The 285,181-nt window shown below is 47.6% G+C and overlaps 1 protein-coding gene across 1 annotated transcript; it reads left to right on the forward strand.

Moving 5' to 3' along the window:
* Positions 1 to 2,989: 2,989 nt before the first annotated feature.
* SPPL3 (signal peptide peptidase like 3) lies at positions 2,990 to 241,307 on the forward strand. The gene is made up of 11 exons (XM_030218725.1): positions 2,990 to 3,388; positions 41,981 to 42,058; positions 72,696 to 72,784; positions 138,958 to 139,077; positions 155,145 to 155,223; positions 167,178 to 167,290; positions 185,688 to 185,794; positions 197,909 to 198,072; positions 222,006 to 222,205; positions 222,444 to 222,553; positions 239,955 to 241,307. The coding sequence occupies exons 1-11, from the start codon at positions 3,366 to 3,368 to the stop codon at positions 240,024 to 240,026; spliced, it is 1,155 nt and encodes a 384-aa protein (XP_030074585.1). The 5' UTR covers positions 2,990 to 3,365; the 3' UTR covers positions 240,027 to 241,307.
* The last annotated feature ends 43,874 nt before the right edge of the window (positions 241,308 to 285,181 follow it).

Here is a 285,181-nt window from a genome sequence, read left to right on the forward strand (position 1 = left end):
CCTTATAAATAAGGTACAATTCAATACAAATGTCTTAAATAGGTTTTTATCTGTTTCCAGAACTGTCTATAATTGATCATAGAAGATAATATGCTTTAGAAAGATTTGTCCAAGCAAACTGCCTGATAAGAAAAAAGAGTATCTAGAAGTTATTTTCTTGGAATATTGTATTGATGGATAAGCAAATAAAACAAATGATCTAGTAATCCTAAATTTTTGTAATAAAACAAAGTGATGCATAAGATATGAAGGGGGAAGACCATATAAAATCTTATACAGGAAACAGTAAAATTTAAACCATAATCTGACCTGTATAGGAAGCCAGTAAAATTTTCTATAATACTGAGAAACTGAATCATATTTTGACAGTGAATAAATGAGATGCAACGCCACATTTTGAACAGTGTGTAATTTCTTTAAATTTTGCTCTGACATTGACAGGTCTTCAGCTTGCATGGATACTCAAGGCCCCTGCACCAGGTACGATGAGACTTCTTTAAACAACAACCTGTGACCTTGGTGCTCCTCTCGAGAAAGTAAAGAAGGGAAGATACTGAACGCTTTGGGAGAGAGGAGGAAGCTAAACACCTTGGGGAAGTAATTTAAAGGAAGATGCTGGATGACCAGGAAAGGGGAGGTAGGGAGGAGGGATGCTGGATAGAGAATTACATGGGAGCAGTAAACCATGGTAATCCATGGTAAAATGGTAAGAATGGCAAAATGTTTCAGAGTTTTACTGCAGCTGCAAACAGCTGTTATTTCCCTGCCCTGTGGGAACGGTAATATCCCCTGCACTCGCGGTAAAAAGGATGCCTAAGCTTTTACTGCTGTTACTATCCATTCTGCTCTGCTTCTCCCTGCCTGCAGTGTAACGTGCACACTGTCCTTCCTGAACTCCTCTGAGTGTAGTCTTCTCCCTGCCCACCATAAATGACATAATTCACTAGATTGAAGAGAGGACCGTGATTGGCCTCTCTTGAGTTAGACTCTTTGTATTTCGTGCTACTGTCACCAGCTCACCACACTAAACCTGCCATTTTATGGGTTATTCAGGGTGGTGCATGCTGGTAGAGGAAAAAGAATAGCGGGCACGGGCAGCAGAGGACTCAAACAGGAGGAGGACTCAGTAAGGACTTGAAGCTAGCATGAGCCCAGGCCAGAAGAAACATTACCAACCGTCGGACATTGTGGTAAGGTCCACCCCCAGTCCTGCTCCCCCAGCATGCAGGCTGATGCAGCAATGCATACAGATGTACACACAGAGGAAGTATGGTTTAATCGGTTGGAGTAATAGCAGTAATTGATTTGCATGCAATGCAGAGATGTGACTGCAGGAGAGGAAATCCTGTTCTCCGCAAATCTTCCCTAATTCCTTTCTGGATTAAATGAAGAGGGAATTCACATATGGCATCAGTAGTATCCCTAACCCTAACCCTTTACTCCTTTTAACCCCTTCCTTAACAAAGGGCTGTTAAAGCAAGGATGAGGAGAAGACAGTACTCAAAAGAACTTGGTACTCGGTAGATGAGAGGCTGGCGAAGGTGCAGCTTACACTTCCATGGGAACCCCGCAGGAATTGTTTCCATTCCCATGGGAATCCCACAGAAACTGCTTCCATCCTGCAGGAACCCCACAGAACTGCTTCCATCACTGCAGAACTGCATCCATCCCTGCGGAAACCCCGCAGAACTGCTTATATCCCCACAGGATCTGCGGGAACCCCATTCCCGTGCAGGTCTGTAGTCTAAATGTGGCAACTGGCAACATTATCCAGTTCAGCACACTCATAGCTGACAAGTTCATAGAAACTTTAATTATGTTCAGTGGAAAATGAATCTGTTGGCACAGGTTGTTTGCTATGTTAATAATATTCCATCAGTGTTTTATTATTGCTTACTTACCAGTATTACATATTACGGGCATTTGCTTCAAAGTCAAACTGTGTTTTAATTTGTTTATCCAGTCCTTACATGCACATGGTTTTGCTTTTTTAAAGCCAAAGTTGAATTCTAAGGGTGGTTAAACAATTAGATATAAACTGTATTGTTTCTGACTTGTTTCTGACTGCTTTGGGTCCTACTGATCTGTATATCTGCTGTCTAGAATTTTGGAAGATGGAAATGAGAAAATAAAAATTAAGTTTTGTATGTACCCCGAGTCTGTAGAAGTTGGTTTGTTTACTTTTCAACTGTGTGTATATGGAATATGGATGTCGGTTCTGGTGTGTTCAGACTGTACATATATATATATGGCTATGATTTCTGAACATATGATGTGGCATCATTAAATGCCCTGTTGTGTATGCTATTGCTAATCTGAACTTTGTTACATCATGTTTCAGACATATTCATCTACTTGCTCCCATTATATATTTAATCATATTATCTGTCTCATTGTATTTTCAAAATGTAAGGCACATTGAACCGGAGTTTGCTTGGGAATAAAATCAACTGTTTGAGGCTTCTGTGCACTGGGATAGAGTTCTCAGGCACGGGGACAAACTGTCCCCGCGTTATTCTCTAATGCTGGACTGCTTTTTTGAGGGTCTGAGGTAGTGAAGGAGAGAGATGCTGAACACTCGGGGAGAGGGCTAGAAAAGCAGAGAGATAATGGACACATAGTTGGGGGGAAGGGGAAAAGCTGGACTATGGAGGGGTAGGGAAAGGAAAATGTCCTGTTGGGCATGAAGGGGGCGGCGGGTAGAGCCTTGAACCAGCCCTTTGTGAGGTGCCTACGGCTGAAGGCCGTCTAGATTGTCACATACTCTCGGCACTGTCCTATCCCACCCTGTGATGAACGATTATGCTCGGATATTTAGGGTACTCAACACATGCTGGTTCCTAATGCAGAGAACAAGGGCAGGCGACGGCGTACCAATGCGCCTAAGAAAGAACTATAGAAGCCACCCAGGCTGAAGAAAGCAACCGTGCACGGCAGCCGGTTGACGCGCCGTGCTCATGCACGCTGAATGGCGTTGGTGGGAGCGCGCGCGTTTGCGACGCGCTGGGTCTCGCGCCGGCACAGGCAGCTACTGAGAGAGAGGGGGGGTTGGCGCGGCTTCACCTTTAAGTAGAAGCTGCCGTACCGTGCAGCTCCTGGGGCTTGTCGCTTACTTTCCCGTCATGCCGTGGTTGTTCCGGTGGTGCTGGAGAGCAGAGTGAGGGGCTCTGGGATCTCAGACCGGAGGCAGGGTCGTGGGGCGAGCGCCTTCTGTCACTGCTGAGGAGGCCGCAACTCCTTGTTGTTCTCCTTATAGCCGCCGCCATGTTGAGTTCGGAGCCGCAGAGCGGGCAGTAAAGCCGGGACACCGCGCGTCCGGAGTTCCAGGAACAGATTCCCGGACCCCAGTGCTGCCAGTCGCAGCCATGGCCGAGCAGACCTATTCCTGGTGAGTGTTCGTCCGCTCACATGCGGGCTACCGGCCGGGGGTTATGGGATGACCCCCATTAAAAGGCCTAGGGTCATGGTTGTGGGTTGGAGCTGAACCCCATGTCATGGTATGTTGCTGGGCGGTGTATGAAGTCTACATTTCCTTTCTATAGTGGATCCAGAGTTATAGGAGCTAACGTTGCTAAACCTAATGAAAGTATCCTTTCGTGTTAAGGGAGTTTGTTTAAGCTCCTATATCCAGACTCTGCAGTAGAAAGTGGCAGAGGGAGCTAGACTGGAGAGCATACATTAATACCCAGTGTTGTTTTTTTTTGTAAGTTCCATCACACTGTATTTGTGCCGGGTTTTTTTGTTGTTCCTTTTCTCTCTTTGATCTGAGAAGCCGGAGGTGGCGACAACTGAGTTTGTCAAACAGGTTACTGAGGTTATGTTTAAAGTGTGTTAAAACGTGAATGGTATGAACCAATGAGCTAGCCCGATCTTAAGATGAAAGCTGGGGAACGGTGACTAAGGATTCTCTTTTTTTTACACCTATTTGTAGTGTATATGTATTTGTTTTCTAGTGTTTGGAGTTACTGCAACACTACATAGCAATGTTCAGACATGGAAATCTTTATTGGTGGTGAAAAAAAATGTTTAAATATCTAGAATAGTTATCTTAAATTAGGATAAGTCGGTGATAATTGAGTTAATTGGAGCACATGCTGTGCTTTAACTGGTAACTCTTTGGATTTGCTTGAGTCAATCAGACTTTGATTTGTTTAGTGTGACTATATAGCTTCAATACTAAGGGGAGCCTGCAGAGCTAGTCCTGATTTTATTCCATGCATGCATGGAAATATTCTGATTTCCCAATTGAGTTCCCAATGGGAAAAGACTGCTTATCCTTCAATAGGATGGGATAAAACCAGGATTGGATTAGCTTGTTCCTACTGACATGGAGTTATATAATCACCCTACTGTTTTATAAAGTGTTAATGCCATAGGACAAGCTAGTACGTTTGTCAAGAAGTTCAGGTGATATCTGTATTTATAGCAAGACTGATAGCTCTGTGATAAATGTTTAGTTGAGGTAACTTGGTATATTATGATGTAACTCATTGTCCCAAAATGATTTGCTTTGCACATACCTTGAAAAATAATGAATCTTGCTTTTAAGTCATGGTATATTGGTTATGAGCTCATTCTCTAATTTTACTACTTATGATCATCATATCTAGTAATTATATTTTGCCAAAGACTACAGTTTCTGAAGTACATAGGATATGTTATAGGCAACATAGGTGTGCTTTAGACATTCTTCTACCAATTTCCTTTTGCATATTTTCTGTTAGCTGTTTTTTTTTTTTTGTTCCTTTCTAGTTTTCCTATTTTATTCTGTTTAATTTATAACCCACCTAACAAGGTAATGTTGAAGGTGATAATGTACTATAATTCAAATGTCATATTCCACTTCATGAAAATAAGCTTAAATATAAAAAATGGGAAGGATTACCTCAGAGCTCCAAAACCAGCTTGATCTGCCAGCTTCTTAGCCATAAATGATATCCTCCCCCCCTATGGAAAACGGCAAGTAGAGGGAATCCAAAAGCACAAGGCAAAGTAGAAAGCAAAAAAGCACAAGGGGCCTTCGAGTGAGGGACATCTCGGCTATGCTTTTTGTCAGATGTGACATGATCCGTGTTTCGGCAAGAAACCCCTGTGTCAGGGGTCTATTATTGGTATCTGTTGCACAAGGAGCCTTCGAGTGAGGGATGTCTCGGCTATGCTTTTAGTCAGATGTGACACGATCCGTGTTTCGGCAAGAAACGCCTGTGTCAGGGGTCTATTATTGGTATCTGTTGCCAAGGTGTCAATCATCTGTTTTCTATATGCATCTTAAGTCTTGAAAAAGACAAATGTGCTGGAAACTCGGCTGAAAAGTCGCCAAAATCAGGTAACGTAGGAACGAATAAAATAACTATGCTAAAATACTTCCCGTGCTTTTTGAAAGTATACACGGAAGCTTTGCTTAGCACAGCGTGGGAAATTTTAGTATAGTTATTTTATTTCTTCCTGCAAAGAAGCGTGGGACGTTTTAGCATAGTTATTTTATTTGTTCCTGCGTTGCCTGATGTTTTTTTTGGTGTCTTTTCAGATGAGTTTTCAGCACATTTTGTCTTTTTCAAGACTTAAGGTGCATATAAAAAACAGATGTTTGATATCTTTGGCAACAGATAACCAGTAATAGATTTCTGACAAAGGCATTTCTTGCAGAAACACGGACTGTCGGGTCTTTGTGCTTTTTTGCTTTCTACTTTTTCTGATGTCTTTGTGGTGTTTATAATGAATGGAAGGATTTTGCTAATCATGAAGAGTAGATCTTAGTGATCAAATATAATCAACAGATTTGGAGCTCTTTGAAGCTTTTCCTTCTGTTTTTAATAGAAATTAAACAAAATAAAACATAGAAAAGAAAATAAGATGATACCTTTTTTATTGGACATAACTTAATACATTTCTTGATTAGCTTTCGAAGGTTGCCCTTCTTCCTCAGATCGCAAATAAGCAAAATCTTCTGGTTTTGATATTTGTCTCTTTTTATGAAGTGGAACATAACGTTTGGGTTGTAGTTGATTTTGTGTTTCTACACAATTATTTTGATTTTGAAGGTGATAAGGTAAACATTTTATTATAAAATCACAAACTGAATCGTTAAAAATATCAACTTCCCTCTTTTTAACAATCCAGTAATGAAAAGAACTATTGCTAACCATTTTTATCAACTCCAAAGGCGTGCTTAACCTGTTTTTTCAAACATTATAAAAGCCAAAAATTATCATCCTCTAAGATTTTGGTTCTCAACCTTTCTTCTGTTGTGACACACCTGACAGGTGATGTACATGTATGTGACCTGCTGAAAACTAAAATCCACAGCTGTTTTGTAAACTGTTGCTGAATTAAAGTTATTAATTAAATTTCTTTGGGCAAAATACTGAGATTAGAGAAGCAAATCCTGATAGTGAGAGAGAAATATGGGGAGAGGCCCTCTCAGCTGAAAACAGATCTGATGGCAGCGCAAGTGACCCTGAATTCTCTTATCCATGAGAGGGAGAAGAAGTCCCAGGACTATTATAGGTTCCAACTGTACAAATATGGTAGCAAGGAAGGGCGGATGTTAGCTAGACTGATAGCCTGCAAACAAGCCTCGAGAATAGTCACATCATTAAAAATGGGGCCTGTAAGCTATGCCATACCATACCATACAGACAAGGAGATTAGAGAGATTTTTGTTTCAACAATTTTTTATTGATGAGGTCACATGGTATACAATTCCATCTCAGTCAATATAAATCGTATAATAGCGAAGTCTAGTACACATTACTAAACCTGAAATGTCCATCATCAATGTTTTCCAAACTTTTCTCCCCTATCCCTTCTTTCTTGTCTTCTCCTATATTTATAATGTGTACATGTATAATTACTGGGCAGTTGTATAACTAAACAATAAACTTTTATATGAAACTCCAATATTTATAACTCGTGTTTTACTCAGTGTATTATCCCAACAGTATTTACTGGTGGGTCCTCTTAATGTGCTCCTTCAAAGGATTGTTACTGGTGGGTCCTCTTAATGTGCTCCTTCAAAGGATTGTTCTCCTATCTAAATACACATGTCCCTCTATTATGCATTGAACATTACCCTTCCCATTCCTATACCCCGCTCCCCCCAACCTCCCTCCCCATCTACTCGCATAAAATGTTCTCTACACATCATGGTTAGTTACCTCTACCTCTGCACATGCTATTACTACCAGAGTGTAAAATATTGGTCTTGCTTCTTTTGGCACTGTGCTCCTCTTATAATAGGGGCAGATTATTGAGCACTGTGCTTCTTGCTTTATGTGAGATACTGTGTAAATATCTGTTCCAAATTGAAATAAAGGCTTTTCTTTTCTTTGGGGTGCTGCTCTAGCCTCCCATAACATCAACTCATGAAATTTATTCTTCCAAAACCAGATGGTGGGTGGTTCCTCTTGCATCCAATGCCTCGGTATACATTTTTTCCCCACTGTGTATGCCTTACCCAGTAATAGATCCATGTTCTTGTCTGATAGCTCATAGGCTCCCCTTTTGTTTAATAACACCCTTCTCCACGAGGGAATTAGTCTGTGGCCTATGAGAGTCTCAAGGTAATTATGGATCCTTTTCCAGAATATTTTCACTTTGATACACTTCTGCATGCATTTTGGAGTTGTATTTCTCATTCATCTACACTTTACACACTGAGCATCCGGTGCACAGCCCGCTCTTGCTGCCTGTGTTTGTGCCATGTATCCCCTATGTAATATCCTATACTGGCTCTCCTGTAGCTCTGCCCCGCTAACTTGCCTGGGGATGTCTTTTATCAATTTTGCAAAATTTACTCCCTTCAATTCATATCCCAGGCCTTTGCTCCAAGCCTCTATGAGTGCTCCATAGTTTTGGGGCGGACAGAGCGACAGCAGGGCCCCGGTGCAAACTAGATATGGAAACGTGACCATGTGAATCCCCTTTTAAGAATTCTCTGAGTTTTTGTCCTAATTTTGTGCCCAATGCCTCTTGATCTAAGCTGTACCAATAGTGATGTAATTGTTAGTGAAAGTCTCCGCCCTAGGTCTTGAAATGTATACAAACCTCCTTCCTCATTTACTATGTGTTCCATTAGGCTGATTCCCATGTCTGCCCATCTCTTAATTAACAGCCTCCAGTCCAGGTGGAAAATCTCCATTCGCCCGGAGCGGAAGCTGATCGCTAATATTTGGGTTTTGATTCCAAACTGTCATAAGAAAGCGCCAAACCTGTCTTAAGGGTTGTAACAGAATACTTTTCTTACATGTTGGCGGTAAACTTTGTGATTGGGCCTGTATTAGAAAGTTTACATGCCAAGGGCGATATAGTGCCTGTTCCCAACTGACTGGAGTAAATTGTTCTGTATTAAGTATCCAATCCCGAAGGTGCCTCAGTAGACATGCTTGATTGTACCGTCGAAGATTTGGGAGACCCAAACCTCCCTGCTCCCAGTTATCATATAGATATTCTAATCACATCTTTGATTCCCCCCCCCCATAAGAATTTCCTACATATTCTATTCAATTTCCGTACATCTCTTCGTAATACGTGTATTGGCATTACTTGTAAAATGTAAAGCCATCTTGGGAATATTATCATTTTAAATAAGTTGATTCTGCCCATCAATGACAAAGGCAGATGGTTCCATTGCTCCAAGGAGGATCCTGTATCTCGTAACAGCTTCTCTATATTTAGTTGGTATAATTTATCTACATCCATGGACAGTCTCACTCCTAGATAACGAAAAGACTCATCTGCCCATTTTAATGGCACCCTTTCTAGCCAATTCCCCTCTTGCCACTCCTGTCTTTGTAATGCTTCAGACTTCTCTAAATTTAATTTGAAGCCGGAAAGATCTCCATACTCTACCATACATTCCAAAAGAGCAGGCAGTGAGGTGTTGGGTTGGGTCACATGAACTAGCAAGTCATCGGCATAAACTGCAATTTTGAAAATATTATCGCCTATTTTTACCCCCTGTATTTCTGGTGTTTGCTGAATATCTCTAATCAGGGGGTCTAATGTTAAAATGAATAATAAAGGCGATAGTGGGCATCCTTGCCTGGTGCCACGAAATATAGAGAAGGGGGGAGATTAGAGATATTTTTAAAGAATTCTATCAGAAGTTATACAAGGCAGAGGAAGAATCTGGTCTCACAAGTAAGGCATACCTAGAGGGGGGTGGAACATCCAGTACTCGCAGATAAAGACCAAAAATATTTAAACGCTCCCATCACTGTAGAGGAAGTGCATTGGGCAGTTGCCCATAGCCAAATGGGGAAAGCACCGGGGCCGGACGGCATGAGGGTGGAGTTTTATAAATTGATGGGTGAAGAGATTGAACCAATATTGGTAGAAGTCTTCAATAGTTGGGTGAACAAAGGTTTCTTGCCTAGACAACTAAACATGGCCCAAATTATATTAATTCCAAAGCCCAAAAGGGATTTAGTCTTACCAGAATCATACCACCCAATATCATTGCTGAACTGTGAACTGAAACTATTTGCTAAAATTCTGGCCAATCGCTTGGGGCAAATACTACCAAAACTCATGCATGAGGGACAGGTGGGATTTGTTAAGGGACAATCAATTTCAAAGAACTTAAGAAAGATCTTAGCAGCATTGGAGACCATTGGAATGAGATCAGAGCCTGCATTAATCATTAGTTTTGATGCAGAGAAAGCTTTTGATCGAGTAAACTGGGACTACTTGTTTTGAGACGTTAAAAGTATACGGGTTTACAGGGTGGTTTGTAAGTGCGATCCAAACGCTATACTCGGAGCCGATGGCAAGGATCATGGTTAATGATGGTTGCTTCGATGAGTTTGCAATAGGAAGAGGCACTCGGCAGGGTTGCCCTCTATCACCATTACTGTTTGCAATATACTTGGACCCTTTTAATCAGAGATATCTGCTCTATGCCTGCTGTGAGAGGGGTAAAGATTAATAAACAGGAATTTAAACTGGCTGCTTTTGCAGACGACCTGCTGGTTATGCTTACGACTCCAGCAGAATCGGTGAACGCCCTACTGGAGATATTTGAAGAATTTGGGGCCTACTCAGAGTTTAAATTAAATCTAGAGAAGTCTGAGACTTTGGCTAGCAATGTAAATATAAATGAGGCATGGCAGGGACACTTTCCCCTTAGATGGGCGACTGGAAGGTTTAGATATCTGGGAATTATGTTAACTCCTAAGACTGAGGACCTTTATGAAGCTAACATCCAGCTATTGATGGCCCAGACTAAACAGCAACTAGAGAGTTGGAACTTACTATGGCTGCCATTAATAGGCAGAATATGTCTACTCCGTATGATTATACTCCCCAGGTAGCTCTATGTGCTGCAGACCATACCCATATGTTCATTGCACAAAGACCTTAGAGTCTTCAACCGGTTGGTAGTGAAGTTTTGCTGGGCAAACAAGAAAGCAAAGATGAAATACCAGTGGATGTTGGGGGGTTGGGATTACCAGACTTGGAGCAGTATAATATGGCCTGCCTGCTAAGATATGTTAAAGATTGGATTTTTGGGACAAATTACTATACGCCTCTTGAAATAGAGGAGGCTTTGTTTGCACCTTTACGTCCACAAGCTTTGTTGCAAATAGAGAGAACTCAAATACCTGGGAGATATCGGCAAAATCTGTTATATCCTCTGAGGAAGGCGTGGAAATATTTGGAGAATAGACTGGGTATAGGAACTGGAGTAACAGAGCTCCTACCTATTAAGGGGAACCCAATGTTTGAGGCAGGCATAGAAATTGTAGTTTTCCGCCGCTGGGAAGAACGCGGACTGATGTGCTTAGGTGATGTACTAGGTGAAACAAGTGAGATTCAAACTCTAGAGCAGCTGCTAGGCACTGATGATATGCAATGGGGAGATACATATGCATTTTGTCAAATAAAGCATTTTGTTCAGTCTCTAAATACGGATCGACTTACACAGAAACTGGGAGCTAAGGTTAAACACTTTTTTGAAAAGATTTCAGAGACCAGTCCCTCAATTTCAGGATTGCATAGGGCCCTATGGGAGGAAAATAAACCCCAAAATTTAACACAATTAAAAGAACGATGGGAAAAAGATCTGGGAGTCAGTTTAGTATCATGGGATATTAGTAAGCAGCTGAAAGGGATCCCAAGATTGATAAGTGGAGCACAGTATAGGGAATGCGCCTTCCGATTTATACATAGAGCTTACATGACTCAGGCACAGTTGGCGAGGTTTGGGGGGCTGCAGACGGCATTATGCAGGAGGTATAGGGGTGCAGAAAATTCCTTTTACCATGGATTTTGGAGTTGCAGGAATATTAAAGCATATTGGGGGAAATAGCTAATTATTTGACTAATCTAATAGGTCATCAGATAGCGTGCACACCCAGGCAACTGCTGCTGAACCTCCCAGGATCAGTCAGGGGAGCGACACTAAGGGGTACCTTACTATTCCGCAAACTAACTTTGTTGGCGAAAAAAATGCATTCTGCAGTATTGGATGACAGATATGGGGCCTGAATATTGGCATTGGCGGAATCTAATTCACCAATTGGTGGTGTGGGAGCCAAGAGAAGCTAGGAGTGGGCCCAAGAAAAGAATTGCATTCATAAAACTATGGGGTGTATACATAGATTCTCTGACCCCTAGGGGTAGGAATTTAATCCTTAGGGTGCTGTAATGGGTGGAAGATGATTGGGGTAGTCTTTGGCATGAGTGGGAAGTAAGGGGGGGCGGGGGGATTACATGTGTGGCGAGAGGAGTCATTGAGGAGAATGAACCCAATGGGGACAAGGGACAGTTATATGGAAGCGCAAAGATTTTTTTATTTATTTATTACAAGTTTAAGCTGATGTTTTCAAATAGTAGACTAATTCGGTTCGATGGGGGAAGGTCCAAGGACCCTGACCTCCCTCATCAACGTATCTGAAGTATTCCTGCTCTAAAGTGGGGGACCTCCTTCGGACTTGTTTCCATTCATGTATGTTTGATAACGATTTTGCAAAAGAGGGTTGAAAAAAAGGGGGCGGAATGTAATGGAAAAGCGAACAATTTACTCAAGATTATGGTTGTAATATTTTACGGTTAAATAAAAAATTGTTTAAACATAAAATTTTTTTGAGAAAAAATACAAATCTTCACTCACTTTATCAGTGAGAAATCTGGGACTGACGTGTTCCACACAGTTTTTCAATATGAGGTTGAATCTCTTAAAAAAGGTGGTCAATTCTAATAAATCCAAATAAATAGAAAACAGATGTGTTCACATCCTGGTCACCTCAGTAATGGCAATATAAAATCCCTCCAATGCCAGATTCTGTGATGTAACACAAGACTTGACAAATATGCTACTCAGAAAGTCCATAAGCCATTATTAAGATGGACTTGGGAAAATACAACACATTCTACGATAAGCAGCATAAAATTTGTTTTACTGTTCTGGGATCTTGCAGGGATTTGTGATCTGGATTGGCCACTGTTGGAAACAGGATGCTGGGCTTGATGGACCTTTGGTCTGTCCCATTATGACAATACTTAAACATTACCTATGGACAGCAGCAGATCTGCAGCAGTTAAAATTGGAGATAGTGGGGAAGCAGACATATGGATCAGTTATAGGGATTTCAAGTATCTCTCTATGGTTCTCTGCTCTTCCCAGTTTGCAGGCATGTCTTCTGATTCTGAATGTTGCTGACTTGATCACTTCATCTGCTAGCACATGTAGTGTCGCACCTTTATTGTGGTTAGCGGAGAGCGCTTCATACTGCATCACATGATAGCTGCTAGCATTGGAGCTTTCAAATTTGCACCAGCCAAATACTCCATGCACTGCATTTGCCAGAACCCTGGCTCCTTCCTGACATGGCTCAGGTCAGAGCCAAAATGCCCGCCCATAGAGGATGAAGCCTGTAGTCCAGATGGTGCAGATCTCTTGATCTTGCATATCACACGTGGTCTGGTACCAGTGACAGGATACTCCTTCAGCATGGTGCACACAAGGCAAGACCCACTGCGCCATCTCGCACAGATACAAACAGTGCCAAATATTTCATATTGTTCCCACCACTGAAACTCTGCCACTTCCATTTACACTGATTTGCACCTGGGACCATTGGTCCCTGGGTTCTGATCAACTCTGTTGCTCAGGCTCCCAAGGGAAAGGAAAATATGTACTGTACGTGAATCACTTGAGCCTGCTCTACAACAGCTTGCAAATTTCTTCAATTTCTGGGCCATATAGCAGCAACTGTGCATGTAGTGATGCTAACCAGGATACAGGTTCCATTGAATCAACATCTTCAGTCACTTGACAAAAAAATTACAAATCCAACACAATATATGCTTTTCTCTTCAATGGTGGCTTCATTTGCTAAACCTCACCATGGGTTGGCCCTTTCAGCCTGAGCTACCTTATCATACTCTGACCACAGATGCATCCACAGTAGGTTGGGGAGCACATCTGCAAAACTGGAAAACCCAAGGTTTCTGGAGCACATATAAGCAGACTCTCCATATAAATATTTTATAGCATCCCACAGATCAATCCAGATAAGGCCCTCTACCAGCAGGTGGAGGTTGAGTTGACTACACATCTGAAATTCTCTGTATCTAGCAGGTGGAAGGTCATAACTGTGTAGTTCTGGATCTGCTTCTGATGTTTCCCTTGGGACCAGTTGAGTCTTGATAGGGGGTGAGGTTCCATGTTTGGGATTTTTAGTGTACACCTGGTGGTGCCAGGTCCCTTCCTCGATCTCCCTAACGTCCCCTCCGTCTCAGACGAAGGATCACCGGGCAGGATTTACAGGTCTGCACGGGGGGGGTGGGGTGGGGGGGGGGGTGGACACAGTTTTTCTCAGGTGGCACTGTTCTGCTTTATTGCGGCTCCATCAGAAGCCACGAAATGCTTCTCCTGGTGTGGGAGCCGGAGAGCAGTGTCGGGAGTGTGAGCCTTGTTTGTGGCAGAGCGCGCTGGACAAGCCACGGGTTCTCAGTTGGGCGATGACGGGGTAATGCCATGTACCTTTTTGGGTACATTCTTGAGTGGGGAAAACCCTGTTGCATGCCCTCTGTCAAGAGTCTTAGAAGATCTCTTCCATTTGGTAGAAATCCACTTAGCGATTTCAGCTATCATCACCTTATCCATAAGAAGCCTGTTTCCCCAAGTCATATTGTTTCTTGTTTTATGAGGGGCCCACTAAACATGAAACCAACATGGGAACTCAATGTTGTTTAGCTCAGCTTATGCTGCCACCTTTGAACCTGTAGCTGTTGCTTTCCTACAGCAGCTAACTTGGAAGACAATTTTTCTCTTCCTCTTCAACCCTCCAGACCGGTCAAGATGCTTGGGTTATGCTCGCCTACCAGCAGAGGGAGACTGAGAACACTAACTTCAAACTATGTACATATAACCTGTGCCTAGCCACCTGTCGTCAGTATCTTCTCAGTCTCAGCAGAGGGTAGACAGGCAACCTGTGCAGCTTGTCCGGTCTGGTAGGATTCAGAGATTATTTAGGAGCTTCTTTTGGTCTGTTTTTCAGTTTTATCCCTGTGCCTGGAAGACTTTAGTGTGCTGGGGGTTGGTGGGTCCGGTGGGGCCTGCCATTGTCCCCTTTGGGGTGTCACACCCGGGTGGCCGGGTCCCTCCCCCTAACTGGCTCTCCCGTTTGGGCAGCTTTGTGCCTCGGCTGCAGTTCTGTGCTGCAGCCTTGAGTGCCGTTTAGTTTTAGCAGCAGCAGGGCTCAATTTCAGGCTGCAATAAAGTTTTGACAAAAAAAAAAACTCTCTCAGAGATCGAAGGCCCAAGCGGTGTGGAGAGCTGAGTGAGCTGCAATCTGGGGTTCCGGGGTTGTTCAGCTGCTTTGGGGCGCTGTTTTGCAGGCTTCTGGTGAGTGGGCTGTCAGCTGTTTGTTTAGGCGCGATGGCGGGAAAGCCGCTGCGATGTAGATTTTGTGCGCGCCGGGGGGTTGAAGTGGTTGGCGGTTCCTGCCGTTTCTGTGGCGAACCGAAGTCTTCTTCCTCCGCTCCGCCGGTGTTAGCGGCGGAGGTTCCCGCGTCGGGCCCTCCAGAGCCGGCAGTGTCTCAGTCTGGCAGCGTGGCGGCGGTCCCGATTTTGGCGGGAACCGCCGCCATTTTGGAATCAGCACCGCAAGGCCCGGAGTTGGTCGGAGGACCTTTGGGCAGTCAGTTGTCCGGTTTTTCTGGGGGGGACGGTCCTGGTCGGATGGGTTTCCCGCCGGATTTTATTTGGAGTTTGTTCCAGGCCTGGCAGGCGGGGCCGACGCGAGCAGAGACCCCTAGTCTTGGGACGGGGGGTGCCAGTGTTAAGAGACCACGTTTGGAGTGGTCGGAGGACATGGAAAGTTTTTCCCCTCCGGAGTCAGAGGGCGATTTTAGTCCCCTGGAGGAGGATGAGGGGCCGTTGGTTGGTTATGAGAAGGAACTTCCTGTGCCTGGGGAGGACCCTTCGGTGGTCCGCATTTTTCACCGCGATGAGTTGGCAGAACTTATTGAGCAGGTGTCATCGACTCTCAAGTTTGAGGCGTCAGCTCCAGTGACAGCCGGGTCGCAGGATCCTTTGGTGAAGGGGATTCGGCAGGTATCTCGCACTTTCCCTATGAACGCGGATCTGAGGGAAATGATTACCCAAGAGTGGCGTTCTCCAGAAGATCAGTGTAAGGTGGCTCAGGCCATGGCTAAGTTGTACCCGCTTCCGCTGGAGGATAGAGATTCCCTCCGGCCTCCGACCGTGGATGCCGTGGTGACGGCTGTGACTAAGGCTACGGCCATTCCTGTGGATGGGGGGGGCCGCGTTGCGGGACCCGCAGGGCAGGAAATTGGAGACGTTTCTCAAGTGGAGTTTTGATTTGTCTGCTTTGGCGCTGCAGGCGTCGGTTTGTGGAGGCCTGGTGGCCCGGGCGTGTTTCCGCTGGGCGGAGCGGCTGCTGGATAACCCGCCGGCTGATAGGGCCTCCTTAGTTCAAGATTTGGCAAGGTTGGAGATGGGGTCGTCCTTCATGGCTGATGCACTGTATGATTTGTTACGGGCTTCGGCTAAGAACATGACCCTGGCGGTGGCTGCTCGTCGGGCCCTGTGGTTGCGGGGCTGGATGGCTGATGCTGCTTCTAAGGCAAAGCTGTGTTCGCTGCCGTTTAAAGGTTCTTTGCTTTTTGGGGAAGAGTTGGATAAGTTGGTGAGGGGTCTTGGTGATACTAAGGTTCCTCGTCTTCCGGAGCTTCGTCCTAAGGCTGCTAGGGGGTCCGCGGTGCGCGGACGGTTTCAGGAAGCTCGACGATATCGGCCTGGCAGGTCCTCCGGGGGGACTAAGGGTAGTTTTTTCCAAAGAACTCAGTCCTTTCGCGGTGGTCGCCGTGGAGGGCGAGGTTCCTCGTCGGGAACGCCCGGAGCGTCCCGTCCTTCGCAATGATGGTGTGGGGACCCAACCTCTGGTTCACGTGGGGGCTCGTTTGCGCTTGTTTTACCAGAGGTGGGTCCAGATCACCTCAGATCAGTGGGTGCTGCAGATTGTGTGAGATGGCTACGCGTTAGAGTTCGACGGTCCTCTACCCGATTTCTTTCTTGTGTCTCCTTGTCATTCCAGGCGCAAGGCGAGAGCAGTGCGAGAGACCTTGGCGCGTCTGGTCGAGTTAGGAGCAGTAGTTCCGGTTCCTCCAGGAGAGCGAGGTACGGGTTGTTATTCCATCTACTTCGTAGTTCCCAAAAAGGAGGATGCTTTTCGGCCCATTTTGGACCTCAAGAAGGTCAATGCGGCTCTGAAGGTTCCTTCCTTTCGAATGGAGACGCTGCGCTCAGTCATTGTAGTGGTTCAGGAAGGAGAGTTTCTGACGTCTTTAGATCTGACGGAGGCTTACTTGCACATCCCCATCCTAGTGGCACACCAGCGTTTTCTTCGCTTTGCGGTGTTGGGGAGACATTTTCAATTTTGTGCTCTTCCGTTCGGCCTGGCGACGGCGCCTCGCACCTTTTCCAAGGTCATGGTAGTGGTGGCGGCAGCGCTGCGTTTGCAGGGCATTTTGGTCCATCCGTACCTAGACGACTGGTTGATTCGAGCCAAATCAAAATCAGAGAGCGAGGAGGTCACCGGTCGGGTGGTGTCCTTTCTGCAGTCGCTCGGTTGGGTTGTCAATCTGGCCAAGAGTCACCTCGTTCCGTCGCAGTCCCTAGAGTATTTGGGAGTCCGTTTCGACACGAAGAGAGGCCGTGTGTTTTTGACAGCGCCTCGCATCTCCAAGCTACAGTCTCAGATCCGGCAGCTCCGAGCTCAGAGGGCGCCGTCGGCGCGGGAGTATCTTTGGGTGCTGGGTCTGATGGCGGCATCAATAGAGGTGGTACCCTGGGCCAGGGCCCACATGAGACCGTTACAGGTAGCGTTGTTGTCTCGCTGGTCTCCTCAGTTTCAGAGTTTGGAGGAGAGGCTCTCACTGCCGGAGGTGGCTCGGTGCAGTCTTCGCTGGTGGCTCCACTCTCCGAATCTAGCGAAGGGCATGCCGTTGGACACTCCAGATTGGGTGGTGCTGACCACGGATGCGAGCCTGTCAGGATGGGGGGGCGCATTGTCTGGGTCAGGTGGCCCAAGGGCGTTGGACGTTGGAGGAGGCGAGTTGGTCCATCAATCGCCTGGAGACGCGAGCTATTCGGTTGGCTCTTCGGGCCTTTCAGAGTCTTCTGGACGGCAAGGCAGTCAGGGTTCTTTCAGACAATGCCACGGCCGTCGCTTATGTAAATCGACAGGGGGGAACAAAGAGTCCCGGGTTAGCGGTAGAGGCGACGGAGTTGCTGTCATGGGCAGAAGTTCATCTGCAGAGTCTGTCAGCGGGACACGTGGCAGGGGTGGACAACGTGAGTGCAGATTATCTGAGCAGGCATATGTTGGATCCCGGAGAGTGGGCTCTCCATCCCTCCGTGTTCGAGCAGATAGTGTTGCAGTGGGGTCGGCCAGTGTTGGATCTTATGGCGTCGGCCGCCAATGCGCAGGTCTCTCGGTTCTTCAGTCGTCGAAGGGATGCTCGAGCCGAGGGCATCGACGCGTTGGTGCTTCCGTGGCCACCTCAGCAGCTGCTCTACGTGTTCCCGCCGTGGCCGCTGGTGGGCCGCGTGGTACAGCGGATCGGTCGTCACTCGGGGTTAGTGGTTCTGATAGCGCCCAATTGGCCCCGGCGTCCGTGGTACGGAGATCTGATGCGGTTACTGGTGCAGGATCCGATTCCCTTGGGGCCTCGGGTGCGACTGGTTCAGGGGCCGATAGAGATGGCAGATCCCTCTCCGTTCTTGCTTACGGCTTGGCTCTTGAGAGGCACCGGTTGAGAAAGAAAGGGTTTTCGCCCAGAGTGGTTGATACGATGTTGCGGTCTCGCAAGAGGTCTACATCGTTGGCGTATGTGCGAGTGGGGCGCACCTTCGAGAATTGGTGTCAAGAGCGGGCTTATGTCCCTTTGCGTGCTTCGGTGGTGGAAGTTTTGGATTTTCTGCAGGATGGCTTGGAGAGGGGACTGTCGCTCTCTTCCCTGAAAGTGCAGGTCTCTGCCTTGTCTTGTTTTAGAGGTAAGATTCGGGGAGTTTCCTTGGCGGCTTCTCCTGATGTGGGGCGGTTCCTGAAGGCAGTGAAGTTGATTCGGCCGCCTCGTCGTCCGTTGGTTCCGCCTTGGGATTTAAATTTGGTTCTGGAGGCGTTGGTGGCACCTCCGTTTGAACCCGTGGCATCCATTACATGTAAGGATCTTACTTTGAAGGCGGTTTTTCTGGTGGCCATTTCTTCGGCGCGTAGGATTTCAGAGCTCCAGGCTCTGTCTTGCAGGGAGCCTTTTCTGTCATTTGCTAAGGAGAAAGTGACTTTACGGACGGTTCCTTCCTTTGTGCCTAAGGTGGTGTCGGCTTTTCATGTCAACCAGGTGATTTCCTTGCCTGTGTTGGGGGATCGCGCTGGGGATCTTACGCAACGTCGACTGGCTAAGTTGGATGTACGGCGCGTTTTACGGTCTTATTTGCGCAGAACGCAGGATTTTCGAGCATCGGATAGGTTGTTTGTGTTGTTTGGAGGTCCCAAAAAAGGGGCAGCAGCTTCCAAGGCTACTCTGGCTAGGTGGTTGAAGGAGACCATTGCGTCGGCGTACTTGTTGAAACGCCGTGCCGTGCCCTCGGTGCTTAAGGCTCATTCTACTCGGGGGGGGTAGCTGCTTCTTGGGCGGAAAGTAGTTTTATTCCTCCGCAGGATATTTGTAAGGCAGCGGCGTGGTCTTCCATCCATTCCTTTGTGAAGCATTACAGACTTGATGTTCAGGCAAAAGAGGATGCTCGGTTTGGAGCGGCTGTGTTGTCTTCTGCTTTTCGAGGGTCCCACCCTTAAGTTTCTACTGCTTTGGTACTTCCCAAGCGTCTTGACCGGTCTGGAGGGTTGAAGAGGAAGGTGAAATTAGGCCTTACCTGCTAATTTTCTTTCCTCTAGACCCTCCAGACCGGTCAAGAGCCCGCCCTGTGTATTATCAGAAGTGATTTTGAGCCGTGTTCTGCTATGACTATTCTTTCAAGTTTAGTGTGGTCGGAGAGAATTTCTTTGACTCTAAAACAGTACAGAGCGGGACGTTTGGACGTTCCGTCTGTAGAGGCACACTGTTGGTGTTTGACTATTGGTTTTCCAGGTACAGGGGTTTTGTTTATCGTTTTCAGGTTTTTTGGTTTTCTGCTTTGCTAAGCGGATACTGACGACAGGTGGCTAGGCACAGGTTATATGTACATAGTTTGAAGTTAGTGTTCTCAGTCTCCCTCTGCTGGTAGGCGAGCATAACCCAAGCGTCTTGACCGGTCTGGAGGGTCTAGAGGAAAGAAAATTAGCAGGTAAGGCCTAATTTCACCATAGCCATAACAGCAAGAAGAGTTGGTGAACTGCGAGTTCTTGTTCACTATCCTTCCCCTAAACTCAATTTTATCATAATAGAGTACTTCTCTGACCTCATCCAAAAATTTCTGTCCAAGATTGTTTGATTTTCATCTGAACCAATCCATTTTACCCACATTTTTTTCCTTCACCTCACTCTACAGAAGCAGAGTCTTTGCTTCACTCTCTGGACTGAAGACATTGAACAAAAGACTTCAGGAAAACTTCTCAATTGTTCATTTAACCCTAAGAATATGGGATCTCCTGCTTCTAAATGAATGCTGGCAACTTGATATCGGAATGTATCTCCTTTTGTTATACTCTTAGCACAGTGTTTCCTAAGTCCAGTCCTGGAGTACCCTTTGCCAGTCAGGTTTTCAGGATAGCCACAATATGCATGAAAAAGTTTTGCATATAATGGAAGCAGTGTATGCAAATCAAATTCATGCATATTCATTTTGGATATCCTGAAAACTTGACTGGCAAGGGGTACTCTAGAACCAGACTTGGGAAACACTGCTCTAGCAGGTTTCTCTTCTCTGGGATGTATAGGTCTGCCACAACTCTGTGCTAAGGCTACCTCAGTAGCAAATCTCAGGAATGTATCAATCAAGGACATTTGTAAAACAGCTACCTGGCCTTTGTTTATATCTTTACAAAACAATGCTGCTCAGGATGTGGCTTTTGGTCAGGCAGTTCTCTGGAACCTCTGTGCTTTATTACTGTGCTCCTCTGCTTCTAATACTCGGGGCCATCAAGATAGCTATATAAGAATGTCCCGCAGCTTGGGACTCATCTCAAGTGTGCTTATGTCCCCCTACATAGTATCCAGAAAAAACAAAGTTGCTTACCTGTAGCAGGTGTTCTCTGTAGACAGCAGGGGAATACAGCTAAACTCAGCTGCCCATCATCCCCACACAAGAACAGTAACAAAAATTTTTGAACTTTACTCACATTGCTTTAGCTTTGTTAAAGATTGGGTGGGCAGGGGAAAGCATGGCAGCGCAGAAACCCTGCACATCCCTAGAGTAGAGACCTGTATGTGAACGGAGTTTTGTGGGAATCCCCTCTGGGGCTGCGGGGTTCCCTTGGAGATGGAAAGTGTTCCTGCTGTATTCACGTGGAAGTGTAAGCTGCACCTGCGCCAGTCTCTCACCTACCTAGTTCTTTAAGTGCTGCTGCTGCTGCCTCCTCGCTTTAACAGCATAGATGCGGAAAATCTTCCATTAATCTTCTCTGCTCCCGGGCTGATGCGCAGGCCTCAGCTCTGACACAGGCACGAGCATCATAGGTCATCTGACCTACTTGTGCATGCATGTGGCAACCTCTGAGTACACAGTGCCAGCGAATCAGAGATGACTCTTACATGTACACACCAGATTGTTTCAAGTTTCCGTTCCTTCCTTGCCTGCAGTGCTCTGGGTCAAACTCAGAAACAGAGACAGAACGACGGGTATTTAAAAATTTTTTTTTTTTTTTTTTGGTACCATTAAATTCTTATGGGTATGGGTAAGATTCCAGCTGGGACGGGTGGGAACATGTTAGATTTCTGTCCCCGTGCAACTCACTAGCCCAGACATGTAAAACTTTGACATCTCTGAGCTAGGGGAGTTTTTTTTTTTCTCCCCCCCCCCCACCCCCCTGCATACTGGGCTGTGGCTGCATTCCCCTGTTACCTATGGAGAACTCTATAGGTAAGCAGCTCTGCTTTTTTTTTTTTTTTTTTTTTAGGCCATTAGACTCCATGAAGTGAAAGGAAAGGGAATGGGACTTTATATACTGTCTTTACTACTACTATTTAACATTTCCAAAGCGCTACCAGGGTTACGCAGTGCTGTACAATCTAACAAAGAAGGACAGTCCCTGCTCAAAGGAGCTTACAATCTAAAGGACAAAAAGTGCAGCCAATCAAATTGGGGGCAGTCCAGATTTCCTGGATAGAGGTACAATGGTCAGGTGCTGAAAGCGACATTGAATAGGTGGGCTTTGAGCAAGGATTTGAAGATGGGCAGGGAGGGGGCTTGGCGTATGGGCTGAGGGAGTTTACTCCAAGCATAGGGTGAGGCGAGGCAGAAGGGGCAGAGCCTGGAGTTGGCGGTGGTGGAGAAGGGTACTGAGAGGAGGGATTTGTCCTGTGAGCGGAGGTTACGGGTAGGAGTGTAAGGGGAGATGAGGGTAGAGAGGTAATGAGGGGCTGCAGATTGAGTGCATTTGTAGGTTAGTAGGAGAAGCTTGAACTGTATGCGGTACCTGATCGGAAGCCAGTGAAGTGACTTGAGGAGAGGGGTGATATGAGCATATCGGTCTAGGCGGAAGATAAGACGGACAGCAGAGTTCTGAACAGATTGAAGGGGGGATAGATGGTTAAGTGGGAGGCCAGTGAGGAGTAGGTTGCAGTAGTCAAGGCGAGAGGTGATGAGAGAGTGGATGAGAGTTTGGGTGGTGTGCTCGGAGAGTAAGGGGCGAATTTTGCTGATGTTATAGAGAAAGAAGCGACAGGTCTTGGCTGTCTGCAGGGTATGGGCAGAGAAGGAGAGGGAGGAGTCGAAGATGACTCCGAGGTTGCAGGCAGATGAGATGGGGAGAATGAGGGTGTTGTCGACTGAAATAGAGAGTGGAGGGAGAGGAGAAGTGGGTTTGGGTGGAAAGACAATGAGTTTGGTCTTGGCCATGTTCAGTTTCAGGTGGCGATTGGACATCCAGGCAGCAATATCGGATAAGCAGGCCGATACTTTGGCCTGGGTTTCCGCAGTGATGTCTGGTGTGGAGAGATAAAGCTGGGTGTTGTCAGCATAAAGATGATATTGGAAACCATGAGATGAGATCAGCGAGCCCAGGGAAGAGGTACATTGAAAAAAGAAGGGGTCCAAGGACAGATCCCTGAGGAACTCCAACAGAGAGCGGGATGGGGGTGGAGGAAGATCCATGAGAATGTACTCTGAAGAGGAGAACCAGGAGAGGACAGAGCCCTGGAACCCAAATGAGGATAGTCTTTCTGTGGCTACAGTCAAAGCAGTTTATATATAGGTACTTATTTTGTACCTGGAGCAATGGGAGGGTTAAAGTTACAAGGAGCTGCAGTGGGAATTGAACCTGGTTCCCCTGGTTTTTAGGCTGCTGCATCCTACAATGCAGCAGTGTAAGTAGATTCATGCTGCCAAGAGAACCACTCAATGCACCAGTCCTCAAAAGAGGCACTGCATCCTTTAGGCATCTATTTAATCATAGTCCTCTTAATGTTTTAATTAGTTTCTGAGGTTTACTTCTTTCAATTGATCCATTACCTTTAGCTGCACCACAGTGTTAGTGCAAAACCTTCAGTTAAAGCTATCAAAAGATAATCATTAGTCCTAGTGATTAAGCTAAGAGTGGGCATCTTTTTATTATTTTTTTAAATTGTGGGCAATGTGCAGTCATACACAGTTAGTATTCCTCCCCCCCCCCCCCCCCCTTCATTTATGTCAAACTTCAGATGTAGTGGTTGCCTTGCTGGGTGTTGTGGAATGGGATTATTTCTTGAAGTTAATCAGCAATATGTGAGAAGAGAAATTATCCAGGGACATGGATAATCCTGTTATGACAGAATATGGTTGTGGCGTAGTACTTTAATGGTTAGAGCAGCAGGCTGAGAACCAGGGAAGCCAGGTTCGAGGAGCAGGAATCCGTCTGGCAGGTTGTTAGCGGATGAAAAAGACTGATGGAGGTGGCTATTTGTTAGCACATGCTCAAAGTCTTCTAGATTTTTCTGAGCTTTGGGGAGCAGGTCTAAACAGGCAGAATCATGTGATGTCACATGTGAGACTGTCTTATTATGCTTGTTCACAGAGAACTAGGTTCAAATACCACTGCTACTCCTGATCATGGGCAAGTGACTTATCCCTCCATTGGCTGAGGTACAAACTTAATTTGTAACCCCTCCAGGGACAGGGGTGAATGTAACTTAGCTTGAATTACTGGGAGGGGTGAGAGCTAAATCCAAATCCCGTTCTTAGGATTTACATCTAGCCCAGTATGCTGTTTCCAGCAGTGGCCAAAATAGGTCACAAGTACCTGGCAGAAACCCATATAGTAGCAATATTCCATGCTACCAATCCCGGGGCAAGCAGTGGCTTCCCTATGTCTCTCAATAGCAGACTATGGACTTTTTCTCCAGGAATTTGTCCAAACCTTTTTAAAAACCCAGGTACACTAACTGCTGTACATTCTCCAGCAAAGAGTTCCAGAACTTAAACTATTAATTGAGTAAAAAAATATTTCCTCCTATTTGTTTTAAAAGTATTTCCATGTAATTTCATTGTGTCCCCCCTAGTCTCTGTATTTTTTTGAAAGAGTAAAAAAATCAATTCACTTGTACTCATTCTATACCACTCAGGATTTTGTAGATCTCAATCATATCGCCCCTCAGCTGTCTCTTTTACAAGCTGAAAAACCCTAACCTCTTTAGCCTTTCCTCATGTGAGAGGAGTTCCATCCCCTTTATTATTTTGGTCGCTTTTTCTTTGAACCTTTTCTAATTCCACTATATCATTTTTGAGATACGGTGACCAGAACTGAATGCAATACTCAAGGTGAGGTCGTATCATGCAGCGATACAGAGACCTCATAGTGTTAGCATCCTGTTTTTCCTTGTCATCAAGCAGATGAAGCCATTACGTATGGGTTGTGTCCATCAACCAGCAGGGTGAGATAGAGAGCACTCAACTTTTCACAGTGCCTCATGGCCAGCTAGCTCCACTGCCTCTTCAGTATTCTCTATCTCCCCAAGCAGGGTGGCTGCAGCTTCTTCGAGCTCCATCAGAAATCTGCCTGGGGGTGGCTCCTGGCTTGCCAGTTGTTAGCCGGGGTGTTAGAGGCTATAGTAGCTTCACTTTGAAGGCGCATAGGTCAGCCCTTTCCCTGCCTTACCCATGCCCCCGTGGAAGTGGACATATTAGCTTGCTTTTCCCTGTCCTTTCCCACTCAGTGGATGCAGGCACATTGGTTCGCCTTTCCCTGCCTTTCCCACTTATCTGAGCCTCGAGTGTTTTTATTTACCTCTTTTGCCTCTGCTTTCCTCACAGCGTAATAAATAAATAAATTAAAGTCGCTTCGTGCTTTAGCGCAGCGATCTTGGAAAAGAGGTTTTTTTTCTTGAGATTCTTCTGCAGGACCGGAGCTGTGATACTTGGTCTAGTGAGGTAAGAGTGTTTTCTGACTCCTCCGGGACGGTTTTTGGCGCGAACCGCCATTTTTGAATTTTACCGGAGTTTTCGGCGATGGCTGCGAAGACTGTAAAGCACTGTTCTAAATGTGGCAAGCGCAAATCAGCAGCGGGGCTCTGTAATTCGTGCTGTACAGACGGTAGAGCTGGCCCGAGCATGGCGAGCGGCGATCTTTTTGCGCTCTGAGCTGGCAGCGGACGCCATTTTGGATTTTCCACATGGCGCGGCCTCCGTTGCGACATAGAGCCCTGAATCCTTGGGGGGGGGGGGGGGGGTCCTCTGAGTGAGGGTAATAATAGAGCTGATAGCCCTGGGCAGGATCCGGGCGGTCAGGGAGCGGTTTTCTCCCCTGATTTTGTTTTAATGCTGCATAGGGCGTACATGCTTAAAAGAGCTCTTCCACAAGGATCTTCGGACCCTCTGCCTGCCCCCCCCCCCCCCCCGGTGGATCCTGGCCTTTTGGAGTTGGCTTTGCCTGTTTCTTATCCTCCTGATAAACACAGAAGGGCTAATTCCCCTTCTGAGTGTGGCGCTCCCCCCTTCCCCCCCCCCCCCCCCCCCCCCGTGGTCGGGCTAGGAGGATTCTGAGGGGTCTGGCAGAACTTCTTGGGCTGAGGAGCTAGAGTCGGGTGCGGAATTGTCACAGGAGCTTGAGGATCCGTCTGCGGTGAGGATTTCCCACCGCGAGGAGCTGCCAGCGCTTATTTCAGATGCCTTACAAGCCCTCCCGATTGAAGATCCTGAGAGTGGCACAGCCTCCTCTGTTAATCCAAGGATGGCTAGTACCAGAAAGCCTGCTCGAGCCTTTCCTTTGCATGACTCCATCCAAGCGCTTATTTCGGCTCAATGGGCTGACCCCGAGGGACCTTTGAAGGTTGCCAGGGCTATGGGGCAATTATTCCCTCTGAGGAACATTTGGCTCGCTTTGCAATGCCTAAAGTGGATGCCCTGGTCACGGCTGTGACAAAGGGAACTACCCTCCCTGTTGAAGGAGGTGTTGCCCTGAAGGATATTCAAGACCGCAGGCTTGATTCAGCTCTGAAGCTGTCCTTTGATTTGGCAGGTCTCGCTGTTCGGGCGTCTGCATGCAGTTATGCTGCTAGAGCCTGCCTGGCTTGGTTACAGCAGGCAGTGGAACAGCCCGGTGATGGAGCGGAGACCTTATCTGAAGTGGCTCCGTAGATGGAGTCGGCCTTGTCCTTTTTGGCTGACGCCCTTTATGATATGGTCAGAGCTTCGGCTAAACAAATGGCTGTAGCAGTGGCGGCTCGCGGCACTCTTTGGCTACGACATTGGGTGGCGGACATGGCCTCTAAGCAAAGGTTGGTGAAGTTGCCCTTTCAAGGCCTTCTCCTGTTTGGTGAGGAGCTGGAAAACATTGTTAAAGGCCTGGGGGATTCCAAACCTCAGTGCTTGCCCGAAGATAGGCCGAAGCCTTCCTCTAAGGGTCAGGCGGTCCGCTTCTCTTACAGACCTCGCTTCCGTGAAGCTAGAAGGTACCGCCCGGGGCGTGCTGCTGGGTTCACTTCGTGTGCCCGCTTTCAGCAGAGAAACTCCTTTCCCTCGGACAAACGTTACGCAGCTGCCGGTTCAGGGGCGACCCTCTCAATGATGGTGTGCCGGCCCCCTCCTCGTTTCCTGTCCTCGGAGGAAGACTTTCCCTCTTTTTCGAGGAGTGGGCCAAAATCTCCGCAGATCAGTGGGTCTTGGACCTGATCAGAGACGGATACCGAATAGAATTTGATGCCCCGGTAAGAGACGTGTTTGTGGAGTCCCGATGCGGTTCTGCCGCCAAACGGGCGGCGGTAGAGGAGACTTTGCACAGTCTGTGCCAGATAGGGGCTGTGACCCCGGTGCCTCTCGTCGAACAAGGTCTAGGCCGCTACTCCATTTACTTTGTGGTGCCACAAAAAGGCGGGTCTTTTCGCCCGATCCTGGACTTTAAACAGCTAAACAAGTCCTTAAGAGTGCGGCATTTTCACATGGAAACCCTGCGCTCCGTCATTGTGGCGGTACAGCCAGGAGAGTTTCTCATGTCTCTGGACCTGAAAGAAGCTTACTTGCACATACCAATTTGGCCCCCGCACCAGAAGTTTCTGCGGTTTGCGGTGTTGGGAAAACATTTCCAGTTTCGGGCCTTGCCTTTTGGCCTCGCCACAGCTCCCCGAACCTTCTCCAAGGTAATGGTGGTAGTAGCTGCCTTTCTCAGGCGAGAGGGTATCCGGGTTCACCCGTAGCTAGACGACTGGCTCATCAGAGCAGACTCAGAAAAAGAGAGTCATCTAGCTACAGCCAGAGTGGTTTCAGTCCTTCAATCTCTGGGCTGGGTCGTCAATATGGCCAAAAGTTACCTGACCCCCTCACAATCTTTAGAATGTTTGGGGGCCAGGTTCAACACAGCCTCGGGCTGTGTGTTTCTTCCCGAGCAAAGGCGGTGCAAGCTTCAGAATCAGGTCCGTCTGCTCCTGAGGATGCCCCGCCCGCAAGCTTGGGACATTGTCCAGCTGTTGGGATCGATGACGGCCACCTTGGAAGTGGTGCCATGGGCGAGAGTGCACCTGAGACCTCTACAGTATTCTCTACTTCAACAATGGTCTCCAGTATCTCAGGATTATCAGTGCAGACTTTCTTGGCTCCCTGCGGCCCGCCTCAGTATGGAGTGGTGGCTCTCAGACAGCATGTTGTGGCGGGGAATGCCGCTGGCGCTCCCCGATTGGTGCCTAGTGGTGACAGATGCCAGCCTGAAGGGCTGGGGCGCACATTGCCAGGGGAAGCATGCCCAGGGTCTGTGGACACCCGACGAGTCGGAGTGATCTATCAACCGCCTGGAGTTGAAAGCGGTGTTTCTGGCTCTTCTGGCCTTTCAAGTGACCCTGGAAGGATTGGCTGTCCGAGTGATGTCGGACAACACGACAGCAGTGGCCTACATAAATCGACAAGGCGGCACTCAGTGCAGAGCTCTAGCTGCGCAGGCCGAACAAATTTACCACTGGGCCGAGCTGCATCTTCAGTTTCTGTCGGCAGCTCACATTGCAGGTCAGAGCAATGTGCAAGCCGACTAAGCAGGCATCAGATCGATCCAGCGGAGTGGGAACTAGCAGACGATGTATTCCTGCAGATATGTGCCAAATGGGGCAAGCCAGTGATGGATCTTATGGCGACCAGTTCCAATGCCAAAGTCCCATGCTTCTTCAGCAGACGGAGGGATCCTCGCTCTGCTGGGTTGGATGCCTTGGCTCAACCCTGGCCTCTGGGCTTGCTGTATGTCTTCCCTCCGTGGCCCTTGATAGGGCGAGTGCTCCTGCGGATTCGGCTGCATCCAGGAGAAGTGGTGCTCATCGCCCTGGATTGGCCCAGGAGGCCTTGGTATGCGGACCTCCGACAGATGCTGTGGGAGGCTCCCTTTCCGTTACCTCTGGTTCCGCACCTGTTGTCACAGGGTCCGGTGGCCATGGAGGACGCCTGCCGCTTTGTTCGTATGGCATGGCGATTGAGAGGGCGCAATTGAGAGAGAGAGGCTACTCAAGGTAATTTTCACTCTCCTGCAGGCCCGTAAGCGCTCCACTTCAGTGGCTTATGCCAGGATTTGACACCAGTTTGAAGTCTGGTGTGTTTCAAGAGCGCTTTCTCTGTTGCGGGCTCCTGTCTCGCCGATTCTGGACTTTTTGCAGGATGGTGTACACAAAGGCTTGGCCTATAATTCCCTGCGGGTGCAAGTGGCAGGCAGCATTGGCCTCCCTGCGTGGCAAGGTTGAAGGCGTGTCCTTAGCTGCTTATCCAGATGTGGCACGGTTTCTTAGAGGGGTGCTTCGGCTCCGTCCTCCCGTGCGGGCACCTTGTCCAGCTTGGAACCTGGGGTTAGTATTGAAGGCCCTTCAGGGGGCTCCCTTTGAACCGCTTCGGCGTGCTTCAGAGAAAGATTTGACACTGAAGGCCGTCTTTTTAGTGGCCATTACCTCGGCGAGACGGGTGTCAGAGCTCCAGGCGCTGTCCTGTAGATACCCTTTTCTGCAATTCTCAGAGTCAGGGGTCACGGTTCGGACCGTGCCTTCCTTCATGCCTAAGGTGGTTTCAGTGTTTCACCTAAACCAGCCTGTTTTTCTTCCCTCCTTTGTTGAGGAGGAGTTTCCAGATTCATTTGGGCAGTTGCACCTTTTGGATGTGCGCAGGACTCTGTTGCAGTATCTGCGAATTACAAATTCTTTCAGGACCTCTGATCATCTTTTTGTGCTGTTTGCAGGTCCTCGCAGAGGGTCTTCAGCGTCTAAAGCCACTATTGCCCGTTGGCTCAAAGAAGCTATCTTTTCAGCATATCTGCTATCTGGCCGGGCTCTGCTTGAAGCCTTTAAGGCACATTCCACAAGAGTGATTTCCTCTTCCTGGGTGGAAACTGGAGCACTATCTGTTCATGAGATTTGCAGTGCTGCAACATGGGCTTCTAAGCTCTCTTTCGCCCGACATTACAGGCTGGATGTGGCTGCCAGGAGGGATGCGCGTTTTGGAGCACAGGTGCTAGCGCGTGGTGTGGCTTGTTCCCACCCTATTTAGGGATTGCTTTGTTACATCCCATACGTAATGGCTTCATCTGCTTGATGACAAGGAAGGGAAAGTTAGGTTCTTACCATGATAATTTCCTTTCCTTTAGTCATAGCAGATGAAGCCATGAGCCCTCCCTGTATGATTGTTTGTATTGCAGAGATTCTGATTTTAGGTGATGTTCTTGTTTCCTGAAGTTATATTCCTTCCTTAGGGAGTCGGAAAACAGTCTTCAGGATTCTTGTTACAGTTATAGGAGGATGAGTTCATTCCCTCCAGTTCATGTTTTGGGAGGATGAGTTTATTCCCTCCAGGAGGATGCAAGTATTCCCTCCGTTTATACAAAGTGGAGGACGAGTTTATTCCCTCCAGGAGGATGTGTTCATTCCCTCCTTTTGAGTTCATGCCCTTGTTAAGGGGCCGTCGTTCGCTGTGAGGAAAGTTCATGTTATTCCCATTGTGGTTTGCCATACTGCTTTGGAAGCTTCAAATACTGAAGAGGCAGTGAAGCTAGCTGGCCATGAGGCACTGTGAAAAGTTGAGTGCTCTCTATCTCCCCCTGCTGGTTGATGGACAAAACCCATACGTAATGGCTTCATCTGCTAAGACTAAAGGAAAGAAAATTATCATGGTAAGAACCTAATTTTCCCTTTGAGATCTCCTCTTCATATGGAAACTCTTCATTCTATCATAGTTGCAGTGCACTCGGGGGAGTTCCTAACAGCTCTGGACTTATCCAATCTTCACATCCCAATTCGTCCATTTCATCAGTGGTTTCTTCTTTTTGCGGTCTCGGGCAAGCATTATCAGTTTCAAGCTTTGCCTTTTGGTCTCGCTACAGCTCCTCGGACATTCATAAAGGTCATGCCATGGTAGTAGTAGCTGTAGCTCTCGGGAATTAAGGTATTCTAGTTCACCCCTACCTGGATGATTGGTTGATTATTACAGAGTCTCTCCAGAAGAGGCTGCGAGTTACAACTCCAGTTGTCCAGTTTCTTCAGTCCCTCGGTTGGATAGTAAACCCTCTCAAGAGTCGTTTGGAGCCCTCTCAGAGCCTCATTTATCTCGGAGTCTCTGAGTCTCTTCAGGGCAGAGTGTTTCTTCCACAGGACAGGATTGTCAAAATTCAGGCCAGATTCATTCTCTCCTGTGCAAAACCAATGGACTATCTTCAGATTTTAGGTTCCATGACAGCAATGTTAGTGCCGCTTATCTCCACAAATGGACCTGCTCACTGTCAAACTCCTTCTCAGAACTTTCAAAACAGGGAGTCTCCTTTGGTGGCTTCAGACTCCAAATCTGAGCAAAGGTTTTCCTTTGGATCTGGTTCGGTGGATGGCTGGGGCTGGGGAGCTCACAGGGACATCTTGCTCAGGGTCTGTGGTTCCCAACAGAAGCTTGCAGTTCAATCACTCTATTGACAACACTGGCAATTTGTTCCGTTCTGCAGTCTTTCCATTGTCTAGTGGAAACCAAATCTGTGCGGGTGCTCTCAACAGTAGTCTTTGTCTGTCATTAAGGAGGGACAAAGAGTCAAACTTTACAACAGGAAGCAGCTCTTCTCATGGCCTGGACAAAACAGCATCTTTCGGAACTGTCGGCGTCTTGTAGCGAGGAAAACAAATGTTCTAGCATATTGTCTTAGTCATCATAGGATGGTACAGCAGGTCTAAAAGAGAGGAAATTAACAGGTATGACTACATTTCATCTTTCTGGTGGCTGTTTGGCTAGGCAGATTTGGATTGTAGGCTCTGTCTTGCAAGGATTCCTTCTTGTCTTTTTTTTTTTTTTTTTTTTGCCAGATGTGAATCAGGTGGTCTATCTCCCAGCCTTGCTGGATTTGGGGGAGCTCAGTCTATAGGTTAGATGTCCAAATTGGGGGGGTTGGGGTGCTGCACTGTGTGGAGATTATCAACTCCTTTTGGATGTTAGATTCTTTTCGTGTTTCAGGGGCTGTGAAAAGGACAGGTGGCCTTCACGTCCTCCTCCATAGTGTGGTGGATCAAGGCTTTGAGGTAGCTTACATCATTTGTTGGAAGGTGGTGCCAGCTAGTCAGTGGGTAAAGCCCACTAGAGCACAGTTGACTTCTTGGACAGAGGCCCAGGCAGTCAGTCCAGAATATATCTGTAAAGCAGTGACGTGGTCCTCACATTCTTTTGTGAAACACTGCAAGATTGATATTCTAGCTAGAAGCAATGCTGCCTTTTGGCAGAGCTGTGATTCAGGGAGCTTTGTCTTCCAGTAAGGTATAGCTTTTGTAAATCCATTGGACTTGACCGGTCTTGCAGGATGATGAGGAAAGTGAGATTTACTCATACTTCTTAATTCCCTGGCATCCTATCGGTCCAGTCCAGACCAATGGGGTTGTGTCAGTCTATCGGTGGATGGAGCTAAGGAGTCTGTGGCTATTTTGCAGCGCGAGTCGAAGACCGCACTGCTGATTGCCATTTCTGAAAGTCTGGCTGAAATACCTCCTGTGCGTTGTGGAACCTCCGGTAGTGCAGGCAGGGGGGAGAGGTGTTGGGGCCTTTTTCTCCCAAATATGTGCTCTTGTTACATTGTAACTATGTTTTAAAAGCGTCTGGACAGGCTGGGGCCCTGGTTATGGGTCTTATAGGGCTTCAGGTGGGAAATCCTGTCCTTAAGAGGCACCGGTGTGAGTCCCGTTCAGAGGGAAGATCTCCGGCTCCCCTTTCTCCCCCTCTTTCTGAAGGGGTTCTTTCAGGCCCTTCTCTTTCCACTCAGGCGAGGAGTGATTAGAGCTTCTGCAGGAGGAGGCAGATGACCCATCTGTGGTCTGGGTCTTTCATAAAGAGGAACTGCCTTCCTTTATTACTAAGACCCCCCGGGTCCTCAATATTTCTGCACCTGACATTACTAATTCAGCTACTGCCAATCCAAAATGGGTACAATCTGCCAGTCCCCTTGCTCTTTTCCAGCATATGAGGCTATGTACGAGATAATATAGGTGCAGTGGGCTACGCCAGATATGCTGCTGCGAATAGCTAAAGCTGTCTCTTCCTTGTCATCAAGCAGATGAATCCATTACGAGTGGGTTGTATCCATCAACCAGCAGGGGGAGATGGAGAGCACTGAAAAACCATAGTGCCTCATGGCCTGCTAGCTCCATCTGCCTCTTCAGTATTCTCTATCTCCCCAGCAGGGTGGACGCAGCTTTTTCAAGCTCCTTCAGAAATCTGCCTGGGGTGGCTCCTGTGCTGTTGCCATTTGTAGCAGGGGTGTTGTGGCTGATGGTGCCCACTTTAAAGGCACATAGTTACGCCCTTTTCCTGCCTTACCTGGCCCCCGATATGGATGTAGACACATAGGCAAGCCCTGTCCATGTCTTTGCCCACACTGTGGATGCAGGCACATAGGTTCGCCCTTTCACTGCCTTTCCCATGCTACTGATCCTTCGGAGTGGAAAAAGTTGCCTCTTGTGCTGTTGCCTCCAACTTTCCTCACAGCGTCAACAACAACAAAAAAAAAAGTCGCTTCGCGCTGTAGCGCTGCGATCCAAGAAAAGAGGCTTTCCTTCAGTTTGTGCAGCGGATCGGAGCTCTGTCTACTCGATTTGGAGAGGTAAGAGCATTTTGAAGCTCCTCCGGGGTGGGCCCGCTTTCGGGGCGATTTTGGCGCGAATCCGCCATTTTGAATTTCCCGCCGTTTTCATCGATGGCTGCGGAAGTTGTAAAGCACTGTTCCCATTGTGGCAAGCGCAGATCAGTAGCAGGGTTCTGTAAATTGTGCTCTTCTGACGTCAGAGTCGGCCCGAGCATGGCGAGCGAGGTTTCCTCCCACTCTGTGGAGCTGGCAGCGGGCGAAAATGGCGTGACCCTCGCTGAGGCGGAGGGGTGTGAGCCTGGAGGGGAGCCTCAAATGGAGGCTAATATGAGAGCCATTTCTCCCAGACCGGAACCGGGAGGCCAGGGTGAGCCATTCTCCCCTGAAATTGTTTTACTGCTGCATAAAGCATTTATGTTAAAAAGAGCTCTCCCGCAGGGGTCTCAATTGGCCTGGCTGCCTGTGTCCCCTCCAGTAGAGCCTGGCCTTTAATTACCGTCAGGTGTGTTTTCCCCTGACAGATGGCCGTAGGACAAGCGCAGAAGGGTGGATTCCCCTTCAGAGAGTGGCGCACCCCCATTCCCCCCCCCCCCTCCCCCCGTCGTCGGGATGTGAGGGGTCTGGCAGGCCCTTGTTGTCTGGAGAGCCAGAGGAAGGTGCAGGATTGCCACTGGATCCAGATGATCCTTCCGCGGTGAGGATTTTCCACCGCGATGAGATGCCAGCACTGATTTCTAATGCACTGCAGGCCCTCTCTATTGAAGATCCTGCGAGTGCTGAGCTCTCCTCTGCTAATCCGAGGATGACAAGTACTAAGAAGCCTGCTCGAGCCGTTCCTCTGCATGACTCCATCCAAGAGCTTATTTCAGCTCACTGGGTTGACCCCGAGGGGCCTTTGAAAGTTGCCAGGGCTATGGGGCAATTATACCCTCTAAGTGAGGAGAATTTGGCGCGCCTAGCAGTGCCTAAAGTGGATGCCCTAGTCACAGCTGTGACAAAGAGAACTACCCTCCTGGTGGAAGGAGGAGTTGCCCTGAAGGACATGCAGGACTGATGCCTTGAATCAGCTATAAAGCGGTCCTTTGAGATTTCTGGCCTATCCTTACGGGCGTCTGCATGCAGCTGTTACGCTGCCCGAGCCTGCCTTGCTTGGTTACAACAGGCAGTGGAACAGCCCGGAGATGGAGCGGAGCCCCTTGCGGAGTCTTGTCTTTCTTGGCTGACGCCCTTTATGATCTGGTCAGAGCTTCGGCTAAACAGATGGCTGTGGCGGCTCGCCGCCTGTTGTGGCTACGGCATTGGGCGGCTGACATGGCCTCTAAGCAAAGGTTGGTGAAGTTGCCCTTTTGAGGCCTTCTCCTATTTGGTGAGGAGTTGGAGAACATTGTTAAAGGCCTGGGGGATGCTAAACCCCAGCGCTTACCCGAGGACAGGCAGCGGCCTTCCTCCAAGGGTCAGGTGGTTCCCTCCTCTTACAGACCTTGCTTCAGAGAAGCTCGAAGGTGCTGCCCGGGGCATTCTGCTGGGTTCACTTCTCGTGCCCGTTTTCAGCAGAGGAACTCCTTTTGCTCGGACAAGCGTTCCGCAGCAGCTGGCTCAAGGTCTGGAGTTAAAGGGCGACCCTCTCAATGATGGTGCGCCGGCCCTCTCCTCGCTCCCTGTTATAGGAGGACGACTTTCCCTCTTTCACAAGGAGTGGGCCAAGATTTCCTCAGATCAGTGGGTACTGGACCTGATCAGAGATGGCTACAGAATAGAATTCAATGCCCCGATAAGAGACGTGTTTGTGGAGTCCCGATGCGGTTCTGCCGCCAAACGGGCAGCGGTAGAGGAGACCTTACAAGGCTTGATTCACCTAGGGGTGGTGTGCCCGGTGCCTCCTGCCGAACTCGACTCTGGCCGTTACTCCATTTACTTTATGGTTCTCCGAGGACAAGCAGGCTGCTTGTTCTCACGACTGGGGTGACATCCGCGGCAGCCCCCACCAACTGGAAGAAGCTTCGCGGGCGGTCCGCACGCAGGGCACGCCCACTGCGCATGTGCGGCCGTCTTCCCGCCCGCGCGTGACCGTTCCCTCCAGTCTTTTCTTTTCCACGCCTGGAGAGAGACGTGTTCACCTCTCTCTCTTCCTCAGCCCCGGAAAACCGTTGCGTTGTTCGCGAACCTTCGTTTATTTTCGTTCATATTCGTTGCGCGTTCCCCAAAAATCTTTTTCTGTTTAAAAAAAAAAAAAAAAGAAAAGAGAACGCGCTGTACTTTTCCCTCGTTTTCTAGCGGGGGTGTCGCCTTGTGGCCGCGCGGTCGAGTTGTTTTTCGAGGTGTGATTTTACTGCCACCATCAACGACTTTGATTTCGCCGACGCGATTTTTCCGTCGATGTCCTCGAAGGTCCCGAGTGGATTTAAGTGTGGTCGGTGCGGCCGGCCTATCTCGCAGACCGACACGCTTGGTGCCTCCAGTGCCTCGGGCCGGAGCACGATACCAAGTCGTGTACTTTGTGTCTTGATCTCCGGAAACTGACTCAAGTTGTGAGGCAAGTTCTTCGGGACCGTCTTTTTGGAACTTGCGCCGGCCCGTCGACCTCAACGGCATCGGTATCGACGGCTGGTTCTTCGGTACCGGTATCGATGTCCGCGAAATTGGCACCGATGGCATCGACCCCAGGAGCACAGGTCCCGTCGGCCCGCCGGTCCTCCGGTGACGGTAGGGGTGAGAGGCCGCGTGGGCAATCGGCCCTGGTCACTCCCTCTGCCCATGGCTCTCGGGACCGAACCCTGTCTGACCCGGTCCCTCGAGACCGAGGGGGATCGACCTCCTCCTCCTCCATTCCACCTAGCGCCGATGACGGGCATCGCAAGAAAACAAAGAAGCACCGTCATCGGTCGCCATCGATGCATCCGGCCCCTGGCGCCGGAGAGGAGTCGACGCCTAGTAAGCGTCAGCGTCGAGAGGAGAGGTCCCCCTTGGTAGTGGAGGTACCGACGCGTCAGCCTTGCCATGATTGCTATTGAGAATGATATATGTGCCCAGTTAGATATCAAAGATTTAATTACTAATTTCGTGAACATGAAAGCACAAAAAGCTAAGTGGTTGTAAACCCTCTATTTGTTCAGCAATCCCACAAAGATGCACTCCATCTTTCAGCTCCTATTTCCTTTGCAGCTCCTATTTCCTTTGCATCTTGTGCCACACCGGGGGGGGGGGGGGTGCCAACTGATAGCCTGCAGGGGGGCACCAGAGACCCTAGGCACGGCCCTGCCTTCAGTGTTCACCCTTCGAGCCGCTTAGGTGAGCTTCGGAGAAGGATGTGACCTTAAAAACGGTCTTTTTGGTGGCCATTACATCGGCGAGACGGGTATCCGAGCTCCAGGCACTGTCCTGTCGAGACCCATTTCTGCAATTCTCGGAGTCCGGAGTTATGGTACGTACGGTGCCTTCCTTCATGCCTAAGGTGGTTTCAGCGTTTCACCTAAACCAGCCTATTTTCCTGCCTTCCTATTCTAAAGAAAAATTTCCAGAATCATTTGGGCAGTTGCACCTTCTGGATGTGCGAAGGGCTCTGTTGCAGTATCTGCGAATGTCAAATGCCTTCAGGACCTCTGACCATCTTTTTGTTCTATTGTCAGGTCCGCGCAGAGGGTCTCCAGCGTCTAAGGCCACTATAGCCCATTGGCTCAAAGAAGCTATTTTTTTCAGCATATTTGCTGTCTGGCCGGCCTCCGCCTGAAGACTTTAAGGCACATTCCGCAAGAGCGATTTCCTCTTCCTGGGCTGAAACTGGAGCACTCTCTCTTCAAGAGATATGCAGTGCAGCGACATGGGCTTCTAAGCTCTCTTTTGCCCAACATTACAGGCTGGATGTGGCTGGCAGGAGAGAAGCGCATTTTGGAGCACAAGTGCTGGCGCGTGGTGTGGCTTGTTCCCACCTATCTAGGGATTGCTTTGATACATCCCACTTGTAATGGATTCATCTGCTTGATGACAAGGAAGGGAAAATTAGGTTCTTACCTTGGTAATTTTCTTTCCTGTAGTCATAGCAGATGAATCCATGAGTCCTCCCTCAGTGGTTCATTATGTTAATTTTATGTTCAGTTTTTCCTGTAGATATGTTTCCTCATTGGGAGAAGTTGGAAAACAGTCTTCAGGATTTCTGTTCGGTTACAGCAGGTTGAGTTCGTCCCTCCTTTGAATTGTTGCTCCTGTTCTGGGGCGTTCAAATCAAGACTTGTGTGTGCTGGAGGCTAGGGTGAAACCTTTGCTGAAGATTGATCCATCTCGTCCTCATGTCAAGGATATGTGTTGGTATAGACCTGATTGGTCGAGCCACTCTCAGTGCTCTTGCCAGCAGTCATGGCGATCTGCAGCCTCCACAGGCTGCACACCAGACTTGATGTCCTGCTCAGTGATGAGGCGCTGTGTCACACCTCAGCTCCAGTTGGCAGATGGCTGTCCCTGTTTGAAGAGTGGGCTTGCATGTCTTTGGACCACTGGTACTTGACATCATTTGAGAAGGTTAAATTTAGAATTTGTCTCTCCCGGTGCAGAATTATTTTTGAGTCCCTTGCAGGAACTCATGCAAGTGGGTAGTGATTTGTTTGATGCTCAGTGCCTTACTGACCTTGAGTCGTTATTCCAGTGCCGTCCGATGAATAGCAAATGGGTTGTTCCATCTATTTTGTGATTCTGAAGAAAAAGATGGATGCCTTTCAATCAGTTCTCGACCTCAAACTGGTCAACTGTTCTCTGAAAGTCTGACACTTCCGCATGGAAACCTTGCGCTCAGTACTAGATGTGGTGCACCAGGCAAGTTCCTTATAGCCTTGGATCTCAAGGAGGCATTCTTGCATATTCCCATGTAACATCTACATCAGAAATTTCTCTGCTTTGCAGTGCTCAGCCAGCATTTCCAATTTCAGGCCATGCCATGCCATTCAGTCTGGCCACTGCACCACAGACGTTCTCCAAGGTCATGGTAGTAGTGGCCGCGTGCCCAGGTCCTTATCTGGACGATTGGCTGATCAGAGCATCTTCTGTCCAGGAGAGCGAGTGGGCCACGGCTCAGGTCTTATCTCTCTTGCAGTCATCGGGGTGGGTCATCAATTTCTCCAAGAGTCGGCTCATTCCCTCTCAGACTCTGGAGTTTCATTTTGATGCTGCTGAGGGTAAGGTCTTTTTGCAACTGCAACAGTGCAATAGGTTGTAAAGATAGGTTTGCCTGCTTTTTAAACCTCCTGTTCCTCGAGTTTGGGACTATGTTCAAGTTCTCGGTTCCATGGTGGCGATTCTCTTTGTGATGCCTTGGGCTCAGGCACACATGCATCCATTGCAGCAGTCGCTTCTCAGTAGGTCCTCAGTGTTACAGGATTACGAGCAAACACTCTGCTGGACGAAGTTGGTGCATTGCAGCATGCTTTAGTGACTATTGGACTCCAGTTTGCGTAAGGGTCTCCCTCTGACAACTCCGATGTGAACAGCGGTGAGCACCGACACAAGCCTGTCAGGTTGAGGGGCTCATTGTCTACGATGGGTCGCTCAAGGTAGATGGTTCCCAGAGGCGGCACAGTGACCGATCAGTCAGAGCTTCGCACTGTTAGAATTTCTCACCCTGGCGGAGGGCAAGCTGGTGACAGCGGTGGCCTACATAAATCGGCAAGGGGGCACACAAAGTGCATCCCTAGCTCTCGAAGCTCGGCTACTCGACAGCTGGGCAGAAACTCATTCGCAGCAGCTCTCAACAGCACACATTGCTGAGGTGCAGAACATACACATTTGACTTGGGCAGTTGTCACTTCATGGGCAGAGATACATTTGATTTCTTTGGATGAAATTTGCAGGGCGGCAACATAGTTGCCTTTTCCAGGCATTATCATCTGGATGTCATGGCTCATGCGGACACCAGTTTTGGGGTGTTGGTCCTTTCTAAGTGTCATTTTCTCACCCTAGTTAGGACTGCTTTGTTACATCCCACTAGAGTCATCTACTGCTGGTGCTAAGGAACATAAAATTGTCTTGCTGGATAATTTTCTTTCCTTTAGGTGCAGCAGACAAATCTAAGGGCCCGACCTTGATTCATCTGCTCTGTTCTCGGTTGTTCTTTCTGTTGGTTTTAGTTGTTGCAGGTTGCTTCTTTAGTGCGCTTTCTATAATCAAGTTCTCTGGGCGATTTCAGTTATTCCTCTTTACTGTGAGAAAGGAGAATTAGACTGTTGCTGTTTCTTCTGCTTTGTTATGAGAATTACTGACTAGCCAGGAGCATTCTGTCCCATTAGATGTTTCAGTTCAGTGTTCTCTATCTGCTGGAAAATGGTCACGACCTGCAAGTCTCTGGATTCATCTGCTGCGCCTAAAGGAAAGGAAATTATCAGATAATTCTACGTTCTTTGGCACCAGGTCAGTCCATAGCCATTCTATTTAGACACTGTTGGTCTCCGTTCTTTATTCTCAGCGAAGGGTTGATTCTTCAGTTTGTTCCTGGATTTCCTGGTTGTCACAGATCTAGACAGAGAAGCACAGTGTGTTTTCAGCTCCCGAACGCTTTCTTTTTATATTCCCTCCTCTTGATATTCAGCTCCTCCAAGACTTCTCTTGTAGTTACAATACTCCCTTCATAGATGTGGTTTGGTCGTAGGCTGTTGTCTTCAAAGACCCATTCAAGAAACATCACCAGCTGAGTTTGTATCTTGATTTACACATATCTTCCATGGTCTATCAGTGCTATTTTCTGTTGTTCCTATTTATCATGGGACTTGCTTCCTTCTTCTCTTTCATACCCTTTGTCTTTCCAGAGTTCTTTTGACTGTTCTTTGATCTTTCTACTGGGTTCCACTGGAATTGATATCCAAGGTTTTTCCCATTTCTCTTTTTTTTTTTTATCTTTTATTCCTGCCCTTTGTTGGGGGCACTGCTTTGCTGTATCCCATTGGTCTGGACTGGCCTGATAGGGTGCTAAGGATGGAAAAGTTATCAGGTAAGATATAACTTTCTTTCCTTTAGTCCCATCAGACCAGTCCAGAATCCATCCCTGGTTGATTTATTTTGGGTACAAGCTATATTTTTCAGATATCACCGATTCTAATTTTAATTTTTTTTTCCCTAACCTTTTGTATGTCACACATCTCCTGACTCGGTGAAAATCTGCATGTCACTAGAGTATTTACTGCAATAGCAGGTAAAGTTATGACCTTATTGAGACATTTGGTCTCAAAGTTTCAGTATTGGCCATCTGGTGGATTTTGAGCACCCTTGCTTGGCTATTTGAAAAACCTGAACATTCTGTGGAGCATCATTTGAGCTATTTTCATTCTCTGTCTCCATTTGCTGGTAGATGGACACAACCCCATTGGTCTGGACTGGTCTGATAGGACTAAAGGAAAGAAAGGTATCAGTTAATACTTAATTTTTTCTTCCCTTTTGTTGAGTCCTTGACCAGTTCAGTGCCCACCCTGGAAGACTGTGGCGACTTGTGAAGATTTGGCATAGGCATCAGAATGTGGTGGGGCACCAGGGCCATGGCCTCACCAACAGTTTGTTCAACACAGTATAGGTAATTAGAGAGCTTGGGGTAGGGCTATCCAACCAAAAAGATGTTCCTCTGATGTTTGGGACCTGACATTTTCTGCTCTTTCTCTGCATGTTCTTGGACATAGTTGTTACACTTGTAATTGATTGGATTATGCTGTAGCAGTGCTTCATGCCCAAATCCAGCAAATGTTAGTAACCAAAAAAGCCTGGTGCTCTGCGGCTGAACCCTAGGGCAAGATCATGGAGGAATCAGGAACTGGATGAACAAATTCTAGTGTGTAGCCCTGACTGATCTTCAAGGACCCATTCAGGGGACAAGCTGTCTCTCCTCATACACATGTGCTGGTGGGGTTTGCAGTGTCTTGTCCTGGACCTGTCCTAAAGGACTCAAGGAAAGGAAACTATAGTAGATATGAATAAATTTCACCTTAGGGAGTCTGGCCTTCCCATAACTGAAGGAGGGCTGTACCTTGGCAAAAGTTACAGTTGAGTAAAATATACCATTGATGTGTTTTGTTTTATTGCTATACTTGCAAATTGTTTTTGTGTTAATGAAATTATTAATAAAACTTCATGGACAAAAAAAACACCATTTGATGTTACCAAATGTACACAAGAACATATGCATTGCCATACTGGGACAGACTGAAGGTCCATCAAGCTCAGTATCCTGTTTCCAACAGTGGCCCAATCCAGGTTACAAGTACCTGACAAGATCCCAAAACAGTACAATACATTTTATTCTGCTTATTCTAGAAATAGGCGGTGGATTTTCCCATCTTAATAATGGCTTATGGACTTTTAGGAAAATTGTCCAAACCTTGGTAAGCTAACTGCTTTCACTACATTCTCAGGCCATCAAATTCCAGAGAATTACACATTGAATGAAGAAGTATTTTTCCAAATTTGTTCTAAATTTACTAAAGTCTAAACTGAGGTTCCTGTGCCTATTAGCTGAATTTAATACTGATACTATAGTAACTGTATAATAGCCCCCTTAAATACTAGACTATGGAATTGTAACAGAGACTTTATATGCTAAGAGAACTATTCCTTAAACCTTTTTGCTAAGTGAGCAGAGTAACTTTATAAAATAAAGTTTTGAGGTTACCTCTTTAATTCTAAGTCTACCTTTCTCCAAGTTTATTAACAGTTTCCCAGCAAATAGATCTCTCCCTCTCTGAAAGTCTCATAGCACCTGTTATGTAGTCCTATCTTGCCTCAGTTAAAAAAAAAAAAAAAAAAAAAGTATAAAATTATTCAGTTGCTAATATTTGTATTGTTTTATCCTTTTATAGGGCATACTCTCTGGTGGACTCTAGTCAAGTCTCCACGTTTCTGATCTCCATTCTCCTTATTGTTTATGGCAGTTTCAGGTAAGACTTTCAATAGAAATCAAAATAAAACACGGAAAAGAAAAGGATACCTTTTTTATTGGACATAACTTAATACATTTCTTGATTTAGCTTTCGAAGGTTGCCCTTCGTCAGATCGGAAATAAGCAAATGTGTTAGTTGATAGTATATATAAGTGAAGCTTCAAAGCATTTCAATGACAGTCTAGCTTTACAGTATTGCAGAAGTATGCACAGCAAGTATTAATGTCAGTCTTTAAGCATAAATTTAACTTAAGTTTGTGCAAACTATATTTAAATGGATTCTATAATTCAACTGAATTTAGATAGTAGCCATATATAGAAAACTAGGCAACCTTTTATATAAAATGAGCCTTTATTTTGTTTGTATATGTTAACGGTTGTTAAAAATAGCTATTTAAAAAATGGGGCTAATAAACATGCAGAGGGTTTTATTGGTCTCTACCAACACATTTCAGACATTGAGTTTTCATTTGTTTCATTGTCATGTGATGTTTTTTTTTTTTTTAGAGCTTATTTCAAAAATGTGTGTGTGTGTGTGTGTGTTTTTTTCCCTGTTGCCCGTCTAGGATTGTTAGGCAGGCTATGAATTAAATAAAATAATTCCATTGGTTCTGGTGGGGTGCTTGGACAGCTAACATCACTAATTTTTTTTTTTTTTTTGAGGGGGGTAAGAGGGTCAACATATCCATTGAATATACACATGTAATGATGCCATCTAATTGTTTTTATTTTTCATATGATCCACACTATTTTCAGCAAATGTTAGGGGGAACATGGAGAAGCAGAGGGTGGGTTTATTATTATTTTTTTTTTATCCAGTTATATGTTTGTTTATTGTTTAGGCTTCATATACTGGAATTAGCTGACTAGCAGATCAATGTGGTTTACAAAAAGGTAAAAACATTAAAAATTAGCAAGGAAAGGAACACCAATAAATGGATAGAAAAAGTTAAAACGGTCATACCACTCAGAAGAAGAGGAAAACGAGGTCAAATAAAGTATTGAAATCGCATATTCCTTAGAATCCCTCTGGACCGGCCCAGATTAAGACTGATGGGTGTCTCTTCAGTGAGGGCCAATAAGAGCCCCTACCTGGCATAGAAAGCTCCAGTAATCTGTCTCCAGCAGGAGGAAGCTGGTGAAACCTTCAGTCTCTTTACTTAGTATTTCTTTCTTGATTTCTTTTTGTGGCTTTGGCTGGTATTTTTTCCCTCTGTGTATCTGGTTCTTATCCTGATTGTTAGAGGCCTCAGGGGTACTACACCCAGGTGGCCGGGTCCCTTGCCCCCCATCCTCCCAGTTCCAGCGTTTTTCGCTGTGTTGCTACGCCTAGGACTCTTCAGGGGAAGAGCAGCTAGGCTGGGAGAGGCAGCCTTTAGCTTAAAAAAAAAAAAAAAAAAAAAAAAGACTGGTTTGCACAACTTTCGGCCCTATTTGGCAAAGCTTACGCTGCAGACCCACCTAGCATCTCTAACTTCTGAACTGCTGCAAACGTTACGACATATTGAATTCTTTTCCACTCCTTTGCCGTTACTTGCTTCTCTTTCTCCGAGGACAAGCAGGCTGCTTGTTCTCACTGATGGGTGACGTCCACGGCAGCCCCTCCAATCGGAACACTTTCTAGCAAAGTCCTTTGCTAGTCCTTGCGCGCCGATGCGCACCGCGCATTCGCGCGGCCGTCTTCCCGCCCGAACTGGCTCGTGCCGGCCAGTCATAAGTACATAAGTACATAAGTAGTGCCATACTGGGAAAGACCAAAGGTCCATCTAGCCCAGCATCCTGTCACCGACAGTGGCCAATCCAGGTCAAGGGCACCTGGCACGCTCCCCAAACGTAAAAACATTCCAGACAAGTTATACCTAAAATGCGGAATTTTTCCAAGTCCATTTAATAGCGGTCTATGGACTTGTCCTTTAGGAATCTATCTAACCCCTTTTTAAACTCCGTCAAGCTAACCGCCCGTACCACGTTCTCCGGCAACGAATTCCAGAGTCTAATTACACGTTGGGTGAAGAAAAATTTTCTCCGATTCGTTTTAAATTTACCACACTGTAGCTTCAACTCATGCCCTCTAGTCCTAGTATTTTTGGATAGCGTGAACAGTCGCTTCACATCCACCCGATCCATTCCACTCATTATTTTATACACTTCTATCATATCTCCCCTCAGCCGTCTCTTCTCCAAGCTGAAAAGCCCTAGCCTTCTCAGCCTCTCTTCATAGGAAAGTCGTCCCATCCCCACTATCATTTTCGTCGCCCTTCGCTGTACCTTTTCCAATTCTACTATATCTTTTTTGAGATACGGAGACCAGTACTGAACACAATACTCCAGGTGCGCGCTCGGTACGGTCGTGTTTCGCCGTTCGTGCCCCAAAGTTGACCTCGCGCGTTGTTTATCGACTTCGTTCTACAAAAAAAAAAAAAAAAAAGGTGTCGGAAGGAGACCTTTATGGTTTTCTCCCTTCCCGTACTTCTAGTTTTGCCCCGGTAAGTTTTCTTTCGTCGTCGGGGTAGGCCCTATTTAGGCCTCGGTCGAAGTTTTTCTTCCCCCTATTTTTGTGGTGCCATTTTCGCCATTTCGAGTTTTGATCTCGCCGGCGCGATTTTTCCGCCCATGACATCGAAGTCTTCCAGCGGCTTCAAGAAGTGCACCCAGTGCGCCCGGGTAATCTCGCTCACTGACAGGCACGCGTCGTGTCTTCAGTGTCTGGGGGCTGGGCACCGCCCTCAGGCCTGTAGTCTGTGTTCTCTTTTGCAAAAGCGGACTCAGGTAGCGAGATTAGCCCAGTGGAACGTTTTGTTCTCGGGCTCTTCGTCGGCATCGGCACCGGGAGTATCGACTGCTTCGACATCGTCGGTGCCCGGACCTTCATCCTCGCCCCCGATTGCATCGAGTGCATCGAGGCATCGGCCCTCTGCATCGGGGCGACATCGGAGGGCGGCGTCGGTGGTATCGAGACCTCCTTGTCTGCTGATGTCGTCGGACGGTGGTGCTTCGTCTGGAGTGCAGGTGAGGGCTGTCCATTCCCCTGCTGGTGGCGGTGAGCCTTCGGGTGGGTCTCCCCCTACCCTGAGGGCTCCTGCGGTACAGCCCCCCCGAGACCGACCTTCTTCGGCCTCGGCCCCGAGGAAGAGACGGCTGGATTCTACGTCCTCCTCGTCGGTGCCGGGAAGCTCCGGTGACGTGCTTCGTTCCAAAAAATCGAAGAAGCATCGTCACCGGTCCCCTTCCCGTGTCGGCACCGAGAGCTGTGGGTCGCCGAGGGAGTCGGCACCCAGTAAGCATCTGCACCGAGAGGACCGCTCGCCCTCTGTTCAAGAGGTGTCAATGCGCTCCCCTTTGGACAGCCGGAACAGCCTCCACGCCCGGAACAGGTTCTGACATCGACTCCTGCATTGGCTTCCATGTCTTTTTCCACAGCCGCTCTGCATGAGAGCCTCCGGGCCGTTCTCCCAGAGATCCTGGGAGAGCTGTTGCGCCCTACCCCTCCGGTACCGGGGGTGCTTGCGCCGCCGGTACCGTTAAGCGAGGCGCCGCCTGGCCCGTTGTCCGGGGTGAGGTCTCCGACATTGGTGCCGCTTGTGGTACCAAGTGCGGTAGCCTCCCAGGAAGGCTCCCCGACTACGTCGGCGGAGGAAGCTTCGCCGGTGCGGGCGAGGGAGTCTACCTCTCGACGCTCCCACCGTGGCCGTGGTTCCACGGAGTCGAGCTGGGCACGGCTGCAGACACAGGTCCGTGAACTTGTGTCTGACACCGATGGTGAGGCCTCGTGGGAAGAGGAAGAAGACATCAGATATTTCTCTGACGAGGAGTCTGAGGGTCTTCCTTTTGATCCCACTCCCTCTCCTGAAAGACAGCTTTCCCCTCCTGAGAGCCTGTCTTTCGCTTCCTTTGTCCGGGAGATGTCTACGGCCATCCCCTTCCCGGTGGTTGTGGAGGACGAGCCCAGGGCTGAAATGTTTGAGCTCCTGGACTATCCTTCTCCACCTAAGGAAGCGTCCACAGTACCCATGCATCATGTCCTCAAAAAGACATTGCTGGCGAACTGGACCAAGCCTCTAAGTAATCCCCACATTCCCAAGAAGATCGAGTCCCAGTACCGGATTCATGGGGACCCAGAGCTGATGCGCACTCAGTTGCCTCATGACTCTGGGGTTGTGGATTTGGCCCTAAAGAAGGCCAAGAGTTCTAGGGAGCATGCTTCGGCGCCCCCGGGCAAGGACTCTAGAACCTTGGACTCCTTTGGGAGGAAGGCCTACCATTCTTCTATGCTCGTGGCCAAGATTCAGTCCTACCAGCTCTACACGAGCATCCACATGCGGAACAATGTGCGGCAGTTGGCGGGCTTGGTGGACAAGCTCCCCTCTGAGCAAGCCAAGCCATTTCAGGAGGTGGTCAGGCAGCTGAAGGCGTGCAGAAAATTCCTGGCCAGAGGGGTGTATGACACCTTTGATGTTGCGTCCAGGGCCGCTGCTCAAGGTGTGGTGATGCGCAGACTCTCATGGCTGCGTGCCTCCGACCTGGAGAATAGAATCCAGCAGCAGATTGCGGACTCGCCTTGCCGTGCGGATAATATTTTTGGAGAAAAAGTCGAGCAGGTGGTAGAGCAGCTCCACTAGCGGGACACCGCATTCGACAAGTTCTCCCGCCGGCAGCCTTCAGCCTCTACCTCTACAGGTAGAAGATTTTTGGGGGGGAAGGAAGACTGTTCCCTACTCTTCTGGCAAGCGTAGGTACAATCCTCCTTCTCGACAGCCTGCGGCCCAGGCTAAGCCCCAGCACGCTCGCTCTCGTCAGCAGCGTGCGCCTCAGCAAGGCCCCTCGGCTCCCCAGCAAAAGCAAGGGACGAGCTTTTGACTGGCTCCAGCAGAGCATAGCCGACATCCAAGTGTCAGTGCCGGGCGACCTGCCAGTCGGAGGGAGGTTGAAAGCTTTTCACCAAAGGTGGCCTCTCATAACCTCCGATCAGTGGGTTCTCCAAATAGTCCGGCAAGGATACACCCTCAATTTGGCCTCAAAACCTCCAAATTGTCCACCGGGAGCTCAGTCTTACAGCTTCCAGCACAAGCAGGTACTTGCAGAGGAACTCTCCGCCCTTCTCAGCGCCAATGCGGTCGAGCCCGTGCCATCCGGGCAAGAAGGGCTGGGATTCTATTCCAGGTACTTCCTTGTGGAAAAGAAAACAGGGGGGATGCGTCCCATCCTAGACCTAAGGGCCTTGAACAAATATCTGGTCAAGGAAAAGTTCAGGATGCTTTCCCTGGGCACCCTTCTCCCCATGATTCAGGAAAACGATTGGCTATGCTCTCTGGACTTGAAGGACGCCCACACACACATCCCGATACTGCCAGCTCACACACAGTATCTGCGATTTCAGCTGGGCACACGTCACTTCCAGTACTGTGTGCTACCCTTTGGGCTCGCCTCTGCGCCCAGAGTGTTCACGAAGGGCTTGGCTGTAGTAGCAGCGGCACTTCGCAGACTGGGGGTACACGTGTTCCCATATCTCGACGATTGGCTGGTGAAGAACACATCCGAGGCAGGAGCCCTGCAGTCCATGCAGATAACTATTCGCCTCCTGGAGCTACTGGGGTTTGTGATAAATTATCCAAAGTCCCATCTTCTCCCAGTGCAGAAACTCGAATTCATAGGAGCTCTGCTGGATTCTCGGACGGCTCGCGCCTATCTCCCAGAGACGAGAGCCAACAACTTGTTGTCCCTCGTCTCGCGGGTGCGAGCGTCCCAGCAGATCACAGCTCGGCAGATGTTGAGATTGCTGGGCCACATGGCCTCCACAGTTCATGTGACTCCCATGGCCCGCCTTCACATGCGATCTGCTCAATGGACCCTAGCTTCCCAGTGGTTTCAGGCTGCTGGGGATCTAGAAGACGTGATCCACCTGTCCACGAGTTTTCTCAAATCCCTGTATTGGTGGACGATTTGGTCCAATTTGACTCTGGGACGTCCTTTCCAAATTCCTCAGCCACAAAAAGTGCTGACCACGGATGCGTCTCTCCTGGGGTGGGGAGCTCATGTCGATGGGCTTCACACCCAAGGAAGCTGGTCCCTCCAGGAACGCGATCTGCAGATCAATCTTCTGGAGTTACGAGCGATCTGGAACGCTCTGAAGGCTTTCAGAGATCGGCTGTCCCACCAAATTATCCAAATTCAGACAGACAACCAGGTTGCCATGTATTACGTCAACAAGCAGGGGGGCACCGGATCTCGCCTCCTGTGTCAGGAAGCCGTCAGCATGTGGCTCTGGGCTCGCCGTCACGGCATGGTGCTCCAAGCCACATATCTGGCAGGCGTAAACAACAGTCTGGCCGACAGGTTGAGCAGGATTATGCAACCTCACGGGTGGTCGCTCAATTCCCGTGTAGTGCGACAGATCTTCCAGGTGTGGGGCACTCCCTTGTTAGATCTCTTCGCATCTCGAGCCAACCACAAGATCCCTCAGTTCTGTTCCAGGCTTCAGGCCCACGGCAGACTGGCATCGGATGCCTTCCTCCTGGACTGGGGGGAGGGTCTGCTGTATGCTTATCCTCCCATACCTCTGGTGGGGGAAGACTTTGTTGAAACTCAAGCAAGACCGAGGCACCATGATTCTGATTGCTCCTTTTTGGCCGCGTCAGATCTGGTTCCCTCTTCTTCTGGAGTTGTCCTCCGAAGAACCGTGGAGATTGGAGTGTTTTCAGACCCTCATCTCACAGGACGAAGGGGCGCTTCTGCGATCCCAACCTCCGGTCCCTGGCTCTCACGGCCTGGATGTTGAGAGCGTAGACTTTGCCTCTTTGGGTCTGTCTGAGAGTGTCTCCCGTATCTTGCTTGCTTCCAGGAAAGATTCCACTAAGAGGAGTTACTTCTTTCTATGGAGGAGGTTTGCCGTCTGCTGTGACAGCAAGGCCCTAGATCCTCGCTCTTGTCCTACACAGACCCTGCTTGAATACCTTCTGCACTTGTCTGAGTCTGGTCTCAAGACTAACTCTGTAAGGGTTCACCTTAGTGCAATCAGTCCATACCATTACCGTGTGGAAGGTAAGCCGATCTCAGGACAGCCTTTAGTTGTTCGCTTCATGAGAGGTTTGCTTTTGTCAAAGCCCCCTGTCAAGCCTCCTACAGTGTCATGGGATCTCAATGTCGTTCTCACCCAGCTGATGAAACCTCCTTTTGAGCCACTGAACTCCTGCCATCTGAAGTACTTGACTTGGAAGGTCATTTTCTTGGTTGCAGTTACTTCAGCTCGTAGAGTCAATGAGCTTCAGGCCCTGGTAGCCCAGGCCCCTTACACCAAATTTCATCATAACAGAGTAGTCCTCTGCACTCACCCTAAGTTCTTGCCAAAGGTTGTGTCAGAGTTCCATCTGAACCAGTGAATTGTCTTGCCAACATTCTTTCCCCGTCCTCATTCCTGCCCTGCTGAACGTCAGCTGCACGCATTGGCCTTCTATTTGAAGCGGACACAGCCCAACAGACAGTCCGCCCAATTGTTTGTTTCTTTTGATCCCAACAGGAGGGGAGTGGCTGTGGGAAAACGCACCATATCCAATTGGCTAGCAGATTGCATTTCCTTCACTTACGCCCAGGCTGGGCTGGCTCTTGAGGGTCATGTCACGGCTCATAATGTTAGAGTCATGGCAGCGTCGGTAGCCCACTTGAAGTCAGCCACTATTGAAGAGATTTGCAAAGCTGCGACGTGGTCATCTGTCCACACATTCACATCTCATTACTGCCTGCAGCAGGATACCCGACGCGACAGTCGGTTCGGGCAGTCAGTGCTTCAGAATCTGTTCGGGGTTTAGAATCCAACTCCACCCCCCTAGGTCCATGTTTGTTCTGTTCCAGGCTACACTCTCAGTTAGTTGGTAAATTTTTTAGGTCAATCTCAGTTATGTCTTCGCCATTGCGAGGCCCAATTGACCATGGATGTTGTTTTGAGTGAGCCTGGGGGCTAGGGATACCCTATCAGTGAGAACAAGCAGCCTGCTTGTCCTCGGAGAAAGCGAATGCTACATACCTGTAGAAGGTATTCTCCGAGGACAGCAGGCTGATTGTTCTCACAAACCCGCCCGCCTCCCCTTTGGAGTTGTGTCTTCCCTTCTCTTTGTCTTGCTACATATGAGACTGACGAACACGAGCTGGTTCGGGCGGGAAGACGGCCGCGCATGCGCATCGGCGCGCGAGGACTAGCAAAGGACTTTACTAGAAAGTGTTCCGATTGGAGGGGCTGCCGTGGACGTCACCCATCAGTGAGAACAATCAGCCTGCTGTCCTCGGAGAATACCTTCTACAGGTATGTAGCATTCGCTTTACTTCATTGATTTTGATAGCTACATTGATGTATGTTTTTTGCAGACTGATATAAGCCACATTGAGCCTGCCCATGGGTGGGAAAATGTGGGATATAAAACTATAAATAAATAAATTTTGGAGTGGTCTGGAGTGTTTTGTTGACGGCTGTCCTCTTTCCTCTGTGTGCTCGAGCTGAGTAGCAGGAGTTAAAAAAAAAAATTGTGGTTCAAATGTATAAAGCGTTTTTGCTGCAGCAATCTCATCCTCTCCAGGTAACTTCAGGGGAAAGTTCTGAGGAGCAGCTGGGGTCTGCCAAGCAGCCCAGAGAGACCGGGGATATGGTTGAGGTACCGGATCTTGATCCACATCTGGAATTGCCTTCCCTAGAGGAACAACTCTTTTCTCAGGAGGACAATGAGGACGAGGGCTCTGTCTTTGGGGATGCAGAAGCAGAGCCATTCATTCCTGGGGAGGACTCTTTAGTACTGAGGATTTTTCATAAAGAGGATTTGCAGGATCTAATTTCCTTAGTTTCCTCCACTCTCCGTTTTGAGGAGGAGTCTTTGACGACTCCGTCGCGCAAGGTGGATCTTCTTATTAAAGGGGTCTGCAAACCAGGCAAGATGTTCCCTATGCATCAGGATATCAGGGACATCATCCAGGCTCAGTGGGATGTCCCTGATTCAGTTTTTCGCCCTGCTAAGGCTATGGTGCATCTTTATCCAGTCCCTGAGGTAGACAAATTTATTTATTTATTTTTGTTACATATGTACCCCGCGCTTTCCCATTCATGGCAGGCTCAATGTGGCTTACATATTGTATACAGGTACTTATTTGTACCTGGGACAATGGAGGGTTAAGTGACTTGTCCAGAGTCACAAGGAGCTGCCTGTGCCTGAAGTGGGAATCAAACTCAGTTCCTCAGTTCCCCAGGACCAAAATCCACCACCCTAACCACTAGGCCACTCCTCCACACAAATTCACACACAAATCTCTGTTAAAGCCCCCTGTAGTGGACGCAGTAGTCTCTGCGGTTACTAAGCTGAATACGTTACCGGTAGATGGGGCTCTGCTCTCAAGGATGTTGAAGACCGCCGGATGGAGTCCCTTTTTTTAAGAGTAGCGTTGATGTGTCGGCTCTGGCCATACAGGTGGCTATTTGTGAGTCCTTGGTAGTCAGGGCTTGTTTGCGGTGGTCAGAGAGAGTGTTGGATAGGTCCTCAGAATATCTTTTCTTCTGTAGATTTGGAGGTGGCCAAGCTAGAAATGGGTTCTGCCTTTTTGGCAGATGCTTTTGTATGACTTGTTGCGAGCATTGGCCAAGACTATGGCTGAGTGTAGCGGCTAGGCGCTCCCTTTGGCTTAGAGGATGGTCGGCAGATGCGACGTCTAAGCTTAGTAAATTTCCTTTCAAGGGATCCTTGTTCAGTGAGGAATTGGACAAGCTGGTGACTCCAGCTCAACGTCCCAGATATTTCCAGAGGATGGTCAACTTGAAGAGTCGTCTTCAGTCATCTCAGTCCCTGGATTATAAGGTCAAATTAAGGTAATTGAAATTGCCTATTATAGTGTTGCCAAACTTGTTCCCTAATTTCTGTTAACATTTCATCTTCTGTTTGTTCTGGCCTGTCGGATAATGATATAGTTCTACCAGTATTCTTTCTCTTCGCACGTGGAATTTCTACTCATAGGGATTTCATGTTGCTATCAGTTTCCTGCTAAATATCTACCTCTTCATTTAGAATTATATATAACTCTCCCATCTTATTTTTTTAGGCTTCTACCATTTGTATATAGACATTTTAAATGTAGAATTACACAATCTAATAACTTAATTTGGCAACTGATTCGCACCAAAATTTAAGGAAATGTCAGGTGTCCTTGAGAATCAAGGCAGGGATATATTTGGAAGAGCCACATATTTCACAGAAAGATGGCATGATTACGTGCAAATAACTTTCGGGTTTGCATTCACACCATATTGTCAGAAATGTGAGATATCTATGAGGATTAAAAAGACTTTTTTTTTTTTTTTTTGGGGGGGGGGGGGGGGGGGATCCACAAAGATACACAAACTACTATGCCACTTAATAACTCTTTGGTTTGGTGCAGATTGGATGCCAAATTTTAGGAGATTTTGAGATAGAGGAGGCAGAAAGGCGTTAGGGTAATTTTTTCCATATACACACAGGTTTGCATGTATATTCCAGAAAGAAGGCTCCATTGCATAATAACATAGTAAGTGATGGCAGATATTAATCCGTAAACAAACCTTTTCCAGAGATGGGAAGGCGGTAGAACGAGAGGGCATGAAATGAGATTGAAGGGGGGCAGACTCAAGAAGAATGTCAGGAAGTATTTTTTCACGGAGAGGGTGGTGGATGCGTGGAATGCCCTCCCGCGGGAGGTGGTGGAGATGAAAACGGTAATGGAATTCAAACATGCGTGGGATAAACATAAAGGAATCCTGTGCAGAAGGAAGGGATCCTCAGGAGCTTAGCCTAGAATGGGTGGAAGAGCTGGTGGTTGGGCGGCGGGGATAGTGCTGGGCAGACTTATATGGTCTGTGCCAGAGCCGGTGGTGGGAGGCAGGGATAGTGCTGGGTAGACTTATACGGTCTGTGCCAGAGCTGGTGGTGGGAGGCAGGACTGGTAGTTGGGAGGCGAGGATAGTGCTGGGCAGACTTATACAGTCTGTGCCAGAGCTGGTGGTGGGAGGCGGGGTTGGTGGTTGGGAGGCGGGGATAGGGCTGGCCAGACTTATACGGTTTGTGCCCTGAAGAGGACAGTACAAATAAAAAAAAAAAGTAGCACATATGAATTTACCTTCTTGGGCAGACTAGATGGACCGTGCAGGTCTTTTTCTGCCGTCATCTACTACGTTACTATGTTAGATAAAGATCTGAACGGTCCATCTAGTCTGCTCAATAGTCACACTCATCAATTCATGATTAAATCAGCAATGAATGTGATATTATATACTTTATCATGAGTCTTTCTGGGATGTAGGCTGTAGAAATCCGGAAGACTCTATCCTTATGTTCTACCTACTGGAGTTGCCATCAAAGCCTGCTGTGTGTGACTTCTCATTTTAGGTATGAGAACAGACTCTCTTGGGAATTTAATGTGGCTGGCATATTTCATTGTATACTAGTGAAAAAAGGCACACAAATGAAACGGGCACTAGCAAGGTTATGTTTTTCAGGGAACCGTTAGGAAGCGGGTTGTGGTGCGAGTTCCGTGTTCGCCTGCTTCCCGCCACCCTGCTGGTTACGATGGAGTTTGAGCGGTGCAGGAGTCTGGACATCAATGGCCAGTTGTGGCGCGAGTTCTGTCTCGTGGCCATTTTGAGTTTGACATGACGCTCATTAACATGTACGGAGTATGGGCTCTGAGTTCGGTGCCCCCTCCCTCCCTCTCCTCCTCTCCGAGTTCCAGGCCCCCCGCCTCCCTCCCTCTCTCCTCTGAGTGGGAGCCCGACCTGTGCTTGAGGAAACAGGAAATGAGGGCGGGACCAGAGGCAGAGCTGAGAGAGAAGGGAAGGCAAGCTGAAGCGCAGAGTCTGCTCGCCTTTCACTGCTGCTGCCGGACCCCGAGATAAGAACTTTTAAATTCTGGGCGGCACACAGGAAGGAAAGGAGCAGGCAAAAGACTAGGAGAAGAGGGCGGGCAGCGCAGGTTGGGCTTGCTGGGAACTTCCGTTCTGGGACTTCAGGTAGGTCAAATATTGGGGTGCTGGAGCACCCACAGCACCCATGGAGTCGGCACCTATGCCTCCATGTCCAGCAATTCTTCCCTCTCCATGTCCTCCTCTTCCCTGCCATCCGTGTCCCGCAATTCTCTCCTCCTACTGTCTTCCCATCCCATCCATTCTCTTCTGCCCTCCCCTTCCCTTCCTCCCGCCCTCCCTCCCTTTGCGATTCTTTCCTCCCCTCGATTTGTACCTGAACGTTCTCTGGCTGGCTGGCACTGGCTTGCCTTCCCTCTCACTGTTCCACCCTCTGACATCATTACGTTTTGACGCGAGGGCGGGGCAACGAGTGCTTATGGATGTTACGAACCCAGGCATCCAGACGTAGAATGTTGGAGGTGCAAATTATTATATAGGATGTGGTATTTAATCATTTGGTTGCTCATGTTGATCTAACTAATATTCTGCATCCACGACAGATGGGTTTCAGAGCCCCACACAGTACAGAAACAACAATGACTGCATTGCTTAACGAACTTCATACTATCCAAGAAAGGGAAGAAATCGCTCTTATTTCCTTAGATCTATAAACTGCAGTTGACCTTGTGGATCATTCACTGCTTCTGGCATGTCTTTGCTCAATAGGTTTGATTAATACTGCCTTAGCCTGGTTTAAATCTGTTCTTACAAGGCGGGTTTTTTCGGTATCCACTGTTAATAAACATCTTCTAATCATGAGCTAATCTGTGGAGTTCCTTAGGGAGTCGGTTCTTTCTCTTACTTTTTAACATTTTTCTCAGTCCGCTTGCAACTAATGCAGATGACATCCTTTTGTTATATTCCACACTCCCCCTTTTCTATAAATCTCGAACCCCTTCAAAAGGCACTTTCCATATTGTCCCACAGATCAATCCAGAGATGAGCGGGTTATGTCCCTCTACCAGCAGGTGGAGATGCAGAGCTCAGCCATAAAGGGTACTGTGCAGTAGCCTTGCTTTCAGTATTCTCTCTATCCCAGCAGGTGGATGGACATATCCTGTGCAGCCCTCTGGATTGAGACTTGTTCCTTGCCTGTTCAGTCAGGTGTAGTTGAGCTTGGTCAATGCGGGGTACACCTGGTGGTGCCTGGTCCCTTCCCTTCCTCCCAATCTGGCATTCTAATCATGCTACCTGGAACTCCTGCCTCAAAAAAAAAAAAAAGTGACTGGGTGTTGTGTAAACAAAAAAAAAGGGGGGGGGGAACCCTATTCTGGGCACTACGGGGGCTGGGATTCTATTTGCACCGCTTGTGAGCTGTTCTAAATTGATAGAGCAGTGAGTGTTTATTTCTTCTTTACCCCAGTGAGAGCAGTCTTCATGTGGCTTCTGTGTCTAGCAAGGGAGCATGGTATACTGGGAAGGGACGATTCCCCTGTTCTTGTATCCAAGTGACTGCCATTTGCTATCCTTCAGTGACAATTCCGGCACCAACACTGTTGGGCCCGGTGCCACTTGCTGCTTTGCTCTCCAGAATGATTCTTTTTTCAGCTAGAGGGGACTGTGCTGTGTTTTTTTTTTTTTTTTTTTTTTTTTTTGTGTGGGTGCTGGAGCTGGTTGCTCTCTGGTGGTCGCCATGTTGGTTTGCTGACTTTGTCAACCCCCCCCCCCCCTCCCCAAAAAAAACCCAGAAAATGTTGAGCCCTGCTGCGCCACCGAGTGTCGAGCCTGATTTTGGCTTTGCAGGTGGCACCTTGCTCTGGCGGGGGTGTGGGGCTCCGTCTCTGGTTGTGGAGTCTGACAGTCTGGCGCCCTCGATGGCTGTCGAGCCTTGCTCTGCCTCTGGGTGTGGGACTTTTTTTGCCCCCTCTGTGGATACCGAGCTTTGCTCCGTCTCTGGAGGCCGGTCCTTTCTCTGTCTATAGCTGTTGGATCTTACTCCATCTATGGATAACAGTCTCTGCTTCATTGCTGGATGTCGAGTCTTTCTCTGTCAGTGGCGAGCCATGCTTCGTCTCCTGGGGGTGAGCTGTGCTTCGTTGTTCCATGTCGGCCGGGTACAGTCTTGACAGGTTCCACCATGCTCCATTTCTAGAAGTCGACCTTTGCCTCTGGTTATTGGGCTTTATTCTGTCTCGGGCGGTCCTCTTTTGCTTTGTCTCTCTCAATAGTCTGGCTCTGCCACGGCTTTGGCTCTAGTGGTTAAGCCTGGCCTCGTCCTTGGTGGTCGAGCCTTGTTCCATGTCCAGCTGGCCTGCTGTGCTTTTGGGTGGTTGAATTTCCCCTGTCTGGTTGCTGGCTAGTGTGGCACGCACCACCTCTATCGGGATTTGCCCCGTCATTGTCTCTTAAGCCTTGTCGATTCTGGCTGTCACTGGCTGACCTTTTTTTTGCCACCGTTGGGGCTCTACCTTGTTCTCTCCTTGGGAGGTCAGGCCTTGCTTAGTCTAAGGGCATCAGCTTTCCTTGTTCGTTTGTCCTTGGCTCTTTCATCATTTGTGGTTGAGACTTCCTCCTTGCTTGCTTATGACTCTGGTAGGTGACTCTCCCCCAGCCTTGCTGGAGGCCGTTCTTGCACCGTCTCTGGATGGCGAGGTCTGTCGGAGTCTCGCCGCCTTGTCCTGCTTCAATTTCTGGAGTCTGGCACCAGTGCTGCCTGTCGAGGCTTGTTCTGTTTTTGCAGTCCCACCCTACTTGGAGTCTGCTTTGCTATATCCCACTTGTCTCTGAACTGATCTGTGTGGGGCACTATGGAAGGTAAAATTTAGTCCTGATAATTTTCTTTCCATTAGTACCAACAGATCAGTCCAGAGGCCCGCCCTTTGTTCTTGTCTCAGACTTTGTGTGTGTGCATTGTTTCAGGTTAGGAATTACCTACTGCATACGTTGCTTTGTGTGTTTTTGCGGACATCACTTTGGTGAATGGATTTTTCTGGGAGGATTATCCCGGTCCCTTGACCACAGGGCCACTGGTTCTCCACTCGTTTGTGGCAGAGGCAGGAGTTTGATACATGGTCTCTTTACTGCTTTAGTATTGATCATACTGAAAGTGAGGCTGCTGCACAGTACCCTTTATGGCAGAGCTCTGGCGTTCTCTCTATCTCCACCTACTGGTAGAGGGACATAACCCACTCATCTGTGGCTTGATCTGTTGGGACTAATGGAAAGAAAATTATCAAGTAAGGACTAATTTTACCTTTTTCACCTGGCTAACTTCCCATAAAGTTGTACTCAACCCTGCAAAAACAATGGCGTGTTGGATCACTGGTTCTTTCAGTACACCATATATACTGTTGAAATTCTTTGGTCATCAAATCACTTCGCTATCTAGAAATATATATTGATTCTAAACTTTTATTCAATAAGCAAATTCCGACGGAGGAAGTGACGTCACCGGCGGAATGGCTGCCTGAAGATAGAGCTCCGAGTGACCCACAGGGAAAAAACAGAAATAATACTCGACGCGAACGCGGGAACTCTCCGTAAAACCGCTAAATATCACTGCTCACTTTAGCGGGTCGAACAGCTGTGCCGAACGCGAAGTGCAGAAGTGGATCTTTCGCGATTCGCCTTCCCGGGGACAGCAAGAGCGGCGAACAAAATGGCGGCCGCGGCGCACACCCAAGAACAGCAAATGGCAAGCACATCGACTGCAGAGCCCCAGAGAGAAGGTATGGAAGCAGAAATTTCGGAGGAGGACCAATGGCCTGACTGGAAACAATAGCTACAAGAAATCAAAGTGGACTTGAAGGCCATGTGGGGGCGATCTGGCAACTTTAGGCACAGATCTCAGAGGGGAAATACGAGAGCTGGGGGCCCGACTAGAAGATACGGAGACCCGGTTGGATTCCCACGATGAAACACTGAACACACTTGACCAACAAGTGGGAGACTTGCAGACCTCCCAACAGTAAATCCTGGACAAACTGGAGGATTTAGAGAATCGCAGCCGGAGATGCAATCTGCGCTTTAGGGGCCTGCCTGAGACACCAACATACTCAAATTGTGAGGACACGATCCAGAGGCTAGTACGGGATCTCCTGGCTACGAGCGGAACCCAGTTGGAACAATCAGCGATTCATCTAGAGCGGGCTCACAGAGCGCTCGGAACTCCGCGAACGAATCTGCCCAAAGATATCATTGTGTGCTTCAAAGATTATAAGCTGAAGGAACAAGTGGCAAACATAGCGCGCCAGACCCCAAACTTTAAATGGGATTCGTATGAAATAGAAATATACCAAGATCTGGCGGCAGCCACTCTAAAGCGTAGAGCGGATTTAAAACCAGTCACCAAGCGATTACAAGAGATGGGTATCCGCTACAGATGGAGACACCCCTTCGCGCTGGTCTTCTACAAGGAGGGAAAGATGCAACAAATCCGATCTTTGATGGAGGCCAAGGAGATTTTGCCAGAAGAAAACTTGGGAGAGTCACTAAAGGCACTGAAACCACCACAAAGAAGGTCGGATGCTCCCCCAAAATGGCAGAGAGCGGGGAAGGGAACACGACGCCTACAGCGGCAGCAATCAGCTGCTAAGATAACCTGACTTTGCCCTTAATCAATCTACTAAGAGACATGACTATAAGACTGTTGGGCACAGGACACTGCTTGACGTAAAGTCAGGAAAAAAGGTTTGAAATAGTTTGCAAAAGTTAATAGAGTTATACAAAGTGAGGCACTGTATAAATATTGTTGGGTTATAGTTTTAACAAAAATGCCAGTCGAGGATTGTTAATTAGTACAATGAAACCTGTGGGGGCACTTGAGAGGCACCATCCGCCTTCCACTTTCTCCTTACACTACCCACGTTACTTAACGTGGGCAGCTACAGAATTTTTGGGGGGAAGATGGGGAGGGAGGGAGGGGAAGAAGAAGGGATGGGATGGTTGGGTGGGGGGAGGGAAGAGGGGAACAAAAGGGAGAGAGCGAATACTGTGAGGAGCGTGACCATGACTCGAAAGCAAGGGAGAGAGTCACAGGAGGGGACACTCAATTTAAGCAACTTATATGATTATCTTGGATAATTCATGGCTGAAATAAATTTTCTACTGCTTAATGCACGAGGGTTGAATATTCCTAGAAAACGGCAGCTCCTGTTCAGGGAGCTACTCCGCCTTCGGACGGATGTGGCCCTGGTACAGGAAACACATCTCCTACCTAGGCATGAACACTTGTGTCAACATAAGAAATTCCCTGGTATATACTTTGCATCCAATAGGGATAACGTCAAAAATAAAGGGGTATTAATAGCATTTAACGGAGCTAAGCCCTGGAAGATACAAAAAATTGTTAAAGATAAAGGGGGGACGTTACATCTTAGTGATTTTTTCCTTAGCAGAGCAGGTATATACAGTAGTTAACATTTATGCACCTAATGCAGATCAGGGATCTTTTTTTTGTGAGCTAGACCAGATAATTCTAAAACACTTAGAGGGCTCATTACTGATAGGAGGGGATTTTAATCTAACGCTACAGCCCCATTTAGACAACTCCTCACGACACACAGGATATGGCCAGAGAGATAGGGTGGCGCTACAAGAATTTATTGAGCGCTGGCACCTGGTCGATTTTTGGCGACAGGCAAACCATACCAAGCGCAGCTATTCCTATTTCTCGACAGTGCACCAGTCTTCATCGAGGATAGACTTCTGGCTAGGAGAGGCTGCGATGCAGGGGCTTATAGGTTCACAGCAAATCCTACCCCGTACATGGACAGATCACTCCCCCATATTATTACAACTAATCCTCCCTAAGACTCGACGAGAAAACGGGGGCTGGCGACTAGATGATACTTTGCTCCAAGAGCCCGCTAACATACTAAGCCTGGAGCGACATATTAAGGAATACATTCAGTTCAATGACACTGGGGAAGTGACTCCTATAGTACTTTGGGAGAGCTTCAAAGCAGTCATGCGCGGACATCTGATAGCATTAAAAACCCACATAGGGAGAACAAAGAGAGCCAAAGAAGCCGAACTGCGGGGACAACTGGGGAAAGCGGAAACCGCACTTCACCGAGATGGGCCCCGGCCGGCAGTGGAGATTATCGATCAAATACATAGACTGCGAAAACAGATAAATGAGCTGGAGCTGGCGGACTTGGCAGAAAAACTTCAGCGGGTCCGCCAGTCCCACTTTGAATTTGGCAATAAAGCCAGCCGGCTTTTGGCTTATAAACTTAAACAAACTACACTCCGGAATGTGGTGGTGAGTCTAAAAGATGAGGGAGGGATAACACGCGTAGACCCCGAGTATATTGAGGCGGCATTTGGGGACTTTTATAAAACACTATATATGGCAGGGGAGGAGGTACCAGAAGAGGAAATGGAGGATTATTTTGCGGACATAGAACTCCCTAAACTAGCAGTTAGTGCAGATCAAGTCCTGTCACAACCATTTGAGCTAGAGGAGCTCCTGCGGGTTCTCAAGGAGCTTCCTATAGGTAAGGCGCCGGGGCCCGATGGATTCACCAACAAATTTTATAAGGTGTTTGGGGGGGTGTTGGCTCCACTGTTATTAAAGGTCTTCAATTCGCTTGAATTTAGTCAGGAGCTCCCCCCCACATGGAATCTGGCTAGCATTACAGTTATCCCTAAGCCGGGAAAAGACCCGCAATTATGTGCATCATACAGGCCGATTTCTTTGTTGGGGGTAGATTATAAGATCTTTACAAAAATTTTAGCGACCAGACTCCAGAGATACCTCCCAACACTAATCCATGAAGACCAAACGGGCTTTGTACATGGAAGACAGACTTTTGATAACATCTGCAGGGCCCTCCACATGATACATCACACACAGGAACATAAACTTTCTATGTGCCTGCTATCCCTTGACGCAGAGAAGGCATTCGACCGGGTGAGTTGGCCTTTCCTGTTTACAGTCTTGGGTAGGATGGGTTTCACCGGGCGATTCACACACTGGCTTAAACTGATCTATAAGGCACCCTTAGCATCGATAAGGGTAAATGGGAGACTCTCCAAGCCATTTCAACTACATAGGGGGACCCGACAAGGTTGTGCGCTATCACCATTGCTCTTTGCGATAGTTATGGAGCCATTGGCTATTCAGATACGAACGCACCCTGATATCAGGGGACCACGGGTGGGGGGCCTGGAAACACGGGCGCTCCTCTTTGCGGATGACATACTACTTATGCTCCGGGAGCCAGGACCCGCAATTCTGAAGATACAAGAGTTGCTCCAGTCGTATGGGAGAGTATCTGGCTTCAAGGTTAACCTAGACAAGTCAGAAGCGTTAGATATAAATATCCCAGCCCCACAAAAAGCACAGTTGCAGACTACTTCCCCATTTCGATGGGCTGCACGACATATTAGATATCTGGGAGTCAATATTCCGAGGAGTTTGGATGAGCTATTCCAATCAAATTTCCCAGAAATGGTAAAAAGGCTCTTTGCAGAACTACATCGATGGGAGGGATTGACACTGTCTTGGAGTGGGAGGATCAATGCAGTTAAGATGGTTATATTACCTAGAATTTTGTATCTTTTTATGGCCCTGCCCATAGCCATCCCAGATAGTTTTTTGCGAGGCCTACAGAACAATGTATTTTCATTTATTGGAGAAAACGACCCCCGAGGGTGAAAAGAGAAGTCATGTATCAATCGAAAGAGAGGGGAGGGATGGGAGTTCCTTCCTTCACACACTACTTACAAGCAGCCCACCTTAGAGTAATAGCTACATGGCTTCAGGATACAGGGAAGGCCTGGACAAGGGTGGAACAAAAATGGATGGGACCTTTCCCGCTGCGAGCTATCCCCTGGTTATCGCGGGAAGATTTAGGAGAAATAATCAAGGGAAGCCCGCCTATGATGCGCTGGCCTCTATTGACGTGGAGTAAGATAAGGGGACACTTTTTCCCGGGGCGAATATATTATAGGCATATGTTCCTTTGCTTTGCTCCCCAGTTCAGACCGGGCAAACAAGATAAAGCTTTCCAGCGATGGGAGGAGATGGGGCTTTGTGAATTAGGCCAAATGTGGGAAACGGATAAGACGGTGCCATTCCAAGAATTATGCCAGGAGCATGGCCTCTCTCCCCTGCAAGCTTTTCAGTACTATCAAGTGAAGGATTTTATAGCTCGCAGAGCACAGGATGAGTTAAAGCTACAAGAAACTAAATTGGAGGAGGGGATGATGAAGGGAGGAGGAAGGGGTAGCATCTCAAGAATATATAGGGCACTACTTCTACATGCTAACCCAGTGGAGCGATACCTATCAAGGTGGGAGAAAGCCATGGGGGAAACCTACACAAAGCCCCAGTGGAAAGTGGCACTTAGATCTCTGCTAGCAGTCTCGGTGTCTAGTGCCTTAACTGAAAACGGTCACAAAATATTATACAGCTGGTACTACACTCCCCATCGCTTGGTTAAAATGTTTAAAACAGGGTCAGCTTTGTGTTGGAGGCAATGTGGAGAAGTGGGGGATATGATTCATGTGTGGTGGGCATGCAAGCATGCGCAGGAGTATTGGGGGGAGATATTGAAGTTTCTAGGTGAAGTTACAGGAGTGAACTACCAGATGAGAATGGACTACTGCTTACTCCATTTTAGACCTACAGGAATTCCTAATGCCATACACCGCTTTGCCGTACAACTATTCGTGGCCGCCAAATTGGTGCTGGCGGCGGCATGGAAGCAACCTACACTTCCGGAACAGCGGTCAGTGTTGCGGAAACTGGACTATATTCATTTGATGTCGAAGTTGACAGCCTTACGCACTGGCCGTATTCCGCAGTACCATAAAACGTGGAACCCTTATGAACAATGGTTAACCTCTCGGACACCCCAGATCGATGTGTCACATGGACAAGTCTAAAGAGAATTGGTCACAAAACTTCCTAAGAGGAGGGACTACAATAGGGGAGGGAGGGTATTAGTTGGAAACATGTTAGTTGAAAGAGGAATTCTAATTTCTGTACAAAGATAAAGTGTGGATACTGTTATGTTTCTAATGGAAAATAATAAAACAAATTTGGAAAAAAAAAAAAATAAGCAAATTCCTTGTCATCAAGCAGATGAAGCCATTACGTATGGGTTATGTCCATCAACCAGCAGGGGAGATAGAGAGCACTCAAACTTTCACAGTGCCCTCTTGGCCAGCTAGCTCCACTGCCTCTTCAGTATTCTCTATCTCCCTTAGCAGGGTGGCTGCAGCTTGTTCGAGCTCCAGAAAAATCTGCCGGGAGGTGGTTCCTGGCTTGCCAGTTGTTAACCGGGGTGTTGGAGGCTATAGCAGCTTCACTTTAAAGGCACATAGGTTAGCCCTTTCCCTGCCTTACCCATACCTCTGTGGATGTGGACATATTGCCTTGCTTTCCCTGTCCTTACCCACTAACAGTGGATGCAGGCATATAGGTTCGCCCTTTCCCTGCCTTTCCCACTCATTTGAGCCTCCGAAGTCTTCAATACCTCTGCTTTCCTCACAGCTTTAAAAAAAAAAAAAAAAAAGTCGCGGCGCGTTTTTAAACGCAGAGACGCTGGAACAGAGGTTTTTGACCTGATTTTCAGCAGGATCGTAGTTGTACACTAGATCCTTTGAGGTAAGAGTGTTTTCCAACTCCTCCGGGGTGGGCCCGCGATCGGGGCGATTTTGGCGCGAAACCGCCATTTGGATTTTACCGCCGTTTTTTCGGCGATGGCTGCAGACAATGTAAAGCGCTGTTCCACTTGTGGCAAGCGCAAATCAGCAGCAGGGCTCTGTAAATCGTGCTGTATTGGCGTAGGAGCCGGCCCGAGCATGGCGAGCGATGTTTTCTTCCCGCTCTGAGCTGGCAGCGGGCGCCATTTTGCTTACACCGCATGGCGCGGCCTCCGTGGACACGGAGAGACCTGAGCCGGGTGGGGCTCCTCGAGATGAGGTTATTTCAGGAGTGGCTAGCACCGGACAGGATTTGGGTGCCCAGGGTGAGATTTTCTCCCCGGATTTTGTGCTTTTGCTGCATAAAGCATACATGATGAAAAGAGCCCTTCCTCAAGGGTCGCCTGAGGCTCCTCTGATTGACCTCCCCCCCCCCCTATGGATTCTGGCCTGGGACTGCCCAGTGAGGCTTTTTTCCCGGATGCTTGGCCTAAAGATAAGCGCAGAAGGGTTAATTCCCCTTCAGATTGTGGTGCACCTTTTTCCCCCCCCCCCCCGTGGTCTCGGGGTGTGAGGATTCGGAGAACTCTGCAAGACGTTCTTGGTCTGAGGAACCAGAGTCGGGTGCAGATTTACCACAGGATCTGGATGATCCCTCCGCGGTGAGGATTTTCCACCGTGATGAGCTGCCAGTGCTTATTTCAGATACCCTTCAGGCCCTCTCGATTGAAGATCCTGACAGTGGCATGGCCTCCTCGGGTAATCCCAGGATGGCTAGTACCAAGAAAGCTGCTCGGGCCTTCCCTTTGCATGACTTCATCCTAGAGCTTGTTTCGGCTCAGTGGGCTGACCCCGAGGGACCTTTGAGAGTTTCCAGGGCTATGGGGCAGTTATACCCTCTGCGTGAGGGACATATGGCTCGTTTTCAAATGCCTACAGTGGATGCCCTAGTCACTGCGGTGACAAAGAGAACTACCCTTCCTGTTGAAGGAGGTGTTGCCCTGAAGGATGTTCAAGACCGTAGGCTGGAAACAGCGTTGAAACGGTCCTTTGAAATTGCAGGTCTCACTGTTCGGGCGTCTGCATGCAGCTGTTATGCTGTGAGAGCCTGCCTAGCTTGGCTGCAACAGGCAGTGGCTCAGCCCGGAGATGGAGCGGAGCCCTTCTTGGATGTGGCTCTGCGGATGGAGGTTGCCTTGTCCTTTCTGGCTGATGCCCTTTATGACCTTGTCAGAGCTTCAGCTAAACAAATGGCAGTAGCAGTGGCGGCTCGCCGTCGTCTGTGGCTACGACACTGGGCAGCGGATATGGCCTCTAAGCAAAGGTTGGTGAAGTTGCCTTTTCAAGGACTTCTCCTATTTGGTGAGGAGTTAGAGAAAATTGTGAAAGGCCTGGGTGATCAAAAACCCCAGCGCTTGCCCGAAGATAGGCAGAGGCCTTCCTCTAAGGGTCAGGCGGTCCACTCCTCGTACAGACCTCGCTTCCGTGAAGCTAGAAGGTACCGCCCGGGGCGTTCTGCTGGGTTCACTTCACGTGCCCGTGGTCAGCAGAGGAACTCCTTTCGCTCGGACAAGCGTTCCGCAGCCGGTGGCTCAAGACCAGGAGTTCAGGGGCGACCCTCTCAGTGATGGTGCGCCGGCCCTCTCCTCGATGCCTGTCATCGGAGGACGGCTTTCCCTCTTTGTCGAGGAGTGGGCCAAGATTTCCTCAGATCAGTGGGTTCTGGACCTGATCAGAGATGGATACAGAATAGAATTCAACGCCCCAGTAAGAGACGTGTTTGTGGAGTCCCGATGCGGTTCTGCCGTCAAACGGGTGGCGGTGGAGGAGACTTTACAAGGTCTGATTCAGTTAGGGGCAGTGACCCCGGTGCCTCCCGCCGAGCAAGGCTGCGGCCGATACTCCATCTACTTTGTGGTGCCGCGAAAAGGTGGGTCCTTTCGCCCTATTCTGGACTTAAAAGAAGTGAACAAGTCCCTGAGAGTGTGGCATTTCCACATGGAATCCCTGCGCTCCGTCATTGCGGCGGTTCAGCCAGGAGAGTTTCTCATGTCTCTAGACCTGAAAGAAGCTTACTTGCACATACCGATTTGGCCCCCGCACCAGAAGTTTCTGAGGTTTGCGGTGTTGGGAAAACATTTCCAGTTCAGGGCCTTGCCTTTTGGCCTCGCCACAGCTCCCCGAACCTTTTCGAAGGTAATGGTGGTAGTAGCTGCTTTTCTCAGGCGAGAAGGTATCAGGGTTCACCCGAACCTAGACGACTGGCTCATCAGAGCAGACACTGCAACAGAGAGCTTACAAGCTACAGCCAGAGTGGTCTCAGTACTGCAATCTCTAGGCTGGGTCGTCAATATGGCCAAAAGTCACCTGTCCCCTTCACAATCTCTAGAGTTTTTGGGGGCCAGGTTCGACACAGTCTCGGGCTATGTGTTCCTACCCGAGCTAAGGCGGTGCAAGCTTCAGAATCAGGTCCGTCTGCTCCTGAGGATGCCCCGCCCGCGAGCTTGGGACATTGTCCAGCTGCTGGGATCGATGACAGCCACGATGGAAGTGGTGCCCTGGGCGAGAGCGCACCTGAGACCTCTACAGTATTCCCTACTCCGGAGATGGTCTCCTATTTCTCAGGATTACCAATGCAGACTTACTTGGCTCCCTGCGGCCCGTCTCAGCATGGAGTGGTGGCTGTCGGACAGCATGCTGCGGCGAGGAATGCCGCTGACGCTCCCCGTTTGGTGCCTAGTGGTAACAGATGCCAGCCTGAAGGGCTGGGGTGCACACTGCAAGGGGAAGCATGCCTAGGGTCTATGGACACCCGAGGAGTCGGAGTGGTCCATCAACCGCCTAGAGTTGAAAGCGGTGTTTCAGGCGCTTCTGGCTTTTCAAGTGACCCTGGAAGGATTGGCTGTCAGAGTGATGTCGGACAACACGACAACGGTTGCCTATATAAATCGACAAGGCGGAACATGGTGCGGAACATGGTGCAGAGCACTAGCCGCGCAGGCCGAACTGATTTGCCACTGGGCCGAGCTGCATCTTCAGTGTCTGTCGGCAGCTCATATTGCAGGTCAGAGCAATGTGCAGGCCGATTATCTGAGCAGGCATCAGATCGATCCAGCAGAATGGAATCTGGCAGACGAAGTATTCCTGCAGATCTGTGCCAAATGGGGCAAGCCCGTGATGGATCTAATGGCGACAAGTGCCAATACCCAAGTCCCGTGCTTCTTCAGCAGACGGAGAGATCCTCGCTCGGCGGGGTTGGATGCCTTGGCTCAACCCTGGCCTCCGGGTCTACTTTATGTGTTTCCCCCATGGCCCTTGATAGGGCGCCTGCTCTTGCGGATTCGGCTGCACCTAGGAGAAGTGGTCCTCATCGCCCCGGATTGGCCAAGGAGACCTTGTTATGCAGACCTCCGACAGATGCTCCTGGAGGCTCCTCTGCCGTTACCTCTGGTACGGAACCTGTTGACTCAGGGACCGGTAGCCATGGAGGACGCCGGCTGCTTTGGTCTTACGGCATGGCTATTGAGAGGGCGCAATTGAGGGATAAAGGTTATTCCAATAAAGTTATTTCCACTCTCCTGCAAGCCCGCAAGCGGTCCACTTCCGTGGCTTATGCCAGGATTTGGTGCCTGTTTGAGTCTTGGTGTGCTTCCAGAGCCATTGTTCCAATGCGGGCTCTTGTCTCGCCGATTCTGGACTTTTTGCAGGAAGGTGTACAAAAAGGCTTGGCCTATAATTCCCTGCGGGTGCAGGTGGCAGCGTTGGCCTCCCTTCGTGGTAAGGTGGAAGGCGTGTCTTTGGCTGCTCACCCAGATGTGGCACGGTTTCTTAGAGGGGTGCTTCGGCTCCGACCTCCAGTGCGAGCACCCTGTCCAGCTTGGAACCTGGGGCTAGTTTTGAAAACCCTGCAGGCATCTCCTTTTGAGCCGCTTCGGCGAGCATCGGAGAAAGACTTGACACTGAAGGCCGTTTTTCTGGTGGCCATTACCTCGGCGAGACGGGTGTCAGAGCTCCAGGCGCTGTCCTGTAGAGACCCATTTCTGCAATTTTCAGAGTCCGGAGTCACGGTTCGGACCGTGCCTTCCTTTATGCCGAAGGTGGTTTCAGCCTTTCACTTAAACCAGCCTATTTTCTTGCCCTCTTTTTCAGAGGAAGAGTTTCCAGAATCTTTTGGGGAGCTGCACCTTTTGGATGTGCGCAGGACTCTGCTGCAGTATCTGCGAGTTACTAACTCTTTCAGGACTTCTGATCATCTGTTTGTTTTGCTATCCGGTTCTCGCAGAGGGTCTCCAGCGTCTAAAGCCACTATTGCCCGCTGGCTCAAAGAAACTATCTTTTCAGCTTATCTGCTGGCCGGCAGGGTTCCGCCTGTAGCCTTTAAGGCACATTCTACTAGAGCGATTTCTTCCTCTTGGACTGAAACTGGAGCACTCTCTCTTCAAGAGGTATGCAGTGCAGCAACATGGGCTTCTAAGCTCTCCTTTGCCCGACATTACAGGCTGGATGTGGCTGCCAGGAGGGATGCGCGTTTTGGTGCACAAGTGCTAGCGCGTGGTGTGGCTTGTTCCCACCCTATCTAGGGATTGCTTTATTACATCCCATACGTAATGGCTTCATCTGCTTGATGACAAGGAAGGGAAAATTAGGTTCTTACCTTGGTAATTTTCTTTCCTTTAGTCATAGCAGATGAAGCCATGAGCCCTCCCATGAGATCTCATAATTTTAATATCCAAGAATTCAAGCTCAGCATCATTGATTCTAGAAGTAAATTTGATGTTAGGGTCCACCGTACTAAGCTACTCAATGAAGATCAGCAATTTGCGCAAGGGACCCTGCCAAAATAAAATCATGTCGTCGATAAACCTCTTCCACATGACCACTTTGCTGAACCAAGGAGAAGTGTACACAAACTTCTCCTCGAACTGGGTCATATAGAGGCAGGCCAATGCATTGCTACCCCTCTGACCTGAATGTAAAACCTATTGTCAAACTCAAAATAGTTATGACATATGACCAAAGTCATAAGCTGTTCCAATACTTTAATTTTAGAGTCCGATATACGCATCTTAGCCAGTTGTATGGCCTCACTCTGAGGAATATTAGTATAGAGAGCGGTAACATCCAGGCCAACCATGTAAAAGTCATCTATCATCTGAGGTTCCATTCCCTCCAATAATTGGATAAAATGCATAGAATCCCTGACGTAGAAATCCGCCTGTTTCACCAAGGGATTGAGCAACATGTCCATATACTTTGATACTGGCTCCAATACGGAGTCACGAGTTGATACTGTGGGCCGACCGGGTGGATCCTCCAGTGATTTATGGATCTTAGGGACAAAATAGATGCAGGGAACCTTCGGACAAGGATGGCACAAACATTTCTGTTCTGCTTTAGTAAAAAATGCCATCAAGAACAGCACGATTTACACATCTCTCAATCTCACCCTGTAACCACTTGGTGGGATCATGATCTATCGATTTGTAATATTGATCTTGACACAATTGACTATAAGCCTCCTGTATATATTTGTCCCTATCCATAACCACCGTCGATCCACCCTTGTCAGCCCTTTGAATAATAATTTGCTTTTTGTCAGCTAACTGTTGGATACCCTGTCGCTGAGTATTGGAAATGTTGCTACCACCTTCAGTACACCGATCCTCAATCTTGGCTAAATCAGCCAACACCAGTCTTTGGTAGGCCACTATAGACTGATCCACTGCGCCAGGAGGAACCCAGCGGGATCTACGTCCCACAGGTGGTAAACTGGTACTACTCTCATGACTATTACTAATGGTGCCGAAGTGCAACCGCAATCTAAGGTCTCTAAAAAATCTATAGAGACCACGCCTGGTCTCAAAAGCGTCATATTTATTAGAGGGTACAAACGACAATCCCTTTGCCAAAACACCCTCCTCTGACAAGAGCACTCTAGAAATATATTGATATTATTCATTTCTTTAAAGCCCTCTTTGTCTTGGTTATTTTGCTTCCTTCCTTGGATTCGACTACTGTGCCTGCTGCCTCATCTGGAAGCCTTAAAAAAGAATCAGGCAGCCCTTTGGCGGATTTTACTGCTTTCAGTGCAGTACCTGGCATATGTTTATGCTGTTTTTTTAATCTTGTCCTCATCACCTGAAGACTCACTCGGTGACAACTGAAACTGCACTCTCCTTCCCCCCATTTTATCTTTCCGACCACGGCGTTTTTTTGTCCATTCAACTATAGACATAACTTCTGGTGTAATCATATTCATCCCTACGAAATTTAGCTATTTTAATAGCTCTTTGTTCTTTACTATACGCCTCGATCTTTGTGTTATGCTCACTCAAGCTTTTGTCAAATGCTAATTTATCCTGAGCTCCCTTCATGGCGTTCTGCTTTTGAAATAAATCATCCCTATGTCCCTGAATCTCATCCTGCAATGCATCTATAGTGAGCAGCATAAGATCCAGGGAACATTGCGAAATTACCGAGTTCCACCTGGCGACATATTGATCATTGCCGAGAAATCTCGGTTCCTTAGTAATCCGGAGCCCACGGATTAAGGATGTGCCAAAAGATTTTCATGAGCCTGAAGGAAATGGGTGTCCTGCAAGAGAGCAAATGCAATTTCACCCGCAGCAGCTGTCAAAACAAGGAAAGCTGTTTATCAGACGAATTGAAACAGTTAACATTTATAAATCAGGACCTTTAAATCCGCACTCAGTATTTAGGGGAAAAACAAAAAGAACACAACCTTCCTCCAAGTCAAGCTTGCCCTGCAAACCCCCCTTCCCCTACACACATCACACACCAGACAGAGGACCAGCAAAAGAAGAGCTTTTGAATAGGATACGAGAGGGCCTGAGACCCCGGACCAAACACACAACCTTCCTTAACGTCCCTCCGGTCCGGCCCAGAATGTGACTGATGCCTTCCAGCAAGTGGAGACTGAGAAAAAAAGTTGTGACTCTATAGCCAGCCAATAAAAGCCCTTGCCAGCTAGAGAAAGATCCAGTAATCTTAGTCTCCAGCAGGTGGAAGGTGGTGAGCCCTTCAGTCTCATACTTTTCTATTCTTTCTCTTTTTACATTAAACTTTCTTTGGTATTGTAATTTTTCTCTTGTATCTCGGAGCATTTCGCTTTCTTTAGTATTGTAATTTTCTCTTGTATTCCTGTGCATTTTGAAAAACAAAACAAAACCTCTTTGGAGGTTTGCCTCCTGGGTCTTTCAGAGGGTGTCTTTCGAGTCTTGTTTGCTTCCAGAAAAGATTCCACGAGGAGGTGTTACTCTTTCAAATGGAGGAGGTTTGCCGTCTGGTGTGACAGCAAGGCCCTAGATCCTCTTTCTTGTCCTACACAGACCCTGCTTGAATACCTTCTACATTTATCAGAGTCTGGTCTCAAAACCAACTCCGTAAGAGTTCACCTTAGTGCGATTAGTGCTTATCGCCGTGTAGAAGGTAAGCCTATCTCTGGACAGCCTTTAGTTGTTTGCTTTTGTCAAAGCCCCCCCGTCAAACCTTCACCAGTGTCATGGGATCTCAACGTCATTCTCACCCAACTGATGAGAGCTCCTTTTGAGCCACTGAATTCCTGCCATCTGAAGTACTTGACCTGGAAGGTCATTTTCTTGGTGGCTGTTACTTCAGCTCGTAGGGTCAGTGAGCTTCAGGCCTTGGTGGTGCATGCATCGTATATCAAGTTCCATCATAATAGAGTAGTCCTCCGCACGCACCCTAAGTTCCTACCTACTGTGGTGTCGGAGTTCCATCTGAACCAGTCAATTGTCTTGCCAACATTCTTTCCCCGTCCTCATACCCGCCCTGGCGAAAGCCGTTTGCATACCCTGGACTGAAAGAGAGCATTGGCCTTTTATGTGGAGCGGACACAGCCCTTCAAACAGTCCGCCCAGTTGTTTGTCTTTCGATCCCAACAGGAGGGGAGTCGCCAATGGAAAACGCACAATCTCCAATTGGCTAGTAGATTGCTTTTCCTTCACTTATGCCCAAGCTGGGCTGACTCTAGAGGGCTATGTCAAGGCTCATAATGTTAGAGCCATGGCTGCGTCAGTGGCCCACTTAAAGTCAGCCTCCATTGAAGAGATTTGCAAGGCTGCAACTTGGTCATAAGCCCACACATTCACATCTCACTATTGCCTTCAGCAGGTTACCCGACGCAACAGTCGGTTTGGGCAGGCAGTGTTGCAGAATATGTTTGGGGTTTAGAATTCAACTCCACCCCCTTAGACCCATTTTTGTTTTGTTCCAGGCTGCACTCAGTTGATTTTTGTTTTCAGGTCAATCTTTGTTCTGTCCTCGCCGTTGCGAGGCCCAATTGACCAATGTTCATTGTTTTGAGTGAGCCTGGTTGCTAGGGATACCCCACATGTGAGAAAAGCAGCTTGCTTGTCTTGGAGAAAGCAAAGATACTAACCTGTAGCAGGTATTCTCCGAAGACAAACCCGCCCTACTCCCCTTTGGAGTTGGTTATTGTTTATATGCTTTTTGATTAAACCAAAGAGGCATGCTCGTGCGGTGGGTGGGAAGTCGTTCACAAATGCGCGGTTTGCGCTGCCCATGCGACAGAACTTTCCTGAAAGACTTTGATTTTTAATTTGCTTGCTGATTCCTGGGCCGCCGCGGATGATGACCCACATGTGAGAACAATCAGCCTGCTGTCCTCGGAGAATACCTGCTACAGGTATGTATCTTCGGTTCCCCATTCCTGTGCAGCTTTCTGTTTAGAATCTGAAGTAGAGAGAGATACTTTCTGTATCTTGAGATGAATAAGATTACTTCTGCAATCAGGTAACTCCCATGGGTTAAGACACTGTTTTTCATTCATGTAGCAGTAAAGGCAATTACAAAAAGCAATTATTTATATGACATGAATAAATGAGAATATTTCTAATATTTTAAAGCTTTGATATGGGTTTCTGTTATAGTTCACTAATGTTGATTATCTGTCAGCTTTTTGTTTTATTGTGTGGTTATTCTAAATACAGGCCGTTCATAAACTTTCTGAGCTGAGAAACTGCTCTTATGCAAGTTACTATTAAATGTCATCCTTTTGTTGTGTTTTTTGCAGGTCTCTTAATATGGACTTTGAGAATCAAGACAAGGAGAAAGACAATAATAGCTCTCCAGGGGCTTTCAATGGCAACAGTCCCAACAACAGTAAGAGTGGTGCTTCCCTTTCCCTTATATTTCTAGTTTATTTTACTGCCATAGCACCTTTCAAGCCTATAGTGGTCTACAAAATCAAAAATGTTTTATAGTTCAACATTTTTATTGATGATAATTTAAAAGAAATATGTGCAATAATAGTAGTCAGAAATTCAAATACTACTACTACTACTATTTAGCATTTCTATAGCGCTACAAGGGGTACGCAACGCTGCACAAACATAGAAGAAAGACAGTCCCTGCTCAAAGAGCTTACAATCTAATAGACAATAAAATAAAGTAAGCAAATCAAATCAATTAATGTGAACGGGAAGGAAGAGAGGAGGGTAGGTGGAGGCGAGTGGTTACAAGTGGTTACGAGTCAAAAGCAATGTAAAGAGATGGGCTTTCAGTCTAGATTTAAAGGTGGCCAAGGATGGGGCAAGACATAGGGGCTCAGGAAGTTTATTCCAGGCGTAGGGTGCAGCGAGACAGAAGGCGCGAAGTCTGGCGTTGGCAGTAGTGGAGAAGGGAACAGATAAGAAGGATTTATCCATGGAGCGGAGTGCACGGGAAGGGGTGTAGGGAAGGACGAGTGTGGAGAGATATTGGGGAGCAGCAGAGTTAGTACATTTATAGGTTAGTAGAAGAAGTTTGAACAGGATGCGAAAACAGGGAGCCAGTAAAGCGACTTGAGGAGAGGGGTAGTATGAGTAAAGCGACCCTGGCGGAAGACGAGATGGGCAGCAGAGTTTTGAACCGATTGGAGAGGGGAGAGGTGACTAAGTGGGAGGCCAGCAAGAAGCAGATTGCAGTAGTCTAAACGAGAGGTGACAAGGGTGTGGATGAGGGTTTTGGTAGAGTGCTCGGAAAGAAAGGGGCGGATTTTACGGATTTTATGGTTGTACATCACAGGGGTAAAGCGACATACATAGTAAAAACAACATGATATAGTCAGTCATCAAACTTTTAACATTTTTAGCCCCACCCCACCCCTCTAGAGCAGTGTATGATGGAACACAGAGCTAGACAACATATAAAAAAAAAAGTGATCAAAAACCGTCAAAATAGACAACTATATCATTCATGTAGTCAAAGCTACAAAGAAAAGGTATAAGTTACAGTATCATACATTATTCTCATACTTATCACCACCCAAGGGTTAGAAAAGGAGTATGTAATAAAAACAAATACCCTGTTACTAGTAAACATATAGTCTAGAACGCGCAAGAGAACTAACTCTATGAACCCCTCTATCTCTCCCCCAAATTGTTACCATTAAATTATGGTAAACGAACAACAACAAACACAGGGAGCCTGGTCTCTCCCCTGTGTTGACAGCAAGATATGGTGCAGCAAAAAGCATTCCATATCATCAAGCAGATCAATCCTAGACTGGTGGGTTGTGTCCATCTACCAGCAGGTGGAGATAGAGAGCAATCTTTTGCCTCTCCATATGTGGTCATGTGCTACCAGGAAATCCTCAGTATTCTCTCTATCTAGCAGGTGTGTGGTCACACGCAGCAGCTCTGGCTTGGTCTCCACGCCTATTTACTTAGGCTTTGTTGAGTACCTGGGGTTGAGGGCTCTTCGTGAGCAAGTGCAAACCTGGTGGTGCCAGGTCCCTCCTTTTCTCCCCCCTCCCGACTGGCTCCGTAAAAAAAATAAAAAAAAAAATAAAAATAAACCATAACAGTCTTGAAGCAGAAAAGGTTTTACTTGCAGCTGCTCACTGGGACACCAATTCGTTGCAGCTCGGAGCAAGAAGCAGGTAATTTTACCTTTCCATATCATCACGCTGATCAATCCATAGACTGGTGGGTTGTGTCCATCTACCAGCAGGTGGAGATAGAGATCAATCCTTTTGCCTCCCTGTACGTGGTCATGTGCTGCCGGAAACTCCTCAGTATGTTCTCTATCTCAGCAGGTGGTGGTCACACACAGCAGCAGCTCTGGCTAGGCCTCCAAGCCTAATTTTTAGGTTTTGTTGAGTGCCTGGGGTTGAGGGCTTTTCTTGAGCAAGTGCAAATCTGGTGGCGCCAGGTCCCTCCTTTTCTCCCCCCTCCCGCTGGCTCCGTTTAAAAAAAACAAAAAACATTTTGGACGTCCTTAAGGGCGTTTATTTCGACGTTTATTTAAACGTTTATTGCAGCTACTCACTGGGACACCAGGTCGTTACAGCTCGGAGCGGAAAGCAAGTAATTTTACATTTTTGTAGCGGGCAGGGGGTTCCCCGATTGATCTCCACGTGGCTGATGGCGTCGGAGAGCGAGGGCGCAAAGAATCGCTCCCCGGACCGCGTGTGCGCGTCTAGCGGGGATGCGGGGGTTTTAAAGTCTGATTCGCCCTTGTTGGGTGTCAGTTTGGAGGCCGGTCAGTGTCCCGGTTCTTCCTCCGGTGCGGCGGTTTTTCCCGCCATAAACGCCTATACCCCGCTGCTCGCCTCCGCCATCTTGGCCGGCCACGCTGCTCGGACGGCTTCTTCTTGGGCCGCCCTTGAGGTGGGAGACGTTAATGCCATGGCAGCCCTTCATTTGGGCGACGGCAGAAAAGCGGCTAAAGTTAAGCGCCGTTCTTCCCGCGCGGCTCCTTCACGGAGTGTCGCGCCGGACGCCATCTTGGATGCGCAGCATGTTTCTTCCCCGCTCTTGCGAGAGCCGGTTGAGGGTGCGTCTAGGGCTGTGGCCCAGGCTGCTGAAGTGCACAGTCTGGGGGGTTTCTCCCCCGAGTTTATTTTGCTGCTGCATCAGGCCTTCCTTATGCAAAACACTGCCCCTGCTCCCTTGTCCGATAAAGGGATTGAGGCCCCCGGAAGTAAACGCCCTCGGGTGGATTTCCAGGCCTTAGAGGACTCTGTCTCCTCTGATGTAGATGAGGGCAGCGTATCTGAGTTCTCCCAACGGTCCTTTGGGGATTCCTTGGAGGAGACGGATTCCCGCTCGGATGGAGCGGATGACCCCTCTGCAGCGCGGATCTTCGCTCAGAGGACTTGCCCAACCTGTTAATGCAGGCCATGAGCATTTTGAAGATTTCCTCTCCAGAGGACGTCTCTCCCTCAGCCCCTGTTGGCTCCGCCATTATGCTGGGGATGAAGCGCCCGCCTAGAACCTTCCACGTGCATGATGCCATGCGCACCTTGATTTCGGCTCAATGGGATGTCCCGGAAGCGAGCCTCAAAGTGGCTAGGGCTATGTCCCGCCTCTATCCTTTGCCTGAAAGTGAACGGGAGACCTTTCTTTGGCCTACCGTGGATTCTTTAATCACTGCGGTGACTAAGAAAACGGCGTTGCCGATGGAAGGTGGCACGGCCCTAAAGGACGCCCAAGACAGAAGGTTGGAGGCGGCCTTAAGGTCGTCCTTCGAGGCGGCTGCTTTAAGTTTGCAGGCCTCAGTTTGTGGTTCCTATGTGGCCAGGGCGTGCCTGACGATTGTGCAGCGGGCTTCCCCCTCGGATCCTTCCTTGAGGGCTGACTGGCCGGCCCTGGAATCGGGCCTGGCTTATTTGGCAGACTTACTGTATGATGTCTTGAGAGCCTCGGCTAAAGGTATGGCTCAGTCTCTGTGCGGCGGTGGCTTTGGCTGAAGCATTGGTCTGCTGACCACGCATCTAAGTCCCGCCTGGCTATGTTGCCTTTTAAAGGCAAGCTGCTCTTTGGGGTTGAGCTGGACAAAATTGTGACCGATCTCGGCACGTCTAAGGGCAAGAGGTTACCAGAGGTCAGGGCTCGGGCCAGTGGTGCTCGCCCTGGTAACTCCAGAGAACGTTTCAGGAAGCCCGTCGGTACCCAGGCCCGGGCAAGTTGGGCTCCTCTGCCCCCTCTTCCTTCAAAAGGAACTTCTCCCCCAAGCAGCATTCCTTTCGCAGAGACCAGCCGTCCCGGAGGTGCGCCCTCCGGTCCTCCCCCAGGGTCCTCGTACCCAATGACGGGGCCCTGGTCCATGGCCCAGTGCAGATTGGAGGACGTCTGTCCTCGTTTCTGGGCGAGTGGACCAGGGTAACTTCAGACGCTTGGGTTCTGGAAGTCATCAGAGACGGCTACAAGCTAGAGTTCTACCGACCCTTAAGAGACGGGTTTGTACTCTCTCCCTGCAAGTCTCCGGTCAAAGCTGTGGCAGTGCAGCAGACCTTGGACAACCTGATACGCCTGGGTGCGGTCGTTCCGGTGCCAGAAAATCAGATTGGCAAGGGACGTTACTCCATTTACTTTGTGGTACCAAAGAAAGGAGGTTCTGTCCGGCCTATCCTCGACCTCAAAGGGGTCAATCGGGCCTTGAAAGTGCGGCACTTTCGCATGGAGACTCTCCGCTCTGTTATAGCGGCAGTGAAGGCAGGGGAGTTCTTGGCTTCCTTGGACATCAAGGAAGCGTACCTGCATATTCCCATCTGGCCTCCTCATCAACGCTTTCTGCGTTTTGTAGTCCTGGGCCGACACTTCCAGTTCAGAGCCCTCCCTTTCAGGTTGGCTACTGCTCCGCGGACCTTCTCCAAAGTAATGGTGGTCATCGCGGCCTTCCTGTGAAAGGAAGGAGTACAAGTCCATCCTTATCTGGACGACTGGTTGATCCGAGCCCCCTCTTATGCAGAGTGCGGCAAAGCTGTGGACCGGGTGATTGCTCTTTTGAGCTCCCTGGGGTGGATCATCAACTGGGAGAAGAGCCAGCTGCGCCCGACTCAGTCCCTGGAGTATCTGGGAGTTCGATTCGACACCCAAGTGGGCAGAGTGTTCCTGCCAGACAATTGGATTGTCAAACTTCAGGCTCAGGTGGACCAGTTCCTAGTAGCCTCTCCTCTTCGGGCTTGGGACTATGTGCAGCTGTTGGGCTCTATGACGGCCACGATGGAAGTAGTGCCCTGGGCCAGGGCTCATATGAGACCACTACAACACTCTCTGCTGCAGCGCTGGACTCCGGTGTCGGAGGATTATGCTGTGCGCCTTCCCTTGGACCCAGCAGTGCGCAAGGCGCTGAGCTGGTGGCTGCAGACAGACAAGTTGTCTGCAGGAATGCCTCTGGTGACCCCGGAGTGGTTTGTCGTCACGACGGACGCCTCTTTGTCGGGCTGGGGAGCCCACTGCTTGGGAAGGACAGCGCAGGGGCTCTGGTCTCCTGCAGAGGCAAAGTGGTCTATCAACCTCCTGGAACTCAGAGCCATTCGGTTGGCGCTTTTGGAGTTCATCCCGGTACTGGCGTTGAAGCCAGTACGGGTCCTGTCAGACAATGCCACGGCTGTGGCCTATGTCAACCGCCAGGGAGGTACCAAGAGCGCCCCTCTAGCCAAGGAGGCCATGAATCTATGCCAGTGGGCGGAAGCGAACCTGGAACAGCTGTCAGCGGCCCACATTGCCGGAGTCATGAATGTCAAGGCGGACTTTCTCAGTCGCCATACCTTGGATCCCGGAGAGTGGCAGCTATTTGCTCAGGCGTTCTTGGACGTCACGAAGCGCTGGGGCCAGCCGAGACTAGATCTGATGGCGTCATCGGCCAATTGCCAGGTGCCGCGCTTTTTCAGCAGAGGACGGGACCCTCGATCCCTGGGAGTAGATGCTCTTCTCCAACAGTGGCCGACACAGGAGCTTCTCTATGTGTTCCCACCCTGGCCCATGTTGGGCAGGGTGCTAGACCGGGTGGCAAAGCATCCGGGCCGGATAATCCTGGTGGGTCGGGACTGGCCCAGACGTCCCTGGTATGCGGACTTGATCAGGCTCTCAGTGGACGATCCTCTGCGGCTGCCAGTGGAGCAGGGCCTGTTGCATCAGGGTCCCGTGGTGATGGAGGATCCCTCCCCCTTTGGTCTTACGGCCTGGCTATTGAGCGGCAGCGTCTGAGGAAGAAGGGCTTCTCAGACAAGGTCATCGCCACTATGCTGAGAGCGAGGAAGCGCTCTACTTCTACTGCTTACGCCAGGGTTTGGCGTACCTTTGCAGCGTGGTGTGAAGCAGGCTCACTTTCTCCCTTCACTGCTCCAATTTCTTCAGTGTTGGCGTTCCTGCAAGAAGGTCTGGAGAAAGGCCTGTCGCTCAGTTCCCTTAAAGTCCAGGTAGTGGCTCTGGCTTGCTTCAGGGGCCGCCTGAAGGGTGCTTCCCTGGCTTCGCAGCCAGATGTGGTGCGCTTTCTCAAGGGAGTTAATCACCTGCGCCCTCCTCTGCACTCAGTGGTGCCTGCGTGGAATCTCAACCTGGTGCTAAGAGCCTTGCAGAAGCCGCCTTTGAACCCTTGTCAAGGGCATCTCTGAAAGACCTGACGTTGAAAGCAGTCTTTTTGGTGGCTATCACTTCAGCCAGAAGAGTTTCCGAGCTCCAGGCACTCTCATGTCGAGAGCCCTTTCTGCAGTTCACTGAGGCAGGAGTGTCTATTCGCACAGTGCCTTCCTTCCTGCCCAAGATTGTTTCTCGCTTCCATGTGAATCAGCAGCTCTGTCTCCCTTCCTTTCGTAGGGAGGACTACCCAGAGGAATACTCTGCTCTCAAATATCTGGATGTGAGACGAGTCATCATCAGATACTTGGAAGTGACCAATGATTTCCGGAAGTCGGATCATCTGTTTGTCCTGTTTGCAGGTCCTCGTAAGGGTCTGCAGGCTGCTAAGCCTACAGTGGCAAGATGGGTCAAGGAAGCCATTGCAGCGGCTTATGTGGCCGCGGGGAAGGTGCCGCCTATCCAGCTGAAGGCTCACTCCACTAGAGCTCAGGCGGCCTCGATGGCAGAGGCCGGGTCTGTCTCCTTGGAAGAGATTTGCAAGGCGGCAACTTGGGCATCGGCCCATACCTTCTCCAGGCATTACCGCTTGACTGTGGCTGCTCGGGCGGAGGCCCGGTTTGGAGCTTCAGTGTTGCGGTCAGGGATTTCTATGTCCCGCCCTGGGTGAGTACTGCTTCGGTACATCCCACCAGTCTATGGATTGATCAGCATGATGATATGGAAGGTAAAATTATGTATCATACCTGATAATTTTCTTTCGAGTAATCATAGCTGATCAATCCATAGCCCCTCCCAGATATCTGTATTGTTTATATTCTGGTTGCATTTCAGGTTCAAGTTTAGTCTTCAGTTCCTGTTCAGGAGGACTTCGTGTTCAAGTTTTTCAATGGATTCTTCAAGAGTTGAGACGAATTTGTGTTACAGTGAGCTGCTGCATTCCTCTCCCCTCCGTTTTACGGGGCTGGATTGAGACTTAAATTCTGCCGGCGCTCCCTCCCGCTTCGTGCGGCAGTAGGGCAGCTTTGTACCCCTTCCGCTTCGGCGGTGTTAAGGTCAGTCAACTCCTCCCGCGGTTGCAGGATAAGCCAGATCCCCCCGCATCGGCGGGTGTGGTGTCCCTCCCCCGCTCCGCGGGGATGAGCTGGATGGATTCCCCTCCCCCACTTGTGTGGGGATGAGCTGGGTTAATTCCCCTCCCCTGTTTCGGCGGTTGTGAGCTGGGCAGAGTGTCCCTTTGTGGGTGTAATTCTCTAAGTGCTGAGTCCTGCGGATGGAGCTTGGATATCGACATACTGAGGAGTTTCCGGCAGCACATGACCACATATAGGGAGGCAAAAGGTTTGCTCTCTATCTCCACCTGCTGGTAGATGGACACAACCCACCAGTCTATGGATTGATCAGCTATGATTAATGGAAAGAAAATTATCAGGTATGATACATAATTTTACCTTTCCTAGCGGGCAGGGGGTTCCCCGAACGTTTCCCTCGTGGATCATGGCGTCGGATGGTAAGGGCGCAAAAAGCGCTCCCCGGACTGCGATCGCGCGACTAGTGGGGAGGCGCGGGGATTGGAGGCAGAGAAGCCCTTTTTGGGCGCCTTTCCGGACTTTGCTGATTTAGCCGGTTTATCCTCCGCTGGGGCGTCGGCAGCCTTTCCCACCTTAGGCGCCCATTCTCCGATGTCCGCCCTTCCGACGTCGGCCGCCCATGCAGCTTGGACGGCCTCTGGTATGGCCGCCTTTGAGTTGGGCAGCGGTAAGAAGATGGCAAAGTTTTAAGCGCCATGCTTCCCGCGCGGCTCCTTCGTGTAGTGACGCGCCGGACGCCATTTTGGATGCGCAGCACGCCTCTCCCTCGCTTTGTGAAGTGGAGGTTGAGAGTTCCTCTAGGGCTGTGGCCCAGGTTGCAGAGGTGCACAAACGGGGGTTTCTCTCCCGAGTTTATTTTGTTGCTGCATCAGGCCTGTCAACTGCAAAACGCTGCTCCTGCTCCCCTGTCAGATATGGAGGAAGAGGCTTCACTGATCAAGCGCCCTCGGGTGGATTATCAGGTCTTGGGAGACTCTGTCTCCTCTGATGTAGATGAGGGCAGAGTTTCTGAGTTCTCCCAAAGGTCCATTGGGGATTCTTTGGAGGAGGCTGATCCTCGCCCTGATGGAGGTGATGACCCCTCTGCACCGTGGCTTTTTCGCTCAGAGGAATTGCCTAACCTGTTCAAGCTATGAGCATCTTGAGTATTTCCTTTCTGGAGGAAGGCCCTCCCTCAGCCTCGGCGGGTTCCGCTATTATGTTTGGAACCAAGCGCCCTTCCAGGACCTTCCACATCCATGAAGCCATGAAAACTCTAATTTCGGCTCAATGGGATTCTCCAGAGGCGAGCCTCAAGGTAGCCAGGGCCATTCTGTACCCTCTGCCAGAGGGTGAACAGGAGGCCTTGCGCTGGCCGGCAGTGGACTCTCTAATCACTGCTGTGACAAAAAAGACGGCTTTGCCGGTGGAAGGTGGCTCTGCCCTTAAGGATTCACTGGACAGGAAATTGGAAGCGGCCTTAAAGTTAGCCTTTGAAGCGGCCGCCTTGAGTTTGCAGGCCTCGGTTTGCGGCTCCTATGTGGCCAGGGCATGCCTGACGGTGGTGCAGCGGGCCTCCCCCTCGGATCCTTCCTTGAGGGCGGATTGGCCGGTCCTGGAGTCGGGCTTGGCTTACTTGGCAGACTTGCTGTATGATGTGTTGAGAGCCTCGGCTAAAGGTATGTCTCAGACAGTCTCTGCCCGTCGATGGCTATGGCTTAAGCATTGGTCAGCTGACCATGCCTCCAAATCCCGCTTAGCCAAGTTGCCTTTTAAGGGCAAGCTGCTCTTCGGGGATGAGCTGGACAAGATTGTGACGGATCTCGGCAGTTCTAAAGGCAAGAGGTTGCCAGAGGTCAAGGCAAGGACCAGCAGTGCTCGCCCTGGTTCCTCTAAGGGCCGTTTTCAAGAAGCCTGTCGGTATCGCCCGGGCAAGTCGGGCTCCTCCTTCAAACAGAGGTTCTCCCCGAAGCAGCATTCCTTTCGCAGAGACTGCCGCTCAGGAGATTCTTCCTCCGGTCCTCACCCAGGGTCTCGTACCGAATGACGGGGCCCTGGTCCATGGCCCAGAGCAGATAGGAGGAAGGCTGTCCTCTTTTCTGGGCGAGTGGACCAGGGTAACTTCAGACGCTTGGGTTCTAGAAGTCATCAGAGACAGCTACAAGTTGGAGTTCTGCCAGACCCTGAGAGACGGGTTTGTGAACTCTCCCTGCAAGTCTCCCCTCAAAGTGGCAGCAGTTCAGCAGACTCTGGACAACTTGCTCCACCTTGGGGCGGTGGTCCCAGTGCCCGTAGAGCAGCATGGCCCAGGACGTTACTCCATTTACTTTGTGGTGCCAAAGAAAGGAGGCTCTTCTCGACCTATTCTCAACCTCAAGGGAGTCAATCGGGCCTTGTGAATACGGCATTTCTGTATGGAGACTCTCCGCTCCGTGATTGCTGCGGTACATGAAGGAGAATTCTTGGCATTCTTGGACATCAAGGAAGCTTATCTTTACATTTCCATCTGGCCGCCTCATCAGCGCTTCCTGCGCTTTGCAGTGCTGGGCCGACACTTCCAGTTCAGAGCCCTCCCGTTTGGGTTGGCTACGGCTCTGCAGACCTTCTCCAAAGTGATGGTGGTTATTGCGGCTTATCTCCGCAAGGAAGGAGTGGCAGTCCATCCCTATCTGGACGACTGGCTGATTCGAGCTCCCTCCTTTGCGGAGTGTGGGAGAGCGACGGACAGGGTCATTGCTCTTCTGAGCTCCCTGGGATGGATTATCAACCGGGAGAAAAGTCAGCTGTGCCTGACTCAGTCCCTGGAGTATCTGGGTGTTCAGTTCGACACCCAAGTGGGCAGAGTATTCCTGCCGGACAACCGGAGCCTCAAGCTTCAGGCCCAGGTGGGCCGGTTCCTAGCCTCCTCAGCTCCTCGGGCTTGGGATTATGTGCAACTGTTGGGCTCCATGATGGCCACGATGGAGGTAGTGCCCTGGGCCAGGGCCCATATGAGACCACTACAGCACTCTCTTCTGCGGTGCTGGACTCACGGTTTCGGAGGATTACGCAGTTCGCCTTCCCCTGGACCCAGTGATGAGAAGGGCGCTAAGTTGGTTGCTGATGTCAGACAAGTTGTCAGTCGGTATGCCTCTCACGTCCCCGGAGTGGATTGTCGTTACGACGGACGCCTGCTTGACGGGCTGGGGAGCCCACTGCCTGGGAAGGACAGCGCAGAGGATATGGTCGCCGGCGGAGGCGAAGTGGTCCAACAAACTCTTGGAATTTCGGGCCATTCGGTTGGTGCTTCAAGCGTTTCTTCAGGTACTGATACTGAGGCCAGTTCGAATCCTGTCAGACAATGCCACGGCCGTTTTTTATGTCAATCGCCAGGGAGGTACCAGGAGCACTCCCCCCTAGCCAGGGAAGCCATGAAGTTATGCCAGTGGGCAGAGGCGAATCTGGCCAGCTGTCGGCGGCTCACATTGCGGGAGTCCTGAATGTCGAGGCGGACTTTCTCAGTCGCCATACCTTGGATCCCAGAGAGTGGCAACTGTCTGCTCGGGTGTTCTTGGAGATCACGAAGCGCTGGGGCATGCCGACCTTGGATCTGATGGCGACCTCGGCCAATTGCCGTGCCGCGGTTCTTCAGCAGAGGACGGGACCTTCGATCTCTGGGGGTCGATGCTGTTCTCCAGCAGTGGCCGGTACAGGAGCTTCTCTACGTGTTCCCGCCTTGGCCTATGCTGGGCAGAATTCTCGGCCGGGTGGAGAAACACCCAGGCCCGGGTGGTCCTGGTGGGTCCAGACTGGCCCAGACGCCCTTGGTATGCTGACCTGATCCGGTTTTCCGTAGACAGTCCTCTGCGGCTGCAAGCGGAGCGGGGCCTCTTACATCAGGGTCCTGTGGTGATGGAGGATCCCTCCCCCTTTGGTCTTATGGCCTGGCTCTTGAGCGGAAGCAGCTGAAGAAGAAGGGCTTCTCGGACAAGGTCATCGCCACTATGCTGAGAGCACGGAAGCGTTCTACTTCTACTTACGCCAGGGTATGGCGTACCTTTGCATCATGGTGCGAGACAGGATTCCTGTCGCCCTTCACGGCGCCAATTGCTTCATTGTTGGCGTTCCTGCAAGAAGGTCTGGAGAAAGGCCTGTCGCTCAGCTCTCTTAAGGTCCAGGTAGCGGCTCTAGCTTGCTTCAGGAGTCGCCTGAAGGGTGCTTCCCTGGCTTCTCAGCCAGATGTGATGCGTTTTCTCAAAAGGGGTTAATCACCTACGCCCTCCTCTGCACTCGATAGTGCCTACGTGGAATCTCAATCTGGTGCTGTGGGCCTTGCAGAAGCTGCCCTTTGAGCCATTATCGTGGCTGTCTCTGAAGGACCTGATGTTGAAAGCGGTCTTTTTGGTGGCAATCGCTTCAGCCAGGAGGGTTTCCGAGCTCCAGGCACTCTTGTGTAGAGAGCCGTTCCTGCGGTTCACAGAGGCAGGAGTGTCTATTCGCCCAGTGCCTTCCTTCTTGCCCAAGATTGGTTCTCGCTTCCATGTGAATCAGCAGCTTTGTCTACCCTCCTTCCGTAGGGAGGATTTTTCAGAGGAGTATCGTGCTCTCAGATGCCTGGATGTTAGACGAGTTATCATCAGATACTTGGAAGTGACCAACGATTTCCGGAAGTCGGATCACCTGTTCGTGCTGTTTGCGGGCCCCTGTAGAGGTCTGCAGGCATCTAAACCTACCGTGGCACGTTGGGTCAAGGAAACGATTGTGGCGACTTATGTGGCCGCAGGGAAGGTGCCGCCTATCCAGCTGAAGGCTCATTCTACTAGAGCACAGGCGGCTTTGATGGCAGAGTCCAGATCCGTTTCCTTGGAGGAGATTTGCAGATTGGCAACTTGGGCGTCTGCTCATACCTTCACACAGCATTATCGCTTGGACGTGGCAGCTTGGACCGAGGCCCAGTTTGGAGCTTCAGTGTTGCGTTCTGGGATTTCCATGTCCCACCCTGGGTGAGTACTGCTTGGGTACATCCTACCAGTCTATGGATTGATCTGCTTGATGATATGGAAGGTAAAATTATGTATCATACCTGATAATTTTCTTTCCATTAATCATAGCAAATCAATCCATAGTCCCTCCCAGATATCTGTACTGTTTGTTCTAGTTCAGTTATATTTCAGGTTCAAGTTTAGACCAGTTCCTGTTCAGGAGGACTTCGAGTTCAAGTTCTTCCACTTGGATTTGCCTGGAGTTGGGACGACTTTGTGTTACAGTGAGCTGCTGATGCTTCCCCCCCGTTTTGGGGTGGTTGGATTCATAACTAAATTATGCCAGTGCTCCCTCCCGCTTCGTGCGGTAGTAGGGTAGCTTTGTTTCCCTCTTGCTTTGGCGGTGATGGGTTAAGCCAGCTCCTTCCGTGGTTGCGGTAGCAGGACATGCCAGTTCCCCCCGCGTCGGCGGGTGTGGATGCCCCCCCCCCCCCCGCTTCGGCGGTGGTTGGGTGGCGGAGTGTCCCTTTGTGGGTGTAATTCTCTGTTTGGTGATTCCTGTGGATGGAGCTTTGATATCGACTATACTGAGGATTTCCTGGAAGCACATGACCACATATAGAGAGGCAAAAGATTGCTCTCTATCTCCACCTGCTGGTAGATGGGACACAACCCACCAGTCTATGGATTGATCAGCTATGATTAATGGAAAGAAAAATTATCAGGTATGATACATAATTTTAACCGTAAACAACTGATCCCCTCCCCCCCCCCCCCCCCCCCAATTCTCTATAGGACACACCTGGATCCAAACAACTATTAAAGGGTGTTTAAAATGCCATTTCGGGCATGTGGTGAGAGGGATTGAATGTAAGGCTCCCACAGCTGAAGGAAAGCTTTTTCCGCTTAGGAGACAACTTTGACATGTGTTGCTTGCATAACATTAAGAAATGGAGTCTAAGGTCAAGATGGCGCTGTGTGAGAGCACAGCTAGACGCGACCCACTCTTCTCCCTAAACGCCAAGCAAGTTTGCTCCTTACCTGACCCTTTTGATGGGGAAAAGGAGAGGCAAGATCAGGGAGATTTCCTCTCTCCCTGGCGGGTCAAGCCAACTTCGCCAGGCAAAAATGGAGGATTTTGGAATCGCGCCAGGTCCTGGACAAGCTTCCACTCCTGTTGCTGAGGCTAACGCTGTGACGTTGGCTGACAGTGTAGACGGGGCTTCCCTTAGCCCCGTCGAACGTGCGGCTCCTCCACAACCGGGAAGTGGTTGTCTGCTGATGAGTCCTGACGTTCGTGACCCAAAGTGGATTACAGACCGAGCAGGGAGGGAGCCATCGCAGATCGAGGGAGAACGAAGTGCGGGCAAACTCCAGAGATGATTTCTGCTCCTATGCTGTCGTTACAGACTGTGAGTATCCTGGAAAACGCTGCCAAAGCACCCCTTCCTGAGTTGAATTTGGAGAAAATGAAAAAAACCAGCCGTAGTGACGCTAGAGTCACTATGGGACTTGACCTTTACTGCCCACACCTCTTTACAAGCTGCAATTATTAAGAATGCTGTAACTATTAAAACTTTGTCAGAAACTGCTTTATCCCAATTCCAACTGACTGAATTTCAAACTGCCGCAGTAAAATCTCTTACGGAAAGAACTCAAAAAATGGAACTTGTGGGACAAACTTTGATAAAGGATAAGAATTTTATTCAAAGGCGGTTGGAATATCTTGAAAAATCAGTCTAAACGCTTGAATTTGAGACTAATAAATTTTCCAAGTTCACCATTGGTAACTCCGATACAAATGGTTAAGAAATATCTCGTTGAAATACTGGGTATGTCAGATAACTCACTACCACCATAACTAGAGCTTATTACTTGCAAACTGAATCAAAGTTTCCTCAAGGTGGAGAAAGCGATGAACCTGACATCCTTTTTGGAGTCTTCTTTGGAGGTTATTACCAAAAGAGCAACCTTACTAGTCTCCTTTGCATTAGAGATGGATAGGGATGCAGTTTGAGACTTTCTTTGAGACATTTAGATTCTATGTTTTTGGGGTCAAAATAAGGATTTACCCGGACTTATCAAGAGAGACTCAAAAGAGGCGCAGGCCTTTTTGACCCTGCGCCCAAGAACTTTGGCGATAGGAGCTAGTTTCCTATTGAAATTTCCCTGTGTTTGTAGAATTGTATTTCAATCTAAACAATTCCAGTTTTTGACCCCAAACAACTGGAGGAATTCTGCTTAGAAGAGAAGAAGTTCAGGTGGTGGTATAGTCCCATATGTACAACTGTTTAACAGCTTTTGAGTGAAGAATCCAGGGCATGTGCTTCATGGGTAAAGTTATTAATACACAATTATTTCCTTTAGATTATTTAAGTAATCTTACATCTTGATCTGATTTCTTAATATTGAGGTTGATAATTTGTTGAAATTTTCTAGTTTATTATATGTTTAAGTGTGATTTCCAATTTGTGTATTATTCATAAAGGTGAAATTATGTTTGTTAAAAAGCTTAATAAAAATAAGAATAAAAAAAAATAAAAATAAAGAAATGGAGTCTATTTGCCATGCCCAATAAGATGGAGAATCCACCACTGTCCACACCCCCAAAATCGCTTTTTCCCCCACTATGCTGGCCTTCCTGAGAAAATGTCTAGCTCTTTGTGAGATAAGAACCTCAATCCTATCCAAGAGACGACCCATTGGTGAGATTGAGATATGAAGAGCCAAAACTTCCTCCAAGTATAATACAATATTTTTCCAAAAACTCATATACTAGAACAGGACCAAAAAGTATGAAAAAAAAGATATGGATCTCCACATTACATTTCTGGCAGATGGGAGAATCTGCCCTCCCCATCTTCAAAAGATGTTCCTGAGTGCAATATGCTCTAGGTATAATACGAAACTAGTATTCCCTAAAGTCCGCATTCATGGTGAGTGTGGGGGTTCTCATAAGCAAAGAAAGTAGATTCACTGTACTCCATCGAGCTGTTAGGAGCGAGAGGTCTCTAGGAGTATGCAGTTGCACGAAGAGTTTATATAAAGTAGATATGGATAAGTGATCTTCCTCATCCACTGCTGTAAACTCGTGAAACTTCAAACAGTGAGAGATGGTAAAATCGTGAAGACCTAATGAGGAAATGTCAGAGTCGGTGATATGCATATGCCTAGTGTTCCATCTCCCAGATTGTGTAATGATTTTAATTGGCCCTCAGCCTCCAGCACATGACATAATTGAGAGATACCTGGGTGTGCCAGAAGCAAAAAACTGATTTATCACTGCCTGGTGTAAAATCCGCATTTCCTCTAATTGGGTTAAGATGTGAGACTCCTGATGACAAACCCCAATAACGGGTGAGATCTCTCCAGGCCACCTGTATAGGGGCGAAGGAGAATGCTGTGTTTTACCTTTACCGGCAGTTTCTGCATGGGTAAATTGCAAAAGATATAGCAGATGCCAGGGGGTGAAAGTAAACTCAGGCTAAATTGTGCTCTCTAAGATCAAAGAGACCTAGACCACCCGACCTCAGAGCCAATCAAATACTGAAATTTTAATTTAGGTTTAACTCAACAAAATTTCATCAAAATATGTTGCAACCCCCTGAAGATCTTTTCTTAAAAGCTTAAGAGGTAACATCTGGAGTGTATACAGCCATCTAGGAAAACCACCACTTTGAATAAGTGAATCCTGCCATGAAGACTAAGCGGTGGATGTCTCCAACCCTCTAAAGTGGTACTAGTTGAGTGTAATAATTTAATCTACATTGAGTTGATGTAATTGTGTTGTATGCATCATCAAGTGTATACCCAAATAGCAAAACCATTCATGTGCCCATTTTAAAGGGAATTCCCCTGGACATTGTTGACAAAGTTGTGATTGTGAAACCAAAGCTAATGATTTGGAAAAATTAATTTTAAAACTTGTATTGTGTAAATGTTTCCAAGAGAGCAGGCAGTGACTGATGTGGATTAGTAATGTGAACCAATAAATCATCTACAAAAGCAGAAATTTTGAAACAGGCTGTAAGAATCTGGATGGCGCTGGATTTCTTGTATTAATGGATCTAGGATCAAAACAAAAAGTAAAAGTGAGAGGGGACATCTCAGATGAGTTCCTCTAAATAGAGAAAATGTTTGAGAGTCTAGGCAATTCACTGAAAACATAGTTTTCGTGACAGAATACAACACTTTTTTTTATAGCCATCAGAAACAGATCCTGAATCCCATAAGCCTCCAAAGTAGTAAACAAGAAATCCCAAGCGACCTGGTCAAATGCCTTCTCTGCATCAAAGCTGACTAACAGAGAAGGCATGCTCTTGTTATAGATCTGTCCTAAGGAAGCCAAAATTGCCCTAATATTTTTAGTGACCAAGTGCCCCCTAACAAAGCCCACTTGGGCCTTGTCAACCAAGGATGGAAGTATCTTGTCCAATCTATTAGCCAACAATTTTGATTCAAAATTCAAAAGTGAAATAGGGCGATAGAGACCCACTATTGCCCTCTTCCTACCAGTTTTGGATAACACAATCATCTTGGAGAGACGTAAAGTCTGGGGTAGTTGCCCAGATTCTAAGATTGCGGTAAAATGAGCCACTAAGTGGGGGCCTGTAGGTATGGCTAATAATTGTAAAATTCAGCACGATAGCTGTCAGGCCCCGGTGCCTTAGCCAATGCACTTGCACGTATCTCAAAGTGTCGAGGTATAGGTTTTGGCAAGCAGCTGGCAGGCAGTATCGCGGTCCGGACTGGGTCTTGGCGAGGCGGCCGGCAGGCAGTATCGCAGTTTGGTCTGGGTCTTGGCAGGCGGCTGGCAGACAGTATTGAGAAACAGGCAGGGACAGCATAGGAAAACCAAAGTCGAGACACAGAAAGGTAACACAACTGAAGCGTTAGACTCCAAGCTGAATTATTTTGTGGATGAGGCTATAATATCAAGGGAAAGCGGGCGTCTGACGTCGGTGATCCCCTGACTCACCAGTGATGTCACTCTGCGTGATCTAACAGTAGGGTGAAGCTGTTCTTCCTGCATGTATGTGCACACTCCGGGGCATGCCCCCTAGGACCTCCTGCTCTGTCCAGTGCCACTTGGACGCCGCTCCTTGCACCGAAGGTCGCAGGCCTGGCCTGGAGGATGCGGATGCAACACTAATCATTTTGTGTGGCATGGTCCTAAGTATGCTTAGCAAAAAACACTGCTCAGGGTCTACCAAGCTAGTGTAACCCTTAGAACCAATAGTTTCACAGTAAGAAGTTCAGATCTATTCATGGCAAACAGTAATTCATACCGGGCAGTATTATTTTGAATAATATATAGGGAAACAACTTACAAATTATTTGTAACTAGTAAAAAAGGCCCGTTTCTGTCAGAAATGAAACGGGCGCTAGCAAGGTTTTCTTCGGAGTGTGTGTTTGAGAGAGTGTGTGTGAGAGATGGTGTGTGTGTGTCAGAGAGAGACAGAGTGTGTGCGTGTTTGTGTGAGAGAGAGAGAGAGTGTGCGACAGAGTGTCTGTGTGTGTGACTGTAGAGTGTGTCAGAGAAGAGTGTATGTGAGAGACAGTGAGTGTTTGCCCCCACCCCCTCTCTCATGGCCCTCCTCCTCCTCCCTTTATGGTCAGAGGACCCCCTTCCACCCCACCTCTCTGGTCTCAGGACCCCCTTCCTCTCCCCTGCCCCCCCTCCAGCCATCCATGTCCAGCGACCCTCCTCTCCCCCTTCCCCCCCTCCAGACACGCATGGCCAACGACTCTGCTCTCTCACCTGCCCCCCCCTCCAGCCACCCAGGTTGTCGCCCCGATCCTCTCACCCTCGCGAAGTGGAGCGCAGCCATCTTGGCAGAGCCGGCGCTCCAGAAGTCGCACCGATCCTCTCGCCCCTGCAAAGTGGAGCGCCGGCCATCTTGGCAGAGCCAGTGCTCCATAAGCCACTCCGGCCGTCTGTTTCTGGCCGCAGGATTCGTGTCGGGAGCTGGGCTTGCTGCGTGCCCAGCTGGCTGCTGGAGCCCTCGCCCCGCTTCCTACTTCTGTGGGTTAGAGCCTTGCGGCCGGGCTTCTCCTCCTCAGACAGCCCACCCAACTGGAGGCTTCCCATGCCAGCTGGCTGCTGCAGCCCTCGCCCCACCTCCTTCTCAGCATAATGTCAACGGTGACGTCAGCCTGACTTTGGAGCCTAGCTCAGCAACTTACAATATTTGCTTGTTAAACTACTAGTATGTTTTATCATTTTTATGTTTGCTTGTTAAATTACTATTATGTCTTATCTTGATCATGTTACCCAAGATCCTTCCATAATACTCAATGTATATTTTCTTATATGCTTCCACTATTCATGATGTATTGTAAGCCACATTGAGCCTGCAAAGAGGTGGAAAAATGTGGGATACAAATGCAATAAATAAATAAATAAACTCCGAAGGAGCCACGGACACAGGCAGCTACTTTAGAACGTTGGAGGTGAGAATTATTATATAGGATTGCAGAAAGATTTGAAAAGCAGATAACATCTCAACAGTAGAAAGGTAAATAAGACTGCTGACTTTCAGTTAAAAGAAAAGTATGTAGTAATCGCCTACAAAAACTGTCGTCTTCAAAATCCCTCAATCTAGGAGAGTGACAACCTATGTATGCCAACTAATCCAGGGACCTTCCTAATGCAGCATGTGGAAGGAACCATAGACCTTATCTGCAGTACAAAAGCACCTCTGTATTACATAGATTCCAGTATGTAGAACAAATAGATTTCTATGAGAGACAAGGCTTCCTCTCTCACAGCAATTAAAAGCAGAGAGAATTAACTATAAAACAGTCTGTAGCATTCACAACGTCTATTGTTTTTCTTCCCGACAGGAATAGATGAACACATATAGTCCAGCTGGCAGAGTGCAGATCATTGTGTGTGAATGAAATAATTGTTCCTTGTCATCAAGCAGATGAATCCATTATGAGTGGGTTGTGTCCATCAACCAGTAGGGGGAGATAGAGCACTGGAAAACCATAGTGCCTCATGGCCAGCTAGCTCCATCTGCCTCTTCAGTATTCTCTATCTCCCCAGCAGGGTGGTTGCAGCTTGTTCAAGCTCCTTCAGAAAATCTGCCTGGGGTGGCTCCTGTGCTTTTGCCAGTTGTAGCAGGGTGTTGTGGCTGATGGTGCCCACTTCAAAGGCAAATAGGTTAGCCCTTTTCCTGCCTTACCCGGCCCCCGATGTGGAAGTAGACAAATAGGCAAGCCCTGCCCCTGTCTTTGCCCATGCTGTGGATGCAGGCACATAGGTTTGCCCTTTCCCTGCCTTTCCCATGCTACTGATCCTCCGGAGTTGGAAATTTGCCTCTTTCGCTGTTGCCTCAAACTTTCCTTACAGTGTTAAAAAAAAAAAAAAAAAAAAGTTGCGTCGTGCTTTGGCGCTGCGATCCCAGAAAAGAGGTTTTCTTCTGATTGTGCAGCGTGACCGGAGCTCGGAGACTCGGTCTGGTGAGGTAAGAGCATTTTGTAGCTCCGGGGAGGGCCCGCGTTTGGGACGATTTTGGCGCAAATCCGCCATTTTGAATTTCCGCCGCTTTCGGCGATGGCTGCTGAGAAAGTTAAGCGCTGTTCCGTTTGTGGCAAGCGCAAATCTGCAGCAGGGCTCTGTAAGACGTGCTTTTCAGACGGTAGAGCCGGCCCGAGCATGGCGAGCGATGTTCCTTCCCGCTCCATGGAGCTGGCAGCGGGCGCCATTTTGGAACATCATGGCTCGATCCCCGCTGAGGCGGAGAGGTTTGAGCCTGGAGGGGCGCCTCGTGTGGAGGCTGATAAAAGAGCTGTTTCCCCTGGACTGGAACCGGGAGGCCAGGGTGAGCCATTTTCCCCTGAATTTGTTTTATTGCTGCATAATGCATACCTGTTAAAAAGAGCTCTTCCGCAGGGGTCCCCTGCGGCCCTGCTTTCTGTATCCCCTCCAGTGGAGTCTGGCCTTGGATTACCGTCAGGCACGTTTTCCTCTAACAGATGGCTGCAAGACAAGCGCAGAAGGGTGGATTCCCCTTCAGAGAGTGGCGTAACCCCCCCCCCCCCCCCCCCCCGGTCGGGATGTGAGGGGTCTGGCAGGCTTTCATGGTCTGGAGAGCCAGAAGAAGGTGCAGGATTGCCACCGGATCCAGATGATCCTTCCGCGGTGAGGATTTTCCACCACGATGAGCTGCCAGCGCTTATTACTGATGCCTTGCAGGTCCTCTCTATAGAAGACCCTGGGAGTACTGAGACCTCCTCCGGTAATCCGAGGATGGCAAGTACTAAGAAGCCTGCTCGAGCCTTTCCTTTGCATGACTCCATCCAAGAGCTTGTCACGGCTCAATGGGCTGACCCCGAGGGGCCTTTGAAAGTTGCCAGGGCTCTGGGGCAATTATACCCTCTAAGTGAGGAGCATTTGGCGCGCCTAGCAGTGCCTAAAGTGGATGCCCTGGTCACGGCTGTGACAAAGAAAACTACCCTCCCAGTGGAAGGAGGAGTTGCCCTGAAGGACATGCAGGACTGTCGCCCGGAGGCAGCTATGAAATGGTCCTTTGAAATTTCAGGCCTATCCTTACGGGCGTCTGCATGTAGCTGCTATGCTGCCCGAGCCTGCCTCGCTTGGTTACAACAAGCAGTGAAACAGCCCGGAGATGGAGCGGAGCCTCTTGTGGAGGTGGCACCGCGGATGGAGTTGGCCTTGTATTTCTTGGCTGACACCCTTTATGATCTGGTCAGAGCTTCGGCTAAACAGATGGCGGTGGCGCTCGCCGCCTGTTGTGGCTACGGCATTGGGCGGCTGACATGGCCTCTGAGCAAAGGTTTGTGAAGTTGCCCTTTCAAGGCCTTCTCCTATTTGGTGAGGAGTTAGAGAAAATTGTGAAAGGCCTGGGGGATGCCAAACCCCAGCGCTTACCTGAGGATAGACCGTGGCCTTCTTCTAAGGGTCAGGCGGTTCCTTCCTCTTACAGACCTTGCTTCCGTGAAGCTAGAAGGTACCGCCCGGGGCGTTCTGCTGGGTTCACTTCGCGTGCCCGTTTTCAGCAGAGGAACTCCTTTCGCTCGGACAAATGTTTCGCAGCAGCAGGCTAGACCTGGAGTTCAAGGGTGACCCTCTCAATGATGGTGCGCCAGCCCCCTCCTTGATTCCTGTGATAGGAGGACGACTTTCCCTCTTTCTCGAGGAGTGGGCCAAGATTACCTCAGATCAGTGGGTCTTGGACCTGATCAGAGAACGCTACAGAATAGAATTCAATGCCCCAATAAGAGATGTGTGTGGAGTCCCAATGCGGTTCTGCCGCCAAACGGGCGGCGGTAGAGGAGACCTTGCAAGGCTTGATTCATATAGGGGCGGTTTCCCCTTTGCCTCCTGCAGAATGCGGCTCTTGCCGTTACTCCATTTCTCCGAGGACAAGCAGGCTGCTTGTTCTCACTGATGGGTGACGTCCTCGGCAGCCCCTCCAATCGGAATCTTCCTAGCAAAGTCCTTTGCTAGCTCTCGCGCGCCCGCGCGCACCGCGCATGCGCGGCCGTCTTCCCGCCCGAAACCGGCTCGAGCCGGCCAGTCTTCTTTCGTCCGCACTCGGTACGGCTGTGTTTTTTGTCGTGTCGAGCCCCGGAGAGTCGACCTCGCGCGTCCGTGTTTTATTGACGTGTTTTTTCTTCGGAAAAGTTTTCTAGCTGTCGGGAAGTGCTCCGAAAACCCCCTTGGGTTTCATTTTCCCCTTCCCGTACTTCCAGTTTTGCCCCGGTAAGTTTTCTTTCGACGTCGGGGTAGGCCTCTTTTCGGTCTCGGTCGAGATTTTTTCTCCCTTAAAGTTTTGGTGCTCCAAATTCGTCATTTCGGATTTTGACTTCGCCGGCGTGATTTTTCCGCCCATGACATCGAAGCCTTCCAGCGGCTTCAAGAAGTGCACCCAGTGCGCCCGGGTAATCTCGCTCACTGATAGGCACTCTTCGTGTCTTCAGTGTCTGGGGGCCGAGCACCGTCCCCAGAACTGTAGTCTGTGTTCCCTGTTACAGAGGCGGACTCAAGTAGCGAGATTGGCCCAGTGGAACGTCTTGTTCTCGGGCGCTTCGTCGGCATCGGCACCGGGGTCATCGTGTGCATCGACGTCATCAGCGTCCAGACCTTCATCCTTGGCTGCCAGTGCATCGAGTGCATCGAGGCATCGGCCCTCTGCATCGGCGCCGAGACATCGGATAGCTGCATCGACGTCGGTGGTACCGGGACCTCGTCTCCTGATGTCGTCGGACGGTGGTGCATCGAGTGGAGTGCAGGTGAGGGCTGTCCTTTCCCCTGCTGGTGGCGGTGAGCCCTCGGGTGGGTCTCCTCCTACCCTGAGGGCTCCTGCGGTACAGCCCCCCCGAGATCGACCCTCTTCGGTCTCGGCCCCGAGGAAGCGACGGATGGATTCTACGTCCTCCTCGTCAGTGCCGGGAAGCTCCGGTGACATGCTTCGGAAGAAGTCGAAGAAGCATCGACACCGGTCCCCTTCCCGCGCGGCACCGAGAGCTCTGGGTCGCCGAGGGAGTCGGCACCCAGCAGGCATCGGCACCGAGAGGACCGCTCACCCTCTGTTCAAGAGGTGTCGATGCGCTCCACTCTGGACAGCCCGGAACAGCCTCCACGCCCGGAACAGGTTCTGACGTCGACGCCTGCATCGACCTCCATGCCTTTCTCTGCAGCCGCTCTGAACGAGAGCCTCCGGGCCGTTCTCCCAGAGATTCTGGGAGAGCTGTTGCGCCCTACCCCTCCGGTACCGGCGGTGCTTGCGCCTCCGGTACCGTCGAGCATGGCGCCGGCTGGCCCATCGCCCGGGGTGAGGTCCCCGACGTCGGTACCGCGTGCGGTGCCGACTGCGGCCACCTCCTAGGAGGGCTCCCCGACTACGTCGGCGGAGGGAGCTTCGCCGATGCGGGCGAGGGAGTCTACCTCTCGACGCCCCCATCGTGGACGTGGCTCCACGGAGTCGAGCCGGGCGCGGTTGCAGACGCAGGTCCGTGAACTTGTGTCTGACACCGAGGGTGAGGCCTCGTGGGAAGAAGATCCCAGATATTTCTCTGACGAGGAGTCTGAGGGTCTTCCTTCTGATCCCACTCCCTCTCCTGAAAGGCAGCTTTCTCCTCCCGAGAGTCTGTCTTTTGCTTCCTTTGTCCGGGAGATGTCTACGGCCATCCCCTTCCCGGTGGTTGTGGAGGACGAGCCCAGGGCTGAAATGTTTGAGCTCCTGGACTATCCTTCTCCACCTAAGGAAGCGTCCACTGTTCCCCTGCACCATGTCCTCAAAAAGACATTGCTGGCGAACTGGACCAAGCCTTTAACTAATCCCCACATCCCCAAGAAGATCGAGTCCCAGTACCGGATCCATGGGGACCCAGAGCTGATGCGCACTCAGTTGCCTCACGACTCTGGAGTTGTGGATCTGGCCCTAAAGAAGGCTAAGAGTTCTAGGGAGCATGCTTCGGCGCCCCCGGGCAAAGACTCTAGAACCTTAGACTCCTTTGGGAGGAAGGCCTACCATTCCTCTATGCTCGTGGCCAAAATTCAGTCTTACCAGCTCTACACGAGCATACACATGCGGAATAATGTGCGACAGTTGGCGGGCTTGGTTGATGCTCTTCCCCCTGAGCAAGCCAAGCCTTTTCAGGAGGTGGTCAGGCAGCTGAAGGCGTGCAGAAAATTCCTGGCCAGAGGAGTTTGACACTTTTGATGTTGCGTCCAGGGCCGCTGCTCAAGGTGTGGTGATGCGCAGGCTCTCATGGCTGCGTGCCGCCGACCTGGAGAATAGAATCCAGCAGCGGATTGCGGACTCGCCTTGCCGTGCGGGCAACATTTTTGGAGAAAAAGTCGAGCAGGTGGTAGAGTCTCTCCACCAGCGGGACACCGCATTCGACAAGTTCTCCCGCCGGCAGCCTTCAGCTTCTACCTCTACAGGTAGACGATTTTTCGGGGGAAGGAAGACTGTTCCCTATACTTCTGGTAAGCGTAGGTACAATCCTCCTTCCCGACAGCCTGCGGCCCAGGCTAAGCCCCAGCGCGCTCGCTCTCGTCAGCAGCGTGCGCCTCAGCAAGGCCCCGCGGCTCCCCAGCAAAAGCAAGGGGCGAGCTTTTGACTGGCTCCAGCAGAGCATAGCCGACATCCAAGTGTCAGTGTCGGGCGACCTGCCAGTCGGAGGGAGGTTGAAAGCTTTTCACCAAAGGTGGCCTCTCATAACCTCCGATCAGTGGGTTCTGCAAATAGTCCGGCAAGGATACACCCTCAATTTGGCCTCCAAACCTCCAAATTGTCCACCGGGAGCTCAGTCTTACAGCTTCCAGCACAAGCAGGTACTTGCAGAGGAACTCTCCGCCCTTCTCAGCGCCAATGCGGTCGAGCCCGTGCCATCCGGGCAAGAAGGGCTGGGATTCTATCCAGGTACTTCCTTGTGGAAAAGAAAACAGGGGGGATGCGTCCCATCCTAGACCTAAGGGCCCTGAACAAATATCTCGTAAAAGAAAAGTTCAGGATGCTTTCCCTGGGCACCCTTCTCCCCATGATTCAGCAAAACGATTGGCTATGCTCTCTGGACTTGAAGGATGCCTACACACACATCCCGATACTGCCAGCTCACAGACAGTATCTGCGATTTCAGTTGGGCACCCGCCACTTCCAGTACTGTGTGCTACCCTTTGGGCTCGCCTCTGCGCCCAGAGTGTTCACAAAGTGCCTAGCTGTGGTAGCAGCGGCACTTCGCAGGCTGGGAGTGCACGTGTTCCCATATCTCGACGATTGGCTGGTGAAGAACACGTCCGAGGCAGGAGCCCTGCAGTCCATGCAGATGACTATTCGCCTCCTGGAGCTACTGGGGTTTGTAATAAATTACCCAAAGTCCCATCTTCTCCCAGTGCAGAAACTCGAATTCATAGGAGCCCTGCTGGATTCTCGGACGGCTCGCGCCTATCTCCCAGAGACAAGGGCCAACAACTTGTTGTCCCTCGTCTCGCGGGTGCGAGCGTCCCAGCAGATCACAGCTCGGCAGATGTTGAGATTGCTGGGCCACATGGCCTCCACAGTTCATGTGACTCCCATGGCCCGTCTTCACATGAGATCTGCTCAATGGACCCTAGCCTCCCAGTGGTATCAGGCTGCTGGGGGTCTAGAAGACGTGATCCACCTGTCCACGAGTTTTCTCGAATCCCTGTATTGGTGGACAATCTGGTCCAATTTGACTCTGGGACGTCCTTTCCAAATTCCTCAGCCACAAAAAGTGCTGACAACGGATGCGTCTCTCCTGGGATGGGGAGCTCATGTCGATGGGCTTCACACCCAAGGAAGCTGGTCCCTCCAGGAACGCGGTCTACAGATCAATCTCCTGGAGTTGCGAGCGATCTGGAACGCTCTGAAGGCTTTCAGAGATCGGCTGTCCCATCAAATTATCCAAATTCAGACAGACAACCAGGTTGCCATGTACTATGTCAACAAGCAGGGGGGCACCGGATCTCGCCCCCTGTGTCAGAGAGCATTGGCCTTCTACCTGGAGCGGACACAGCCCCACAGACAGTCCGCCCAATTGTTTGTTTCTTTTGATCCCAATAGGAGGGGAGTGGCTGTAGGGAAACGCACCATATCCAATTGGCTAGCAGATTGCATTTCCTTCACTTACGCCCAGGCGGGGCTGGCTCTTGAGGGTCATGTCACGGCTCATAATGTTAGAGCCATGGCTGCGTCGGTAGCCCACTTGAAGTCAGCCTCCATTGAAGAAATTTGCAAAGCTGCGACGTGGTCATCTGTCCACACATTCACATCGCATTACTGCCTGCAGCAGGATACCCGACGCGACAGTCGGTTCGGGCAGTCAGTTCTTCAGAACCTGTTGGGCTTTAGGATCCAACTCCACCCCCCGAGGGCCCTGTTTGTTCTGTTCCAGGCTGCACTCTCAGTTAGTTGGTAAATTTTTTAGGTCAATCTCAGTTATGTCCTCGCCGTTGCGAGGCCCAATTGACCTTGGTTGTTGTTTTGAGTGAGCCTGGGGCTAGGGATACCCCATCAGTGAGAACAAGCAGCCTGCTTGTCCTCGGAGAAAGCGAATGCTACATACCTGTAGAAGGTATTCTCCGAGGACAGCAGGCTGATTGTTCTCACAAACCCGCCCGCCTCCCCTTTGGAGTTGTGTCTTCCCTTGAAGTGTATTGTCTTGCTACATACTGGACTGGCCGGCTCGAGCCGGTTTCGGGCGGGAAGACGGCCGCGCATGCGCGCGAGAGCTAGCAAAGGACTTTGCTAGGAAGATTCCGATTGGAGGGGCTGCCGAGGACGTCGCCCATCAGTGAGAACAATCAGCCTGCTGTCCTCGGAGAATACCTTCTACAGGTATGTAGCATTCGCTTTACTTTGTGGTGCTGCGAAAAGGAGGGTATTTTCGGCCTTTCCTAGACTTAAAAGAAGTCAACAAGTCTCTGAACGTGCAGCATTTTCACATGGAAACCCTGCGCTCCGTCATAGCGGCGGTACAGCCAGGAGAGTTTCTCATGTCTCTGGACCTGAAAGAAGCTTACTTGCACATACCAATTTGGCCCCCGCACCAGAGGTTTCTGCGTTTTGCGGTGATGGGAAAACATTTCCAGTTTTCGGGCCTTGCCTTTTGGCTTCACCACAGCTCCCCGATCCTTTTCAAAGGTAATGGTGGTAGTAGCTGCTTTTCTCAGGCGAGAGGGTATCCGGGTTCACCCGTACCTAGACGATTGGCTCATCAGAGCAGACTCTGTAGAAGAGTCATCATGTTACAGCCAGAGTGGTCTCAGTACTGCAGTCTCTGGGCTGGGTCGTCAATATAGCCAAAAGTCACCCCCTCTCAATCTCTAGAATATTTGGGGGTCCGGTTCGACACAGCCTCGGGGATGGTCTTCCTACCCAAGCAAAGGCGGTGCAAGCTTCAGAACCAGGTCCGTCTGCTCCTGAGGATGCCTCGCCCGCGAGCTTGGGACATAGTCCAGCTGTTGGGGTCGATAACGGCCACTTTGGAAGTGGTGCCTTGGGCGAGAGCGCACCTGAGACCTTTGCAGTGTTCCCTGCTTCAACGGTGGTCTCCAATATCTCAGGATTATCAATGCAGACTCACGTGGCTCCCTTCGGCCCAGCTCAGTATGGAGTGGTGGCTCTCAGCATGCTGCGGCGAGGAATGCCGCTAGCACTCCCCGATTGGTGCCTGGTGTAACAGATGCCAGCCTGAAGGGCTGAGGTGCACATTGCCGGGGAAGGCATGCCCAGGGTCTTTGGACACCCGAGGAGTTGGAGTGGTGCATCAATCGCTTGTAGTTGAAAGCGATTTTCCTGACGCTACTGGCCTTTCAATTGACAACACGACAGCAGTGGCCTACATAAATCGCCAAGGAGGCACTCAGTGCAGAGCACTAGCAGCGCAGGCGGCGCAGATTTGCCACTGGGCCGAGCTTCATCTGCAGTTTCTGTCAGCAGCTCATATTGCAGGTCAGAGCAATGTGCAAGCCGATTATCTGAGCAGGAATCAGATCGACCCAGCAGAGTGGGAACTTGCAAACGAAGTATTCCTGCAGATATGTGCCAAATGGAGAAAGGCCGTAATGGATCTTATGGCATCAAGCACAAATGCCAGTCCCGTGCTTTTACAGCAGACGGAGAGATCCTCGCTCGGCAGGGTTTGATGCCTTGGCTCAACCCTGGCCTCAGGGCCTTCTGTATGTGTTCCCTCCGTGACCCATGATAGGGCGAGTACTCCTGCGGATTCGGCTGCACCAAGGAGAGGTGGTTCTCATTGCCCCGGATTGGCCCAGGAGGCCGTGGTATGCGGACCTCCGGCGGATGCTGGTAGAGGATCCCCTGCCGTTACCTCTGGTACCTAAACTGTTGTCACAGGGACCTGGTGACCATGGAGGACGCCTGCCGCTTTGGTCTTACGGCATGGCTATTGAGAGACAAGGGATATTCCAGTAAAGTAATTTCCACTCTCCTACAGGCCCGCAAGCGTTCCACTTCCCTGGCTTATGCCAGGATTTGGCGCCAATTTGAGGCTTGGTGTGCTTCTAAAGCGATTGCACCCATGCGGGCTTCTGTGTCGCCGATACTTGACTTTTTGCAGGATGGTTTACAAAAGGGCTTGGCCTATAATTCCCTGCGTGTTCAAGTGGTAGCCTTAATATGTTTTCGAGGGAAGGTTGCTGGCCTCTCTCTGGCTGCTTGCCCGGATGTGAAACAGTTTCTTAGAGGGGTGCTTGAGCTCCGTCCTGTGCGGGCTCCTTGTCCGGCCTGGAACCTGGGATTAGTTTTAAAGGCCCTTCAGTGTTCGCCCTTCGAGCCGCTTAGGCGAGCTTCGGAGGTGACATTAAAGACTGTCTTTTTGGTGGGCATGACATCGGCGAGATGGGGTATCTGAGCTCCAGATGCTGTCCTGTCGAGACCCATTTCTGCAATTCTCAGAGTCCAGAGTAATGGTACGTATGGTGCTTTCCTTCATGCCTAAGGTGGTTTCAGCGTTTCACCTAAACCAGCCTATTTTCCTGCCCTCCTTTTCTAAAGAGGAGTTTCCAGAAGCATATGGGCAGTTGCACCTTCTGGATGTGCGAAGGGCTCTGTTGTAATATCTGCGCATGTCAAATGCCTTCAGGACCTCTGACCATCTTTTTGCTCTTTTGTCAGGTCCGCGAGAGGGTCTCCAGCCGTCTAAGGCCACTGTAGCCCGTTGGCTCAAAGAAGCTATCTTTTCAGCACGTCTGCTATCTGGCCGGCCTCCGCCTGAAGCCTTTAAGGCACATTCCACAAGAGTGATTTCCTCTTCTTGGGCTGAAACTAGAGCACTCTCTCTTCAAGAAATATGTAGTGCAGCAACTGGGCTTCTAAGCTCTCGTTTGCCTGACATTACAGGCTGGATGTGGCTGGCAAGAGAGACGCGCATTTTGGAGCACAAGTGCTGGCGCGTGGTGTGGCTTGTTCCCACCCTATCTGGGGATTGCTTTGAACATCCCACTCCTAATGGATTCATCTGCTTGATGACAAGGAAGGGAAAATTAGGTTCTTACCTTGGTAATTTTCTTTCCTTTAGTCATAGCAGATGAATCCATGAGCCCTCCCTCAGTGGTTCATTATGTGATTTATGTTACTTTTATATTCAGTTTTTTCTGTAGATATGTTCCCTCATTGGGAGAAGTTGGAAAACAGTCTTCAGGATTTCTGTTCAGTTACAGGAGGATGAGTTCATTCCCTCCTTTGAATTATAGCTCCAGTTTTGGGGCGTTCATCCGCTGTGAGGAAAGTTCATGTTATTATGCTTTGCGGTGTAACACTGCTTTGGAAGCTTCAAATACTGAAGAGGCAGATGGAGCTAGCTGGCCATGAGGCACTATGGTTTTTCAGTGCTCTCTATCTCCCCCTGCTGGTTGATGGACACAACCCACTCGTAATAGATTCTTCTGCTATGACTAAAGGAAAGAAAATTACCAAGGTAAGAACCTAATTTTCCCTTATCCACACTAGTTCCAGAGTACATAAACCAAAAACTGTGGTTATATTGAAAGAGTAGGTATTTCACAAAAGCGTACAACAGGCTGGAAATTCCACATATCCACCACCCTCTCTGTGAAAGATTACTTCCTAACATTACTCCTGAGTCTGCCCCCTTCAACCTCAATTCATGTCCTTTAGTTGTACCGCCTTCCCGTCTCTGGAAAAGGTTTGTTTGCGAATTAATATCTTTCAAAATATTTGAACATCTGCATCATGTCGCACCTGTTTCTCCTTTCCTCCAAGGTATACATGTTCAGGTCAGCAAGTCTCTCCTCATACGGTTTGCAACGCAAATCCCATACAATTTTTGTAGCTTCTCTTTGCACCGCTTCCAGTCTTCTTACATCTTTAGCAAGATACGGCCTCCAAAACTGAACACTTTGTTTTATGCGTCCGCACTCCACCGTTGCCCTTGTACCTATGATCGCTATATACATAGGTGTGCACCCACCCGGATATTGGAAACACTTCCTCCATTCGTGAGCACTAGATCCAGCATCGATCCTTCACTCATGGGTTCCGTCACTATTTGTTGGAGCAAGGCACTTTGACAGGCATGCACATTATCCCTACTTCTTTCCGATTCTGCAGACGGGACGTTCCAATCCACGTCATACAAATTGAAATCTCCCAACAGTAGCACTCCCCTTTCGTACCAATCTTTTGAATATCTTCTATCAGATCCTTGTCTAACTTCTCTGTTTGTGCCAGAGGTCTGTAGATAACCCCCGCGTGGATATAGGTTCCATCTTCTCTTTCCAGGACGATAGTCAGTTTCTCTGATTTGTCAGCTTTGAATACCATTTCTGGCACTGGTATCTCTCCCAAATCTTCCTCGATGAAGACCGAAGCAAAAAATTCTTTTAATCTTTCCACTATGGCTTTGTCTTCCCTTAGTGCCTTTTTACCCCCCTCAGTCATCTGGTGGTCCAGCTGATTTTTTTTGTCGGCTTCTTGCTTTAAATATACCTTTTTTAAAAAATAAAGGTTTTACTATGTGTTTGCCTCCAATGCAATCTTTTGTTCAAATTTCTTCTTTGCTTTGCACTTGACTTGCTATTCCTTATGCTGTGATTAGTTCTGAGCCCAGGCCATGGGGGAGAGGGGATGTTGGGCCTACTGGATGGACCATTCAGACCTTTATCTGCCAGTATTTACTAAGTTACAAGGCACAGATATTTTTTTTTTAAAGAACATTAGAACTGCCATACTGGGTCAGAGTAAAAGTCCATCGAACGATATATTCTGTTTTCCAACAGTAGCCAATTCAAGTCTCAAGTACTTGGGCAGAATCCCTAATAGAAGCTATATTCCATTCTGCTTGCATATAACACCCCCCCCCCCCCCCCCCAACATGATGAGCAATAGATTTCCACAAATCTACCTTAGTTTTTTCTTGGAACTTGTCCAAACCATTAAAGCCCAGCTGCTCTATCTGTTTGTTTCTATATGTTTCTAATTTGTTTTAAATGCACTAATTAGTACCTTCATGGTGTGTTCCTTAATCTTTGTACTTTTTGAAGTTAACAACTCCTTTCTGTTTTGTTCCATTCCACTCGTGATTTTGTAGGCCTCGGTTGTATTTCTCTTCGGCAGTCTCTTTTCCAAACTGAAGAGCCTTAACATCTTTAGCCTTTCCTCATAAGGAAATATTTTCTGATTATGTCTTGATTCCCCCCCCCCCCCCCCCCAGGATTCTCTGTAGCAAGCCTAGATATCAGTGCTGTAACTTAATCATCCCAGGGTACACCCTCCCTATTTCAGATAACCTGAAAATCCTTGGTGTCACAATTGACAAGGTACCTTACACTCGAACCAAGTTAACTCTACAATCAAGAAAATGTTCCACTCAGTGTGGAAACTTAAACGACTGAACCCATTCTCCTTGAGGGCAACATTGTGCAACCTGGTACAGTCAGTGGTTCTAAGCCATGCCGACTACTGCAACGGAATTTATGCGGGATGCAAAGAAGTTTCAGACTGCTCAAAGCACAGCAGCCAGGCTTATATTTGGAAAATCGCAATTCAAAAGCGCCAAACCCCTTCGGGAAAAGTTACACTGGCTCCCAATCAAAGAACATATTACATTTTTATTTATTTATTTATTTTATTACACTTGTATCCCACATTTCCCCACCTATTTGCAGGCTCAATGTGGCTTACAAAGACCTGTTCAGGCATCGCCATTCCAAGGTAGAAGATACAGTTGGTAACACCAGTGAGATCAAGGATAACATAGAAGAACTAAGTAGACAGTTATCGAAAGGCGTCATTCAGAATACGGTGGAGTGGTGAAGTGATATAGTTAAGATATGGATTCTCGTGATAAGCTTTGTTGAGAGAGATTTTCAGAGATTTGTGAAAGCTAGTGATTTCGTTAATTGATTTCAGATTTGTTGGTAGTGCATTCCATAGCTGGTGGCATGTGTTAGTCTGTATTTTAATCCTTTGCAGCCCGGGAAGTGTAGGTTAAGAAATGTGTGTGCGGGAAGATCTTTTAGCGTTTCTGGGTGGTAAGGTGACGAGGTCTGACATGTAAGTTGGAGCATCTCCGTGGGTGATTTTGTGAACAATCGTGCAGATCTTGAATGTGGTCCGTTCTTTAAGTGGGAGCCAGTGTAGTTTCTCTCTTAAGGGTTTAGCACTTTAATATTTTGTTTTGCCAAATATGAGCCTGGCTGCGGTATTTTGGGCTGTTTGAAGTTTCTTGATGTTCTGTTCTGTGCAGCTGGCATAGAGTGCGTTACAATAGTCCAGGTGACTTAGTACCATTGACTGTACCAGGTTGCAAAAGATGGATCTCGGGAAGAAAGGTTTTACTCTTTAAGTTTCCACATGGAGTGGAACATTTTCTTAGTTATGTTCTTCACGTGGTTATCGAGTGTGAGATTTTGGTCAAGGGTAACTCCAAGAATTTTCAGTGTGTTTGAGATGGGGAGTGAGACGTTTGGTGTGGTTATGGTAGTGAATTTATTTGTATTATGTTGTGAGGTGAGTATAAGGCATTGTGTTTTTTCTGCATTAAGTTTTAATTAAAATGCATCCGCCCAGGAGTGCATTATTTGGAAGCATTGGTTGATCTCGTTGGAGATTTCCTTAAGCTCATGTTTAAACGGGATGTATATCATGACATCGTCTGCATATATGTATGGGTTAAGGATATTGTTGGCTAGTAGCTTGGCTAAGTGTATCATCATCAGGTTGAAGAGGGTTGGCGAGAGGGGAGATCTTTGGGGGACTCCGCATTCAGGTGTCCATGGGGCTGATATAGCTTCTTTAGTTCTTACTTGGTATGATCTAGAGGTCAGGAATCCTCTAAACCAGTTAAGAACGTTGCCTCCAATTCCAAAGTATTCTAGAATGTGTAGTAATATTCCATGGTCAACCATATCGAACGCACTGGACATGTGGAATTGTAGAAGTATGTTGTTGCCAATTGCAATTGTTTGTTTGAATTTGTTCGTTAAGGTCACTAGTACTGTTTCAGTGCTGTGGTTCGACCGGAAACCTGATTGGGATTCGTGAAGAGTTGAGTATTTATTTAGGTAATTGGTGAGCTGTTTCGTTACTACGCCCTCCATGAATTTGGTTATCAGCGGGATGGATGCTACTGGGCGGTAGTTGGTTAAGTCATTTGTACTTTTCTTTGCGTCTTTAGGTAGGGGGAGTGAGTAGAATATTTCCTTTGTCCTTTTGGGAAGAGTCCATTTTGTAGCATGTAATTCAGGTGGTTCGTGAAGTCTATTGTGATTTGCTGAGGGGCGGATCTTATAAGGCTGCTAGGGCAGATGTCTAATTTGCATTGTGATTTGGCGTATCTTCTAAGCGATTGGGAGATGCTGTCGATTGAGAGTTCGTCAAAATTGGTCCATGATCGGTCTGCTGGATATTCCCCAGGTATTGGGTCTAGACAGTCAAGGAGGTTTACATAGTCAGTTGTATTGATAGGTATGTGTCGTAGCTTTATGATTTTCTCTTTGAAGTAGTTCGCAAGATTATTTGCTGATGGGGTATCTATATTATTAGAAGTAACTGGCATGGTATTTAGTAGTTTGTTTACGAGCTGGAAGAGTTTATGTGTGTCCTTGTAGTCTGGTCCAATTTTAGTTTTGTAGTATGATCTTTTAGTTTGTCTGATGGTGTATTTGTATTTTCTTTGTAGTTGTTTCCAGTCATTGAGTGCGGTGTCGTCTTTTTTTCTTATTCCATGCTCGTTCTAGTCTTCTGACATGTGTTTTTAGTTCTTTCAGTTCTTCATTAAACCAGGGTATTGAGTTCTTTCTGTGTGAGGTTCTGGTTTGAAGTGGTGCTATGTTGTCTAATATGATTCTACATCTGTTGTCCCATTCAAGGAGAAATTGGAATGAGTCTGTTGGTTCTGACCATTCATTGTTGTAGAATTGTTGCCAAAATGTTAGCGGATCTATTTTGCCTCTAGTGGAGTAGGTTCATTGTTCTTGTTTGTATTGTGAAACCTTTATTCTCCAGTGAAGAGAGATGTTTGCTTTGTAGTGGTCTGACCATGGTATAGCTGTCCATTTTGTGTCTGTTAGTGCAAGATTTAGTTCTGATGAGAATTTGTATGTAATGATGTCTAGTGTGTGTCCTTTGATGTGGGTCACAAAATCATCTATGGTGATGCCCTGGGATATATGTTTGACCTAATAGACCTACCATCCAGAAATTCAACCAGATCTTCACGAACATACTTAAATCTCCGCCACCCTAGTTGCAAAGGACTCAAGTACAAATCAATTTATGGATCTCCTATATAAGCACCCAACTCTGGAATGCACTTCCAAAAGCCGTAAAAACTACGTACAACCACCTCAACTTCCGGAAATCACTAAAGACCTACTTGTTCGAAAAGGCATACCCCACTGACCTAACTTAAGTGCCTGGACCCAGCAACACAAAGATACCTAAACTTGTATTGAACATTATGAGCACTATATGACTTCCCTCTTTACGATTCCCTAATGTGTCTGTACGTATTTATCTCATTGACAGTATCATTACTCTGTATTTGTTTTCCACCGGAGGTGGCTATCACCTCATGGTACTATGTAAGCCACATTGAGTCTGCAAATAGGTGGGGAAATGTGGGGTACAAATGTAACAAATAATGCGTGTAACTTAATTTGCTTAAGCTAATCAACGTTGATACGAGCACTTAAGCAATAATGAGCACTAATTGGCAATAAATAAAATTTACATGCACAACTCGCAAAGCGTATTCTGCAGTGAACTGTACCTAAATTCTAATGTGCACATTTTAAAAGGGGTGTGACTATGGGTGGGGAAATGGATGTTTCTGCTTTGTGCCTTCATAACGCCTGTAATATCTTGTAACGTTTCATGGGGGTGCTAATCCCCCCCACGTTCCACGATATTATCCATGCTGGCATGATGCTTCTGTGACTGCCTCCGTGACCAACCCCTGAGCTCCAATCCTGCCTATTTGGCTTCTCCCCATAATAAGCTTATCTCCCTTTTGTGTACCAGTGCCAACTACCTTCGTGTAACTCCACCTTCTTTACACACTTAGTCTGGTGATATTTAGTAACCTCCTGCTCTAGCTACAATTTCCCCCACCCGGACCCACACCCCATACCTCCCTTTATCTACTACCCTTTCCATGATCTAGGCCCAACCTAGTTATGGAACTGAATCACGCAATCAGGCTAGGGACCCCCACCCGCAGTACTCAATTGTGTATAAATTGCCTTTATCTTTACTCACTTATAGTCCAACCTCTGTGCCCCCTCTGTGTTAAGGCCTGCCATCTTGCTCTTGTCCTGGTCTGGAGATATTGTCTCGGATAAACTTCTGTGCGGCCTCCACGGTATGAAACGTATGCCATTGGTCCTGCATCTGCACCTTCAATTATGCTGGATATTGCAGAGCAAAGCGGATTTTTTTGTTGATTAACGCTTGCACAATGGGTGGAACTGCTTACGCCTTGCTTGTACCTCAGTTGAGAAATCTTGGAATATTAAGATGTTCCTCCCGTTATATTTAAAGGTCTCCCTCTTCAAGCGATTTCTTGCTTGTGTCTGTAGTTTAACAGTTTGGCTACCACGACTCGCGGCCTGCCCTGCACCTCCATTTTTCCCGCTCCACCACCACTGGCCCCATAGAGTCTGTTAGGGCCAGCTCTTTCGATAGCCACGTCTCCAGCCATACCTCCAAGTTGCGCTCCGGGAGCGATTCAGGGAGTCCCACCAGACTTATATTGTTCTTGCGGGAACGATTTTCCAAATCTTCTAACCTGGAGGCATGTGTTTTCATCTGCTGTTGCAGGCTGGTTATATCCGGGCCATAAGCGCGCATATCATCCTCCATCGCCGCCACACGCACCTCCGCGTCACTCATGCGAGTTTGTAGACCTGCCAGCGTGGTTTGGATCCCTTCCAGCTTTCGATCAAGCGCTGTCCATTTCGGTTCCCACGCTCTTGTCATTGCGGAGGTGAGTTGTTCCAGTTGGGCCTCCGAGAACACCACCGGTGTCTCGTGTGTGCCGTCCGCCATTTTGTTTTCGCCGACAGCGACTTTAGTTTTTTCTTTTTTGGTGGGCTTCGGTGCCTTTATCGCTGGCGTGCTACGAAGATACCTATCCATACGGGGTTCACATGCTTCGCTGTGAGAAAATATTTAGGCAGCGATCTCTAATTTATGCAAATTGTGGGTGAGGGTTCCGGAGCCCAAGCAACCGACTGTTGCTTAGCTCATAGCACCACGTGATCCCCGCTCATGCGCATAGTTATAAAATATGGCCCAGTGCATGTAAATCTACGCACAGGGATTTGAGCCACGTTTTCATTGGCCTAAATGGACGCACATTGTTTTAAGTGCTAGGATTTCCACCTAAGCGCATTCTATATACCACGCCTAAATTTAGGCACCGCTTATAGAATATGCTTAGGTGGAAATCTTTACTGTGCTGATTTTTTTAAGCACCATATATAGAATCTAGCCCTTTATATATATGTTGGCTTTGTATACCACATGGAATATGCAGACAGACAGCGTGGTTTATGAAAAAAAGTATTTTAAATAAATGAAATTGCAGGTAGGCATTTAGTGCACTATTTGATTAAATTTTAACTAGGATTACATTTTTTTTTTAATCCTGATCAAAATTAACTCGCCTCCATTGTCCAGCATTGTTTTCTCTCCCGGCCTGTCCTATTGCACATTGGCATAACGCAGTGGAGGGAAGACATTATTATTATTATTAGCATTTGTATAGCGCTACCAGACGCACGCAGCACTGAACACCTGATACAAAGAGACAGTCCCTGCTCAAAAGAGCTTACAATCTAAATAATACAGACAGACAAGACAGTTACGGGTGAGAAGGAAGGAAGGGACAAGGGGAGGGCAATTGAGTAGTGGCTAGGAGCTAAAAGGCAGCAGTGAAAAGGTGGGTTTTCAGCATAGGTTTGAAAACAGGTAGAGATGGCGCTAGACGTAGAGGTCTAGGAAGTCTATTCCAGGCATAAGGAGCGAAGTCTGGAGTTAGTGGAGGAGAAGGGGGATGATGAGAGATTTGTCCAATGAGGGAGTTCACAGGGAGGAATGTAGTGAGAGATGAGTGGAGAGGTAATGGGGGGCTGCAGAGTGGAAGCATTTAAAGGTCAGTATGAGAAGTTTAAACTGAATGCGGAAGCAGACAGGGAGCCAGTATTGGGCTAGTGTGGGTATAACGATTCTGGCGGAAAGTAAGTCGTGCCGCAGAATTTTGGACAGATTGGAGAGGAGAGAGATGGCTGAGCGGAAGACCAGTGAGAAGTAAATTGCAATAGTCCAAGCGAGAGGTGACCAGGGTGTGGATAAGGGTTCTGGCAGCGTATTTAGAAAGGAAGGGGCGAATTTTGCTAATATTGTAGATAAAGAAACGACAGGTTTTGGTGATCCGTTGAATATGGGCAGAGAAGGAGAGAGAGGAATCAAAGATGACTCCAAGGTTACGAGCCGAGGAGACAGGGAGGATGTGAGAACCATTAACAGAGACAGAGAAGGGGGGAAGAAGGGAGGTGGGTTTAGGGGAAAAAATGAGACGTTCAATTTTGGTCATGTTGAGCTTTAGATGGCGTTGAGACATCCAAGCAGCAATGTTGGACAAGCAGGCTGAGATTTTGTCCTGGATCAAGGTTGAGATTTCAGGGGTGGAGATGTAGATCTGAGAGTCATCAGCGTAAAGATGGTACTGGAAGCCATGGGATGAAATTAGGGTACCAAGGGAAGAGGTATAGATGGAGAAAAGGAGGGGTCCAAGGACCAGAACCCTGAGGCACACCAACAGAAAGCGAGATGGAAGTTGAAGAGGATCCACCAGAGTGAACACTGAAAGAACTAAGTGAGAAGTAAGAGGAGAACCAGGAAAGAACAGGGCCCTGGAATCCAAGCGAGGACAGCGTATCCAGAAGTATAGTGTGGTCAACAGGGTCGAAAGCAGCAGATAGGTCAAGAAGGATAAGGATAGAATAGAGACCTCTGGATTTAGCCAGTAGCAGGTCATTAGAGACTTTGGTAAGTGCAGTTTCAGTAGAGTGAAGAGGGCAGAAACCAGATTGGAGTGGGTCAAGAATAGGTTGCGAAGAAAGAAAGTCAAGACAACAGCGGTGAACGACACGTTCAAGTAATTTGGAGAGGAAAGGGAGAAGGGAGATGGGGCAATAGTTGGAGGGACAGGTAGGGTGAAGTGAGGGTTTTTTAAGGAGAGGAGTGACAACAGCATGTTTGAAGGCCATAGGAACAGTTGCAGTGGAGAGTGAAAGATTAAGGATGTGACAGATGACTGGGATGATAGTAGGAGAGATAGTGTTAAGTAGATAAGTGGGGATGGGATCAGAGGAACAGGTAGTACATTTAGAGGAGGAAAGAAGGGCAGTTTCCTCAATAGAAACTTCTGAGACGGAGGAAAAAGGAGAGGAAGGAGAGTAGGGGGTGAGGACTAAGGGAGAGAGAGGCGGGGAGGGTTTGGATGAAAATTCAAGGTTAATCTTATGGATTTTATCGTGGAAGTGCTCAGCTAGGGTCTGAGGAGAAAGAGATGGGGGAATTGGGGGCGGAGGTACCTTGAGAAGAGAGCAGTGTGGCGAACAGGAATCGAGGGTTGGAGCCAAGGGAATTTGTCAGTTGGGTGAAATAATCCTGTTTGGCAAGTGAAAGGGCAGACTGGAAGGAGTTAAGCATGAATTTGAAATGAATGAAGTCGGCAAGGGTGCAGGATTTAAGCCAAGAATGTTCAGCAGAGCGGGCACAGGAACGAAAGTAGCGGATTTTAGAGGTCAGCCAAGGCTGGGGTTTGGTACACCTAGTAGGATGGGGCATGGGAGGGGCAAGAGTGTCCAGTGCAGAGGAGAGAATAGTATCATAGGAGGAAACACCATAAGACAAACCAAAAGACTATACTACAAAACTGAAATTGGACCAAATTATAAGGATACACACAAACTCTTCCAACTCGTGAATAAATTACTAGACACCACACCAGTCACGAACAACAGCAAAGACACACCAGGAGCTGAAAACCTTGCGAAATACTTCAAAGAAAAAATAGTATAACTACTACTCAAAATACCTGTCAGCCCAATCGAATACGCTGCACTCCTAGACTGTCTGGACCCAGACCCTGGAGAATACCCAGCAGATAGAATCTGGAATGAATTTGAGATATTATCGGAAGATGTCATCTCCCAAACGCTTAAGATTTGCCAAATCTCATTGCAAACTAGATATATGCCCAAATAACCTTATGAAATCGGCCCCCCAACACTTTATAACAGATCTAACGAAACATGTGAATTTTATGCTACAAAATGGACTCTTCCCAAAGGAGAAAGGCAACATTGTACTCACCCCCATACCCAAAGAAAAATGCGAGTGAATTAACCAACTATTGACCGGTAGCATCCATCCCCTTAATAACCAAAATAACAGAAGGGATGGTAACCAAACAACTCACAGACTATCTAAACAAGTTTTCAATACTGCATGACTCCCAATCAGGATTTCGTTCTAATCACAGCACATTAGTTAAGCTCATGACAAAATTCAAACAATTGCAATCGGCAACAATATATTACTTCTACAATTCTACATGTCAAGCTCCTTCAACATGGTTGATCATGGAATCCTACTACACATCCTTGAATACTTCGGTATCAGAGGCAATGTTCTTAACTGGTTTAAAGGATTCCTAACCACACGCTCATATCAAGTGACATCTAATTCGATCACATCAGCCGCATGGACACCTGAATGTGAAGTTCCACAGGGGTCTCCCCTCTCACCGACTATATTCAACCTAATGATGACACCCTTGGCCAAACTACTATCGAACCAAAACCTCAACCCATACATATACACTGATGATGTAACGATCTACATCCCATTCAAACAAGTCCTAAACGAAATTTCCAATGACATCAATCAAAGTCTACATATCATGCACTCCTGGGCAGATGCCTTTCAGTTAAATCTCAACGCAGAAAAAAACCTAATGCCTAATACTCACCTCTCAACACAATACGAGCAAATTTACCACCATCAATACACCAAAAGTAAACCTGCCAATTTCGGAAACCCTGAAAAGTCTTGGAGTTACCATTGATCAGCACCTAACACTTGAGAATCATGCGAAAAACACAACCAAAAAGATGTTCCAATCAATGTGGAAATTTAAAAAGAGTAAGACCATTCTTCCCAAGAACCGTCTTCCGTAATCTGGCACAGTCATTGGTACTTAGTCTTCTGGACTACTGAAACTCACTCTACGCTGGATGCAAAGAACAAATACTCAAAAAAACTCCAGACAGCCCAGAACACAGCAGCCAGACTCATATTTGGAAAATCAATATACGAAAGTGCAAAACCCTTACGAGAGAAGCTGCACTGGCTCCCACTCATAGAACGCATCACGTTCAAAGTATGTACCCTAGTACATAAAATCATCCATGGCGATGCCCCAACCTACATGTCAGACCTGATAGACCTACCATCCAGGAACGCCAAAAAAAATCTTCCCGCACATTCCTTAATCTTCATTTCCCCAACTGTAAAGGTCTAAAATACAAATTAATGCATGCATCAACTTTTTCCTACATGAGCACGCAATTTTGGAACGCATTGCCATGTAACCTAAAAGCGACCTATGAATTGACCAGCTTCCGTAAACTACTAAAGACCCATCTCTTCGACAAGATATACCACAAAGACCAAAACGTGAAACTCCCACATATATCTAGAAATGTTAAAAATGCCTTCTGTTTCAGCATTATCATCTATTCCTTCACCATTTAAACCAAAATCTTTCTGTAATACTAAATGTTTACCCTCTTCTCATTTCCACTATCCATGATGTATTGTAAGCCACATTGAACCTGCAAAGAGGTGGGAAAATGTGGGATACAAATGCAATAAATAAAAATTGACAGACTTAGAGTGGTGGTAGAGAAAAGGTTAGAGACATAAGAGGATAGAGTAAGGGGGTCAATAGCCTGAAGATTTCTAGATGTGGGGATTGAGATTGGGTGGGATCGGGGAGGAGGGTGTTTAAGTGTGAAGGTTAAAAGGTGATGGTCAGAAAGGGGGGAGATCTGAGGAACAGAAGCTGGAGGGAACGCAGTTAGAGGAGAGGATAAGGTCGAGACAGTGACCATTTTGGTGAGTGGGTGCAGAGGAATACAACTGAAGATTGAATGAGGACGTTAAGGCAAGGAACTGGGAAGCAGAAGAATCAGAGGAATCATCAGCGTGGATGTTGAAGTCACCAAGAATGAAGGACGGAGATGAAGGTTCAAGAAAAACGGAGAGTCAGGCATCGAAGTCAGTGAGGAAAGAAGAAAGGGACTTATCGGGGGGGGGGGGGTTGGTAAATGACTGCAACTCGGAGTGGTAGCGGTTTGAATAAGCGGATGGAATGAACTTCAAAGGATGAGAAGGAGTGAGACTGAGGTATGAGAAGGGGCTGAAATCTGCAGGAGGGTGAAAGTAGAAACCTGACGCCGCCTCCACGGCCAACTGGGCGAGGAGTGTGGAAAAGAGGTAGCCTCCATGGCATAGGGCAGTGACTGAGGCAGAGTCGTCAGATGGGAGCCAGGTTTCAGTTAGGGCGAGGAGTTGTGGAGAATGGGAGATGAAGAGGTCATGGGTAAAGAATCTCTGCCGTAGAACCTATGAAAGGGGGGGGGGGGAAAGATTCCAGACCTGTGTGCTTTGGTGGGGGTGGGGGGCGGTTAGCAGCAGAGGAGAGAAGTAGTTGTCTGTGTGTCAGGGGTAACAGGTTTAGCAGCAGAAGGAGAGACACCTAGGTGTATGTACTGGGGAAGGATGCAGCAGGAGAGGAGAAAGGTAAGTACCTGTATGGGGGGAGGGGAGCAATGTGCTGTTGGAAAGAAGTGTTTGTATGCAACTTTTCATTATATTCAGCTAATTTTAAAAATTTCCATACAGTTTGTGCAGTAGGAATTTACTAGTGCAAAGCCATCTAGCCCAGATGTGTAATTGAATTGTGTGATTAAAATTTTTAGTACCGCGATTAATTTTGATTACAATTTTTACTTGTTGCCCGCCACTAAAATAAGTAAATTGTCCCAAACCCATAATCACACTGAAGCTCCTAGCTTCTGAGACTACTGAGATTGTAATATAGTATAAAGAGGCAGTTCAAGGCAAGTGATCCATAAAATAAGAGCCAACCTGTTCTTTACTATTGCATTCAACTGTGCAGAATCATCAGACAGGTCTACCACTAGAATAACTACCTGAATTATCATTTGTATAAATCCGGAAGTGGCATCCATGTAAGTGAAGTAATAAAGCAAATGGGGAAAAATATATATGCAATAAAATAGCAGATAAAACTGAGGCCTGAGGAACACAAGAAGGCTAAATATGACACCAGTCAGAAGTACCTTCTTTTATCCTAATTTTCTGCCTAAACCCACAGAAAAAAAAAAAAGACCAAAGCTATTCTAATGCTAATCCAGGAAACTCAAGATCCTTCAACTGAGTTATAAGTACATAAGTATTGCCATAATGGAACAGACCAAAGGTCCATCATGCCCAGCATCCTGGTTCCAACAGTGGCCAATTCAGGTTACAAGTACCTGGCAAGATCCCAAAATAGTACAATACATTTTATGCTGCTTATCCTAGAAATCAGCAGTGGATTTTCCCCAAGTCCATTTTAATAATATGGACTTTTAGGAAGATATCCAGACCTTTTTTTAAACCCTGCTAAGCTAACTGCTTTTACTACATTCTCTAGCAATGAATTCTAGAGTTTAATTTCTTGTTGAGTGAAGAAATATTTTCTCCAATTCGTTTTAAATTTATTACTTTGTAGCTTCACTGTGTGCCCCCTAGTCCTAGTATTTTTGGAAAGAGTAAGCAAGTGTTCCATAGTGTCCCATAGATCAATCCAGAGACTGGTGGGTTATGTCCCTCTGCCAGCAGGTGGAGATAGAGAGAACTTCTGAGGCTCCCTATATGTGGTCATCTGTATCCACCCAAACCTCAGTATTCTCTCTATGTAGCAGGTGGTGATCATAACTCTGCAGTTCTGGATTGTGGGACTCCTCACCTATTCCCTTAGGTTGAGTTGAGCTACCCTAAGGGGTTGAGGGCTCGCTAGGGCTGAGCTGGGACACCTGGTTGGGGCCAGGTCCCACCCTTTCTCCCCCCTCGTGCTGGGACCTTTTCAGCAGTATGTGAGTCAATCTCTTGTTAAATAAAAGATTTTTGCTGCACTCACTGTGAGCAGGGATTCGTTGTCAGTTTGTCTTAGACAACAGATTTTAGTGGCGGGCAGGGGGTTTCCTGGAAGTTTGTGGCTATGGAGCACGTGGCCCTCTGAGGCCGTTAAGCACTGCTCCTGGTGTGGGAACTGGAGAGCAGCGTCGGGAGTGTATTCGACCTGTTCTCAGGGCTCTCCGAGACACAAAGGCTCGTCGGAGGGGCAGGACGGGGCAGCTCAGGTTTCGGGGCTCCAGGCGCCGTTGCTGGATGCCTCTGGATGCGCTTCTTCCCGCCCGGCAGCGGCTAATTTTGGTGCCATGTGTTCAGTGGCACGGGTGGTGTCTGACTTAGGTTTTGGACCGCGCGAGCGCCCATCAGCTGTTCCGTTGACCGCGGGAGCTGGGGTTCAGTCAGCAGGGGACTCTGAGAGAGCGTTGGGGAGTGTTAAAGCTCAGCGCCTTTTTTCCCGGGCTGTACCTCAGTGCCTCGAGGTGGCGGACACCATTTTGAATAAGCGGGGCACTTTGAATGTTGGGCCTTCAGCGATAAGGGATCAGCATCAGGCTCCGGTTCCTGCTGAGAGTTCTCTGTTTGTGGGTCAGAGTTTTAGTGATTCGGGGGCTTGTGTGGAAGGGGAGGATGTTCCTTTTTCCCCAGAGTTTGTCCTATTGTTGCACAAAGCGTTTCAACTTAAAAGGGCTGGGGGGACTCTCCTTCAGAGCTTGTATCTTCACCTCCCTCTCTAGTTAAGCGCCCTCGTATCGATTCGCAGGCTATTGCTTTAGAGTCAGTTTGTTCAGAAGTAGATGATGGCAGATTGTCAGAGGTTTCTCATCTCACCCAGTCTGAGCCTCTAAAAGAGGGTGAGTTACCGGCGGAAGGGGGAGATGATCCCACGGCGGCACGGATGTTCCGCAAGAAGGAGTTGCCTAACCTTATAGTTAGAGCTCTTGAGATTTTGAATATCTCTGCTCCGGACAGCGGTCTCCCCTCTACGTCTGTCCCCTCAATTATGTCGGGGACTAAGCGTCCGCCTAGAACCTTCCATATACACGAGGCAATGAAGGTGCTCTTTGCAGCACAATGGGATACGCCTGAGACAGGTCTCCAGGTGGCGAGAGCTATGACGCGACTTTATCCGCTTCTGGAAGGAGAGCGGGAGTCTTTGCGCCTGTCCATGGTTGATTAATTGATCATGGCGGTAACTAAGACTACTACGTTGCCTGTTGAGGGCGGCACAGCTCTTAAGGATCCGCAGGACAGGAAGTTGGAATCTTCTTTAAAGATGTCTTTTGAAGTGGCTGCGTTATGCTTGCAGGCGTCAGTCTGCGGTTCCTATGCGGCCAGGGCGTGCCTTTCCTGGGTTCAGAAAGCGGCCTCCTCAGAAGAACTGATGGCAGCCTTGTCTTCTATTGAGTCTGGCCTGGCTTATTTGGCAGATCTGCTGTATGACATTCTTAGGGCATCCGCAAATAAAATCTCCCTTTTGTTAGCAACTCGCCGATGGTTATGGCTTCGTCACTGGTCTGCGGACATGGCGTCTGGCTCGTTTGCTGTTCAAAGGCAAGCTGCTGTTTGGTGAGGAATTGGACAAGATTGTTAAAGATCTGGGTGATTCTAAAGGCTGTCAGTTGCCTGAGGATAAATCCAAGTCGGGTTCCCGTGCGGGTTTGTTCACGGGCCCGGTTTCGGGACGCGCTGCATTATCGCCCAGACAGGGCCGTTTCGTTTGTTAAGCCGCGTTTTCCTCAGAAACAGCAGTCCTTTCATGGGGACAGTCGTTCAGGCGGGGCTTCCTCGAGGCCGGCTACGGGGGCTCGGAGCCAATGATGGGGCCTTGGTCCATCTCCCAGTATTGATAGGGGGACGGCTGTCCCTTTTTCTGGGAGAATGGGCCAGGGTTACTTCAGACGAGTGGGTGCTACAGGTCATTCAAGACAGCTACAAACTAGAATTTTATCGACCCCTGGTGGGGTTTTTTCGTGGAGTCTCCTTGCAAATCACCTCAAAAGATTGCGGCAGTCAGAGAGACCTTGGAGAATCTAAGGCGTCATAGCTGCAGTGCAGCCGTGAGAGTTTCTTACTTCCCTAGCTATCAAGGCGGCTTATTTACGTATCCCAATGTGGCCGCATCATCATCGTTCTCCGAGGACAAGCAGGCTGCTTGTTCTCACTGATGGGGTGACGTCCACGGCAGCCCCTCCAATCGGAATCTTCACTAGCAAAGTCCTTTGCTAGCCCTCGCGCGCCCGCGCGGCCGTCTTCCCGCCCGAAACCGGCTCGAGCCGGCCAGTCTTCTTTTGTCCGCACTCGGTACGGTCGTATTTTTCGCCGTGTCGAGCCCCGGAGAGTCGACCTCGCGCGTCCATATTGTTGAACGTGTTTTTTCTTCGGAAAAGTTTTTCCTGTACTCGGGAAGTGCTCCGGAACCCCTCCACCGGGTTTCGTTTCAATCCTCCCCGTATTTCTAGCTTTTGGCCCCGATAAGTTTTCTTTCGTCGTCGGGGTAGGCCTCTTTTCGGCCTCGGTCGAGATTTTTCTCCCTCTACAGTTTTTGGTGCTCTTTTTCCGTCATTTCGGACTTTGATTTCGCCGGCGTGATTTTTCCGCCCATGACATCGAAGCCTTCCAGCGGCTTCAAGAAGTGCACCCAGTGCGCCCGGGTTATCTCGCTCACTGATCGACACTCGTCGTGTCTTCAGTGTCTGGGGGCCGAGCACCGCCCTCAGAACTGTAGTCTGTGTTCCCTGCTTCAAAGGCGGACTCAGGTAGCGAGACTAGCCCAGTGGAACGTTTTGTTCTCGGGCTCTTCGTCGGCATCGGCACCGGGATCTTCGAGTGCATCGACGTCGTCAGCGTCCAGACCATCTTCCTCGGCCGCCCTTGCATCGAGTGCATCGAGGCATCGGGCCCCTGCATCGGCGCCGAGACATCGGATAGCTGCATCGACGTCGGTGGTACCGGGACCTTGTCTGCTGATGTCGTCGGACGGTGGTGCATCGTCAGGAGTGCAGGTGAGGGCTGTCCATTCCCCTGCTGGTGGCGGTGAGCCTTCGGGTGGGTCTCCTCCCACCCTGAGGGCTCCTGCGGTACAGCCCCCCCGAGACCGACCTTCTTCGGCCTCGGCCCCGAGGAAGCGACGGATGGATTCTACGTCCTCCTCGTCGGTGCCGGGGAGCTCCGGTGACATGCTTCGGAAGAAGTCGAAGAAGCATCGACACCGGTCTCCTCCCCGCGTCGGCACCGAGAGCTCTGGGTCGCCGAGGGATTCGGCACCCAGCAGGCATCGGCACCGAGAGGACCGCTCACCCTCTGTCCAAGAGGTGTCGATGCGCTCCACTCTGGACAGCCCGGAACAGCCTCCTCGCCCGGAACAGGTCCTGACGTCGACGCCTGCATCGACCTCACAGCCTTTCTCTGCAGCCGCTCTAAACGAGAGCCTCCGGGCCGTTCTCCCAGAGATTCTGGGAGAGCTGTTGCGCCCTACCCCTCCGGTACCGGCGGTGCTTGCGCCTCCGGTACCGTCGAGCGTGGCGCCGGCTGGCCCATCGCCCAGGTTGAGGTCCCCCGGTACCGACCGCGGCCACCTCCCAGGAAGGCTCCCCGACTACGTCGGCGGAGGGAGCTTCGCCGATGCGGGCGAGGGAGTCTACCTCTCGACGCCCCCATCGTGGACGTGGCTCCACTGAGTCGAGCAGGGCGAGGTTGCAGACACAGGTTCGTGAACTTGTGTCTGACACCGAGGGTGAGGCCTCGTGGGAGGAAGAGGAAGATCCTAGATATTTCTCTGACGAGGAGTCTGAGGGTCTTCCTTCTGATCCCACTCCCTCTCCTGAAAGACAGCTTTCTCCTCCCGAGAGTCTGTCTTTTGCTTCCTTTGTCCGGGAGATGTCTACGGCCATCCCCTTCCCGGTGGTTGTGGAGGACGAGCCCAGGGCTGAAATGTTTGAGCTCCTGGACTATCCTTCTCCACCTAAGGAAGCGTCCACCGTTCCCTTGCACCATGTCCTAAAAAAGACATTGCTTGCGAACTGGACGAAACCCTTAACTAATCCCCACATTCCCAAGAAGATCGAGTCCCAGTACCGGATCCATGGGGACCCAGAGCTGATGCGCACTCAGTTGCCTCACGACTCTGGAGTTGTGGATTTGGCCCTAAAGAAGGCTAAGAGTTCTAGGGAACATGCTTCGGCGCCCCCGGGCAAGGACGCTAGAACCTTAGACTCCTTTGGGAGGAAGGCCTACCATTCCTCTATGCTCGTGTCCAAGATCCAGTCTTACCAGCTCTACACGAGCATACACATGCGGAACAATGTGCGGCAGTTGGCGGGCTTGGTTGATGCTCTTCCCCCTGAGCAAGCCAAGCCTTTTCAGGAGGTGGTCAGGCAGCTGAAGGCGTGCAGAAAATTCCTGGCCAGAGGAGTTTATGACACTTTTGATGTTGCGTCCAGGGCCGCTGCTCAAGGTGTGGTGATGCGCAGGCTCTCATGGCTGCGTGCCGCCGACCTGGAGAATAGAATCCAGCAGCGGATTGCGGACTCGCCTTGCCGTGCGGACAACATTTTTGGCGAAAAAGTCGAACAGGTGGTAGAGTCTCTCCACCAGCGGGACACCGCATTCGACAAATTCGCCCGCCGCAGCCTTCAGCTTCTACCTCTACAGGTAGACGATTTTTCGGGGGAAGGAAGACTGTTCCCTACTCTTCTGGCAAGCGTAGGTACAATCCTCCTTCCCGACAGCCTGCGGCCCAGGCTAAGCCCCAGCGCGCTCGCTCTCGTCAGCAGCGTGCGACTCAGCAAGGCCCCGCGGCTCCCCAGCAAAAGCAAGGGGCGAGCTTTTGACTGGCTCCAGCAGAGCATAGCCGACATCCAAGTGTCCGTGCCGGGCGACCTGCCAGTCGGAGGGAGGTTGAAAGCTTTTCACCAAAGGTGGCCTCTCATAACCTCCGATCAGTGGGTTCTGCAAATAGTCCGGCAGGGATACACCCTCAATTTGGCTTCAAAACCTCCAAATTGTCCACCGGGAGCTCAGTCTTACAGCTTCCAGCACAAGAGGGTACTTGCAGAGGAACTCTCCGCCCTTCTCAGCGCCAATGCGGTCGAGCCCGTGCCATCCGGGCAAGAAGGGCTGGGATTCTATTCCAGGTACTTCCTTGTGGAAAAGAAAACAGGGGGATGCGTCCCATCCTAGACCTAAGGGCCCTGAACAAATATCTCGTAAAAGAAAGTTCAGGATGCTTTCCCTGGGCACCCTTCTCCCCATGATTCAGCAAAACGATTGGCTATGCTCTCTGGACTTGAAGGATGCCTACACACATATCCCGATACTGCCAGCTCACAGACAGTATCTGCGATTTCAGTTGGGCACACGCCACTTCCAGTACTGTGTGCTACCCTTTGGGCTCGCCTCTGCGCCCAGGTGTTCACAAAGTGTCTAGCTGTGGTAGCAGCGGCACTTCGCAGGCTGGGAGTACACGTGTTCCCATATCTCGACGATTGGCTGGTGAAGAACACGTCCAAGGCAGGAGCCCTGCAGTCCATGCAGATGACTATTCGCCTTCTGGAGCTACTGGGGTTTGTGATAAATTACCCAAAGTCCCATCTTCTTCCAGTGCAGAACCTCGAATTCATAGGAGCCCTGCTGGATTCTCGGACGGCTCGCGCCTATCTCCCAGAGACGAGAGCCAACAACTTGTTGTCCCTCGTCTCCCGGGTGCGGGCGTCCCAGCAGATCACAGCTCGGCAGATGTTGAGATTGCTGGGCCATATGGCCTCCACAGTTCATGTGACTCCCATGGCCCGCCTTCACATGAGATCTGCTCAATGGACCCTAGTCTCCCAGTGGTATCAGGCCGCGGGGGGTCTAGAGGACGTGATCCACCTGTCCACGAGTTTTCTCGAATCCCTGTATTTGTGGACGATTTGGACCAATTTGACTCTGGGACGTCCCTTCCAAATTCCTCAGCCACAAAAAGTGCTGACCACGGATGCGTCTCTCCTGGGATGGGGAGCTCATGTCGATGGGCTTCACACCCAAGGAAGCTGGTCCCTCCAAGAACGCGATCTACAGATCAATCTTCTGGAGTTACGAGCGATCTGGAACGCTCTGAAGGCTTTCAGAGATCGGCTGTCCCACCAAATTATTCAAATTCAGACAGACAACCAGGTTGCCATGTACTATGTAAACAAGCAGGGGGGCACCGGATCTCGCCCCCTGTGTCAGGAAGCCGTCAGCATGTGGACCTGGGCTCGCCGGAACGGCATGGTGCTCCAAGCCACATATCTGGCAGGCGTGAACAACAGTCTGGCCGACAGGTTGAGCAGGATTATGCAACCTCACGAGTGGTCGCTCAACTCCCGAGTGGTGCGCCAGATCTTCCAAGCGTGGGGCACCCCCTTGGTGGATCTCTTCGCATCTCGAGCAAACCACAAAGTCCCTCAGTTCTGTTCCAGGCTTCAGGCCACCGGCAGACTGGCATCGGATGCCTTCCTCCTCGATTGGGGGGAGGGCCTGCTGTATGCTTATCCTCCCATTCCTCTGGTGGGGAAGACTTTGTTGAAACTCAAGCAAGACCGAGGCACCATGATCTTGATTGCTCCTTTTTGGCCGCGTCAGATCTGGTTCCCTCTTCTTCTGGAGTTATCCTCCGAAGAACCGTGGAGATTGGAGTGTTTTCCGACCCTCATCACGCAGGACGAAGGGGCTCTTCTGCATCCCAACCTCCGGTCCCTGGCTCTCACGGCCTGGATGTTGAGGGCGTAGACTTTGCCTCTTTGGGTCTGCCAGAGGGTGTCTCCCGCATCTTGCTTGCTTCCAGGAAAGACTCCACTAAGAGAAGTTACTTCTTTCATTGGAGGAGGTTTGCCGTCTGGTGTGACAGCAAGGCCCTAGATCCTCGCTCTTGTCCTACACAGACCCTGCTTGAATACCTTCTGCACTTGTCTGAGTCTGGTCTTAAGACCAACTCCGTAAGGGTTCATCTTAGTGCAATCAGTGCATACCATTACCATGTGGAAGGTAAGCCGATCTCAGGACAGCCTTTAGTTGTTCGCTTCATGAGAGGTTTGCTTTTGTCAAAGCCCCCTGTCAAGCCTCCTACAGTGTCATGGGATCTCAATGTCGTTCTCACCCAGCTGATGAAACCTCCTTTTGAGCCACTGAATTCCTGCCATCCGAAGTACTTGACCTGGAAGGTCATTTTCTTGGTGGCAGTTACTTCAGCTCGTAGAGTCAGTGAGCTTCAGGCCCTGGTAGCCCAGGCCCCTTACACCAAATTTCATCATAACAGAGTAGTCCTCCGCACTCACCCTAAGTTCCTGCCAAAGGTCGTGTCGGAGTTCCATCTGAACCAGTCAATTGTCTTGCCAACATTCTTTCCCCGTCCTCATTCCTGCCCTGCTGAACGTCAGCTGCACACATTGGACTGCAAGAGAGCATTGGCCTTCTACCTGGAGCGGACACAGCCCCACAGACAGTCCGCCCAATTGTTTGTTTCTTTTGACCCCAATAGGAGGGGAGTGGCTGTAGGGAAACGCACCATATCCAATTGGCTAGCAGATTGCATTTCCTTCACTTACGCCCAGGCGGGGCTGGCTCTTGAGGGTCATGTCACGGCTCATAATGTTAGAGCCATGGCTGCGTCGGTAGCCCACTTGAAGTCAGCCTCCATTGAAGAAATTTGCAAAGCTGCGACGTGGGCTTCTGTCCACACATTCACATCCCATTACTGCCTGCAGCAGGATACCGACGCGACAGTCGGTTCGGGCAGTCAGTTCTTCAGAACCTGTTTGGGCTTTAGGATCCAACTCCACCCCCCGAGGGCCCTGTTTGTTCTGTTCCAGGCTACACTCTCAGTTAGTTGGTAAATTTTTTTAGGTCAATTTCTGTTATGTCCTCGCCGTTGCGAGGCCCAATTGACCATGGTTGTTGTTTTGAGTGAGCCTGGGGGCTAGGGATACCCCATCAGTGAGAACAAGCAGCCTGCTTGTCCTCGGAGAAAGCGAATGCTACATACCTGTAGAAGGTATTCTCCGAGGACAGCAGGCTGATTGTTCTCACAAAACCGCCCGCCTCCCCTTTGGAGTTGTGTCTTCCCTTAAGAGTATTGTCTTGCTACATACTGGACTGGCCGGCTCGAGCCGGTTTCGGGCGGGAAGACGGCCGCGCATGCGCGGTGCGCGCGGGCGCGCGAGGGCTAGCAAAGGACTTTGCTAGTGAAGATTCCGATTGGAGGGGCTGCCGTGGACGTCACCCCATCAGTGAGAACAATCAGCCTGCTGTCCTCGGAGAATACCTTCTACAGGTATGTAGCATTCGCTTTTTCTGCGGTTTTAGGCCAGCATTTTCAATTTCAGGCTCTTCCTTTCAGGTTGGCGACTGCCCCCAGGACTTTCTCCGAGATCATGGTGGTGAGACCTCTTCAGAACTCCTTGCTGAGCCGTTGGTCTCTGGTGTTGGAGGATTACACAGTTCGTCTTCCCTGGGAACTGGTGGTCAAGCTGGGGTTGCGTTGGTGGCTGCGTTCCGACAAACTGGGCCTGGGGATGCCCCTTGTGGTCCCAGATTGGGTAGTAGTGACTATGGATGCCAGTCTTTCTGGATGGGGAGCTCATTGCCAGGGTCTCACGGTGCAGGGATCTTGGAATCTGGAGGAAGCTGCTTGGTCCACCAATCAGTTGGAGCTGAGGGCAATTCATCTAGCATTGCAGGCTTTTCACGAGGTGATAGCAGGGGAACCTGTTCAGGTACTTTCCGACAATGCAACAGCGGTAGCCTGTGTCAACCGCCAGGGGGACACCGAGAGTGCTCCGTTGGCCAGGGAGGCAATGTGCCTGTGCCTTTGGGCGGAGGAGCACTTGACTCAGCTGTCGGCGGTTCACATAGCGGGATCGTTGAATGTCAAGGCGGACTTTGAGTCGGCATGTTTTGGATCCAGGGAAGTGGCAGTTCTCCGATCAGGCGTTTGCTTTGATTACGAGCCGTTGGGGTGTTCCGGCTATGGACCTCATGGCGCGCAGCCAATGCCAAGGAGCCTCAATTTTTCAGTAGAGGCAGGGATCCCCAGGCTCTGGGGATCGATGCACTTCTTCAGCCTTGACCTCTGGCAGATCTCCTCTGTTTCCGCCGTGGCCCATGTTGGACAGGATTTTAGGTCAGGTAGCTCGACATCCAGGCCGCGTGATTTTAGTGGGTTCAGATTGGCCCAGGTGTCCGTGGTACACGGATCTTGTTCGCCTTCTGATCGATGGCCCGTTGAGGCTGCCTGAATTTCGGGGGTTATTGCATCAGGGTCCCATCGTTATGGAGGATCCATCCCTGTTTGGTCTTACGGCATGGCTATTGAAAGGGCGAATTTGAGAAAAAAGGGTTATTTGGACAAGGTGATTGCCGTTATGCTGCGAGTGAGGAAACGCTCCACCTTGATGGTGTATGCGCGAGTGTGGCAAACTTGTCTTGTGTGTGTATGGCAGCAGCGATATCGCCATTTTCGGGTTCGGTGGCTTACATCCTGACTTTTTTGCAGGAGGGCCTCGAGAAAGGGCTGTCCCTGAACTCACTAAAGGTACAGGTGGCAGCTTTGGCGTGTTCAGGGGTCATTTGCGGGGCTCTTCTCTTGCCTCTCACCCAGATATTGTTCGCTTTTTTGCGGGGAGTTAATCATCTGCGTCCGCCGCAGAACTCAGTGTTTCCTACTTGGAATCTGAGTTTAGTGCTGCGAGCTTTGCAACGGCCTCCCTTTGAGCCTCTGTCTCTTTTGTCGCTCAAGGATTTTACATTGAAGGCGGTGTTTTTGGTCGCAATCTCTTCGGCCAGTAGAGTTTCCGAGATTCAGGCTTTGTCCTGTAGAGATCCATTTCTGCGTTTTACAGATTCAGGGGCCACTCTGCGGACAGTTCCATCCTTTTTGCCCAACTTTGTCTTCCGTCATTTCGGAGAGAAGACCATCCTGATTTTCGCGCTCTCAGGTGTCTGGATGTGAAGCGGACTATCATCAGATATTTGGAGGTTATGAATGACTTCTGTTGCTCAGATCATCTGTTTGTGCTTTTTGCAGGTCGTAAAAAGGGGCAACAAGCTTCTAAGGCTACACTAGTGCGTCGGGTGAAGGAAGCTATTGCTTCAGCGTACATGGCTTCGGGGAAGGATTCACCGGTGCAGCGGCGAGCTCATTCCACTAGAGCGCAAGCGACTTCTATGGCGGAGTCGAGGTTGAGGAGATTTGTAGGTCGCCAACTTGGTCGTCGGTGCATACCTTTTCAAAGCACTTTCGTTTGGATGTAGCGGCAAGGGCTGACACTGAATTTGGGACTTCGGTTCTGCAAACTGGGATCTCTGGGTTCCGCCCTACTTAGGAACTGCTTGGGTACATCCCCCCAGTCTCTGGATTGATCTGTTTCTTACCTGATAATTTTCTTTCCATTAGTCCTGACAGATCAATCCAGAGTCCCGCCCTGGAATTTCTGCTTATCTTGGGTTTTTTTTTGTGTATGTTTCAAGTTTGCAGTTATTGTTCAATTTGGTTTAGGATTGTTTGACAGGAGTTGAAGCGAATCTTTTATTACAGAGAGCTGTACAAGTTCCTCCTGCTTCTTGCGGTGGCAGGGTTTGTTTAAATTGTCTGAAGACAGGAGAATAACTCTATAGTTGGGCGTTGAAGGTCCACTGGCTTTGGTATCGACAATTCTGAAGTTTGGGTGGCTACACATGACCACATATAGGGAGCCTCAGAAGTTCTCTCGATCTCCACCTGCTGGCAGAGGGACATAGCCCACCAGTTTCTGGATTGATCTGTCGGGACTAATGGAAAGAAAATTATCAGGTAAGAAACATAATTTGACCATTCACATCTACCCATTCCATGCCACTCATTATTTTATAGACCTCTGTCATATCTCTCCTGTAGTATAAAAGAGAGAGTTAATTTACTGGACCTGCGTCCGGTTGTGTCAGAAGAAAATATTACTTGTGCCTTTGATAACTAATTATGAACTCATCTTTGAGGTTTGGCGTTTTAACTCAAGAGTCTTAAGCTGGCGCTTTTTTTCTTTTAGAGGCCTTTTTACTAAGCTGCAATAGGGCTTACCACGTGGGTACCACGTGCCAAATCGACCATACTGCCAGAGTGGCACGGGTTGTCAGCGGTAGTTCTGAAGTTGGCGCATGCACTTTCCTATGGTAGAAAATAATTTTCTACCACGCGGTGGGGGGGGGGGGGGGTGCGTTCTGGTCACTGCATCTCAAAAAAAATATAGTGGAATAAGAAAAGGTACAGAGATGAAAATGATAAAGGGGATGGGACGACTTCCCTATGAGGAAAGACTAAAGCGATACAAAAGCATTATAACATCCTCCTCCATGGTAGAATATAGAAAACTAGTAAAAGAAGCCTGTTTCAGAGCAAATGAAACGGGCGCTAGCAAGGTTTTCGTCGCCAACACCCCCCTTCATTGTTCTGGCACTGCTCCGCCCCCAACGTCATGACGTTTGACGCGAGGGTGGGGCCCGGAGCGATTTCCCGCCTCCCTGCCAACCCCTTCGTTCTGCCATTGCTCCGCCCTCGAGGGCGGGGCCCGGAGCGATTTCCCACCCCCCGCTTCCCTGCCTCCCTCCCTGCCAACCCCTTCGTTGTTCTGCCATTGCTCCGCCCTTGAGGGCGGGGCCCGGAGCAATTTCCCACCTCCCTGCCTCCCTCCCTGCCAACCCCTTCATTGTTCTGCCATTGCTCTGCCCTTGAGGGCGGGGCCCGGAGCGATTTTGGTGGCTTCACCACCACGAACCTTCGAACATTTTGAAGGAAGTCAGAGCTTGGCTTCACTGACGTCAGTGTCCTCAGAACGTTGAGGGTGAGTTTTATTATAGTAGATTATTTTCTACCACAGGAAAGTGCATGCGCCAACTTCAGAACTACTACTGGGCACCCACGCTACCCTGGCGGTATGTTCAATTTGGCATGTGGTACCCACATGGTAGCCCTACTGTGGCTTAATAAAAAGGCCTCTAAAAGGGAAAGTTTCTTAAGACTGAGTTAAACGCCAAACCTCAAAGATGAATTCATAATTAGTTATCAAAGGCACAAGTCACATTTTCTTTTCACACAACTGGACGCAAGTCCAGTAAATTAACTTTCTCTTTTATACTAGAAATTATATCAGCCGCTTAAACATCTGTTACTATTCTGAACCTTAGGTAAATCAACTGAGATTACCAAGTTAGAATCAGTTGCTACAGACTTCCTCAGTCTAACAACTTTATTGCCAAAAACCTGGGCCAGGCCTGTGCCTATGGAGTCATAGTTTGCGTGTACGTGAGATAAAGGCGTTCTCAGAGGACAAGTAGGCTGCATTATTCTCACAGTTGGGTTGGCGATCTGTGCCATCCCGGGAATCGTAATTTCAGATAGCAAAAAGTTTGCCAGAGCCTTTTGAGCGCGTCGCGCGTCCGACTGCACATGCGCCAAGTGTCTTCCCACCCACCGCGCTCCTCAGTTATTTTTCTTCCGTGCGAGGAGCTACAGTGCATCTCTGTGGCTTCTCTGTGTGCCCGGGAAACAGCCTTGACCATTTTTGAGCGAGTTTGTTTTTTTCCATATTTTCTCCTCTTTTTTTTTTTTTTTCTCACTTGCTTCGTTTTGTAAAAAAAAAAAAAAAAGTGTGTCCCTTTATTTTCTTTAGTTTATTCCCCCCCCCCCCCCCCCCCGATAGTTTCCTTTATTTTCCGTTGCGACCGTTTTTAGGCTGCTCGGCTGGGTCCTTCCCTCCTTTTGTACCCTTTTTCTTGGCACAGCCGAGACATGATTTAGCCGGTGCTATCTTCCCTTCCATGTCATCAGACTCCCAGCAGCTTCAAATGCTGTACTTGATGCAACCGGACCATCTCAGGCACAGATACCCATTTCTGGTGTATCCAGTGCCTTGGGCCCAACTATAGCCCAGCTCGTTGTGCCCTTTGTCTTCGTATGAAGAAAAGGACCCAAATGGTTCGAGAAGCCCAGAGAGAAAAACTTTTTGGGGCTCGGTGTGGTCCTTCGTCGGCATCGGTACTGTGGTTGGCAGCATTGACATTGAGGGACGCATCGCCGTCAGGAGTGGAGGTAGGCATGGCTGCTGCTGAGCGAAGGCTAAGAAGCACCAACACCGTTCCCCTTCGAAGCATGTTGTCGGGAGGTCCGGGGCGCCGAGGGATTCAGCACCCGAGAAACGTTGACGCTGGGAGGATCGCTTCCCCTCCATATGAGAGGTGCCGATGCTTCGGTCTCTCAGCAGCCCGGTTCCTGCTCCTGAGCCCCAGGGCGACGCTGCCACCGACTGCTTCACTGGCCCCGCAGCCTTTTCCGATGGCAGCTCTCTACGAGCGCATTTGGGCCTTATTTCTAGAGCTTCTGGAGAGACTGGTGCGTACATCTGCATTGGCGTCGGGGGTGCTTGCGCCTACTGCATCGCCTGCTGCTGTTGCTGTCTCTGGCCCTTTACTCGTGGTGAGGTCCCCGAGCTCTGTGCCACTTGTGGCTCCAGTATCGGCTGCCACCCAGGTCGTCTGCCCATTGATGTTGGTGGAGGAAGCTTTGCCGCAGGTCATGCGGGGGTCGGCCCCTCGACATTGCCATAGAGGCCATAGGTCTTTGGTGTCGAGGTGGGTTCGGTCTCAGAAGTTACTGAGGAAAGTGCTCTCTGATACCTAGGAGAGAATGCTCGTGGGAGTCAGAGGAAGATCCCAGGTACTTTTCCTCCGATGAGTTTTTTGGTATTCCCTCTGAACCTTTCCCTCCACCTGAAAGGAGACTGTCTCCTCCTGAGAGCCTCTCCTCATCTTTTGTGCGAGAAATGGCCCAGGCCATTCCATTCCCCGTAGACGTGGAGGATGAGCCCAGGGCTGAGATGCTCCACCTAGAGAGGCATTGACAGCTCCTTTGCTTAAGGTAATCAAGGAAGTCCTTGTGCGAAACTGGTCGTCCCCTCTGTCCCTGTTGTCCCGAAGACAGATTCCCAGTACTGGATCCACGGGGAGCCTGGGTTTATGAGGTCTCAGTTACCCCATAACTCCATGGTGGTGGACTCCGCTCTCAAGAGAGCCAAGAGTTCTAGGGACTATGCTTTGGCTCCCAGGCAGAGAAGTTAGGACCTTGGATTCTTTTGGGAGAAAGATGTATCAGGCCGACGTGCTCGCTGCCCGTATTCAGTCATACCGGCTCTTTGTGAGCATCCACTTGTGGAACTCGGTGTGGCAGCTGTCTGCTTTGGTCAATACTCTCCCTGTGGAGCAGGCCGATCCCTTTCACCGGCTGGTCAAGCAGCAGAAGGCGTGTTGTAAATTCTTGGCCGGGGTGCTTAAGACAATTTTGATGTAGCATCTAGGATCTCTGCTCAAGGCATCTAGGATCTCTGCTCAAGGCATCTAGGATCTCTGCTCGAGGTATAGCAATGCGCGTATTCTAATGGCTGCGTGTTTCTGACCCGGACCATTCGGTTCTGCAGAGGATCGCAGATGTTCCTTGCCGAGGGATAGTCTTTTTGGAGAGAAAGTGGAAGATCTGGTTGACCAGATCAAGAAGCATACTGATGCTGTGGCTTCTCTCTCCTGCCGGGCGCCTTCTGCTACCACCTCCTCATCTAAGAGGAATTTTGGTGGGTCCCGGAGTGCTCCCTATTCCTGGCGTAGATACATGCTGGTGTCTCGCCAGCCTACTCAGGCTCAGCCCCAGCGCGTTTGTTCTCGTTAACAGCGTGCGCCCAAGGCCCCTGCTGCTCCTCAGCAAAAACTAGGGATGGGTTTTTGACTGGCTCCAGCAGAGCATAGCCGCCCTAAAAGAGTCTGTACCGGGCGATTTGCCGGTTGGGGGGAGGTTAATGATTTTTCACCAATGGTGGCCTCTCATAACCTCCGACCGGTGGGTTCTTCAGATAAACCGGTTGGGATACACCCTAAATCTGGAATCCAAACCTCTAAATTGCCCACTGAGAGCTCATTTATTCAGCTCTCAGCACTTGCAGAGGAACTCTCCGCCCTTCCACAGGCCCATGCGGCCAAACCCGTTCCACCAGGGGAAGAAGGCTGGGATTCTATTCCAGGTACTTCCATGTGCACACGAAAACTACTACTACTAAAGCGCTACTAGATGTACACAGCGCTGGGTGGATGCATCCCATCCTAGACCTAAGGGCCCTGAACAAATTCCTATTCCGAGAGAAGTTCAGGATGGTTTCCCATCATTTGATATTAAATCCTGAAAAGACTGTCACATCCTGGATCACAGGTTGTGAAACAATTCCCTCTGTAATACCAACACTATTCGATAAACAAATACCAACGGTGAAATCTTTTAGGTATCTAGGAGTCATTATTGACTCAGGTTTAACGTTTAATGAACAAATATCAGAAACAGTAAAGAAATCAATTTGTCACCTGCGAAAACTGCGCTCTGTTAGAAATTCTGTTGATAAATCCTCGTTATGTACTTTGACACATGCTTATATTACAACACGTCTGGATTATTGTAATATCGTCTATGCAGGACTTACTAAGATCAATATAAAATGGCTGCAGATGATACAGAATACTGCAGCTCGTATTATTTACAGAGCCACAAAATATGACAGGATCACACCTCTTCCAGTTGAAGCCAGAATAAAATTTAAAATTCTTACTTTGACTTTTAAAGCTTTACATTTATTGACCCCTCAATATTTAGCAAGTCATTCTGCCCTATACACCTATACGAACACTTCAATCATTAAATGATAATAGGTTAATAATTCCATCACCAAAAAAGGCTAGATGGGAATCTACTAGACATTCAGCTTTTTTCTATGTAGCTCCTGCTCTCTGGAACTGCCTTCCAAAAATCAGATTAGAAGAGTCGTATGTTAAGTTTCGTAAACTTCTAAAAACATACCTATTCCAAAATACGTTTGTTTGCAAGTAATCTGGGATGAAAAAAGGGAAACGGGGGCAGAATGTATATGCAGAAAAAAACCATGTTTGTTCATATAAATTTGTTATGAGTGGATTGTTTTATTGTTGTTTTTATTCTTAGAATGGATGCTTTTGGTTTGCTGTGCTTTACCGTCAAAGAAATGGAGTTCCTGTAGGTTATTTTAAAGTTTTGTGTATTTTTAAAGAATGTAAACCGTTCTGGTTTGTGTATGCAATTAAGTAACGGTGTAGAAAAATAAATGACAAACGATAAACGATGATTCAGAAAAAAGATTGGCTATGCTCTCTGCACTTGAAGGATGCTTATCCTCATATCCTGATACTTCCAGCTCACAGGAAGTATCTTTGATGTTGACTGGGGATCCAGCACTTCCAGTACCACGTACTGCCTTTTGGCCTAGCGTCAGCTCTGAGTGTTCACAAAATGCCTGACTGTAGTTTCAGCATCGCTACGCAGGCCGGGAGTGCATGTGTTCCCTTATCTCGATGATTGACTGGTGAAGAGCACCTCAGAGGACGGTGCTTGGGAGTACATGCGGATGACTGTTCAGGTGCTGGAGCTACTAGGGTTTGTAATAAATTACTCCCAAGTCCCATCTCACTACAGTTCAGAAATTGGAATTTATTGAAGTATTGCTCGACACGAGCAGTTCTAACCTATCCCCCCGAGACCCGGGCAGACAACCTTCTGTCCCTAGTGTCCAAGGTTCAAGTGTCTCAGCAAGTCACAGCTAGGTAGATGTTGAGACTCTTGGGGCACATGGCCTCCACGGTTCATGTTACGCCCATGGCACGTCTGCACATGAGATCTGCTCAATGGACCCCAGCTTCTCAGTGGCACCAAGCCACGAGGAACCTAGAAGATGCCATCCATGTGTCCACCGACTTTACATATTCCATTCAGTGGTGGACAACTCAATCCAGTTTGACCATGGGACGCCCATTCCAAATTCCTCAGCTGCAGAAGGTGCTGATGACGGATGCATCTGTCCTGGGGTGGGGGGCTCATGTAGATGGGTTTCACACTCAGGGAGCCTGGTCCCCCTAGGAGACAGATCTTCAGATCAATCTCCTGGAGCTCCGAGCGATCTGGAATGCACTAAGGCTTTCAGAGATTGGCTATCCAACCAAATTATCTTGATTCAAACAGATAATCAGGTTGCAATGTACTACACCAAGAAGCAGCAGGGGGCACTGGATCTCGCCCTCTGTGTCAGGAAGCCGTCCAGATGTGGCTTTGGTCACGCCGTCACAGCATGTTTCTCCAAGCCACTTATCTGGCAGGCGTAAACAGTCTGGCTGACAGGCTGAGCAGGGTAATGCAACCTCATGAGTGGTCGCTGAATATGGGCGTAGCCCGCGAGATCTTCCGAGCGTGGGGCACCCTCTCAGTGGATCTCTTTGCCACTCGGCTCAATCACAAGGTCCCTCAGTTCTGTTCCAGGCTTCAGGCCCACGACAGACTACCATCAGATGCCTTTCTCCTACATTGGGGAACAGGCCTTCTGTATGCATATCCTCCCATACCTCTGGTGGGGAAGACTTTGTTGAAACTCGAGCAAGACCGCGGAACCATGATTCTGATTGTGACATATTGTCTGCATCAGATTTGGTTCCCTCTTCTTCTGGAGTCCTCCGAAGAACCGTGGAGATTGGAGTGTTTTTCGACCCTCATCACTCAGAAGTAGGGGTTGCTTCTACATCTCAGTCTCCAGTCTCAGGCTTTCACGACCTGGATGTTGAGAACCTAGAGTTCGCTTACTTGGGTCTTTTGGAGGGTGTCTCCTGGGTCTTGCTGGCTTCCAGGAAAGATTCCACTAAGAAGAGTTATTCCAGTAAGAGGAGATTTGCTGTCTGATGTGACAGCAAGGCTGTAGATCCTCTGTCTTGTGTGCCCTGAAAAAGACAGATACAAATCAAGGTAAGGTATACACAAAAAGTAGCACATATGAGTTATCTTGTTGAGCAGACTGGATGGACCGTGCAGGTCTTTTTTTTTTTTTTTTTTAATATATTTATTCATTTAATCAAATTTTACAAGAAACATCTTGCTTAGAAAAGTGTCATTCAAAAGAACATTTTTACCAAAGAAAAAAAGAAAAGAGAGAGCAATTAAATCATTACACTTTCAAAATTCTAAGACACTCAAGTCCATAAATGGAGATCCAAGATATTAGGAAATCTAGGGGAGAAATATAACTAAGGAAAGAATAAGGAAATAATTCTCTGCTAACAAATTGTACAACTTCTTAGTGTTGCTTCTCCAGTTTAACTGAGGATAAAAGCAACGATACATGAGCAGGTTCAGTAAACATATATTTCTTACCCCCCAGCCTTATTATGCACTTGCAGGGTTATCTAAGAAAAAAGGTACTCCCCAAGTTCAATACTTCAGGCTTAAGGAGTAGAAATTGTCTCTTTCGAGACATCAGGAAATAACATAATTTTAAAACCCAAAAAGGGTTTCTCCTTGTTGCGGAAAAAGACGGAAAATCCAATCCTTATCAGGAGTCAATGCGACTGTCGCCACCAATGTAGCGGCAGCCGCCAATTGAGAGTCAGAGGTCTCAAGCAAAAGAGAAATATCCAACGGTTTTTCATTATCTGGATTAGTGTTCCTCTCTGGGACATAATATACTCGGGGAAAAAGGTGGGATATCCTTTTCCAAAATGTTCAAAACTTCACAAAAATATCATTTCAGCATTTCCAGAGGGAGAACAGTTTGTATCCTTGGGAAGTTGACAAATCTCAGATTATTATTCTTAGTAAAGTTATCAAAGACCTCCATTTTTTGTCTGAGATTTGTCACATCTTTTATAATCGTAGTTTGTATTGTTTCCACTTTCATAAGCCTTTGGTCAATTTTTTCAATTTTTTGATTTAAAACTTTAATCTCCTCTCCCTCTTTTTGTAAATCAGTTTCAACACGTTTACCCTTGGTAAAAACTCATTAGTTTGCTTGAGGAAAATTTGTCCCAAATTAGACATCAAATCCCACAATACTTCTAAAGTTACTTCTTTTGGTTTGACCACTAGCTCCTTAGGTAATTCAAACCTTGCTGAAGTCTGCTCATTCTCTTCACTCCGTCTCTCAGTTCCTCTCCCCTCGTTTTGCTGCGGTTCTATGGGCAAACTGCCCTCCATTCCTTCCTCAGTTGGAAAGGACGCTTCACCCCGACGTTCTTCTGGGCCCGTGCCTTCTTCCAAGGGGGATCCTGTAGGGTCAGAAAGGAAGGAACTTGCACCGAGCAGTTGGGGAGGCGGAGTTCGCGCTGTGGGACTCAACGTTGTTTCCAAGCCGGGGGAAGCCAAAATCTCCCGTTCGCCGGCGTTCCCAGTCGGCTGAGTTCCGCTATTTTGCACAATTGTCCGCGGCCTCATAAAACGATCAGTAGGACCCGGCAAAGGAGACGGAAGCGGGGAAGCTCTGCCCGCTACTTTTCCTCTACGCTTCGGCTTCTCAGGAGTGAGGTACGGGACGTCTTAGCAGATCGCGGCCATCTTGGATCTCCTGATCCCGTGCAGGTCTTTTTCTGCCGTCATCTACTATGTTGTTATGTACACAGACTCTGCTTGAATACCTTCTATACTTATCAGAGTCTGGTCTCAAGACCAACTCCATAAGGGTTCACCTCAGTGCAATTAGTGCTTATCAGCGTGTAGAAGGTAAGCCTATCTTTAGACAGCCTTTAGTTCACTTCATGAGAGGTTTGCTTTTGTCAAAACCCCCAGTCAAACCTCCACTAGTGTCATGAGATCTCAACGTCATTCTCACCCAGCTGATGAAAGCTCCTTTTGAGCCACTGAATTCCTTCCATCTGAAGTACTTGAACTGGAAGATCGTTTTTTTGGTGACTGTTACTTCAGCTCGTAGGGTCAGTGAGCTTCAGGCCTTAGTAGTAGATGCACCTTATACTAAATTTCATCACAACAGAGTAGTCCTCCTAAGTTTCTACCGAAGGTGGTGTCTGAGTTCCATCTGAACCAGTTGATTGTCTTGCCAACATTTTTTCCCCGTCCTTATGCCCACCCTGGCAAAAGCAGCTTGCACACCTTGTACTGCAAAAGAGCATGGCCTTTTACGTGGAGCGGATGAAGCCCTTCAGACAGCCCGCCCAGTTGTTTGTTTCTTTTGATCCCAACAGGAGGGGAGTGTCCATCGGAAAATGCACAATCTGTAGTTGGCTAGCAGGTTGCATTTCCTTTCGCTAATACCCAAGCTGGGCTGACTGGAGGGCCATGTCGCGGCTTGAGCAGGATACCCGACGCAACAGTCGGTTTGGGCAGTCGATGCTGCAGAATCTGTTGGGGGTTTAGAATCCAACTCCACCCCACTAGGCCTGTTTTATTCTGTTCCAGGCTGCACTCTCAGATAGTTTGTATATAGTTTCAGATTAATCTGTGCTATGTCCTCGCTGTTGCGAGGCCCAATTGGCCAATGTTTATTGTTTTGGGTGAGCCTGGATGCTAGTGATACCCCAACTGAGAGAAGAATGCAGCTTGCTTGTCCTCAGAGAAAGCGATGATACTACCTGTAGCAGGTATTCTCCGAGGGCAGCAGGCTGATTATTCTCACAAACCTGTCTACCTCCCCCTGGAGTTGTCTCCTCTATCTCTCTTTTTACTTTTCACTGAACTGAGTGGCATGGCGCATGTGCAGTCGAACGCGCGGTCGCTCAGAAGGCTCTGGCAAACCCAACTGTGAGAATAATCAGCCTGCTGTCCTCTGAGAATACCTGCTACAGGTAAGTATCTTTGCTGACAAAAAGGGCTCTAAAAATGGTGCAGAATCTTGAGAAAATCCTAATGAGATAAGATGAGGCTTAAATTTGTACAGTGTACTGGATAAGAGGAATTATATACATTCAAGTACCTGAAAGATAAAGATAATTTACAAGAAGCTCAAACAAATTTTTAAGTGAAAAGAAACAAATGGTTATGATAGGGGAATCCAGGTGGGTAGATTCAAGCAACATTAGCAAATTATTCTTAAGTGCGATAGATATATGGAACAGGAAGATGGAAAAAAAACACTAACAGAATTCATGAAAGTATGGAATAAGAAACAAAAGATCATTAGTTGAAAAGTAAAAGAAAAGCCATATGTCAGCTAGCCTTTGAGGTATATTTTCAAAGCACTTAGACTTAGAGATACATAGTAACTAATGGAACTTTGTAAGTCTAAGTGCTTTGAAAATGAGCCCCTTGGAGGGGCATAATCGAATGGCGCCCAAGTTTTTATGAGGCCGTCCTCGCAGGACGACCCCTGCGAAGGGGCGGGGAAACCTGTATTATTGAAACAAGATGGGTGTCCATCTTTCATTCGATAATACGGTCGGGGACGCCCAAATCTCAGCATTTAGGTCGACCTTAGAGATGGTCATCCCCGTTTTTCGGCCATAATGGAAACCGAGGACGCCCCTCTCAGAAACGACCAAATCCAAGCCCTTTGGCCGTGGGAGGAGCCAGCATTCATAGTGCACTGATCCCCCTAATATGCCAGGACACCAACCGGGCACCCTAGGGGGCACTGCAGTGGACTTCAGAAATTGCTCCCAGGTGCATAGCTCCCTTACCTTGGGTGCTGAGCCCCCCCAAAACCCACTCCCCACAACTGTACACCACTACAGTGGGTTTCGGAGGGCTTACATTTACCACTACAAGTGTAACAGGTGGTGGGGGTGGTGGGCCTGGGTCCGCCTTGCTGAAGTGCACTGCACCCACTAAAACTGCTCCAGGGACCTGCATACTGCAGTCATGGAGCTGGGTATGACATTTGAGGCTGGCAAAAAAAAATGTTGTTTTTTTTTTTTTTTTTTTTTAGGGTGGGAGGGGGTTGGTGACCACTGGGGGAGTAAGGGTAGGTCATCCCCAATTCCCTCCAGTGGTCATCTGGTCAGTTCGGGCACCTTTTTGGGGCTTGGTCGCAAGAAAAAATGGACCAAGTAAAGTCGGCCAAATGCTCATCAGGGACGCCCTTCTTTTTTCCATTATCTGCTGAGGACGCCCGTCTCTTAATCATGCCCCAGTCCCGCCTTCGCTACGGTGCTGACACGCCCCCGTGAACTTTGGTCGTGCCCGCGACGGGAAGCAGTTGAGGATGCCCCAAATCGGCTTTCGATTATGCCGATTTGGGCAACCCTGAGAGGACGCCCATCTCCCGATTTGTGTCGGAAGATGGGCCCCCTTCTCTTTCGAAAATAAGCCTGCTGGTGTCCTTTGAATAATATGGAAATTGGACACACTGGTTAGGCTTCTATGGTTCTTATCATAGAAGGTAGGGGTTTTTTTCTTCTTTTTTGTTTTTTCATGCAGGGCAATCAAGCTGTGGAATCTGATACCACAGAATGTGGTCAAGTCAACTAAAATTGTGGTGGTCAGAAGAGGTTTGGATAAGTTACTAGAGGAAAAGTCCATAAAAACTGTTAGCTGAGTAACGTTGGAAAGCTATTGTTTATTCCTTGAATTAAGCTTTGAGAAATGTATTGTAATTTTGGGGGATTTGCCAGTGACTTGTGACCCAGACTGGCTACTGTCAAACAGGATACTGGGCTCAGTGAATCTTGGTCTGCCTCAGCATGGCTTATCTTATATATTCTGGTTTTGTAGTCACTGTTGTGAATTCAGCAAAGTAGCAGACACGGCCCATGAACAAGAAAAACTTAGTACTGTATTACATGGAACGTTTTTTGGAAGAGATACGGTCAGTAGAAGATTGGTGCTAAGTATGCTGTATATTGGACTATTACCAGTGATCCGGTATTTTCTTATTCTTGCAGGTATCCAGACAATTGATTCTACCCAGGCTCTGTTCCTTCCAATTGGTGCCTCGGTTTCCCTTCTAGTCATGTTTTTCTTTTTTGACTCTGTTCAAGTAGTCTTTACGATCTGCACTGCAGGTGGGTATTTTTTACATCATAATTAGGTTCATAGCAGCTAGACAGTCGAAAGAGATTGTGTAGCAATCTTTTGGCTTTCTTGGCTAATTACCTAGGAATGACACTGGGCTTGTAATGGAGAAAAGGGAGTGCTATCCGAGGCACCCAACTTATCAGTTATGAAATCTGCATCTTTTGCAAACAAGTTCTGTGTACATAACTTTAAAATTCTTTTGATTTTTTTTTTTTTTTATATTCATGAGTAAGCAGACTTAAGTATTTGTATTTGGTTTTTATGTATTTTGTATTGTATGTTTTTTCTTATGTTGATTTGTGCCTTGCCTTGCCTTGAGCTGTGATAACTGTGTGTTATAATTTTTTTTAAATAAAATTGGCCCCATATGTGGTTGTTGTCTAAATGCACTGAATACAGTTTGCATTAGCTAACTCTAGAAGAACCTAGAAAGCATTTCTGCTCATGTGTTGTTGGTATCACACAGGCATTTGTTTCGGAAGGCCCCTCTTCCATGGACTGCATTGGATGTTCACTTTGTAAGGCTCCTTCCAGAAGACTTTGCCTTCCCGACCTATGTTAAAAGGATGTATAGTAAGTGGTTACCTTGCAGAGTCAAAAGCTCCAATGCTGGGAATCCTATTGTAAGGTAAAGGTACTATGGAAGGTGTAGTCCATGAAATCCTAAAATCTTCCAATAAAGATTTAGGGAGATCTACTCACTACCCTTCCCATAGGTGAGGGAATGGAAAGCAGCTCCTTAATTTGAAAAAGCTTAATTACATCAATATTCAGCGGTGGTAGTTCAAAAGAAATCTAAAATCACAGTCCCATGTATAATTTCCATCAGAAAAAGATCCACAAGTTTTGGACCTTTTTGACAGCACTAAGTTCTTCACTTGTATAATCTTCGTACAAACTTTTGTTGCAGAGAAGTTTACAAATTTCCAGACTTTCTCCCAGCAGGTAATCAAGAATAGATTGTTAGTTTACCACCTACAGGCAGTGAATATAGTAAACATCTGGTAAGATCTGTGAATAAAAATTTTAATACAGCCTTTTCCATAAGATTATGTGAATAGCATAGATCTGGGTATTAGGCCTAGGAGAAGATGCACACAACAGATTGGCAAATAACCTGCATATAGGAGAAGATCACTTTGGCAGTATAGTGAAGGAAACCATGGATCTCACAAAAGGCCACTGCTGCATGTTGTACATTCTCCACAAATTATGTGGCGATCCAAGTTTTCTCTCACAAGGGACAGATTGTATTACAAAAGATTTTATGCTTCATAATCATGACCTTACCATCCTTAACCTGTGAGATCGAGGCCACATAGCCTTAAAACACAGAAACTGAACTTGACATCAGTCAACTTTTTGACTCTACAGAGCCCATTTCTAGTGTCCTAGTCTAGGAGCAAAATCAAATCCGTATTGGGGGAAGACTTGCCTTTCTTTGCAGATCAGTGGCCCTTAATAATATTAGACGTGATCTTTGCATAATCAAGGAGGATTTCAAGTTATGATGCCTGAAGATTCCTCAGTCATCCCCAAGAATAAATATCCCTTTCAAATCAGAGTTGTGTTTTATTGGAAATAAGAGATTTGCTCTAATTTGAGGCAAGAACTTTTGAGTATGTGTGCCTCTGCAGGAAGGGGGAAGTAGATTTTATTCTATATACTTCCTAACGCTGAAGAAAACAGGGGTCCCTTATTCTGTCTTAGAATTTATTTGCAAGTATAAATTCATGATGATCACATCAGCAATATCCTGCTTTTGTTAGACAAAGGAGACTGGCCTTACCATCTGTATCACAGATGCGTACACCCATATAATAATACAGTGCACTCCATTTAAGTGCACGTCGGATAAGTGCCTGCTCTGTTTAACTGCATGCCGTACTTTGGTCCCGTTTTTGGCGCCATCAATTTCTATGGGGACAAACTTCAGTTTAGCGCACCACTGATAAGTGCAAGATTCGCTTATATGCATGGTTTAAGACCGCTCCTCTGCAGGAAAGACTCCTCTTAAGCGTGCGCATGAAATATGGAAGCCGATTGGCGGGTGACAACCAAAGAGATTTCAAATTTACCGCCCCTTTAACTGCCACAGGCAGAATAAGCGAAAGAATGTTGTTAGAGTGTACAATGGAGTCGTCGTCGTCACAGCGGAACTGTAAGACTTTAACACTGGCTGAACGAATAGAAGTTCTTAAAAAATTAGAAAATAAACAAAATCAAGCATCTATTGCTAAAGAATATGGTGTCAATCCCAGACAAATTTTACGTGTCTTGAAGCAGAAATATCAGCTTCTGGAAGACTGGCAAAACAATACAAATCCACACAGGAAACATAAAAGGGTGGAAAAAGCTGAGGAGGTAGAAGATGCTCTTCTTAGGTGGTTTTCTCGAGTCAGGAGCAGAAGGTGTTGAACAGAGCTGTTCTACAAATACACCTATTGGTGTGGGTTGTTTTAAGGGGATGATATGAGGACTTCAGGGCAATGATTAGATTGGGAATGGCTACCTGATACCAATTTAGCATTCTTGATCATGGAGAAAGACATAACTTGTAAGGCAGTGTTTTCCATTGTTAGTCACATATATTCTTAAGCCAAGGCTCGACAAAGTTTCTTAGGATCTAGGAGCCAGTTCAAAAATTTAGTAGCTAGACTTTGAACAACTGGCATTTTTTAATGCACATTTCCATATCATCATGCTGATCAATCCATAGACTGGTGGGTTGTGTCCATCTACCAGCAGGTGGAGATAGAGAGCAAACTTTTGCCTCCCTATATGTGGTCATGTGCTGCCGGAAACTCCTCAGTATGTTCTCTATCTCAGCAGGTGGTGGTCACACACAGCAGCAGCTCTGGCTAGGCCTCCAAGCCTAATTTTTAGGTTTTGTTGAGTGCCTGGGGTTGAGGGCTCTTCTTGAGCAAGTGCAAACCTGGTGGCGCCAGGTCCCTCCTTTTCTCCCCCCTCCCGCTGGCTCCGTTAAAAAAAAAAAAAAAAAAAATTTTGAACATCCTTAAAGGCGTTTATTTCTACGTTTATTTAAACGTTTATTGCAGCTACTCACTGGGACACCAGGTCGTTACAGCTCGGAGCAGAAAGCAGGTAATTTTTACCTTTTTATAGCGGGCAGGGGGTTCCCCGATTGATCTCCACGTGGCCGATGGCGTCGGAGGGCGAGGGCACAAAGAGTCGCTCCCCTGATCGCTTGGGCGCTTCTAGAGGGGATGCGGGGGTCTTAAAGTCTGATTCGCCCTTGTTGGGTGACAGTTTCATGACCGATGAGTGTCCCGGTCCTTCCTCCGGTGTGGCGGTTTTTCCCGCCATAAACGCCCATCCCCCGCTGCTCGCCTCCGCCATCTTGGCCGGCCATGCGGCTCGGACGGCTTCTTCTTGGGCTGCCCTTGAGGTGGGAGACATTAATGCCATGAACGCCCTTAATTTGGGCGACGGCACAAAAGCGGCTAAAGTTAAGCGCCGTTCTTCCCGCGCGGCTCCTTGGCGGAGTGTCGCGCTGGACGCCATCTTGGATGCGCAGCATGTCTCTTCCCCGCTCTTGCGAGCGCCGGTTGAGGGTGCGTCTAGGGCTGTAGCCCAGGCTGCGGAAGTGCACAGTCTGGGGGGTTTCTCCCCCGAGTTTGTTTTGCTGCTGCATCAGGCCTTCCTTATGCAAAACGCTGCCCCTGCTCCCTCGTCTGGTAAAGAGGTTGAGGCCCCCGGAGGTAAACGCCCTCGGGTTGATTCCCAGGCCTTGGAGGACTTTGTCTCCTCCGATGTAGATGAGGGCAGCGTATCTGAGTTCTCCCAACGGTCCTTTGCGGAATCCTTGGAGGAGACGGATCCCCGCTCGGATGGAGCGGATGACCCCTCTGCAGCGCGACTCTTTAGCTCAGAGGATTTGCCCAACCTGTTGGTGCAGGCCATGGGCATTTTGAAGATTTCCTCTCCGGAGGACGTCTCTCCCTCAGCCCCTGTTGGCTCTGCCATTATGCTGGGGACGAAGCGCCCGCCTAGAACCTTCCACGTGCATGATGCCATGCACACCTTAATTTCGGCTCAATGGGATGCCCCGGAAGCGAGCCTTAAAGTGGCTAGGGCTATGTCCCACCTCTATCCTTTGCCTGAAAGTGAACGTGAGGCCTATCTGTGGCCTACAGTGGATTCTTTAATCACTGCGGTGACTAAGAAAACGGCGTTGCCGGTGGAAGGTGGCACGGCCCTAAAGGACGCCCAAGACAGAAGATTGGAGGCGGCCTTAAGGTCGTCCTTTGAGGCTGCTGCTTTAAGTTTGCAGGCCTCAGTTTGCGGCTCCTATGTGGCCAGGGCGTGCCTGACTATGGTGCAGCGGGCTTCCCCCTCGGATCATTCCTTGAGGGCTGATTGGCCGGCCCTGGAATCGGGCTTAGCCTATTTGGCAGACTTGCTGTATGATGTCTTGAGGGCCTCAGCTAAAGGCATGGCTCAGACAATCTCTGCGCGGCGGTGGCTTTGGCTGAAACATTGGTCTGCTGACCACGCCTCTAAATCCCGCCTGGCTAGATTGCCTTTTAAAGGCAAGCTGCTCTTTGGGGTCGAGCTGGACAAAATCGTGACCGATCTCGGCACGTCTAAGGGCAAGAAGTTACCAGAGGTCAGGGCTCGGGCTAGTACTCGACCCGGTACCTCCAGAGGACGGTTTCAGGAAGCCCGTCGGTACCGCCCGGGCAGGTCGGGCTCCTCTGCCCCCTCTTCCTTCAAGAGGAACTTCTCCCCCAAGCAGCATTCCTTTCGCAAAGACCGCCGTCCCGGATGTGCTCCCTCCGGTCCTCCCCCAGGGTCTCGTATCCAATGACGGGGCCTTGGTCCACGCCCCAGTGCAGATTGGAGGACGGCTGTCCTCGTTTCTGGGCGAGTGGACCACAATAACTTCAGATGCTTGGGTGCTGGAAGTCATCAGAGATGGCTACAAGCTAGAGTTCTGCCGACCCTTAAGAGACGGGTTTGTACTCTCTCCCTGCAAGTCTCCGGTCAAAGCTGTGGCAGTGCAGCAGACCTTAGACAATCTGATCCGCCTGGGTGCGGTCGTTCCGGTGCCAGAAAATCAGCTTGGCAAGGGGCGTTACTCCATTTACTTTGTGGTACCAAAGAAGGAGGTTCTGTACGGCCTATCCTCGACCTCAAAGGGGTCAATCGGGCCTTGAAAGTTCGGCACTTTCGCATGGAGACTCTCCGCTCTGTTATAGCGGCAGTGAAGGCAGGGGAGTACCTGGCATCCTTGGACATCAAGGAAGCGTACTTGCATATTCCCATCTGGCCTCCTCAACGCTTTCTGCGTTTTGCAGTCCTGGGCCGACACTTCCAGTTCAGAGCCCTCCCGTTCGGGTTGGCTACTGCTCCGCGGACCTTCTCCAAAGTAATGGTGGTCATCGCGGCCTTCCTGAGGAAGGAAGGAGTACAAGTCCATCCTTATCTGGACGACTGGTTGATCCGAGCCCCCTCTTATGCAGAGTGCGGCAAAGCTGTGAACCGGGTGGTTGCTCTTTTGAGCTCCCTGGGGTGGATCATCAACTGGGAGAAAAGCCAGCTGCGCCCAACTCAGTCCCTTGAGTATCTGGGAGTTCGATTCGACACCCAAGTGGGCAGAGTGTTCCTGCCAGACAATCGGATTGTCAAGCTTCAGGCTCAGGTGGACCAGTTCCTAGTAGCCTCTCCTCTTCGGGCTTGGGACTATGTGCAGCTGTTGGGCTCTATGACGGCCACGATGGAAGTAGTGCCCTGGGCCAGGGCTCATATGAGACCACTACAACACTCTCTGTTGCAGCGCTGGACTCCGATGTCGGAGGATTATGCTGTGCGCCTTCCCTTGGACCCAGCAGTGCGCAAGGCGCTGAGCTGGTGGACGCAGACAGACAAGTTGTCTGCAGGAATGCCTCTGGTGACCCCGGAGTGGATTGTCGTCACGACAGACGCCTCCTTGTCGGGCTGGGGAGCCCACTGCTTGGGAAGGACAGCGCAGGGGCTCTGGTCTCCTGCAGAGGCAAAGTGGTCTATCAACCTCCTGGAACTCAGAGCCATTCGGTTGGCGCTTTTGGAGTTCATCCCGGTACTGGCGTTGAAGCCTTTACGGGTCCTGTCGGACAATGCCACGGCTGTGGCCTATGTCAACCGCCAGGGAGGTGCCAAGGAGGCCATGAATCTATGCCAGTGGGCGGAAGCGAACCTGGAACAGCTGTCAGCGGCCCACATTGCCGGAGTCATGAATGTCAAGGCGGACTTTCTCAGTCGCCATACCTTGGAGCCCGGAGAGTGGCAGCTATCTGCTCAGGCGTTCTTGGACATCACGAAGCGCTGGGGCCAGCCGAGCCTAGATCTGATGGCGTCATCGGCCAATTGCCAAGTGCCGCGCTTTTTCAGCAGAGGACGGGACCCTCGATCCCTGGGAGTAGATGCTCTTCTCCAACAGTGGCCGACACAAGAGCTTCTCTATGTGTTCCCGCCCTGGCCCATGTTGGGCAGGGTGCTAGACCGGGTGGCAAAGCATCCGGGCCGGATAATCCTGGTGGGTCCGGATTGGCCCAGACGTCCCTGGTATGCGGACTTGATCAGGCTCTCAATCGACGATCCTCTGCGGCTGCCAGTGGAGCAGGGCCTGTTGCATCAGGGTCCCGTGGTGATGGAGGATCCCTCCCCCTTTGGTCTTACGGCCTGGCTATTGAGCGGCAGCGTCTGAGGAAGAAGGGCTTCTCAGACAAGGTCATCGCCACTATGCTGAGAGCGAGGAAGCGCTCTACTTCTACTGCTTACGCCAGGGTTTGGCGTACCTTTGCAGCGTGGTGTGAAGCAGGCTCATTTTCTCCATTCACTGCTCCAATTTCTTCAGTGTTGGCATTCCTGCAAGAAGGTCTGGAGGAAGGCCTGTCGCTCAGTTCCCTTAAAGTCCAGGTAGCGGCCCTGGCTTGCTTCAGGGGCCGCCTGAAGGGTGCTTCCCTGGCTTCGCAGCTAGATGTGGTGCGTTTTCTCAAGGGAGTTAATCACCTGCGCCCTCCTCTGCACTCAGTGGTGCCTGCGTGGAATCTCAACCTGGTGCTAAGAGCATTACAGAAGCCGCCTTTTGAACCCTTGTCGAGGGCATCTCTGAAAGACCTGACGTTGAAAGCAGTCTTTTTGGTGGCTATCACTTCAGCCAGAAGAGTTTCCGAGCTCCAGGCACTCTCATGTAGAGAGCCTTTTCTGCAGTTCACTGAGGCAGGAGTGACTATTCGCACAGTGCCTTCCTTCCTGCCCAAGATTGTTTCTCGCTTCCATGTGAATCAGCAGCTCTGTCTCCCTTCCTTTCGTAGGGAGGACTACCCAGAGGAATACTCTGCTCTTAAATATCTGGATGTGAGACGAGTCATCATCAGATACTTGGAAGTGACCAATGATTTCCGGAAATCGGATCATCTGTTTGTCCTGTTTGCAGGTCCTCGTAAGGGTCTGCAGGCTGCTAAGCCTACAGTGGCAAGATGGGTCAAGGAAGCCATTGCAGCGGCTTATGTGGCCGCCGGGCAGGTGCCGCCTATCCAGCTGAAGGCTCACTCCACTAGAGCTCAGGCGGCCTCGATGGCAGAGGCCGGGTCCGTCTCCTTGGAAGAGATATGCAAGGCGGCAACTTGGGCATCGGCCCATACATTCTCCAAGCATTACCGCTTGACTGTGGCGGCACGGGCGGAGGCCCGGTTTGGATCTTCAGTGTTGAGGTCAGGGATTTCAATGTCCCGCCCTGGGTGAGTACTGCTTCGGTACATCCCACCAGTCTATGGATTGATCAGCATGATGATATGGAAGGTAAAATTATGTATCATACCTGATAATTTTCTTTCCATTAATCATAGCTGATCAATCCATAGCCCCTCCCAGATATCTGTACTGTTTATATTCTGGTTGAATTTTTAGGTTCAAGTTTAGTCCTCAGTTACTTCAGGAGGACTTCGTGTTCAAGTTTTTTCACTTGGATTCTTCAAGAGTTGAGACGAGTTTGTGTTACAGTGAACTGCTGCATTCCTCTCCCCTCCGTTTTACGGGGCTGGATTGAGACTTAAATTCTGCCGGCACTCCCTCCCGCTTTGTGCGGCTGTAGGGCAGCTTTGTACCCCTCCCGCTTCGGCGGTGGTAGGGTCAGTCAGCTCCTCCCGCGGTTGCGGTTGCAGGATAAGCCAGATCCCCCCGCATCGGCGGGGTGGTGTCCCTCCCCCGCTCCGCGGGGATGAGCTGGACGGATTCCCCTCCCCCACTTGTGTGGGGATGAGCTGGGTTAATTCCCCTCCCCCGTTTCGGCGGTGGTGAGCTGGGCAGAGTGTCCCTTTGTGGGTGTAATTCTCAAAGTGCTGAGTCCTGCGGATGGAGCTTTGATATCGACATACTGAGGAGTTTCCGGCAGCACATGACCACATATAGGGAGGCAAAAGTTTGCTCTCTATCTCCACCTGCTGGTAGATGGACACAACCCACCAGTCTATGGATTGATCAGCTATGATTAATGGAAAGAAAATTATCAGGTATGATACATAATTTTACCTTACAACTATGCATTCATAATGTGCAGGTGATGCACAGCAAGTTATTATAGTTGCAGTGAAAGAGTGGGTTAAAGGCTGCTGCTCTCCCCATTGCTCACCCATCATATTTTTGACAATGGAGAGAGGCTTTAGGCTATGGTTTCTAGGACAGTTGGGGAGAAGCTTGCGCTAAAGCTGCAGTTGCTAGGAGTGGTGCACCCTCCCACCTACTATTCCCAGAAGCTTTAGCCTTAGCCTTTCTCCATTGCCCGCATGCCCCCAGCATCAGCAGTTTTAACCCCTAGTCCACCAACTTCCAACAACCACAGCCTAAAGCCCCTCTTCATCACCTACACATCCAGCAACCACAGCCTAAAGCCGATCACTTACACATCCACCTCAGCAGCAGCTTTCCTGTCACTCCCCACCCCCAGAAGTAGCCTCTCTGAATCCCCCCTTCCCCCTCCCTCCCACCGTACAGTAGCGTCTTTTCTCTCCCCCCCCCCCCCCCCCCTAAAAAAACCAGATCCATTAAAAATTTAAATTGATCCTGTCAACAGGGCTGCTGGACAATCTGCTCCTCAAAAGCAGTGCTCCTTATGGGCTGCTTCTGCAGTTACAAGTTCCCAGATATCCTCCTGATTTGAGATGGTTCTGTATGGGCTACCTTTCCAGGATGGAAAGGTAGCCCCCAATTTCTCTCTTCCTCGCCCTCAGAGCTCTCTGCCTCCCCACAGCGCACACATCCATATCTAGCTCGCTGTCTCTCTGCCTCACCCCCCCCCCCCCACTGACACTCTTTCTCACCCCCCCCCCCCCAGCGCGCACACTTCCATAGCTCACTTCAGATCACCCCATCTCTCCCTCCCACACACAGGATATGCCCTGTGATAGCTGTCTCCTAATGACCACCCCCTCATAAATGAATATCTCCATATCTCTTTCCAGCTTTCTCTTCCCTCCACCTGCACATACCTCCCTAGCTCCTGCACCCCAGCACACAGATACTCAGCTCGCTTTCTTCTTGCTTCAACCCCCCAACACACTCACTCACTCCCAGAATGCAGAAGAGAAAGCTGCAACTTGACATGGTCAGTCTTCTTTCCTTCCACTGCTGATCAGTGCTGGGGGTGTGTATGCGCAGACCAGTGGCGTAGCTAGGTGGGGGGTGCCAGGGAAGCGGCTGCTCCCCAAAACGGAGTTCTGTCAGTGCCTGTTTTTTCTTGTGTTGAACTAAAAATGTGCGTCTGCACCGGTGGAAGTCCACTCGCTCCCCCCGCGCCGTCAACCTGGCTCTGCTTCTGGCACAGATAGCTGAAAAACACAAGAGTGGCAGGGGCAAGATCAAGTGCAAGGAGGTGGCAGAGTGCAGGATAGTGAGGAGGAGCAGCGTGAGCTGCTTCCACTGCAGAGAAGGCAGTTCACGCTTGGCCTACCACTCCCCTGTCAGAGAAGGAAGAGATTGGCCACAGCATACGGAGCCAGAGCCATTGCTAAGCCAGTGGAAACTTTGCAGGGCCACACATACACCCAGTGGGTGAGCTCGGATAGGGTGGCGAGAGTAAGAGCTCTAGTTCTTTCCAAGCATGATCCGTGATGCCCATAAGTTCAAGGCTTCTAAACCTAGGCATCGAGTCCCATTATTTAGTCGCTATGATGACCTGGTGCCTGGGGTTAAATGACTGAGGATGCCATGCAGCACCCATGCCTGGGTGGTATCAACCACAAATAAGCAGAAAAGCTAACTTTAACTAGTGCATATTTTGAATTTGATGCTGTCGGAGAAGTCTATTAACTTCAATTAAATTGTCATCTACAACTTTTTTTTAAACCTCTGATTCTGCATAAGCTGCATAAACGGGAATAAACTGTGAAGTTATGTTGTGGTACACTAGCTAGCAAAGTAGACTTCTTGTCACTTGTAGCAGATGACTCCAGGAACTAGTGGGTTAAGTCCGCCTACCAGCAGGTGGAGATAGTGATAAACTAAAGGCAGTGATGCCAGATGGCCAGCTCCTTCCTCAGTTAGTATGTCTCTATCTCAGCAGGTGGTGGACGGCTTTTCTCCAGCTCCTGGGCTCAAGGCCTCTGAGGGTGCTCCTGGGCCGGTGGCCAGTTTGAGCCGGGGGTGGTGGACTGGTGGTGTCCCCTTTGGCAGCATACTCAGTTGCTGGGTCCCTGCTGCTCCTCAAATTCCCTCAGAACAGGCTTTTGCTGTTCCTTTCTTTCCCTGTTTGTTTCTGCCTCAGTAAAAAAAAAAAAAAAACCCCATAGAATTTGTTTATAAGAGAAACAGAGAAGCACAGGGAAGTGTGTTTTTGCTGAGAGCAGGTTTGTGTTACTGCTATCCGAGTCCTGTTTTCTGTTGCCTGCTTGTCTGAGCCTGCCTCGAAGTGGAGTTGGAGAGTTTTTTTTTTTTTCTTCGGCTCAGCTGTCAGTTCCCGTGCTTTCCCGATCCGGGTTAAGTCCTGCTGGGTTCCTGTTCGGAGGCGGGCGATAGCAGCGGAGGCAGTAAAACGCTGTTCCTGATGCGGGAAGCAGCGTTCGGCAGCAGGCCTTTGCAGTGCGTGGTGCGCTGATTTTGCGGGACTCGATGGAGCGGTGTCCTCCCCCCCCCCCCCCCCGAGAGCGTGCTTTCCCGCCCGGAGCCTGGTGATTTTCGCGCCATTTTGCGATCAGTCGCGGAGCCGGCTCCGGTAGCGGTTTTGAGCAAAGCTTCTCCGCTGGTAGGGGAGTCGAGGGGGGGGGGGCATCAGGCACTGTGGGCGGTGGTGCAGGTGCCATGGTTGCGACCTCCTCCGTTGTGGGGGAGGGTTTTTTGTCAGAGTTTATTTTGCTACTCCATCAGGCGTTTTTGTTGAAAAGGGCCTTCTTCCCCCCCCCCTCACGCGACTGCGACAGCTTCGGCCTTTGATCCTCTCAGGGGGTCTGGGGATAACCAAGAGATTTTGGGTTTTTCCCCAGAGGATTTCTCCTCCCTTAAAAAACCTAGGCTTTCTTTGGGGTCTGAGGAGGGGTCCTGCATACGGTTGCCTGCAGCTTCCTCCGTGGTGGCTCTCTCGGAGCAGATGGGGTAGAGGACGTGGAGGACTGTGTCCTCACTGACCAACTGGAGGAGTCTTCCGCCGTGAGGATTTTCCATGAGGAGAAGTTGTCCTCCTTTATCTCTCAGGCTCTGGAAGCCCTGAATATAGAGGACCCTGAGGTTGCGGCTTCTCAGGCGGTCAACCCCAAAATGGCTAGTACCAGACGACATTCTAAGGTTTTTCTGGTACATGAAGCTGTTGAAAAGTTGATTTTGGCCTAGTGGGCTGATCCGGATGGGGGGCTGAAAGTAGCCAGGGCTATGGCCAGGCTGTATCCGGTTTCAGTGGACCGTTTAGAGCAGTTCGCTCTACCTAGGGTGGATGCCCTGGTGACGGCGGTCACTAAGAAGACTACTCTTCCAGTGGAAGGTGGTGTGGCACCTAAGGATATGCAAGACAGACGGCTAGAGGCCTCTTTAAAATGTGCCTTTGAGGTGGCTGCTTTGACACTTCAAGCTTCTGTTTGTAGTTCTTATGCGGCTAGAGCTTGTCTCAGTTGGCTACATTCTGTTATGGATTCGATTTCGCAGTCTGATATGCTGGGAACTCCTCAGATGTCGCTGATGGATATTGGGCTGGCGTACTTGGCGGATGCCTTGTATGATTTGGTCCATGCTTCAGCCAAACTCATGGCCTTGACTGTTTTCTCTCGGCGTCTTCTGTATCTCCGTCATTGGGCCGCAGATATGGCCTCTAAGCAGTGGCTCATTAAATTGCCTTTCCGAGGGAAATTGCTTTTTGGGGAAGACTTAGAAAGGAGCCTCGAGGTCAGGTTTCAGAGAGACGCGCCGGTATCTCCCGGGGCAGTCCAATGCAGCCTTTCAGCGTCCTCTTTTTGGGCAGCGTTCTTCTTTTCTTAACGAGAAGCGTCTGGCTGGACCCCCCTCTCATCAGGGAGCTCCTTCTCGGGCCTCCCAATGATGGGGCGCAGGTCCACTCGGGAGGAGAGTAGATTGGTGGTCGGCTTTCTCTGTTTCTTCCAGAGTGGGCCAGAATTACTTCAGACCAGTGGGTCCTCTATGTGGTGTGAGAAGGTTACAAGCTAGAATTCTTCTCTCCCGTCAGACTTTTTTCTGGAGTCCCGCAGTGTATCGCGGGCCAAGAGGACAGTGGTTCTGCAGTGTTTGCGAGACCTGCTAAGGATAGGGGCTATCGTGCCTGTTCCACCTCTCGAAAGGCGCACAGGTCGGTACTCCATCTTTTTTGTGGCTCCAAAGGAGGGAGGGGCTTTTCGGCTTATTCTCGATCTCAGAAAAGTAAACCAGTTTTTGTGGGTTCATCACTTCCGCATGGAGACATTAAGGGCAGTTATTGTTGCTGTTCAACCAGGCGAGTTTTTGATGGCTCTCGTTTTGAGGGAGGCTTACCTGCACATTCCCATTTGGCAGCCCCATCAGAGATTTCTCAGATTTACGTTGTTGGGTCAGCACTTCCAATTTCGGGCCCTTCCTTTCGGAATGGCCACTTGCCCCATGCACCTTTTCCAAGGTCATGGTGGTGGTGGCGGCGTTCCTGCGGAGGGAGGGGATTCGAGTGCATCCATATCTCGACGACTGGCTGATTTGGGCGACGACAGCAGAGGAGAGTCGAGTGGTCACCGACCGAGTGATTGCGGTGTTGCAATCCTTAGGTTGGGTGGTCAATATGGACAAGAGTCATCTGGTTCCTACTCGGTCTGGAGTATCTTGGAGTGCAATTCGATACGAAGCGGGGGAAGGTGTTTCTCCCCGAGGGGTGAAAGATCAAATTGCTTTCTCAGGTACGGACCTTATTGAGTCGTCGTGCTCCCTGAGTGTGGGACTGTTCATCTCCTCGGTTCCATGACGGCGACCTTGGAGTTCATTCCATGGGCAAGGGCTCACATGCGGCCTCTTCAGAATTTCCTTTTGAGCAGATGGGCGCCGACATCGCTGGATTATCAACGACGCTTTCCTTGGTCGAGCCGGGCCAGGGACAGTCTCACATGGTGGCTCCGGTCAGCCAGTTTGCAGAAGGGTGTTTCTCTGGTGTCTCCCAGTTGGGTGGTAGTCGTGATGGATGCCAGCCTTGCGGGCTGGAGAGCCCATTGTCTTCGAGTAGCCCAGGGATCGTGGACCCCTCTCGAAGCGACTTGGCCGATAAATCATTTGGTGTTGCGAGCAGTCGTGAATGCGCTGTGGAGTTTTCAGGACCTTCTGCAGGGGCAGGCGGTTTGTGTATTCTTGGACAGCACCACAATGGTGGCCTACATCAATCGGCAGGGGGGCACTCGCAGTCTTCTCTTGGCAGTGGAAGCGTCTCGTCTTCTAGTATGGGCGGAAGCGCATGTTCAGAGTCGGCAGCGCACATTGCGGGTCAAGACAATGTTCAAGCGAATTTTCTTAGCTGGACTCTTTTGGACGCAGCGGAATGGACGCTGTCGGACTCGGCTTTTTGGCTGATCTGCCAACGTTGGGGAAGACCAGTAATGGATCTCATGGCCATGGCTTGCAATGTCAAAGTTCCCCAGTTCTTCAGCTGCAAACGGCAGCCAGGATCCGCAGGATTGGACACTCTTCTCCATCCATGGCCGGAACAGCTATTGTATGTTTTTCCTCCGTGGCCTCTGATAGGGAGAGTTCTTTGCCACGTAGGGTGGCATCGGGGGCCAGTCATTCTAGTGGCCTCGACGGTCGTGGTATGCGGATCTCGTTCGAGCACTCTCAGAGCCACCATTGTGACATCCGGTGACTTCCGATCTGCCTCAAGGGCCAGTTCAGATGGAAAATCCCTCCCACTTTGGTTTTACGGCCTGGCTATTGAGAGGCAGCAGTTGAGAAAGAAGGGATTTTCAGGACCAGTTATTGCCACTCTCTTTTGGGGGCACGGAAGCAGTCTACTTCAGCAGCGTACGCGCGAGTGTGGAAAGCTCTCGGCATGGTGTGCTTTGCGTGCTGAGTTGCCTTTTCGGGCGGACATTCCGGTTATTCTGGAGTTCCTTCAGGATGGTCTTCAAAAGGGATTGGCATATAATTCGCTTCAAGTGCAGGTGGCCGCACTAGCTTGTTTTAGGGGCAAACTGGACGGTTCCTCTTTAGCAGCTCACTCTGATGTGGTCCGTTTCCTACATGGGGCTCTTCGGCCTCCTCTGCGGCAGCCGTGGCCAGCATGGCATTTGAATGTGGTACTGCGAGCCCTCCAGGCCCCACCGTTTGAGCCGTTGAATAAGGTTTCTGAGAAGGATCTAACACTTAAGACAGTGCTTTTGGTGGCCATTGCTTCGGCTAGGAGGATATCTAAAGCAGGGGTGTCGATCTGGACGGTGCCGTCGTTTCTACCTAAAGTGGTTTCAGCTTTCCATAACAATCAGGCGGTTTATCTTCCGTCTTTTCAAAGAGAGGATTATCCGGGGAAGTTTGCCTCGCTACGTTTTCTGGACGTGTGGAGAGCCGTGTTTCGGTACTTGCAGATCTCTAATGAGTTTCGACGCTTGGATCATCTCTTTGTGCTCTTGTCGGGATCGAAAAGAGATGAGGAGGCTTCTAAGGCTTCCATTGCTCGCTGGATTAGGGAAGCCATTGGAGTGGCGTATCTGCTACAAGGGCGGGCGTCTCCAGTGGCCCTGAAGGCGCATTCTACTCAGGCACAGGTGGCTTCTTGGGTGTCTGCGTCGGCCTAATCTCTGGAAGAGATTTGTCGGGCGGCTACTTGGGCATCCCGTCATACTTTTGCGAAGCATTACAGGCTAGATGTGTCTGCTCAGGAGGATGTGAGTTTGGGGGTGGGAGTGTTGGCGTGGGGAGCGTCGGCTTCCTGCCCTACTTAAGGAATGCGTTGGTACATCCCACTAGTTCCTGGATTCATCTGCTGCAAGTGACAAGGAAGGTAAAATTATGTCTTACCTGATAATTTTATTTCCTTTAACGCAGCAGATGAATCCAGGATCCCTCCCTAGTTCAGCCGACGGTTTTTTCATTTTCTGCGCAGTGTGGCTATTTTTTCCTTCCGGGTTCTCTTTTGCAGAGTTCAGACAGATATGGGAGCACAGAAAGGATTCCGATTTCTGGATCAAGTTGCAGTTATTTCGAAGTTCTTGTTTGGTTCTCTGTTTTTCATAGTGAGGATGGTTTCTGGTTGTTATTGGTTTCATATTTTTGGCCTTGGCAAATGCTTACGAATGACATACTAACTGAGGAAGGAGCTGTCCGTCCGTTTGTTTATCTCTATCTCTCCACCTGCTGGTAGGCGGACTTAACCCACGAGTTCCTGGATTCATCTGCTGCGTTAAAGGAAAGAAAATGATCAGGTAAGACATAATTTTACCATCTGTACAAGAAAAATGAAAATGCAGTTTATAATTTCTCCTTGTGGACTAGACTGGAAGCAGTGCAAGTTATTTGATTATTTTACTGTAAACAACATTTTGATGATTGTATATGAGGGAGTATGTTAAGCATTTGTTTACATGTTAAACTTAGCAATTTTTTTTTCCAGTTCTGGCAACGATAGCCTTTGCTTTCCTGCTGCTCCCTATGTGCCAGTATTTAACACGACCCTGCTCACCTCAAAACAAGTAAGGATCTTTCCAGGTATTTGTACTTTTGCTGCTTCTGTAGTTTGGATCTTTGTCAGTGAGCGTACATGTGTTAATTAAAAGGATGTCACTTTGCCCTTGCATTAGTCGTGGTTGAAAAATGTTAGGCTGTTTATACTATGGTAGGAAAACTGCTGCCAATTTCACAGACCTGAGGTACCAAGGCTCAGGCAGGGTTGGTTGGAGAAGGTAAGGAATTTTTCTCTACCTTTTCTTTCCAAGTTGCTGTCTGACTCACAGCAGGGATAGTCATAAACTCAGTGTCCCTCCAGACTGGCTTAGATGGATAGGTTATACTCACCTATCAGTAGGTGGAGATTGAGAACCACAAAACTCTGTAGAAGCCTATAAGCCAGGTGTGCTGTTCAGTCTCCAGCAGATGGAGAATGTGGTGAGCCTGTGCAGTTTAGACTGGTCTGGTAGGCCTTAAAAAAAAAAAATTAAACTTAGATATCAGCTATAGCCATTTGGCTTCTTTTCAGTGACACTTTTGTTGTCAGCTGCTTTATAGAAGCTGTAACCTGGCGGGGGCTCAAAGGGCCCTGGGGTGTTAAACCTGGATGACTGGATCCCTTTCCCCTTACCTCCTATTTTTTCTCTCTGCAGGGGTTTTGTTTGTTTGAAGGTTATTTTTGTGTCTCAGCCCCAGTTCTGCATTTTCCGAGGCCTTGAATGCCTGGGAGGATTGCCTCATTTCAATTCAATTGGAAAAAAAAAACGAATGCAAAGAATCGGCATTTTCTTCTACTCCCTTTTCGTGGCTACCAGATAGTTTTTGTTTTTTTGTCCAGTAGTTTGTGACTCAATGGCCTTCCCCCTCCCTGCGGCACAGGGCAGCATGAACTGTGACAAGCTGAAGCGCTGCAAAGTGTATCAGAGGTGCAGGATTGATGCGACAGGGTTGTATAAATTTTGCCGGTACCATGGTTGAGACCCAGCAGGTGCTATCTCTGGAACATGGCTGGGAACTGAATCAGTTATCAGGGAGCAAAGGCACTGGATCGTTGGCAGTTCCAATTTTGACAGGAATCGCTATTTTGGAAGCCTTAGATGCTACTCTGCAGCCCCCACATCTTGAAGTAAATGTTGTTCCTGTGGAGTTTGGGGAAGCCTCCAGTGTGGGGTTCTCTCCATAATTCATTCTATGTATAAAGTCTTTTGCCTGAAGAAGTCAGGTTCTCAGGGGACTCTTAGTCCGGGGGCTGGGGATCCCTCCTCCCTGAAGAAGCAGAGATTGAGCTGGGGAGAGAATGAGGAGGAATTTTTGGTTCTATCTTCTTGAATCCTGAGGAAGGACAGTTCCTGCGTGAAGAGGACCAGGGCCCAGGAGACCTGGGTGCAACAGATCCTTAGGAGGAGGACTCCTTGGTGGTGCAGATCTTCCACCAAGAGGTGCTACAAAAGTTGATCATGTAAGTGTCCTCGGTGCTTACGTTTGAGGAGGGAACAGGAGGTCTCGGTGCTATGGACAGTGGATTCGTTAGTAAAGGGCATCATGAAGGCAGTCAGTCCTTCCCAATGCATCAGGATATCCGTGATGTGATTCAGACACAGTGGTATGCTCCTGACTCCCCGTTCAGATTAGCTCATTCCATGGTGCGCCTTTACCCTATCTCTGAACAGTATAAGGGACTCGCTGGATGCTGTTGTCTTGGCGGTTACAAAGAAGAATACAGTTCCAGTGGATAGTGGCACAGCATTGAAAGATCCAACAAAAAAAGCACCAAGAGCCTTCAGAAACGGGACACAGTTCCTTAAATTGTAAAAGTCAAGTTTTAAAGCTGGACCCAACATGGGCTGTGTTTTGGTGCACAGCGCCTGCGTCAGGTCTATTATAAACATAAATAACATTTTAAACCATAAAATGGTAAAAACTATAAATAATGAAAACTAATAAATTTAAAATGAATACAAAATGTAATGTATGAAACAGACATATGAAATGTATATACTGAAAATGACTTATTATAAATGAGCAAGGATATGATCACATTATTTTGACACAGTGTTATTGATAATTATGTAAATTGAATCATGGATGATGCTTAAGTACATTGCTCAAAGGAACAAATGATGTGTTCATAAACGGGGATAAATCAAGTGATATATAAATAAACATTATTTTGAAGACTATTGTCTAAAAGCTGGTTATCTAATATAATAAAACGCACCGTGAACGTTCTGAAGACAACGTTCTGTGAAGCCGGAAGCTTGAAGCCGGAAGCTTCAAACTGAAGCCTTGAAGCCTTGAAGCCTTGAAGCCATCTGACGTCACTCCTAGCCACGTCTCTGCCCCAACGTAACCAAGCAACGAAATGCGACGTTACAAGGACCAATCAGAGAGAACAACAAGGTAAGAAGCCAGCCAGTACAAATCAGCGACCGAAGCACAGAAAACAGTAGGGAAACACGCGGAGCGTGTTTCCCTACTCCTCACCTGCCTACGATTTCTTTAACTGTGGCTGGAAAAAAACAGCCGCAAAACCGGAACCCCCTTCAAGAAAAACCGACACCCCCCCCCCGGTTCCTTTAGCGAACTGGCTGAGAACCTACCCAACCATCCGCAGACAAACTCCTCACCCCCTTCAACAAAAACCGACACCCCCCCCTCCCCCTCCTCCTTTAGCGAACCGGCTGAGGACGTGCCCAACCATCCTCAGCATGAGCCAGCCTGCGACCGAAACACAGAAAACAGTAGGGAAACACGCGGAGCGTGTTTCCCTACTCCTCACCTGCCTACGATTTCTTTAACTGTGGCTGGAAAAAAACAGCCGCAAAACCGGAACCCCCTTCAAGAAAAACTGACACCCCCCCCCCCCCCCCCCCCCCCCGGTTCCTTTAGCGACAAGCTCCGGACCTCGGAAAAAAACCCCGAAAAACCAATACAAGACACCGCTACTCCCCCGTGGCGCATCCCTCTTCAGAAATTAATAAATCTATCCCCCGACGGACAGACACACTTAAAAAGACAGTACAGCTAACAGCAACACATTTCACTACTAACGTTATCCTTACGTTGGTTTAAACCAGGAAGAAAAAAAAAAAAAAAAAAGATATGCTCCTCTCGCCTCTAGCCATAAAAAAAAAAACTCCTGCTTCAGCACAAAAAAAAAAAAAAAAAAAAAAACCCTGGCACAACACAACAAACTATCACAGTTTACCAGCAGAGCATATACCCCAACCACCTAACCCCCCCACCCCCCCCCCCCAAAAAACAAAACCTTACTGACACATTGCAACCACCCTCTAACACAAACAAACGTAAACAAAACCACATGCTAGCGCCCGTTTCATTTGTTTTGGAAACGGGCCTTTTTTACTAGTAGATATAGATTATACACATTGTAAAGTGGTAATGTTACAGTTCTATTGTAAAAAGAGAGACTTTCAACTGAATGAATACATAAAGAGCGGTAATTAACATAGTTGCAACTTACCACATTTATGCTGACATACAATGAAAACGGTGCACAGCAACCAAAGTTCATTCTTATAAAGTAAGAAATACGTCTACAAAATAATTTGAAAAGACTGTCATTAAGGAACAATGTATAGAGGGTCTAGTTGCATTAGCCTTGTTTTATAAGGAAGGGGAGGCAGTGTAATCAAGAACACAGACATAAAGACGCTAATGAAAGGTTGTGCATATCTATAAATACATCAGGGAAAAACCTTTAGAATCCAACCAATTGTGGGGTTAGTGTAAGGAAGCTCCATTAGGTTAATATGAGTGAGGAAATTTAATGAAGTAAAACACTCTATTGTAATAATGTATTCAAAAAGCATTATGCCAAGCGGCTGTGATAAAACTGGAAGAGATCTGCTATTATTTGGTGATTAGATCACTATAGACAGGGCCACCAATAATCAGTGGCACATATTGAAACTAAAGTGAAGTTCTGCATTTTGTCTTTAATTGTCAAAAGACTCACCATTGTTGGAATCTAAATAAGTTTAAATAATAGTAATATGTTTCCTGGTTTGGATGTCTGTAAAAAAGGCACCAAAATAAATAAGGAAAAAATAAAGAGAGTAGTAGTAAACTATGAGTATCTTATTGTAACAACGGCAGATAAAATAATGTGAAAGATGGGAACTTACAGTGTAGAGGGTAAGTCCATCTCTGTTCTGTTAGCTTTAGGAGGAGCTTGATGTTCCTAAAACCAGTATCAAGACCCTTACAATGTCATAGGATCTCAACGTCATTCTCACCCGGCTGATGAAAGCTCCCTTTGAGCCACTTGACTCCTGTCATCTGAAGTACCTGACCGGGAAGGCCCTGTTTTTGGTGGCAGTTACTTCAGCATGTAGGGTTAGTGAGCTCCTGGCTCTAGTAGCTGATCCACCTTACACAAAATTTCATCACAACAGAGTAGTGCTGAAGTTCCATCTTAACCAGTCAGTTGTTCTGCTATCATTTTTCCCTAAAGCTCATGCCTATCCAGGTGAAAGCAGCCGCACACTTTGGCCTTCTATCTGGAGCAGACTAAAGTCCACAGACAGTCCACCTAGCTTTTTTTTTTCTTTTGACCCCCATCAGGATGGGGGCTGCTATTGGTAAACATACTGTAATTGTCTAGAAGATTGCATTTCCTTCACTCATAATGTTAGAACCATGACTGCATCTGTAGCCCACCTGAGATCAGCTTCTGTAGAAGAGGTTTGCAGAGCTGGAATGTGGTGATCAGTCCACACATTCATGTTTCATTACTGTGTAGAACAGGACTCCCAGTGCAACAACCGGTTTGGTCAGACAGTCCTTCAGAGTTTATTTGGGGTGTAGAATTCAACTCCACCCTCCTAGCCCCTTTTCTGTTCCAGGCTGCCCAAATAAACTAAAACAAAAAAACAAGAGTTATGGGTTACACCTTGCTTGTTGCAGGACTTCAGTTTTACCCCTTTTTGTTGGATAGCCTGGTAGCTAGGGATTCCCATCAGTACAAATATTGCATCCTGCTCGTCCTCTGATAATACAAAGTTGTCCGAGGACAAGCAGGCTGATATTCTCACATATGGGTGATGTCACGTCGGCCCCCAGAGGATTTTAGCAGAAAATCGCAGAAGTCTCTTCTGGAGTGTTCTACCGCATGAGGTGCCTGTACTGCGCATGCGCGAACACGATTTCCCGCCCGTCGCGCGGTCACGCTACTCAGTTTTTTCTTTTCCGCATCTGAGAAGACATGGAGTTTGTCTCGCGCTTCGTGGTTTTCCTTCGCCCCTAGAGAAGAAGTTTCTTTCTTTCGCTGTTGTTTCAGCGACTTTGTGTGTGTATTTAAAAGAAAAAAAAAACAAAAAACAAAGTTCCGTTATTTCTTAGTTTTTTTGTTTCTAAGTTTCCTTTCTTCTTCGTTGCGACCATTCTTAGGTTGCTCGATCGGGGTTTTTTTTCCCCCTTTTTTGTGTCTTTTTCTGACACAATCGCGTCCTTTGATTTCGCGGAGGCGATTTTTCCCGCGATGTCATTGAAGACGCCCAGCGGCTTCAAGCCATGCGCCCGCTGCAACCGGACCATCTCTGGCACTGATCCGCACTCCTGGTGCCTTCAGTGCCTTGGGCCCCACCATCTTCAGGAAAGCTGTAAGTTGTGCCTCAAAATGAAAAAGCGCACTCAGTTCTCTAGAGAGGCCCAAAGAGAAAAGCTTTTTGGGTCCGGTACCTTGACGTCGGCGTCGACATCGGTACCGCCGACATCAAGGGCAGCGTTGGCATCGGGAGAGCGGGTACAGGCTGCCAAGAGACCGTTGCAAGCTGGGAGCAGTGATGCATCGAGCGGGTCTACACTTGCCTCGGTGCCTCCTGCTTTGCAGGCCCCCCGGGACCAACCTCTATCGGATCCGGCCATGAGGAAGCGTGTGGATTCCACGTCTTCCTCACTGCTACCGAGGAGTCTCGATGACGGGCGTCGGGTGAAGGCCAAGAAGCACCGTCATCATTCTCCTTCTCGACACGGTACTGTGAGCTCCGGGTCATCGAAGCATTTGGTACTCGAGAAGCGTCTATGCCGAGAGGATCACTCTCCCTCTGTTATGGAGGTATCGATGCGCAGGTCGTCTGGCAGCCTGGTACCAGCTCCCCAACCTCTGCAGATTCTGCCTCTGAAGCCCACACCGACACCGCAGCCTTCCCCGACAGCTTCTGTAGATGAGCGCATCAAGGCTATTTTTCCTGATTTCATGGAAGCGGTGCTGCACCATTTGCGCCCGGCTCCGGAGGTACCGGTACCGACGGTGCCGGAGGCTCCTGCGGCATTGTGCCTTTCGCCGGTGGTGAGGTCTCTTTCTCCGGTACCACTTCTGGTATCGGGGTTGGCAGCCTCCCGGGTCGACTCTCCATTGCCTTCGGTGGAGGAAGCTTCACTGGAGTTTCCTGGGGAGTCGACTTCTCGACACAGTCATCGAGGTCACCGCACCTCCTTGTCGAGACAGACTCTGATCCGAGCTGCTCTTTCTGAGTTGTTAGCCCCATCCAATGATGGCTCATCTGATGAAGATGGGGGTCATGGAGTTTTCTCTGCCGAGGATTCTCTAGGTCTTCCATCTGACTCAACCCCTTCACCTCAGAGACAGCTTTCCCCTCCGGAGAGTTTCTTTTTCATCTTTTGTGCGGGAAATGTCTGAGGCCATTCCCTTCCCTGTGGAGACTGTGGCTGAGCCCAGGGCCAAGATTTTCGAGGTCCTGGATTATCCATCTCCACCTGAGTCTTCTACCACAGCTCCTTTTCATGATACACTCAGGGAAGTGCTGATGAGGAACTGGGAGAAGCCTCTTTCATGTCCAACTATCCCCAAAAAGGCTCCACGGGGAACCCAGTTTCGTCAGGCCTCAATTGCCCCATGACTCTGAGGTGGTGGATTCCGCTCTCAGAAGAGCTAAGAGTTCTAGGAACTTTGCCTCGGTGCCCCCTGGGGCGAGAACATAGAACCTTGGATTCTTTTGGGAGGAAGGCGTATCAGGCTGGCATGCTCGCATCCAAAATTCAATCGTACCAGCTCTTTACGAGCATTCATTTGTGGAACTCAGTGAGGCAGCTTGAGAGCTTGGTTGATGTGCTCCCGCTGGAGCAGGCCGAGCCTTTTCGTCAAGTGGTCAGGCAGCAGAAGGTGCGTCGCAAATTCCTGTCCAGGGGCATTTACGATACTTGCGATGTGACATCCAGATTTTCTGCTATGGGTATAGTGATGCGCAGACTCTCATGGCTGCGTGCCTCTAACCTGGAGGAACGAACTCAGCAGAAAATTGCGGATATCCTTTGCCGGGGGGGATCATCTTTTCAGTGAGAAGATTGAGGAGTTGATTGATCATCTCTATCAGCGTGATAACGCTATGGACTCTCTCTCCTGCCGGGCACCTTCTGCATCCGCTTCCTCATTTAGGAAGTTTTTTAAAGGGAAGAGAAGTGCATCCTACGCCACTAGGGGCCGTAAGTACACTCCTGCTTCTCGACAGCCGGTTCAGGCTCTGCCACAGCACGCTCGTTCTCGTCAACAGCGTGCGCCGAAACAGGCCCCTGCAGCTCCCCAGCAAAAACCAGGGACGGGTTTTTGACTGGTTCCAGTTGAGCATAGCCACCATAAACGTGTCCGTGCCGGGCGATCTGCCTGTGGGAGGGAGGTTAAAATTTTTTCACCAAAGGTGACCTCTTGCAACCTCTGACAGGTGGGTTCTTTAAATAGTCCGGTTAGGATACACCCTCAATCTGGAATCCAAACCTCCAAATTGCCCACCGAGAGCTCAGTCCTTCAGCTCTCAGCATAGGCAAGTACTTGCAGAGGAACTCTCCGCCCTTCTCAGCACCAATGCGGTCGAGCCCATTCCACCAGGGCAGGAAGGGCTGGGATTCTATTCCAAGTACTTCCTTGTGGAAAAGAAAACAGGGGGGATGCGTCCCATCCTAGACCTAAGGGGCCTGAACAAATATCTGGTTTGAGAAAAGTTCAGGATGCTTTCCCTGGGCACCCTTCTTCCCATGATTCAGGAAAACGATTGGCTATGCTCTCTGGACTTAAAGGATGCTTACACTCACATTTCGATACTTCCAGCTCACAGGAAGTATCTGCGGTTTTGGCTGGGAACGCAGCATTTTCAGTACAGTGTGCTGCCCTTTGGCTTGGCGTCTGCGCCCAGGGTATTTAGCAAGTGCCTGGCAGTTGTTGCAGTGTCTCTACGCAGACTGGGGGTGCATGTGTTCCCTTATTTCGACGATTGGCTGGTGAAGAGCACCTCCCAGGAAGGAGCTTTACAGTCCATGCGGATGACTATTCAAGTGCTGGAGCTACTAGTGTTTGTCATCAATTACCCAAAGTCCCGTCTCAACCCGGTTCAAAGATTGGAATTAATAGGGGCTCTGTTGTGCACGAAGACAGCTTGTGCCTATCTTCCTGGGCCAAGAGCGGACAACCTTCTGTCTCTAGTCTCCAAGGTTCAAGCATCTCAGCAGATCACAGCTCGGCAGATGTTGAGACTTCTGGGGCACATGGCTTCCACAGTTCATGTAACTCCCATGGCACGTCTTCACATGAGATCAGCTCAGTGGACCCTAGCTTCCCAGTGGTATCAAGCTGCAGGGGATCTAGAGGATGTGATCCAGCTGTCCACCGACTTTCGGAATTCCCTTCAGTGGTGGACAATTCGATCCAATCTGGTTTTGGGGCGCCCATTCCAAATTCCTCAGCCACAAAAAGTGCTGACGATGGATGCATCCCTCCTCGGGTGGGGAGCGCATGTAGATGGGCTTCATACTCGAGCGATCTTGGAACGCTGTAAAGGCTTTCAGAGATCGGCTAGCCAACCAAATTATTCTGATACAAACAGACAATCAGGTTGCGATGTACTACACAAACAAGCAAGGGGGCACCGGATCTCGCCCTCTGTGTCAAGAAGCCGTGCAGATGTGGCTTTGGGCTCGCCAGCACGGCATGTTTCTCCAAGCCATTTATCTAGCCGGCGTAAACAACAGTCTGGCCGACAGGCTGATCAGAATAATGCAACCTCACGAGTGGTCGCTGAACATGGCTGTAGCCAGAAAGATTTTCCGAGAGTGGGGCACCCCCTCGGTGGATCTTTTTGCCAGTCAGATCAATCACAAGGTCCCTCAGTTCTGTTTCAGACTACAGGCCCACGGCAGGCTAGCGTCGGATGCCTTTCTCCTACATTGGGGAACAGGCCTTCTGTATGCGTATCCTCCCATACCTTTAGTAGGGAAGACTTTGCTGAAACTCAAGCAAGATCGCGGGACCATGATTCTGATTGTGCCTTTCTGGCCGCGCCAGATCTGGTTCCCTCTTCTTCTGGAGTTGTCCTCCGAAGAACCATGGAAATTGGATTGTTTTCCAACTCTCATTACTCAGAATGAGGGGGCACTTCTAAATCCCAACCTCCAGTCTCTGGCTCTCACGGCCTGGATGTTGAGAGCTTAGAATTTGCCTCCTTGGGCCTTTCTGAGGGTGTCTCCCAAGTCTTGCTTGCTTCCAGGAAAGATTCCACTAAAAGATGTTACTTCTTTAAATGGAAGAGGTTTGCCGTCTGGTGTGACAGCAGGGCCCTAGATCCTTTTTCTTGTCATACACAGACCCTGCTTGAATACCTTCTGCATTTATCAGAGTCTGGTCTCAAGACCAACTCCGTAAGAGTTCACCTTAGTGCGATTAGTGCTTACCATCAACGTGTAGAAGGTCAGCCTATCTCTGGACAGCCGTTAGTTGTTCGCTTCATGAGAGGTTTGCTTTTGTCAAACCTCCTGTCAAGCCTCCAGTGTCATGGGATCTCAGTGTCGTTCTCACCCAGCTGATGAAACCCCCTTTCGAGCCACTGAATTCCTGCCATCTGAAGTACTTGACCTGGAAGGTCATTTTCTTGGTGGCTGTTACTTCAGCTCGTAGGGTCAGTGAGCTTCAGGCTCTAGTGGTTCATGCTCCTTATAAATTTCATCATAACAGAGTAGTTCTCGGCATGCACCCTAAGTTCTTGCCAAAGGTGGTATCGGAGTTCCATCTATACCAGTCAATTGTCTTGCCAATATTTTTTCCCCATCCTCATACACGTCCTGGCGAAAGCAAGCTGCACACTTTGGACTGCAAAAGAGCATTGGCCTTTTACGTGGAGCGGACAAGTCCCCACAGACAGTCCGCCCAGTTGTTTGTTTATTTTAATCCCAACGCACCATCTCCAATTTTCTAGCAGATTGCATTTCCTTCACTTATGCCCAAGCTGGGCTGACTCTAGAGAGCCATGTCACGGCTCATAATGTCAGAGCCATGGCTGCGTCAGTGGCTCATCTGAGGTCAGCCACTATTGAAGAGATCTGCAAGGCTGCGACGTAGTCATCAGTCCACACATTCACATCTCACTATTGCCTTTAGCTGGATAGCCGACGCGACAGTCAGTTTGGGCAGTCGGTGCTGCAGAATCTGTTTGGGGTTTAGAATCCAACTCCAACCCCCCTAGGCCCATTTTTATTCTGTTCCAGGCTGCACTACCAGTTAGCTGTTTCTTGTTTCAGGTCAATCTATGTTATGTCCTCGCCGTTGAGAGGCCCAGCTGACCACTGTTTATTGTTTTGAGTGAGCCTGGGGGCTAGGGATACCCCACACGTGAGAATATCAGCCTGCTTGTCCTCGGAGAAAGCGAAGTTTCTTACCTGAAGCAGGTATTTTCCGAGGACAGCAGCCTGGATATTCTCACAATCCCTCCCTCCCTCCCCTTTTGGAGTTGATTTTCTTTTCATCTATTGGATTCAACTGAGGAGCATGACCGCGCGACGGGCGGGAAATCGTGTGTTGCGCATGCGCAGTATGGACGCCTCGCGTGGTGGAACGCTCCAGAAGAGACTTCTGCGATTTTTTGCTAAAATCCTCCGGGGGCCGATGTGACGTCACCCACACGTGAGAATATCCAGCCTGCTGTCCTCGGAGAATACCTGCTTCAGGTAAGAAACTTCGCTTTATTCATCTGTAGCGGTGTTCTCTGAGTATAGCTGGATGCTTATTCTGGCCTACCCTGTCCATCTCCTCTTGGAGTTGAATTCCACCAGCTTTAGTATTAGACTTGCTTGGTCCATCGCAATGACAGTGAGTGAGAAGATCTGAGCATGCTTCCAAAGGGTTCTGGAAAATAATGCCAGGGAGTATCTCTGCACCAGGGCTTCTTCGATGACATTGCTCATCAGTGTGAATATCCTTGGAGAACATCTGCTACTGGTGAGTAACTTTGCTTTCTTTATCCTCTTCTGTGATTCTTCCTCCTCTGCTCTTTTCCCCTCCAATTCCCACTCCACAAGTCTCATCTTCCAACCACCCTGCTTATCTTTCCTTTCTCACATTCATACCTGTGATTCTCCACTCTTAAAACTCTCAAAAGAGCAAAATAAATTATTCAGATTTAATATGCAAAACATTTCAAATTTAATCAGATGTACCACATAACTGCAGCAGAATCTACACTGAGCTACTGAAGAACACTAGGCATTATGATAAGCACAGAATATTACATCAAAAGCCAGTGTTATCTCCAATTAAAGTTTATGGAACACACATTTGGTTTAGATTTCAGATTTACTCATTTTAAAACCCTTGCTCAAAGTGATTTGTGATTTAGGTTCCGTAGGTATGTATCTTCCCCAGAGAGCTTACACTCAGAATAAGGACGATTAGGAGACTTCTTTATGTGACTAATATGGGTGCCAGAGTGAATGGAATTAAACCTGATCACCTATCAGTGAATATGTAAAGTATGCTGAGTGTGTTTGGAGCCAGTATTCTTAAATGTGTTTGTGTGCAAATTTGTGAGGATTTATCAATGTTGAGTATTTGATTTTCTAGAGCTGGTTTAGTTTTAGACAATAAGCTGTCAGCTGACTTCTTTTTTTTGTGTGTGTTGCTGAGGCATGGGCCATTTCCAAAATTCCTTGTCTCTTAATGTTTGTATGTTTCTTGCAGGATCTCCTTTGGATGTTGTGGCCGCTTCACAGCTGCTGAGCTGCTCTCTTTCTCACTTTCTGTCATTCTTGTCCTTATCTGGGTACTAACTGGTCACTGGTTGCTCATGGATGGTGAGTATACAAGCCATGGGAAGATGCAGTGTGTCTCTTGGGAAGTAGAGAAATTCACCTTGTGTCTTTCTATATTTAGATAAGTAAACTTTAGTTCCTTAGTGTCAGCAGCAGATGAATGCAGAGACTGTGTGTTGTGACCATCTACCAGTAGATGGAGATAAAGTGCTAAACTGCACTGTCTTATAGGATAGAATGCTCCTTGGTCAGGCAGTATCTCCGGCAGGCGAATGAATGGCCTCTACATTCTCCTTGTTTCATCTGGTTGCAGCTCTTTTTCTGGGTCTCCTGGTTTAGTAGAGTTATGGGAGGTGTGGCTGAAGGTGCCTATTTTAGGGGGTACACCTGGTCACCCTAAGTTCCTCTCCCACTGCTTCTGCCATTCTCCTTCTCTGTGCTGTGGCTCTGCAGTTTAGTTTTTCATATTTTTATTAACACAAGTAATATACATTCCCTATCATCAAGCCGATCAATCCATAGACTGGTGGGTTGTGTCCATCTACCAGCAGGTGGAGATAGCAATCTTTTGCCTCCCTATATGTGGTCATGTGCTGCTGGAAATTCCCCTGTATGTTCTCTATCTCACCAGGTGTGTGGTCGTACAGCAGCACCTCTGGCTAGGTCTCCAAGCCTAATTCCATATCATCAAGCTGATCAATCCATAGACTGGTGGGTTGTGTCCATCTACCAGCAGGTGGAGATAGAGAGCAAACTTTTGCCTCCCTATATGTGGTCATGTGCTGCCGGAAACTCCTCAGGGTCTCGTACCCAATGACGGGGCCTTGGTCCACGCCCCAGTGCAGATTGGAGGACGGCTGTCCTCGTTTCTGGGCGAGTGGACCACAATAACTTCAGACGCTTGGGTGCTGGAAGTCATCAGAGACGGCTACAAGCTAGAGTTCTGCCGACCTTAAGAGACGGGTTTGTACTCTCTCCCTGCAAGTCTCCGGTCAAAGCTGTGGCAGTGCAGCAGACTTTGGACAATCTGATCCGCCTGGGTGCGGTCGTTCCGGTGCCAGAAAGTCAGCTTGGCAAGGGGCGTTACTCCATTTACTTTGTGGTACCAAAGAAAGGAGGTTCTGTCCGGCCTATCCTCGACCTCAAAGGGGTCAATCGGGCCTTGAAAGTGCGGCACTTTCGCATGGAGACTCTCCGCTCTGTTATAGCGGCAGTGAAGGCAGGGGAGTACCTGGCATCCTTGGCCATCAAGGAAGCGTACTTGCATATTCCCATCTGGCCTCCTCATCAACGCTTTCTGCGTTTTGCAGTCCTGGGCCGACACTTCCAGTTCAGAGCTCTCCCGTTCGGGTTGGCTACTGCTCCGCGGACCTTTTCCAAAGTAATGGTGGTCATCGCGGCCTTCCTGCGAAAGGAAGGAGTACAAGTCCATCCTTATCTGGACGACTGGTTGATCCGAGCCCCCTCTTATGCAGAGTGCGGCAAAGCTGTGGACCGGGTAGTTGCTCTTTTGAGCTCCCTGGGATGGATCATCAACTGGGAGAAAAGCCAGCTGCGCCCGACTCAGTCCCTGGAGTATCTGGGAGTTCGATTCGACACCCAAGTGGGCAGAGTGTTCCTGCCAGACAATCGGATTGTCAAGCTTCAGGCTCAGGTGGACCAGTTCCTAGTAGCCTCTCCTCTTCGGGCTTGGGACTATGTGCAGCTGTTGGGCTCTATGACGGCCACGATGGAAGTAGTGCCCTGGGCCAGGGCTCATATGAGACCACTACAACAATCTCTGCTGCAGCGCTGGACTCCGATGTCGGAGGATTATGCTGTGCGCCTTCCCTTGGACCCAGCAGTGCGCAAGGCGCTGAGCTGGTGGATGCAGACAGACAAGTTGTCTGCGGGAATGCCTCTGGTGACCCCGGAGTGGATTGTCGTCACGACGGACGCCTCTTTGTCGGGCTGGGGAGCCCACTGCTTGGGAAGGACAGCGCAGGGGCTCTGGTCTCCTGCAGAGGCAAAGTGGTCTATCAACCTCCTGGAACTCAGAGCCATTCGGTTGGCGCTTTTGGAGTTCATCCCGGTACTGGTGTTGAAGCCGGTACGGGTCCTGTCGGACAATGCTACGGCTGTGGCCTATGTCAACCGCCAGGGAGGTACCAAGAGCGCCCCTCTAGCCAAGGAGGCTATGAATCTATGCCAGTGGGCAGAAGCGAACCTGGAGCAGCTGTCAGCGGCCCACATTGCCGGAGTCATGAATGTCAAGGCGGACTTTCTCAGTCGCCATACCTTGGAGCCCGGAGAGTGGCAGCTATCTGCTCAGGCGTTCTTGGACATCACGAAGCGCTGGGGCCAGCCGAGCCTAGATCTGATGGCGTCATCGGCCAATTGCCAAGTGCCGCGCTTTTTCAGCAGAGGACGGGACCCTCGATCCCTGGGAGTAGATGCTCTTCTCCAACAGTGGCCGACTCAAGAGCTTCTCTATGTGTTCCCGCCCTGGCCCATGTTGGGCAGGGTACTAGACCGGGTGGCAAAGCATCCCGGCAGGGTAATCCTGGTGGGTCCGGATTGGCCCAGACGTCCCTGGTATGCGGACTTGATCAGGCTCTCAGTCGACGATCCTCTGCGGCTGCCAGTGGAGCAGGGCCTGTTACATCAGGGTCCCGTGGTGATGGAGGATCCCTCCCCCTTTGGTCTTACGGCCTGGCTATTGAGCGGCAGCGTCTGAGAAAGAAGGGCTTCTCAGACAAGGTCATCGCCACTATGCTGAGAGCGAGGAAGCGCTCTACTTCTACTGCTTACGCCAGGGTTTGGCGTATATTTGCAGCGTGGTGTGAAGCAGGCTCACTTTCTCCCTTCACTGCTCCAATTTCTTCAGTGTTGGCGTTCCTGCAAGAAGGTCTGGAGAAAGGCCTGTCGCACAGTTCCCTTAAAGTCCAGGTAGCGGCTCTGGCTTGCTTCAGGGGCCGCCTGAAGGGTGCTTCCCTGGCTTCGCAGCCAGATGTGGTGCGCTTTCTCAAGGGAGTTAATCACCTGCGCCCTCCTCTGCACTCAGTGGTGCCTGCGTGGAATCTCAACCTGGTGCTAAGAGCCTTGCAGAAGCCGCCTTTTGAACCCTTGTCGAGGGCATCTCTGAAAGACCTGACGTTGAAAGCAGTCTTTTTGGTGGCTATCACTTCAGCCAGAAGAGTTTCCGAGCTCCAGGCGCTCTCATGTCGAGAGCCCTTTCTGCAGTTCACTGAGGCAGGAGTGACTATTCGCACAGTGCCTTCCTTCATGCCCAAGATTGTTTCTCGATTCCATGTGAATCAGCAGCTTTACCTACTCTCCTTTTGTAGGGAGGATTACCCAGAGGAGTACCCTGCGCTCAAATACCTGGATGTTAGACGGGTCATCATCAGATACTTGGAAGTGACCAATGGTTTCCGGAAGTTGGATCACCTGTTTGTGCTGTTTGCAGGCCCTCGTAAGGGTCTGCAGGCATCTAAGCCTACGGTGGCACGTTGGGTCAAGGAGACGATCGCGGCAGCTTATTTGGCGGCAGGGAAGATTCCGCCTATTCAGCTGAAGGCACACTCTACTAGAGCACAAGCAGCCTCGATGGCGGAGTCCAGATCTGTCTCCTTGGAAGAGATTTGCAGAGCGGCTACTTGGTCTTCGAATCATACCTTCTCACGACATTACCGCTTGGATGTGGCTGTTTGGGCCGAGGCCCAGTTTGGGGCTTCAGTGTTGCGTTCAGGGATTTCCATGTCCCGCCCTGGGTGAGTACTGCTTCGGTACATCCCACCAGTCTATGGATTGATCGGCTTGATGATAGGGAAGGTAAAATTATGTATCGTACCTGATAATTTTCTTTCCCTTAATCATAGCCGATCAATCCATAGCCCCTCCCAGATATCTGTATTGTTTGTGTTCTGGTTATATTTCAGGTTCAAGTTCAGTCTTCATTTCCTGTTCACGAGGACTTCGTGTTCATGTTCTTCCAATTGAAGTCTCTTCGAGTTGAGACGATTTTGTGTTAGTGAGCTGCTGCTTCCTCTCCCCCCGTTTCGGCAGTGGCTGGATTGATAACTAAATTATGCCGGCGCTCCCTCCCGCTTCGTGCGGCGGTAGGGTAGCTTTGTATCCCTCCCGCTTCGGCGGTGTTAGGGTAAGCCAGCTCTTCCCGTGGTTGCAGTAGCAGGATAAGCCAGTTCCCCCCGCGTCGGCGAGTGTGGTTTCCCGCCCACCGCCCCGGCGGTGGTGCGCTGGAATAATTCCCCTCCCCCACTTCGGCGGTGGTGAGCTGGGCAGAGTGTCCCTTTGTGGGTGTAATTCTCTACGTGCTGAGTCCTGCGGATGGAGCTTTGATATCGACATACTGGGGAATTTCCGGCAGCACATGACCACATATAGGGAGGCAAAAGATTGCTCTCTATCTCCACCTGCTGGTAGATGGACACAACCCACCAGTCTATGGATTGATCGGCTATGATTAAGGGAAAGAAAATTATCAGGTATGATACATAATTTTACCTTCTTCCAACATCCAAATGATACCAGATAATACAATATCAGTAAAGGAAAGATTCAAGTCTGGTAGAATGTACAGAAGAAAAGAAAAAACAATCATCATTACATTTTTCATATCCACCCCCCCCCCCCACCCACCCACCCTCACCTACTACCGCACATTCACTAAGAAACCTCACTCTAAACCCTATCCTCCCCTCCACTTCCCTCCAACCCAACCTCCTCTTTATCCCACCACCCCTCCTTCCCTATTTCCCCTTGGACTTGTACGCCGATAGTCCAAGGGAACCCTCCCCCCCCCCCCTCCGGGGATGACCGTTAATTGAACTGTGTGTACCTGAGGAAATCCAAGAAGTTACTCTAAATCATTGTGCTATAACATATTGAGAAGCAGACTGCGCCCTCTGGGACTCAGCATTCGCAAATAAGGATCCCAAATCGGACCACTTCGGGGAGCCTTTCGCCTCCCTAGCCTCCCACAAAGCTAGTAGGTGCACCTGGTTCCTCCAATGCCAAAAGGCGGGTGACTCCGGAACTGTCCAATACTGTAGTATGGTTTTGCGAGCCACCAAACCCACCTTACGACACAAGTAGCAGCTGCCCGTAGATTGGGCACAAAAAGCCCTTTGCGTATCCAGGACAAAGTGATCCCAGGTACCCGTCATAGGCGTCCCCAACAGTGTAATTAGAAATCTCCTTATTCTCTCCCAAAAAGCCCTCACTCCTGGACAAGCCCAAAAGGCATGAAAAAGTGAATGAGGGAAATGACCACACTTAACACAGGTAGCCCCCTGTAGAGGGCCTGTATGAGATAGCTGTTGTCCAGTCATGTATGCACGCATGGGCACCCTATATCCACACTACTGTAATCTCTCATCTGTACTGAGGGCTGGTATACCCTTCAATGTGGTCCCGACATCCCATCCTGTCGAGGAGATCCCCGACTCCTGTTCCCAATGATTTGTGGAGTGCTGACAGGGACAACCCTGTAACCTCCATTTCCTGGAAAAAATCACGTACCCTCCGTCCCAAGCACATTCTCAGCTTTGTTTGGTCTAGTGCGTATATATAATGTTTAACTTGGACATATGCAAACCGGTTTCCCCCCAAGACATCCCTATCCTAGCTTGCAACTCTTCATATCCTATTAAATCACCTTCCCTCCCCAGTAAGTGTTCCAGCCTCATAATACCATACCGCTCCCATGCAAGGAATACTGGGTTATCCCAACCCGGCCCAAAAGCTGGGTTCCCCTTGATGGCTAATAGTTCTGACACCATATGACTCCCCCCTAATCTCGTCACCAGCACCTTCTACGCCTTCCGCAAAGGATTGAATAACACACACTGTCTAAAATGTTGCGGAAGCTGTCCACGAGTCTGATGCAATAATGAGAAAAAAATCATAGGGGCCAAAATACTCCCTTTCCATGGCAATCGGAGTATACACACTAGTTTGACAAAACCAGTCACCCAGATGACGCAATAGGCATGTTTCATTATATAGATATGTCAGGGAGCCCAAGACCTCCCTGTCTCCAACCCCCTAGCATATGTAAAAACCTCAACTTAGGCTGCTTCTTTGCCCAACAGAACCTGCTGAAGGCCCTATATATTCTCTTCAGATCTTTCTGCAACAGCCGAAGTGGCAGCGTCCGCAACCTATACAACCAGCGAGGAAATATAATCATCTGCATAGTTTCACCCTGCCCTGTAACGATAGTGGAAGATCTCCCCAATTCTCCAGTTGTTTCTTTGTCTCGCCCATAAGGGCCGTAATATTAAGAGCATATAATGAGTCCAGATCTAGAGCCAGCCTGATGCCCAAGTATTTGAATGATCCATCCGCCCAACTCAGGGGAAAGTCCAGGCCCCACAGCTGTTTCACCTCCAAAGAGGTTGCCAACGCCTCCGACAGCCAAATTTAAGTGCAATCCCGCATAATCGCCATATTCCCTCAGGATATCCATTAGGGCTGCAAAAGAGCCCCTCCTTACCTCTCTACCCTCATCTCCCCTTACGTTCCTACCCGTAACCTCCGCTCCCAAGACAAATCCCTCCTTTCAGTACCCTTCTCCACTACTGCCAACTCTAGGCTCCGCCCTTTCTGCCTCACCTCACCCCATGCTTGGAACAAACTCCCTGAGCCCATACGCCAGGCCCCCTCCCTGCCCATCTTCAAGTCCTTGCTGAAAGCCCACCTCTTCAATGTCGCTTTCGGCACCTAACCACTACACCTCGACTCAGGAAATTTAGACTGCCCCAACTTGACATTTCGTCCTTTAGATTGTAAGCTCCTTTGAGCAGGGACCGTCCTTCTTTGTTAATTTGTACAGTGTTGCATAACCCTAGTAGCACTCTAGAAATGTTAAGTAGTACTATAGTAGTAGGATCCATCAACAGTACAAGATCATTGGCAAAAGCCGCTATCTTAGTCAGATCGACCCACCCGTATCCCCCTTACAGAAGTATTTTCTATGACATCTCGGATAAGTGGATCTACGAATAATACAAATAACAAAGGCGATAATGGGCATCCCTGCCTCGTTCCTCGAAGTATAGGAAAAGTCCTTGATTCCATACCATTTACCAAGACTTTGGCCATGGGGGGAACGATAGAGGGGCCCGGATTGCAGACAGAAAACGCCCCGTAAAGCCGTACTTCTCCAGAGTGTTAAACAAGAAGTCCCAGTGAACCTTATAAAACGCCTTTTCTGCATCAAAGCTTATAAACAGTGACAGTGTCTCACTCCTTTTCTGAATCTCTAACGCAGTCAAGATTTTCCTTAGGTTCTTTGCTACCATTCTCCCCTCCACAAACCCCACTTGCGCTTCATGTAAAAGACCTGGCAAGATTCCAGCCATATGATTAGCCTTAACTTTAGCCAGTATTTTTGCCTCCACATTCAATAACGATATTGAGCGATATGACTTCGGGCTTGCCGGGTCCTTACTGGGCTTTGGTAAAACGACTATTTGCGCCAAAGATAGAGTAGGTGGTAACTAATCTGTTAAGATATCTAGTCAAGGGTGGTATAATGTCTTCTCCCAGTACTTTATAGAACTCCATTCGGAGTCCATCTGGGCCTGGCGCCTTAAACAGAGGGCCTCTCACTATCACCGAACCCACCTCATCCTCCTGCATCGGCTTATTTACCTTTTCCAGGTCTGTCTGTCTCAAGGAGGGTAATTCAAGGTTATTTAAATAGAGGGTCCCCGGAAGCCCTTGCTCAAGAGGCTTGTCGTACAGCTGACTGTAAAATTTATTTAAAAACCCACATATAGCCTCATCTGTGCGAACTGTAGCCCCATGGCCATTGCTCTGCTGAAGAACCCTTCCCCTTCCCCCCCCCCCCCCGGGCTGCGCCAATCGAGCCAATAAGCGACCCGCTTTGTTCCCATATTGATACAACTTGTATTTATAATAGGCTTGAGATTTGGAAGTGCGCTGATGCAGAAGTTCATTTAACGTCACCTGTAATTCCACTAAGTGGACTCTGTGAACCTCCTTGTGCGTGCGACCGAAAAGTTTACGGGCCTTGCAGACTTGAGAGCTTAATCTCAATATGGTCCTGTTCCGGGCTACTCTCACAAAATGTGAGCAACTAATAACTTCACCATGGAGCACCGCTTTCGCTGCATACCAGTATAAAATCTGGTCATCTACATGCCCCTCGTTCAAAGCCGCATAGTTGCGCCAGCACTCCACAATCTTCTCCTTAAAGACTGCATCCCTATATAATTCAGTCGGAAACCTCGAAGAGTTGCATCCAGAATGCTTGGGACCTGGGGCCCAATCTATATACACCCATACATGATCTGAGATTGCATAAGGCCCAATTTCTGCTTTAAAGACATTATCATACAACTCCTTTTGAAGTAAGAATATAGTCAATCCTTTCCTGGGTAGAATGTGCACTTGAGAGGTGCGTGTAGTCTCTGTGGGGTGCAGTACACACCAGATGTCAACTAGATCTAACAAACGCCCCAGCCTTTGCAGACCTCTATTAGACAACCCCAAATCTCTCCGTATACCCTGCGAACTATCCATTAGTGGATCCCAAACTGTGTTAAAATCTCCTCCCACCACTAAAGGAGCCCCAGAATGACCAAGTGGCTTATCACTGTATTGTAAAACGTCTTATCGTACTGATTAGGCGCATACACATTACAAAGTAACATGTTTTGGCCCGGAATTTCCAATTCCATTATTACATATCTACCCCCCCCCCCCCCCCCCCGGATCTATGAATGTTGGCCTAATAGCCGCCGCCACCCCTCTACGGAATAACTTCCACTCCTCCCTTTTTCCCCATAGCCTTAGCCACACATTCACCTACCCACCACGTTTTCAGTTTAGCATGCTCTACCTGGCTAAGACTGATCTCTTGTAATAGAGCAATATCAATTTTGTGTCTCTATAAATGCTGCAGTATTTTGGTCCTTATTATCGGAGAATTAATACCTCCAACATTCCAGGTTACCAGCTTTACCATGAGTACAGCAACATAACAATGCTAAATTCAAGGACTCTCCAAACTCTGCATCCAGGGCGGCGGCCCAGCCATCGCCTCCCTAGGTTAAACCCTTTCTCATCTCTCACACTCCTCACAGACTGTAACTTCCAGTCACCATGCACTCCCCCAGGACACACCTCCATGCTTAGAAACATTCCCCCCCCCCCAGCTGCTCCAAACCCCCCCATCCCCCCTTCTCCACCTGTCCCTTTTCTCCCCTCCCTTCCCAACCATGGTCCCCCCAATCCCTGTACCCCCTTAACTAACATTCCCCTAAGGGGAACTATCACGTCTTAACACCTCCCCTTTCTCTCCCCCCAGTAACTATTACTTCAAACTCCCAAGCTCCAATCTTAACCTCTTCCCAACAGTGGGAATTCTCACAAAACATAAAACTAGATTCATATCCTGCATCTTCTAACCAACCACTCTCCCTCCCCCACCCCACCCCCTGAAGGAGCTAAATTATATGTGCCAGTGTCCAGGTATTAGTCGCTGTGATCCCGTGATGTGCAGTCACTGTCCCAACCATTCTCTGAAAACATCAGCCGAATCCAAAGTGTCTCAGCCTCACATGCTTTCGTACAAAAGGTGGGCTTGAGCCCAGTCTGCACTTCAGAGCCCTATTACTCAGCCAGATCCTATAGCGATTTCCTCCTCCAAGTGGGCCACATAACTTTGTGCCTCCGCCACCGATTCAAACAAGCGGACTGTTCCCTGGTGTGTAATCCTCAACACGGCTGGGTACAGCAAAGCAAAGTGAACCTTCCAGGAAAACAGCTTGGTGCAGAACGGCGAAAAAGCTCGCCGCCGTCCCACCACCCCAGCCGAGTAGTCCTGAATGCACAGGATCCATTTATTTTCATATATCAAAGTTTTGTCCAAACTCGAAGACCGCAGGATAAACTGCTTATGCGTAAAGTTTCACACGCAAGATAATCACTCTAGGTTTACTTGAGTTAGTGTGGCGTGGACCTATCCTATGGGCCCTTTCCACCCACAGCGGCCCCATAGCAGCAGGGAAAGCAATTACCTCTGCAAGCCAGCGTTCCAAGGTCTTTGCCAGAACTTTGTCACCGAGATTTTCAGGGAGCCCAACCAACCGCAGATTGTTTCTTCTGGAACGATTTTCTAAGTCCTCCACCTTTTGCTCTAGGGCTTCCATTTTCTTTTTAAGATCTTTTTGTGTATCTTCAACCTCCATCACTCTGTCTTCGACTTCGTTTGTTCTCGTTTGAAAGGCTACGCACTCGCGGGTCAGATCCTCCATGCGTGTCTGCAGTTGCTCCAATTTAGTATCGATGGGTTTCAGACACCTCTCTAGCAGCTCCTTCAATACAGCTGTCATTTCAGATGTTATCTCCACTACCCACGCAGAATAGACCGAGGGACCCGCGGAGCTCGGTGAGGACGCCATCTTGGATTCCGGCGACTTGCTTCGGAGTTTGCCTTTTTGAGCCGATTTTGCTGCCATCTCCGCGCTCTTGGGTAATGAAACAAAGCCCAATACGTGTTACTCTCTTTCAGGCTGTAAACTTGCTTGGGGGGAAGAGAACTGGAGCCGGAGAGTTGTTCACCTGCGACTGCTCTCCCACATGGTGTCATGTGGTCTCGTGGCTCTGCAGTTTAAAAGAACAAGAGAGCCATGTGGTTTGGGCATTCTGTCTTCACCTTGCCCCTGGCTTCGAGAGAGATGCTGGTGCCTCCAGTAATCAGGGCTATGGAAGGAGAGGATGGCTTTATGTCTCTGCCTGCACTGCTACACACAGAGGGCTGCTGTCTTATTTATCTGTGCTGCTTACCGCGGTTTTCTCTTTTTAGTGGGGGGTAAAAAAAAGTGTGATACACGGCAGTACCTCTTCCCTTGTCCAGTGGTGCAGGCTTATGGCAAAATACCAAGGCAGCGCTTGTGTGGGCCTTGCGTTTATTCCCGCGCGTGGTGTTTCTTTTTCAGATAACTAGCAGGGCTTCGGCGCTATCTTAATGGAGCATGAGCAGGGAATAGTAGGACATGGCGCTTCTCTCACCTTTGCAGAGGTTCTGGAGGGGGCTCCCCAGGGGAAGGGGGAATCACCTAGAGGTTTCCTTAGTGCCAGCACTCTGCTTCAGCAATTGGCTGAGTGCTGACTGGCAGCTTTGGTATTTCTCCTTTCAGGCCTCCTTCTCTCCTATGGAGTTAGAAGATGTCACTTATTGCTCATCCTTCAGCCAATGGAGTATTTTTTTGTGTATCTGGAAGATGGGTATCGCTGACATGGCGGAGGCTTGGCTGCCTGACTTTGCATTGTCTCTCCAAGGTCTGGCTGCATCTCATCAGTGTTTCACCAAGAGATGCTCGCTTTCTAGCTCCTTCATTGGTTGATTGCCAGGGACCTGCTCTCTGTCCCTGCATTCTACCTCTGCTATACGTTTGTCCATGTTTGGTTTGTCAGTGGCAGCAGTACCCGGCAGGGCATGCCACTTGAAGGGTGTTTCTACAGTTAACTCCTTTTTCCAGGGCTCTTTTTCTCTGGGGACCTGGGGTCCAGCTTCTAGGAAGTGCTCCAGGGGTGTTTGGTCCTCTGGCGTGACTTAGTTTGTGTTCTTCCACTTTGTGACCCTTTATTGGGGGAGTTTGGAGCCCCTCTCACCTTCTTGGTCTGCAGCGATTAAAAAAAAACAAAAAACGATCTGTAGTGATGCTTTACCGTTCTGGAGTTTCCTTTGGCTCCCTCAGCCTTCTTTATTGTCTTTGGCTGTAGGGGTGTTCTCCTTCTTTATGGGGGATTCGCTTCATTCTGGGGCTCTTGGCTTCCTCTTTCTGGAGGTGTCTTGTTTTTGGTAGCTCATACTCTCTTTCCTGACCTCCCGGGTATGTCTGGTACCTCAGTGAGGCCATGCTTGCACTCTCCAGATGCAGGGCTTCCAGTGCTTTGCAGCGCACAGTGGTTTATTCTGGTAGGTGACTGGAAGGTTCTCCAGTGTCACAGGATTGAGGCCGGTTTGTGCTAAATTGTGGAACCTGTGTAACTCTGCTTTATTTCCAATGGGGCATATTTTTACTTCTCTCTACGGTGTTGCTTGCCTTGCTAGCAGTTCATAGAACATGGGTATGCCTACTGTCTCAAACCAATGGTTCTTCCTACATTTCCCAATCCAAATTTCACGTGCCTGGCAGAATCCCATTTAGTGGCATTTTCTGCGCTACCAGTCCTGGGGGCAAGCAGGACTGAGACAGCTAACCCTGTGCTATAGTGCTAGGTTGACTGTATGGATTTTCCACAGCAGATCTGCTTTCTGGTTTGGCACATGGACTCTAGCTGCACCTTTTACATACCAGCTTCAGCTGCTACTGTGTCAGCAACCTCTGTCTGTAGGTCGTAGTATCTCCTGCAACTTCTTTGGCACCTTTACATTTTTTCTTTGTATTGGATGGCTAGTGATTATTATACAGCTACTTCTTTGTAGAGGAATAGCTTTCTGGGTATAGGACCCAGCTAAGACTGAGCTCTTAGCTCCAGAGGTTGCTGGTTCAAGTCCCACTATGGCTTGCCATCACTATTGCTCAAGGGTGCAGACAGCCATTTTCTGCTCTGCCACCTAGCTCTGGCTCTGCCATGCTGGTTGGCTCCAGTGTGCAGCCATGTCAGCCTGGTCTGGAGCACAGCCGCCCCAGCCAATTTGTGCCATTCTACTCTCCATGAAGATGGATCTGGCTTAGGCTTTGAACGGCTGATGGATCTTCTAAGTCACATTTACCAGGCTACCTTTTAGAGGTCACTTTGGTTTGGAGGACATCTGGAGTAGTTGCTTTCCGACCTAGGGGACTTCTGGTTTCAGAGCTTACTAGAGGACAAGCCTTAAGCTTCTATTTCATCATCTCAGTTGCTGTGGCCAAGGGTGGTAGCCCAGGTAATCTACTTTCTGGGTTTCCTCTTCAACAAGACAAGCCATCTTTCATACTGTCGAGACAGTACTGGGCTTCAATTCCAGGTCTGCCAGTATCTTTTGCATTTCCCAATGGTGGGGTCTCGGTTCACTCCTCAGGTTTATAATCTCAGGTCGCCTCTTCTGGTTCCTTCAGGAGTGGATCAACATTACTAGTGTGTCCTGGGCGTACTAAAGCAGGGTTGCAATCTGGAGTTCTCCCATTCCTGTGCAGATTTTCCTTGGAATCTTCACACACGCTCCATCCTAGATTTCTATATTTTAAGTGGCGGCAGCCACCTTGCACATGCTGCTTCTTTTAAGCACGGTAGAGACTGTCTCCAGGTTTGTGTGTGGGGAACGAGATCTTATTCCATTTACTTCGTAGTACCAAGAACGGAAATTCCTTCTGCCTAGGTTTGGAGTGCAATAAGTCCGCTTTTCACAATGGGAACATGGCAGTCTATAGTGGTTTCAGACCAGTGGAGGGTGTTTCTCCCTTCTGGTTCTCAAGGAGACATACTTTCTTATTCCCTTTTTCTCCTTCCCACTGTCGCGTCTCTCGCGCTTGCCGCGCTCTCGAGGACCTTGGCATACCTTCAGGCTTCTTCCCCGGAAGCGCGGGGTTTGTGAGTCCTTTAGGCAAATCACCTTCCAGGTAGAGAGGAGATAAGACTGGACCGGAACTCCGGACTGGAGTTCTACACCGGAACACTCGGAACTGGAACGCACCGGACAGGTTTATTTATTTATTTTTATTTATTTACGTCAATTTATATACCGTATCTTATTGCTACTGCAAGACAGAACGGTTTACAATTTATAAAAAGAAGCAATACAATAAGTACAAATTGGACAAACATTAGAACTCCAATCATTACAGGAAAGCACAGCAAACCCACAAACTAGCTACATAAGATGAGAACAATATAACTCATGATTAGTACACAGGAGAACACCGCAAATACAAAATTAAATACATAATATAATCTACACAGACAGATAATACAGTTTTGACTTAGTATATATTACAGATGCCCAATTTATAACCTTTCTTCCATTATTCTAAATTCTGATCTACATACTCGATAAAGTAGAAGGTTTTCAAAAGTTTCCGAAAATGAAAGTAAGATTTCTCAAGTCTGATCTCTTTTGGAAGGCCATTCCAAAGAGAGGGAGACAAATAGAAAAAAGCCGAATTCCGTGTAGATTCCCATCTAGCCCTAGTGAGAGGAGGAATCACTAACCTGTTGTCTGTCAGGGATCTAAGGGTTCGCACTGGAGTGGGGCCCACTGGACTGGACACACTGGAGTGGCCCCACTGGACTGAAACATACAGGAGTGAAACCCGCTGGACTGGAACACACTGGAGCGGAACCCGCGGAACTGGAACACCCTGGACCTAGGCTTCACCTACACTTGACTGCCTTCCCCCTCGGGTTGAGCCCTCAGGTTCTGGCAGCCGGTAGGACTTACAGGAACAGCAGGAATGAAGGTCCAGGGGTGCCCCCTGGCACCTAGGCGAAGGCAAGGCAGACAAGCAGGGTCTGTCCGGGTTCTGGCAGTCGGCAGGATTCAACACTGTCTCTGGAGGTGGGAAGCAGGACGGCTAGCAGGAGACACAACATTGTCTCTGAAGGTGGCTAGCAGGACGGCTAGCAGAAGTCACTGTCTCCGCAGGAGGGCTAGCAGGACGGCTAGCAGGAGATACAACACTGTCTCTGGAGGTGGCTAGCAGGACGGCTAGCAGGAGACACCACACTGTCTCTGGAGGTGGCTAGCAGGACGGCTAGCAGGAGACACCACACTGTCTCTGGAGGTGGCTAGCAGGACGGCTAGCAGGAGACACCACACTGTCTCTGGAGGTGGCTAGCAGGACGGCTAGCAGGAGACACCACACTGTCTCCACAGGAGGGCTAGCAGGACGGCTAGCAGGAGATACCACACTGAAGAAAGGCTAGCAGGACGGCTAGCTGAAGACACAACTCTGAAGAAGGGCTAGCAGGACGGCTAGCTGAACACTAGGAACAAACACGGGAGAGTGGCTAGCAAGGGCGGCTAGTCTAACACTAGGAACAAACACAGTCTTGGGATAGTGACTAGCAAGGGCGGCTAGTCTAACACTAGGAACAAACACAGTCTTGGGATAGTGGCTAGCAAGGGCGGCTAGTCTAACACTAGGAACAAACACAGTCTTGGGATAGTGGCTAGCAAGGGCGGCTAGTCTAACACTAGGAACAAACACAGTCTTGGGATAGTGACTAGCAAGGGCGGCTAGTCTAACACTAAACAACCACAGTGAACTAGTAGAGCTATGCACAGGCTACAAGCCACACGGTGCCTAAGCTGGCTAGTCTATCACTGGAAACAAACACAGAGAACTAGCAGAGCTATGCACAGGCTACAAGCCAGACGGTGCCTAAGCTACTAGTCATGCACTGGAAACAAACACAGAGAACTAGTAGAGCTATGCACAGGCAACAAGCCAGACGGTGCCTAAGCTAACTAGTCATACACTGGAAACAACACAGAGAACTAGTAGAGCTATGCACAGGCAACAAGCCAGACGGTGCCTAAGCTAACTAGTCATACACTGGAAACAACACAGAGAACCAGTAGAGCTATGCACAGGCTACAAGCCAGACGGTGCCTAAGCTAACTAGTCATACACTGGAAACAAACACAGAGAACTAGTAGAGCTATGCACAGGCAACAAGCCAGACGGTGCCTAAGCTAACTAGTCTGAACAAACATAGAACACTAGCAAAGCTATACACAGGCTATAAGCCACACGGTGCCTAAGCTAGCTAGTCTGAACAAACATAGAACACTAGCAAGCTATACACAGGCTACAAGCCACACGGTGCCTAAGCTAGCTAGTCTGAACAAACATAGAACACTAGCACAGCTATACACAGGCTACAAGCCCCACGGTGCCTAAGCTAGCTAGACAAACATAGAAACTCACACAGAGCAAACACTGACACCGGGTACAGAGCACTCTATACACCAGGACCTTTAGATGAGATGAGATGAGATGCAAAGGCCAGGACTGTAGTCTCCAAGTGATTAATAAAGCCCTTCAACACCAGAGCCACAGCTGCAGAGCACAGGCTCACTCAGAGCAGTCAGCCCATAGGAAGGAACAGCGGGAGCCATCTTGGATACTGGCAAAGAGGAGGAGGCGGCAGCCATCTTGGAAGAGGCAAAGCCCACACAGGTGAGGTTCAGTAAGGCAATCAGCACACAGAGCCAGAGAGAACCTAAGACAGACACAGACACAGAGACAAGCAGAAGCCAGCACAGACACTGACTCCCAGAAACAGGGTAAGTCTGAGGGTTGGCACGGCCACAGACGGGACACCCACAGCAATTTTCTGTGATTTGCAATCCTTGGTGACCATTATTTATATTAACAACAAACAGTACTCCTGTTTTATATAAATTACAAAATCTTTATTAGTGAAAACAAACCAGTGCATTAAAAGAATTACCAAATAGTATCCCTGCAACTCACTCACACTGCCATCCACAAAGGACATTGAACATAAACCCTGAATTGCAGTTTCTTCAGTCTCTGTGTATCTTCAGAGCACAATCTCAATAAAGATCAGTCAGTGAGCCCACTGACCGATCTTTATTGAGATTGTGCTCTGATGATACACAGAGCCTGAAGAAACTGCAATTTAGGGTTTATGTTCAATGTTCTTTGTGGGATTTACATATGTGATCAGGGTATAGGTCTGGTGTGGATGGCAGTGTGAGTGAGTTGCAGGGATACTATTTGGTAATTCTTTTAATGCACTGGTTTGTTTTCACTAATAAAGATTTTGTAATTTATATAGAACAGGAGTACTGTTGTTAATGTTTTAGGTACCTCCTATTATATATATATCCCCTATTAGGATTAAGACCATTATTTATAGCCGTGGCATTCAGCCTTTCCGCATTACTGCGAATATTTTTCAAGGGCATGGTAGTAGTCACAGCTTTCCTTCGTTGGGCAGGATTGCAGGTTCTTCCATACCACCCGATTGGCTGCTTTGCAACTCTTCTTATCTAAAGAGTTTGCAAGTTTCCTCCTAGATAACTGCTGTATTTTTCTGTCCTTTGGTTTAACACTCATTTCTCCACAGGTCAGTTGTTTACCTTGCTAATATTGGAATATCTGGGAGTGATATTCGACATAGTCTTTAGGAAGACATTTCTTGCTGTTGCTCCTTCACACCGATTCACATAGGACTGATTCTACTTTCCCTACCAGGTCCTGGGGTCTGGGAGTAGGTGTGGGTTCTGGGTGAAATGGCCTCTTATCTGGACCATTCTTCCATGACTCAGATTCCATCTTAGACTACTTTTGTAGTCCTTTCTCTACTGTTGATCTGGATCTATCCAAGCCCATCTCAGCCATAGCTGATGGATTCAGCAGTGCCTTCTCTCTCTGCAACTCGTATACTGCTAGAGCATTCCTTACCTGTTTTGACAGATTTCGGATTCCATCCAGGAATCCAAAAGACACCGCCTCCTGAATTTCCAGATTTGGAGCTGGGCTGTCCTGTCTGGCAGGTTTCTTGTAAGCCTGGAGTTAGGCGTTGACCCGATGGCTGTCTTTGGCAGGCACAGCCCGTCGTGGACTATGGTTGCACCTCATGGTGGCAGGGTCAGTTTCCAGCTATGACTGGTTCGACTTCTGTTTTGAGGCAAGCTGTGATTTAGTGAGCACTTTGCTCAGTTGGGATAGATCTGGGTGCCTGAAGGACGCAGTGTTTTCCTGCGGTCAGCTCTACCCATTCTTTCTGGTTGGGGCAGGCTTTCCCTCGTTTCACAGTTAACCTGATATTGTCATACAGTGTAGTCTGGTATTATCAGAGATTCTGGTTCAGCCCCAGCAGGTCTCTGAGCTCCTGTCTTTGGTCTATTGAGATCATTCTATTGCTGACGACACCTGTCATCTGAAGTACCTGACCTCAAAGGCCCTGTTTTTGGTGGCAGTTACTTTAGCATGCAGGGTTAGTGAGCTCCTGGCTCTAGTAGCTGATCCACCTTACACAAAATTTCATTACAATAGAGTAGTGCAGCGTATGAATCTGAAGTTCCTTCTAATGGTAGTTTGAGTTCTGTCTTAACCAATTACCTTGTGTCTTTCTATATTTAGAGCAAGTAAATGTTAGTTGAATCACAACAAAAGATCCATCAGACGTTCCTTGGCTGGGGGGGGGGGGGGCACTCACCTTTTTCATTGACATGAGAGACATAAATTAGTTTCAGTGGGTGTGTTGGGGAGAGGTGTTTGGTGCTTTGTTCTGGTAGGGAGAGATGCTTTGTCTTGTATCATGGTGGGATGATTGTGGTCCAGGGGAGAGGGATTGTAAAATAACTGTAGCTTAATGGAGGAAAGGTATGAAATGCGATTTAATGAAAGTGATGTTGTTTTGGGGGTGAAGGAAAAAGTGCCATATGTGATGACTCTGTACGGACTGCCATCAATATCGGCTGCTTATCATTGTTTTTCAGCCCTTGCTATGGGCCTTTGTGTAGCCATGATCGCTTTTGTCCGTTTGCCAAGCCTGAAAGTTTCCTGCTTACTACTCTCTGGGCTGCTAATTTATGATGTCTTTTGGGTAAGTTACGTTTTAATTTTTTTTCATTTGCTTTTAATTATTTACAACCACTTTGCCAACTCATCTGGGAGCTGTACTTTTGTGTCTCTAGCTTGGTTGCTGTCATTGTAATGGCTGGGCTAAAGGACATAAAAAGAAGGGTTCTGACTGAATGGAGGAGTGGCCTAATGGTTAATGCAGTGGGCTTTGATCCTGGCAACCTGGGTTTGATTCCCACTGCAGTTCCTTGTGATCTTGGGCAAGTCACTTAACCGTCCATTGCCCTAGGTACAAAAACTTAGATTGTGAGCCCAGTAGGGACAGAGAAAGTACCTGCATATAATGTGTACAGCGCTGTGTATGTCTAGTAGCGCTATAGAAATGATTATTAGTAGTAGATTGACCTGGAAGTTCAGAGGTGCAGAAAGAAACTTCCAAACCAATAAAACTAACCTAAAACATGCCAATTTGCATATACACTTGGCTTGTATCATATATAGAAAAGGCTTCTGAGCATGCAGAAACAGATCAACTGCTACACAATTTTAGTTTTGTCTATAATCTTAGGAGCATTTTAATTGAATGTTGTTATTTGTAAGACATTACAAATTTGTCTTTTTTTCTCTGTTTTCCATTTTGTCCCCCTAGTTGGGCATTTTTTTCTTGTTTTGGATTTTATATTTTCACCAATTATTCAGTGTTGATTGCAGCAGGTCCCCCCCCCCCCTTTTTTTTTTAATAAGATTGACTGACTTGCCTACTCCACTTTAACACTAGAAATAAATCTACTTATTCCTCCCCCCCCCCCTCTTGCCAGGTAGGGTAAACCCCCCCCCCCCCCCCCCAAAAAAAAAAAAAAAAAAAACTCTACCTCATCTAAATACTGATCCATATCCTGGTCTTAAGTTGACATATTTTGAGCATATGCTGCCCTGCAATGGCAAAAGGAAGCAAGTGCTTCATAAGCAGTGTGGGTCTCGGTAAAACTGTGTATATTTAGCTTGTATGTCTTCATTTTCTATCAGGAAGTCCTCTGACTGATCTCATATCTTCAATCCTCAATAATAATCTCTCAGGTTTCAGACCAGTAACTTGCTTGCCTTATTGCCAGCCTCGGAACAGTTTTGCTTGATCAAAGTTAGCTGATAATGTGTTTCTCTCGCATCCATGACAGATCAGTCCAGATGAGTGATTTATGTCCCCCTGCTAACAGATGGAGTCAGAAAAACAGCTCAGAGCTGACTTCACTCCCCTCCTATAGAGGGCTGGTGCTGCTTTCTGCGTTTCAGTATTTCTGACTCCAGCAGATAGTGCAGACATATGTGGCCTGCTGCAACAGTTGGAGTAGGCTGAAGAGGCCACTCCTGGGAAGGCTGTAGGCTCAGATTCCTGGTGGAGCACAGACAGCATCCAGGTGATGCTCAAGCAACAACCCTTGGGAGTGGATTTTCTTCCTCCTTTGGGAACAGATTAAAGGGTTAGGATTGATCGAGGATGGTCCACAGAGCCCAGGTGTGCTAAACCTGGTGGTATTGGGTACTCCTGTTCTCTCCCCAGTCCCTATAGGAGTTGTAGCTGTGTGCAGTGCCTACTGTCCTTCTATCCTGCTTTTGGGAGGAGGTCAGAGATAATTTCTTGAGTGCCAGTCTGGAGAAGGAAGGAGGAGGGAAAAAATAGCCTTCAGTGCAGTCTCTTTAGTTTGCCTCCTGCTCTGTTATGCTACTGTCATATTGGGATTTGGTCAGGGAGTCTGAAGTGATCACATTGCTCCTCTTTTCCTTGATTTTTTTCCAGTATGTCTTGGGGAAAAGGAAGGTAACACTCTGTAGGTAAATCATGTCAGTTCAGCGTGTCTTCTAATGAATTTGGCCTTGCCTGGGAACAGGCAGGCAAGCAGGGAATCTTCTTCCAGTTGCATCCAGGATGTCCAGAAATAAAAGGAGATGACAAGCTATGGGTAAGTCATGGCAATTTAGCATGTTAGACTTTGCGTCTGGCCTGGCCTGAGACCAGGCAGGCAGGCAAGCAGACACCAGCTAGGGGAGTGCAATCTGCGTTCTTCCAGTTGCTTCTAGAATGTCTGGAAATAAAGGGACGTGATATGCTGCAGCTAAGTTATAGCAGTTCAGCATGTCAGTTGGTGGATTTAGCCTGACTTGTGAGCAGGTAGGCAAGCAGGCACCAAATGGTGGGTGCGATCTGTGGAGGTTTGCCACCAAACCAAAGATTAAGCTGGAGAGGTTCCCCAGATTGAGCTGTAGCCCCTGTAGTGTGCATGGAGCAAGACCTGGTCAGAGTTCCTATTTTGAGCGATCTCAGCCCTTTTTATTACCACTTTCCAAAAATACATAAGCAAAGTACTAGATGACCTCCTTTAGCAGCACCTTCAGATTCCGTTTTAAGCCCTTCCTACCACGGGTTGGCTTTGGCAATGTGTGTGATTCCAGAGGATTCTGCTGACTGGAAAAAGAGGAGGGAGGAGATAGTCGATTCAACAGACAAAGGGAGATTTCCTCCTCAGAAGGGGATAATGCCTCAGTGGGGAGGTTGTTTAGGAGAGAAAAACTGATGATCCTTATTTTCAAAGGCTTGATCTCCGGGTGGGTCTCAGATGGGTCAGGAGAGGTGTTTTGTCACCTAGCTAGGTGGGCTTTAAATGTAAAATCATAATTAGAGGGAAGCATAACATTGCAGACAGATTTAAGTCTCTAGTTAAGCAATTGTTTTAATCACATTGGTCTTAGACACAGCCTTTCCAACAATAGAATCAGCAAATTGCTCCAACAGGGTTCAACATTTATACTGAGCATATACAAAATTACATTAATACATGACCCCACAACAACCCCCCAGCCAACCGCCCCCCCCTTGCTGAAGTTATTCCCGCCCCTCCCCACAACCCTCCCCCCAATAACCACCTTATCTAATTGTACCTAATTCTTCATGATCCTTTTCATATTTATTCTATTTGCCTGTTTATATTAAATCATTTTTATTGAAAAGACAAAACATTTAACTGAAATATAGTCAACAAAATTAAAGTTTTTCTTTATATTAGCCATCCCTCACTTTCCCTCTCCCCCCCCCCGATTTCTCAGCACAGTGTCCATATGGTACTATCTGTTGCCGTAAGACCTTGGTTCTTATGGCCCATATGACAGACTATAACTGCGTTTCCATCCCCTCCCCATCTCAAACCCCTCCCTCCCCCTTATTGCAAAGTTTACATTGGCATCACATTAATAACGGTTTACAAATCAACTACTTCATAAAATATTTTTAAGTAATGTTTATTGAATGAGCAAGTATGACAGCAATAAGAAGTTAATATACACAGTACACAATAATAGTAATATACACATGCTGTCAAATGTAAAATTACAGTTTCTTAAATTGTTGGTTTAGTTTTCATCCTAGTAGATTCCCCCCCCCCTCCCCCCCCAAATCTCATACCCCAAACACCCCTCACCCCACCCCAAAATGCAAAACAAAAAAGGCTAGCCTCAGCAGTGTTCTTACACTGGAGCCAGCCCAAGAAACTACACAGGAGACCAGAGGAATTAATAATTGAGAAACCAGCTGCATATCCTATGGTGCATTTGACTCCAAACAAGTTCTCAGATTTTCTTATATGATGTTCACGTCCAGGATTTCTGTATCCCACTCTGTATCTTTCAAGAACCATCAAAGCAATAAACCAAATTCAGCCATTGTGTCGATGATGGGGAAATGTGATTTCGCCCCTGAAGTATACATTTCCTAACCAAAATGAACAAGTGGTAAAGAAATTGCATTTCTGATGCAGTAGTAGAACAGCGAATAACTGAGCAGTGATGAAATAAAAAAGTTGAGGGTGAAATGGAAGCTTTTAGCAAAAACTTCTGATGGTATAACAGTGCACACTCTCCCAAAAGCTTTGAATAGATTCACAGGCCCAAAATAAATGGCCCAATGTAGCTCCACGAGTACCACATTCAATACAAGTGTCAGTAGTAGCAATACCAATTTTTACCACTCTGTCAGGTGCTATATAAGCTCAAAAAACAAATTTATAAAGTTAAGATTAGCATTAACCACTTTAATGGGGGTTTTCAAAATTAAACCTTTTAGTGTAACAGAGGTAACTTCTACCCCCTAATCTTGAGTCCATTTCTGCGCTGTTATCCAGAGAAGGAGGGGTCTGTTTAGCATGTACCTTCTTATGATAGAAGGAAAAATCGGTCTTCTCTTTTTTAGCAAGTAAATGAGCTTCCTCAGTTTGTTCCACTGCATGTTCTGTTAACCATTGAGCATCCAAAGATTGAACATAATTCTTCACTTGTAAATATCGCAACTGCTCCATAGAATTAGTTCCAGGGTCAACTCACAAATGAGAGAGGGGTTTTATAATAGCTATAGAATCTAAAACGTGTTGAATATGAGACACCACCCTGTGCCCATAACTGAAACACCCTACTAGTAATTTCCACTGGAAACACTGCATTCCCCCTAAGAGGTAGACAGCATGTCACAAAGCAATTAATCTGATTAGGTTTACACCATTGGCCCCTTATGAAATTGCTGTGCCTAATCCTCAGGGCACATCTTTGTGAAAAGGAATGTAAAAATGCTTTTTCATGCTCTAAGGGAGTATAATATTTATTTTGAAGTCAATCATGTATCTGATGCAAATGTCAGGCCTTACCATAAAGATCTAAAGTAAGCAAGGCCAATTCTCGTTGAATTGAACAAGACGATAAGTGAAGACGGAACTGTCAGCAGTCGTTGTCTAGGGATGTTCCCGGGTCCAGTTCACAGAGGCAGTGGTTTCATAGAGGCAGTTGGGTCCAGTTCACAGAGGCAGTGGGTTCCCAAAGAATACACAATCCACACAGGTTTGGATCTATATATAGAAAGTATATTGTATGTACATATGTAGGCTCACAGCACTTAGTACAGGGAAATAGTACAATCTCTGTGTGTGTTTAGATGGGAATCAATGAGAGAAAGATAAGAATGGGGGGGGGGGGGTGCAGATAAAGAGAAAGAGAGAGAAGTGTCTAAGAAAGCAGAGCCATGTGCTCTGGGAGAAAAAGCTTTGGGGTAGAGTTGGGGAAGAAAGGGGGGGCCAGAGCTGGGGCTCTGGTGCAGAGAGAAAGACAGAGAAGAAGTGAGAGCAGAGCCCTGTGCTCTGCTTTATATATCTCAAATAACCTCCCAGCCTTTGATTTCAGCTTTCTGAAGTCAGGAAGGTGACCATTTTCACAGGTTGTACCTTTGAAGTTCTTAGTTCTGGAGACTGTCTGGCTTCCTTTGTTCTCAAGCCCTGCTCCCAGATAGGACAAAAGGTACGTTAATTGTGACAGGCAGCTGGGCAACATTTGGTCCATTTGCCATCCTTAATTATTCCTGAGGGAGGGTGGGAGTTAACAGAAGTCAGAAGCTGGTTTAATATTAATCTAAGTATGTCCAGCAATCCTGACAGGAACCAGTCCCGTTGACCACTCCAAGTTAGCATTCAGTGAAGAAGGCACTTCTCTTATCTGAGAAGAATGAAGTTAGTTTGCATTGCCAGCGATGGGAGCGGAGATCAGCCGAGTGGGCCTCCACCCGTCTTGGCTGGTCCCACTGCCCAGGGCCATCTGGACCGAACCCTGTCAGACCAGACCCCGAGGAGACGCGGAGACTCCACCTCCTCCTCGTCCGTGCCTCGGAGCGCCGATGACGGGCATCGGAAGAAACTGGCCAAGAAGCACCGTCATCGGTTGCCCCCGGAGCATGAGACTGGAAGCTCAGGGGCATCGAGAGACTCAGCCCCTAAAAAGCGCCAACGCTGGGAGGAGCGCTCCCCTTCCATTGAAGAGGTGTTGATGCACAGGTCGTCGGGCACCCCGGTACCGTCTCCTGGACCCGGACAGCTTCGAGTATCGATGACTACACTGGCTCCCCAGCCTCTCCCGACAGCGGCCCTGGATGAGTGTCTCCGAGCCATCCTCCCAGGTATCCTGGAGGGGCTGTTGCGCCAGGCTCTATCGGCACCGGGGGTGCTTGCGCCCTCGGCACCGTTGTTGGAAGCGCCGGCTGGCTCTGGCCCTGTGATGCGGCCTTCGACCGCCACTCAGGTGGACTCGACGTTGATGGAGGGAGCTTCGTCCCCGCTGACCCGGGTGTCCACCTCTCGGCACCATCGCTGAGGACGTGGTTCCTCGGGGTCGAGACGGGCCCGGTTGCGAACTGAGATCAGAGAACTCATGTCCGACACCGAGGAGGAGGCCTCGTGGGGGGAGAAGGAGGATCCCAGATATTTCTCCTCCGAGGAGTCTGCTGGTCTCCCCTCCGACCCCACGCTTTCACCGTAGAGGAAGCTCTCGCCTCCAGAGAGCCTCTCCTTTGCCTCTTTTGTCCGGGACATGTCTGTGAGCATTCCCTTCCCAGTGATCACTGTGGATGAGCCGAGGGCTGAGATGCTCGAGGTCCTCGACTATCCATCACCACCTAGAGAGTCTTCCACGGTACCGTTGCACAATGTCCTGAAGGAGACGCTGCTTCGTAACTGGCTGAAGCCCCTATCTAATCCCACCATCCCCAAGAAAGCAGAGTCCCAGTATAGGGTCCACACAGACCCGGAGTTGATGTGGCCTCAGTTGCCACATGACTCAGCGGGCGTGGACTCTGCTCTCAAGAGAGCCAAGAGTTCGCGGGATACCGCCTCGGCGCCCCTGGGGCGGGAGTCTCGAACTCTGGACTCATTTGGGAGGAAGGCCTATCATTCTTCCATGCTCGTGACCAAGATCCAATCATACCAGCTCTACACGAGCATCCACATGCGGAACAATGTGCGGCAACTGGCGGACCTGGTTGACAAGCTCCCACCGGAGCAGTCCAGGCCCTTTCAGGAGGTGGTCAGGCAGCTGAAGGCGTGTTGCAAATTCCTGTCCAGGGGTATTTGACACTTGTGATGTTGCATCCAGAGCCGCTGCACAGGGTATAGTGATGCGCAGGCTCTCATGGCTGCGTGCCTCTGACCTGGACAACCAGACTCAGCAGCGGCTGACGGATGTCCCTTGCCAGGGGGATAACATTTTCGGTGAGAAGGTCGAGCAGCTGGTTGAGCAGCTCCATCAGCGGGAAACGGCTCTCGACAATCTCTCCCACCGGGCACCTTGAGCATCCACCTCCACAGGTGGACGTTTTTCCCGGGCCCTGCGGTCTGCACCCTATGCCTACAACAAGAGTAGGTACAACCAGCCGGCCTGAAGGCCTTCTCAGGCACAGGGCCAGCCCCAGCACGCTCGTTCCCGTCAACAGTGTGCAACCAAGCAGGCCCCTGCAGCTCCACAGCAAAAGCAGGGGATGGGCTTTTGACTGGATCCATGGGAGCATACTGCCATAAACGTGCCCGTGCCGGACGGCTTACCAGTCGGGGGGGGGGGGGGGAGGTTAACATTTTTTCACCAAAGGTGGCCTCTCATAACCTCCAACCAGTGGGTTCTCCAAATAGTGCGGTGCGGGTACACCCTGAATTTGATCTCCACTCCGCCAAATTGCCCACCGGGAGCTCAGTCCTTCAGCACCCACCACAGGCAGGTACTTGCAGAGGAACTCTCCGCTCTTCTCAGCGCCAATGCGGTCGAGCCCGTGCCACCCAGGCAGGAGAGGCAGGGATTCTATTCCAGGTACTTCCTTATGGAAAAGAAAACGGGGGATGCGTCCCATCCTAGACTAAAGGGCCCTGAACAGATATCTCGTCCGAGAAAAGTTCAGGATGCTTTCCCTTGGCACCCTTCTTCCCATGATTCAGAAAAGCGACTGGCTATGCTCCCTGGATTTAAAGGATGCTTATACTCGCATCCCAATACTGCCAGCTCACAGACAGTATCTACGATTCCGTCTGGGAATGCGGCACTTCCAGTATTGTGTGCTGCCCTTTGGGCTCGCCTCTGCACCACGGGTATTCACGAAGTGCCTGGCGGTGGTTGTGGCGTACCTTCGCAAACTGGGGGTGCATGTGTTCCCTTATCTCGATGATTGGCTGGTGAAGAGCACCTCAGAGGCTGGAGCTCTTCGGTCCATGCAGTGCACTATTCAACTTCTGGAGCTACTGGAGTTTGTGATATATTACCTGAAGTCCCATCTCCAGCCAGTCCAGTCTCTCAAATTCATAGGAGCTCTGCTGAATTCACAGACGGCTCATGCCTATCTTCCCGAGACAAGGGCGCAGAACCTCCTGTCCCTTGCCTCCCGGGCCAGAACGTCCCAGCAGATCACAGCTCGGCAGATGTTGAGACTCCTGGGCATATGCCCTCTACAGTCCATGTGACTCCCATGGCTTGTCTTCACATGAGATCAGCTGAATGGACTCTAGCTTCCCAGTGGTGTCAGGCCACAGGGAATCTAGAAGATGCCATCCGCCTGCCCACCAGCTGTCGCAATTCGCTGTGCTGGTGGACGATTTGGCCAAATTTGACCTTGGGATGCCTGTTTCAAATTCCTCAGCCGCAAAAAGTGCTGACGGATGCATCTCTCCTGGGGTGGGGGGCCCATATCGATGGGCTCCACTCCCAAGGGGTGTGGTCCCTCCAGGAAACGGGTCTTCAGATCAATCTCCTGGAGCTCCGAACGGTCTGGAATGCGCTGAAGGCTTTCAGAGATCAGCTGTCCTTCCAAATTATCCAAATCCGGACAGACAATCAGGTTGCAATGTACTACATCAACAAGCAGGGGGGCACCGGATCTCGCCCTCTGTGTCAGGAAGCCGTTGGGATGTGGCACTGGGCAGGCCAGCACGGCATGCTTCTCCAAGCCACGTACCTGGCAGGCGTAAACAGTCTGGCCGACAGGCTGAGCAGACTCATGCAACCGCACGAGTGGTCCCTCCATTCCAAGGTGATACGCAAGATCTTCCAAGAGTGGGGCACCCCCTCGGTGGAGCTTTTCGCCTCACAGACCAACCACAAGCTGCCTCAATTCTGTTCCAGACTGCAGGCTCACGGCAGACTAGCGTCAGATACGTTTCTCCTACATTGGGGGGAGGGCCTCCTGTATGCGTATCCTCCCATACCTTTGGTGGGGAAGACCTTACTGAAACTCAAGCAAGACGGTGGCGCCATGATCCTGATCGCGCCCTTTTGGCACCGTCAGATCTGGTTCCCCCTTCTTCTGGAGTTGTCCTCTGAAGAACCGTGGTGATTGGAGTGTTTTCCAACTCTCATCTCGCAGAACAAGGGAGCGCTTCTGCACCCCAACCTTCAGTCTCTGGCTCTCACGGCCTGGATGTTGAGGGCGTAGACTTCGCTGCCTTGGGTCTGCCTGAGGGTGTCTCCCGCATCTGTCTTGCTTCCAGAAAAGATTCCACTAAGAAGAATTACTTTTTCAAGTGGAGGAGGTTTGTCGTCTGGTGTGACAGCAAGGCCCTAGAACCTCGTTCTTGTCCCAGACCCTGCTTGAATACCTTCTGCACTTATCGGAGTCTGGTCTCAAGACCAACTCAGTAAGGAACCACCTTAGTGCAATTAGTGCTTACCATCATCGTGTGGAGAGTAAGCCCATCTCTGGACAGCCTTTAGTCATTCGATTAATGAGAGGTTTGCTTTTGTCAAAGCCCCCTGTCAAACCTCCTGCTGTGTCATGGGATCTCAACGTCGTCCTCACCCAGCTGATGAAACCTCCTTTTGAGCCACTGAATTCCTGCCATCTGAAGTACTTGACTTGGAAGGTCATTTTCTTGGTGGCAGTTACTTCAGCTCGTAGAGTCAGTGAGCTTCAAGCCCTGGTAACTCATGCTCCTTATACTAAATTTCATCATAACAGAGTAGTCCTCCGTACTCACCCTAAGTTCCTGCCAAAGGTGGTGTCGGAGTTTCATCTGAACCAGTCAATTGTCTTGCCTACATTCTTTCCCCGTCCTCATACTCGCCCTGCTGAACGTCAGTTGCACACATTGGACTGCAAGAGAGCATTGGCCTTCTATCTGGAGCGGACACAGCCCCACACACAGTCCACCCAATTGTTTGTTTCTTTCGACCCCAATAGGAAGGGGGTCGCTGTCGGGAAATGCACCATCTCCAATTGGCTAGCAGATTGCATTTCCTTCACTTACGCCCAGGCTGGGCTGACTCTTGATGGCCATGTCACGGCTCATAGTGTTAGAGCCATGGCGGCGTCAATGGCCCACTTGAAGTCAGCCACTATTGAAGAGATTTGCAAGGCTGTGACGTGGTCATCAGTCCACACTTTCACATCTCATTACTGCCTCCAGCAGGATACCCGACGCAACAGTCGGTTTGGGCAGTCGGTGCTGCAGAGTCTGTTCGGGGTTTAAATTCAACTCCACCCTCCTGGACCCGGTTTTATTCTGTTCAGACTCCACTCCCAGTTAGTTGTTCTTCGTAGGTCAATTTTTGTTATGTCCTCGCCGTTGCGAGGCCCAATTGACCCTGTTTGTTGTTTTGAGTGAGCCTGTGATCTAGGGATACCCCAGTCGTGAGAACAAGCAGCCTGCTTGTCCTCAGAGAAAGCGAATGATACATACCTGTAGCAGGTGTTCTCCGAGGACAGCAGGCTGATTGTTCTCACCATCCCTCCCTCCTCCCCTTTGGAGTTGTGTCTTTCTTATTCCTTTGCTTGTCATTTAACTGAGCGGGAGCGGTCGCACACGGGCGGGAAGACGGCCGCACATGCGCAGTGGGCATGCCCTGCGTGCGGGACCTCCCACAAGACTTTTCTTCCGGTTGGAGGGGGCTGCCGCGGTCACCCAGTCGTGAGAACAATCAGCCTGCTGTCCTCTGAGAACACCTGCTTACAGGTATGTATCATTCGCTTTATTTATTCATTAATTTATATATATCCCACCTGTCTAAACATTGAGTGGGATACAGTCATCATTCTTTGTAGTTCATGCACATCAGTTCTCTTATGCAATCCCACTGAACACCAGAAATACTAAACTAGTTCAGTAAAAGTCACATTTTTAAAATGTGTGTTAAATTTGTGAATTTTCAGAAGGTTCTGTTCCATTTGGATCTTGCATTTCAAGGTATTCCAAGGCTTTAACTGCAGCTACTGAGAATGTTCCTGCTGAAGATTGGACTTCACTAAGGGGTCCTTTTACCAAGCTGCACTAAAAAGTGTCCTGCGCTAGTGTTAGCACATGGGTTTTCTGTTTGCTGCGGCCATTTTTAGTACAGCAGTAAAATGGCCAGATCACCATAATTTTTTAGTAACAGCCACATGCTAATTTCCCTCTTAGCATGTGGCCATTACAACGGGAATCCTTACTACCACCTGTTAGGAAGTGGTAAGGGCTCCTGTGCTATTCCTGTGCTTATTGGGTAGCACACAGTAATGTGCCCACGCTACCCAATTAGCTCAGGCATTCCTACTGTCTGCCCATGGGAATGAAAAACAAAAAAAATTTTCCAGAGTGGGATTAGCACATGCTGAGGGGGAAACTACTGTGGGATGCCTCAGCACGTCCCAAGGTAGTGCCCTTTTAGCATGCAGTAGGCCTGTGTTAGGCCTATTGTGCCTTAGTGAAAGGGCCCCTAAGTTTCCTAATCAGTGGCAAGACTATGGGAAAATTTTACAATACATGGAAATACATTTAAAAGAAATAGGAGGAAATATTTTTTCACTCAACAAATAGTTAAGCTCTGGAACTCTGCCGGAGGATGTAGTAACAGCGGTTAGTGTATCTGGGTTTAAAAAAGGTTTGGACAAATTCCTGGAGGAAAAGCCCATAGTCTGCTATTGAGACAGACATGGGGAAGCAACTGCTTGCCCCAGGTTTAGTAGCATGGAATGTTGCTGCTAATGAGTTTCTGACAGGTACTTGTGACCTGGCTTGGCCACTGTTTGGAAAACAGGATACTGAGTTAGATGGACCATTGGTCTGACCCAGTATGGCTACTCTTATGTTCTTATGACTATGGTTACTAGTAAGGGATAATAGTATGCTTGTGGATTGAAAGTGGCATTTATCCTTTCAGTGCCTTGACAAGAACATAAGATACATACCATACTGGGTCAGACCAAAAGTTCTTTGCTCTGTGACTGTGGTCAATTCTGGAAGACAGTATAAAAATACTGAGAAAGAAATAGATGTTTGGTGTACTGTAAATGCTTAGTTGCCACTCAATATTTCTCCTTTTTTTCCAGGTGTTTTTCTCTGCTTACATCTTTAATAGCAATGTAATGGTGAAAGTAGCCACACAGCCGGCTGATAACCCCCTGGATGTTTTATCCAGGAAACTCCACCTGGGACCAAATGTTGGGCGAGATGTTCCTCGTCTTTCTCTTCCTGGCAAACTTGTGTTTCCAAGGTAGGATATGCAACTTTTAGTTGTCTAACCAGACCATAGTATCACAGCTTTCATTGCCACCAGCAGAGGAAAGAAGTATGTTTGACGGGAGTTTGGGGAATAAAAGAAACTCAAATTTATAATCTCTTGGAAATACTTTTTTTTTTTTTTTTAAATACATTTCTTTATCAAATTTTAATCATGTTATAACCAACAATAAATCAATAAAACAGAACAAAACAAAGAGCTGGTATTTTTTGTTCACCGTAAAGGAACAATTCCAGCGCTAAGATCTTGCCAGATACTTGTGACCTGGATTGACCACTGTTAGAAACAGGATACTTGGCTTGATGGACTTTATTCCAAGTATGGCAACGCTTATGTTCTTATGTATTGCAGGCTTACCAACCCTTAATTGGCTAGTATAATTATTTTTCCAAGGACACGCAGAACACACAGAGCACACATATGGATGACGTCATCTGACGGACCCCTGCTTGTACATGCTCCCCAGTATTCTATCAGTAGAAGCTTTGGGAAACAGTTTACCACACATGCATGGACCTTCCCAACTGTGACATTACATGGGACCACGGCAATTCTTTTTCCACAAAGCTGTGAGGACGCTGCTTCGGTTTCCTCCTCAGACAGCCTTCTGATTCTGGTGACCTTCCTCATGGTTTTTTGCTGCTGTTTACTTTTGTTTGTAAGTGGCGTAAGATCTTTTTTTTTCTCTCCCCTTTCCTTTAGTGTACCTAGTTTTTTCAGCATTTAATAAGTTCCTTATTTTTCCACAGCTCACTTAGCCCTTATAGGTCTGATCAGTTTGTCAGGTAGACTTCTCTTTCTCCTTTTTTCTGCCATCGTTGAGCTGTTTAATTTTGCTGCAGCTGTTTTTCCGACCATGTCACAAAAAACTCCCAGTGGTTTTTAAAATTGTTTCAGATGTGACAAAGCCATATCCCACACAACTGGTGCTTGCTGTGTCTGGGACCAGATTATTATGATTCTCTTTGCAAACTCTGTTCACAGATTAAAAAAAAAAAAAAAGAGGTCCATTTAAAAGTTCAGAAGAACAGCGCATAAGCATTTTTGATGCTGAGAAGTCCGGTCCATTGATTTTTGGTATCGGAAGCATAGTCTTCCATGGCTCCTGGAGCTGCATTGGATACTAAGATCGTATCAATGCCAAGGAGGTCACCCCCCTGCCTTGCTGTAGAGTGTCAGTAGTGCCCATCAGGACCAAGTGTCTTTGGGTCCCATGCCGAGGACATGTAGGGATTCGATGTCTTTGTTGACACCAATGTTGAGCAGAAGCGAAGAGGCATCTGCATCGGTTCTCTTCAAGGCATATTACCAGTACCTGAGAAGTACTGATGCAGTGAGGAGCCGCTTCCCTTATTGGAATCAGCACTGATGCACCAGCCTCCGCCAAGCCAGGTTCAGGCTTCCGATTAGGGCCATCATCTCAGGCTTTTCCCAGCCTGAGCTTTTGTTGATGTCTGCCCTGGATGAATGGTTTTGGGTTATATTGCAGGAAGAGCTGGATTGCATCCTGTCTCGATGCAATGTTGAGGCATCGACTTTGAGGCTGCTCCAGCCCATACTGGAGATTGTTGACTGATCCTCAATACCGTTGCCTCAAAGGGCTTCTGAGTTGGTGTAGGTTGATACTGTGATGATTTCTGCCCCTTGAAGGGATGGTGAGTGTCTTCCTTGTGGACTAAGTGGTAGCATGTTCCTTGGCACTCCTCTCCAGAGTCTGGATGTGCTTCCAGTGGTCTGAGGCAGGCACAGACTCAAGCGTCTCAAGAAGGGTATTATCCTGAGTCCATTTCTGACTGCTCATAGGAGCCAGAAGATTTATCGCAGTAGGGTTCCCTTGATATCCATTCAGATTCTTCTCCATCTCATAAAAGGAGAAAGTCTTGACCTGAATAACTTTCTTCACTACCTTTTTGCGGGAGATGGCCGAGTCCATCCCATCTAACTTGAATGTCGAGGATGAACCCAGGGATGAGATACTGGACATCCTTGACATTGAAGCCCTTCCCAAGGACATGACATCTTTCTTGCTATGCAGATGAAACATTGGGAGACTCCCCTCTCTGTGTAGCCCATTCATAAGAAGGCCAACTCTATACATAGAGTCCAAAAGGGCCACCGATTTGAGAAACAGCTTCCTCACCACTCCACCTCCCCCCCCCCCCCCCCCCCCACCCACCCAAGAAGGATGCTTGGATTTTGGAATCTTTAGGGAGGAAGGTTTTCCAGAATGCTGTGTTCATGTTCCACACATTCTTAACAGCTCTACATGAGCATGCACTTGCAGAACTTAGTGCACAGTGTGACAGAGTTCATCGATACTCTGCCACCAGAGGTCTACCGGTTATTAACCAAGCAAAAGAAGTGCAGAAATCACATAGCCAGAGCAACCTATGATTATTTTTAATGTTCAACATTTTTATTGACCATATTTAAAAAAGTACATCCAATCAAATGTGTATACAGAGATAGATATGAGGAACATACAGCAGAAAAGAAAAAGGAAAAATAATCCGTCATCAAATATTTACAAGTGTCCCACCCTATCCCACTATATAATCATGGTAACTATCCTCTAACCCCCATAATAAACAGTCCAAACAATAAAGAGATGCAGAGTATCAGTAATCGATACAAAACATGCAATGAAACTGATTAACACAGTCATCAAGCTGGGAGCAGCTAAAATCCCCCATCTAATCATCACTTCTGCTACTGACATAATGTACCCCGTCCTCCCTCTACCCCAACCAACCCATCCCCCATACCCAAACTCTTTCAAATTATAAAAACTGTGTGTAGGATCCCTTTGATCGGGGGTGGGATTCAAGCTGGCGCCATCACGCCGAGCACAGCAAGTCGGTCTGAGAGTTTACCCTAGCTAACTCTTTTTTTCCTAAAAAAAAAAAAAATGCCTCATACTAAGAGAAAGGGGATTGTTAGAGCCTTACCCTCCCCAACTCGTACATCTTCTCCGAGGCAGCGAACACTCGACGGATTTGCAGTCCGGCGTCCACCAGGAGAAATCGGAGTTGAAGACCCGCTAGATGCTGGGGCAGGGAGCCCAGCGTCGTTGGGACATGAGATCTCTTTGTCTCCTCTGGAAGCTGGAAACCCACCTTGTCTTGCCGTTCTACGAGAGGAGAAAGTTGATTTGCAAGACCCGGAAGGCGGGGAAATTGAGGTCAGCAGAGGGGGTTCTCCCTCGCAGCGAAAATCGGCAGTTGGTATGAACTCGAGAGGGGATAGTTTGTCTGGCCCTCCCAAGGTGATAACGCTTGATACCCTTTGGCAGGCTATGGAAAAAATGCAAGCCTTGATATTTGAATCAACTCAAGAAACAAAAAACTTGGTTTCTATAGTAGGCCAACTCTCTAAGTCGGTGGAAAAGCTGGAACAAGATTTTAAAGATCAAGTAAAGAGTTCCCAAGATGAGACTGTAAAGATTAAAGATAACCTATCAGTGTTGATGAAAGATAACATGAATATTTGCCAAAAAATTGAGCAAATTGAAAATTATAATAGGCGTTTGAACATGAGGATCCTGAATTTCCCAAAACCGACAGGAATGTCACCCTTGGATTTATTTAAAAAAATTCCTGGTAGAGAATTTGAAATATTCCTCTCAACATATACCTCCAATAAATAAGATTTTATTTTCTTCCTACAAAAAAAAAGCCAAGAGGACACCCTGGAAGTTGTGGAACAAGAAAAACCTGAGGAATTGAAAGACATCTCATTAATCTTGGAAGACTCATTGACTGAGGTAACAAATAGAGCTACTCTTCTAATTTCATTTGTTTTTGAACAAGACTATAATGCAGTTTTAAAGTTATTCTTTAAAAATATTCACCATAAATTTTGTGGTCAAAAACTATGTATCTTCCCTGATGTTACAAAAGTAACACAAGAAAGAAGAAAGAAATTTCTTGAAATGAGAGAAGAGGCGAGGTCTTTCGGTGCAACGTTTTTGCTCGCATACCCATGTAAATGTATTATAAAATATCTGGGTGTTAAGTATGTTTTCTTTGTACCGAATCAGTTAAGAGAGTTCATAGATCTGAAAAGGATAGTCGTCATAGTATCACTACAGCAGAAATATGTAATTGGTGGTTTTTAAGGGGCATAAAGCCTATTCTTCTATATTATTTCTTAATGTATTCCCCTGAATTTTCTGTTTCTCTCACCCCCATTATTGTGGTCTAAGGAAGACACAAAGTGAGCTAATATGAATGCCTTAATTTCTCATTAAGAGATTATATTTGTTAAATATACTACTCACTTATGTATCTTGTATTGTCTCTAACAAGATTAGTGCTTGTGTAAAGTTAAAATTGCATAAATAAATAAATTTAAAAAACTGTGTGTAGGAGAACAGACTATCTATTTACGACGAGACTGTACTTTAACTCAAAGGGAGTTAACCACTAAGCTGCACCCTCGTGTATATAAGGCCCCCAAATGGAGAGGAAACGCTTTCGACATCTGGGAGACAAAACGTGCTCCCCAACCCTCGAATAACATAAGACCATGAAAATTATTATGCCAATCCAATAATCTGAAGGTGAATCACTTTTCCGGTGGCTCAATATACAGCCTAATATACAGGCTTGCCTAATATACAGGCTTTGTGAATCAATTGCTGAGCGTCTCTACCCTGCAATGCAAAGAGTTCGTGTTTATCGAAAAGAGCTCCAAGAGGGGTGAATGGAATGCGTGAGCCTAATAAAGTTTCTAAGTAGTGTAAAAAAAACAGTAGTCCAAAACACCTGTACTAAAAAAACAATCCCAAAGAGAGTGAAAGAGCGAGCCCTGGTTGCGCTAACATTTTGTACACAAAGGCGTGTCAGCACTCTCCCCATTTAAAAAATTTGAACTTTGGTAAGGTATGCCCTCTGCAGTTTTCGAAACTAGCTGTCAGTGAAGATCTGCGAGAATACCAAAGTGGGGATCCGGGAGGTCAGGGTGTTGAAATCCAAAGAGAGGTTGGGTCTATCCAGATCCCGTGCCCAACATAGTCTAATAAGCTCCTTGTCCTGGGGGGGGGGGGGGGGGGGAAGGGTAGCAAGTGCTTTATAAAGGCCTGAGACCAAAAGCCTCTTTCCCTTCACCAACGCAAAAAATTGTTGCAAATGATGACTATGCCGAGACCCCATACCTTCAGCACACAGAGAGCCAGCATAATGGGATATTTGGTTATATGCATAAGTATTATTATTATTTTTTTTTTTTTTGTTACATTTGTACCCCGCGCTTTCCCACTCATGGCAGGTTCAATGCGGCTTACATGGGGCAATGGAGGGTTAAGTGACTTGCCCAGAGTCACAAGGAGCTACCTGTGCATTGGGTATTGATCTCTCTACCAATACCCAATGTCCCCAAAGTCAGCAAAGAGCCCCTATCAGTCAAAACATGCTCCAATCATGTAATGCCCATACGTTCCCAAGTCCGAAAGGTGCTAGTCTAATTACCGGGTGTAAACATAAAGTTACCATGAATTGGCAGCAGGTCAGATGTATGTGGGTTGACTCCCCAAAACCTAGTCATATCTTTCCAGAGCACCTGAGTGGACTCAACAACAAACTATTACGAAAAGCCAGAGGAACTAAAGGCCACAGAGCCTGACCTCCTTCCTTCCTTCCTTCCAATAACCTAGGATGTGTGGCAATTGAAGTTTGGATTTCATACCTCCCCATCAAAAGCGCCCCAACAGTTTGTAAAGCAGTTTTAGATCTTAAGAATACAAAGAGGCAGGAGTTGCATGATATAAAGCTGTTTTGGATACTCAAGCATGTGGAACAGCTGAATTCAGCCATGCCTTCAACCGCCCAGCCGTTGCCTCCAACAAACGGGAGACTTTTAAATAGTATAATTTATAAGTCTGCATAGAAAGTTGTATACTCAAATAAGGGAAAGAGTCTCTTGCCCATTGAAGTGGGAAGTTAGACCCCTTACTGTTTTTGCGACTCCTCCGTAGATCTTAATGCTAGGGACTTGGAGTAGTTGAGTTTGAATCCAGCAAAGTCGCCAAGTTCCTGAAACACCTCTAACAATGCGGGCAAGGATCATAAAGGCTCAGTAAGATGGACCAACAGATCATCTGTGAAGGCCAAAAGAGCAAGCTTGGAATTAGCTATTGGAATGCCTTCCAGATGTTGGGGTACCTCACGAATAAGGGGATCTAACGACAACACAAACAGAAGGGGGGACAACGGGCAACCCTGCCGGGTGCCTCTACGGATGCAAAACTGCCTGGAACGCACTCCATTGACCCACATACATGCCTGTGGGTCAGAGCAGAGGACCTGGTCCACATCCACAAAGAAACCCTCCATTCCTGGAGGATTGGGAAAAGGACTTGAATCAGGATGTTTCGGAGGCAGAATGGAAGAGGGTATGCTTGGAAGTCAAGAAAGCCTCGATTTGTGTGCTTATTAAAGAAAATGCGTATAAAGTGCTGAGCAGATGGTATTATACACCTGATAGAATTAAAAGAATGTTCCCTGAGGCTTCTGATAGCTGTTGGAGATGTGGAAGGGAGACGGGAACTTTTTTTCATATTTGGTGGGGGTGCAGTTTGATTCAAACTTATTGGAAAGATATAACGGATAGGTTGTCTAAAGTTCTAGAAGGTACTTTTCCATGCGATCCTAAATGGTGCCTTCTGTGGTGGGGGAACCAGAGGGGAAAGAGATGGCAACAGAGATTCAAGAGAATGGGGTTAGCCGCCGCAAAAACCACTATTGCAATGCATTGGAAAAAGTCCGCTGGGCCAACTGTATGTAATTGGACTGGGAAATTTAAAACCATTATAGAGTTGGAAAAATTGACTGGTAAGCGTAAGGGGAGATATAATCCAGAGGCACCTGAATAGATTCATCTAACAGATACTGAGGGGGTTTAGGGGGGTTTGGGCTGTTGGGGGAATCAGTTGTTGAGGGGTTAGTGGGGGGGGGGGGGGGGGGGAAGGTGGGGAGAATAGGGGGGATAAAAGGGTTATAAGCATAATGTTAAAATAAAAATTAAATTGTTGCATTGTCATGTGCTTGAGCCAATGGCTCGTTATGTTTGAGATGTTACTTCAATAAAAATTCAAAGTTAAAAAAAAAAAAAAGAAACCCTCCATTCCATACTTCCGCATTACCACAAACAGGAAAGGCCAAAGCACCCAATCGAATGCCTTCTCTGTGTTGAAACTGGCGATGAGAGAAGGTACCCACCTCCCGGCAATCTGTGATGGTTCTAGACTACTGCAAGGCATTGTGTAAATACTCTGGGAGTGGACACGAGGCCAAAACGTGGAACACGATACCAGTAACATAACATAGTAAATGACGGCAGATAAAGACCTGTACGGTCCATCCAGTCTAGTGGTGCTTCCCTACTTGAAATCTTAGATACATAGTAACATAGTAGATGACGGCAGAAAAAGACCTGCACGGTCCATCCAGTCTGCCCAAGAAGATAAATTCATATGTGCTACTTTTTTTTATTTGTACTGTCCTCTTCAGTGCACAGACCGTATAAGTCTGGCCAGCCCTATCCCCGCCTCCCAACCACCAGCTCTGGCACAGACCGTATAAGTCTGGCCAGCCCTATCCCCGCCTCCCAACCACCAGCTCTGGCACAGACCGTATAAGTCTGGCCAGCCCTATCCCCGCCTCCCAACCACCAGCTCTGGCACAGACCGTATAAGTCTGGCCAGCCCTATCCCCGCCTCCCAACCACCAGCTCTGGCACAGACCGTATAAGTCTGCCCAGCACTATCCCTGCCACCCACCACCGGCTCTGGCACAGACCGTATAAGTCTGCCCAGCACTGTCCCCGCCTCCCAACCACCAGCTGTGGCACAGACCGTATAAGTCTGCCCAGCACTATCCCTGCCACCCACCACCGGCTCTGGCACAGACCGTATAAGTCTGCCCAGCACTATCCCCGCCGCCCAACCACCAGCCCCGGCACAGACCGTATAAGTCTGCCCACACTAGCTCCGCCTCCCAACCACCAGCTCTGCCACCCATTCTAGGCTAAGCTCCTGAGGATTCCTTTCTTCTGCACAGGATTCCTTTATGTTTATCCCACGCATGTTTGAATTCCGTTACCGATTTCATCTCCACCACCTCCCGCGGGAGGGCATTCCAAGCATCCACCACCCTCTCTGTGAAAAAATACTTCCTGACATTCTTCTTGAATCTGCCCCCCTTCAATCTCATTTCATGCCCTCTCGTTCTACTGCCTTCCCATCTCCGGAAAAGGTTCGTTTGCGGATTAATACCTTTCAAATATTTGAATGTCTGTATCATATCACCCCTGTTCCTCCTTTCCTCCAGGGTATACATGTTCAGGTCCGCAAGTCTCTCCTCATACGTCTTGTAACGCAAATCCCATACCATCCTCGTAGCTTTTCTTTGCACCGCTTCAATTCTTTTTACATCCTTAGCAAGATACGGCCTCCAAAACTGAACACAATACTCCAGGTGGGGCCTCACCAACGACTTGTACAGGGGCATCAACACCTCTTTTCTTCTGCTGGTCACACCTCTCTCTACACAGCCTAGTAACCTTCTAGCTACGGCCACCGCCTTGTCACACTGTTTCATCGCCTTCAGATCCTCAGATACTATCACTCAGATACATCCTGTAATGAGGATGTATCCAAATGTGGGTATAAGCAGACTAAGTCCGAAGAGCTTAGCCAATCTTGAGCCTGAATCATTGGAAGTAAGGTGCATAGGGCAACCATCATGAACCTTTCAGGGCCCTTAGGTCTATAATAGGAAAGAATTCGGTCTTTTTGGGGACCAGGAAGCACTGGATGTAAAATCCCTTCCCTTTTTTCCCTGGTGGAGCGAGCTCAACTGCATTGATCTGCAAAAAGGAGGAGAGCTCTTAGAAAGCAGTTCCTGGTGCTGAGAACTTTGATGCTCATGGGGTGGTGGGGTAATTTGAAGGCTATTTTTGCCAATGAAGGGTGCACCTCCACCTTGTCATCCAAAAGATTGTCACCTCGGCATGGGACATCTGTCGTCATCTCCTGAACTACTGGTTCTAGGTCCATTACACACAGCCAAACAAGTCTGTGCATACCAATATCTATAGAGGAGGCCCTGGACACCATATCTCCCTGTCGCCATGCAGACTTTGGGAGTGCACATGCACATGTTTACCTACTTAGATGATTGTTGATAAAGGGCACATCACAGGAAGGAGCTCAAGAATCAATGTAAAGAGCTATTTGGTGCTGGAGTTACTAGAGTTCATGGTAAATTACCCAAAGTCCCATATCTTTCTAGTGGAGTTCATAGGAACTCTGCTAGACATAGTTTAAGCCCAAGCCTTTGTGCCACACATGGACAGATGCCCTGAGTGGCATTGCTTTTTATGTTCGGCAGAGCCAGCAGATCATGACTTTGCAGATGTTAAGGCTACTAGGCCACATGACCTCTACAGTACATGTGTCCATTTGAGAAACGGCCCAGTAGACCCTAGCTTCTCATTGGTCATGGGGAGCCAAGCGGCTGTCATCGGTGTCACTCTAAAACTCAGGGATTCGCTCTTGTTATGGACAAGAGCCAGGAGAGGCTTATGGACATGTGCCACAGGTTCCTGCACCGGAAGGAGGCCGGTTCAGGAATTCTGCTTTGGGTGGAAATAGTGTGGAACAACGACCAGAGGAACCCTAGCTTGGAACTTCTTCCACCATGCTGGGAACCTGCTCAGGAAAGCAGAAGGCTGCAGTGGTGGTGTTATCCTCTTCCTGCTTACCAATGGAGGAGGAAATCAGAGTGGTAGTAGCTACTAAATCTCCTGTTGTAACATTAGAGTTGATTTGGGCTGCTTTGCAGAAGATGGAATCCTCTTTGGTTTCCTGAATGGGATATAGTTTTGACTCAGTCGGCCCAAGTTTCTTAGCGTGTGAAGGCTGTTGAACAGAAATGTGAAGATTTGGAACCTAAAGTATCTCTATTAGATACTCAAGTCAGCAATTTAAAGAACACAGTTAATGTTATTATGAAAGATGTTTCTTCACTCCAAAGGAAACAAGAAACCTTCGAGAACTTTACTAAGTATTTAATTTTGAGATTCATAAATTTTCCTAAAAGTGATCCTGTGTGTCCTTCGGATATGCTATGACGCTATTAAAGAGAGATTTTTATGGTTCCTAAAGCTTTGGAGAAAGAAAACTGTGATCAAAGTTTGCAACTTATTTCTTTGGGCAGTTTGAATGTTACTGCTATTTTAGAAGATTCACAGTTTGGAGCCTTATCCCATGGGATACTTTTGGTATTCTTTGCCCTGGAGCCTGACAAGATTTGGACTCGAATGCTTTTCTTTAAATATAAGATTTTTTTTTTTTGGGTGCAACTATTTCCAGATATTTCAAGAGCTTTTCAATAAAGACATAGGGCCTTTCTTGCTATGAAGGAGTTGATGATTTCTCAAGGCACTATGTTTTTTTTTTTTTGCTTTCCATGTTATTGTGTAATTAGATATCAGAATCATAATTCAATTGAAAGAGTTCTTGAACAATAGAATGTCCCAGATTTTCTCCTTCTTTACCTTCTTAAGTTATAATTTGTTAGCTTGTTACACTTGAAGTCTTATGTAACTTTCTACTGAAAATGGATGTGTAATGAAGAAATCCAGATTTATTTTCCAGTAGCAATTGTTTTGTATAATTTCTGGAGGTTTTTCTGATAGCCCTTTTCTTTGTTGGACCTCCTTCCCCCATTGTTTGGTCTTACTAAGATATATCTTTCGATGTCATAATCCTTTATTATTTTATTTATATATTAACAGGTTGGTGTAGCTATATTTTCTTAAATCAAGTTTGTTCTGGTATATGTATCTTTAAAATCTTATAAAAAATGATTTAAATGTGACAACTGGACTACTATTTCAAATTCCTGCACCTCACAAGACGTTGACAACGGATGTATCCTATCTGGGCTGAGGAGCTCATGTAGCTGGATTTCACACCCAGGGTTACGGGTCTGCCCAGAAGATGTAGTTTCACATCAATCTACTCGTGCTATGGGCTATTTGGAATGCTCTAGAGGCTTTCAGGGATCAGCTAATGCACCAAATTATCCTCACCCAAACAGACTGCAGTGTACTATGTCAACAAGTAGGGAAGCGAAGTATCATACCTCTTGTGTCAGGAAGTGATACTGGGCTTTCAACCATGACATGGTACTCAGAAACATACCTGGCAGGGAAGAGCAACAGTCTGGTGAACAGGCTTAAACAGTCATGCAACCGCACAAGTGGTCTCTCAATATGGGTGTAGCCTGACAGATCTTCTGAGTGTGGGGCACCCGCTTGGAAACTTTCTCTGCCACACGCCTCAACAACAAAGTGCCTCAGTTCTGCTCCAACTAGGATCACTTATACAGAAAAGTTGAAGACCTCCATATATCTTCCCAAGATTTACTGGAAAATTTACCAACATTGTCAGTCCATTCTGGCTATTCAATATTTCTTAGTGTATAATAGAAAGTGATGAGGTGAATCTAGAAGAATGTTTCAGCATCACCTTTTCCACCGAGGATATTCGTAACAGATTGCTCACCCCTCCCAAAGGAGCACCTAATGTGCTAGATAATTGTAGATATTGGAAAAAATATACTTTAAAATAAGATTGAGGTTTTAGTTGATCAAATATTTTAAGATAATTCTTATTAAATAATTGTTCTGAAGTATTCCTTTCTCTTTCCAAATATTACAGCCATACAGCAAGCAAATGTGAATGTTTTTGTTTTTTTTAAATTCCTCCAAAGTGGGATAAACAATGTTAATTTTTTAGCCCATCTCCAGTATGTGTGACCCTCCACATATTTCTATTGACAGCCATACTGGGGGGGGCAGTTTCCTTGCAAATCTGGCAAGTGTAACAGGTCTCTCAATCTTGTGAGAGAAACTGCCTTACTACCAACTTTTCATCTGTGATAGTTATCAGACTTTTATTTATTTTTTTATGTAGGAGGTGCTGTATTATGGAATATGCTCCCATTGGAAATTAGACAAATCAGCTCTGTTAATCATTTTAGAAAACAATTGAAAGACTTGCTCTGCTTATTGTGTTAAAAATTTGTATATTTTATGTTATACCTTGTAGAATGCATTATGTAACTTGTGTATTACCCACCTAGAATTGTTGGCTAGTGCGGGATAGAATTTTTTTTTATAAAATTGTGAAGCCCAACATATATTTGCCTTCCTTTTTATCCTGTTAGACCAGTCCAGTCTGGCAGGTTATATTGCCCTGCCAGCAAGTAGAGCTACAGAATCTGAAGTCGTCCAGTGATATCACTAATATAAGGAGTGGTACAGCCTGGAACTTGTCAGTATTTCTTTGCCTGCAGCAGATGGTGCAGATTGGACTGGTGCAGCCATATTTCTTCTGAGCAGGCCTGACTCCCCAGGGTGCAGCCCATGGCCGTGTTCCTTGAGATCTGCATCCACAGACCTTCCCCTGGTGAAGTGTGGCCAAAAGATCCACCTATGTCCACTGACCACTCATGAGGTTGTATTGTCCTGCTCAGCCTGTCGGCCAGACTGTTGTTTACGCCTGCCAGATAAGTGGCTTCCAGAAACATGCCGTGACGGCGCGCCCAAAGCCACATCTGTCCCTCAGTTCTGTTCCAGGCTTCAGGCCCATGACAGACTAGCGTCTGATGCCTTTCTCCTGCATTGGGGAACAGGCATCCTGTATGCGTATCCTCCCATACCTCTAGTAGGGAAGACTTTGCTGAAACTCAAGCAAGATGGTGGAACCATGATTCTGATTGCTCCCTTCTAGCTGCGTCAGATTTGGTTCCCTCTTCTAGAGTTGTCCTCCGAATAACCGTGGAGATTGGAGTGCTTTCCAACCCTCATCACCCAGAACGAGGGGTCACTTCTGCATCCCAGCCTCCAGTCTCTGGCTCTCACGGCCTGGATGTTGAGAGCTTAGAATTTGCCTCCTTGGGTCTTTCAGAGGGTGTCTCTCGAGTCTTGCTTGCTTCCAGGAAAGATTCCATGAAGAGGTGTTTCCATTTCAAATAGAGGAGGTTTGCCGTTTGGTGTGACAGCAAGGCCCTAGATCCTCTTTTTTTGATAACACCACCACCATCAACTCGGACCATTCTTTGGTTAAACTCCCCTCAGGATGGATACCACTTGGGCCCACTGACCCATTGATAGTGACATTCCATCAATGTGTATTAAGAGACATTGAATCATTAGAAAAGAATAATAATAGAAGATTCTACAAACTTTCTACAGAAGAAAACAGAGCTCTTCATGATCTTAAGACAAAGAAAGATATTACCATTAAGCCAGCAGATAAGGGGGGCAGTATTGTGCTTCTTAACACCAGTAGCTACATTCAAGAAATCGCCAACTATCCGATACTCAGTTCTACTGTAAATTAGACACAGATCCAACTGATGAACTAGGAAAATAAATTAATTTTTGGGTTGACTTTGGCTTCAGGTCAGGCTTCCTGACTACGACAGAGAGAGATTTCCTAACAACCAGCCACCCTATCACACCAATTATCTATATATTGCCAAACATTCATAAATATTTAGTGGATCCGCCTGGAAGACCAATCATATCCAGGATAGGTTCTATTCTTGAGCCTCTCTCCATCTTTGTTGATACTTTTCTCAAACCATTCCGCTCGTAAAGTCATAGATTTGTGACTCATCTCACGTTATTAATTTATTAGAAGAATATGATGGGGACCTCAGTGATATTATTTTGGTTACTTTTGATTTGGAGTCTCTTTACTAATATCCCGCACCAACCGGTTTTGGAAATTATTACAGATGTGCTGAATGATAGGGAAAATAACAGGGTCCCCACTGCTTTCATCACTCAACTGGCATCAATAGCACTTAAGAAAATTATTTTTGCTTTCAGGAATCATTCTATAAACAAATCAGAGGTACAGCAGTGGGGGGCAAGCATGTCCCCCAATCTTGCCATACTGTGTGTAGCTTTCTTTGAGCACCAACATCTAGAAGATCATCCATTTCAGGAGGAACTTAGATTCTGGAAAAGATACATTGACGATGTATTGGTACTTTGGAAAGGCAGCATCAACAGATTAAAGAATTCCATTCTTGGCTGAATGGCCTCAACCAGCATCTTAAATTCTCCATGAATTATGACAATAAGGCAATTCCTTTCCTTGACATTCTTATAAAGAAGAACACATACAACTTCACCACCACAATATAGAGAAAACCAACCAATAAAAATAATTTTTACACTTCCAAAGCTTTCATAACAGAAGTTTAAAGCACAACCTACTATACTCACAATTTCTTCAACTTGGAAGACTCTGCAGCAACTACATCGAGTTTGAAAATCAGGCAAAACCCATGGCAGCAAGATTTTAAAGTAGGGGTTACCCCATGGAGACTGTTATGAAAGGACTCAACAGGGCCAAAATGGCAAACAGGGACAAACTTTTGCAAGGCAACCTAGAACGAAAGAAACCTGATGATGTATGCAGTCTCAGATTTTCTAATCTTTCATCAGATATACAAAGAAGACATTGGCATATATTGGAAAATCACGGTTGCTTCAAAAACAAACACCTCACTGTTGCCCACACCAGAAATAAAAATATCAAGGAAATTATTGCGCCATCAGTACTACCCCCTATACGACCTCTGCCTCCCCACCAGACATCGACCCTCTGGGTCATGCTTGGTCTGCACATCATCCATGTGCATTATGGCTTTTATACATCTATTAAAACACTCCTCAGATTGCAACACAGAAGGAGTGGTGTACCTGATCATATGTCCCTGTCAACTAATCTACATGGAAAAACCATCCGGAAGATAAAGACCAGAATGATTGAACGCAGTATCAGACGAGGGGATGTTTCAGCCCCACTGGTAAAACATTGCATAGAACATTCCCATAGTTTTGGAGACTGTTTCTGTGCATTTAAGGTTCTTTTCAAACCTTTGAGAGGGGAAAACTTAGACATGATGTTACTCCATCATGAACATAGGACTATTTTTGAACTCATTACAGTTTATCCTGCAGGACTTAATGCAGAATTGGATTTAGCTGTTTTTATCTTAGATTACTTGTTTTATAACACCCCCCCCCCCCCCCCCCCTGTTTTTATTAGGGATCATTTATTTAAATCGATTGTGTTACTAGTTTTTATACATTTTACATATATATAATGTTTATTATTTATTTTTATTGTCTTGTCATCTGTTATATTTTATTGGTGTTGAACACCATAAACACCATTATTGTCTTTTGACAGATTATACTATGATTTAGACAGTCTCCCCTTCCTGTATATATAAAGTTCTACTGGGGTCCACTACACAGGGAAAATACATATATATTTTTTATTTTTATCTATTGCATTTGTATCCCACATTTTCCCACCTATTTGCAGGCTCAATGTGGCTTACAGAGTTTTGTTATGACATAGTCATACCAGGATATCTGGTACAATTAGTAATGTGCAAAGATTAGGTAAGGGAAGAGAGAAGGAAGGTGTAGGGCAGGATAATATAGAAGGTGGACTTTAATAACTGGGTGGGTTGGAGAGGTAGTTTGTAAAGTTATGGATTCTCTTTGTAGGCCTTGTTGAAGAGATGTGTCTTTAGGGATTTGCGAAAGTTATTTCGTCAATGGTTTTCAGGGCTGTAGGTAGTGCATTCCACAACTGCGTGCTCACGTAAGAGAAGGTGGTGCTGTGTGTCAGCTTGTATTTTAGTCCTTTACAGCTGGATTTTAGTCCTTTACAGCTGGGGAAGTGCAGATTACGAAATTTGCGGGCTGATCTTATGGCGTTTCTGGGAGGCAGGTCCACAAGGTTTAGCATGTAGATTGGAGCGTCTGCGTGAATGATCTTGTGTACAATTGTGCAGATCTTGAACGCAATGCGTTCCTTGAGTGGGAGCCAGTGAAGTTTCTCTCTTAGGGGTTTTGCACTTTCATATTTAGCTTTTCCAAATACGAGTCTGGCAGTGGTATTCTGGGCTGCCTGGAGTTTTTTGATAGTTTGTTCTTTGCAGCCTGCGTACAGTGCGTTGCAGTAGTCCAGATGACTTATTACCATTGACTGTACCAGGGAATGGAAGATGTATCTCAGGAAGAAAGGTTTTACTCTTTTGTGTTTCCACATGAAGTGGAACATCTTTTTCATTGTATTCTTCACGTGGGTATCGAGTGTGAGGTTTTGATCAATGGTAACTCCAAGAATTTTCAGATTTTGTGAGACGGGGAGAGAACAGTATAGTGTAGTTATGGTGGAGTAATTGTGTTGTGTTGAGAAGTGATTACAAGACATTGTGTTTTTTCTGCGTTGAGTTTTAGCTGGAATGCAACCGCCCAGGAGTGCATGATTTGGAGGCTTTGGTTGATTTTGTTGGTGATTTCGATTAGATCATGTTTGAACGGGATGTGGATCGTGACATCGTCTGCTTATATGTAGGGGTTGAGATTCTGATTGGCTAGAAGTCTGGCTAAAGGTATCATCATTAGGTTGAAGAGAGTTGGTGAGAGAGGGGATCCTTGGGGAACTCTGCATTCAGGTATCCATGGGGGTGATATGTCTGTGTTCGTTGTTACTTGGTATGATCTTGTGGTCAGGAATCCTTTGAGCCATTTGAGAACTGTACTTCCTACTCCGAAGTATTCTAGTATGTGTAATAGTATGCCATGATTAACCATATCGAAGGCGCTGGACATGTCGAATTGTAGGAGGAGTATGTTGTTGCCAGTTGCTATTGCTTGTTTGAATGAGTTCATCGCGGACACTAGTACATTTTCGGTACTGTGATTTGACCGAAATCCAGATTGAGACTCATGCAGGTATTCATTGAGTTGTTTCGTCACTGTTCCCTCCATGAGTTTGGTTATGAGCGGAATAGATGCTACTGGGTGATAATTGGTTAGGTCCATTGAACTTTTCTTAGCATCTTTTGGTAGCGGAGTGAGTAGGATATTTCCTTTATCCGTGGGAAAGAGACCATTTTGAAGCCTGTGGTTTATATGGTTCATGAGGTCTTTTTTGAATTGTTTGGGGGCGGATCTTATTAGGCTAGTAGGGCAGGTGTCTAGTTTGCATTGTGACTTAGATGAAATCTCACAATGGCTCGGAAAATGCACTAACGATATCGTGTCAAGAGTTGGTTCATGTTCAATCTGCTGGGCATTCCCCAGGTTTTGGGTCTAGGCATTCAAGGATGCTTGTGTATTCGGTGATACATTGGAAGAGTGGCCTAGTGGTTAGAGTGGTGGACTTTGGTCCTGGGGAACTGGGTTCAATTCCCACTGCAGGCACAAGCAGCTCCTTGTGAATCTGGGCAAGTCATTTAACCCTCCATTGCCCCAGGTACAAATAAGTACCTAAGCCGCATTGAGCCTGCCATGAGTGGGAAAGCGCGGGGTACAAATAAAAAAAAATATACAAATATATATTGGTAGGTGGAATTCGTTGGAGCTTTATAATTTTTTCGTTGAAGTAGTTCGCAAGATTGGTTGCGGATGGGATGTCTAAATTATTAGAGGTAACCGGTATAGTATTTAGGAGTTTGTTTACGAGTGAGAAGAGTTTGTGTGTATCCTTGTAGTTTGGTCCTATTATGGTTTTGTAGTACGTCCGTTTCGTTTGTCTGATGGTGTATTTGTATCTTCTTTGTAGCTGTTTCCAGTCTTTGTGTGTGTGTTCATCTTTTTTCTTGCTCCATGCTTTTTCTAATCTTCTGACCTGTATTTTTAGTTCTTTCAATTCTTCATTAAACCATGGTATTGAGTTATTTCTATGTGAGGTTCTGGTTTGAAGTGGAGCTATGTTTTCAAGTAATGTTCTGCATCTGTTGTCCCATTCTTGGAGAAATTGGGGCGAGTCTGTAGGTGTTGTCCATTTGTCTGTATAGAATTGTTGCCAGAATGTTAGTGGGTCTATTTTGCCTCTCGTAGTATAGGTTTTTGCTCTTGTTTCTGTTGTGCCTTTTTTTGTTCAACAGAGGGAAAGGTTTGCTTTGTAGTGATCAGACCATGGCGTAGCTGTCCATTTTGTATCTAAAAGTGTGAGGTTAGGTTCCGATGAAAATTTGTAGGTGATATCATCTAGTGTGTGTCCTTTGTTATGGGTGGGTTGCATATTTGGCCAGTGGAGCTCCCATAATTGGAGGAAGTCCTTGCACTCACATACATTGCATGAGTTGGTATCTTCAAGGTGAAGATTGATGTCTCCTGCTATGAGAAGGTCCTGGCTGGAAACGCAAGTATTCGATATGAAATCCATAAAGTGCGTTTGTGAATCTTGCCAGTTTTCCAGGGGTCTGTAAAATAGGATTAGATTTAGGTGATCACGTATGTGTTTTCCCTTTACTTTTCTATTTTTACTCTTAACGTTATCCATACATCGGTTACCACATAGTTTATATAAGTTATGCCACCTACTGATACGTCCATCTAGAGACCACTCTAATTGACCACGATACATCATTATGTTGTTGTTTTCCAATGCCAACTCTTATGTCCCCACTTTTTGGCGCCATTATTTTTATTTAAAAGACAAATGTAAAGCCGCCCCACTTACTTTGCCGTTTATCTCGTGTGACTGACGATGTTACTACAAGAGATTTACTAAAGTATCGTCTTTTGTGACAGACTGCGCTCACTTAAAAATCATATTTTCTTTATTTTGAGGTAAGCAGTAGACTGACATTTGCATTGATAATGTTTAGATAACGCATTAACGGCATCTTTATATTACTTAAATTGCTGGTGAGCTAGAAATTGCCATGCTCCAGGTGTATAACACTTCAGACAGTAGATTTAATTGAACTTTGCATTCTACTGCGATAAACCTTAATACTTTAATAACGGCTATATATTCTCGAATTAGATTGCGAACGATATGCACTTTATTAGTCCTTAAGACTGCAGCTCTGCCATTCACTACAACTTATGTTTGTACCATCACAACTAAATCACAAAATGACTTTACGTTTCTTCTTATATAGTTATGCAGAGTATATGTTGGTTTTCATTTTGAGACGTGACACCTCTAGTCTCTGTTTCCAGCACATAACTGTGTGTGGCACATTTATCGATGATCACGATATTGTTAATATAAGACTCACCTTTTATTGAGACTCGACATTCTGCATTCAAAGATTCCACACCTAGTAGATCTCCTTTCAGCTCCCGTTGATATTTCCCTTCTCTCCATAGGATTTGAATTTCATCATTTTTGCATATTTTATAATTACATTTCAGTAAGAATCCCCTCTACTTCTCTTCTTTCAATGTATTAGATTTATGATGATTGATGTTCTGAATGTCTTTACCCATTACTTGAACGTGCTGTTCACCGCTGTTGCCTTGACTTTTTCATCTCAAGCTATACTTGATCCACTTCAATCTGGCTTTCGCCCCCTTCATTCAACTGAAACAGCGCTTGCTAAAGTCTCCAATGATCTGTTCCTGGCCAGATCCAAAGGTCTCTATTCTATACTCATCCTTCTTGATCTATCTGCTGCTTTTGACACTGTTGATCACAGCCTACTCCTTGATACGCTGTCCTCACTTGGATTTCAGGGCTCTGTTCTTTCCTGTTTTTCTTCTTATCTCTCCCAGCGTACCTTGAGCGTATACTCTAGTGGATCCTCCTCTACTTCTATCCCACTGTCAGTTGGTGTACCTCAGGGATCTGTCCAGGGACCTCTTCTTTTCTCCATCTATACTTCTTCCCTTGGTACTCTGATCTCATCCCATGGTTTTCAGTATCATCTTTACGCTGATGACTCCCAGATCTACCTCTCCACACCAGAAATCTCAGCAGGAATCCAGGCCAAAGTATCAGCCTGCCTGTCTGACATTGCTGCCTGGATGTCTCAGCGCCATCTGAAACTAAACATGACCAAGACTGAGCTTCTCATCTTTCCCCCTAAACCAACCTCTCCTCCTCCCCCCTATTCTCTATTTCTGTGGATAACACTCTCATCCTTCCTGTCTCATCAGCTCGTAACCTTGGGGTCATCTTCGACTCTTCCCTCTCCTCCTTTGCACAAATTCAGCAGACTGCTAAAACCTGTTGTTTCTTTCTCTATAATATCAGCAAAATTTGCCCTTTCCTTTCAGAGCACACTACCAGAACCCTCATCCACACTCTTATCACCTCTCGCTTAGACTATTGCAACTTGCTTCTTACAGGTCTCCCACTTAGCCATCTCTCTCCTCTTCAATCTGTTCAAAATTCTGCTGCACGACTAATATCCCGCCAGTGTCGTTATGCTCATATTAGCCCTCTCCTCAAGTCACTTCACTGGCTTCCTATCTGTTTCCACATACAGTTCAAACTCCTCTTATTGACCTATAAGTGCATTCACTCTGCAGCTCCTCAGTACCTCTCCACTCTCATCTCTCCCTACATTCCTCCCCGGGAACTCCGTTCACTGGGTAAATCTCTCGTATCTGCACCCTTCTCCTCCACTGCTAACTCCAGACTCTGTTCCTTTTATGTTGCTGCACCATATGCCTGGAATAGACTTCCTGAGCCGATACGTCAAGCTCCATCTCTGGCCGTCTTCAAATCTAAGCTAAAAGCCCACCTTTTTGATGCTGCTTTTAACTCCTAACCCTTATTCACTTTTTTCAGAACCCTTATTTTATCATCCTCACTTTAGTATTCCCTTATCTCTTGTTTGTTCTGTCTGTCTGTCCTAATTAGATTGTAAGCTCTGTCGAGCAGAGACTGTCTCTTTATGTTCGAGTGTACAGCGCTGCGTACGTCTAGTAGCGCTTTAGAAATAAGTAGTAGTAGTATTACTTGGATGTTAAGTAATTATTTTAGAATGTATTTTAAGTTTGTATGAAGTGATTTCTCTATTATATACTTTTAACATGTTTATTTCTATGTTTATTTTATCAAACATGGCACAGCAATCTCAACTCAGATCTATATGTTGATTTATTATTCATCATTATTAGATATGGATGTTTATTTACACACACACACACACACACACACACACATATATATATATATATATATATATATATATATATATATATATATAGTTGGTTTATAATGATTTTTCCTGAATATTTTTACCCATTATATAGATGTCTTTTTTTTAAGGTTTTCCTCTGAGATTGTGTGTGAGTGACTGTGTAAGAGAGAGAGAGTGAATGTTCGAGTGTGTGTGTGACACAGAGTGTGTGCCAGGGGCGCCCTCTCTCAGAGTTCCAGGGTCGTCCCCTCCAAGTTTCAGGGTCCCTCCCCTCCCTCCCTTCCAGTTTCAGGCTCCCTCCCCCCTCCCTTCCAGTTTCCTCCCTACAAAGTTTAAAAGTCATCTTGAATTATCTCGTTGGGGTTACGGCGGCCGCCAACAGCAGCGGTAAAAGGCGTGCAGGCTCAGCCCTTTTCTCTCTCTCAGCTGTGGTCCCGCCCTCATTTCCTGTTTCTGCAAGGGCGGGACCACAGCTGAGAAAGAGAAAAGGGCCAAGGCTGCACGCGTTTTACCACTGCTGGCAGCCGCTGTAAACCTGACTTGGTAAGTGAAGATGACTTTTAAACATCGGAGGGAAGGGGCCTGGAACTGGAAGGGAGGGACGACGACACCCTCATGTTTGACATTCCGTTGCTTTGCCTGGCAACTATGCTGCGTCCCCTTCCCTCTTAGTGTTCGGCCCTCGACGTCATAACGTTATGACACGAGGGCGGGACAGTGAGACAGATGGTTACAGGCAGCACGGACCCTACAAACCCTTCAGTGCCACGGGAGTCAGCTTCAGAACGTTGGAGGTGGAAATTATTATATAGGATATTTACATATACTGTCTAAGTATCTCCTAAATCATTTGGTAATGTCTCCTTTATGTAGACCTCTCTCATGGTGATGCTTTGTATGATTATATTATACGTTTTTAATATTGTTTCTATTTTTTAATTTCATGTTTTCATTACTATATATTGGTTATATATGGTTAGGGTGGTGGACTTTGGTCCTGGGGAACTGAAGAACTGAGTTCGATTCCTGGCACAGGCAGCTCCTTGTGACTCTGGGCAAGTCACTTAATCCTCCACTGCCTGCCGCATTGAGCCTGCCATAAGTGGGAAAGCGCGGGGTACAAATGTAACAAAAATTTAAAAAAAAAAAAAAATTATTAGACCCCTGAGGCAGGCGTTGTTGACACCGAAACACTGCCCGTGTCGGGTCATTTACTAATAAAGGACTCCTGTTGTCTCAGTCTTGAAGGCCCAGTTGTGCTTTTTGTGTTTGTATACTTCCTTTGTATGCTGTATTACCCTCTCTATTTGCTCTAAGCTTGTTAGTGGATGTCATTTTCTGGACGTCTAACATGTTATTAAGCCATATAGTTTTTGAATGTTAGGTTGACCAGATCGATGTATGATTCATAGAATTCCATCTTGCTTGTCTGTCGCACTGTTGTATGCCTGTATTGCATTTCTACCAGAGGTACAGTTTTCTTCTGTCATTTTTGTGCCATTTCCTATCTAGTCTCCTGCAAAACTATTTGGTGGCTAGCAGTTTCTGATTGAACCAGGGTGATGGACTTCTATTATGTTTCCTTCTGGTGTTTTCAGGTGCTGTTATATCAAGGATGGGTTTGCTGTGTATATCCCATTGACCCATGAAGTTGGGCAAGTCTGGTTGTAGGTCATCTTGGATGTTTAGGATTTGCCCCTCCCCCCCCCCCCCCCCAAAAAAAAAAAAAAAAAAAAAATTCTGTGGCTCTTATCTTGGCCCTGGTGTAGATAATGTTGGGTGCATCTTGGGATCTTTTGCTTTGTTTGGACTCTTTCCAATTATGTGAAAAATAATTGTTAATGGTCTGACCATGGGACAAAGGTCAGACCACTAGAGGCTCTATTATCAGACAAAAGGGGCTGTTAGGTGCTCTTGATGAGCCTTCAGATTTTTGCCTCCCCCCAACTCAGTGATTTTTACATGCTCATTGGGCATACCCTAAGATTTTGATAAGTAATCCTCACAATCGTGATCACCCCAACTCCATCCCTCTCAGGATGGTTGTTTAAAAAATGTGCACTTGTATTTCAGGTTCTGATTACTTTATTGAAATGACAATTTTATATGTGTTGCTAAAGTAATATATTTGCTGCTAGCTAGAGAAATATAACGTGAAAAGTACACACATAATTTGATAAAATGACATGTTTCTCTTTCCTCTGTTTGCAAATCGTGCATATCTGTTTCAGGGACTGGATGTGAAAAGACATGATAAAGTGTGGCTTGTTAGAGTGACAGAGACAGTGTTTCCAAATGGGTTAGTTTTGTGCATACCATGGCAGTAATTAACTTCTAAGCCAGGAACAGTTGTGAGGTATGTGTGTGTCTTGCATATTCATGTCTGGCTGTGTGCTTATGCGTACAGACAGATGGGTGAAACATCCACAATAAGCGTAATCACTAACAACATTAAAATAAAGTTATATATATATGCATGCACACACTTACGTACATAGAGATATCAAGTTACAGAGGCAACAACAACTTCTAAAACCCATTTACTCATTTAAACAGCTATCTAGTCTGTTGATGGTTAAGCTGGCCCCGTAGGTGAAAGAAAAACAATGTGTATCCCTCTTGTCCAGTGAAAAGCATGGAATAACAACCTACTGTTTTAATTCCTGCCTATGGGTTATTGTAGACTAACTCAATCCATCTCATAAAAGCAACACCAGAATTAAACTTGGAAAGTATGCCTCGCAAAAAGTTCCATTCCATGAAGTGAAGAGCCTTTTCAGCATCTAGTGTTAAATTTCTAGTGATGTAGTAGATAATTTATTGCTTCAGCAACATTCCAAAATTTCCTTATTTTGAAATTGGCAGGCGTCGTTGGAATGAAAGGAAATGGCTAACTTGTCTTCAATTCAGTTCCACAGGTAGTCACTTCTCCATGCTAGGGATTGGTGATATTGTGATGCCAGGCCTCCTCCTCTGCTTTGTCCTGCGTTATGATAACTACAAAAAACAAGCTAACAGTGACACATGCAACACATCAGGACCTGGGAACATCTCTGGGCGCATGCAGAAGGTCTCCTACTTTCACTGTACTCTAATTGGATACTTTGTGGGTAAGTATGGCAAGTTGTACAGCAGGTGTGTAATAACATATGGGAGACTAGGGAAGGAAGACAGATGAGTGTTAAGTGACCTGGAAGGAGACTTGAAATTTGTTATGGGGAGCCTAAATAGGAAAGGTTGAGCAGTTAAAAGGAAATGGGGGATGGAAGAAAATTGTGACTTTTGGCAGCTAAGGCAAGAAAGAAACATCTCAGTCCTTGTGCTTTTTGGTTTTACTTTTCCTGACAGGTTTGCTAACTGCAACAGTAGCGTCTCGTATTCACCGGGCTGCACAACCTGCCCTGCTCTACTTGGTACCATTCACTTTGCTGCCTCTCCTCACCATGGCTTACTTAAAGGTGAGAGGCATCTCAAATATTGAATTCACAGCTCTATATACAGTAGCATCTTCATGATCTGTTTGCCTAGATTACTCTTCAGCCATTTGCAGCATTGATTAAACCATTTACGTAGTATTGGTTGCTTAAAGTGGAGGTGTAGCCTAATGGTTAGAGTAGTGGACTCAGAACCAGGGAAGCCCGGTTGAAATGCCACTGTGACTCCTTTTGATCTTGGACAAGTCACTTAATCCTTCATTGCTTCAGGTATAAACTTAGATTGTATGTCTTCCAGGGACAGGAAAATACCTACTTGTACCCTCCTTGAGCTACAACTGAAAAAAGGTGTGAGCTAAATCCAAAACACTTTCCCTTCATGATCCAAATTCCCTATAGCAAAGATGAATGTGCTGACACCAGTGGGTTAAGCATTCCAGAGATGACCTCTGCTTATCTCTTGTGCTCTTGTCCTGACACTGCTGATGTGGTTGTTCTCCCATCTCTGCTCCCAGTCTACTGGATTGTGCTTAAACCTTTTGAAGGCAAAGTGAACCTTAGTCACAAATGAGGATGACATCCTGATAGCACAGACATGGACATGTTTTCCAGGAAATTCTTTGAGTCCTCCCCCGTAAGCAAGGTGGTTCTGCACTTCTGTCATTGTGTAGCATACCTTGCCTCTTCATTTTCCACAGTGAATGTTGAGCATATGCCACTTCTTCATCAGCCACTGTTGCTATAGTTTATTTCAGAGCTATTTTACTTTGTTTCTCAAGTCCATCATGCCTTGGTGTTTAACTTACTAGTCAGCTTTTATGGCAGCTCCAATTTTTTTATGAAACCAAAACTATTAAATTTGAACTGAACATTAACCAAGGAAATTTCCTTTATATTACTAGTTAAAGTATAGAAACATCAACTGCCAGGGATACCTACAAAGATTGCCTTCCCTTAAATGGCTTTTATCACGGGTTTCTCAAAGCCTCTGAAAAAAGCCACAATAGAAAACAACTCCTACCCAGAGAAAAAAACTATTGTAGCCAAAAGGAATTCTGTAGCAAAAAATACACTAGAGCAACGTTCCATATGGTTAATGTTGAACCAATACTGAAAAAATATAACTACAAATGCACAGAAAAGACTACTACTTATCTTCACCCGGGGGTGATCTTTGTAATTTGTGCATTTCAACGAAGGTATCCTTCCAGGTTAACTCACAAAAGTAGAACTGTAGCACTGTATAAATTCATATTTTATTTTATTTGTTACATCTGTATCCCACATTTTCCCACCTATTTGTAAACTCAGTGTGGCTTAACAAGGGGCCCCCTTGTTTCGAATCTGCCTCAGGAGGAACCCAAGTTTTTTTTTGTTTTTTTTTTTCAGTCTTTCAATCTGGCAACAAGATGGCGATGACTAGAATAAAAACACTCAATTGAGACCTCCCCTTATGTGACATCAATTGAGTAGATACAGCCAATAGAAATTTAGTAGAACACCTCCCACTCTGAAGGGCCATTCACTCCCTTCGGTGTCACAGTTTGTTATATCCAATTTTGCTCTTTTTGGCACAAGCACCAAGAGATAGCCCCCCTTCGTCCATTATCAACCAACTCTTCTATGGCCATACATCACAATTGTTCAAATGAATGTTGTAAAGTCAAACAATGTTTAACTAAAGGCATAGTATTTTCCCAGTATTAATACAATGTTTATGTTCAGTCAGTCTGGTTTTCAGCATTCACTTTGTCTGGCCAATATATTTCAGCCCACAGGGACAAGTAATAAGATAGACTACTGCTTTAGAAACACAGGATGTAGAACATTTAATGTGGATCCATTTTTTAACATCATCCCAAAACTTAGAAGTTTCTTCAGTAACATCGTAGTTCCAATTTTTTGCCATTTTATTAAGTGGCCTTTTTGTCTGTGACTTCTGACAGGTTCTTTGATCTTGACCCTCCCATCCTTTCTGTTTGGGTCATATAATAATATACAGATACAAAGACATTTAGATTTCTGGGTATGTATCAGTCACGTTTCCATACAAATCCTATAAGGAGACTGTTCTGATCTCTGTATGTTGATGATATCCATATGTGAGCAGATAAAGGATTTATGTGCATTTGATAAAATTTATCATGCATCTTAAGAGCTGAGAATTTTCTTTCAACTTGGATTTATTTCCTTTTGGAAGTTTGCTATGAAAGACTGGTTAATAGCAAAGGGAATTCTGTGCAGTGAAGCCTCTTCAGTTGAGAATGCTGATATTGTCCCTTTTTTTTTTTTTTTAATTCAGCATCTTGTGTTGTACTGCTGCCTGCTGTGATTAATCCTTTGGAGAAGAATGACATCCAACTGTGTTGTTTTTTTGTTTTTTTTAAACCAGTAATAAAGGTCAAACACTAGACATTTAAAAAAGTTAAACTGCTGCTTAGAGCAAAAATTTAAATCTGGGGAGAAAAACAAAATTGTATCAGCCCAGGGCAAGAACCATTATATCTGGAAATTGCAAGCATGAAATTTATTCCTAAAGGAGTAATGACATCTTTGGGAACAAAACCGAATGATAAATTATCTATGGAAGCCCAGATTTCACAGATTGTGAAAGTAGGCCTTGTTCAGATTTGGCAATTAAGGTTATATTTAGAGAAAAAAAAAAGTTATATCTATTGTTCATTTGATGGTTCTAACATCAGATTACTGTAGCATGCTTTATCAAGGATTGCTGAAAAATAAGTTAAAATGATTACTAATTTTGCAGCTCTGGGGAGGTAAGATCCGACCATGTTTCTCCCCTGCTTAAAGAATTACATCTTCTGAATTTGTAGCTAATTCAAAATTGCTTGTTTAATATATAAATGTCATCACAGAGTTGAACCATATTATATTGCATCTTTATTATGTCCCTAAACCACCACCTCATGATTATTGCAGTCCTCCCAATAGGCATTCTTATCAGCTCTGAACCACAGAGCGAATAGCATTTAAATGTTTTGCACCATCATAGTAGGACACTTTGCATTAGACCTACAATTAGAACCATCCTATTTAGAATTCAGGAAACTTTTAAAATCATGAGGATGTTGATCATGCTTTTAATTCTTTCCTTATGTTAATTTGAGATTGTATGATATTACTGTACTTGTGTTGTACTTTCATTGCAAACTACTTCAGAACCTTGTGGTTGGGAGTGGTGTATCAAATTGGATAAATAACTAAATCTGTACTTCAAGAAAAGTTTCTGCCTTTAATTTTGCACCAGCAATTTTTCTGAAGACCACTACAGAGAGGGCAGCTGGAAACTTCAAGAAATGTCTAGACTGCAGGGAGATAATATCCTTAATTATCACAATACCTGCAGCAAGTACCTGGGCAAGGATCATATGTCCCATTGCATTATCTGCTCTAGGATATCATTGAAAGCAATCAAAATCCACAAGAAAACTCTTGTTTTGAGAAAATGTGTTACACAGAGACTTGTCTGGCTATGCTTGACAGATGCCTTTGATCAGCTACTCATCCAAATAAAGAAGCACATGAATTTCCATTTTGCATAAAAACGCCTTGAAGGACAACACATTTTGTGAATATGTGTAGACTTGTAGGCCATAGGCAACATGTGATATTGGAAGTATATAGGGGGAGAATCAGTTTTCAAATTTACATATTCTTACTATTTCTTTACAGTAAGAGGACATTTCAGTTTCTGCAGCTCATCTACCCAGTAATTTGTTTAGGGTTTTTTTTTTTTTTATATTTTGCCTTTCTTTACAGTGGTCATTTACACAGCTCAGGAAAATCTCTAAATTTCAAAACTCTAATGGCTGAAGTATCTCTTTCACTGGTAGTAAGGCTAAAAGGTGTGAGAGTTCCAGGCCCTAATAACATACCCATTGTATCCACTGTTTATATATCTGATGTTTTTGCCTTTAAAACAGTTAACAGTTTTCTCAACATTTTTCCCAAGGCTATATACCAAGAAAGCTGAATTAAACCTGTGCATTTTGGATGTCAGAAGAGCCACTACTTTTTCTCCGAGGACAAGCAGGCTGCTTGTTCTCACGACTGGGTTGACGTCCACGGCAGCCCCCACCAACCGGAACAAAACTTTGCGGGCGGTCCCGCACGCGGGGCACGCCCACCGCGCATGCGCGGCCGTCTTCCCGCCCGTGCGCGACCGTTCCCGCTCAGTCTTTTCTTTTCCGCGCTGGAGAGAGCCGTGTTCGTCTGTCAGCCCCGGAAACCGGATCGCGCTTTTGCCGCGAGTTTTTCTTCTTCGTTGTTTTTCTTTGTTGTTTTCTCTGTTTTATTTTGTTTCAAAAAAAAAAAAAAGAGAAAACTTTGTTTCCCCCTCGTACTTTTAGCGGGGGCGTCTTGTTGCGGCCTTGTGGCCGCGCGGTCGATTTATTTTTCGAGGTGTGATTTTTACCGCCACCATCGACGACTTTGACTTCGCCGACGCGATTTTTCCGTCGATGTCCTCGAAGGTCCCGAGTGGATTTAAGAAGTGTGGTCGGTGCGGCCGGCATATCTCGCAGGCCCACACTCACGCTTGGTGCCTCCAGTGCCTCGGGCTGGAGCACGATACCAAGACGTGCACCTTGTGTCTCGGTTTACGGAAACAGACACAGGTGGCGAGGCAAGTTCTGCGGGACCGTCTTTTTGGAACTTGCGCCGGCCCCTCGACGTCGACTTCGACGGCATCGGTGTCGACGGCCGGATCTTCGGTACCGGTACTGATGTCCACGAAATCGGCACCGACCCCAGGAGCACAGGTCCCGTTGGCCCGCCGGTCTTCCGGAGATGGCAGGGGTGAGCGGCCGCGTGGGCAATCGGCCCCGGTCACTCCCTCTACCCAGGGCCCTCGGGACCGAATCCTGTCAGACCCGATCCCTCGAGGCCGAGGGGGATCTACCTCCTCCTCTTCGGTACCGCCGAGTGCCGATGACGGGCACCGAAAAAAGACAAAAAAAGCACCGTCATCGGTCGCCCACGGCGCATGTGGCTACCGGCTCCAGAGATGATTCGACGCCGAGGAAGCAGCAGCGCCGGGAGGAGTGTTCCCCCTCGGTGGTAGAGGTATCGTTACGTCAGGGCACCAGCACTTCGGTGCCGTCTCCTGGACCCGAACAGCTTCCGGCACCGACACCTCTACCGGCCCCCTCGCCTTTCCCGACAGCGGGCCTGGACAAGTGCCTCCGAGCCATCCTTCCGGGGATCCTGGAAGGGCTGATGCGCCAGACTGTGCCGGCGCCGGGGGTGCTTGCGCCCTCGGCGCCATTGACTGAGGCGCCGGCGTGCTCTAGCCCGGTGCTGAGGCCTTCGACACCGACGCCGCTTGCGGTGCCAGTCTCGACCGCCACGCAGGTGGAGTCCCCGTCGATGGAGGGAGCTTCATCCCCGCCGGCGCGGGAGTCCACCGCTCGACGACGCCACCGAGGACTCGGTGCCTCGAAGTCGAGCCGGGCCCAGTTGAGGTTTGAGCTACAGGAGCTCATGTCCGACACCGAGGAAGAGGCCTCGTGGGGGGAGGAGGAGGACCCCAGATATTTCTTCTCAGAGTCTGTGGGCCTTCCCTCCGACCCCACTCCTTCACCAGAGAGGAAGCTCTCACCACCTGAGAGCCTCTCTTTTGCCTCCTTCGTCAGGGACATGTCTATTTGCATTCCCTTCCCCGTAGTCTCTGTGGATGAGCCGAGGGCCGAGATGCTCGAGTTCCTCGACTATCCATCACCACCTAGAGAGTCCTCCACTGTACCGTTGCACAATGTCCTCAAAGGAGACACTGCTTCGGAACTGGTTGAGACCTTTATCTAATCCCACCATCCCCAAGAAAGCGGAGTCCCAATACAGGATCCACTCAGACCCAGAGTTAATGCGGCCTCAATTGCCTCATGACTCGGCGGTCGTGGACTCTGCTCTCAAGAGGGCACGGAGTTCAAGGGATACCGCCTCGGCGCCCCCGGGGCGGGAGTCTCGCACTCTGGACTCGTTTGGGAGGAAGGCCTACCAGTCGTCAATGCTCGTGACCCGCATCCAGTCCTACCAGCTCTACACGAGCATACACATGCGGAATAATGTGAAGCAACTGACGGACCTGGTCAACAAGCTCCCCCCGGAGCAGTCCAGGCCTTTTCAGGAGGTGGTCAGGCAGCTGAAGGCGTGCAGAAAGTTCCTGTCCAGGGGTATATATGACACCTGTGATGTGGCATCTCGTGCTGCGGCCCAAGGTATAGTGATGCACAGGCTCTCATGGCTGCGTGCCTCTGACCTGGACAACCGCACCCAGCAGCGGCTGGCCGATGTCCCTTGCCGGGGGGATAATATTTTTGGTGAGAAGGTCGAGCAGTTGGTGGACCAACTACATCAGCGGGAAACCGCCCTCGACAAGCTCTCCCACCGGTCGCCTTCAGCATCCACCTCAGCAGGTGGACGTTTTTCCCAGGCCAGGCAGGCTGCGCCCTACGCCTACAACAAGCGTAGGTACACCCAGCCGGCCCGAAGGCCTCCTCAGGCACAGGGACAGTCCCAGCGCGCTCGTTCCCGTCAACAGCGTGCGCCTAAGCAGCCCCCGGCGCCTCCACAGCAAAAACCGGGGACGGGTTTTTGACTGGATCCATGGGAACATAGCCGCCATCAAAGTGTCCGTGCCGGACGATCTGCCAGTCGGGGGGAGGTTAAAACTTTTTCACCAAAGGTGGCCTCTAATAACCTCCGACCAGTGGGTTCTCCAAATAGTGCGGTGCGGATACGCCCTGAATTTGGCCTCCCCTCCACCAAATTGTCCTCCGGGAGCCCAGTCCTTCAGCTCCCATCACAAGCAGGTACTTGCAGAGGAACTCTCCGCCCTTCTCAGCGCCAATGCGGTCGAGCCCGTGCCACCCGGGCAGGAAGGGCAGGGATTCTATTCCAGGTATTTCCTTGTGGAAAAGAAAACGGGGGATGCGCCCCATCCTAGACCTGAGAGGCCTGAACAAATATCTGGTCAAAGAGAAGTTCAGGATGCTTTCCTTGGGCACCCTTCTACCAATGATTCAGAAAGACGATTGGCTATGTTCCCTGGATTTAAAGGACGCTTACACTCACATCCCGATACTGCCAGCTCACAGACAGTATCTCAGATTCCGCCTGGGGACACGGCACTTTCAGTATTGTGTGCTGCCCTTTGGGCTCGCCTCTGCCCCACGGGTGTTCACGAAGTGCCTCGTGGTGGTCGCAGCGTATCTACGCAAGCTGGGAGTGCACGTGTTCCCATATCTCGACGATTGGCTGGTCAAGAACACCTCGGAGGCAGGAGCTCTCTGGTCCATGCAGTGCACTATTCACCTCCTGGAGCTGCTGGGGTTTGTGATAAATTACCCAAAGTCCCATCTCCAGCCAGTCCAACCTCTGGAATTCATAGGAGCTCTGCTGAATTCTCAGACGGCTCAGGCCTTTCTTCCCGAAGCGAGGGCCCACAACCTCCTGTCCCTCGCTTCCCAGACCAGAGCGTCTCAGCAGGTCACAGCTCGGCAGATTTTGAGACTCCTAGGTCATATGGCCTCCACAGTTCATGTGACTCCCATGGCTCGTCTTCACATGAGATCTGCTCAATGGACCCTAGCTTCCCAGTGGTGCCAGGCCACCGGGAATCTAGAAGATGTCATCCGCCTCTCCATCAGTTGCCGCACTTCACTGCACTGGTGGACCATTCGGACCAATTTGACCCTGGGACGCCCATTCCAAATTCCACAGCCCACGAAAGTGCTGACGACGGATGCATCTCGCCTGGGGTGGGGAGCTCATGTTGATGGGCTTCACACCCAGGGACTGTGGTCCCTCCAGGAAAAAGATCTTCAGATCAACCTCCTGGAGCTCCGAGCGGTCTGGAATGCACTGAAGGCTTTCAGAGATCGGCTGTCCTGTCAAATTATCCAAATTCGGACAGACAATCAGGTTGCAATGTATTACATCAACAAGCAGGGGGGCACCGGATCTCGCCCCCTGTGTCAGGAAGCCGTCGGGATGTGGCGTTGGGCCTGCCAGTTTGGCATGCTTCTCCAAGCCACATACCTGGCAGGTGTAAACAACAGTCTGGCCGACAGACTGAGCAGAGTCATGCAACCGCACGAGTGGTCACTCCATTCCAGAGTGGTATGCAAGATCTTCCGAGAGTGGGGCACTCCCTCGGTGGACCTTTTCGCCTCTCAGACCAACCACAAGCTGCCTCTGTTTTGTTCCAGACTACAGGCACACGGCAGACTAGCGTTGGATGCCTGTCTCCTCCATTGGGGGACCGGCCTCCTGTATGCTTATCCTCCCATACCTGTGGTGGGGAAGACCTTACTGAAGCTCAAGCAAGACCACAGCACCATAATTCTGATAGCGCCTTTTTGGCCCCCGCCAGATGTGGTTCCCTCTTCTTCTGGAGTTGTCCTCCGAAGAACCGTGGAGATTGGACTGTTTTCCGACTCTCATTTCGCAGAACGACGGAGCGCTTCTGCACCCCAACCTTCAGTCTCTGGCTCTCACGGCCTGTATGTTGAGGGCGTAGACTTCACTTCGTTGGGTCTGTCTGAGGGTGTCTCCCATGTCTTGCTTGCCTCTAGGAAGGATTCCACTAAAAAGAATTACTTTTTCAAGTGGAGGAGGTTTGTCGTTTGGTGTGAGAGCAAGGCCCTAGAACCTCGTTCTTGTCCTGCTCAGAACCTGCTTGAATACCTTCTGCAATTATCAGAGTCTGGCCTCAAGACCAACTCAGTAAGGAATCACCTTAGTGCGATTAGTGCTTACCATCTTCGTGTAGAGGGTAAAGCCATCTCTGGAGAGCCTTTAGTCGTTCGATTCATGAGAGGTTTGCTTTTGTCAAAGCCCCCTGTCAAGCCTCCTACAGTGTCATGGGATCTCAACATCGTCCTCACCCAGCTGATGAAACCTCCTTTTGAGCCACTGAATTCATGCCATCTGAAGTACTTGACCTGGAAGGTCATTTTCTTGGTGGCAGTTACTTCAGCTCGTAGGGTCAGTGAGCTTCAAGCCCTGGTAGCTCATGCTCCGTATACTAAATTTCATCATAACAGAGTAGTGCTCCGCACTCACCCTAAGTTCCTGTCAAAGGTGGTGTCGGAGTTCCATCTTAACCAGTCAATTGTCTTGCCAACATTCTTTCCCAGACCGCATACCCGCCCTGCTGAACGTCAGTTGCACACATTGGACTGCAATCTAGCGTTGGCCTTCTATTTGGAGCGGACACAGCCCCACAGACAGTCCGCCCAATTGTTTCTTTCTTTGGACCCCAATAGGAAAGGGGTCGCTGTCGGGAAACGCACCATCTCCAATTGGCTAGCAGATTGCATTTCCTTCACTTACGCCCAGGCTGGGCTGACTCTTGAGGGTCATGTCACGGCTCATAGTGTCAGAGCCATGGCAGCGTCGGTGGCCTACTTGAAGTCAGCCACGATTGAAGAGATTTGCAAGGCTGCGACATGGTCATCTGTCCACACATTCACATCACATTACTGCCTCCAGCAGGATACCCGACGCGACAGTCGGTTCGGGCAGTTGGTGCTGCAGAATCTGTTTGGGGTTTAAATCCAACTCCACCCTCCAGGACCCGAATTTATTCTGGTCAGGCTGCACTCTCAGTTAGTTGTTCTTCATAGGTCAATTTCTGTTATGCCGTTGCGAGATTCAATTGACCTGGGTTCTTGTTTTGAGTGAGCCTGAGAACTAGGGATACCCCAGTCGTGAGAACAAGCAGCCTGCTTGTCCTCGGAGAAAGTGAATGATACATACCTGTAGCAGGTGTTCTCCGAGGACAGCAGGCTGATTGTTCTCACCTACCCTCCCTCCTCCCCTTTGGAGTTGCGTTTTTACTCATTTTTGCTTGTCATTCAACTGAGCGGGAATGGTCGCGCACGGGCGGGAAGACGGCCGCGCATGCGCGGTGGGCGTGCCCTGCGTGCGGGACCGCCCGCAAAGTTTTGTTCCGGTTGGTGGGGGCTGCCGTGGATGTCAACCCAGTCGTGAGAACAATCAGCCTGCTGTCCTCGGAGAACACCTGCTACAGGTATGTATCATTCGCTTTATCTGCTTAGGTTGGCACTGTAGGTGAGGACAATACTGCTATATCCCCCTCCTCAAGTGAAAAGCATTGAAGGCTACTTTTTAAATTCCTACTCTTAATGTACAGCAAATCAATCCATCTCCTAAACATAAGACCAGAATGCAACTTGGGAAGTATTCTTTTAAATACTTTAGGAAGTCCTCTCATCCTTTTCTTTTTACTCCAGCAAGCCTGGCATTGCTGTGTCATTGTCAAATTGAATAGCAGGTTGTATATCCTTCACTTTAATGCCAACGTTGGTCTGTCTATAAGGTATGTTGAAGCCGGTAGTATCGGGGCTATGACTGTTTTAGCTGCTTCTCTGGGTTCAGCTTCTGTTAGAGATATGTAAAACCTCAGCATAGAGATCAGTTCACACATTCCCATCACAGTATTGTCTGGTACAAACTTTTGATGAAATACGCTTTTTCATGATTAGGGCTTACTTTTTTTTCAATGGTTGTCTTCCTTCAATGGAAAAAAAAAAAAAAGGATTCAAGCCTATCAAAGGAGTTAAGGAGCCTTGGGACAGTTTTGATACTTTTTCCAGTTCTAATTTGTGGCTCCTATGTGTAACTGTGGTTTCTCCGAGGACAAGCAGGCTGCTTGTTCTCACTGATGGGTGACGTCCACGGCAGCCCCTCCAATCGGAAACTTCACTAGCAAAGGCCTTTGCTAGTCCTCGCGCGCTCATGCGCACCGCGCATGCGCGGCCGTCTTCCCGCCCGAACCGGCTCGTGTTCGTCAGTCTTCTTTTGTCCGCGCTCGGTACGGTCGTGTTTTCGCCGTGTCGGGCCCCGCAAAGTCGACCTCGCGCGTTCGTCGTGTGTTCTCGAAAGAGAGAAATTATAATCCATTCTGTGTGGGAAAAGACTCTTGGTCTTTTCTTCCCCCGCTATTTCCAGTTTTCGCCCCGGTAAGTTTTCTTTCGTCGTCGGGGTAGGCCACTTTTAGGCCTCGGGTCGAAGTTTTCTTCCCCTTGTTTTTTCGGTGCCTTTTCCGCCATTTCGACTTTTGATCTCGCCGGCGCGATTTTTCCGCCCATGACATCGAAGTCTACCAGCGGCTTGAAGAAGTGCACCCAGTGCGCCCGGGTCATCTCGCTCACTGACAGGCACGCGTCGTGTCTTCAGTGCTTGGGGGCTGGGCACCGCCCGCAGGCCTGTAGTCTGTGTTCCCTTTTGCAAAAGCGGACTCAGGTAGCGAGATTGGCTCAGTGGAACGTTTTGTTCTCGGGCTCTTCATCGGCACCGGGGGTATCGAGTGCATCGACGTCTTCAGCGTCCAGAGCTTCATCCTCGGCCACCAGTGCATCGAGGCATCGGCCCTCTGCATCGGCGCCGAGACATCGGATAGCTGCATCGACGTCTGTGGTACCTGGTCCTCGTCTGCTGATGTCGTTGGACGGTGGTGCTTCGTCTGGAGTGCAGGTGAGGGCTGTCCATTCCCCTGCTGGTGGCGGTGAGCCTTCGGGTGGGTCTCCCCCTACCCTGAGGGCTCCTGCGGTACAGCCCCCCCGAGACCGACCTCCTTCGGCCTCGGCCCCGAGGAAGCGACGACTGGATTCTACGTCCTCCTCGTCGGTGCCGGGAAGCTCCGGTGACATGCTTCGTTCTAAGAAATCGAAGAAGCATCGTCATCGGTCTCCTTCCCGGGTCGGCACCGAGAGCTCTGGGTCGCCGAGGGAGTCGGCACCCACCAGGCATCGGCACCGAGAGGACCGCTCACCCTCTGTTCAGGAGGTGTCGATGCGCTCCACTCTGGACAGCCCGGAACAGCCTCCACGCCCGGAACAGGTTCTGACGTCGACGCCTGCATCGACCTCCATGCCTTTCTCTGCAGCCGCTCTGAACGAGAGCCTCCGGGCCGTTCTCCCAGAGATTCTGGGAGAGCTGTTGCGCCCTACCCCTCCAGTACCGGCGGTGCTTGCGCCACCGGTACCGTCGAGCGTGGCGCCGGCTGGCCCATCGCCCGAGGTGAGGTCTCCGGCGTCGGTGCCGCATGCGGTACCGGCTGCCGTCGCCTCCCAGGAAGGCTCCCCGACTACGTCGGCGGAGGGAGCTTCGCCGATGCGGGCGAGGGAGTCTACCTCTCGACGCCCCCATCGTGGACGTGGCTCCACAGAGTCGAGTCGGGCACGGTTGCAGGCACAGGTCCGTGAACTTGTGTCTGACACCGAGGGTGAGGCCTCGTGGGAAGAGGAATAAAACCCCAGATATTTCTCTGACGAGGAGTCTGAGGGTCTTCCTTCCGATCCCACTCCCTCTCCTGAGAGACAGCTTTCTCCTCCCGAGAGTCTGTCTTTTGCTTCCTTTGTCCGGGAGATGTCTACGGCCATCCCCTTCCCGGTGGTTGTGGAGGACGAGCCCAGGGCTGAAATGTTTGAGCTCCTGGACTATCCTTCTCCACCTAAGGAAGCGTCCACTGTACCCATGCACCATGTCCTAAAAAAGACATTGCTGGCGAACTGGACCAAGCCTTTAACTAATCCCCACATCCCCAAGAAGATCGAGTCCCAGTACCGGATCCATGGGGACCCAGATCTGATGCGCACTCAGTTGCCTCATGATTCTGGAGTTGTGGATCTGGCCCTAAAGAAGGCTAAGAGTTCTAGGGAGCATGCTTCGGCGCCCCCGGGCAAGGACTCTAGAACCTTAGACTCCTTTGGGAGGAAGGCCTACCATTCCTCTATGCTCGTGGCCAAAATTCAGTCCTACCAGCTCTACACGAGCATACACATGCGGAACAATGTGCGGCAGTTGGTGGGCTTGGTTGATGCGCTCCCCCCTGAGCAAGCCAAGCCTTTTCAGGAGGTGGTCAGGCAGCTGAAGGCGTGCAGAAAATTCATGGCCAGAGGGGTGTATGACACCTTTGATGTTGCGTCCAGGGCCGCTGCTCAAGGTGTGGTGATGCGCAGGCTCTCATGGCTGCGTGCCTCCGACCTGGAGAATAGAATCCAGCAGCGGATTGCGGACTCGCCTTGCCGTGCGGATAACATTTTTGGAGAGAAAGTCGAACAGGTGGTAGAGCAGCTCCACCAGCGGGACACCGCATTCGACAAGTTCTCCCGCCGGCAGCCTTCAGCCTCTACCTCTACAGGTAGAAGATTTTTTGGGGGAAGGAAGACTGTTCCCTACTCTTCTGGTAAGCGTAGGTACAATCCTCCTTCTCGACAGCCTGCGACCCAGGCTAAGCCCCAGCGCGCTCGCTCTCGTCAGCAGCGTGCGCCTCAGCAAGGCCCCTCGGCTCCCCAGCAAAAGCAAGGGACGAGCTTTTGACTGGCTCCAGCAGAGCATAGCCGACATCCAAGTGTCAGTGCCGGGCGACCTGCCAGTCGGAGGGAGGTTGAAAGCTTTTCACCAAAGGTGGCCTCTCATAACCTCCGATCAGTGGGTTCTCCAAATAGTCCGGCAAGGATACACCCTCAATTCGGCCTCAAAACCTCCAAATTGTCCACCGGGAGCTCAGTCTTACAGCTTCCAGCACAAGCAGGTACTTGCAGAGGAACTCTCCGCCCTTCTCAGTGCCAATGCGGTCGAGCCCGTGCCATCCAGGCAAGAAGGGCTGGGATTCTATTCCAGGTACTTCCTTGTGGAAAAGAAAACAGGGGGGATGCGTCCCATCCTAGACCTAAGGGCCCTGAACAAATATCTGGTCAAAGAAAAGTTCAGGATGCTTTCCCTGGGCACCCTCCTTCCCATGATTCAGGAAAACGATTGGCTATGCTCTCTGGACTTGAAGGATGCCTACACACACATCCCGATACTGCCAGCTCACAGACAGTATCTGCGATTTCAGCTGGGCACACGTCACTTCCAGTACTGTGTGCTACCCTTTGGGCTCGCCTCTGCGCCCAGGGTGTTCACAAAGTGCTTGGCTGTAGTAGCAGCGGCACTTCGCAGGCTGGGGGTGCACGTGTTCCCATATCTCGACGATTGGCTGGTGAAGAACACATCCGAGGCAGAAGCCCTGCAGTCCATGCAGATGACTATTCGCCTCCTGGATCTACTGGGGTTTGTGATAAATTATCCAAAGTCCCATCTTCTCCCAGTGCAGAGACTCGAATTCATAGGAGCTCTGCTGGATTCTCGGACGGCTCGCGCCTATCTCCCGGAGACGAGAGCCAACAACTTGTTGTCCCTCGTCTCGCGGGTGCGAGCGTCCCAGCAGATCACAGCTCGGCAGATGTTGAGATTGCTAGGCCACATGGCCTCCACAGTCCATGTGACTCCCATGGCCCGCCTTCACATGAGATCTGCTCAATGGACCCTAGCTTCCCAGTGGTTCCAGGCTGCTGGGGATCTAGAAGACGTAATCCACCTGTCCACGAGTTTTCTCGAATCCCTGTCTTGGTGGACGATTTGGTCCAATCTGACTCTGGGACGTCCCTTCCAAATTCCTCAGCCTCTAAAAGTGCTGACCACGGATGCGTCTCTCCTGGGGTGGGGAGCTCATGTCGATGGGCTTCACACCCAAGGAAGCTGGTCCCTCCAGGAACGCGATCTGCAGATCAATCTTCTGGAGTTACGAGCGATCTGGAACGCTCTGAAGGCTTTCAGAGATCGGCTGTCCCACCAAATTATCCAAATTCAGACAGACAACCAGGTTGCCATGTACTACGTCAACAAGCAGGGGGGCACCGGATCTCGCCCCCTGTGTCAGGAAGCCGTCAGCATGTGGCTCTGGGCTCGCCGTCACGGCATGGTGCTCCAAGCCACATATCTGGCAGGCGTAAACAACAGTCTGGCCGACAGGTTGAGCAGGATTATGCAACCTCGCGAGTGGTCGCTCAATTCCCGTGTAGTGCGACAGATCTTCCAGGTGTGGGGCACTCCCTTGGTAGACCTCTTCGCATCTCGAGCCAACCACAAGGTCCCTCAGTTCTGTTCCAGGCTTCAGGCCCACGGCAGATTGGCATCGGATGCCTTCCTCCTGGACTGGGGGGAGGGTCTGCTGTATGCTTATCCTCCCATACCTCTGGTGGGGAAGACTTTGTTGAAACTCAAGCAAGACCGAGGCACCATGATTCTGATTGCTCCTTTTTGGCCGCGTCAGATCTGGTTCCCTCTTCTTCTGGAGTTGTCCTCCGAAGAACCGTGGAGATTGGAGTGTTTTCCGACCCTCATCACACAGGACGAAGGGGCGCTTCTGCATCCCAACCTCCGGTCCCTGGCTCTCACGGCCTGGATGTTGAGAGCGTAGACTTTGCCTCTTTGGGTCTGTCAGAGGGTGTCTCCCGCATCTTGCTTGCTTCCAGGAAAGATTCCACTAAGAGGAGTTACTTCTTTCTGTGGAGGAAGTTTGCCGTCTGGTGTGACAGCAAGGCCCTAGATCCTCGCTCTTGTCCTACACAGACCCTGCTTGAATACCTTCTTCACTTGTCTGAGTCTGGTCTCAAGACCAACTCTGTAAGGGTTCACCTTAGTGCAATCAGTGCATACCATTACCGTGTGGAAGGTAAGCCGATCTCAGGACAGCCTTTAGTTGTTCGCTTCATGAGAGGTTTGCTTTTGTCAAAGCCCCCTGTCAAGCCTCCTACGGTGTCATGGGATCTCAATGTCGTTCTCACCCAGCTGATGAAACCTCCTTTTGAGCCACTGAATTCCTGCCATCTGAAGTACTTGACCTGGAAGGTCATTTTCTTGGTGGCAGTTACTTCAGCTCGTAGAGTCAGTGAGCTTCAGGCCCTGGTAGCCCAGGCCCCTTACACCAAATTTCATCATAACAGAGTAGTCCTCCGCACTCACCCTAAGTTCTTGCCAAAGGTCGTGTCGGAGTTCCATCTGAACCAGTCAATTGTCTTGCCAACATTCTTTCCCCGTCCTCATTCCTGCCCTGCTGAACGTCAGCTGCACACATTGGACTGCAAGAGAGCATTGGCCTTCTATCTGGAGCGGACACAGCCCAACAGACAGTCCGCCCAATTGTTTGTTTCTTTTGATCCCAATAGGAGGGGAGTGGCTGTGGGGAAACGCACCATTTCCAATTGTCTAGCAGATTGCATTTCCTTCACTTACGCCCAGGCGGGGCTGGCTCTTGAGGGTCATGTCACGGCTCATAATGTTAGAGCCATGGCTGCGTCGGTAGCCCACTTGAAGTCAGCCTCTATTGAAGAAATTTGCAAAGCTGCGACGTGGTCATCTGTCCACACATTCACATCTCATTACTGCCTGCAGCAGGATACCCGACGCGACAGTCGGTTCGGGCAGTCAGTTCTTCAGAACCTGTTTGGGCTTTAGGATCCAACTCCACCCCCCGAGGGCCCTGTTTGTTCTGTTCCAGGCTGCACTCTCAGTTAGTTGGTAAATTTTTTAGGTCAATCTCAGTTATGTCCTCGCCGTTGCGAGGCCCAATTGACCATGGTTGTTGTTTTGAGTGAGCCTGGGGGCTAGGGATACCCCATCAGTGAGAACAAGCAGCCTGCTTGTCCTCGGAGAAAGCGAATGCTACATACCTGTAGAAGGTATTCTCCGAGGACAGCAGGCTGATTGTTCTCACAAACCCGCCCGCCTCCCCTTTGGAGTTGTGTCTTCCCTTGCTTTGTTTTGCTACATATGGGACTGACGAACACGAGCCGGTTCGGGCGGGAAGACGGCCGCGCATGCGCGGTGCGCATGAGCGCGCGAGGACTAGCAAAGGCCTTTGCTAGTGAAGTTTCCGATTGGAGGGGCTGCCGTGGACGTCACCCATCAGAACAATCAGCCTGCTGTTTTCGGAGAATACCTTCTACAGGTATGTAGCATTCGCTGAATTGTTTATTTTCAGAGAAAGCAAAGTTGCTTATCTGTAACAAGTTTTCTCTGAAGACGGTAGTTGACCTGTTACACAATTCCTCGTCCTCCCATTAGCTTAATTAAAAATGAGGCAAGCTGCCTTGCACAGGGGCATAACAAACTAAGGGAAAGGAGATGGATGTGATACGGCCTTTCTGTGGTTATAATCAAAGCAGTTTACATATGATATACAGGTGCTTATGTAGTAGCTGGGACAATGGAGGATTAGGTGACTTGTCCAGAATCACAAGGAGCTGCAGTGGGAATAGAACCCAGTTTTCCAGGTTGTCAGGCCACTGCACTAACCATTAGGCCGCCACTCCACTATTATGTATGCCTGTAGAAGTCTAAACTTTTCCTGGAAAGCATGTCCATATCAGCTCTGTCAGGATGGCATCACTCTGAAGACAGCAGGTCACCAATTACAGGCAAGCAATTTTGCTTTCTCAGAAGTTTAGCTGTTAAGAATATAAGTTGCTTCAGTAAAACATGAGAATTCTTACAGACAGCTACAGCCTGTAATATGTAGTAAACTCTCTAACTGCACTCCTTTTGTCTCCAGGGTGACTTGCGCCGTATGTGGTCTGAACCATTCCACTCCAAGTCCAGTAGTTCCCGTTTCCTCGAGGTATGATTGGAAGGAGGAATGACAGAAGCACAGGTGTGCGCAGACATACAGGGCTGAATGTGATGGGATATTTCTGCACTTCGGTCCTTTTCTCTTCTGGCAGTTTTATTTTCTTCTAGCCCAGACACGGTACTTGCAGTGGTACCAGCAGATGGAACTGTGTTGCTCAAAGATTCTGGGATAGATTTTATCCCCCATGTCTGTGGAAATTGAGAGACTTTGTACAGTTCTATTTTTCACTCACTTTCTCACCCTTTGGGCTGTTGATAGACTGAGCATCATGTGTGCCATCTGAACTTTGGGAGCACCTTTGCAATACAAAACACAAAAAGTGTCAGCATTTTGTGAACACTAAAAAGGACATACAGAAGAAAGCAGAACATTTTGAAGAAGCCTCAATGACTTTGGGACCAGAATACTTTCTGGGAGAGCAGGGCATGGATGCTTTCACCAGGTCCAGCTGCCCCCCCCCCCCCCCCCCCCCCCACCTCTTTTTTTTTTTTTTTTATTATTTAGTAAAATATTTCCTGTGGCGTGAAGTGACTTTTAAATCCACAGACACTGAGTGAATTCTTGCAGTATACTTATAAGAATTTGTTGTAATGAATTCCATCTTCAGCCAGATATTGTGTTGCAGTGAACAAAAAGCGAGATTGTTGTGAGACTGAGTGTGTGTCTTTCCCCCTCTCTCTCTTTCTCTCTCTCTCTCTCTCTCTCTCTCTCATGCACCCCCCCCCCCCCCCCCCACCCACCCAGGCACACCTGCCAAGATCATGCTGTGTAGCAGGCGGGGCTTGCTGTGTAAGTTTTCGCATGTCTAGCAGTTTCATGGCTTTTCTTGTATACGAATAATCCAGCAAACTGCTCTTTATCCACCAGTGTAGTCTTTGTACCGATGTATTCCTGAACTTTAGTGACTTTATTTGGTTTATCATCAATGTAGCAAACTAGGCAAGAAAACGAGTTGAAATGCCCTTTGGGGTTTTTTTTTCAGCCTTTTCTCACTGTTGTTTAGGACAGGGATCCCTTTTTATAACCAATTCATGCTCTAATGCAATCTGTAAAGTGTGTTTGGAGGGCAGGACTCTGTTATAAAAAGGAATTTTGTGTAGTTTCATGGACTAATGCATGTCTGGCAATGCCAGTTCTCCTGCCGTCCCTTCATAGTAATGTATGACTTGTAAATATATTTTTCTGTTTTCTAATTTTGTTTTGTATTTTTTAGCATTTTGTTTTATTTGTGTGATGTACATTTAAAAGAAAATCAGAACTACACCTTTTACTGTTCTTGTGATTGTTGTCAGACTGCTCTGTCTTGGAGAGAAAGAATGTAGAGTCTACTACAGTGACTGGTCTGTCTGGGAGAAGGGCGTCTGTGGGATACAGAAAGATAGCTCACAGTATGCAGAAGTCTTTGAAATCTACACTTACTATTTGCTAAAAGTTGGGATTTGACATTTATTTTTGTTGACCACCTTCTTTGCAAAAAGTCTCAATAGTTTACAGCAAGTTAATAAAAATCCAGCATACAAAACATAATAGACAAAAGTTCCTATCCCATTCCCCTGCTATCACTGTCTATGAATTCTTTGGCTTACCCTTCACAATGTAGTGAAGTTACTAACTTGTAGCAAGTGTTCTCTGAAGACAGCAGATGCATGGGTGACATTACCAATGGAGTTGTGGTGTGGAGACTTGCCCTAGCGTTCTTTTCCAGAAACTTTGGAAGTGTGCTACTGCACATATGTGCATCTTCCCGCCCAGCATCTGCAGGGCACCAAACCAGTCTAATAGGAAAGCTAGGTGGAATTCAACTCCAAGGGAAGGTGGGTGGAACAGTGTGAATATGTATCTGTTACAGGTGAGTAACTTTGCTTTCTGTGAGAACAAGCAGGATGCTTTATTCACATTGATGGGAATCCCTAGCTACCAGGCTATCAAACAAAAAGGGGTAAGACCAAAAGCCTGCAATGAACAACAACTGTTTATATATTTTTTTCAGTGCTATGTTCTTTTGACAGTATGGAACAGAAGTGAAAAGGGCCTAGGGTGTTTCTATATTGCAGTCATTGGATGAGAACAATTTTTGGCCCTTTCCAGGAGGATAATCTCTCCCAAGCAGACCACTGATCCTGGGTGTAGAGCCCATCTACATGAGCTCCCCAGACCATCTTAGATGTATCTGTTTTCAGTGTCTTTGGTGGAGGAATTTGGAATGGTAGTTACTGACCAAATTGCTTTAAATGAGCCACCAAGATAGAACTTTTGAGGGAGGGGAGTGAAAGTGTGATTGTTCCTCATGACTAGTCCATTGGACCATTCTCAAATAGAGGTGTGATGTGGACAGTTGAGACAATGTAGCCTAACAATTTCAATGTCTGCTGATATGATACCAGGGTTTCCATGCATCGGTCTGGCCAGAGTTGTGTCTAGCAGGGCTCCTATGAACTCCTATCTTTGAACAGGATTGAGATGGTACTTGCCAGTAGTTAACAAATCCTAGCAGCTCCAACACCCAAATAGTTCTGCATATGGATTCTTGCCCTCCTTCCTGTGATATGCTCTTTACCAGACAATCATCTAGGTAGGGAAACATGTGAACTTCCACTCTGAGCTGATGTGAGGCAAAACAGCAGGATTCATTACTGGTAGTAGTGTTTCCCTACTCAAAATCTGAGATACTTCCATTGACTGGCTTGGTTCTATGTGATGACAGTGGGTGAAAAGACACATCAGTGGTGGCATACTTTGAAAGCTGCTAGAAAGTAACAGTAGGATTAAAGCATCTCCATGCTGGTGGGGCTCCATTGGTGACATCACCCATCAAAGTAAATATGGCATTCTTCTTGTCCTCGGAGAATCAATGGGAACATTTTGCTCCAGATCCTTTATGGTATGGGTTTCTGCTTTATCTCCTATGCCTATAGAAGCTGAGATGTTTTGCATAGTCCTCAGGCCACACCCACGTGTTGAGGTTTTTAAGATATCTGCAATGAATATAAATGAGATTTGCATATACTTCTTGCCTTATATGCTGCTTTATCTCATTCATTTTTGTTGTGTATATCCTGAAAACTTGACTGGCTGGACAGGTTTTAGGGTCAAAAATCTCTAGAGCTGGTGCTAACAGTGGAGTTGAATGAGATATCACATTAGCACATGTCTGAAGAAGGTAGCTGGGGGACAGCTGTGGAGGTGAGTTTTAAAAAAGTTTGCACCTTGATATTCACTTTTAGTCATTGAGAGTTACCAGTCGGTCAAGTTTTCTGCATATCCCTAATTTATTTTTTATTTGTATTTATTTATGAATATGTATGAAAGACTTGCATGCCTACATCTCCCATTGTATGTAAATGTGAGGGGAACTAGCAAGGATGTAGATGGCCACTAAGTATTTGTCCCCTAGTAGTAAGGAGTGCACAGCACAGCAAATTTAAAGGCAGTATAATCTTCACTAACCTCATAGTACATAGGTTAGATATACAGTGATGTGAAAATTAAAATAAAGATTAATTGGAATTAACTATTTTAGGATACTAAGGCACTGTTGACAGTGGTTTATGCTTTTATATGTATTTTTAGACTATTATAATGTTTTGTATGCAAGGCTAGGCAAATGTTTTGTGGGAAATTACAGATATTGCTGAATGCAGCAGCAAGATTCATATTGGAGGGGACGGGGGAAATGATGGGAAAGTGCTAGACCTTTCTTGATTAAATTATACTAGCTCCCCATGAAGGAGAGAGCCAAGTTTGTTTTTATGGTATTGTACTATCAGAACCCAGGTACTTAAAGAACAAAATTAAGTTGTGTATGCCTCCTTGGTCTTTTGTGATCTGTTCAGGGGAATCTGTTGGAGGTTCCAGGATTAGAAAAAAAAATAATAAGGAAGGTAGGATGGCAATCTAAGGCCTTTAGGAGTTATTGGTCCAAAATTATGGAATAAATTGCCTACTGATTTAAGATTGGAATCTAGTTTTATAGTATTCAGAAATAAATTAAAGATGCATTTCTTACCCCCCCCCCCCTCCCCCGTGTAAGATGATGGGGTTACATTGACTATGATTTAATTGGTATTTTTGGCCCTTTTTTCCTGTTTTGTGTTCTTATAATTTGTAAACCATTTTGATTGGTATTTTTTTAAACCAGGACAGGGTTTATAAAACACACATAAATAATACACACACACACACATGTGAAAAAAGTCCCTCCACCTAGTCTCCCCTATTACTGAATCAATGGGAACATTTTGCTCCAGATCCTTTATGGTATGGGTTTCTGCTTTATCTCCTACGCCTGTAGAAGCTGAGATGTTTTGCATAGTCCTCAGGCCACACACTGTATGTCACACTGAATGGTTTCTGATCTTTAAACAAAATGTTAGTATTAGACAAAGGGAACCTGAACACATAGCGGGTTTTACATTATAATAATTTATTTAAGGGACAAAGTTATCCAACATGAAAAAGTACTTGTCCCCTAAACTTAATAACTGGTTGTACCATCTTTAGTAGAAATAATTGCAACCAAATGCTTCTAATAATTTGACATTAGTTTTTTCACATCGCTTTTGGTGAATCTTCTTTTTTTTATATATGATTATTATTAGAAACAACTATCTTTAGCATCCATGATAGAGCATATAACAGAACAGTCAAATGTGCCTGTGTATGTTTGTTTATTAGGTATTTAATATACTGCCTTTCAGGGCAAGTATCAATGTGGTGTACCAAAAAAAAAAAAAAAAAAAAAAACAACCTAAAGGGAAAGGAGCTACATTCCAAGGGAAAAGATCAGTGGAAGGAGAGAGTAGCTAGCTGCCTGAGCCAGACCATACCTAAGCCCCTTCTGTAAATGCGAAGGTAATAAGTGGGCCTTTGCATGAGCTCTGAAGCAAGGATAGGAAAGTTCAGAGTGGGAGGCAGGGAGTTCCAGAGCGAAGGGGCAAGACAGAAAATGGCTGAGTGGTGAATAGATTCCAACCTAGAGCAAAAGACAAGTGCAATGGTAAGGTGAATTTCTGAAGCAGAATGAAGCACACGAGAGGGCTGCTAAGGAGTGAACAAAGAGGCCAGATAAGCGGGAGTCCCTTGGTGCAGAACTTTTGAAAGTAAGACTCAGAATCTTATTGGAAAGTGGTGATGATTTAGAAGGGAAATTACATAGTCATAGTGACAGGCCTGAGAGTACTCAAACACAGGTGTTTTGAACAGTTTGTTTTTCAGGATAGTAGATGAAAGGCTGGAATAAATATTGCAATAATCAAACTTGGACACTACTAACAAGTAGAGAAGGTTAATGCAAGAATCATAGTCAAGGTATGGGTAGGTGGATAGATTGATTGAGATACATTGACATAAAGCACGCCATAACAACTGAAGAGATTTGAATATAGAAGAAAAGTTGAGGGTCAAGATGGATTATTAGATATTTTAAAGAATCCACCAGTTGAATTGGTAATCCTGAAGTAGAAGTTGGAAAACAAGTCAAAAATATCTTGTCAAGCTGGCCCTTATTCTACAGTATGAGGTGTAAGTCCCCATAAGTGCTCAGGGCTAGAGAATCTTAGCAATCCATGCAGCTGAGCCTAAAATGTTGGTTCTAATTTTTGCTTACTTTTCTTCTACTCTTCCCCCCACCAGTGCCTCCCAATCCACACCCTACCCCCTCCCTTCCTAGGCCAGTTCACCTCCATGATCCAAAGCACAGTTATAACTGCAGACAATTATGCCAAAGTTCCCAGCCTGTGGTCTGCCTTCCTCTTACATCTTGATGTTCCCCCTACAGCTCCCACTGGGCCATTTCCTTTAATACTCTCCTTTTACACTTGAAGCACCAGCAAATTTTCATCTATACAGAAACAGTATTCCCTGTTTTGCTAATTGTAGTGCAATAATTATAAACTTCCTTTGTTCTGGGGAAAAATGTTCACTCAATGGGCTGTTGTCCTAGTATCAAAACTGTATAGGATCATTGTACCTCAAGCCAGAGTAGCCAGGTTAAGGTCTCCAACACCCCTATACACCATTCTCCCAGTTCTGGTCATTCTACCAAAATGTGCACTAGTGTACTTTTCATATGCTTACACTTCACACAGTCATCATTCTCCCATTGTCCTGCCCTCGCTCCCTGACATCTGATCATGTAGGACCTGTGCAAGATTCTAAATTGCAGCTCCTGCAGCTGTTCATTCCTAAGACTTTGTGCTGCATTTAAGATTCTTGCATATCTCTAGCTTTAAGGGTTTTCCTCCATATTCTCAGACCAGTTAAGGGCTAGATTCTCCATATGGTGTACCACCTTTCTCCCAACCCTACATAAGACATAAGAGTAGCCAGACTGGGTCAGACCAATGATCCATCTAGCCCAGTATCCTTCCAACAGTGGCCAATCCATGTCACAAGTACCTGGCAGAAACCCAATTAGTAGTACCATTCCATGTTACTAATCCCAAGACAAGCAGTGGCTTTCCCCATATCCATCTCGATAACAGACTATGGACTTTTCCTTCAGGAACTTGTCTAAACCTTTTTTAAACCCAGATACACGAACGCTGTTATCGCATCCTCGAGCAGCGAGCTCCAGAGCTTAACAGTTCTTTAAATGAAAAAATATTTCCTCCTATTTGTTTTAAAAGTATTTCCATGTAATTTCATTGAGGGTCCCCTGGTCTTTGTGCTTTTTGAAAGATGGAAAAATCGATTAACTTTTACCGATTATACACCACTCACGATTTTATAGACCTCAGCTATCTCTTTTCCAGGTTGAAGAGTCCTAACCTCTTTAGCCTTTCCTCATATGGGAGGAGTTCCATCCCCTTTATCATTTTGGTCGCTCTTCGTTGAACCTTTTCTAATTCTGCTATATCTTTTTTGTGATACGGTGACCAGAATTAAACGCAGTACTCAAGGTGAAGGTCGCACCATGGAGCGATACAGAGACATTATAATATTCTTGGTCTTATTTTGCATCCCTTTACTAATAATTCCTAGCATCCTGTTTGCTTTTTTGGCCACCACTGCACACTGGGCAGAATATTTCAGCGTATTGTCTACAATGACACCTAAATATTTTCTTGAGTGCTGACTCCTAAGCATCAAGTAACTATGATTTCGATTATTCTTCCCAATGTGCATCACTTTACATTTTTCCACATTAAATTTATCTGCCATTTGTATGCCCAGTCTTCCAGTTTCCTAAGGTCTTCCTACAATTTTTCACAATTTGCATGTGTTTGACAACTTTGAATAGTTTTGTGTCATCTGCAAATGTAATCACCTCACTCGTTCTGTTTTCCAGATCATTTATAAAAGTTAGTGTAAATCATTTTTATTGAAATGTAATAAACAGGCAGATAAATCATACAATGACACATATTGAAACTTGGAACAATGTTAACTTCCCATGTCTCCCTACCCCACAACATATTTATCATAACCAAAATGGTAGAACCAATCCTAAAACAGTCTATAAACCCTATATGAAAAGCTACCAGCCCCTCAGATGCCATCCCTACCCATCAACTCCCCTCTCCTCCCAACCTGATCAGTATCATAAAAGCTACTACGGGTAGGAAACAGACCAAGGAGAGAGCAACACCGGGAAAACCAACTGCTACAAGATGGCTAATGCAAAGAAGGGGAAGACAAGCTTTCATTCTTATAGCCTCCCTCCCAAACAAAGAACATTTATAAATATGTTAAATTTCACCAGTCCCAGTACAGATCCCTATGGCACTCCACTATTCACCCTTTACCATTGAGAAAAATGTCATTTAACCCTACCCTTTGTTTTCTGTTCAATAACCAATTCCTAATCCACAGAAGGACATTGCTTCCTATCCCATGACTTCTTAATTTTTTCACACATCTCTCATGAAGAACTTTGTCAAAAGCTTTCTGAAAATCCAGATACACTTTATCAATCGGCTCACCTTCATCCACATGTTTATTTATGCCTTCAAAGAAATGAAGTAAATTGGTGAGGCAAGACTTCCCTTGGCTGATCCCAGGCTGACAGTGTCCCATTAAATCACGTTTGTCTATGTGTTCTGTAATTTTGTTCTTTATAATAGTTTCCACTATTTTCCCTGGTACTAAAGTCAGGCTTCCCATTCTGTAATTTCCCAGATCATCCCTGGTCACCTTCCAGTCTTCAGGTACTACAGATGATTTTTAATGACAGGTTACAGATCACTTAACTACAGACCAGCAATTTCATGGTTGTTGTTTCAGTACCCTGGGATGTATGCCATTCAATCCAGGTGATTTATCACTGTTTAACTTGTCAATTTGGCTCTGTACATTTTCCAGGTTAACCAAGATTTCTTTCTGTTCTGCCGCATTGTCACCCTTGAAAACCATTTCAGTACAGATAGATCTCTTACATCATCTTCTTTAAAGACTGAACAAAGATGGCCCTGAGTGCCCCTTTTGCTCCTTCATGATCTAACGGTTCCACGGATTCTATACCAAACAGAATTTAGTGATTGGGAGTTGTAGGAATATTTTGTCTCGTTTCATGAACCCCCCCCCCCCCCACCACCACCCCCACCCAAGCTGGGTTTTTTTTCTGCAATTTGCTGAGTCTGGAGTGACCTTGCTTTCGGTTTCTTCTTTCTTTTCCGGCTGTGGTTTGGCTTTTTTTTTTTTTTTCAGCCTCTCTTTCTTACCTCCTTTCGGGAGGGGGATTTTCACGTGGAGTACATGGCTCTTCGTCTTCTGGATGTTCAGAGGGCTCTCCAGTGTTTGCAGATGTTGCATATTTTTCAGCATTCAGATCTTCTCTTTGTTGCTGGTTCTTGCTGTGGCACAGCAGCCGCTGGTCTGATCTGATTTTTTTTCTCGTTGGATTGCAGATATTTTGTGGATTTTTTGGAAAGGTTGCGTCCCGCTGGTGGCATTCCAGGCTCGTTTCACGAGTTTGCTGTCTACTTCTGGGTGGAACGGGTGTGCTTTCACTATTCAGATGCTGCATTTGCAGCGGAGGTTCTGTCTCGGGGAGCGGCGACTTCCCACCCTACTTAGGGATTGCTTTGGTACATCCCACCAGTTCTTGGATTCACCTGCTGCATACACTAAGGAAGGTAAAATTATGCTTTACCTGCTGATAATTTTCTTTCCTTTAGTAGCAGCAGATGAATCCAGGATCCCGCCCTTTGTCAGCCGTGCTTGTTTTGCCTATCTATTCTTGTCCTGGTCTTTAGTTTCCAAAAAAAGGAGAAGAGGAAAGAGAACAGAAACCACTGAAGAGGACTCCATCACAGTCGTGCTTTCTCTTAATTCAGACTGACAAGTTTCTGTTTTGTATGGTTGGTGAGGAAGGCTTCCTGGTTTCTTGTCTGATTCTGCTTGATGATGAGACATGTACTGAGGTGAAGGAGGAGCTGGCCGTCTGGTATCACTGCCTTCAGCTTTGTAATCTCTATCTCCACCTGTTGATGGACATAACCCACCAGTTCTTGGATTTATCTGCTGCTGCTCCTAAAGGAAAGAAAATTATCAGCAGGTAAGGCATAATTTTACCTTCACATCCACCTGTTCATTCCACTCATTATATAGATCTCTATCATCTTCCCTCAGCCATATCTTCTCCAAGCTGAAGAGCCATAAGCGCTGTATCCTTTTCTCATAGAGAAGTTGTCCCATCTTCTTTATCATTTTCATTGTTCTTCTCTGTACCTTTTCTTATTCTGCTATAACTTTTTTGAGTCACAGTGACCAGAATTGCACACAGCATTCAAGATGCAGTCACACTATGGAGCAATACAAAGGTATTATAACATTCTCCTTTTTGCTTTCCTTTTCTCCTTTCCTAATAGTACATAACATTCTATTTGTTTTCCTAGCTGCCTCTGCAAACTGAGCAGAGGGTTTCAATGTATCATCAATGATGACACCTAGATCCTTTTCCTGATCGGTGACTCCTAATGTGGAACCTTGTATCATGTATAGTTTGAGTTCCTCTTTCCCGCATGCATCACTTTGCACTCACATTAAATACTACTACTACAAATCATTTCTATAGCGCTACCAGTCGTACGCAGCGCTTCACAATTTAATATGAAGAAAATGTCACCTGCTATTTAAGATAGCTCAATACCTTTGTTCTTTTTACTGGGGAATTCAAACCTGCCACACTAAGCATTAATAATTTTAAGTTACCTATGTTTCCCCCTCCCCTCATTTCGGAAATACAAGCCCTCCCCATCCACTCCCACTTCACTTCCTTGTCCCATAGTGCCATTCAGCCTTCTTGTTCCATCCAGTTATAAATGATAAAACATGTATATTAAATTACTATGTAAACAAATAGCATATACTTGTTTATTAAATTCCATATATAAATACAATAAAATATAAGGGCCCTGTTTACTAAGCCGTGCTATAGGCTCGCTAGCATTTTTAGTGTGTACTAACGCTAGAGGCACCCATAAGAATATAGCACACGCTAAAAATGCTAGCGCACCATAGTAAACAGGGCCCTAAATAACTAAAAATATATAAATAAAATTTTACATTTCCAGAGATTTTTATTCCACTCACTCAAAAAATTAGTTCAGATCGGATTACATTATAAGTAAAAACCAGTCCAGCATACTGGGAGCTTATGGAACAAAAAGAGCTACGGTGTCAGCTAATAACTACAATTATCTAAAAATTAACTTAAAAGCACATACTTCCTAAATAGAACTGCGTTAAGCAGTTTACGAAAAGCAAATTGAGAAAGAGAAATCATAAAAACGGAAAGAGTTCCAGGTTTTGGCTGCCTGATAAGAAAATAAACCAGAACAAAATATTTTAGAACATAATCCTTTGTATGAAGGAAATAACTAAATAATTTTGAGTATCATATTTTGAGGACAATATTGTAATTAACAAGCACAATATTGTAATTAACAAGCACAAATATGCCATGACCCTCCAATTTCCTCTGTAGCCTTTCATGAGGTACCTTGTCAAACGCCTTTTGAAAATCCAGATACACAATATCAACCGGCTCCCCTTTGTCCACATGTTTGTTTACTCCTTCAAAGAATTGAAGTAAATTGGTCAGGCAAGATTTCCCCACACAAAAGCCGTGCTGACTCGGTCTCAGTAATCCATGTCCTCGGATGTGCTCTGTAATTTTGTTTTTAATAATAGCCTCTACCATTTTCCCCAGCACCGACGTCAGACTCGCCAGTCTATAATTTCCCGGATCTCCCCTGGAACCTTTTTTAAAAATGGGCGATACATTGGCCACCCTCCAATCTTCCGGTACCACGCTTGATTTTAACGATAAATTGCATATCACTAGCAGTAGCTCCGCAATAGCTGCACGGGAACGGGGTTCACGGGAATCCCGCGGAACCCGTGGGATTCCCGCGGGGATAGAGGCAGTTCCTGCGGGGTTCCCGCGGGGATGGAAGCAGTTCTGCGGTTTTCTCATAGAAGTGTAAGCTGCACCTGCACCAGCCTCTCATCTACCGAATACCAATTTCTTTGAGTGCTGTCTTCTCCTCCTTTTCTTCTTCCTTGCTTTAACAGCACAAATGTGGAAAGCCTTCCATTAAGGAGGTGGTAGAGTCACAAATGATGATGGAATTCAAAAAGGCGTGGGATGAACACAGAGGATCTCTAATTAGAAAATGGAAGTTATATAAAACCTAACCTTAAATGGCTGCATGTGTGTGGATGTGTCAAGTGACGCTTAGATGGCGACTCTGGCTGTGATGAACTAGGGCTGATACCTGGCAGACTTGTATGGTCTGTGTCTCGTATATGGCAATCTGGTTTAAGATGGACTGAAAGGGCTTAGACAGCAACTTCAGTGGCTGGAACATGAGGACAGTGCTGGACAGACTTTTACGGTCTGTGTCCCACAAATGAGAAGATGAATAGACTGGAGTGGGCTTCAACGGCAACGCCAGTAGTTGGAACATAAGGATAGGGCCAGATAGACGTCTGTGGTCTTTGTTCCAGAAACACAAAAGAAAGACCATTATCAATTATATAATATCACACTCGTTGATTTAATGATGAATTGATCATGAGTGTGACTATTGGCAGAGTGGATGGACCATTCAGGTCTATTTGCTGTTACTTACTATGTTACTATTAATCCTCTTTGCTACCAGGCTGGTGCGCAGACCTCAGCTCTGATGCAGGCACGAGAATCAGATGTCACCTGACCTACTTGCGCATGCATGTGGCGACCTCTCAGCACACAGTGCAAGTGAATCGGAGACAAGTCTTAACATGTGCGCACCAGAGTGTTCCAACTTCCGTTCCTTCCTTGCCTACAGTGCTGTGGCTCAAATCCAGAGAGAGACTGAGGGAGCTGACTGGAATTTTCTTTTATGTACCATTAAATTCTTACGGGGATGGGTGGGGATGGGTAAGATTCCAGCTAGGACGGGTGGGGACGGGTAAAATTCCAGCAGGGATGGGCGGAGATGGGTAACATTTCTGTCCCCGTGCAACTCTCTACTCCGCAAGCTCATTTTTCAGTTCTATCAGTACTCTAGGATGAATACCATCTGGTCCAGGAGATTTGCTACTCTTCAGTTTGCTGAACTGCCCCATTACGTCCTCCAGGTTTACCGTGAAGTCAGTAAGTTTCTCCGACTCGTCCGCTTGAAATATCATTTCCGACACCGGTATCCCACCCAAATCTTCGGTGAAGACCGAAGCAAAGAATTCATTCAATCTCTCTGCTACGTCTTTGTCTTCCTTGATCGCCCCTTTTACCCCTCGGTCATCCAGCGGCCCAACCGATTCTTTTGCCGGCTTCCTGCTTTTAATATACCGAAAAAAATTTTTACTATGTTTTTTTGCCTCTAATGCTATCTTTTTTTCGTAATCCCTCTTGGCTTTCTTTATCTGCACCTTGCATTTGCTTTGACACTCCTTATGCTGCTTCTTGTTATTTTCAGACGGTTCCTTCTTCCATTTTCTGAAGGCATTTCATTTAGTATAATGATGCTATGGATTCTCTTTCCCACTGGACGCCTTCTGCTACTGTCTCCTCATCTAGGAGGTTTTTTGGCAGGAGGAGGAGTGCTCCCTATACCTATTCTAGGCATAGGTACACTCCTGCTTCTCGGCAGCCTGTCCAGGTTCAACCCCAGCATGCTCGTTCTTGTCAACAGCGTGCGACTAAGGCCCATTCTGCTCCCCAGCAAAAGTAAGGGACAGGCTTTTGACTGGCTCCAGTTCAGCATAGCCTCAATAAAAGTGTCTGTACCAGATGACTTGCCGGTTGGGGGGAGGTTGATGTTTTTTCACCTAAGGTGGCCTATCATAACCTCCGATCGGTGGGTTCTTCAAATAGTCTGGTTAGGATACACCCTCAATCTGAAATCCAAACCTCCAAATTGCCCATTGGAGCACAAGCAGGTACTTGCAGAGGAACTCTCCACCCTTCTAAAGGCCAGTTGTGGTCGAACCCGTTCCACCAGGGGAAGAAGGGCTGGGATTTCTAGGTACTTCCTCTTGCAGAAAAAGAAAGGAGGGGATGCATCCCATTCTAGACCTAAGGGGCCTGAACAAATTTCTGGTTCGAGAGAAGTTCAGGATGGTTTCTCTGGGCACCCTTCTTCCCATGATTCAAGAGAACGATTGGCTATGCTCTCTGGACTTAAAGGATGCTTACACACGTATCTTGATACTTCCAGCTCACAGGTAGTATCTTCGATTTCGGCTGGGAACTCAGCACTTTCAGTACTGTGTGCTGCCTTTTGGTCTGGTGTCTGCGCCCATAGTATTCACAAAGTGCCTGGCGGTAGTTGCAGCATCGCTACGCAGACTGGGAGTGCATGTGTTCCCTTATCTCGACGATTGGCTGGTGAAGAGCACCTTGAAGGCAGGCGCTCAGCAGTCCATGCGAATGACTATTCAGGTTCTAGAACTACTGGGGTTCATAATCAATTACCAAAAGTCCCATCTCACTCCAGTGCAAAAGTTGGCATTCACTGGAGCCCTGTTGAACACAAAGACAGTTCGAGCTTATCTTCCCGAGACAAAGGCAGACAACCTCCTGTCACTGGTGTCCATGGTTCGAGCGTCTCAAGAGATCACGGCTCGGCAGATGTTGAGACTTCTGGGGCACAGGGCCTCCACAGTTCATGTGACTCCCATGGCACGTCTACATATGAGATCGGCTCAATGGACCCTAGCTTCCCAGTGGTGTCAAGCTGCGGGGAGTCTAGAGGATGTGGTGGACGATTCGATCCAATCTGACCTTGGGGCGTCCATTCCAAATTCCTCAGCCACAAAAAGTGCTGATGTTGGATGCATCCCTCCTGGGGTGGGGAGCTCATGTAGGTGGGCTTCACACTCAAGGAGCCTGGTCCTTTCAGGAAAAAGGTCTACAGATCAATCTTCTGGAATTGCGAGTAATCTGGAACACTCTAAAGGCTGTCCAACCAAATCATATTGATTCAGACAATCAGGTTGCCATGTGTTTATTTACACCTTATATTTGTGTAAACAAAGAAACTGACACCTGTTATAAAAAGAATAATCAAAATTTTTTTATTTTTTTCAACTGTTCTCCGTCGAACAGAGTCAGGGGGGGAACACCACCCTGGGAGCAAAGTCTGCTTATATAATATATTTTTAGCAATAATACAGAGATATATATTTGCTTAGCAGTAATAGAGATATATGCTTGCTCAGCTTTGCTCTTGCTTTGCTCAAGATAATTATCTTCTCCTCAGTTTAAATACACTTACATTCACACTGCACCCAATGTGTGCACGTCACCAACCCTTTTTCTTTGAAGCTTGTTCTCACATTTCTTATCTACAAATGTCTGCAATCAACATTCCATTCTGTTCCCAGCACAGACTTTCTCTGCTTCACACCAGGCTACCCAAGGTTAATTCTATGACTCCCTCATTGTTTTCACAGGTTTGTGACTCATAGGTTCTTTGCCTTTAACACTTGCACTTCACTGACCATAGGAACTTTATACTGTTCAACAGTTTCTCATTATATTTCTGTAGCATGTTCATTATTATTAACAAATCCTCCCTTGAACCTTGTAGAACAAGGTTCACCAAAAATTTCATGGTTATAGTTTTCATCACTGTTAGACTGGGCATCATCCTATAAATAGGTAACACCTCAGGCCGTCATGGCAATGACAAACATTTTCTATCAAACCATAGAACTTTCGGGAGTCATCAGTAACCCAGGACAGTTTGGTTCATAGTCACTGGTGTCAGGCATTATATTTTGTATCTGAGTTACCATGGTCATTTTCAATGAATCTTGACATGTTCGTCTCCAGTAACCAAGTAAACAAGGCAAACAACATAATAAGAGTCCTGCAACACATATGAAAACAATACATCCAGTCACAATCCCTCTTAACCATGGACCTAATCCTCCAAACCAATTTTTTATGGTATCCCACCATGACGTGTCCAATATCCCTTCATAATCACTTACTTGAATTCTTGCTAGAGAAAGAATGCGCTGCATTGCATTTTTCACAATTATTGATTGATTTCTAACAACTGAACAACATGATGTATCATTCACTATTCCGCATACTCCTCCAGATTGGGCTAACATGAAATCAACTGCCATGCGTGTGTGCATTGCATATCTCGCTGTATCATCAATTTCCTCTTGAATTGCTGTTATAGCTATGTCTAATTCATGTGTTACAACATGTAATAGTGATTGTAAGCGTCTGATTGACATACCCATTTCAGCTGCAATGGCAGATCCTGCAAATGGAATCCATCCAGTGGCTGACAAGGCATCTAGACGTTTCTTGGTCATGGGATATGTACTGTTGATATAATCTAATGCTAATTGTAAAGCTTGATCATCTCCTGTTAAAGCACTAAAGGAGGTACTGGAAACATCTCTTTTACGTTGTTTCTGACTATTAGAACCATGTGATGTGGCATTTAATGGAATGATCAAATCAAATAAATTTAATTGAACAAGAGTGCAGAACTTATAACATGATGGAAGATAAGTGTACAGGATATTATCACATAACAAATAGTCCCCTAACCATAAAGACTGTAGAGAAGTTAGGTTATGATATAAAGCATATGTTTGAGAAAAAGGAAAAATAGGATTATTTGGTTCCTTAACTGAAGAACAAGCAGTAGGCACAGCAGTAATGGCTTGCATGGAAGAGGCATTAAATTGACATAATGAAAAGAAGAAAGTCAAATTTGTGAGAGTAAGGTTAGTAGAGGTAACATAAGAGGTTGTCAGTGTCCGGTTACAAGTTGTTTTGTTAGCACAGGCCATAGATGTTGCAGTCTGATTTATGACATAGGATCCCTGTAACACAGTCCAATTCCGGGATTGTATGTCATAAGTATAATTACATAAAACATTAGGTTTCTCACCCTGAAGTGAACTAGAATTTATCAGACACCAATAGTTTAGTGCAGGAATAGTATGTACAAATAAGGAAGGCAGGCGTTGAGCAGTAACATTGATCCAATATTGCCTGTGCTCATGACCCTGACCCAAGTAGCAGGTACCATTACTGAAACAGTTATGAATACCTTGCAACTTAATCATAGAATAAGGGTGAACATGTGCTGGAATGGTAGTTACAGAAGTGACAAGTGGAGTGCAAACAATACAGTTAGTCAGATTAAGAGTCTTTAAGGCATGTTGAATTCTTTCAACATATGTATTGAGTCCATAAGTAAGTCCTACCAGCAGACAGATTACAAAAACCTTCATAATTCTTCTGCACTGATAATGTTATTAATCAATGCCTTCTGGGGGTACAATGGTGGTTTCTATTTGCTCAGATGGTCCTGGATCAGGAGCCTTGCGTAAATCAGATAGATGTATCCAGGTGGTATGGTCTGACAACTTTGCTGCTGTGCGAGTTAAATCAGTGATAGTGAATGGACCCACATAAACTGGATCCTTCCAGGTTTTGTGAGTGAAGTTTTTTCTTAAGACCTGCTGTCCTATGGAAAAGGAAAGAGAGAGATCATCACCTCTGTCCCAACGAGACTGTTTCTGAGTTGGGTTAGCTAAAGACTGAACCAGTTCCATAACAGGTTGCAATTGCTGCCAGTAGACTTGAGGCATATGCAACGGAGTAACAACAGGCGTTCTCATATGTCTGCCTGTTTGTAATTGAAAAGGTTAAATTTTTAATTTACTCAGTGGCGAGCTACGTATAGACATTAGAGCCACTGGAAGTAGATCATACCAATTGTACTTATTATGTGGAGCCACAGACTCCAAGTCATGCAACAATGTTCTCAATTTAGTTTTCAGTATACCATTGTATCGCTCAACCAGACCATTAGAGGTCGGGCTATATACTGACACCTTGCGGTGAGTAATATTCAAGATAGTCTGCAATTCCTGCATAAGTACATTGTTAAAATGTGAACCATTATCTGAAACAATTTTATGTGGACAACCATGTGCTGGCATGATATGTCGAATTAAAGATTGTACAACCACATAAGCTGTCTCCTTAGTACAGGGAAATGCTTCCACCCATCTTGAGAAAGCATCGACCCATAAAAGGATATAGCGTTTACCTTGTATGGGGTGAATCATATCAGTAAAGTCAATATGCCATTCAATACCTGGTCCTGTTGGAGTAGGCAAACATCCCGTGGGTATGGCTAGACCTCTACGGGGAATGGTCACAGCACAAGAAAGACATGTTTTAACAATAGATTCTGCCAATTCTCTAAGATTGGGGTTCCAATCAATAATTTGGTGAAAATGTAGATTTTGAATATGATGTTGTGCTTTCTCCATTAAAGAACGGCGGACAGGGTATGGCGCTACAGTAGGACCTCCCTGTTCGGGGTCCTTTAATATAATGTGATGTGCTGAAGCATTCTTTGCAAGACCATAAGGGTTTTGATCAGTACTCCATATTGATTGGGGCAAAGTGTCAAGGGGATCTGCGATTTGCTGGACCATTGTAAGAAGGGAAGGTGGAGTAAAAGACAAGTTCAAATTTAACTGTTGTAGTAAATCTCTACCACATAAATTTACAGGGCAATGCGGGGCGAGAATGAATTCGGTAAGGGCTTGGCGAGATTCATGATTCTGTAAATTTAGAATTACGGACGTCTCAGTGGTCATTATACTTTTACGGGATTGGCCATCAAAACCAATGGTAGCACTTTCAGATTTAGAAACCTGAATTCCATCAGGCCGATAGCTAAGGACAGATGTAGTGGCTCCAGTGTCCAATAAGAATTTAATAGGAACTTGCTTAGGACCTACAGCCAATGTGATATATGGTTCAGCTTTACCTAAAAAGATAGTAGGACCCTGCTGCTGCTGTGATAGTCAATATGTACCCTGGTCTGCTGGCCCTTGATCTTGGCCAGCCGGAGGCTGCCAGGTAGGAAAAGCTGGTGGACGTGTATTGCGAGGGGGCTGTTGATCAGGAGATACATTTGGATAATTATACTGCTGTTGTGGGGGCTTACGGCATTCTGAAGCAAAATGTCCAAACAGGCCACAATTCCAACATTGTACCTGTCTACGATCGGGTGAGGGGCGGCCATATGGGCGACCCCTAGTGACCTGACCTCGATGCATACCTCTGCCTCGGGGGACTATAGGAGCAGTAGAAACCCAAAAAGTTTGATTGTCTTGCATAGTTCCCTGTGTTATGGCGACCTTCTGATCTGGGCTGGGATCAGCGAGGTGCTTCTGTTCTAAATCTTTGATCTGCAGAGTAAGTAATTTTGTTGCCAGTTTCTGTTGGTCTTTTTGTGGGCCCTCAACAACCTTACAATGAATTGTGCTGAAATGTAGTAAAGTAGCACGAATCTCAGGCCATGGCTTTGTCATAAGAGCAACTACACCATCTAAATTGGATCTCATATTTGTGGGTAATGTGTGGTAGAAAAGATGTATGAAAACAGCGCATCCGGGCTGTATATCACCATCCTGTCCGATCTGAGCCTTGTATAATGATAAGCATTTTGTCAGGTGTGCTGTGAATGGTTCTTTGGGGTCCCATTTCAATGATGTTATAGATGAAAAATCAACTGGGGTGGGATATAAAATGTCCAGAGCGGCACTTAATCTATTGCGGGCGCGACCAGCAAATGGGTCTCCATCCGCATTAGGAAAAGGCAGCATTGGCATTCGGGCTTCTTGTGCCAATTGCGAGAGACTTATGCCAGAGGCAGCGCATAAAGCTTTAAAATCACCAATAGCTAATCGAGCACCTAATGTATTTTGATCCACCGCCTCAAGCCATATACGGCTGCCCTTCTGAATACTAGGAAGTTTTGTAACAATTGTACTGATATCAATAGGAGTATATGGTTTATATGCGTCCAATGGTGCTCCCCTATTGTCATGTTTAACCAAAATTGGAGCAGTAATCTTTAAAGGATTATCTTGTAAGCAATCCTTAGCCATTGTAAGACCCTCCATATAAAATTTGTAACCAGAGACTTGCCGCAAATTGGTCCTTATGACATTTTCTAACTGGAACAAATCTGAGAGATTATTAGGACCGTTTGACAAAAAAGGTACTTGGAGACCGTGTGTGGCAATTTCAGCGGCAACCTCATCCCACCATTTATATCCGTAATGAGATTTGTGGGTCTCTACATATATACGTTGAATATGCTGCATCAGAGGGGAGTACAGTGAAGAAGTGGGCAATTGCGCTGGAGTGACAGCAGTGCTAGTAGCACCTTCTGCACCTTTGGTAGGGGTTAAAAAAAGAATTTTTAGAAGGTCCACCTTGACCGTCCAGTGTTTTAATATTCAAAATCCCTGAAACAGCATATGAGGGTTCATCCTCAGATTGCGGTTCATATTGGAAATTTTCCAATCCTTTAGTCGATGGATACAAAGACATTTTAGGAGTGGATTGTAGGGTAAGGGAAGGCAAAGAGTCATCACACACGGGTGCAGGGGCATCATCAAAGAGAGAACAATAACCGAACGCTGGTTTAGGATCTGACAGATTCTTAGGATTTCTATTCAGGTTGGGACAAGTTAATTGTGTAGTCAGCAAAGTTTGATATGGTGGGGGCAGCTTATGGCTGTCCTCGTTTGCCTGCATGCGTGCGGTTTCACGCGCTTGTGTATCTATTTTCATTTTATCAGAGTGAAACAAATCTGCTGTTACCATAAAGAGATTAAGGACATGCAGATGTTTCTGAAGGGATTTACCCTTTTTGTGCTGTTGAATGTACTTTTGAACTGACAATATTTGGGGACGAGCAAAAGAACCCGTGCCTGGCCATGCCAGGAATCGGTCTTTAGTTGCATATCCTGCCCATTTCTCACAGACCTTTTGAATAACGGGTGCCTCAAAGGGAAAAGTATCCTTAACATGCACAAGGGGTGAGCAATTCTTTCGGCTATCTACATACAAAACATAAGGAGTGATAGATGTTTCTCCCTGACCCTCTGCAGCGGGTTTAGGGGAAGGTTCGTTCTTAGACTGAAAAGGTCTCATGATATAATAACAAACAATGCCTAAGCTAGCAAAATACACAGCAAACAATAATATAAATAATGAAAGATACAAGAATAAAAATAAAGAAGCAATTTTTCAAAAGACTTTGCTTCAAGATATACTCACGGTTCAACTGATTGACAGTCTATAACCTACTCAATCCAGGCTGGCCATTTCTGGAGATCATAGGAAAGAAAGTCACACGATAACAAATCCAAAAACGTAATCCAAACGACGGCAGCCGCGTCCTGCCGCGGTCGCCAATTGTTTATTTACACCTTATATTTGTGTAAACAAAGAAACTGACACCTGTTATAAAAAGAATAATCAAAAAATTTTTATTTTTTTCAACTGTTCTCCGTCAAACAGAGGCAGGGGGGGGAACACCACCCTGGGAGCAAAGTCTGCTTATATAATATATTTTTAGCAATAATACAGAGATATATATTTGCTTAGCAGTAATACAGAGATATATGCTTGCTCAGCTTTGCTCTTGCTTTGCTCAAGATAATTATCTTCTCCTCAGTTTAAATACACATACATTCACACTGCACCCAATGTGTGCACGTCACCAACCCTTTTTCTTTGAAGCTTGTTCTCACATTTCTTATCTACAAATGTCTGCAATCAACATTCCATTCTGTTCCCAGCACAGACTTTCTCTGCTTCACACCAGGCTACCCAAGGTGAATTCTATGACTCCCTCATTGTTTTCACAGGTTTGTGACTCATAGGTTCTTTGCCTTTAACACTTGCACTTCACTGACCATAGGAACTTTATACTGTTCAACAGTTTCTCATTATATTTCTGTAGCATGTTCATTATTATTAACACATGTATTACACCAACAAGCAGGGGGCACCAGATCTCGCCCTCTGTGTCAGGAAGCTGTCCAGATGTGGCTTTGGGCACGCCGTTTCGTCATGTTTCTCCAAGCTACTTATCAGGCACATGTATAAGTGCCTGTTGTTTATCAGGCACATGTAAACAACAGTCTGGCTGACAGGCTGTGCAAGATAATGCAACCTCACGAGTGGTCACTGAACATGGGAGTAATCCGCAAGATCTGCTGAGCGTGGGGCACCGGTGGATCTTTTTGCCACTCAAATCAATCACAAGGTCCCTCAGTTCTGTTCCAGGTTTCAGGCCCATGACAGACTAGCGTCAGATGCCTCGACTGCATTGGGGGACAGGCCTTCTGTATGCGTATCCTCCCATACCTCTGGTGGGGAGGACTTTGCTGAAACTCAAGCAAGACTGCGGAACCATGATCCTGATTGCACTTTTCTGGCCACGTCAGATTTGGTTCCCTCTTCTTCTGGAGTTGTCCTCCAAAGAACCATGGAGATTGGAGTGTTTTCCAACACTCAGAACGAGGAGTCGCTTCTACATCCCAACCTCCAGTCATTGGCTCTCACGGCCTGGATGTTGAGAGCTTAGAATTTGCCTCCTTGGGTCTTACAGAAGGTGTCTCCCGTGTCTTGCTGCCAGGAAAAATTCCACAAAGAGATGTTACTCTTCTAAATGGAGGAGGTTTACCTTCTGGTGTGACAGCAAGGCCCTAGATCCTCTTTCTTGTCCTACACAGACCCTGCTTTGAATACCTTCTACACTTGTCTGAGTCTGGTCTTAAGACCAACTCTGTAAGAGTTCACCTTAGTGCGATTAGTGCTTTTCATTATCATGTAGAGGGTAAGCCTATCTCTGGACAGCCTTTAGTTGTTCGCTTCATGAGAGGTTTGCTTTTGTCAAAGCCCCCGGTCAAACCTTCACCAGTGTCATGGGATCTCAACGTCGTTCTTACCCAGCTGATGAAAGCTCCTTTTGAGCCACTGAATTCCTGCCATCTGAAGTACTTGACCTGGAAGATCGTTTTCTTGGTGGCTGTTACTTCAGCTCGCAGGGTCAGTGAGCGTCAGGCCTTGGTGGTGCATGCACCTTATATTAGGTTTCATCCCAACAGAGTAGTCCTCCACACACACCCTGGGTCCCTGCCGAAGGTGGTGTCGGAGTTCCATCTGAACCAGTCAATTGTCTTGCCAACATTCTTTCCCCATCCTCATACCCGCCCTGGCGAAAGCAGTTTGCATACCTTGGACTGCAAGAGAGCATTGGCTTTTTACGTGGAGCAGACAAAGCGCTTCAGACATTCCGCCCAGTTGTTTGTTTCTTTCGATCCAAACAGGAGGGGAGTCGCCATCGGAAAATGCACAATCTCCATTTGGCTAGCAGATTGCATTTCCTTCACATGCCCAAGCTGGGCTGTCTTTAGAGGGCCATGTCACAGCTCATAATGTTAGAGCCATGGCTGCGTCAGTGGCTCACTTAAAGTCAGCCTTCATTGAGATTTGCAAGGCTGCAACATGGTCATCAGTCCACACATTCATATCACTACTGCCTTTAGCAGGATACCTGACGTGACAGTCGGTGCTGCAGAATCTGTTCGGTTTTTAGAATCCAACTCCACCCCCCCTAGACCCAATTTTGTTCTGTTCCAGGCTGCACTCAGTTGTTTATGGTTTCAGGTCAATCTATGTTATGTCCTCGCCGTTGCGAGGCCCAATTGACCAATGTTCATTGTTTTGAGTGAGCCTAGTTGCTAGGGATACCCCACATGTGAGAACAAGCAGCCTGCTTGTTCTCAGAGAAAACGAAGATACTTACCTGTAGCAGGTATTCTCCGAGGACAGCAGGCTGATTGTTCTCACAAACCCGCCCACCTCCCCTTTGGAGTTGTTTATTTGTATTTATGCTTTTTGATTAAACTGAGGCGGCACGCTCACGCGATGGGCGGGAAGTTGTCCATGCATGCGCGCTGCACGCGCACCAGAAGACTCTGGCAAAACTTTTTAATTTTGCTGGTGAAAATTTACCATTTCCTGGGCCGACGCGGACGTCAACCCACATGTGAGAACAATCAGCCTGCTGTCCTCGGAGAGTACCTGCTACAGGTAAGTATCTTTGCTATACACATATACATTAACCTCCCCCCCCCCCCCGGTTTACTAAGCCATGGGCTGTGTTGGCATTGCCACATGGCTTAGTAAATGGGGTATAAATCAAATATAAAAGTAAATGTACGTAAGTGAAGAAAAATATAAATATATAAGATTTATATAAAAAAGTAAAAAATATAAATTAACAAATGAAATGTAAATTAAAGTAAATATATATTTATTATGGCTATATTTTTTTATTTAAAATTTGTATCACACAATTAAAGGTATAGGTGCCCCCCCCCCCCCCCCCCGCCCCATAGCTCCTTGGCTGTGGTAAAAAGTGGCCCAGCGCATGCCAATTTCATGCACAAAAACTAGTGCTGGGCCACTTTTTACCGAAGCTGGAAGTGGGTGTTTTATAAAATGGGGCAATAAATGGCCATGTACTAAGATTAAAATTAGCGCATGGTTATTTACTGTGAGCCCTTACCACCACCTATTTAGGTAGGTGGTAAGGGCTCCCACGCAACCCCAGCGGTAGGACTGATTTGGCACACAGTAGCCCTACTCTGCCTTAGTAAAAAGGCCCCTTAACCTTCCATTTCCCAGAGCAAGGAGGTTTGATTGACAGGAGACTGTCACATGACAATGCTAAAGCCATCTACACCCAAGGAGGTTTATTTGCTTCCCTACTCAGCAGCCGCCATCTTGATACACTCAAAATATATTAACTTTGTATAGCAGCAAGCTTCACCTACTGGCTTCAGACTAGATAATGGGCCACCCATGCTCCTGCCATCTCTTGTCAATTAAATCTCCATGGCCTAGAGTCACAAAAGAGCGGTGGGGGGGGGGGGGGGGGAATCAAACATACCTTTAATCATGCGCTTAACGGTGATTTGCAAATTTTAATCAAAATGCGGCTCTGAAAAATACTTACAAAGAATAAAAAGTGCAGAATAGCTATAAACAGCCTGATAGTTTTCAGAGTCTACTTCAGAAAAGCAGGCCTGATATTTATTAAGAACTAGTAAAAAAGGCCCGTTTCTGACACACATGAAACGGGCGCTAGCAAGGTTTTCCTCGGAGTGTGTATGTTTGAGAGTGTGTGTGTGAGAGTGAATGTGCGAGTGTGTGACAGAGAGTGAGACTGGGTGCGAGTGTGTCTTTGAGAGAGAGAATGTGTGTGTGTGTGAGCATGAGTGTGTGCGCCAGGGCCCCCCCTCCCTATCACCTGAGTTCCAGGGTCGTGCCCCCTCCCTCCCAGTTCCAGGGTCGGTCCCCCCTCCCGCTGTCTGAGTTCCAGGGTCATCCCCCCTCCCTCCAAGTTCCAGGGTCGTCCCCCCTCCCTCCCTCTCTCCAAGTTCCAGGGTTGTTGTCCCCCTCCCTTCCTCCGAGTTCCAGAGTCGTCCCCTCCCTCCCCTGCATTATGCTCTCTCCCCTGCATTCATCCATGTGCAGGCAACGTCCTCTGTGCCCTGCCTTCCATCCATGTGCAGCATCTCTCCCCTGCCCCCTCCACCTCCCTCCCCCCTACGAGTTCCAGTGTCCCCCTCCCTCCCTCCCTCCCAGTTCCAGGGTCCCATGGAACTGGGAGGGAGGGGGAAGGAGAATGTTGGAAGAGTGACGTCAGCAGGTGGTTACAATCCCAGTGACACACATGAGAACTTTGGAGGAGTGATGTCAGCAGGTGGTTGGAGGAGCAAATTATTATATTAGAAGTTCCCTCCCCAAGCACATGCCATTTCCAATGCTACAAAAATATTTTGTATTTTTGTACTGCTGGGTTAACATTGGAGCCCTTACAGTCACCTAAACAGGTGGTGGTAAGGGCTCCGCCCCCCCCCCCGAAAGTGGCCATATGCCAATCCCTGTGATTAGCGCAGGGTCATTTCTTTTTTCTTGGCTGAAAACCTTTTATCCACTGCGGTAAAAGGGGGCCTCGGCGTTCAGCAAATCCATGTGCAAACGTTTACCCGCTGCAGTAAAACGGGGCCTTGGCATGTGTCAAAAATGCACCAATGCACCACAAGCCTCTTGTACAGCAGCTTGGTAAAAGGGGCCCTTTTTTTTTTTTTTAATTATAACTAGGATTACATTCTTTTAATCCTGACCAAAAATTTTAACTCCCTTCTATTGTCCAGCTTTGCTTTCTCTCCCCTACTTCACCTTGACATGACATAGCAGAGGGAAGGTACTGGCATCAGTTGCAAACATAGTAACATAGTAGATGATGGCAGAAAAAGACCTGCACGGTCCATCCAGTCTGCCCATCAAGATAAACTCATACGTGCTACTTTTTGTGTATACCTTACCTTGATTTGTATCTGCCATTTTTTGGGCACAGACCGTTTAAGTCTGCCCAGCACTATCCCTGCCTCCCAACCACCGGTTCTGGCACAGACCGTATAAGTCTGCCCAGCAATATCCTTGCCTCCCAACCACCGGTTCTGGCACAGACCGTATAAGTCTGCCCAGCAATATCCTTGCCTCCCAACCACCAGCCCCGCCTCCCACCACCGGCTCTGCCACCTGATCTCAGCTAAGCTTCTGAGGATCCATTCCCTCGGAACAGGATTCCTTTATGTTTATCCCACGCATGTTTGAATTCCATTACCGTTTTCCTCTCCACCACCTCCCGCGGGAGAGCATTCCAAGCATCCACCACTCTCTCCGTGAAAAAATACTTCCTGACATTTTTCTTGAGTCTGTCCCCCCTTCAATCTTGTATCGTGCCCTCTAGTTCTACCGCCTTCCCATCTCCGGAAAAGGTTCGTTTGTGGATTAATACCTTTCAGATATTTGACCGTCTGTATCATATCACCCCTGTTTCTCCTTTCCTCCAGGGTATACATGTTCAGGTCAGCAAGTCTCTCCTCATATGTCTTGTAACGCAAATCCCGTACCATTCTCGTAGCTTTTCTTTGCACCGCTTCAATTCTTTTTACATCCTTAGCAAGATACTTAGGCTGCAAGACCCATATCCTGAAAAAACTTCAGACTGCCCAAAATACAGCAGCAAGACTTATTTTTGGCAAATCACGTTTTGAATGTGCAACACCTCTTCATGTAAAACTTCACTGGCTCCCCATCAAAGAGCGAATCAACTTCAAGGTCCATACATTAATCCATAAGATTATCCAGGGTGAATCTCCAGGCTATATGTTTAACCTGATTGCCCTTTCAACCAGAAACATGTCTGAATCTTCGCGAAATTACCTCAACCTGCATTACCCCAATTGCAAAGGACTCAAGTACAAAACTTATTTTGGATCCAACTTCTCCTACCTGGGCAGCCAACTCTGGAATACCCTCCCCAGACCTATCCACTCAATCTGTAACTATCTACCCTTCCGGAAAGCACTAAAGACCCATCTATTTAAACAAGCTTATCCAAATGACCCAGAATAATCTTATGAACCCATCTACCCAACACATACCCAGAAGAAAACGACATTGCTCCACACTAAATCTCCCGCCTTCCTCCCTTCCACATTACCTATCTTTACCTACTTATCTCTTTTATTACTGTTATATTTGTTATATTATATTGTTCTTCCCATTACTATGTAAGCCGCATTGAGCCTGCTTTGAGTGGGAAAGCGCGGGATACAAATGTAATAAATAATAATAATAATACGGCCTCCAGAACTGAACACAGTACTCCAGGTGGGGCCTCACCAATGACTTATACAGGGGCATTAAAACCTCTTTTCTTCTGCTAGTCACTCCCCTCTCTATACAGCCTAGCAACCTTCTACTTACGGCCACCGCCTTGTCACACTGTTTCGTCACACCTCTGGGCTGGATGGCTTGGTACTAGTAAAAGTACCATGTGGTAATCGCTGCCGGAGGCCCTATGAAGAGCCAGATGCATGTTAAGATAAATGTGTGGGGGGGGGGGGAGGAGGGAAGATGTCAAACCTGTGTGCTTGGGGGGGGGGGGAGATTGGCAGCAGGAGAGGAGAGAAATGGGCTTCTGTGTGTCAGAGATGACAGGTTTAGCAGCAGAAGGGGGGACACTTTGGGTGTATGTACCGGAAGGCTGCAGCAGGAGAGGAGAAAGGTAGGTACCTGTATGGAGGGGAGGGAGAGCAATGTGTTGTGAGAAGGAAACGTGTGTATGCAACTTTCTTTATATTCAGCGGGTTAAAAAAAATGTCCTTACAGTGGAAATTTACTAGTACCAAGCCATCCAGCCCAGAGGTGTGATTAATTGTGTGATTAAAATGTATAAGGGGGGGGGGGGGTCACATGATGCAGCCACCCTGAGCAGAGAGTTGAGTGCCGCTAGCGACCTAATAAAAACTGCTTAAATATTCACTGGCCTTTACCTGGCCAGGATGAACGGATGGATGTAGAGATGTTATCAGAAATTAGGGAAGCTAGCAAACTGGGCAACACAATAATAATGGGTGATTTCAATTACCCCGATATTGACTGGGTAAATGTAACATTGGGGCATGCTAGGGAGGTAAAATTCCTTGACAAAATCAAGGACTGCTTTATGGAGCAGCTGGTACAGCAGCTGACAAGAGAAGGAAAAAATCTAGACCTAGTCCTTAGTGGAACTCATGATCTGGTGCAGGAGGTAATGGTGATGGGACCGCTTGATAACAGTAATCATAATATGATCAGATTTTGTATTAGTTTTGGAGTAAATATACACAGGAAATCCAATATGTTAGCATTGAACTTTCAAAAAGGAGACTATGATAAAATGAGAAGTACTGTGAAAAAAAAAAACTTAGAGGAGCAGCTGTGAGGGTCAAAAATTTACATCAGGCATGGATGCTGTTCAAATATACCATCCTAGAAGCCCAGGCCAAGTATATTCCATGTATTAAAAAAGGAGGGAGGAAGACCAAACAATAGCCGGCATGGTTAAAAAGTGAGGTGAAGGAAGATATTAGAGCTAAAAGAAAATTATTCAGAAAATGGAAGAAGGAACCGACTGAAAATAAGAAACAGCATAAGGAATGTCAAGTCACATGCAAAGTGCTGGCTGATAAGGAAGGCAAAGAGGGACTTTGAAAAAAAAAATTGTGTTAGAGGCAAAAACACATAGCAAACATTTTTTTAGATATATTAAAAGCAAGAAGCCCGCAAGAGAGTCAGTTGGTCCGCTAGATGACTGAGCGATAAAAGGGGCAATCAGGGAAGACAAAACCATAGCAGAGAGATTAAATGAATTCTTTGCTTCGGTCTTCACTGAGGAAGATTTGGGAGAGATACCGGTGCCAGAAGTGGTATTCAAAGCTGACGAGTCAGAGAAACTGAATGAATTCTCTATAAACCTAGAGGATGTAATGGGGCAATTTGACAAATTGAAGAGTAGCAAATCTTCTGGACTGGATGGTATTCATCCCAGAGTACTGATACAATTGAAAAATGAACTGGCGGAACTATCGTTAGTAATATGTAATTTACCTTTAAAATTGAGCGTGGGAGGACACGTGATGCGATACTCGAGGGACGACGTTGAATTCCATTCCTCTGAGCCCCTTTGCTTTCCCCAGTGATATTTACGGCGGCGAACATCGGAATAAAAAAAACAACTCCTCCCCAGAGCGAGGGAATATACCCACCGTGACCCGGGCTGCAGAAAAATTGAGAATGACAGCAAGGGCAGCCCAGAAGGAGAGGGTGCGAGTCCCGTGGGTCCTTCTGTTTCCTCAGCATGGATAACAGAGATCACCACTGAAATGACTGTGGTGCTGGAAGAACTTCTGGAACAGCGTTTGTCCCCGATTGACAGTAAATTGGGACGCATGCAGGCCCAGCTGGAGGAGCTATCAAAGGAGTGTGGGGCCTTCCAGGTACGCACAGCTGAGGTGGAGGATCATGTACAAGTGGTGGCGGACTTACAGAACTCAATGCAAAAGAAACTAGCAGTGCTGGAAGACAAAGTGGAAGACCTAGAAAACAGATCCCGCAGAAATAATCTGCATTTGGTGGGACTCCCGGAATCATTACCAGATAATAATTTAGTATGTTTTTTGGAGCGCTGGTTAACAAAGGAGGTGCAATTCCCGGCGGGTAGTCGCCCACTAAGAGTGGAGAGGGCACACAGACTGGGGCAGAAGCAAGTGACACAAACCAAGTTCAGAGTGGTAATAAAGCGAATGCTACATACCTGTAGAAGGTATTCTCCGAGGACAGCAGGCTGATTGTTCTCACTGATGGGTGACGTCCACGGCAGCCCCTCCAATCGGAACACTTTACTAGCAAAGGCCTTTGCTAGTCCTCGCGCGCCGATGCGCACCGCGCATGCGCGGCCGTCTTCCCGCCCGAACCGGCTCGTGTTCGTCAGTCCCATATGTAGTAAGACAAACAAGGGAAGACACAACTCCAAAGGGGAGGCGGGCGGGTTTGTGAGAACAATCAGCCTGCTGTCCTCGGAGAATACCTTCTACAGGTATGTAGCATTCGCTTTCTCCAAGGACAAGCAGGCTGCTTGTTCTCACTGATGGGGTATCCCTAGCCCCCAGGCTCACTCAAAACAACAAACATGGTCAATTGGGCCTCGCAACGGCGAGGACGTAACTGAGATTGACCTAACAATTTATCCAACTAACTGAGAGTGTAGCCTGGAACAGAATAAACATGGGCCTAGGGGGGTGGAGTTGGATTCTAAACCCCGAACAGATTCTGAAGCACTGACTGCCCGAACCGACTGTCGCGTCGGGTATCCTGCTGCAGGCAGTAATGAGATGTGAATGTGTGGACAGATGACCACGTCGCAGCTTTGCAAATCTATTCAATAGTGGCTGACTTCAAGTGGGCCACCGACGCTGCCATAGCTCTAACATTATGAGCCGTGACATGACCCTCAAGAGCCAGCCCAGCCTGGGCGTAAGTGAAGGAAATGCAATCTGCTAGACAATTGGATATGGTGCGTTTCCCCACAGCCACTCCCCTCCTGTTGGGATCAAAAGAAACAAACAATTGGGCGGACTGTCTGTTGGGCTGTGTCCGCTCCAGATAGAAGGCCAATGCTCTTTTGCAGTCCAATGTGTGCAGCTGACATTCAGCAGGGCAGGAATGAGGACGGGGAAAGAATGTTGGCAAGACAATTGACTGGTTCAGATGGAACTCCGACACAACCTTTGGCAAGAACTTAGGGTGAGTGCGTAGGACTACTCTGTTATGATGAAATTTGGTGTAAGGGGCCTGGGCTACATGGGCCTGAAGCTCACTGACTCTACGAGCTGAAGTAACTGCCACCAAGAAAATGACCTTCCAGGTCAAGTACTTCAGATGGCAGGAGTTCAGTGGCTCAAAAGGAGGTTTCATCAGCTGGGTGAGAACGACATTGAGATCCCATGACACTGTAGGAGGTTTGACCGGGGGGCTTTGACAAAAGCAAACCTCTCATGAAGCGAACAACTAAAGACTGTCCTGAGATCGGCTTACCTTCCACACGGTAATGGTATGCACTGATTGCGCTAAGGTGAACCCTTACAGAGTTGGTCTTAAGACCAGACTCAGACAAGTGCAGAAGGTACTCAAGCAGGGTCTGTGTAGGACAAGAGCGAGGATCTAGGGCCTTTCTGTCACACCAGACGGCAAACCTCCTCCATAGAAAGAAGTAACTCCTCTTAGTGGAATCTTTCCTGGAAGCAAGCAAGATGCGGGAGACACCCTCTGACAGACCCAAAGAGGCAAAGTCTACGCTCTCAACATCCAGGCCGTGAGAGCCAGAGACCGGAGGTTGGGATGCAGAAGCGCCCCTTCGTCCTGTGTGATGAGGGTCGGAAAACACTCCAATCTCCACGGTTCTTTGGAGGACAATTCCAGAAGAAGAGGGAACCAGATATGACGCGGCCAAAAGGGAGCAATCAGAATCATGGTGCCTCGGTCTTGCTTGAGTTTCAACAAAGTCTTCCCCACCAGAGGTATGGGAGGATAAGCATACAGCAGACCTTCCCCCCAGTCCAGGAGGAAGGCGTCCGATGCCAGTCTGCCGTTGGCCTGAAGCCTGGAACAGTACTGAGGGACCTTGTGGTTGGCTCGAGATGCAAAGAGGTCTACCAAGGGAGTGCCCCACACCTGGAAGATCTGGCGCACTACTCGGGAGTTGAGCGACCACTCGTGAGGTTGCATGATCCTGCTCAACCTGTCGGCCAGACTGTTGTTTACGCCTGCCAGATATGTGGCTTGGAGCAACATGCCGTGACGGCGAGCCCAGAGCCACATGCTGACGGCTTCCTGACATAGGGGGCGAGATCCGGTGCCCCCCTGCTTGTTGATGTAATACATGGCAACCTGGTTGTCTGTCTGAATTTGGATAATTTGGTGGGACAGCCGATCTCTGAAAGCCTTCAGAGCGTTCCAGACCGCTCATAACTCCAGGAGATTGATCTGCAGATCGCGTTCCTGGAGGGACCCAGCTTCCTTGGGTGTGAAGCCCATCGACATGAGCTCCCCACCCCAGGAGAGACGCATCCGTAGTCAGCACTTTTTGTGGCTGAGGAATTTGGAAAGGACGTCCCAGAGTCAAATTGGACCAAATCGTCCACCAATACAGGGATTTGAGAAAACTCGTGGACAGGTGGATCACGTCTTCTAGATCCCCAGCAGCCTGAAACCACTGGGAAGCTAGGGTCCATTGAGCAGATCGCATGTGAAGGCGGGCCATGGGAGTCACATGAACTGTGGAGGCCATGTGGCCAAGCAATCTCAACATCTGCCGAGCTGTGATCTGCTGGGACGCTCGCACCCGCAAGACGAGGGACAACAAGTTGTTGGCTCTCGTCTCTGGGAGATAGGCACGAGCTGTCCGAGAATCCAGCAGAGCTCCTATGAATTTGAGTCTCTGTACTGGGAGAAGATGGGACTTTGGATAATTTATCACAAACCCCAGTAGCTCCAGGAGGCGAATAGTCATCTGCATGGACTGTAGAGCTCCTGCCTCGGATGTGTTCTTCACCAGCCAATCGTCGAGATAAGGGAACACGTGTACTCCCAGCCTGCGAAGCGCCGCTGCTACTACAGCCAAGCACTTCGTGAACACTCTGGGCGCGGAGGCGAGCCCAAAGGGTAGCACACAGTACTGGAAGTGACGTGTGCCCAGCTGAAATCGCAGATACTGTCTGTGAGCTGGCAGTATCGGGATGTGCGTGTAGGCGTCCTTCAAGTCCAGAGAGCATAGCCAGTCGTTTTCCTGAATCATGGGAAGAAGGGTGCCCAGGGAAAGCATCCTGAACTTTTCCTTGACCAGATATTTGTTCAGGGCCCTTAGGTGTAGGATGGGACGCATCCCCCCTGTTTTCTTTTCCACAAGGAAGTACCTGGAATAGAATCCCAGCCCTTCTTGCCCAGATGGCACGGGCTCGACCGCATTGGCGCTGAGTAGGGCGGAGAGTTCCTCTGCAAGTACCTGCTTGTGCTGGAAGCTGTAGGATTGAGCTCCCGGTGGGCAATTTGGAGGTTTGGAAACCAAATTGAGGGTGTATCCTTGCCGGACTATTTGGAGAACCCACTGGTCGGAGGTTATGAGAGGCCACCTTTGGTGAAAAACTTTCAACTTCCCCCCGACCGGCAGATCGCCCGGCACTGACACATTGATGTCGGCTATGCTCTGCTGGAGCCAGTGAAAAGCTCGTCCCTTGCTTTTGCTGGGGAGCCGAGGGGCCTTGCTGAGGCGCACGCTGCTGACGAGAGCGAGCACGCTGGGGCTTAGCCTGGGCCGCAGGCTGTCAAGAAGGAGGATTGTACCTACTCTTACCAGAAGAGTAGGGAACAGTCTTCCTTCCCCCATAAAAAGGTCTACCTGTGGAGGTAGAAGCTGAAGGCTGCCGGTGGGAGAACTTGTCAAAAGCGGTATCCCGCTGGTGGAGCTGCTCTACCACCTGTTCGACTTTCTCTCCAAAAATATTGTCCGACGACATCAGCACTAGTGGAGGTCCCGGTACCACCGACGCTGACGCAGCCTTCCGATGTCTCGGTACCGACGATGCAGAGGGTCGATGCCTCGATGCAATCGATACAGTCGCCGCCGAGGCCGGAGGTCTTGACGCTGTCGACGTCGATGCACTCGATACCCCTGGTGCTGTTGCCGACGAAGAGCCCAAGAACAACACGTTCCACTGGGCCAATCTCGCTACCTGAGTCCTTTTCTGTAAAAGGGCGCAAAGACTACAGGCTTGCGGGCGGTGCCCAGCCCCCAGACACTGAAGACACGACGCGTGCCTATCAGTGAGCGAGATTACCCGGGCGCACTGGGTGCACTTCTTGAAGCCGCTGGGAGACTTCGATGACATGGGCGGAAAAATCACGCCGGCGAAATCAAAACTCGTAATGGCGGAAAATGCACCAAAAAAGAGGGGGAGAAAAACTCGAACCGAGGCCTCAAAAGGGCCTACCCCGAAAACGAAAGTAAACTTAGCGGGGCAAAAAACTGGAAATACGGGACGGGGAAAGAAGATCGAAAAGGTCTTTTCTCAAAATCCCTTTTTTTTTTTGGTCTAAGCAAAAGCTAAAAGACGCGCGAGGGTCAACGTAAGGGGCGCGAACGGCGCAAACACGACTGTCCCGAGCGCGGACAAAAGAAGACTGATGAACACAAGCCGGTTCGGGCAGGAAGACAGCCGCGCATGCGCGGTGCGCATCAGCGCAAGGACTAGCAAAGGCCTTTGCTAGTAAAGTGTTCCGATTGGAGGGGCTGCCGTGGACGTCACCCATCAGTGAGAACAAGCAGCCTGCTTGTCCTCGGAGAATGCGGATTTTAAATTACGTACATAAACAAGCGATTGTACAAGCCACGAGAGGAGGTAAAACGCTACACTATGAAAACCAGAAGGTCATGTGTTTTCAAGATTATTCAGTGGGAGTGGCGGTTCAACATAAGACTTTCTCCCCTATCTGCTCTAAGCTATTTGCGCTTAAAATAAAGTTTGCCCTCATGTATCCGGCGAATCTCAGGATTACTTATAATGGGACAGCCCTAACATACAAAACGGTGGAAGAAGCTTGGGAATTCCTGCAGAGTTTGGAGAGGCCGAAGACACCTGTGAGGGACGCTTGAGTCAACAGCCAGGAGGTTTGCCCTAACCAAGTAGCTGATTTTCTCAGCCCGGTAGAGGATGGAGATGGGAATTAAGTTGTTAACAGTTACTCTGTTAGAAGACTTTTTCTCCCCTCAATAGACTATAAACTGTGTTGGATTATAGAGGATACCCAGACACACCAGACGACTAAGTCCTGTGGTCACGATGAAGTAAATGGACGTTGTGTTGGGTAATTACGGGATGGGATGTAAGATGGAGGGGATGGAGATTTGTCCAATGGGTAGGAGTGTAGGGGGGGGGGGTAGAGGTTGGAAAAGGAGGAGGTGGGATGGGTAGATGATTTCATGGGTAGTCTGAGATATCAGATAAGGGGCATGGGGTAGCCAGGGGCGTGTTAGATGTGACTGCTCCAATGGGCAGAGCTGTAAGAAGGGGCTCGGGGGGATTGGTGTAGATTTGAGGGAGGGCTAGAGGGAGGGGGGAGAGATTTCAGAAGCTGTTGAGGGTTCAATGGGGCACGGAGGAGAGGAGTGCGTGAGGGTGTGAACATAGGGGTAGAGGATGGAGGCTGGGAAATCCTCCCCCATGATTTAGAGGAAATTATGTCTGCAGTGTCCAGGATAGTACATTGGAGATGGTGCAAATGGTGACTTGGAATGTGGGTGGGATTAGCTCACTTAGCAAAAGATCAAAGATTTTGCAACAGCTACATAAACATAAGATAGACATAGCCCTTTTGCAAGAGACCTATTTAAGTACAATAGAACATGCGAAGTTCAAAACCTGCTGGGTGGGAGAATGCTTGGCAGTGGCATCCTGGGAGGGGGGGGGAGTAGCCATCTTGTTTAAAAAGGGAGTGGTGGAATCAGCTCAGATAATAGCAACAGATCCGGAGGGACATTACATATTAGTGCAAGCTGTTATTAATCAGTGTAAAGTATATATCTGTAATCTATATGCACCTAATCAATATGACAAGAACTTGTACCGGGCCCTGACTCAATTATTAATGGCAAAGGAGTATACCCCTCTGGTGGTGGGTGGGGACTTCAATGCAGCTTGGGATCCGGTACTGATCAGCCTCAACCCAGAAATCCACATATTATGCAAATACAGGCCTGTTTTGTTTGTCAGTTGCTGGGACTAGTAGACACGTGGCAGGAACTACACCCCTTAGATAAAGATTATACTCATTTGTCTAGAGCACATGCAACGCAAGCACGCATAGACTATCTACTAGTAACCAAAGAGGAATTTGGAAGAGTGAGAAAATCAGAAATAGGACCCTATGCCATATCTGATCACGCTTGGGTCTGGATGGAATGGGAGATAGGGCCGTTGAGGAACCATAGTAACAGGTGGCGGTTTCCCTTGGAACTGTATAACGATCCTAAATTTAAAGAGCGATTGCTGCGTAAATGGGAAAGTTATAACAAACATTGAACATGTGCAGGATCCAGTGCTCTATTGGGAAGCAGCTAAAGCAGTGCTATGGGGGGAAATCATAAGTTATTCACATCACATGAGGAAGTCATGGGATAAGGAAATATTTCATTTGGGGACGCTATTACGGAGGACTCGACAGCGGTATGAGCATTCACATGCAGGGGCAGATAGGCAACGGCTGATAGAAATACAAACAGCACTAAATATTTTACTACATCAGAGAGCAATCAAATGGCAAACATATTATCGATACCAGTTATACAGTGGTGGAAATAAGTATTTGATCCCTTGCTGATTTTGTAAGTTTGCCCACTGACAAAGACATGAGCAGCCCATAATTGAAGGGTAGGTTATTGGTAACAGTGAGAGATAGCACATCACAAATTAAATCCGGAAAATCACATTGTGGAAAGTATATGAATTTATTTGCATTCTGCAGAGGGAAATAAGTATTTGATCCCCCACCAACCAGTAAGAGATCTGGCCCCTACAGACCAGGTAGATGCACCAAATCAACTCGTTACCTGCATGACAGACAGCTGTCGGCAATGGTCACCTGTATGAAAGACACCTGTCCACAGACTCAGTGAATCAGTCAGACTCTAACCTCTACAAAATGGCCAAGAGCAAGGAGCTGTCTAAGGATGTCAGGGACAAGATCATACACCTGCACAAGGCTGGAATGGGCTACAAAACCATCAGTAAGACGCTGGGCGAGAAGGAGACAACTGTTGGTGCCATAGTAAGAAAATGGAAGAAGTACAAAATGACTGTCAATCGACAAAGATCTGGGGCTCCATGCAAAATCTCACCTCGTGGGGTATCCTTGATCATGAGGAAGGTTAGAAATCAGCCTACAACTACAAGGGGGGAACTTGTCAATGATCTCAAGGCAGCTGGGACCACTGTCACCACGAAAACCATTGGTAACACATTACGACATAACGGATTGCAATCCTGCAGTGCCCGCAAGGTCCCCCTGCTCCGGAAGGCACATGTGACGGCCCGTCTGAAGTTTGCCAGTGAACACCTGGATGATGCCGAGAGTGATTGGGAGAAGGTGCTGTGGTCAGATGAGACAAAAATTGAGCTCTTTGGCATGAACTCAACTCGCCGTGTTTGGAGGAAGAGAAATGCTGCCTATGACCCAAAGAACACCGTCCCCACTGTCAAGCATGGAGGTGGAAATGTTATGTTTTGGGGGTGTTTCTCTGCTAAGGGCACAGGACTACTTCACCGCATCAATGGGAGAATGGATGGGGCCATGTACCGTACAATTCTGAGTGACAACCCCTTCCCTCCGCCAGGGCCTTAAAAATGGGTCGTGGCTGGGTCTTCCAGCACGACAATGACCCAAACATACAGCCAAGGCAACAAAGGAGTGGCTCAGGAAGAAGCACATTAGGGTCATGGAGTGGCCTAGCCAGTCACCAGACCTTAATCCCATTGAAAACTTATGGAGGGAGCTGAAGCTGCGAGTTGCCAAGCGACAGCCCAGAACTCTTAATGATTTAGAGATGATCTGCAAAGAGGAGTGGACCAAAATTCCTCCTGACATGTGTGCAAACCTCATCATCAACTACAGAAGACGTCTGACCGCTGTGCTTGCCAACAAGGGTTTTGCCACCAAGTATTAGGTCTTGTTTGCCAGAGGGATTAAATACTTATTTCCCTCTGCAGAATGCAAATAAATTCATATACTTTCCACAATGTGATTTTCAGGATTTAATTTGTGATGTGCTATCTCTCACTGTTACCAATAACCTACCCTTCAATTATGGGCTGCTCATGTCTTTGTCAGTGGGCAAACTTACAAAATCAGCAAGGGATCAAATACTTATTTCCACCACTGTATAAACATGGTAATAAGACAGGTAGGCTGCTTGCAAGGCTGATAGATCAGTGAAAAGGAAGGCAACACATCACCACTATATGAAATAGTAAAGGCCAACTAGTACATACAGACAAGGATATTTGTGAGGCCTTTAATAAATATTATAGCAAGTTGTATGGGCAGCCTGTAGATGAAGGTCTAGTGGGAGAAATGTACTTGGATAGTATCTAACTCCCCACATTGACTCGGAAGGAGGGAGACTGGTTGAATGCTTTAATATCAGAAGACGAGGTGGTGGCGACGATAAATCAGAGACCTTTAATGAAGGCACCGGGGGTAGATGGCTTCAGGGCAGAATTTTATAAACTGATGGGGATGGATATTTTTCCAGCACTTACTAACTTATTTAACAAATGCATAGATGAGGAGCGGATGCCCCCCTCGTTGGCTATGGCACAGATAGTGGTGTTGCCTAAACCGGGCAGAGAACATACTAAGACATAGTCTTATCGGCCTATTTCGCTCTTGAATTTTGAGCTAAACTATTTGCCAAAATCATGGCGAATCGTATGGCTCAGGTTCTGCCTAATCTAATTCATGAGGCGCAAGTCGGCTTCGTGAAAGGGCGCACGGTGGCTAAGAATATGCGCACTATCTTGTCAACGTTGGAATACAGGGGTTGTGAAGGCTTTCAGTCATTACTGGTCAGCTTTGATGCTGAGAAAGCCTTTGACCGGGTACACTGGGAGTTTTTGTTTGCATGTCTGAGGGCTTATGGATTTGCTGGAAGGTTTATGTCAGTCATTAAGGCTTTATACGCAAACCTGCGGGCGACGGTATTGGTTAATGGGCAGGAGTCTGAACCGGTTCAGGTGATGCAAGGAACGCGACAGGACTGCCCTCTTTCCCCACTTCTTTTTGTGTTAACATTGGACCCATTAGTCCGTGATATAATGGAGAACCCAGATATACAGGGCGTTCAAATAGGCTCTCATTGTTTTAAAGTGGCAGCTTTTGCCAATGACCTGCTGTTTCATATAAGAAATCCGAAGAACTCGTTACAGGCGCTTTTGGACTCCTTTAAAGAGTATGGAGATTTTGCAGGATTTCGATTGAATCTAGACAAATCAAAAGCTTTGCCGTCGTTGCCGCAGGTAAAGGCTTTATGGCGCTTGGAGTTCCCGTTGAGGTGGACCAGGTTCTTTCAAATATTTGGGGATTTATTTGTCTATGGAGATTAGAGCTTTATATAGATTAAATATAACGGCACTAATGGAAGCTACTAGGAAACAATTGCAAAACTGGAGAGATCTACCAGTCTCCTTGTTAGGAAGAGTGGGGATAATACAAATGGTCATATTCCCTAGATGGTTATATGCTCTCCAGAGTTTGCCTCTGAGATTGTTACAGACAGATTTGAGAAAAACATATAGCTTATTCAGCAAATTTTGTTGGGTGGGTAAGAAGCCAAAACTTAGAGTGGATAGGCTGAGTGGCTCTTGGAGCCAAGCTGGGGTGGGGGGGGGGGGGGGGCTCCCAGATTTAAGACAATATAATTGGGCTTGCTTATTGAGACATTTGGGGGATTGGTATGAACACAAGCAGATATATACTCCAATAGAACTGGAAAGAGCATTATATGCTCCCTATGACTTCTATTCATTGTTACATTTGGGGAGGGCACGAACACTGAAGAGTTTGAAAGATGGGATTTTGCTGCTTTCTATGCAAGATATTTGGAGGGTATTGGTTACTAAATTAGGCGGTAACACAGAGGTCTCGGATCAGCTGTCAATGAGAGGAAATATAGCTTTTGAACCGCGGACTGATAACCTCACTTTCAAATTATGGGAACAGAAAGGCATAAGTAGATTGGAGCATCTATTGCTGAAGGAGAGACAAGTGATAAGCTTCATACAGCTTCAGGAAAGAGTGGGGGAAACATGGGGCAATCAATTTGCATATGCACAAATTAAACATTATATGATGGCCCTTGATCAGCAGGGCTTAAGGTTTCCCTTGGGTGCTAGAGTTTGAGATATTTTTAAGGGTGTATCTGATGAAGGATTTTCAGTTTTAAATTTACGTAAGGCCCTGTTACTGGGGGGACCAGAGAGGGACTTAACTTCTTTGAAAAATAAATGGGCAGAAGACTTTGGGGAAGCTTTAGGTTCCTGGGATGTGGCTGCCACCATTTGGGATATTCCTGCGTTGACTGCTGATGCTAGATTATGGGAATGTGGGTTTCAAGTAGTGTTTCAGGCATATATGGTGGGGGTTCAGTTGGCACATGTGGGAACAAGCGGGATAGATGTTTGTATGAAATGCAAGCAGTCTGTTCACACCCTCGCGCATGCTCTTTGGGAGTGCCCTTCAGTTAAATCTTTTTGGGAGCAAATCCAAAGTTTCTTGAGTTGGTTGTTGGCTCGAGATATAGGTGGCACAGTGGAGCAGCTGATATTGGATGTTCCACAAACTTCTCATACAGTGAACAAATTTGCTGCGTTATGTCGTAAGTATGCTTTGGTGGGGAAAAAAGTCATGCAATATTGGACAGTAGAGGAGCCGCCAGCTTACTGGCATTGGAGGAATCAGATCCATCAATTGGCAGCTTGGGAAGCAAAGGATGCTAGAGGGTCACCTAAGAGATGCAAATCTTATTGGGCGATTTGGAACCCATATATACAAATTCTGAGTCTTCGGGGGTGTAGTCTTATTCTTAATCGCATGTGATAAATCAAGGAAGTGCTGTGCTCGCAGTAGGAGGAAGAGGTACGCAGTCTGGACAGCTTCTGAAAAAGGGGGGAAGGGTGGGTGTAGAGGGAGGGAGGCGGGTAGGGATGGAAGGATGTGGTAGGGAACAGGGATAGGTATAGGGGGATTGGGGTAGGAGGGGGGATATTGAGGGGGGAGGGGATAGGTTACGAGGGGTAAAGGGTTACTTGGAAATGTTCTGAAATTTCCAGAAGATTTGATGGCTATGTAATGCTTCTCACATAGGGAAGAGATACCATATATATTGTTGGGAGGACATTGGGGGCCATATAGACAAAGCCCCGGAATGATATTTTGATCAGCATGAATAGCAATGTATAATACAGAGAAGGCCATGGCTTTTTTCTTTTCCCTTGATATGTGGGATTGTATTGTAAAGAGTTCAGAGATCAGTGTTGGGACTGAGGAGGAAGGGGGTAGGGAGGGATTAGGATGTATGATGTTAGGGATAAGTGAGGTTCACACTGTTGTGCTATTCCTGTCTAAAGATAGCAGTTAGAGATTATGTTGTAACTGAAATGTGTTGATGAGTTGTTTTGCGATACCTTTAATAATAAAAACTGTTGAAACATACAATCGAGCATGGTACCGGAAGATTAGAGGGTGGCCAATGTAACGCCAATATTTTAAAAAGGTTTTAGAGGGGATAAGGGAAATTATAGACCAGTGAGCCTGATGTCGGTGCTGGGCAAAATTGGTAGAGACTATTATAAAGAACAAAATTACAGAGCATATTCAAAAGCATGGATTACTGAAACAAAGCCAACATGGATTTAGTGAAGGGAAATCTTGCCTCACCAATCTATTACATTTCTTTGAAGGGATGAACAAACGTGGATAAAGGTGAGCCAGTCGATATTGTGTATCTGGATTTTCAGAAGGCGTTTGACAGAGTACCTCATGAAAAACTCCAGAGGAAATTGGAGAATTGTGGGATAGGAGGTAGTATCCTATTGTGGATTAAAAACTGGTTAAAAGATAGAAAGGCATACCACAAAGATCAACAAATGTGAACACACACCACTCCTTCACATATATTCAGAACTGTCTTATAATATCTGCTGTTTATTACTATCATGTTTTATCATTATCATGTTACCCAAGATTATTCTGTAACACTAAATGTCTATTTTCTAATATATTTCCACCATTCATGATGTAAAGCCACATTGAGCCTGCAAAAAGGTGAGAAAATGTGGGATACAAATGCAATAAATAAATAACTAAATAGAAAACAGTAGGGTTAAATGGCCAGTATTCTCAATGGAGAAGGGTAGATAGTGGGTGTTCCCTAAGGCTGTGTGCTGGGACACGCTGTTTTTTTAACATATTTATAAATGCTCTATAGATGGGTATTAAATTTGTTGACAATACAAAGTTATTCAAAGTTTTTAAATTGCGAGAGGATTGTGACAAATTACAAGAGGACCTTACAAGATTGGGAATCCAAATGGTAGATGACGTTTAATGTAAGCAAGTGCAAAGTGAAAGAGGAACCCGAACTATAGGTACTTAATGCAAGGTTCTACATTAGGAGTCACTGAACAAGAAAGGGATCTTTTATAGTGGAGCCTTAGGGAAGGCCATAATATTGTCCGCCCCTGATAACTACCCAGTCCCAGAGTAGGCCGTGATATTCTTCTCTCTTATCCTTCCACACTGTCATATGGAATATAATAGTTTGGACAGTTGAAGCAATAGGGTTTCTGTCTCCTAACACTTACCCAAGATACAGTGGACCAGCCATTCCCAAGATATAGGTGACAGAGATCAGAGGCTAGTTTCCTTCCAAAGGGATAGTCTTATTCCAGTATAGATAATAGCAAAGCAATCAGATGATAAAGTAATTAGACAATGACCTAATTAGGCAATAAAACAATTAGGCAGGGTGATCAGACAAGGTAATTAGGTAAGGCAATTAGGTAAAGGAATTAGGGAAAGCATGACAAATAGAAATATTTGTTGTGGGAGGTGGTAAAAATGCACTCACTGTGGATGGTCTCTCAGCCTCTGTTTAGATGTAACACAGGAGTGCCTTATAGTCAATTGAGCATCAATCCCCCTCCCATCCAGTCTACAATATGCAATTTCAGCCAATTTTATTGTAACATTAGCTAATTTCTGTCTTACCCTATTGTTTACATTAAATGGAACACACTATCTGAATATTTACAAAACACAGCATAATGTTTATAGAACTTCAGCACCTCTAAGGTTCTTTTACAGAAGATTATAGACGCCATTGTTATAGGAATTTCCCCAGCACCCATGTTTACCATAGTGCTATCTAAGACCTAAAAACATCTCCACTTTCAAACTGTGTATGCTCTCTGTGTCTTTGTGAATGTAGAATTAGTGGCACCATTTCTGCTAGGGCGGGGGAAGAGCACTCCTTGCTTGAAAAGCGTGACCTCGAAATACAGGAAGATGAAACTGTCAGACTTTCTAAGTTTGAGCCTTTAGACAGAAAGATGCAGCTTTAAGCTTAAAGTACTGACAATGCAGTGCTCAGACATTTTAAGTCTGAGCTTTTAACTTATGCATTTCATGGGTCACTACTGACCTGTCAGTGGTCAGAAAAAGAGCAAATCAATTCAGATCTAGGCGTCATCGTTGATGATACATTGAAACTCTCTGCTCAGTGTGCGGCTAAGAAAGCAAGTAGAATGTTAGGTATTATTAAGAATGGCATGAAAAACAAAAATGAGGATGTTATAATGCCTCTGTATCGCTCCATGGTGCGACTTTAAACCTTATGCTGAATAGGGTCTCTCTTTAGTCGATGACCTAATGTATGTTACTATCCAATTTACTACTCAGGAACCTTCATGCACTACCATAATTTATTCTTCTTTACCATGCATGTTGTGTATATATATACACCATGATCTGTTCCATATATATGTTCTGTTCCATGTTTGCTACTATGTATGTATGCACCTTAACACAATACCATTTGTAATTCTGTCACCTGGAAATGGCAACCGCCATTACGGCAAATGTAAGCCACATTGAGCCTGTAAATTGGTGGGAAAATGTGGGATACAAATGCTACAAATAAAATAAATAAATATTGTGTGCAATTCTGGTCACCACATCTCAAAAAAGATATGGTGGAATTAGAAAAGATACAGAGAAGAATGACAAAAATGATGAAGGGGATGGGGACAACTTCCCTATAAGGAAAGGCTTAAAGCGGCTAGGACTCTTCAGTTTGGAGAAAAGACGGCAGCGGGGATATACGATAGAGGTCTATAAAATGAGTGAACAGTAGACGTGAATCACTTGTTTACTCTTTCCAAAAATACTTGGACTAGAGGGCACGCAATGAAGCTAAGAAGTAGTAAATTTAAAATGAATCAGAGAAAATATTTATTTACTCAACTTGTAATTAAACTCTGGAATTCGTTGCCAGGGAATGTAGTAAAAGCAGTTAGCTTAGTAGGGTTTTAAAAAGGTTTGGCTAGCTTCCTAAAAGAACAGGCCATAAGCCATTATTAAAATGGGCTTGGGGAAAAAACACTGCTTATTTCTAGGATAAGCAGCATAAAATGTATTGTACTGTTTTGGGATCTTGTCAGGGTGCTTGTAACCTGGATTGGCCACTGTTTGAAACAGGATATTGGGCTTGATGGACCTTCGGTCTGTTCCAGTATGGCAATACTTATGTACCACAATATTACTGAATTTCAGTTCCTGGCCCTTATATGAAATCTGCAGAATTTCAGGAGACTCAATTAAGATCTTGCATAGATATTAAATGACTAGGGCTCAAGGAGCACAATTGGGACTTTAGGATAGTGATTTTTGCATTTAATGTAAACATTTGCCAGGCAATTATGTGTACTCCTTTTTGGAAGCCCAACTCTTACCATTTGGACTTGGGCTCTTCCTGTAATTAAGGCAGTGGTATGTTGTCTATTGGAGTGGGATTATGGGATGTTGGGGCCCAGGAATCATAGCACATTGTGCTAACCCTCATTGTCGATTTATTTATAATGCCACTCTCTTAATTAAGTTAATCTTACATTTTTGGATATCAGAGGAATCTCCTCTTTACAACACTAGTTGGCAAGAATGAAAGACCTTGCTTAATTTGAGATTTGTACCATCACTTTCCTAATGTGGAGGAACAGGCACACATTGCCATTTGGCACACTTTTTGAAGCAGTACGGTACTTTGGGGACCCCTAGTACTCCTTAATGATTGAACTGAAGGTATGGGGAAGGAGATGGGAGGGGTGACTAGCTTAAAGTTTTGGGTCTATTTTTGGGAAGGGATCCTTTGGAGAAGTCAAGGTGTCGACTACTCCCATGGTGATTTGGCTGGAAATGCTTTGGTTAGCAATTAAACAAATGGATGAGACTATCAAAAGGTCGGTGGCAGAAACTTCAAACTGAGGGCCCTGTTTACTAAGGTGTGCTAGTGTTTTTAGTGCATTCACAAAATTAGCATGTGCTAACTGTAGGTGCCCATAGGAATATTGTGGGCACCTACACAGCACACGTTAATGGTTAGCGCGCGCTAAAAGCACTAATGTGCCTCCAGCGCAGCTTAGTAAACGGGGCCCTTAGCAAGTAAAGTTGAATTACTTTCCCAGAACTTGGATAAAGTTTGTTAAGAAGGATTGGATCAAGTTTCACATACACAAGGGGAGATAAAAACAGAAATCTTTGAGACTGTCATCTGTAGTAAAAAAAAAAATCT

The sequence above is a fragment of the Microcaecilia unicolor genome, chromosome 11 (assembly GCF_901765095.1).
Source record: "Microcaecilia unicolor chromosome 11, aMicUni1.1, whole genome shotgun sequence".
NCBI lineage: Eukaryota > Metazoa > Chordata > Amphibia > Gymnophiona > Siphonopidae > Microcaecilia > Microcaecilia unicolor.

Bases quoted from the DNA above. Each gene is read 5' to 3' on its own strand.
- SPPL3 (XM_030218725.1), top strand. From the start codon at position 3,366: ATGGCCGAGCAGACCTATTCCTG. The intron at 72,785-138,957 runs GTAAGAGTGGTG...TTATTCTTGCAG, and splicing joins TGGCAACAGTCCCAACAACA to GTATCCAGACAATTGATTCT. The intron at 167,291-185,687 runs GTGAGTATACAA...ATTGTTTTTCAG, and splicing joins TCACTGGTTGCTCATGGATG to CCCTTGCTATGGGCCTTTGT.